At 44.1% G+C, this 264999-nt stretch overlaps 1 protein-coding gene and 1 long non-coding RNA gene across 2 annotated transcripts in view; one reads left to right on the top strand and one right to left on the bottom strand.

Annotated features, from left to right (window-relative positions):
• The first annotated feature begins 21629 nt into the window (after window positions 1–21629).
• LOC146260743 (uncharacterized) lies at window positions 21630–148340 on the top strand. The gene is made up of 5 exons (XR_014724828.1): window positions 21630–21990; window positions 22216–22865; window positions 23081–23152; window positions 147496–147683; window positions 147998–148340. It is a non-coding gene; the product is annotated as an uncharacterized LOC146260743 (long non-coding RNA).
• A 95559-nt stretch (window positions 148341–243899) lies between these two features.
• pcdh9 (protocadherin 9) overlaps window positions 243900–264999 on the bottom strand; it is a 139159-nt gene continuing 118059 nt past the window's right edge. The window contains exon 3 of the mRNA XM_084668276.1: window positions 243900–244267. Coding sequence (XP_084524402.1) covers window positions 243900–244267 — 368 coding nt within the window. The remainder of the gene's footprint in view (window positions 244268–264999) is intronic.

The following is a 264999-nucleotide window of genomic DNA, read 5'->3' as shown; positions in this document are numbered from 1 at the left end:
CACAGTAGACTACAGCAGAGACTAAATGAGTTTATTTGGATGATTAGGTCGAAGCGAGCAGGAGTGTTTGTGTGTATGTCTGAGATTAGTCAACGCGGCGCATGTGTGTGACTAACATTAGTGATTGTTGGCGTGTGTGTGTGACTAATATTAGTGATTGTTTGCGTGTGTGTGTGACTGATATTAGTGAACCGTGTGTGTGTGTGTGCACAAGGTCATGATGAGAGGTCAAAGTCTGGTGTGTGCAGATCTCTATGCTCCTTCCTGATTTCATACTGAGAGAGAGAGAGAGAGAGAGAGAGAGAGAGAGAGAGAGAGAGAGAGAGAGAGAGAGAGAGAGAGAGAGAGAGAGAGAGAGAGAGAGAGAGAGAGAGAGAGAGAGAGAGAGAGAGAGAGAGAGAGAGAGAGAGAGAGAGAGAGAGAGAGAGAGAGAGAGAGAGAGAGAGAGAGAGAGAGAGAGAGAGAGAGAGAGAGAGAGAGAGAGAGAGAGAAGAGAGAGGGGGGTGAGATGGGAAGAGGACAGTCAGGGGAATTAAAGATGCACCCCACCCCATCAGATGCGTCTGGCATACTGAGCGTTGAGCTGGGGGCTTTAAGATGCTTTCTGCATCCAAGTAACCTTGCCTGATGACTCGCAGTGCCTTCACACACACACACACACACACACTCTCTCCCCCTCTCCCCCCTCTCTGTCTGTCTCTCTTTTGGCTGTCCATCACCAGGAGGGGTAATCAACCAAGTGTGTGTGTAGTCTCTTAGAAGGTGTGTGTCCCCATCTGTGCGTCTGCTTGTACATCTTTTACACTGTCAGCCAGGTCTGATCCCCTTCTCTGCTGTCTGTCTCTGTTCCTCCAAATGTGTTTGTTTGTCTCACTTTATATCTAAGTGTATGTGTGTGCATGTGTTTGTGTGTGTGTGAGCGTCCCTACACACTGCCCCTGTGAGGGTGTGTGTGTGATGGCTCTAACTCACTAACTCCCGCGTCTGGCCCATTAAAGTCCCTGTAGGCTTCTCCTGGCTGATGTATACCCCCTCCCCTCCCCCCCACACTCTTCCCCCCCTCAAGAGTTACGATGCCGGGACGGCGACGCCAGCGGAATGTGGATCCCCCTGTGTCCTTTTGACGGTGTCTTTATTACCTGTTTGTGACGTTAGGGAGCAGAGCCTGCTGTTAAGACAGACAGAGATGGAGGGAGGATGAAGATGAGGAAGAGGAGGAGGTGGGGGAGGTAGTGGAGATGGAGGAGGTGGAGGGGGCAGTGCAAGGGAAGAAATGAGTGGAACAGAGTTCAAGTAAAGCAAAAAGATAGAAAATAAAAAGGATAAAAGGAATAGAAAGATGGAGAGATGGAGAGATGGAAGGAAGGACAGATGGAGAGATGGAAGGGAGGTGAGATGGAGAGATGGAAGGAAGGAGAGATGGAGAGATGGAGAGATGGAAGGAAGGAGAGATGGAAGGGATGGAGAGATGGAAGGGAGGAGAGATGGAGAGATGGAAGGAAGGAGAGATGGAGAGATGGAGAGATGGAAGGAAGGAGAGATGGAGTGATGGAGAGATGGAAGGGAGGAGAGATGGAGAGATGGAGAGATGATGGGTGCAGGATGTGTATAAAAGGCTGTTTTGTCTCTGGGGGGGTGTGCTCAGTAGCTGTCAGAGTCTCTGCTGTCGGCCTGCCTCTCGTGCTCCCAGACCTCTGGTAGTGAAGGGCTCCAAGGTCAAAGCACTCACAGCATCACCAGAAACACTCTCCAGTCCCGCGGCAGCGACGCATGATCAATCCATGATCTTATCATCACACAAATGCATACACACACACAGACACACACACAGACAGACTCACAGACACAGAGACACAGAGACACACACACACACACACAGACATCTACACATTTACACACACGTACACACACAGAGACACAGAGAGACACACACACAGAGACATCTACACACGTACACACACAGAGACACACACAGACCAACACGCCCACACACAGACTTCCTGGCGTGATCGTCGGCATCGTTTACCCCCAGTATAGTTTCCTACTTTGCTAATTGACTGGCAAGGTGAGCGGATGGTGCTGGAGGTCTGATAGAAGTCCCCTCTCCTGATCCAGATGTCCCAGCCACCTGCTCCATTATTCCTGGTCAAACCCAGGCTCTTATTAGTCTCCATCTCTCCCTCCTCCCCTCCTCATCCTCTCTGCACCCAACCTGGACTCTGCCAGCCGGCTGTGGCCCACTCCACCACATACACACACACACACACACACACTCACACACACACACTCACACACACACACAGACACACACAGACTTCCCCCCCCCCCACACACACACACACAAACACAAACACACTCACACACACACACAGACTCCCCCCCCCCCCACACACACACACACAAACACAAACACACTCACACACACACACAGACTCCCCCCCCCCCCCCCCCCACACACACACTTTTAGTCACACTCCCCCTCCCCGTCTGACTGGTTGTCTCGTTCTGTCTTGATTGGCTGTGGCCAGTCTCAGACTCACCGGGCTGTTCGAATGGCTGCCATCCGTCTCACTTAGCAGCCTACAGAGCAGAACCTGCAGACGAGGTAAAGGACCAGGATGGATCACACCCAAACACACACACACACGCACACATGTGTGCAGACACACACATATGCAGACACACACACGCATGCATGAGCAGACACACACACACATGTTGACTCACACGCATCGCATGGAGACATTAATACACACACATATGCAGACACACATGCATGCATGAGCATAAACACACAGTTTCTGACACACGCATACACACGTGCATGCACACACACACGTATGCAGAAACACACACACACACAAACACATGCACACACAAAGCATCCTGATTACAAACATTTGCCGTCGTCTGATTAAGGTCACCTTGAGGGGAATCCATTGTTCCAGGATGACAAGTGTGTGTTGGAGAGAGAGAGAGAGAGAGAGGGAAGAGAAGGGGGGCTCCCACACCTCACACACCACACAGCCGATGGGCCTCTGTGAATGGTCAGTCAATGACAGGATTATCTCTTTGATTGGTCCATCAGTGACAGGAGGATCTCTTTGATTGGTCCATCAGAGACAGGAGTGTCTTCCTATGCAAACTCTCCACCTTCAGTGGAATCAAAGACACTTGATTTATATAGTATGCATATGTATATATGTATACATATAGATGTTAATATTTTTTGAGTATTTATTTATTGATGTAGCACATCAATATAAGACACTGAACAAATCAAGATACTCCACATTTTAAACAGTATAAACTGTGTTTAAGTGACATTTTTTGTCCCAACCACTGGGAGGCAGTATAGCACCTTTCAGTTCGGCATGTGCTGCAGTCAACGCTGTTGGGCCGGGTCTTATCTTCCTGTTGTAGCACAGCAAGATAAAACCTGCAGCCATGGATGGGTATCACTCCCAGGGATCTGGTGCTGCTGACAGCACACGGAGAATTAGAGGACAGATCTGGATGGAGGGAGAAAGACTGAGAGAGAGGGAGGGAGAGAGAGAGAGGGGTCAGGGTTAGGAGGAGAGTGGAAAAAAGGGGGGGGAATGTATAATTGAGAGAGAGAAAGAGAAAGACAGAGAGTATTCAACAGATGCATTGTAATAGCAGTGTAATTGGCCGGTGACTGGCTACTGCTCGATCCTACTCCAGATTTAATCTTCACTCCTCCTCTCCTCTCCCCTCCCCTCCTCTCCCCTCCCCTCCTCTCCTCTCCTCTCCTCTCCTCTCCTCTCCTCTCCTCTCCTCTCCTCTCCTCTCCTCTCCTCTCCTCTCCTCTCCTCTCCTCTCCTCTCCTCTCCCCTCCCCTCCCCTCCCCTCCTCTCCTCTCCTCTCCCCTCCCCTCCCCTCCTCTCCTCTCCCCTCCCCTCCCCTCCCCTCCTCTCCTCTCCTCTCCTCTCCTCTCCTCTCCTCTCCTCTCCTCTCCTCTCCTCTCCTCTCCTCTCCTCTCCTCTCCCCTCCCCTCCCCTCCCCTCCTCTCCTCTCCTCTCCTCTCCTCTCCTCTCTCTCTCCCCTCCCCTCCCCTCCCCTCCCCTCCCCTCCCCTCCTCTCCTCTCCTCTCCTCTCCTCTCCCCTCCCCTCCCCTCCCCTCCTCTCCTCTCCTCTCCTCTCCTCTCCTCTCCCCTCCCCTCCTCTCCTCTCCTCTCCCCTCCTCTCCTCTCCTCTCCCCCCACTGGTGGACCGAAGCGCACAACACAAGCCAAGACAAGCAGCTTGAAGATCGGGGGTATGTAATGAAAGGGTAGGCTAAGGTAGCAGGCAAGCACGGCAAACAGGACAGAGCCAGGCAGAAGGCCTGGGCATTCAGGGCAGACAGCACTACCAGGCAGACAGCACTACCAGGCAGACAGCACTACCCGGCAGACAGCACTACCAGGCAGATAGCACTACCAGGCAGACAGCACTAACAGGCAGACAGCACTACCAGGCAGACAGCACTACCAAGCAGACAGCACTACCAGGTAGACAGCACTACCAGGCAGACAGCACTAACAGGCAGACAGCACTACCCGGCAGACAGCACTACCAGGCAGATAGCACTACCAGGCAGACAGCACTACCAGGCAGACAGCACTACCAGGCAGACAGCACTACCAGGCAGACAGCACTACCAAGCAGACAGCACTACCAGGCAGACAGCACTACCAGGCAGACAGCACTACCAGGCAGACAGCACTAACAGGCAGACTCAACACACAGACAGACAGACAGACAGACAGACAGACAGACAGACAGACAGACAGACAGAGGAGAGACAGACAGACAGACAGACAGACAGACAGAGGAGAGACAGACAGACAGACAGACAGACAGAGGAGAGACAGACAGACAGACAGACAGACAGACAGACAGACAGACAGGAGAGTGCCCGAAACAGACTAAGGGGAAGGTGTGTGTGTGTGTGGGGGGGGGGGGGGGACTGGGTACAATACATGCCCTCTTTCTCACTTCACACACACACACACACATATAAATGGTCTTTCTTATCACACACACAAGCACACACAAGCACACACACTGTACTGCTTAATTGGAGCCTAGACACTACTGACAAGAAAGCAATCATCTAGAGGATGTTGTTTGTGTGCATGTGTTAATATGTGTGTGTGTGTGTGTGTTAGTATATATGTGTGTGTTTTTCCCTCATCTCAACTCTTAGGTTACCACAGTGTGTTATCATCCATCAGGCAGGCTAGCTGTGTCCTTGCTGTAACATTGCTGCCTGTGAGAGCAGAAAAGCCCAGGTAATATATTTGTTTGTAGATTAAGACCTAATCAATAAGCTTTGGGCCACACGCTCTGTGTGTCTAATAGAACCTGACAGGCCAGGAATTAGAATGTAATGACGACAACTCATGAGTCTCCACAGCCAAGCTAAATGACCCCCCACATTCCCACCTGCGTGTGTGGGTGCTTCTTTGTATGAGCATGTGTGGGTTTACACATTGAATGCATTTGTGAATGATTGTATGTGTGTGTGTGTGTGTGTGTTACCCATCTCCTCAGCTGTCAGCCCCTCACCCCCCTGCCCCTCCCGGCAGCCGGTCTCCTGAGCGTGGCTCCAGGGGAAGGCGGTGCTCCAGGTGTTGGGCTGTGACGGCCCCAGCGGCCTCGTAGCCTCTCAGCCTCCCCCGCCTCCCCTACCCAACCTCCCAGAGTCCCAATCACCCCACCCCTGTCTCTTCTACCCTCCCCATTTCGCCACCTCCCCTCCCTCCCCTCCCCTGCCTCCCCTCCCTCCCCTCCCCTCCCCTGCCTCCCCGCCTCCCCTCTCAGCTGCGGGATCCTCCCTGCAGCCCTGAAGGGCTCTACTGCTCAGTCCCAAATTAAACCGCTGTTTAGACAAGCGACCACTTGACTGGAGAGGAAGCTGAGCTCTGTGGGGGTTTGAGGGGGGCTGGGGGGGAGGGGGGGGAAGGGGAGGGGAGTGGAGGGGGAAGGGGAGACCAAAATGATCAGGTGTGCTCACTGAACATGCAAATGAGCCCAATGTGACACACATGCACTACACACACACACTGACACATCTGCATGCAGCACACAGACATACATACACACTCAGAGACACCCACACACACAGACACACAAACAGAGGACCACATATATTGTACAACTGATATGTTAGAAGGCCTTAATTTCCACCTCCTTGACCTTTGAACTTTCCCCTTCCTGACCCAGTCAGGCCAAGACCCCAGAGGCGCTGGCAGACCCAGCTGTTAATCTGGGTCTGGTATCATCCCTCCTCTTTCTCCTCCTTCTCTTCAGTCTTTCATCCTGCCATCCATCCTTCCATCTTTTCATACCTTCTTCTCTCGACTCCACCATTCCCCCATCTCTTCATCCCTCCCTCCCCCTATCCCTCCCTCCACCCCCTCCCTCCCCCTATCCCTCCCTCCACCCCCTCCCTCCCTCCCCTTTATCCCTCCCTCCACCCTCTCCCTCCCTCTCCCTCCCTCCCCCCTCCCTCCCTCCCCTTTATCCCTCCCTCCACCCTCTCCCTCCCTCTCCCTCCCTCTCCCTCCCTCCCCCCGTGTCTCTTCTGCTGTGCTGCCCCCTCAGCTTCCAGCTGCAACACAGACACCGCAGGCTGTCAACAAACAGCGCAGCGTCTCCATGGCGATGGCGATAGTGGGGTGGGGTGGGGGGGGTTTGAGGGAAGGGGGGGAGGCACTTCGCCACCCTGAACTGTTAGAGCCATCGGCACTCGTCCGCACATTTCCACCTCAGTGGCGCGCACCAAACATGTCTCTTCTCTCCCCGGGGGAAAACCCTCTCCTGATCCTCCCTCTCCCCCTCTCCCCCTCTCCCCCTCTCCCCCTCTCCCCTCTCCCCTTCCTCCCATCTCACTTCCCTCTCTCTCTCACTTTTAAATGTCGCTGTTCTCATCTCCTCTCGTCCATCGCTCCTTCCCTCCCCTGGGGGGTTGGCACACTCCCCCTCCCTCTCACCAGAACACCTGCCCCCTCTATACACCCCCCCCCCTCCACACACACACACACAGACACACACACAGACATATGCATGAAGAAAGAGAGGGAGGTGGAGAGATAAGAGAGAGACAGAGAACAGAAAGAACTGTGGTTAGTCGTTGCTCTTATGGCCCCGGCCAACAAATGGTCGATTTACAAGGTGAAAGTTCATGGCTGTGCTGATCTACCTGTGAATCCTGCACTGGCTGTCATCAGCTAGGAGTGATGGACAGGTGGATAATGTGTGTGTGTGTGTGATGTGTGTGGGTATTGGGGGAATGGTGGGTATTATACAGTGTGCCTTCATGACTGGGGGGCTCTCAGAAGTAATTAGGTGTGAGGTGATGTGTTGAGGGGTCTCGGGATGTGGATGTTAGGGTGTGTTTGTGTGTGTGTGTGTGTGTGTGTGTAAGCATTTTTGTCGAAATATGCCAATGCTTCTGTGTGTTAGTGAGTATGTGTGTGTAATTTGGTGTGAAGTGATGAGTTGAGGGGGCTACGGGTGTGAGAGAGAGCGAGAGAGAGCGAGAGAGAGAGAGCGAGAGAGAGCGAGAGAGAGCGAGAGAGAGCGAGAGAGAGCGAAAGAGAGCGAGAGAGAGAGCGAGAGAGAGCGAGAGAGAGAGAGAGAGAGAGAGAGAGAGAGAGAGAGAGAGAGAGAGAGAGCGAGAGCGAGAGAGCGAGAGAGAGCGAGAGCGTTCTCTGCATGGTGTGGGAGAGGGGTGTAGTGTGTGGGCATTTGTTGTCAATGAGATGCATGAGATGCAAAGCAATTACCAGGGGTTGATGTGAGCAGAGCTGGCATGCAGCTAGCCAGAAAACTCCTGGAACGAGGCGTCTCCGTTCGACGCCACACTCCCCACTGTGCTCTCGCCTTGAGCCATCTGCTGACATCCTGGATCCATCCCTTCATCCCTCTCTCCCTGCGTAGTGGCTACCATGAACTAACCACCCCCCATCCCCCTTCACCACAACCCACCCATTTGTCTCCTATCCTTTTTTTGCTTCATTTGCCTCCCTCTATCCTCCACCCCCCACTCCACCGCCTCAGTCGGTCATCCCTTCTGCATCTCTTCCTCTGTCCCTCCATCCATGCTGTGTGCACTCAGTGTTCAACAGTCCCTCGCCTTGTATAGTTTACATTGCGTGTGTGTGTGTATAGTGTATTTTTGTGTGAGGGTGTGTGTGTTTCCCTCACTGCACGCGGGCTTTGGTTCTCAGGGCACCTCCCCTGTGTCCTGCTGTGTCCACTCTCCGCCCGCGCTCATCAGAGAGCCTGACCGTGGGACTGGAGAATGCTGAACCACTGCCCTCTCTACAGGCTGCCCTCCTGGTCTCGCCTGCCGCTAGGTCTCTCCCTCTCCCTCTCCCTCTCCCTCTCCCTCTCCCTCTCCCTCTCCCTCTCCCTCTCCCTCTCCCTCTCCCTATCTGTGTGTGTGTTATCCTCCTCCAGCTCCCCACCTCTGCCACCTCTCAGCTCGCTCCTCTGCTCTGCCTTCAGCCAGTCTCTTGGGGGTCAGCGCTCTCATGATGCCTGTCCTCCCAGCGGTCGAAAGCCCCTCGCCCCGACCGCCCGACCTCCTCGAGCCATCGCCCGCCCCCCTGCTGTGCTGGTCAAGGAAGGCACGAGATGCGCCCCTCCCCCCTCCAGATGGCCACCTCTCTCTTCAACAGCCGCTGGTGACACGGGTGCAGGTGCTGACGGCTGATGATGACTTAACTCCTGTAGGTGCAGCAAGCCACCGAGGTGGCTGACCTCTGAAGACCAGAGGAGTACGGCTACAGATGGCTCTCTGTGTCAGCCAGGGACCCATCCACACCCAGGTCCTCGTCCCGGCTCTCTCAAGACCACACGTCCGTCAACGCGCAGTCAAGGACTGTAACGGCCATAGGTGGTGGACTCACAAGCACGTCAGAAAAAGGTTTTACTGGATTCAGAAGACTAGCCAGGGAATGACACGAGGTACAAAGACAAACTAGCAAACGAGAGAGTGAAACACAAAGGCTAAATACACTGGGGCTGGAATGAAAACATGTGCTGTCAATCAGAGCTGGGGAGGTCAATCACAGGCAGGGTGGGAGACACTGAAATGAGAGGACAGGTGAGTACACAGCACCTGATTGACAGCACCTGTTTATGTTCATCATAAAGACATGCATCGTATGAATGTGAATGAGTTTGAGTACCTTGAAAAGCCCTATATAAATAAAATGTATTATTATTATTATTACACACACAAGAACCAAGACATGACCTAAGGACTGGGTCGGGATGTGACAAGGACAGGCTTCTTCCACGTTTCTACGAGTCGGAGTATGTTTACACAAGAGACGTCCATCTCATCTTTTCACATCCAGATATTAAACTCCCATTCTTGGAGCCTCGTTTTTATTGCCTCAGCTGGATCCAGCATTGAATCACTGTAAAAGCCTATTGATTCCAACCAAGGCCTCGATCACAATAATTAAACAGGGAACTGCCGTGCATTGTGCGGAATAACCTTCTCCGCTCCAAGAAAGGTCAGACATACCGTAACTTGTGCGTACATTCGCTCTCGTCTCATTGTGTTGATGTTGCGCAATAGCCAGGGTTGGGTCAGATGGAAGGAATAAAAAACAGTTTTGACAAGGCAGCTTGACGTGAAGGGGGGAAGAGAGGAGCGAGGGAGGGTGGAGGTGGCGTGATCTGAATGCGCTCCTCAAGGTTATCTGCCGCGGACGACATGGAAGCCCTCGCCGGCCTGGTCCGGGTGTGACAGCTCGTTCTCTCCTCCATCCATCACAGGTGATCCGCTCTCGGGGAAACGACTGGAACATTCCAGGTGGGCTTCAAGATGTGAATCCAGATTTCAAACACAGAGACGAAGAGATACCTGGTTGAAATGACGTGGCTGTGCGGTGCTTCTGGTTCAAGGGGAGGCTTTCAGATGCTAACAAGGCAGTCGTAACTCAGTCAAGCCGCTCTCAGGAACACTGGGGGAACTGACAGGTCATCCTCTGATAGTATCTGCTACACGTGGAGGAGACTTGCAAGGACAAAGCAGAACGCACGACAAAAACAGTCTCGAATTGAAGAATAGAACAAGGAACTGTGTTGAAGAACACAGCGACAGGTAAGAGTGTCCCAAACCACCTCCCCCTCCTTCAAACCAGACCGTTGCTGGAAGTGAATCTATGTTATTTCATTTATTTTTGCATTCAGGTAAAAATGTCTTTGTCATTTGAACCTGTGGCAGGTGAGTGGATGTTGGAACACGTGCCTCAGCAGATTCTGGACTGGAGTGGTAAGGGGAAGAAAGAAATTGGGTTAACGGGTAAGAGTAGGCAGTTCTGGCTGCTACGCTGACGTCTCAGAAAGTGATTTGGACTGTAATAATTGGTCGAACAGGGAGCTCACTGACACAGACACAACCTCTCTCTCTCCTCTCTCTCTTTCCTCTCTCTCCAGTCTCTCTCTCCTCTCTCTGTCCTCTCTCTCTCTCCTCTCTCTCCTCTCTCCATTCTCTTTCTCTCCTCTCTCTCTCCTCTCTTTCTCCTCTCTCTCTCTCTCTCTCTCTCTCTCTCTCTCTCTCTCTCTCTCTCTCTCTCTCTCTCTCTCTCCCTCTCTCTCTCTCTCCTCTTTCTCCTCTCTCTCTCCTCTCTTTCTCCTCTCTCTCCTCTCACAAAAGTTTCAAAGGAGAAACTCCAACCCCTCCAAAGAAACATCATTTTTTTGACTCTGCTCTTAGACAAAAAAAAGAAAAGAAAAAAAAAAACCTTAGTCAGGAGTGAACTTTCCATCTGGTGTGATTTGCATTAGTGCAAAATGCCAATTCTATGAATATTAATACTGTTTTAAACGGTTACATTCTAATTAATTTTTTTGCGCCACTTGGGGTGGAGGATCAGAGATAGTGTGTGCTGGTGAGAGGGAAAGTCATCTGAATGCTTAAACAGACCTGCTCTGCTGTTTGAAAGCCACCTTTGGCTCTAGCTGGGAGGTTTGAAACCTCAAACGTCCAGAGACCAGATGGGAGCCCACATCTCTCTCTCTCTCTTTCTCCCTCTCTTTCTCTGTATTTCTCTCTGCTGTGTGTTCATTTCTATGTATCTCTCCTTTTTTCTGTCTCCCACTCCCCAGCTCTCCCTCTCGTCTTTTGTTCCTCTCTAACTTTACTTCTCCCTGTTGCCTTGTCTTTGTATCACATCCTCTCTCTCTCCCACTGTGCTTTCAGTGTCTTTATCCTCTCTCTCTCTCTCTCTCTCTCTCTCTCTCTCTCTCTCTCTCTCTCTCTCTCTCTCTCGCCCTCTCTCACCCTCTCTCTCTCACCCTCTCTCTCTCTCCCCCCCCTGGTGACATGCCTCCCAGTCCTGGGGCTCCAGGCTCCCTCCACAGCCGGTCCTCGCCAGGCTCTGTCTCATTCTCTTCCAGCTCGTTCTCTGTGCCCTGCAAACTGTCAACAACACATACAGCGCTACAGAAGCTCCAAAAAGCACTCTCCTAGTGGTGGCAGTTAGGCTAAATCACACGTGGTTAAAAATGCCACACAGGACTGAGACTTGCAAATAGAGCCCATGGATTTTCAAAGAAATACAAAATTCAAAGAAAAAATTCAACAAATCGAGATTTGTTTTTCTGTTTCAGAACAGAGACCGTGGCCGTGGCCTACAGTAAATAGGTCAGGCTTAGAAAGGCGCCAGTTTGCAACATTCCAAAAGGTCCTAACGCAGGTAAAACCCATGCCTGGCTCATGATGACATGCCATATTCTCAATAAACCTTTCCAAGAACACATCTCACAGCGTTGTATGGATACCTCCATCCCTGTGTTGTTCTCAGTGGAGGACATCATCCTGCCAGGTGTCTGTTATCTGTGTCAGTTGCTTGAGGCACTCATAGATAAAAGGTTTAAAAGCTTTAGGCCACTCTTGTCATGACTGCTCACATCCTTCCCCTCAGGGTTAATGTGTGTGAGTGTGTGTGTGTGGCGTGTGTGTAAGTGGGGAAGGGGTCCCGAATCAGTAAAAGAATGACTCAAGCTTATACACTTCGATTCTTTAATAAGCTTACTGCACTTGCACAGAACGAACGAGCGCGTCCTGCTAACTTTTAATGTCACCCCTGCGGGATAATTAATAGAAACATTAGCGAGAGTGATTTCGACGGGGGACGGAGGGAGAGGTGTCGGGTCTCTCAAGAACGTCCCCGTGCCGCGTCCCCGTCTCCTCCTGGTGGCGGCGGAGCGGCCGGGGCTGATGGATGGGGACTCTGGGGGCCGACACCGCGCTGTCACTCCCCGACGCCATTCCATTTAGCTGACAAACGAGACGGACACAGAGACCGGCGTACAGATGAGGGGAGGAAACCCGGGAACGCTGTGCCGGAGCGCTTTCCGGAGAAGAGAGGGAAGCTGTAAATCTGTCTGGACAAGAGAGAGAGAGAGATGTGACTCTTTCTGGAGTGTAAAGGAAAGCTGTAAATCTATCTAGAAAAGGGAGGGAAGCTGTTGCTGTTTCTAGGGGAGAGGGGGAGAGTGAGAGAGTTGTGACTCAATCTAGAATTAGGGAAGATGCACCTCTTTCTAGAGCAGATAGGGATGATGTTACTCAGGAAAATACTTTGGGTGTAGGGCTGTAAAGATACTGTTTACACACATTTAAAGTACAAGATATCATTTCTCTATTCCTCAAGTCCTGACAGTATTATTGGTAACTGTTTTGAGACTTTCACTTTCAATTTCTGATTTAAATTAATATGTATTGTTGATACCTTACTTTATATTGTTTTTCTTCGCTTGTTTTCATGTTGTTTTGTACTTAGGCCATGTTGTAGAAAATAGCTTGTTCTTACTGTATCAGTGTATTAAAATGAGCAGACAGATGAATAATGAATAGAAAAAAGTTAAAGCTATAGTTTGATTCAGAGATTATGAATGTTTGTCTTCTTCTCATATCAAGTAATGGCCAGGGTGAACAACAACAATCAACTGAAGTGAGGTCATCTGTGTAAGGAGGGGTGAGAGACCTTGGAGAGCTCAGCAGAGAGAGTTGGTTGTCTCTACTTACAGAGCACTTGCTCCTCAAACCATAATGTTGTCATCTCCATTCATGTTTACTGTTGAAAATTGATAAACATTCTTTATGTTTTATTAAAAAGGCAGCAGAGTGGGAGGGGAACATTCTTTCTTTGCAAACTGTTATTTTTAGTAACTTGTTTGCAGGGAAACAGAATCCATATAAGTACTCTGGAAGCATGTCCATTCATCCCTGCCCTCTTCTGCTCAACCTCATGTTAAGTGAAACTTTAATTGAAGGGCTGTCAGAAGATAAGTACTGAGGCCAAGAGGGCTCGCTCTGATTGCCTCGTCTAAACAAGATGTAAATAAAAAAAAGAGTTTGCAAAGAAGGAAAACTGTATTCCACTCGCACCTCACGACCTTCTATTTAATATAGCATAAAAAATATTGAATGTATTATGAATAAAGTGTTCCAATATTTATATCTACAGCTCATCATCTAAATGTAAAATAACTTCATCTAATATTCCACTAAATTTTGCCCGAGGTAGTTGAGGTTGATTTCATATTTTACCTCAGCGACGACCTGAAACAGTAACCTATGTCTCTATTTACGCGTTGCTAGGTTTGTCTGTGTGATCTCGTGACCCATCAAGGCCAGGGGGAAAGGACTGAATTAAGACAGCAGAGCCAGAGCCAAACAGCCCGAGGCCTGCAGTGGAGATCTGGGTAAGGTCAGGCCAAGTTTAGGTCTCCTCCTCCAACACCTAATGTTATTGAGCTTGGCAAGAGCAAAGGACAGCTGGTGATACCGACAACAGAGATAGAGAGAGGGGGAGAGAGATGGAGAGCGAGACAGAGATAGACAGAGGGGGAGAAAGATGGAGAGCGAGACAGAGAAAGAGAGAGGGGGAGAGAGATGGAGAGCGAGACAGAGATAGAGAGAGGGGGAGAGAGATGGAGAGCGAGACAGAGAAAGAGAGTGTCTGTTGTGGACCACACTCGGTGTACGTAAGCAAGGACAGACAGAGTAGATTGTTTGTTGGACGATGTGTGTAGAAGTGCGTCTCAGAGAGTTGTGAACGTGTTTGTGTGTGTGTTTGTGTCAAGTGTGAAGGTGTGCATGTGAGTCTCAGTGTGTTTGTGTGGTTAGCTGCAGGGCATGGAGCAGAGTGTTAAAAGTCCCTGCTGGAATGTGTGTGGTGGTCGGCCTGGACCCAGCCGATGACGAACAGCTCTGTCCACTGGCCCGCAGGACATGCTTTCCACTGAGTGGGATCTCAGTGTGTTTCTGTTAGCTTGCCTCTGTTGGTGTCTGTGTGTATCTACGTGTGACTAACTGTGAGTGTGTGTGTGTGTGTGTGTGTGTTTGTGCACGTGTGTCCATGCATGTGTAATTGGTGTGCATTTAGATGAATCATCTTCAAGCGTGTGTGCTAGAGGAAACACAGATAACAAGATCCTTGTAAAGATGCAAATATCCTCCGAGTGTGAGTGTGTGTTTGGGTAAGCGTGTGTGAAAGAGTGTGTGTGTGTGTGTGTGTTTATGTGTGTGTGTGTCTGTGTGTGAGGGTGTGAGTGTGTGTAGGATGGGGGGGGAAGGGGAATCCTCTCTCATTGGTTCTCTGCTCCAAGCAAGCAGACATTTCCACTCCAGCATGCAAGGCGTGTGGTTTTCCATGCTTGGTTTGTCTGACTGGCCTCCCATGGGCAGCAGAGCAGGGTGGACCTTGCATGGCGACCATTACAACCATTACCAGCAATCAGATGAGCTTGTTAGTGCCCGAATCAAGCTGACCTCTCAAACTCCCCTCGTGATGTCCAGTGATCTTGAAAAGTACAAACAATGCCATTAATGCAATAATCTGTCTTACCGAGAACGTGTCCATGCTCCGACAGTTGAATGGAGTAAACAAACAGACAACCAGGTTTCTAATCCTGTACCCGTGCTTGTGTGAGTGTGTGTGTCTGTTTTTTTGTGTCCAGTGCATGTGTGGGCATTCGTGTACGTGTGCATGTCAGTGTGTTTGTGTGCAGTTTATACATGTCAACGACATGATGCAGAATATCGCAAACCATGTAATGATACAGTTTAACGAACCATGCAAAGGCTCTCCATCTCACTTGAGCAGATTCACACAATTATTCTTTCTAGCTTGTGCCTGCTCTCTCCGCTCTTGTCGCACTCCGAGACAAGATAGGTTTTCTTCTCACAGTGACCTCGTTTTACCCTCTTGTCCTCTTCCGGATAGGTAAACAGGCTGTAATGGTCTCTCGCATTTTGTTCCCCCTGAGTGATCCTTCACTTCTCTGGCCAGCTCAGCGTGATGGCTTCTCCGATGCTGTGTTTTGGGTTCGTTTGGTGGAAGAGAAAGCCTCTTCCAAGCACTGAGGGCAGCTTTGACAGGATCCTCCATTTTCTTTCTGCCCTCAGGCCATGAGAGCATAAGGAATAAGGTTAAAGCCTGGCTGGTAGCACACACTACAAAACATGATCTTAAAAAGTAGAGTAAAGAAAGGGACAAAAAAAAAGAGAGAGAGAGAGAGATAGAGAGAGTGAGAGAGAGAGAGAGAGAGAGAGAGAGAGTGGGGTTGGAGGGAGAGAGGAGAGAGAAGAAGAGGAGAGTGGAGGTAGGAGACTTCTTTCACCTAAATTAGGAACATTGTGGCCTTGTTAGTGGAGAAGTCTGGAACTGGAAGATAAACCGCTCTCTCTCTCTCTCTCTCTCTCTCTCTCTCTCTCTCTCTCTCTCTCTCTCTCTCTAGGTCTCCCTCTCTCTTGCTATCTGCCTCCCTCACTCTCTATCTATCTCTCTCTCTCTCTCTCTCTCCCTCTACAGTACCTCACTCCCTATTTCTCTCTTGTGTCTCCCCCACCCCCACTCTCTCTCTCTATCCCAGGGTTCCTGTGCACAGTGTCATTTTGGATCAAGTACTCGTAAAACAAAGGTAACTAAATATGTCATTTAGCATTTCTGCTTGTCTCTGTGTATAAGCACACTTATGAGACGCCTCTGTAAATCTCAAACCTGTGCAAACAGGATGTGAGGTCATTGTGGCAAAGCAGATATACCAACAGTTTAGGGGCAGCAACAACAGCACAAAAAACACTGGTGTGACACACAACACAGTGGCCTTGTGTTTGGTCACAATGTTGATAGCATATTATCCTCACCAACTCCTGCACACACCAGTGAGTTGAGGGGAAATGTATTCAAACTGTCACATTAGAGAAAGTCTTGTTATTGAGTTTGGTTGATGGTTCAACCTGTGAGTTATCAATGCATAGACTGGTGAAATAAATTATCATTTTCTCAAAACACTGGAATGATGAGGAAAGAGAGAGAGACAAGAAGAGAGAGTGATGGGGATGGTATAGAGAACGTGATTCATGCTCACCACAGACCTGAGACTGTTTTGGACTGGAGACATTACCGGCTGGGTGGTCTGAGGTGACGTCTCACTTCATCATTGATCTCCATGAACACAATTCGCTTTGTGTGACGCCGCCGAAATAGAGAAATCTGACGCGAAGAAACAAACCAACGTCGGACCGTCCATCCAGTTTTGATTGTGATTAGAGAACTCAGGGATCTTGGTCGGAGTTGACTCGGGAACCGTGTTACTGTTCTCCCTGTGACAGAATGGACTGGGCGACTGGCAGAGTCAACAAACAAGTGTAGAGTGTGAGTGTGCTCAGAGTGATTTATCGAACAGGAAGGCTTTGATCCCACTCTGCTCTCATCTGCAGGACCCGCAGGAGTGGTAGTCGTCTCAGGCCTCGCCTGAATGTAATTGCCCACTGATGAAACTGGAAAGTGTCTCTCCAATTACGCTAGAGAGAGGTAATGTGTGCCTGTGTCTTGGTTGGTGTAGGAGAAAGAGAGATAGATGGAGAGAGTAGAGAGGGACATGGGGAGAGAGATTGGAATTGGAAGGGAGAGAAAGGGAGTGAGGGAAGGAGAGAGAGGGAAAGAGAGGGAGAGAAAGAGATGGAAGGAGAGAGAGATGTCGAGAGAGAAAGAGAGAGGGTGGAGTGGGGAGTGAGAGAGAGACAGAGATCAAGACTGCGGAGAGAGGAAGATGAATGACTGGTCTACAGCACACGGCCAAATGAATGAGAGACTGCAACAACACTACCCAGGTCTCAGAGAGACGGCGACACTGTCACAATGCTGCGCGGTCTGACCTGCTCATTAGTGTCTGCTCCTCCGAGCCATCTCATCTCCTCCAAACCCCACAGATACCACTCACTGGAAGGACAACGAGCAGCTCAGCTCCATTGATCAGGATACACATTATTCTATTTGTAACTCACCTGAGGGAAAAGCCAAGTTAACTTTGTTGGGATAGACGGGCCAGAAGTTTGGGTTGAGCACAGCACCACAATAAAGTTTCTAAAGAACAGAATGTAAGGATTTTGTCTCTTGTACATTTCTGTAAACAGATAAATCTATTATGTGTGTATAATATAATGATATTTTGCATAACAATATATTATCCTGTATATCATATATGTTTCATGTCAGAAAATCAAGGCTCAGCAGAGTCAACAATAACATCAGACACTCACCGGTATCACATGCAGCCTGATCCTGCAGAGTGCTGCTGTCTGTGCCCTCAAAGGTCGAGAGAGAAGTAGTGAGTCCAGGTGGGGCTTGAGGGAATCACCTTCTGAAAAGGATGGCAGGGATGGTGAGAGGCGTGGTCCTTCCACCACTGTGGAGTGTGGAAGCAGACAAACTACATGGTTCTAATACCTCAGACCAGGGGTCAAAAGAATATCTGACACCAGGGAGCAAAGCATTAAAGCGCAAAATAGCTGTTTGACGTTCTGGAGGAATGTGAGACCCAGTAGGGAATTATATCGCCAGAAATAGCTGACCATCCACAACCAGAGAGGACATCCAGTGTTGACTCCAGCCCTTGTAACAGGTAAACAGACTTAGAGGGGCTTTCTAAACGCTTCTTGTTAAAGCTCATTTAGCCACCTTTGTGCCTGCCTGTGTTACCATGTCAACAATTAGAGGGGGTGGATGTGTGAGGGAGGCAGGGAGAAAGAGATAGAAAGAGAGACAGAGAGATAAAAAGAGAGACAAAGAGAGAAAGAGAGAGGTTGTAGAGAGACAGACAGAGAGAAAGGGAGAGAGACAGACAGAGAGAGACTCAACAAAGAACAGACAGTGAGTGTTTGAGGGTGATTTCAGGCACCATATGGTCTGTGAAACATCTGTGTGCCCTGGGGAGTTTCTGGGACTGATGGAACTCCTTTACTCCAAAAGAAAATACATTATTATGATTGACTAAATAAATAACGCGTAAAGTCATTTAAAGTCACCTGACGTACTTAAATGGTTAGGGTGGTTTCAGCACACATCTGTCTCAGTCCAATTGTATCTTCCTAGGGAGTGGATGGGAGGACTAGACGCATAGGACTAGACTGCATACACCCTGATATCCCACATATTCAAGTTTCACATATGAACTTGCTATAAAGCAATATTTCTTTTCAGATTTGTCTGTTTGAATCCAGAAGACCAAACTCCCATTTGCAAACAAGTCACACCCTCAATTAATCCTGTCATCACCAGATTTTTTTTTCTTCTCATTTGAGGATTGCTTCTGCACTCCTAGCTCTGTGGGCTCCAGAGAGAGACTGGGGATAAAGAGATGTAAAATGTCATCTTTTCTTCCTTCCTTCTCTCCCTCCCTCATCAGCTCATTAATTAGCTGGAACAATTGAAATGAAAGTCATGACAGCTACAAAATAGGGATTTTGTCCAAGAATAAAGGACGTTAGGATAAGATGTAAAAATTACACCCAACATAGTTTTGAGGACTGGTGTGAAGGGGAAAGAAGAAGAATAGAAAGAGGCTATTTTAATTAGAATCATTAGATGCATACGATGGATGACAACGTGCTCCGTTGTGTTTCTAAAACCTCATTGTGTCTGTTACAGACACTTCAAACCAGAACAAAACCTTTGTGTTTGTTGTTAGTAGTTACAATGTATTTATTTTGTGCTGTTTTCTTTATTCATCCATTTGTATCTGAGGTTCATTTTTCAGGCTGTGTCTAAGGCAACCAGTTCAATACATTGTATTTAATTAGTTCTTTGGAAAATGGGAAGATTTCTTATGGCCCAAGTTATGACAGAAAAAAATAAAGTTAATTATTTTTTTGCAAAGTTTCAAACACTCACACATGGTGTTATTTATTTATTTACCCTCCCACCCCCTTTACAACCCATCCTTGCATCTTGTCGAGCACAGCCTATGCATATGTATAGATCCAAGTTGTTTGCCATTTTTTCCCCAATATGTTTATTTTTAAAATCTTTTTTATCTTTACTCATAATTTTGTGTTACTCCGAAGTAGCTTGTCTTGATGTTCGAAATTATAATGAGATTTATGTTTCTAGGACACCATCGGAAATGAAGATCTGGTCTCAGTGGGATATTCCGAGAATCCATCCGCTATTCTCTCCCTCCCCCTTCCTTATTTGAATCTAATAACAAAGCAGGGGATGATAGACAGGATGAGGGGAACAGAAGAGATTTGAGGCCTCACCAGAGTATTACTCACCCTAGCAAGGAAATCAGAAATCACACACAACCAAACCTTGACAGCAAACTAAACAAACACAATAGCTACCACTGCTACTGAAGCTACACTTCAGATTTAATTCAAAGAGATGGCGCTTAGCTCTGGCACATAGGTTTAACCTTGATTTGAAATTCATCCCATCCAATCAGGTATTCATCACAAGTTTCCGTCGGCAACAGATAACGAAGGAGAGATGGGTAGATGAGGGTGTCGGAGGACCAACCAAACGTAGAGACCCTGGTTTCCCACCCTGCTTCAATCTTCCCCTCTAACCATCAAAACCCAGATCGAAGAACTAACACGTTCTTTGGAGCTAGCACACTGGAGGAAGTCTTGTCTCATTTATACATGTGAAGCGTGTGTGCATGCGTGGCTATATGTGTGTATATACGTGTGTATGCATATGTGTGTATGCCCGTGTGTGTGTGTGTCTCCCAAGGCATGTGTGGGAGTCCTACGGAAACAGCCCCAGGTGGTGGCGGACCTCAGGGCAGAGCATCATATAGGATGTGCTAATGAAAGATGGATAACATAACTGAATTATACACATGGTATAGATGGGAGCATAATAATGTCCTTGACTAAAGCGCAGGGGATCACAAAGATGCGAACCTCTGGCACCTTGAAAAACCCCTCCACTTCGATACTCAAATGCTCCTTTTATCTAATATTGATGCACTTTCAAACCCTCATGAAGGCTGATTCAGACTGAGAAGATTCCAGCCATTTTAAGTGAAGCCCACGTCTTTTTCTGTGGTATGGTAGTTCTGCCTCATCCTTTACCATCTCTCCTCCACTCTTTCAATGTTCAAGGCTGATTCCTTCCCGATAACTGTAAACATTTCATCAACATCCTCCTCTAACCTAACCTCTTTCACCTGACATCTTTTGTAGCCTGTCTGCTGGCAGTGTTGGCTGGGTATTTATCAAGATCACTTTGGTTTTCCTGTGGAGAGGAGCGAGCCTTTCAAAGGATAGCTCTGATTGGTGGAAGCCTTGGAGTGGTCAGCCATCTTGTGGTGCAGATGGAGATGGAACTGCTTTTGCTGTCTCACACGGAGCTGTTCAGGGTCTGAGCCCCCTGCCCACCCTCTCCTGTGGTGGCCCCATCTGTTGACAGTTAGTCCTGTTGACAACCAGAGGGCTGATGAACAGTTAGCAGGCTGATCTGCAACGTGCTCTCATCGTGACATGAACACTGATCCCCAAAATAATTCCAGAGGTAGATTTTTTGAAGTATTCAAAATAAGTGGCAATTCATTAGCCTGGCTTCCAGGCCAATTTAACCCCGCCCACAACAGAAATTTGGTCGGGAAGTTGGGCCTGGAGGGGCTCGTATTGGGGACAAACTATAAAACCAGGAGCTGGGCGGACCAATGAAATTGCCAGGGCGTGTTTTATACGATGATGGACAGATGATCAACAGTAACGTAATCAACAACGTCACGAAATTGCGCTTTGGTTGAATTTGTTTTCAACAAACAACATATTACGTTGCTATGATGGGTTGTAGATAGGCCTATATCCAATTGAGCGAAGAGGCATTTGTTTTACGAGTTCGGTTGAAACATGCCCCATAGTCACAGCCCAACGGAGAGTTATCATACTGATATTCTGACTAGAATTATGAGTATGACAATGTCAGGCTAGCAATTCATCTGATATTAGTCAGGAGTGGGAGGGCTTCAATGATGTTTCCATCACCATAAGTTTGGATCGTTTTTTCAGCGCTGGACGCCCACTCAAACCAAACATACTTGTTCCGAGCCTCAAATCTCAGGGGGAACTGTCAGGGTCCTCGAGGGCCTAATATAATCTAAAAATATTTTTAAGTAGCCTAAACTGTTCTAATTGTATTTCTTCAATTCATAATTTGACAATCTAAATATAATGTTTCTAAAATAAACCCTTCAATCCTACCTATTCGGTTTGTGTTGGAATGTGAAGAGTTAAATGAAAAAAATCCCCTTTTGTCAATATTTTGCTGCCTCCGTTGTTGGGAGGTAAATGCTATGCAGCTCTGTGTTTGGTGGTCCAACTATGAATTTTCAGAGGGCGAAAATTAAGAGTAATTCAATGATAGACTAATTTCCATTGACAGTAAAATTAACCCCTCAAAATGGGTGGGCTTTGTTATCGCTACTTTATGTCAAGTTCCGCCCGCTGTGGGGAACGCAATCAGAAGTCAATTAGGCCAAACTATCTGACTAACGTCGGCTTGTTAGTTCACTTCACGATGGAAGCCGCGAAGAAAGTTCCCGCCTAGTGAGGAGGACAAAAGCAAATAATCAATTGCAGGACCCAGCTATCAACCAATTCATCCAAAGGACAGGAGAATGGACTTCGTTTTCAAGTCAAGATCATCAAAGGTAGGCCATGTTATATTAAAAACTTTTTGGCCGCCGTGCCAACTGATTTGATTCCGGCCGCCGCTGCCGCTGTTTTGTAGCCCTAGCTTAGCTATGGTAATATGGTCTTCCCTGCTAGCTCGTACACATGGGGCAGCATGTAGGTTAATCAACTGCATTTACGAAGGTGTGTACACAAACACACACACACACGCAAAATAAATGTAAAGCAAGGATCGGTTGCAGGACCCAGCCATCAACCAAATCATCCGAAAGGACAGGAGAATTGACTTCGTTTTCAAGTCAAGGTCATCAAAGGTAGGCCATGTTATTTTAAAAACTTTTTGGCCGCCGTGCCAACTGATTTGATTCCGGCCGCCGCTGCCACTGTTTTGTAGCCCTAGCTAAGGTAATATGGTCTTCCCTGCTAGCTTGTACACATGGGCCAGCATGTAGTCAACTGTATTTACGACGGTGTCCCCACACGCACGCACGCACGCACACACACATGCACACATACAAAAAATGTAAGGACCCAGCCATCAACCAAATCATCCGAAAGGACAGGAGAATGGACTCCGTTTTCAAGTCAAGGTCATCAAAGGTAGGCCATGTTATTTTAAAAACCTTTTGGCCGCCGTGCCAACTGATTTGATTCTGGCCGCCGCTGCCACTGTTTTGTAACCCTAGCTAAGGGGTAATATGGTCTTCCCTGCTAGCTTGTACACATGGGCCAGCATGTTGTCAACTGTATTTACGAAGGTGTCCACAAACACACACACACACGGATAAAAAATAAATTGTAAAGCAAGGATTGGTTGCAGGACCCAGCCATCAACCAATTCATCCAAAAGGACAGGAGAATGGACTTCGTTTTCAAGTCAAGATCATCAAAGGTAGGCCATGTTATTTTAAAAAGGTTTTGGCCGCCGTGCCAACTGATTTGATTCTGGCCGCCGCTGCCACTGTTTTGTAGCCCTAGCTAAGGTAATATGGTCTTCCCTGCTAGCTCGTACACATGGGCCAGCATGTAGTCAACTGCATTTATGAAGGTGTTCACACACACACACACACACACATAAAAAAAATGTAAAGCAAGGATCGGTTGCAGGACCCAGCCATCAACCAAATCACCCGAAAGGACAGGAGAATGGACTTCGTTTTCAAGTCAAGATCATCAAAGGTAGGCCATGTTATTTTAAAAACCTTTTGGCCGCCGTGCTAACTGATTTGATTCCGGCCGCCGCTGCCGCTGTTTTCTAGCCCTAGCTAAGGTAATATGGTCTTCCCTGCTAGCTTGTACACATGGGCCAGCATGTAGTCAACTGTATTTACGAAGGTGTCCACAAACACACACGCACACGCAGATAGAAAAAAAAATGTCAAGCAAGGATCGGTTGTAGGACCCAGCCATCAACCAAATCATCCTTAAGGACAGGAGAATGAACTTTGTTTTCAAGTCAAGATCATCAAAGGTAGGCCATGTTATTTTAAAAAGGTTTTGGCCGCCGTGCCAACTGATTTGATTCTGGCCGCCGCTGCCACTGTTTTGTAGCCCTAGCTAAGGTAATATGGTCTTCCCTGCTAGCTCGTACACATGGGCCAGCATGTATCAACTGCATTTATGAAGGTGTCCTCCCCCCCCCCCCCCCACCCCACACACACACACACACACACACACACACACACACACACACACACACACACACACACACACACATACAAAAAATGTAAAGCAAGGATCGGTTGCAGGACCCAGCCATCAACCAAATCATCCTAAAGGACAGGAGAATGAACTTTGTTTTCAAGTCAAGATCATCAAAGGTAGGCCATGTTATTTTAAAAAGGTTTTGGCCGCCGTGCCAACTGATTTGATTCTGGCCGCTGCTGCCACTGTTTTGTAGCCCTAGCTAAGGTAATATGGTCTTCCCTGCTAGCTCGTACACATGGGCCAGCATGTATCAACTGCATTTATGAAGGTGTCCCCCCCCCCCCCCCCACACACACACACACACACACACACACACACACACACACACACACACACACACACACAAAAAATGTAAAGCAAGGATCGGTTGCAGGACTCAGCCATCAACCAAATCACCCAAAAGGACAGGAGAATGGACTTCGTTTTCAAGTCAAGATCATCAAAGGTAGGCCATGTTATTTTAAAAACCTTTTGGCCGCCGTGCTAACTGATTTGATTCCGGCCGCCGCTGCCGCTGTTTTTCTAGCCCTAGCTAAGGTAATATGGTCTTCCCTGCTAGCTTGTACACATGGGCCAGCATGTAGTCAACTGTATTTACGAAGGTGTCCACAAACACACACGCACACGCAGATAGAAAAAAAAAATGTCAAGCAAGGATCGGTTGTAGGACCCAGCCATCAACCAAATCATCCTTAAGGACAGGAGAATGAACTTTGTTTTCAAGTCAAGATCATCAAAGGTAGGCCATGTTATTTTAAAAAGGTTTTGGCCGCCGTGCCAACTGATTTGATTCTGGCCGCCGCTGCCACTGTTTTGTAGCCCTAGCTAAGGTAATATGGTCTTCCCTGCTAGCTCGTACACATGGGCCAGCATGTATCAACTGCATTTATGAAGGTGTCCCCCCCCCCCCCCCCCCACCCCACACACACACACACACACACACATACAAAAAATGTAAAGCAAGGATCGGTTGCAGGACCCAGCCATCAACCAAATCACCCGAAAGGACAGGAGAATGGACTTCTCTTTCAAGTCAAGATCATCAAAGGTAGGCCATGTTATTTTAAAAAGGTTTTGGCCGCCGTGCCAACTGATTTGATTCTGGCCGCCGCTGCCACTGTTTTTCTAGCCCTAGCTAAGGTAATATGGTCTTCCCTGCTAGCTTGTACACATGGGCCAGCATGTAGTCAACTGTATTTACGAAGGTGTCCACAAACACACACGCACACGCAGATAGAAAAAAAAAATGTCAAGCAAGGATCGGTTGTAGGACCCAGCCATCAACCAAATCATCCTTAAGGACAGGAGAATGAACTTTGTTTTCAAGTCAAGATCATCAAAGGTAGGCCATGTTATTTTAAAAAGGTTTTGGCCGCCGTGCCAACTGATTTGAGTCTGGCCGCCGCTGCCACTGTTTTGTAGCCCTAGCTAAGGTAATATGGTCTTCCCTGCTAGCTCGTACACATGGGCCAGCATGTATCAACTGCATTTATGAAGGTGTCCTCCCCCCCCCCCCCCCACCCCACACACACACACACACACATACAAAAAATGTAAAGCAAGGATTGGTTGCAGGACCCAGCCATCAACCAAATCATCCTAAAGGACAGGAGAATGAACTTTGTTTTCAAGTCAAGATCATCAAAGGTAGGCCATGTTATTTTAAAAAGGTTTTGGCCGCCGTGCCAACTGATTTGATTCTGGCCGCCGCTGCCACTGTTTTGTAGCCCTAGCTAAGGTAATATGGTCTTCCCTGCTAGCTCGTACACATGGGCCAGCATGTATCAACTGCATTTATGAAGGTGTCCCCCCCCCCCCCCCCCCACACACACACACACACACACACACACACACACACACACACACACACATACAAAAAATGTAAAGCAAGGATCGGTTGCAGGACTCAGCCATCAACCAAATCACCCGAAAGGACAGGAGAATGGACTTCGTTTTCAAGTCAAGATCATCAAAGGTAGGCCATGTTATTTTAAAAACCTTTTGGCCGCCGTGCTAACTGATTTGATTCCGGCCGCCGCTGCCGCTGTTTTTCTAGCCCTAGCTAAGGTAATATGGTCTTCCCTGCTAGCTTGTACACATGGGCCAGCATGTAGTCAACTGTATTTACGAAGGTGTCCACAAACACACACGCACACGCAGATAGAAAAAAAAAATGTCAAGCAAGGATCGGTTGTAGGACCCAGCCATCAACCAAATCATCCTTAAGGACAGGAGAATGAACTTTGTTTTCAAGTCAAGATCATCAAAGGTAGGCCATGTTATTTTAAAAAGGTTTTGGCCGCCGTGCCAACTGATTTGATTCTGGCCGCCGCTGCCACTGTTTTGTAGCCCTAGCTAAGGTAATATGGTCTTCCCTGCTAGCTCGTACACATGGGCCAGCATGTATCAACTGCATTTATGAAGGTGTCCTCCCCCCCCCCCCCCCACCCCACACACACACACACACACATACAAAAAATGTAAAGCAAGGATTGGTTGCAGGACCCAGCCATCAACCAAATCATCCTAAAGGACAGGAGAATGAACTTTGTTTTCAAGTCAAGATCATCAAAGGTAGGCCATGTTATTTTAAAAAGGTTTTGGCCGCCGTGCCAACTGATTTGATTCTGGCCGCCGCTGCCACTGTTTTGTAGCCCTAGCTAAGGTAATATGGTCTTCCCTGCTAGCTCGTACACATGGGCCAGCATGTATCAACTGCATTTATGAAGGTGTCCCCCCCCCCCCCCCCCACACACACACACACACACACACACACACACACACACACACACACACACACACACACACACACACACACACACACACACATACAAAAAATGTAAAGCAAGGATCGGTTGCAGGACTCAGCCATCAACCAAATCACCCGAAAGGACAGGAGAATGGACTTCGTTTTCAAGTCAAGATCATCAAAGGTAGGCCATGTTATTTTAAAAACCTTTTGGCCGCCGTGCTAACTGATTTGATTCCGGCCGCCGCTGCCGCTGTTTTTCTAGCCCTAGCTAAGGTAATATGGTCTTCCCTGCTAGCTTGTACACATGGGCCAGCATGTAGTCAACTGTATTTACGAAGGTGTCCACAAACACACACGCACACGCAGATAGAAAAAAAAAATGTCAAGCAAGGATCGGTTGTAGGACCCAGCCATCAACCAAATCATCCTTAAGGACAGGAGAATGAACTTTGTTTTCAAGTCAAGATCATCAAAGGTAGGCCATGTTATTTTAAAAAGGTTTTGGCCGCCGTGCCAACTGATTTGATTCTGGCCGCCGCTGCCACTGTTTTGTAGCCCTAGCTAAGGTAATATGGTCTTCCCTGCTAGCTCGTACACATGGGCCAGCATGTATCAACTGCATTTATGAAGGTGTCCCCCCCCCCCCCCCCCACCCCACACACACACACACACACACACATACAAAAAATGTAAAGCAAGGATCGGTTGCAGGACCCAGCCATCAACCAAATCACCCGAAAGGACAGGAGAATGGACTTCTCTTTCAAGTCAAGATCATCAAAGGTAGGCCATGTTATTTTAAAAAGGTTTTGGCCGCCGTGCCAACTGATTTGATTCTGGCCGCCGCTGCCACTGTTTTTCTAGCCCTAGCTAAGGTAATATGGTCTTCCCTGCTAGCTTGTACACATGGGCCAGCATGTAGTCAACTGTATTTACGAAGGTGTCCACAAACACACACGCACACGCAGATAGAAAAAAAAAATGTCAAGCAAGGATCGGTTGTAGGACCCAGCCATCAACCAAATCATCCTTAAGGACAGGAGAATGAACTTTGTTTTCAAGTCAAGATCATCAAAGGTAGGCCATGTTATTTTAAAAAGGTTTTGGCCGCCGTGCCAACTGATTTGAGTCTGGCCGCCGCTGCCACTGTTTTGTAGCCCTAGCTAAGGTAATATGGTCTTCCCTGCTAGCTCGTACACATGGGCCAGCATGTATCAACTGCATTTATGAAGGTGTCCTCCCCCCCCCCCCCCACCCCACACACACACACACACACATACAAAAAATGTAAAGCAAGGATTGGTTGCAGGACCCAGCCATCAACCAAATCATCCTAAAGGACAGGAGAATGAACTTTGTTTTCAAGTCAAGATCATCAAAGGTAGGCCATGTTATTTTAAAAAGGTTTTGGCCGCCGTGCCAACTGATTTGATTCTGGCCGCCGCTGCCACTGTTTTGTAGCCCTAGCTAAGGTAATATGGTCTTCCCTGCTAGCTCGTACACATGGGCCAGCATGTATCAACTGCATTTATGAAGGTGTCCCCCCCCCCCCCCCCCCCCACACACACACACACACACACACACACACACACACACATACAAAAAATGTCAAGCAAGGATCGGTTGTAGGACCCAGCCATCAACCAAATCATCCTTAAGGACAGGAGAATGAACTTTGTTTTCAAGTCAAGATCATCAAAGGTAGGCCATGTTATTTTAAAAAGGTTTTGGCCGCCGTGCCAACTGATTTGATTCTGGCCGCCGCTGCCACTGTTTTGTAGCCCTAGCTAAGGTAATATGGTCTTCCCTGCTAGCTCGTACACATGGGCCAGCATGTATCAACTGCATTTATGAAGGTGTCCTCCCCCCCCCCCCCACCCCACACACACACACACACACACACATACAAAAAATGTAAAGCAAGGATCGGTTGCAGGACCCAGCCATCAACCAAATCACCCGAAAGGACAGGAGAATGGACTTCTCTTTCAAGTCAAGATCATCAAAGGTAGGCCATGTTATTTTAAAAAGGTTTTGGCCGCCGTGCCAACTGATTTGATTCTGGCCGCCGCTGCCACTGTTTTGTAGCCCTAGCTAAGGTAATATGGTCTTCCCTGCTAGCTCGTACACATGGGCCAGCATGTATCAACTGCATTTATGAAGGTGTCCCCCCCCCCCCCCCCCACCCCACCCCACACACACACATACAAAAAATGTAAAGCAAGGATCGGTTGCAGGACTCAGCCATCAACCAAATCACCCGAAAGGACAGGAGAATGGACTTCGTTTTCAAGTCAAGATCATCAAAGGTAGGCCATGTTATTTTAAAAACTTTTTGGCTGCCGTGCTAACTGATTTGATTCCGGCCGCCGCTGCCGCTGTTTTTCTAGCCCTAGCTAAGGTAATATGGTCTTCCCTGCTAGCTTGTACACATGGGCCAGCATGTAGTCAACTGTATTTACGAAGGTGTCCACAAACACACACGCACACGCAGATAAAAAAAAAAAATGTCAAGCAAGGATCGGTTGTAGGACCCAGCCATCAACCAAATCATCCGAAAGGACAGGAGAATGAACTTTGTTTTCAAGTCAAGATCATCAAAGGTAGGCCATGTTGGTAGACTATATGCTGTAGTGTTGTGCAGAATGGCCGGTCAATCTCTAGTCTTAGTGTACCAGCGCAATCTCATATAGGCCTAATGCTGTGTGCGTGCTGTATCGTGTTTTTTTCACCAACGAGTAATTAGGGTTAGAGGGCCAAGGCTTAAGTGTCACGGATCGCTATGTATAAGCTGGATTTATGTAAAAACTGGAGTTACAATGTAACTCCAGCTTTCACTTCCAAATTTCAATTTTCTCTCAATCTGATCATATTTAATGCATCTGAACCAAAAGTTAGAAGAAAGAAACATAATTACTTCATATGAAATGAAGAGTGTACATTTCACAGTGAGACGGCACAGTGCCTTAAGAATTTCAAGAATTCCTGAGGAAATCAAGGCGTCTTCGATGCACCATCTCCCAGAAAGCAAATGTTACCCCTGCGCCTGACAAATTATTAATTGCACCCGTTCAAATATTTTCCCTCATACTCTTCCTTTCCACTCTACGTTGATTTGTCTGTTTCATTTCTATGGCAAGCACGAGCTGCCATTTGCGGACAGGGAGAGCAAATGTTAATTTGCCCTATGCTCACTTCTGTAGTGCGGGACCCACAGGGCTGTGATCTAACAGACAGAGGAGGCGGCCATTTGACTTGGGTATTTACATAAGGAAATGTAATTGAGTTGTTCCCATAGATTCATCCTATAACCCAAGTTTCCCTGGAGGCATTGCAAAGAATGTGTCTATGTGTACGTGTTTGTGTGTGGGAGAGAGGGGGAGAAGGAAAGTTGATTTTTTTTGCATTTATATTATGTATGTATTATGTACATGTATATAGAGAGATAGAAAGACTTGAGGAATGAGTGTCTAACCGCAAGCACAGAGACACCAAGTGTTCTTCTACAAATTGTGTGTAGGCCTCTGGAGCTCTGAGTGTCACAAACACACTTGGCCTACTTCCCTTCGTGAGGTCCAGCTCAGAAGCACACCTTTACCACGGCAAGGCCCCTTAAATCTTCTCATTGATGCAGCGGGCTCCCCTGCAGTACCCCTCTCCTCCTGCAGGTCCCTGCTGCACCGCAGAGCTTTCAACCTGACCTCTGAACAGAGCCACAGGGCTCAGATGTAGTCCGTACAGGGGGAATCCTGTCTGTGTTGACTGACTGAGGTGTTGAAGAGAGATTTCAGGTCTTCAAACCTCTACCTGGGTTTTATACCTGTCCACTCCACATATCCTACCTAGATCTTTAAACCTTTCCACTCCCTATTTCATACCTCCTGCAAGTCTTTAATTCTTGCCTCCTTCTATACCCTACCTAGGCCTCTGCTCTTGCCTTTACCCAACCTTCTGTAAGTATTTTTACCTCTAACTCTACTTAGATGTTTCAACCTTTTCACCCTCTAAACTCCATATAAGTATGTAAACCTCCTCTCTGTTCTGTACTTCCCATCTCTCTGTCCTTATCTAGTCACAGAAAGCAATATCTAGTGAAGTGAATACATTTTCTCTGTATCAAAGAGATCTTGTGTTGAGGCTTTGGTTGTCTGACAATCATAGTGCAGGAATAGATGCCTCGACACCCCACAAAACAAACAAACAACAAACACCAAAAGAAAAGTACAAAACATGCCTTAATTAGGTGTTTTATTTTTATGTTGGACAGCCTAAAAAACAAGTTGCTTTGTGATCAAACAGTGGGACTGTCAGAGATGGAGAAGCAGAGGTGGAAGAGGAGGGGGGAAGAGTGGGTGGAGGAGGAGGAAAAAACAGGTCAGCTGTTGACATGGACGGATGGGGATGCTGTAGAACACCATAGTGACCCAGATAAGGCCCAGTCCAGAGCTGGCCCTCAGAGGGAGGGAGGGAGAGAGAGGGGGGAGGGAGGGAGACAGGAAAAAAAGAGAGCACAAGGAAATAAAGGGAGAGAGGGGCGAGAGAGAGGGATGGGGAAGAGAGAGAGAGATGAGTGGACAGAATGAGAGATGAAGGGGGGACAGATAGATAACGAGAGAGGGAGGGAGAGAGAAAGGAGAGGGATGGTGTATCAGCCTACTAAGAGAGTGAGGATGCACCTCATTCTGTCCTTGAAACACAGAGGAGCTTCACTCTGCTTTTTGGAGCTCATTGGAGGATAGTGGGTGCCCTTACTTTCCATCAAAGAATACATGACATTTACATCATTTTGTCATTTACAATGACATCCCTGTCGAGTTGTTCTGTGAGGACTAGGAATTATTCAGTGTGTGTGTGTGTGTGTGTGTATATTTGTATGTCTGCTTTACTGTACCTGCTCTGCATGTGTGAGTGCAGTGTATTTGTGTGCAGAGTGTGTGTGCAGAGTGTGTGTGTGTGTTGATAAATAGGCATGAGACAGTGACTTGCACTGTCGTTTCAACTGGCTTTGGCTTTGCTACCACACGGTGGTGCTGGTGGATTGCTGACCACAGATCCTTCTCTCCTCCCTCCTCCTCTCCTTCTCCCTTTCTCTCATCCTTCTCCGTTTCCCTCTCCTCTCTTTCTCTCCCTGTCCTTTTCCCTCGCTCTTCCTCTCTCTCGCCTCCCCTTTCCTCTCGTCCTCTTCGTCGCAGCTCCTTCCAGATGAACGTGGATGAGGAGGGATGAGGGAACAGTTAAGGCAAATTAAATGAAATTAGGAGGGGAACGCTGCTCTCCTCACCCCTGTCATGTGTGATTCACCAGCGGGCTGGTGACGGACCCATGTGATGACGGAGTGGATCAGGGCAGGCCCAGGGGAGGTGTCGGTGACAGCCAGGAGTCCTGGAGACTGGATCCAGGGTGTAGGATCTTAGTGGAACTCCCTGCCTATGTCGCACACTCGCTTGCTCTCGCTAACTATCTCCTATCTCCACCAGGGTCCTGACCCTCTCTCCCTGCATCCGTCTGTCTGTCTGTCTATTTATCAATATCTCTCTCTTACTGTCTGTGTTTCTCTGACTCTCTCTCTCTGTCTCTCCCTCTGTCTGGTCTTGAATGAGGGCTAGGGTTACCATCTTGCCAGCCGCCTCCTGTTCTTCCATGTCTTTTTTCTTCCTGGTTTTTCATTCTCTCGTTCGCCACCTTCTCCCTGCTATGTACCCCCCCCCCCCCCCCCCTTACCTGGCACCTGTCTGGGTCTAGTTCTCCTCGCAACCCCCCCACCCTTCTCCCTCCTTTTTTTCCTACTTTGGCACTTGGATAAGACTTCAAGCAGCTAAGCAGTTATCACCAGCTCACAGAAGTATGTGTGGGTTAGTGAGTGTGTATTGACACAGTGACTGTATGTATGTATGTATGAATGAATGAATGTGTTTACCTATGTGTGTATACAGTATTTACAAGTGTGTGTAAATATGTATCTGTATGTATATACACACATACATGCTGTCCACATGTACATGCATGAGTACATGTGGAAACATGCATGCCTTTTCATCCATACTGAAGTACATGTGCTGCAAGGATGTATGTGTGAGCGAGCGCTTTCACTGAGTGACAAGGGGAAGAAGGCCTTGCGGTGAGCAGAGATTGTGTGTGTTTAATGTAAATTCCGCGAATAGGGCTCTTGTGTTCCCTAAAACAAAACAAACAATGGGTCGACACAGGCTCCCATTATAACCTGGTTTGTATTGCCCACTTCCACTTGGGTGTAAATGTTCCAGAACAATGCATGAAAAAACGGTTACCGGAATACCGGCCTCGCCTCCTCTTCTCCTCCTCTTCTCCTCCTCTCCACCCTGCCTCCCCCCTGCCTCCCCCGTGACTCTGGACTCGTATCAAAGCAGCTCTTTTCTTTGTCTTTTGTTTTCACTTTTTTTTTTTTTTTTCTTTCTTGCTTCCATCTGCCATTGGGAGGAGGTTGAAAGAGAAAAGGCTGCCAGTCCCAGCTGGATTCCTCGGCCTATTGAAGGTACCTCACCTTGTAGCGTGACCATGACAATACATCCCTGGCCTTCCAGGAACTGTCAGAGGAGCCAGGGGTTGCGATCCAGGCCTCACGCACCCGCCCATGGGCTCCTGATATGAGGCTGACTGGGAGCCAGGTGTTCCTCCGTCCCCTGGTTCTCTCTGCCAGGTCAGGAGACAAGTCAAGGTGGACCTGCCCATCGCCACGTCCTCCCCATTCTGTGCGAAGGAATGACGTTGAATATTGCTCCCCTTTCATTTGACCTAATGTCGAACGGTCAGATAATCTGATAAGAATGTTCCTTTTTCTCCGGAAAATGGTCATCCATGAGAATAACGGACCTTTGACCATAAACAAAGATATCACCCCGCAATGTGCCACTGATTGGCGTCAGGAGGGTGGTTCCAGTGGCAGCTGTGTTCAGGGATTAAGAATGCTCTAAAATGCCGCAATCACGTCACAGCGGGAGGCAGGCTCCTCGATAAAGAAAGAAAGAAAAGTTCAATTACTCTCCTCCTGTTATCGTTGATTAGGATGAGGGTTTGAATCATACATAATAACGGTGACAGGTGGTTTTCAAAATGAGAAACACAGTTGGACTCTGTCGTGATAAGAACCCCACATGCATTCACGAGGTTAGACAATCTTTGATTCACATTGTCATTTAGCAGACGCTCTTATCCAGAGTGACTTACAGTAAGTACAGGGACATTCCCCCCGAGGCAAGTAAGGTGAAGTGCCTTGCCCAAGGACACAATGTCATTTGGCACGGCGGGCCCAACTCTGATTACGAGCCCAACTCCTTCACCGCTCAGCCATCTGACTCCACTTGATGATGAACGGCCATTATCCATTGTTCTTCCCATTCTTAAAATTAATACAATCATAGATGGGTTTGGAGTTGAAGTTAACAATAACCAGTTACAAACAGATTCATTTTAGTGAAGTATTATTGAAAAGGAATAATACAAATTCTCAATCCTTATTTTGTACCTACATCCATACATTCACTTCCAAAGAACCTACAATTCCTTCACCAAGGTGAACTGGTTAAAAACAGTGTGGCGTGACTGACTAAACGGGTGCTTATGAAACGTGATCGCTGCATGTGAGTAGAAGGAGTCTGAACCACAAATAGGAGCCAGCAAAGAAGCTGCACGATGATACCTGCATCACAAACCAGTATCACGTTAACAGTCACGATTATTCTCTTCATGATGTAACTGGGGCAGACTCGAGTCTTATGGGGAACAATGACTTTTGGAAGAAAGTGTGTGGGTTGCATGAACATTGGTGCAATACAAGTTTGTTGTAACATGGTGATGTTTTTTTTCTGATGGTGAACTGGTATCAGGTTAAGGTGAGCTATCTACACCTCTTCGCAGCCCACAACACACCACAACAATTTTCTACGCAATGAGACGTTTGCTCACCACCCAAAAGATACAAACCAAACTGCTGGTGTGTTTCATCCTCAGTCATTCCCCCTCGTGTTTCTGTGATCATCTGAAACACCAGCAAACCTAAAAGCCCTCTGTCTTCCATCCACTTTCCAAAAGGCTTTTAGTCCACAACAAATCTGAGTTTCGAGCTGGCTTTTTAACAATACTGCGAGGTTGCGGTCAAAAGATTGTTGAGGGCGGCACTGGATCCTTGTGCTCCGTTGTCATGGTGATCTAAGTCTTTTGCAGGCCACTCCAGATGAACGTGAGGGCTCTGGTTGCTTTGAGTAGTGAAGTCGCCGGTTGCTTCAGGAGCAGATCTTGTGTCCTCCTCTACTCTTTACTTCCAAGACGTCCGTGTTTTTCAGTTTCCACTGGAGCTCCATGATCGAGGGAAGGGCCCCCCATGAGACCTATTAAGAAATCGAAGGAGTAAAAACACCAGATTTCATTTGAATCCTCCAGGGACGGCAGGCTAAGAACACTTATTGGATGGCGTCCACAGTGATAACAGAAGTTGGTTGTGAATGTTTTCTGTCGGTTCCCTTGCTTTTACCTCCTGGCGATTTTATATATTTTAAACTCTGAATGAACTTCATCTTAATATCGCTGTGTGTTTGTTACCGTGCACGATATTTATGATTGTTCCTGCGTGATGATATCAAGACTTTAGCGAGTCGAGGGTATGTTGCCATTTCATGAAGTGACTTGCTTTGTTCATTTTAATTACGCAGTAGGCCTGTACAGTTTGGTTGAGGCTTCTCAAATGAAGCAGTAGCCAAATTAAAAGTGTTGCCCTTTCCTAGTTTCAAGCTTGGAACACCCAACCGTGTCATTACTCTTTGACCTGCCAGTGTTAGGTGAATCTCCTGGTACTAACTACAGCCCAATATGAGTGCAGGAGGAGAGAAAACAGAACATGAAATATAATGAGGCTTAGGGGTCGGCTGCTTTGGCAGCAGAGCTAGCGCGCCAGTCATGCATAAACCGACGGTCTATACGTGTAGAAGTTCAGACAGAAAACAAGCTTGGTCATAGTTGTGTTCATTGTGCTGTCAATCCTATTGTTTGGTTAGCATGAACTACAGCCTAGTTAGGTTAGTGTTCATTACAGCTTAGTCAGCACACATTAGCATTGTGTCACTGTTGCTATCACAAGGTTGGTAACAGACTAAAACAGTTTTCCCTCACTCCATCTCCACTGGACCCTGGCGAAGTCAGGACATTCTGAAACAGCTCCATGACCAAATGAGCAAGCTATAGAACCTACTTTACTACACATTTGGGAACCCTGAATGATGCCTTGTGTGATTAAATGACAAGATACATAAAGAACTTAAGTTATGTGGTGACCGCTTGTCAGGGTGAGTGAGCTGATCAGTAGACCCATTTAGACTCAACAGCTCCCCCTAGGGACCGCATTGATCCACCTCCAAACATTTTAATAACGAGACTGTGTGCGTGTGTGCACACATTCTATTAAAATCTGTGTTCTGGGAACAGTTCATGCTTCACTTTGGGTGAAACAGGAATTGAAACCGGAATGAATCCACCAAAAGAACGGAAGAGTTCTGTCGAATGCCTTGAGACAGACACTCGTTCATTTATTATACAGCACTCCATCTTTGTATGCTGCTGGGCCTATGAGTAATAAGGCGCTGGGCATCCAAGGGGGAAATTGACTGAGCGTAAGAGAAAACGAATAACTATCCAAGTGCATTAAATGTTGTTGGGTTTAAAGTGTTGTGGGCCCGGAAAGAAAGAGCCAGGTTAGAAGTGAAGAAATAACACAATAACACAACAGAGCTTTTTCGGGGGCAGTTTTCTACGTTTTACAAATACATTGCAAGTTGCCTATTTGCGCATGACAATCTTAAGCTGTCAACCGTACATAGGAAAAAAAACAGACACGAAAAAAGGGCGTTTACTATACGACTTCTGTGTGGTTTCACAACATGATGTTGCTGTGTCAGGGTGTGGGGTCTGAGGCAGTCGAGAGGCCAGTGCCATGGTCGAGCGTGGGGAGCCAATTTGATCCAATCAGTATCAACGAGAGCCTATGACACTTGGGAGCAGTGAGGTGAGGACAGGTGGACTCGGGTTGTTTCCCGTGAATACGGTTGAGGAACACAAGACGCTGCTTTTTGGCAGAAGGATGATGATGAAACTCGTATGAAACTAGTATGAAGGTCCACTTTTCCATCTTTAGGCCCTGCTTCATGTCTGGTGAGATTGATATTGTAAAGACAATTCGCAGGAAATGAACCAATCAAGCGGTCTGTCTGAAAGTGTGCGCGGAACTTAAACGACATGCGCGCGCACACAGACACACTGATACTGGAATGCACATACAGAAATCCCCCCCCCCCCATACACACACACTACAACCCACCCACGTGCAGACTAGAACACACACAATGGCACAAGGGACTTTCAATTCACAAAGAATCTGTGTGCGCTAGCCTTGATTAGTATCTCCAGAGCTCCCTGCAAACATTCCTCTCAGATCTTCCCCATAGATCTGCTGCCGTCTTCACAGTCCGACGCCGATAAGTGGGCTGGTCTCCTGACTCTATTAATGGACAGAACAAAACTTACCTCCTGATGAACTTCACACAGGTCGATCTTCACCATCGTTAGGGCCATGTTCAGATACACCACTTGGAACAATAGCGGGGTGGCGAGGAGGGGGGCTTATGTGTGTCGTCCCCCCCCCGCCCCCTGCTTTATTAGACCTTGTAAAAATGGAGCTGAGGTTTCCAAATAGCTATTGATCAAGGTGGCCGGCCCGGTCGTTGGGTTTGATTATTCATCTCGGAGATCCAGCGAGGCCGTGGTCAATACGGACGAGGACGAAGGGTCTCCGAGGGAGCGGGGCCCAAACGCAGCTCTGGGAAATGACTGTTAGTTTATCTCACACACATCGATACATGGCGGTCCATCTGCTTTGATGATTAATACAGCGCCAGATGTACACTGCTCGTAATCAGAGGTGTTTTAATGCATTTCTGTAGACTGCTGGTGATAGAGTAATGTATATGTTTGGCGGCTGTAGAGAAGGAGGGTCACCTGGGAAGAATGTGGATTGCCTCAAATGAAGCCACCCTTCCACTGAACCATAAATTGTGATATTAACTCTTGAGAAAAGAGACACTGTGTGTAATCGAATATCTGTTTTTTGCTACTCTGACACAGCTAAGAACAGCAGTTCTCGACTCAACAATTGGTTTTCAAACCACCTCAAGAAATTCACTCAAACAAAAATCTACTCAATGTATAAATATTCCACAGACTCTGGAATCCAGAATGTGGAGGGGGATCAGTCGGCAAAAACTAAATAGCCTTATTCCCTCAGTCAGGATGCTGCTGCCTTCTCCTCCCTGATGTTAGAATGGTAATGGCTGGACAATGATGGCAGAGGAAGAAATATCTTGTCTCTAAATGCATGTACAGCTGTTGAATTGTTTCCCCCAGAGAAATCAGGAGGAAAAATCTCCATCAATTAAAAGACACGTACACCCACACACTGTCTCACATGGAGAGAAGGTGTGGTGGGAATGACAATCAAGCCAGCCCTAGTGATCAGCACCCTCCTTCAAGCACTTGGCTGGTTAAACTGTCTGCAAATGAAGCTCCATTGACCATGCACGCCTCTTAGGATACAAATTGTTAGCAAACGAGTCAGGCAAAAACAATGGGCTATATTTCCGTGTGTGCGTGCATGTCTGTGTGTGTGGGTTTTCTGTGTAACGACTCAAAACACGCCAATGCTGTCCTTCCACTTTGCCTTGCCTTGACAACATTTAACCTCAGCAGGGGGTCTTGGGAGAGGCTGTGTGTACTACGTGTGTGTGTTGGTGAGTTACGGCTCTGAACGCTCAAATCACAGCAGAACACCAGGCGGGCCTCCAGAGAAGCCAGTAGCAAAGCACCGAGGAATCCTGGGTTTGTTTGAGGAAGAGCAGGAAGCCTTATCTAAAGCCTGGCGAACAATAGGACTACACACAGCCCCAGCTCCACAAAGCACTCTCTTTAGAGGCCTAGGAGGAGGGCTGGGGAGAAAGAGAGGGAGAGATAGAGTACTCCAGTTTTTATTACCACATGGGTGTGGGGGGGGGTGGGGGGAACGAAAAAGGAATAGAGAAAATACACTCCGCCCACTTATTTGCTTTTGAAAAGAAATTGTTCTGTTCGCAAGTGTTGTTTCTGCTAAAGAGCAGTTTTGACTGTGCTTTCTTCCCAGACTAAACTTACAGAAGTACAGATTGCGAGGGGAGGGTTTGGATGTGTTCTCTGACATACAGTTTGTCATCTTAAAGTTTGGAGTGCCTGAACAACACGCTGTATTGTACCCAGAAGAGTCACAACCAGTCTCATCATGAGGAACAGACACTTCTCAAGTGTGAGTGCCATTCATGGAGATGCTGGCACGTAAGGTGTTCACCTCGACACAAGAAAACACAGTAAGCAAAAACATCGCCCAGAACGGTGTTTGCTGGTGCCAGATGGGGTACACAGGCACAAATTAAAAGTTTGTCATGCAAAAGGATAGAAAGTGTGACATAATTTCGCTGCAGTATTATGATGCTTTGCCATCAAAGACAAACTGATATTCATGTCTACAGTAACTTCATACAATGTCTTCTTTGATTATGTTTTTCAATACAAATATCATGCCTTGCTTGAGACTTAAGTTTGAGCTGGGGCTAAACAGGACAGCCCTAGGCATCTGAGGTTAGAGGAATAAAAAGCTGTTGCCTTAGTAGGTGTCCATCCTCAAAAAGCTTGTCAAGCTGGGCCTGAACACTCAACTAAGACTCATTTCATTGCCTGCCCGAATGCCTGAATAACTGTAGAAAATGAACGGTAAAAATAGAGAATGCAAAAGTCTACGTCAAAAGTTCAGGACATTCATTGTGTCTCCAGTTCACAGTCTATTACTGTGCCATGCAGTTGGGAAAGATATTTAATCCTGTACACAGGTTTATGGAATGTATTTTCATGCGGCAAGCACACAGAGCGAGTACTGCATACTGCTTCTTTCTGCCTCCTAATCCTGGCGGTATTATTCACCCCAGGCAGAGAGTGGAAGATTATAAAGGAGAGGGGAGGAGGAAGAAGAAGAAGGAAAAAAAAAACACACAAAATAACAACTGAAAGTAAGAAGACTCTTGGCTTGTTCTTTGAAAACTTGGGTAGTTGGAGCGGATGGGGTCTTGGTTGGGCGAAGATGGGGCTCAGACTAGATATCTTGCCATAATCATGTCCATAAGGACAGTGGTACGGTATTTGTGATACCCTGGTGCACTGAATAGAAATCCTCGAGCAAAATCCCTTTTCTGCTGTTTCTGATATGTCTGCTAATTGATCTGGGACAACTGAGTGAGCTCAACTCTTACTAAACAGTATTTATGTTCTTGTCAGTGATCAAAATACAAAAGGATAATTACTTAAGATGTTATTTGGTGCAAGTAAAAATGTATAGGTAATGCATACATTACCTTTTGTGATACTTGCAAATTTGTCTCTTTGCTTGTTGTATTTGCGATTCTGTTATACCACTGTCTTGCAAGAGACGGCACCCACAACCATTTTGATGTTGCACCTAAGATATTACATTGATTTTGTTGCACTTCACAATGGACTATTGTTGTTGATGTTATTAGTTGAGATATTTACTCTTGTCTGATAGCTGAGATTTAGTTCTTATGCGCTCTTTCTAGTACATACAGACCATTCCTTGACATCAAAATACTGTTTTAAATTCTGCACTTCTGATCCTTGTTCTTCTCTTGTACTGTCCATGTTCCCTATGTTTGTCTCTTTGGAAAATGCATCAGTTGAATAAAATGGAAAATCCAAAATAAAAGTTTATGCAACAAATGCATCGTTGACCGGGCAGTCTGTTGAAGTTCGGTGAGCCATGCAGTGAAAACACTCATTCACTTGCATCAACAGCCTTATGTATAATTGAAAATATGATTTGACAGCTGGACCTTTCCTTTGAAGTTATGATTGGCCTCTTTGCTGTGTGAGAGGAGACTGTCTTCACCCCCTCAAACACAAGTAGGTGCATGCTCAAGGTCGGATGGGTTACCCTGGCAACGGCTCAACGCGTTTGGCGCAACGTGAGGCTTTTTAATCAGGACAGACTCACAGAATGACCTCAGAACACGAACCTTCCCTTTATCTGGAAAAGTGCTGAGTGAGGAAGCAATCGTCCCTAAATGTGTCTGACATCGAGACAGAGAGAGAGGCAGAAGAGAGAGCGAGGCAGAAGAGAGAGCGAGGCAGAAGAGAGAGCGAGGCAGAAGAGAGAGCGAGGCAGAAGAGAGAGAGAGAGAGGCAGAAGAGCAAGAGAGAGAGAGAGCTGAGTGAAACAAAGTTAAGTGCGTTGGGGGTCCAGTCCCTGCGATCGTCTCTGGCCCTGTCCTTCGAGGTCCTTCCAGAGGGGCTTTGTTGATTATCGATCACTGCATTCACTGACGACCGCTGCCACAGATACACAAGTACCTGGCTGAGGGAAGAAAGAAGAGGACAGGTGAAAGAAAAAAACGAGGTAAGAGAGTGGAAAAAGTACTTCAACACTCATGAATGTGCTGTGAGTGGTTTCATAAAAAGGTGTTTCAAAAAGCACCCCTCCGATTTTCCTTTTAATCCACTTAACCTCTCCTTCACTCCACAGATGACACTGCCTGGGGAGGGGAGGAGGCGGGGACAGGGAGGGGATGTGGGAGGGAAGGCGACAGTGGGAGGAGGGCCGGGGAACAAAGGATGCGGAGGACAGTGGGAGGGGAGAGGGAGGGAGGAAAGGGGGAGGATGAGAGGGGGAGGATGGATGAGGGTGAGAAGGATAGAAGGGAGAGGCAAATATGGGGAAGAGGAAAGGGGGGGTGGGGAGAGAGGGAGGGAGGAGAGGGAGTAGAGGGGGAGGATAAATGAGGGTGAGAAGGATAGGAGGGAGAGGCGAAGATGGGGAGGAGGAAAGGGGGATGGAGGGGGGGGGGATCCCATCTGTTGACAGCCAACATTGTTGTTATCAATGAATACAGCTCTCTGCCTTATCTCCCTGCTCAAAGATAGCGGTCAACTCCAAGTGTGTGTGTGTGTGTAGGGCCTGGCAGCCAATTATCTCCCTGCCCTCTATCCGCAGTGATTAATTCTGGGTTGTTCCCTCCTTGCCTGTTATCAATCATCGCTCCCCAGCAGGAAGTCTGATGAAACAAAAGGTTAATATTCCAAATAATCTCATACTGTAGGATGTGGAGAAGAGGTATCAATGGGAACTATGTTGTCTTCCAAACAGCCTGATCTCACAGTCATTACTTTCCCATAAGACATTGCAGCGACCTGAGATGAGATGCAAGGTCTGTATCCTGGTAATGGGATTAGGTTGGATTCATAAGTTGGTACAGTATAGAACCATTCTCTAAAGCTATGGTTTAATTCTGTCAGAGTCAAAGCGATGCGATTACTTCCATGAACACACTTGATCACAGTGTAAACAGTTTCATAAAGTCTCATATAGTGTACACACCTACAATCACACACACACACACACGTTAGAAATACAAACGCTGTACTATGCAAACACGCACAAACACAATTATGTAATTGTGATATATGGTCCCAGTGTTTTAACTGTGTTTGTATGTGTAGAAGACAGCATACACTGTATTCCAGTGTGTTCGCGCACACATCTATTCACGTCCCAAAGTGACGCAGAAACAGCTTTGCTCCTGCTCGATCTGAACTGCAGTGGAGTTAACAATTCTGAGCTGTTCTCATCCTCGTGTCAATCCTCTGAAGCCTTCACTCCAGTGCAGGTGGAGTATATGCACACGTGTGTGTGTGTGTGTGTGTGTGTGTGTGAGTGCAAGAGTGAGAGAGAGAGAGAAGAACAGAGAAGAGTGTTAATATTGCAGTGCAGCAAGGTGATCAATATGACCTCCGCGTCTTTAATGATGCTGAGAATGATGCGCTCCCTGACTGAGTAAGAACACATTGGTTCCATCATGCATTAAGCAGAGAATCAGTGAACACATAAGATCTTTGGTAGAGAGACAGAGAGAGACACAGAGAGACAGAGACACAGAGACACAGAGAGACAGAGACACAGAGAGAGACACAGAGAGAGACACAGAGAGAGACACAGAGAGAGACACAGAGAGAGACACAGAGAGAGACACAGAGAGAGACACAGAGAGAGACACAGAGAGAGACACATAGAGAGACACATAGAGAGAGAGAGAGAGAGACACATAGAGAGACACAGAGAGAGACAGACAGAGAGACACAGAGAGAGAGAGACACAGAGACACAGAGAGACACACACAGAGAGAGAGAGAGATAGAAACATATACAGTATATAAAACAGGTACAGGCAAAGAGAGCAGAGGTGCAGGAGAGTAGAGCACTGACAGAATCAGTGCATACAGTTTGTGTGTGTGTAGTACTGTGTGTGTGTGTAGTACTGTGTGTGTGTGTAGTACTGTGTGTGTGTGTAGTACTGTGTGTGTGTGTAGTATTGTGTGTGTGTGTGTGTGGTACTGTGTGTGTGTGTGTGTGGTATTGTGTGTGTGTGTGGTCCTGTGTGTGTGTGTGGTATTGTGTGTGTGTGTAGTACTGTGTGTGTGTGTAGTACTGTGTGTGTGTAGTACTGTGTGTGTGTGTAGTACTGTGTGTGTGTGTGTAGTACTGTGTGTGTGTGTGTAGTACTGTGTGTGTGTGTGTAGTACTGTGTGTGCGTGTGGTACGGTGTGTGCGTGTGGTACGGTGTGTGCGTGTGGTACGGTGTGTGCGTGTGGTACTGTGTGTGTGTGTGTGTAGTACTGTGTGTGTGGTACTGTGTGTGTGTGGTACTGTGTGTGTGTAGTACTGTGTGTGTGTGTGTAGTACTGTGTGTGTGTGTGTAGTACTGTGTGTGTGTGTGGTACTGTGTGTGTGTGTAGTACTGTGTGTGTGTGGTACTGTGTGTGTGTGGTACTGTGTGTGTGTGGTACTGTGTGTGTGTAGTACTGTGTGTGTGTGTGTAGTACTGTGTGTGTGTGTGTAGTACTGTGTGTGTGTGTGGTACTGTGTGTGTGTGTAGTACTGTGTGTGTGTGGTACTGTGTGTGTGTGTAGTACTTTGTGTGTGTAGTACTGTGTGTGTGTGTAGTACTGTGTGTGTGTGTGGTATTGTGTGTGTGTGGTACTGTGTGTGTGTGTGGTACTGTGTGTGTGTGTGTGTGGTACGATGTGTGCGTGTGTGCCATCATGTGTGGGTAGTATTATGAACGTCTGTTAGACATGCAATGAAAATAGTCAATGCAACGCTTAGAAAGTGCACTCCAAAAATACCTGCCAGTGTTCCAAGTCTGTTCTGTTTTGTCACCACTTAACATCACAGGCGCGGCTAAGATTAACACCACCGATTTTTCATGTTTCATGGAGATTTTTTTAATTTATTTTTTTAACACATTCCAGTTATTGGTGTGTTTTATAGTCTTTATAGAAAGCTTTGGCTCAAATCTCAAATGATAAATATTCTTTTTTTTTTTTTTCTCAGTAAGTTTAAATCTTTGAACAAGTAGTTTCTCAGTAGACATATTGCAGTTTAACTGCTGACTCTCTAACTCACTGACTTACTCTGACTGACTTATTCACTCTGACTGACTGATTGCCTCACTGACTCTGTCAGTGTTGAAGGTTCTCCAGCAGGAGGTAAGGTTGTGTGTTCTAAAGCCCTCCAAGTTGCAATCCTCTCTGTTGTGTTAATGGGATGATTACATGAAATCAGTAACTGCTACATCGCAAGTTTAATGATATAGATACAATATGCAGGGTGTGTTTAATGAGATGTATATAGTATACAGTGTATGCCTAATGACGTGGATCCAATATGCTTAACTATGTAGATACATTACACAGTGAACTGAAAGGATGATAATCTGTTGCACATCATATGCAGTTGTAGGCCTACTATCGCTAACTTTTGTCTGGATTAATAATTTAGGTTCAAACAACAATGATTTTAAATCTTGAGACCGTACACAGGGTTAGGCTCCTCACCTCTTTCTCTATTTTCCTTCCTCAGAACAGTCGTGTACTTTGATGTGAGGAGTGGACAGGACAGAATCATCCTTTTCATTCAAATAAAGTTTGAGTTCAACATAAGATCTGGCTTTTTCCTGGACGGTGGTCTGAGTCCATAGCCCTTCTGCTCTCCACATGACAGAGGGAATCAAGATCATTGTCTTATTGATTTTCTTGTGTTCTCTGCTCACTTCGCTGAACAGGGTTTGTTTAGGGATTGCACTTGTAGAGAAGTTTGGGATTTTTTCTTTGTGTACGCACAAAGGCCTCTCTCGAAAAGCATGCCTGCACACACTCACACATTACAGTACAGCGAGTGTTGACCTGCATCCTGAGTGAGTGAGTGTGCGTGTGTGTGTGTGTGTGTATGAGTGTGTCTGTCTATATCTATGAATCAACTTTGTCTCCCTCCTTCACTCCCCCTTTGTTTCTCCAGGAGCAGAAAGGCAGGGCAGCAGATCACATTAAGTGTAGCTGCTGTACCATTGCATGTAGCATGACCTGACAGACTGTTGAGATGGCCTGGATGAGGCATCTCTGTCTGTCTGTCTGTCTGTGTCTCTCCCCCTCTCTTTCCCCCTTTCACTGTTTTTTTTCTCTGTGTTCCTATCCCCCACCCACCCCCCCCCAGGTCCCTACTGGCCCTTGGCTGCTACTGGAACAACAAGGCCACAGCAGATGTAATTCACGGAGAGTTAGACATCCTCACATCAACAAACTGGGGCCTGTTATACAAAGCCCCCTGGTTTCTCTCTCCTCAGTAAGGATGTAGTCAGATATTCCAATGTGTGTCTGTGTGTGTGTGCGTGCTGCTGAACATGTCAAACTGCAGAGAATTTGTCTGAATTACAGATAGACACTGGATGTATTAATTTTGCTCTGCAGATGTGTCATTCCATGCTGAGCCCTTATTTTGGGATGATTGGATAAACAATGGTTTGTGTAGTGCTTTTTTGTGGTCAGAATTGCAAAGCATTGCGAGGAATGATTATTTTTCAATATAAATGAAACCTTATTTTAAGGTCTGTAATCACTATCATCTTCTCATTCTGTCCTTTGTTAACATTGTGTCTGTAATGATGTAAAATTGTGTCTATTCCAGACACACTTTCCATATGGTAACATTGTCTTTTTCACACCCTAGTTTTCATGTTAACATTCATAATATTATTTTGTCTGTATTTGTTTGTTGTTGCCTTCCCTCAGCAAGACATTACAAAGGCATGTCAGACACCCTTACGGTGATACTCTGAGCTTTGACTAAAGAACTGGGTCACAAGGCTTATGTCTGTCGCTGTGCTTACTTCTACCACTGAGACACGGCCAGGGGAACAGCTCTTCCCCCAGCCCCCTGTAAGCCCAGGGCCTGGCCCCCAGGTATCACCCCTGAGATGGAGGTCTTCATCTGGGGGAGAGGGGGTGGGAAAGGTCCTTTGCTTCCGACCCATTGGTGGGGGCTGTTTTTTCTTCCTTTGTTTGAGAAAGGCCCCTTGGCCCTCCTCTCTTCCTACACATAACTCTAACCCTGCACCATAAGGCTGCTCTACATCTCTTACTGGGTCAATCATTTGGCCCTGTGCATTCGTTTTACAATACAACATTGAAGAATGCTGTCCGTGTCACATTTAGCTATTACTGTACTGTGAGATTGTTTGTTGAAAAGTGTCAATATAATAAATATACTTGTTCATGGTCGTTTTTCAAGCTTCATGGATACAAGTAATTATCCAAAGAGATGCTCTTGTAGGCTATATGTCCGTATTTATCGGTGATGATAAAACACCACTTTTTCGAAGTGAGTTCAAGACTGCAGAGCTTCATTGAGTGTTGGTTGGAATTGACTCTTGTCTAACTATGAATGTACTTGGGGAGAGGAGTTAGATTAACTATTAATACAGTGATAATAAACTGACTGGTAAGATTGTTACACCCTGAGGATCTGTGTCTGCGTCATGTGGGGGCATTCGCGGGCCAAACGAGTTATTGTGCCCCCCCCAGGCCAAGCCCTGTACTTTTTATTAATGACGAGGCCTCCTCCAGCTCCAGCAACTGAAGAGGGAGCTAAAGGGAATTATGTTCCCACCGGTGCCACCTCTGAAGAACAAGAACTCTCTTCAAGTTAGAAGCCTTGATATTTGCTATTTTGGTAGGTCGAAAGAAGCTGACGTTAGCTGTGGAGGACAACCCATTGTGGCCTTGGCAGTGTCAAGTCAGCACTGACCAGCCCTCATGCAAAAATGATTGGAGCTGCATTTGTGCTTGTGTGTTGGTGATGGAAAACTCATATTATGATGTATAGCTTGAGATCTCAAACGGCAGTTTGTGCGCCGACTCTACGGAGGACGGCAAACTCCAGTAGCAGCTACTGCCAACCTCACTAATACCCGACTGCAATCCACCGTCCACACAGGTTTCCAAGGTTTAAATCTGTTTCTGCTTCAACCGCTTCTAAAATGCCCCAGTTACTTTTTTGCTGCACCGTTTGTCAGAGCCCCCCGTGTCTGTTTTTTTCAACAGGCCTTACACTTGAGCCTACTTAGACTTCTCGGTTGGAGGACGTCTTATTAAACCGTTTTGTTTTCACAGGAGGTGCTCTGAGAGTGGAGTGGAATGTTAGGAGAACTTCAGAAACCGTGGTGTAACTCCAACTTTTTAATGGTTTTGTAATCAGGCTGCAAAATGGCCCGGCCCAATAATCTTATTGTATTGTATTCGAATAGAGAGTTAATAGTGAGCACACAACTGTAGCTCTGGTGGTGATAGTCGGCTGTGTAAAAACGCTGCTAATAACTCAACGGTTGGGAGGTGGAGGGTTTCCAGCGAAATGGATGTTGTACTTAATGGTTTGTCTCAAGAAAAACCCCTCTTTGACAGAGAACAAGTCTTATTAATGTTTCAATTTGAATTGCTCAGGATAATTCACTTTTGCGATATTATATTTATTTTCCTTGTAGCGGACAGTTTCATGTAAAATAAACACACACTATAAGTCAAATATCCACACTCTGATGTTTATTGAATACTATTAGGCCTATACCTCGTTTTTAAAGGTGTCTATAATTCAACCTGTTAATGGAAAGATAAATATAGAATAAAGAACACGAAAACATTTGGAACATCTCAGCAGAATGACTTGAACAGCTGGCTGGTGTTGCACTAAGGCCAACATAAATATGCATAAGTCCCCAATTTAACTGTTTCACAACCTTTGCGGAAACACCACATGAATTTACACACCTTGGAGATGGACACCCTTGGGCCATGTTTAATAATGCATAAACCCCTCTCCGTCAAGGAGATATAATGGACCACAGCTCAGGATTTGAAGTAATTCCTAACCCTATATGCAGGTAATTCTCATTATCTCCATCAGGCCTATATACAGTTACAATACACTGCGTGTGTGTATTGACTAACTGTGGTTTGCACAGGCTAATTATATGATACCACTCAGCTTCAGAAATGGATGTAGGTTGCTCGCTTGGGCTAACTAACTGCTGTTTTTGAAGGTCACTCCTTTTCAGTTTCAGCAATAACCAAGTAGGGTTCAATAACATCCAGAGTTGGCAGATGCTGCAATTAACCAAAATCTAAACCAGTAAGGCCAGGTGTTTGTTTCAAATAGGTAATTAGCCTTTTAAATATAACACACGCTCTTATTTCAATTGTTATTGTTAAGATTAGAGTCAGTTAAAATGTCAAAGCTGTAACAGAAATAGTTATTGAAAGCCATTAACGTTCCTGTTTTAATTGAGGACACGATGCCAGAGTAACCTGTGGATACAAGCCCATAGACTCTTTTTCATGGTCTCATGTTGGGCCTAAATGAGCCTCAGCCTTTCTTGAGAAAACTTATCATCCAATCCCAAGCACGCTGAAGTGTGTTCCCTAACTAATTTCAAGTGGTAGGAAATCTTACAGAATGAAATGGATCATTTTTTAGTTTTTGGGTAGCATGATGAGTCAAGATTTAAAAAGATTAATATATGAAATATGATTTGATGTCTTGTCAGTTATTATAATAGTCTTGGGTTAAGAGCTCACAAATAGCATGAAACATGCATCCATGGAAGACTTATAAAATGACAACAATCCATAAACATTGTTCATTTTATGTGAACATTATCTACTCTACCAGTGATTTAAAAAAGGTACTGTACATTACAGAAAGGAAAGAGGGATATAAACAAAAGAAAAAGTGAAAGGGAGAGAGCAGGAAAGAAAAGAGAGAGAGAAGGGGACGGATCGAAAGAAAAGAAAGTTTGTGCTTTTACAACATGGAAACACTGTTAATTCACACCCCTAGGCCAAGGGTCGTGAGCTACACTGCCCTATTTTCCAAAGCTTAGCCCCAAATTTCACTCATCTTGTATAAGAAAGAAGACAGACCTATCAAATCTAAATATGGATTTGGTTGCTATACTAACATGTAACAAGGCTGCTAAGGCGCTTCGCCAAGCAATCTCATTAGTCAGTCTTGTCCTCAGCTGTGTAGTAGATGAGTCATATCAGTGAACACTTTCATTTTTACATTAAAACCTATTACAGTTAGAAAAGTGTATCTTGCACAAGATGTTTTGTCTTCCAGTGCAAGCCTCGGGTCGTGCCAGATTGCTAACAAGGAGAGAGAAAAGAAATCTCTTGTGACATCCATATGGTTAACAACAGAACCCGAGGCACTATAGTTGCTACCCAGGCGAAGTGCTGGGTACATTTTTGTACCATTAATTTCTTAACTGCTGTAACGTCCTTGGATAGATTTCAGAGAATTCCTTACAGTGAGAAGAAAATTACATTAAATTGAAGCTGAATTGTTTCTTTTCGACATGGGAGAATAATGAAGTAGCCTGGAGTGGAGAGTGGATTTATCAGAACGGTTGAACCTTCATTACCTTTTCTGAAATGTTTTGAGGGAAATACTTGAAATATCATCCGAGGTTCTGAATTGTAATTTGTCTATTACAGGGACAAGGATAATAGTCTCTTAATGGACTGTCCCATATAAATACATGCCTAATAACAGTAAAACTGATATTTCCAACTGCTTTCCAAGATGTGATATCCCCTTCTAATCTTTGGGAGGAGTTTATGCTCAGAGTGCAATGCGGACTAGATGGTTTGTAGATGTTTCTTCTGCCAAGAATGTTTGCCCAATGTCAACTACAGTTCTGCTCATAACGCACAACTGTTTAGGATTAGAGTGCGTTGAGAGTAAGTTTGCATTTATTCATAGTTTTGTAATTTTATATGGAGTATTTGTAGATAATCTAAAGATCAACCCTCCAAATAATTTTGTAACATATCCTAACTCGATAATATTATTATTTGAGTTCTAGTTGTTGTCTATGGTTTAGCTCTGTGCACATGGTTGTTGATGGACCAGGATGTATATGATTGTCACCTGTAAACATGGATGCAGAAGGTTGGCAGGAGGGAGGGTGGAAAGGAGGGGGTGGTTAGGGTTTGGAAGAGTTTAGTAAAAACATTGAAAGTCAGGGTTTTTAGCGCTGTTACTCTGCACATGGGCTAATGAGCTAACTTCAAAAGGAACATGGAAAGTGACTGAAGGAGGGATTAGAAGATGACCTCTCACATGCACCTCTGCCGTTTCATTCTAGATGTTTTCTTTTTTTCTCTAGTGCTCAGAGCAAAATGGCCAAATGTAAAAACAGCTTTGCAGTCTCGGTGAGTCAGCCACTTTGATGCAGCAACTTCTCAGTTTTCAGATCGTAAACTCAATTTTAAGACACATAAAAGGCTCCTCTGGCTGGTTGCCGCAGATGTAAACAATGCGTAATCAACGTCTTGCATTAAAGGGAGGTAGAGGTGGATTGGGGGAATTGCCTCAACAATCCACACTTCCCAGCCACATGGCAATAACAAAGATCAGATCCGGTGCATCCAACGTAAAGCATCAAAACAATTTTCTTTCATCAAAGTTTGTTGCTCCAGTTGTGTCAGCAGTGACACGTACAGTAGTGAGTGTACAACAACACAGGGAGATCAGGATTAAGATGGCCCTCACCAGAAAGGACAGGCCTGTTCCTGGTCTGCTGCTGCTGGGTTACTGCGGTGTTGGTGAGTCTCCTGGGTCGGGTAAAAGTATTCAGTAGCCAGCGGGAAGGTTTCTGCGACATAACACCATCTTCCGGGTGTTTTACAACACGCGTGCTTTGCACCTCTTTTCAACCAGTTTGATCAGCTTTATCCAACAAAGGTCATGTTTGACCGAAACCTTGCTATGCTGTTAAATACAGAGGGGCCTTTTTGACCTAGCCAATGGCAGTTTTACAAGGTTGGTTAAGTAAACATTATTTTAATTTGAACATCATGTACAGTGCCTGGGATTAAAAACCTTACACCCCTCCATACCCTTTTGTTTAATACATCATCTGCTATCTTGGTAACGACACAATTCGTACATTATTGTCAAGTATTGAAGATGTCGGAGCAAACGTCCAAGCTGTCCCTGACAGGTACAACCCTGACTGAGTATTGACTTCTTACAAAGTGATTCTGAGAAACATTATTTTCTTGCTTTCCCGTAAAGAAAGGAAAGAAAAAAAAGTTCATTTACTGACAGGAAAAGATATACTGCTGCTCTTGACATGTTGTTCTTCGAGGCTCAACAGCTTTCAGATGCCTTTGCTTCGCGCTGGAGCTTTTCTGCTTCCTGATTGTTTTGTAAAGCAATGCCAAGTCCTGCGTAGGCCCACCGATTTCCCTCTGATAGAGATCTCGGGGGACAAGACAGCACCCAGCAACCTTCCAAAAAATACATCACAAGGAGAAAGCAACAGAAAGAGAGGCGATCCCCAGGGATCCCAAGGAGAGATATGGACAAATGAACGAGTTCCCCGGCGCGGCCTTGGCAGTCTGCTCTGCTTCAGCTCACACAAGCCGCCAGACGCTCCTCAGCCTCCCTCCGCTGGGCCCGGCTAACTCCGCAGCTCTCCCTGACCAACACACACACACACTCACCACACACACACACACACACACGGACACCACTTCACCACACACACGACACCGTACACACACACACACTCTCATACTACTACTACTACAAGCTCACACATACTGACCACACACACATAAAAACATACGAACCACACTGAAATTATATTTAAAAATTATATTCACCGTCATTTAACTTAATTTCATGTAGCCTACCTACTCATTCTTCCATGAACTTTCGAAGATTGTAAAACCAAGTTTAAAGTAGGCTAACTTACTGAGCTCTCTGACTCTCAGTTGTCTAGACTTCATCTCCACAGGTCTGGCATCCAAAAGGCTGTTGTTAAATATATGTTTATTACAGCGGTGCCTCGGAGCTAGCGCCACCATGATGATGACTCTGATCAATGCTGGGCACCACGCCAGCACATCCAAGCTAGCCAGCCAGCCAGCGGCGCGCCGACGAACAAGCGCCCTCCGTGAGATATCGACTCCCGGCCGGCGTACAGCCGTCACCTGACTCATCTGTCACGGAGAGAAAGACTAGAATTTGACGTTTTGTCAGTTATTATCTGAGTGAATCCGATAGCACGCTCCGAATATTCGCTGTCGCTGAGAAGGCCATAAGCCCGCAAGCAATCAACGTCACCGAACTCTTTATCATCTGGGGGCGGGTGGATTGATATCCTTCGCTTGGATAAGGCGATGGGCCTCTGTCTCCGAGGCTGAAATTGAAGGAGGATATGGATCAATTCTTTTATTTAAGAGAGGGCCATAAGTGGTTATAAATATTTAAGTAACTTAAACACACTGCTGTGAAGGGAGTATTTCGAGTTCAGCTCAGTAGATGGGGGGGAACGGTGTTTTTCAAGTGAGTGGTGGTTATTATTTCCTTGTAGCGGTCGTGCTATATCTGATGGCTCCATGGAGGGACACTGCAGATGCTTGTATCTGTCACTAGCCTCAAGGGTTGTCTGGAAACATTGGCAAAAAGAAACATACACATACATAATAGATACATTGTGGGACATACGTCTTGGTTGTTGAACAAGTACAGTTCAGGGGGAAAGACAATATACGTTTCAGGTATGCAAAAAGCAGAATGCCAGTGTTCAATGTCTGTGGAATTCTTGCTCTACTGTGAAATCCCCAGACATGTCAATACCATGTGCCTAAACGAGGTGTTCAAACTGTGTTTTGTATCTCCATACACAGCCTAAAACCATCCAACATTTTTGTTTGTCTCACACACGGCAAGAACATCAACCTAAAACACAAGCAAGCGATAGCTGCCAGTGTGTGTGTGTGTGCGTCTGTGTGTGGACGGTGGTGCTGAGGGGGTGGAATTCCAGCCGAATATGCAGCTAAATGTTGCAAATTGTGGAATTAGCTTTGGAGAGGTGGCGTTAAGCTCAGTGTGCGGAGTACCAGACAGTGTGCAAGGTGTTAACCGCTTGGGAGCATGAACGCCCCCAAATTTTCTGGTTTTTTCAACCGTAAGATGCAAAATACTGCCAATAACAAACCCTGTGCAGGTGTGTCGGGTTATTCTCTCCCTCTACCTCATCTTAGGAAAGCAGACTTCCTCGAAGTCTCAGCTCTTGTTGCCAATGTGGTGATATGCACTCAATATAGCAGCTTTAGCTGTCTGCCAAGGAGGCTGGGAGTGTGGCTAGATATCCTTCATTTGTTCTCAGTGTCAACATCGTAGTGTGTGTAGAGGAACAACACTAAAATATCTTACCTTAGGTGGATATTCCCAGAGGGTGCAGTCATTTATAACATGCTACACACTTCAAACACACCCATCTCCCATTCCAGTTTTTTTTATTTTTGGTGACCAGATTAAGACATTGTATCCGAGACAAGATGTTGACATGTACATTCGCTCAAAGGGACGTATCGTCCCGAGGCAAAGGAATGCCCCCCCCCAGTCCTGAAACAAAGGTGGTAATGAACATTTCCGACCACATGTGCTTGTTTACCCATATTTTGAATGCCACCATTGGGCCCTCCGGCCTGCTCTCAGATCATTAGCAGTGAAAGCATGATGTATGAATCAGACTTGAGAGACCAACTTGTGTGTGCTTAGCCCCATCCCCACAGTCCCAGTTTAATTGTGCATTAAAGACCAGGCGCTGCATCGTTTGTTACATACGTTGTGTACATACCTAACCCTTCTTAATTCCTATTTGAATACTAATTAATCCTGAAACGAAAAGCTCAACTTCATTAACTTTGGCAGCTCGTGGCTGACACGGAGGTTAATTACTAAAAAAGTAATGGACAAGATAGTGTTTGGTATTCAGAAAAGTTTAATGATGACTGAGGATAGTGAGAAATATTGTTGAAACAACAAAATATACACGTGCAAAAGGTTAAATTCAAGTTCTGTTGAGATTTTTGGGAGTAATTCCAACTAGACAAAAAAAGTCACACAGAATGACTATTTCCAATTAGAAAGAAAGAAATTAAAATAATTTTGTCTTTGCTGTATGTTTTGTAGTGTGGTAGGACATCGTTTTACCCCATGGTGCAATTAGAAAATGTTAGAAATAATTCAACTTGTCAATCTGATTCTAGTCACACTCTATCTTGTAGATGAATCCAAGCTCTGTTAAACATTTAATAGGAATTAAAATAGTAAAAAAAACTACAAGTGTTCCAAATAAATATTTACAACAGCTCTACTGAGTAGCCTGCATTTCTCTAATAGCTAGCAGTTTTATGCTTCTCGTGTTAATCAGGTTGTAGATTCTGGTAGATGTAACATCTGGCGTGCAAATACAGGGTGTTCTGAGGGCACTTAAAACACCCCCACCAAACACACACACGCACACGCATACAAACACAGAGGTAGATGCAGGCAAACATGGCTGGAAAATACATAAATGTATTGAATTAACTCAAAAGTTAACAGCTGCATAATTTTCTGCAATATGCCTCGGTGGACTAACCCCCTCAGTAAAACACTCCCAACAATTAATTATCCTGCTGCAGACTTCTGGCAGCGCACATTTTACTGACTGGTTGCTCCTGCTGCTTCTTTTAAAGATTATCGTTTAAAAATGCATCTTTTCCCGACCACTCACACTCACTGGCATTTTATAAGAGGGTGGTTTATTACCCCTTTTTGGGTCTCATCACCACTAGCATCGTTGCTCAGGGGCCAAATTAGGATATAAATGGCAGACTGAGGAGATTCACAGAGATATTACCGACAGACTAGACCAATATATTTTGTAGTTCAGGCACTGATTACTCTATGAAGGCTCCCATTTATTGCTCGCACAGTAGAGCACTGGGCACTGAGTCTGGTGTGGGTGGACCCACAATGGCTGCAACTCTACCCACCCACCCCCACTACCCACAATGCACCAGGTGTATGCTTCCAAAGCAGTTTGGAAACACTCCACCATGTTTAGGTAAGCCTGATTTACCTTAAAACGGCACCCTCATGGAATTAACACATTACACCAGTTGTTTAGTTATCCAGACTAGGACCATTGCAGTTTATACTCATAGAATTAACACATGCATCAGATATTTTCCAAATCCTAAAAAGGTGGAGTTAATCCACACTTCTGCACATGATACCAACTGCATCAAAACTATACCAAAACAAGATAAAACTAAAACTAAAAAAACCATAAAGGTTCAGCTGATCAATACGTCAGGTGAGGTCTGCGAGGCCTGTTGGTGATGTCTTCACTGCGTGTGCCTCCCTCTGAGTCAGCTGACAGACGGAATCTTCCTCAGCGGGGAGAAGACTGAGGTGTGAAATGTCACGCTAGGCGGAGGGGTCGGAACCTGCTCCTCGCTCGTATAGGTCAGGGCGCCGGATCCATTGTTGACGCGTCAGTGCTCACACGCTGGAAATGGCACCACTGCAGTATGAAGAAAGGAGCCAGAAACGGATCTCTTTTCCTCTCGCGCTGTGTGCTGGAATATGTCACATTTCCTTATCTGAGGGGATGGAATCCTAACCAATTTAACAACTGTAGTGCCGGCTTCAAATAAATGGATAAATACAATGCACTTTAAAAAGCTAGTTTCTTCTGCGGTAGGTTGAAGACAGACATAGTAAATTGAAGGAGGGCTATATTAGAATCCCTTGGGTAAATGACTAACCAAAATGACTTACACAAGACATGAAGGCCACAAAAAACACATTAACTAACATACGGCTCCCAGCTCTTTGATTCTGAAAACAAACACCTGAAGAGATGTGCGTTGGGGCTTTCTGCTGAGAGCTTGCCAGATGGCTCATAAGACAAAGAGCGCATGACAGTTGTCCTGATGGAGCAACGCAGGTGATTCCACAGCTATCCACAGCATAAATATTAATACTTTGCCCCCTCAGAGAGCCTGGCATCACTACTGCAGGCCCCATGAAGTCCAGACAGAGGGACAGAAGGAAAGCAGATCAGCGCTGGGAATGTGGGGGCACGTCCGGGAGAGAGAGACAAACACGGGGCTGTGGTTGAATGGAACACATTTCATGACCTCTTGCAGGATCTTCCCTCAAATCGCGGGGGTGGTGCTCACGATACTCCTCTGTGAGAACTGCGAGGTTGTCGGGACATTTGCATGTATAATAATATGTATAATAATATGTATAATGCAATATTGCAGTTATTTAGCAGATGCTTTCATCCAAAGTGATTTTCGGGAAGGGTGGGTGGTGGTGGTGGTGGGGGGGGGGGATTTGAACCCCAGACCTCTTGATCTGCAGTTAAATGCTCTACCGCTGAGCCAGACCCAGAACTAAAGCTACTTTCTAAAGAGACGTGAAAACCCACAAACTGTGATCAACACCAGGAGGAGGGAGGGAACTTTTAATGGTCTGCTGAACAGCAGATGTTTTGATGGCTCGTTTAGGCCCCTGGAGGCCCCCGCTTCTGTCAGGCCAAATTTACCCTAATTGTTTTTCGCTCGTTTTGCCCTGCATGGGGTAAATAGACGAGATATTTCATTTTTACAAAGTGTTTGGTGGGTGCTGTGCATGCACACACAGCAACACACACATAAATGGGTCCACTAATGCACACAATTCAGCCGGTGTGGAGATATTTCCTAATTTACTGACCCAGCAGTGTCGCCCTGGTACTGTGCACTAACTAAAGAGCACTAAACCTTTAATGATGGACATACATCTTGCATGTGAAGTATAAATAAATGGATTTCATGTGTCATGTGTTGGAGACATTTCAGCATCACATGTATGTTAGACAGGAAGCCAGTGCTGATGTCCTGTCCGTGGCTGAGGGTACAGCAGTCCAATATTTTTGTCATGCCTGTGGAGACAGGTGTACTGTGACCTAACCTCAGCTCAGAAACCTAACCTCAGCTCCATAATGAGCAGTATAGCCAGCACACACACACACATGCACACTCACAAGCTCACACACACACACACACACACTCTTACATACACATCATCACGCATACGCTCACACACACGCGCACACATTGTCATGCACACACACAGCTTTCCCTGATTAGAGAGGGCTCCATGTGTTCGTGGGGTGCTTCCAACTTCACCCTGGTAAGTGTGGTGCTTCTCCTCCACACCGCAGAGGAACATCAGACCCTCTGGACGTTTCTCTGACACGTTCGACTCTCATTATCATCCCAGAGTAGGCATTGTACTGTAAGTTCCATCTGGCTTGTCTGTACACACAAACACACGCAATCACACTCACGCATGTAGACACACACATACACACAGACATACACACACGTTCATCTGAAAGAAGGTGTTGCTGGGTGTCTGTGCTTGTGGTAAAAATGACTGCTGATGAGCTGAATCTGTCAATCCAGTTGAGACTCGTTTGGACTAACAGTGTTATTTATCTGTCCATAAGATAAGGTTCACTTTACTGTAACAATAATGTCAACACGAGTCAGCCTTTCACATGATTCTGTTCAAGCAATCATGTGCAGTTGGTACAGCTAGCGGATTGGTCAACCACTTCTATTGTGGAGTACAATCTGGAATACAGAACTGGCTGTAATTCATCTTTCAGACCCAAACCAGTGCAATTTAACTGACAAATCAAACAAAGCCAAGAGAACTCTAACCGCCCCCACCAATCCCACCCCTCCTCCCCATCTCCACTCTTCCCCCTACCCCCACCTGTCTACCCCCACCCCTCCCCCCCCCCGTCATTGATTGATGGACGAACATGAGAAGTTGCCTGCCGTTTCTCATTGTGTGACTGTTCAATCAAACCTGGGCCACTGTGGCTGCCTGCCATCAATATGCATGGAGCCGGCCTGTCAGCACTTTGCTCTGTGCCAGTGTGAAGCGTCACAGTTGGTCTCTCTCTTCCTTTTGTCTGCGCCGTGCTATCTGCCTGCCCACCTGAGTGATCACAACCCCAGTCTCGGCCCCCCGGCCGCCGTTCTCACTTCTCCACAGAGCTGCCAGTTAAACCGGTGGAAACCGGACTGGGGAGAGGCGCCGGGCTCAGGCTCAATGGCGGGAGGTGTTTGAGCTCATTTTTTTCAAGCTGTTTTGAGAAAAACAAAGAGTAAAAGATCAGTAAAACCGATCAAACTTTTTTACGACTGAGGCGAAACACAGGATGAGAGAAAGTACCCCTGTGGTCGTGAGTGTGTGTGTTTTGTTATGTGTTTGTTGCAACGACGCAAAGAGAGTTTAGTTGGAGCCGTGTCTTCAACGCGTGTGTCCTATCCTGGAGCGTGTGTGCAGTGCTCAGGGGCTTATGTAGAGCTAGTCTCTCTTCACCGGCTTCTGTGGAACCTTGACTCTGTTAACCTCTGTCGACCACGCGAGCGTCTCCACACTGGGCGTCCCACCCTCTCTCTTTATCCTCTCTTTGACTTTCATGAATAAAAGATAAGCCACTGTAAAAAGAGAAAGCTGGAGAAGGGCTTTGTGGTAGTAAACCTTTAGCTGTTTGTCGTAAACCTAGATGGCCTTTCCGACCCTCGCTGCCTTCAACTGAGCTTTGCCGTTGTGCTAGCTGACCTTTAGCACACGCACAGTTGAGGACTGTCTTAAATATCCTTGTGCAAGGATATCAGCATTGACTTGGCACACACCTAAATAACATCTTATTGAATATGACTCCACGTGTCTTGCGTGATGTTTGTGTTTTGGGGATTTTAAAATGTTTGCCTCTACTAAAGGATTGTGATGCTGAACACTCCCAACAGTCAGTGAGGATGTTTGAAAGAGGGGAGTCATTAACTGAGTTATGCTTCACAGTGCCAAAGTTTCACATTTAAGGGTTTTTCTATAATTATGGAAATGCTCAAATGAAAAGTCAACACCATGTTTGCAATTGTTTTAGCTGTATGGGTGTGCATGTCATGTTTGCAATTGTTTTAGCTGTATGGGTGTGCATGTCATGTTTGCAATTGTTTTAGCTGTATGGGTGTGCATGTCTTGCTGCATTCATTCCATTCCAGTCCTCAACTTATAAAGTCAATTATTAGTTTCTCTAGGGTGACAGTTTACGGGTCTTTATGAGACGGGACCTCAGCGATATCGGACCTCACCAACCACACTCCTCGCCACAACACCAGGAGAGCGAGACAGGAAATCGGGAAAGCCTTTAAAGGTTCGAGCAGGCACACCAGACTGATGTGGATCCTAATCATTTCAGCCAAGAAAGATGTTCACCTCCAACTGCACTTTCTGTCTATGTGGACTAACACATTCACTGGAAGCTGTTATAGAGAGGTAACACCCGAGGGTTGTCACTTGGAGCAGTGGCTCGTTACGCTGCCGCACACCCCAGTCATTTGGTATTTGCTCTGTGTGTACCCCAAAACCCACAAGCTGCTGTGGTGCTTCCTCTGAAGAACATCCAATGACACCCTTCCTGCTCTCCATGGAGACACGGGGACAGATGTTCTCTGTGAATGAGACATGAGTAAACAGGTCCTGTCAACGTTCGTCTCCCGGGTGTACAACATCTGTCCCAGTCCACACTCCGGAGACAAGCGAAGAGGAGGAGCAGACAGGCTAGGAGGAGAGAGGGAGCAAGGGAATGAGGGAGGTTGTGAGGAGGGGAAATGGAGGTGGAGTTTGGGTAAGTGAGAGAAAGGAGGAGGTTCAAATAAAGGAGACGGGAGGTGAAAGATGAAAAAGTAGGAAAGTGGAAAGAGGGGGGATGGGTGGGGGAGCGACGGAGGAGGGGAGGGAGGAGAGCGTCTCTATTTCCAGCTCATCGGAGGAAACAAGAGGAAGTCCTCTACCTCAGTGGTGCGGGGGATTTGAACCCGCAGAGGACTTGTGTTCAGTTGTCTGCTGTAAATTAACACAACAGATTTATAGTAAATACTAAATAAATCCTTCCACTGTGTCGCATTGAGGATCCAGTAGCCTACACACCACTCAGCAGGGCAGATGTAATGACCCCCGTGACGCTTTAGGCTCAGCCTTGACCGCCCTCTCTGTCTGTCTCTCTCTCTGTCTCTATGTCTATTTTAGAACTTAGAGTAGAAGAGTGGGAGTCTGCGTCAATCGTTCAAGTTAGCTGCCCCCTCCTGCTTCCCCTTCCACTGCCCCCCTCCTCCCTCATTCCTTCCCCAACCTTCCCTCCCCCCTCCATCCATTTCTCCCCCCTTCTTCCATCCCTACCTCTCCCATCCCTTTATGTCTCCCCCTGACCCATTCCTCCTCCCTTCCTCCCTTCTTATCCTCCCTCCCTCCCTCCCTCCCTCCCTCCCTCCCTCCCTCCCTCCCTCCCTCCCTCCCTCCCTCCCTCCCTCCCTCCCTCCCTCCCTCCCTCCCTCCCTCCCTCCCTCCCTCCCTCCCTCCCTCCCTCCCTCCCTCCCTCACCATCTTCAGCCTCTCTGACAGTGATCAAGTGTGGCTTTGCGAGACAGTGCCGATGATCAAGGTGTCCACTGTGACAATTCATCACCCCATCATCGCGCCGCGCCTCGGACAAGTTGTTTTTCTGTTGAATCCACTCCTATCATTTTCAACTGCGAAAACGTGCCTCTGTCTTGCGTCAGCACCCAGGGCCTGGTCCTCCCGTCTCTTCACCCCTCACCTCTCAGCGTTACGTGTGTTTGTGTCCAAAGATGTGAAGTTGAAGATGGCCGATTAACACGTGGAAAAAACACAAACACACGCACGTGCACGCGCTCACGCACACAGTTTGACTCGATGGATTGTGGCTAATTGGGCACCCTAATTTGGCTTTCGAGCTTACGTCCATTTGAAATGACCGTGAGTTACAAAAGGGGAGCTCATATAAATAATAGATGGGTGATCTGGACGTAATCACTGGTCAACTGCCGGGTGGATGGCAACCAGCCCAGTCTCCATGCCAGCGGCACAACAGCAGTAATTATCACACAAACTTCTCTGTGACTGAGGAATCCTTCCCCCGTCGTCTGTGACTGTGTTGATTGGACAGGAAGGAGGAGGGGGGAAAGAGATGGAGGGAGAAAGAGAGACAGAGAGAAACAAAGGAGAGAGAGAGAGGAGGGGATAACGAGGAACTATCGGTGATAAAGAGACGACGTAGGGGAGAGGCAGAGAGGAAGAGTGACTGAGAAAGACGGAGAGAAAGAGACGTAAATGAGTACAGATGGACCACGAGAGGTTGGAAGTGAGAGAGCTTTCAGCCTGGGGGGGAGAGAGTGAGACAGACAAAGAAGGTGAGAGAAGAACAATGAAGGCAAGACAGAGTATAAGGGAAAGAGGGAGGCAGAGAGAGAGAGACTGAAGGAGTGAGAGAGAACGAGGGAAATGGAGGTGTAAGGAGGGGCAAGGAGGAGGAGAATGAAAGGAAGTGAAGTGAGACAGAGAGGAGCTGAGTGCTTCCTCGCACTTCCCCCCGGACGTCTTTCAGATCGGTTGCTGGCCAGGGTTAAAGGCACTGTTGTAAAAACAGGAATCAAACATCCGACTGACATTAAAGTTTCATGGTAAATGGAAAACCCATGCCTCTTTCTTATTGTCTCACAAATGACTTGATAGCCTTTTATTCCTCCCATGTTCCAACCAGCGTCTGACATTACCAGGAGATGTTCCCCCCCTCCCTGGGAACCTCTCTCTCTCTCTCTCTCTCTCTCTCTCTCTCTCTCTCTCTCTCTCTCTCTCTCGCCCCCTCTCTCTCGCCCCCTCTCTCTCGCCCCCTCTCTCTCGCCCCCTCTCTCTCGCCCCCTCTCTCTCTCTCTCTCTCTCTCTCTCGCCCCCTCTCTCTCTCGCCCCCCCCCCCCCCCCTCTAGCCATCCCTCCTTAGTCCCCCTTTCCCCAGACCTTCTCCCCCTATGAAGGTTCACTGGTGCGTGTGCTTGACAAGTCGTATCATCCTCGGGAGATCCAGACACGATATTAAGCTATACTTACAAGCCGACGCCCATGTGCACCCCAGGGGAAATCTGGCTGATCTACCGCACCTCCTCTTTACTGCTCCCAGTCTGTAGACTGACTCACCCAACCAAACAACAATGTGATATATTTAGTACCGTAAATGGATCCAGGCCCATCGCACCGAGGCGAGACATTAAGGAATCTGCATTCGGGAGATGAGACACGTGTATTATATGTGCGTGTTTTAAGGGGTAACAAATATAGCTGTTAGTTTTTTTTCTTCCTTCTCTTTCATCTTAACAAAAAAAAAAAAGTAACTTCTTCCATGGAGGATGTTAATTTGTTGACAGGATGAGGTATGGTCTCCATGGTGACAGGTGTGTGCCGAAGCAGGTGCGCCATCGCGACACCGTCTCGGAATTGATGTCTCCCGTCTATCTCAGGGAGGGCCCTGCGATTTGAGCATCTGCTGCAACCTTGTGTGGGGAAAGCCAAGAGCTTTTAATTAGAAGTTGGAGACTCATTAATTACCTCCAGGTACCCATTCCACTTGTACCTCGCCATGCTGATGTTGTACAGGCATCTTCCGGCAGCCTCAACCACCCCCACCACCACCCCCCCCCCTACCCCGCCCTACCCTGTGCAGGGCCCATTTTGTTGAAATTTACTGTCACCTTCTGAGAGAGACGGCATTTAATGAACAGCCAAATCAGATCTCTGCCTTCGACCTTTCACTCTCTATCTCTCTCTATCTCTATCTATCTCTCTCTCTTGCACACGCTCACACTCACTCACACACTCACACAACATGGGGGGTTAGGTGAGGAGGCGGCAGTTAGTTGAGGCAGGGGGGAGTTAGGTGAGGAGGCGGCAGTTAGTTGAGGCAGGGGGGAGTTAGGTGGGGGGGCAGTTAGGTGAGGCAGGGGAAGAGTGAAGGGGGAGTCAGACGATGTGAAGGTTTACAGCAGAGATTACTTTCTTAAACGACTCAGAGAACAATGAGTGGAAGACTTTCTTATGGGAAGCGAGCAGGATTCATTACTCTGACTAATTTAATTTCTCCCTTTTGTACAAACGAGATGATGAGGTCATAACTCAGCGCCAAAACCTGAGACACTGGCTGTGGCTGCCGACAACATGATAAAGACAAGTAATAATGCTTAAGTTCCTTAGATTTATCCTTGGGGGAGAGGGGTACTTTAATATCCCAGCATAATTTAGCTGGCCTTTATTAATATCCGCCTGTGGAGGTTTTCTCAAACAGGGCTGGTGGTGTCTGTTCTGAGTTAACGTCTGGAACTACCCTTCAATCAAACGCACACTACCAAGTCGACTTAGAAAATCCCTGCTCTCTGGACAACTGTCAACACATGTTTGATAATCCATCTACTCGACCTGAAACTCATCTTTAAAATGCCACATCACTCACAGCTTGAAGTTTGTTGACGGTTTGAAAATATCTTGACTTAATCGGGGTCTGTGAAATGTGTTCTTACAGTCTTAGAAACATTCAAATACGTCATTGTACAATATTTATTCATTGTTATATTTGCAGACACACAAAACCGTAGGATGCTCTCTAATAGGTGTCTGAATCATAAAACAACATCAGTTGAATAACAATAAACTCATGCCAGTGTTGGTCTATGCACTGTGTTCTGTCGGCATTGACATCTTTTTGTAGACATATCACTAACAATATACACGCACACCCACACATACACATGCACACACACACACTCACTCTCCTGGTTGAAATAACAAGACTGTTCTCTGCATTGTTAAGAGCCTGGTATAAATCACATCTAAGTGTGCTTCTGCTAGCGTCGGCGTGGCTGTGCCTTGGTGTTGTAGAGGAATGTAAACACAGCCTTATCTGTGTTCCCTCCCAGCATTGCCCGTAGCGTCTGACCTCTGCCCACGAGCCTCGCTCGCTGCTCCAAGGCTGCTAGCTAATTCCGCACCTGCATCTCAGTCTAATTGATTCTCCTCCCTTCCCAAGATGGCGGAGGACCACGGGGGTTGGGGTGGCGTTGTCGGAGTTTGAGGTAGAGTTAATGGAGGGCGGTGTTTGCAAATGAGTAAGTGGGGTTAGCGAGGGATGGTGGAGAGTAGGGGGGGGGTATTTAAAGAGAGGGGTAGTTAGGAAGTGGTTTGTTGAGGAGGGGTTAGTTAGGGAGGAGGAAGTTGTGGGTTTATGGCAGGGACGGGGGTAGTTCAAAAGGGCAGGGGCAATGTTCTGAAGGGGGGGGCTGGACAAGGCCCCCCCATGGCAGGCACCTGTCGAGGATGAGGCCAACAGCCCACGATGGGAAACCCTGATGGGGGAAACATGAAGGGAGCTTATGATGCTCACAGACACACAACAAACATACCCCCCCCCCCCCCCCACACACACACACACAAACAGGCACATCCACACACCCTCAAAGACACCCCCAGAGCTACCCGGCTGACACCAATCACACTCAGATTGGTGGCCCTGATGCATTATTCCAACAGACACCTGCAGATTTACGAAATTGGATAATTAGAAAGACACTGAGTAAGTAGCGGTTGGCTTGGAAATAGCGTGTTCTCTAATGGCACCTGTTAAATAACAGAGCACATCATCTTACCAGTTATTTATGTACGCATCAGTGAGGCGAGGATCCCTTCTCCTGCATCGCCCTCATGCTGTGGTCCCACCCCACCTAGATTTGTCGCACTGTAATGGAAGTCAATTTACCTGCAAAATAGAAGGCCTCAACTCAGGAGCAGCAATCATTCTGGGTTACTGTGTGTGTGTGTGTTTAGAGGAATAATCATTCTGGGATGGTGTGTAAATGTGTGTGTGTGTGTGTAAAGCAGTCATTTTTATGGGATTGTGTGTGTGAGGAACAGGAATCATCATGGGATGGTGTACATGTGTGTTCTATATTACTCAAGCTTCCATGCCAGTAGAAACATGTATGTCTGTCCATGCATATGTGTGTGTTATTAACAAGAGGCTTTTAAAGGGTGGGCTTGGTGGGGTTTTTGATACAAAACACACTGCAAGCAACCAGATCGTTTCTGGGGTGATGGCGATGTGCGGTCGGCTTTTTCATGACTCCTCCCTCCCCCAGGATGACCAGCCAGGCGGAAACCATGCCGCTCCGTGTCGTCCTGTGATCGGAACGCTTCTGTTTACCACGGGGGAGAGAGACGTTACTAGCTTTGATATCACTTTGTCAGAACATGGCCCCGGGGCTAAGAGTGGCTGGGATAGTCTTCCAGAACAGTTGTTGAGGATTCCTTAACTTATTCATCCAGTCATCAAGATCAAGACTAAGAGGTTGACGTCATGAGAGATTGGGAGGATGTGTCCCACTGTCTGGTGAAGATAAAAGCTTTGTTTGAGTGTGTGTCTGTGTGTGAGGGGATGTGTGAAATGGAGAGAGAGATACCATAGAGCGAGGAGAAATTATTCTGCAGCTACAGATTTTGCTTTAAGCAATTGCTTGTACTGTGGTATCTTGGAGACTACATCATGCCATACAAGAAAATATGTAAACTTTAGAATGTCTGAAAACTCAAGGTTATCAATGAACAGTAAAAGAAAGTTCTTCCAAGGTCCATGAACAGCATGGAAAATTGTTTAACTGAAATATGTTTACGCCAAGAAGCAGTTTGTGGTTTGAATGAGTTCAATTTCATATGTGAACACGAATGGGAAACCTTCTGCGTTCCTTCTGAGTACATTTTTGTGCACCTATACTCCGCAGTCAGATGGTTAGTGCCACCTGTTTGTAACCCCTAGAGGCCTAGAAGGGAGAGAAAAGTCTTAATTTATTTAAAAACAGACGGCTTCCCAAGTGTTCACTCTATAGGGGGTCCGTCTTCAAACCACAACTCTGTCTTTCTCAACACAAGTCTGTATGCTTTATTTGTCTCAATTGAATTCATTACCTCCAAGGCAGTAAGAGAGAGATCCTAAATGGACCCACGCATGAGATGTGCTGTATATTTGACTACACAAACTAGGATAATGTCATAATGACTTTGGGGACATTGGAGGGGAAATTGGTTGTGTCCAATTTTCATTTTTGTATTGAGTAATAGTTAAATTATAATATGGTGCTATGCATAGTTCAGAAAGAGTGTTTGTGTTTGTGTGTGTGTCTGTATGTGTGTGTCTGTGCAGGAGTGTGTAGTAAACTCTTACCTCTCCTCTTAGCTTTCTACTTCACTATTAGTTAAATTTATGTCAGACATAGGGGGGAGTATTTTAGGTTAGATTTAACGCTTACACCTGCATTTCCTGATTTCCCAAAGGAAATCCACAAGTGACAGAGCAAATCCTGTCTCCAACACTTCATTATTACAAATGTACAAGTCTACTATGCCCCCAGGATATAGGGCAGACTGTGCAGCAAGATAAGGGACCTTAACTCAAATCTCACCGCAGCAGCCGATGTCTTCTCTTGACTCCGTGAGAGATCAGAAACTCACAGTCCCCGCCAGCCGCCACCTTGAGCTGTGGTCAAGGTGTTCCATAAGCAGGGATATGTGGGTTATTAGTGAAGGAGAGGGTTGTCATGTCTGAAGTAAGTAACACACAGACACCAAAGAGGGAGACCTTGGAAGACGAGCGAACGTGAGAAGGAGAAACTGACAGCTTACTCGGTTTTACGCTTTGCTTTCTGACACTGGTGCATATAGGCAGAGCTTTAGAATGCCACAAACCAGCCTCCATCTAATGGATAATAATAATTGGCTGTTTTAGGGGTCTCCAAATAATACAGTGGCTTTGGCGTTTTAAGATCTGTATCCCCACTCACCTTTGAACCTTCGTCTCTGGAATCTGTTTTAAGGTCTGAACATTGCACCGTAATGTACATACTACAATGAACTACGTTTATACAGCCAACTTCATAGTTCAGTGGTGCTGAAAAATATGAATGTCTTGAAACAAGTATATTCAGACAGGAACCACTCGATTATGTGTAGAATAACCACAATGACACAATCAACGCAGAGTGTAATTATCCTCATGTCTTCCAACCGACATGGCCTTAGAATCCCCTCCAGCAGTAATGACATTCAACACAGAGCCGGTCTCAAAGAGACTGACGTCTGTTTGTTTAAGAGGGTTTTTGTTTCACAACAAATGAGCTTCTTGTCTGCTATGAAAGGTAATATTATTTGCTCAGCTGGCTAGTGGATTAGCATTCGAGCTAGCTCACCAGACTGGGTATCTCTCTTTCCCATGGACGTCAGTGAGCCATGTGTTTGCATTCAGGAGTTAAGCATGGGGATCGCAAGGCATTAATGAAAGTTCGCCGAATGAGTAATCCATGAAAGAATGGACACAGACTTTCTCGGGAAATGTTGGCTTGCTGCTTCTCAAAGCATGAGGGGAGGAGGAAGATGGATTTCCAAAATGAGAAAATAAAATCAAATTCTGAACTTCTTTGCTGTGATCTGTTTGGCCTCCAGTCAGACTAATGTCCGTCAGGGTATTATGTGACACAAACGTTCGATTTGTTTCCCACACTGCTGTTTGGCTGTGGCAGTTGTGGCAGTTACTGCCAACTTTACCCTCAGTGTCTGTCCTCCAGCTCTCCTTGATGGAATGACAAAGAAAGGATTTTGTCAGAGAGGGTTGAGGGGGACGAGATGAAATAATATTTGAACAGGAAGCATGGCCCACCTATTCTCCACTTCCTCTCTCTCCACACACACACGCACGCACGCACGCACGCACGCACACACACACACACACACACACACACACACACACACACACACACACACACACACACACACACACACACTATAATAATAATAAAAATGGATGGGTTAAGCAGAGGAAAAGATGCCACAGATGAGAAATATTATTATAAACACAGTCTGGACTGAAGCTTTAACAAAAGCCTGACAGGGCTCTTTCTAAGGAGAAGAACAGTTTAAGATGCAGGTGTCACACTGCTACTGGTCCTGCTATTTGGCTGACAAAACCCTCCCTCACACCTGCACCTTGACGACTTAAGAGAGTCTTTACTCTTACAACCAGGATTATTATTTTGTAGTTTGTTGTTGTGTGAGAGAGAAAGCAAAAGAGAGAGGGAGGGTAAAGAGTGAGAGAGAAAGGATGAAAAATGCACGCAGCGAGAGGGAAACGGTGAAAGACAAAGGGAGAGAGACCGAAAGAGAGAGGTGGGGTGTTGTTGTTCGTGAGCGTCTTGACAGAGCAGCAGATCAGTCGCGTGCAGCTGCTGGGGGTGTTTGCTGTGGCGTTCCTCTCTGACAGTAGCCCATGTTCAGCTCACAGTTTACTGCTTATCTTGAAGAGGCTGAGGTGGGTGGCAAACAAACAGTGGCTGGTTACACCTCACCAAACAACAAACAAACAAAACGAGAAGTAGCAACAACCAACTACCAAGCTAAGCGTCAACAGAGGCTTAGTAGAAGGCAAGACGTGCTTGCGAGCTATCCTTCAGAGAAGAGCAAATTGCTTACAAGTACAAAAACCATCAAAGGAAGGTCCTATGTGTTAAATCCACTCCTGTACATTGAGCAGCCATTACATTAACTTGCAGAACACATTTGTCATGTTTATTTCTCTGTTTTTCTTTGTTTTAATTGTAGGTTAATTTCTGCGGCACGTAAGTGTTCCACACAGAGTATTCATTTTGGTTGCAGTTTAAAGCTTGTTGTGGGTTTTTGTCTGTCAGAGAACACCATATATGCAAGGCTCTGCTGATTAACAAGCAGATAGAGGATGAAGCAGTTTCTTCATGATGTGCTTAGAGGAATTCCAAACAGATGTGCCCTCTCAACCCCCCCCCGCCCACACACACACACACCTCACCCTGTAACACAATCAGATTTGAATGGTGAACCATCCCAAAAAGGCATAGGCACAGAAAACGCAAGTACGGTAAATTCAACATTAGACAGTTGGGTTCTTTCACCATACAGGTCCAGCCACAGTTAGGCTAGTTTCCTTCTTATTGCATTGTTAAAGTTGTCTACCCAAACTGAGAGCACAGTTGATCATTGTAATTGCTCGTTTTTACGAATGCTTGGACATGTGCATAAATGAGCAAGTGTCAAGCTTTTCAAACGGATGCAGTTAATTATTATTCGTGCTGCATTTGTCAAGAAAGTGTTATTAGTTAAATCTGCATGATGCCTGCACAGCTGGAAGAGGAGGATATGATCTTTAAATTAAGTGAGCACAGTTGCAGTCCATTAATAGTGTGCACACATGAAGCTTCGTTAATTGATCTTGCACAGGTGTTTGTTAGTCAGGGAGGCCTCCATTCAACATGTTGGAGGCTGGTTTTTAATTAGCTTTGGGATTTGTGCATCACTGTAGCATTTTGTGCATAAGAAACCCTCTTGATGGTATTTCAGAAAAATGCCAAAGTGTGGAGTGTGTAATTCTACATGTCTGTCTTGTTTGGTTTGTCATGGGCCTGTGTTTTTGTATTTTCTCTCAAAAATACAAAAAATATTTATTTCCTTTCAAGTGAAACCCCAGTTGTCATCTACATGTTGCTACATGCACAGAAGTGAAGCTCAGTGTGTCTGTGTGAAGGAAGCAGGACTGGGTTCCCATCGCCAAGAACATGGTGACAGAAGAACTCCCAAAAGAATACTGCATTGTTCCAGTACACTTGTGTTCTAAGAGAAGTGGTTGAGAGGGACTATTCTAAGAGAATAACTCGTTTAAGTGGTGGTGATCTAAGATAACTGGAGGATATTTTTAGATAATGTAGACAAGTAAACAAGGCAGTCTTGGAGAACAGTGTTGTTTCTGTAGACTACAACAAAGAAGACAATGTTGTTATATTATTCACCACTGGAAGAGGCCGATGCCCCCATCTTCCTAACAAAGCAAACACTTTATTTTCTACCCAGTAAAATGTGTTAATGTTGTTTTATTAACGAGTTATTATCAAATGCTACTTTGTAGCTATTTTGTCCTTTTCTTTACCCTTGCACTTCTGAAACCATGTGCTTTGTTATTCTGTCCCTACAGAAATGCTTTTAGCATGTCACCTGAGGATGGTGTCAAACTGTCTGGATTTTCATAATTTATGCAGATGCATTCAACAAACACACTGTCAGATAACAACGACAAGCCTTGACTAAATACATGACATTTATGAGATGACATCAAGCAAGCTCGTATTGATATTTGGGACGTTAGGGTGGAAGAGTACACAGAATGATCAGAATTGACGTCCTCTATTCAGACGGCAAGTTTTTTTTATAAATGAGTCAAGAGTGGATTATTGATAATATGCCACAGTTGATGTGTATGCTTTCATTTGTACTATGCAACATTTGTCTTGAGAGGCAAGTGAGGTGATATTGCATGGGAGCAGGTGGACTGTGTAAAAGGCAACTCTCTATATGGCTTGTGTCTTACATGTAAATACCTGAAAGGGTCTGTTAGTGTATATGTGATCATGAATTCCAACCGCAAAAGGGCAAACGAGAGAGAGGTGGAGAGAGGGGCCGAGAGACATGTACAAAAGTAAATCTTCCCTAGCAGAGCCTCAAATTGTACATGGATATTATGTTTTCCACACATTTCTGTGCACACAAAACCTGTTCTTGAAGGTCGATGAGCTTGTTAGAGCAAATCAATGCTGGTCGCCCAGTAGTGCGGCCCACTCATTACCATGACCCTGTCTTTGTGAGGGAGGCAGCAGGGAAGAAGCCTGGAGCTATGAGGCCCTGCGCCCGCCCGGGCGTGGCTCGTCCTCTGACCTGCCTCCTCCCAGACATGACCAGGCCCGGAGCCACACACCACCGTCCAATTAGGCCTGGTGCATGCTCGTCATGGCAACCACGCGCTCACCGAGAGAGCCCCGACCTAACTCAAGTGGGACGAAGATGAAGGAAAGGTGGCAATCAGACTTGGGTGAAAAAGGTTGTTTCATTCCACCCGGAAATCAATCTGTGCTTGATTGAACTTGGCCCACCCAGTGAATCGAATGGAGCGTTCCCAGTGTCAGCTGGACCTTCACTATCCGTATCTACGGATAGTGAAGTCTGCTCACAGAGTGCTTTAAAGGACCAAGGCCTTGAGAAATGTACAGTTTAAACAAATTGCTTGATTTAACGAAGTTGTAAAAAAAAAAAAAAAAAAATTCAGTCAACTCCATTGTTCAATAATAGCATACAAACATGTCCTTTTACGAAACACTGGTTGATTGACTATAATTGGATGTTTTCTGTTTTCCACTGAAGTGGAAAGTTTACTGTTGTCTAATAATAGTCAGTTATTGCTAAGACTAGAGCTTTAGATGTTAACCAGACAAGTAATCCTCAAGAAGTGTTAATGAAGCAGATTGATCAACCCACACCATTGTGTTCCTCACATCTTGCAGACAGCTGTGGCTTATGTGAGGTAGGGAAATGAACCGCGACACCAGGTAATGCCACTGTACAGAACTTTTCATCCTGTTTCTCAACCACAAAGCCCGGAGCATCCCGATGTTGAAACACAACTTTTTTTTGTTTTTTTTTTGTTGTCCTCTCCTGTTGCGTATGAAATTGAAATGCAGCCCTTCACGCCAACGGTATCTTAGTCTCACATTTTAATTGCTGTTCATTAATTACGTATTCAGAGAGAGCGTGGCATTTGCATAGCGATCTGCTTTCGCGTGGCTGTCTGACCTGCTGTTGCAGCGTGCGGGTGAGAAGGTGAGCGCTCTCTGCTATCCTATGAATAAGGATATACAGCTGGGACCTGAGGGGGATGCTACAACACAGGAGGATCCAACAGATTTGGCTCCAGGCTTTATTTTGTGGTACTCGTGGTCGAGGCTACAGTGAAGGTTTTTAGTGGTGCTTTTATCTCCTGGAGTAAACTTATGTGCAGGGGCTGAGGTGAGGGGAATATGCCAACGATCACATGTTTATTTTAATGTTTTCGGGCCGAAGAAAGGTTGCTTTAACACAGTTTTTCACAGATACTCTTGTCTCGCTCTGAAGTTCCTGTTAGATAATTATTTCACTTGTCAACCTGCTTTTCCCAGCTTTGAACCTCAACACCTGGCACTCCAAACCTGTGCACTTACAATCTAACAATTTGAGAACATCCTTGTGGTTAATTAGTTCGATTTGGGCTTTCAAGACTCAAGGACTGCCATCTCATCTTGAGAGAGGCGTTCCACCCCCACCTGCCAAGACCTTGAGGCGAGGATTGCACAAATATCGAAACAACCGTCTGATTGGAACAGTCCATGTGGAAACGAAAAGTTGTATCTGAAGTTGCTCTCAAATGCACTGCGTGACTCCATCTACGGCTCTAAACCCAGGAGCTAAACACATCATTGGTATTTCGGATATAAACCAGACTTTCTCCTCTGACACCCCCAGGGCAATGAAAGCAATTCTGCTGTCCACAGCATATTTTGACCATGCCTCTGGGGCAGCCAACTCCCTCCAGGTGATGCCCTCCTCCCCCTCGTCAACACCCAGCGAGGTGTCACTCAGCCGGGGTTGCGAGATGTGGATGGGAGGGAAGAGGGTGGATGTGGCCATGCAGACATCCAGCCACTGGCAGCGTAGTGACACCTCTCTCGTAGTTATTGTGGGAGAAACTGTGCAAGTAGCTCTGCCCCTCTCTGACAACTGTGAGAAATGGAAACAGGAACCTGGTTTTGTCCAGGGGATATTCATGTCAGACTGCTGAGATGGAACTAAGGTTGTTTTAAAAAGCTGGACCCGATTCGGCTTTGCTTTCACTCCCTAATTTTATGAGAGTTGTGTGAAGTGAGATCATTAGCAGAGCAAGTAAAAAGTAAAAAAATAAATAAAATAAAAAATAAGCTTATACTGCATGTCCATGCCTTAATGTAGGTCAGATAAAGAAGAAAATAAGCGTAAAGGTTGAATAACCTAAACATGCCCTCTCAGCTCTTAACAAATTGGTTGTCAACACACATCCCCACCCCTGACCTTCAAATCTTAAAACTGTGTCATTTGCCTCACATGGCTATATCATTGCTCTCTGGGTTAGCTGCAGGAAGCCAATTCAAACCCTACTTTCTTTTCACACAATTTATGGGCTTTGGATTGGGTAAAGAGAAATGCTATTTGACCAATTCTACAACATCCCAGTGTGAAAAGACACAGCACAGGAAAGTAGGCCTATCCAAATCAATATGTTTTCAGTCTTTAAAACCATAGATCGTGCTGTTATCAAATACAGCACAGCTTGCGCTCATGTGTTTTTTTATTTTTTATTTTTAGAACAAGTCCGTTTGATTGTATGCAAATATCCCTGTTCGCAAAAAAATGAAGGGGTTTTGCCAGACAATAATGAATTCATTAAATCTCCTGTTTTCCCCTACGTCTTGAGGATGGCTCAGCTTGTTAACCAACTCCTCATAAGCAGTCCCTTATCCCCCTCAGACAGAAACACAAAGAAGATGAAGAAGGAGCAGAGCATGCTGGGACCCAAGACTAACCCCCTCGTGGAATCTAGCCACTTAACTCTACCCTTAATACAGGGATATCAAACATGAAATTTTGTAACTTTGTACAGATTTTCTTTTTGTCATTTTATTCCGCTGCATTTTTTCCCCCTCTTTCTTCTATTCATTATTAATGTCCCCAGAGTGTGCTCCCATGGAATGCTTAAGCCTTTATTTAATTCATATGCTGTTTTATTTCTAGCTGTTTAAGGGGAGGAGGGATATCTTTTGTCACATCATTTAGACAGAGAAACATGCTTGCCATATTTAAATTAAGATCTGTGGCATGACCAGCAATCTATTAAGAGTTTGGTATTTTTATGACCTCATGGTGGTGTCCCCTAGCAGATCAGTAGGTAACACCGTACTTGATATTTAGATGTATTATTAGAATGTATTATTTTTAACGTTTGTTTTAAATATTGGTACAGTACATACTGTACCCAGTGTGTAAGTACTTATAGAGTCTACTCCCAGGCGAAGATGATAACTTAAACACTGCATTTACAGTAGGCTCAACAGCTTGAAAGCCTACAATCAGTGTGGACGCAAGTGCCATAGAATATGGAGAACCACAGGGCTGATGATGAATACAGGCTAGCACAGGGAGTTTGGGCCCGGTGGTACTGTACCCTCGACAAGCCAGGTATGACTGGGTCAGTAAAAGCTGTGGAAATGAGCATGAGCTTTCTCCCTCCTCCAAATCCCTCCAAGGTTAGCAGAGCCGATCCATTTTTATAGAGTTTTCAAGCGAGGCTCCAGTCAGACAGGTTGCGACCGGGTCATGACGAGCAGAGAGTGCAGGGAAAAGGCAGAGAGAGAAGTCTAATACGAAGTAAAAATTGCTAGTGGGTGTCTCCTGACCTGGGTGAAACAAAGATATGAAACTCTCCCAGGTCCTAAACCCAGCGGCTGTGTTTCGAACCCTGGGTCACGTCCTCCGAGGACTCCCAGCTTCTGCCTGAATGCTGTTGCTCGCCTTCCTTTCACAGGCAATCCTCCATGTCAGGTCAATATGCCAACAGGCATCTCCCCAGGCAGGTGTGGGACTTCATGTGAGGTGCTGGGGTCAAGCTGTGTAAAGCCAACAACCTTTAACTTTTTGCCTTCTAGTTCAAGAGATTCCCTACACCGTCTGTCACAAATTCAGCACCAATTGTTCTTCTAAGGTAGAAGCCTCCACTTTGCATTCAGCTTCACTTCATGGCACCGAAGCGTTCAAAAGACCCCTTTTCGGTTCAGACGAGTCTTCCTTTCCAAACAAACAAACGACAAACAAATAAGTTGAACGGCCCAACAATTGGAAGACCAATTCAAATTCTCATCACTCGTGTCATTTGGGCTGAAACGACGCCTCAGAAGAGCCGTTCCCGTTCTGATTTGAATGTTTGCAAAGTGACAAGCAGCAAAATGTTATAACCATGCACTCGATTCTGGATCTTTCTCCCATTATATCCAGTGGTACAGAAGAAGGTCTGTGAAATCAGCAGCAGAGACCAAAGGCTTCTTTCATTCATCAAACTCCTTTTTTTTTTTTTTGTGAATCGTTTTTGTACACAGGGACTTTAAGACGAAGCAGCAACTGGAGGGAGAGGATAAGGCTGGGCATGGGGAAACAGATAAAGCCGTGATTGGTCACACTGTGACGGTGCTATTGGGAGCTGTTAAGTGGTGAGGCTTCATTCTGCATCCAGACTCGCCAGGGTAGAAGAGACACGGTGCGTCAGACCTGCACCAAAGGCCTGGCTCCTGTCCTCACACCATTCACCTCCAAACACTCCCAGAAAATGGCTGTGCCTCAGGCAACACAGACACCATTTTAAGAATCCTTTCAGTCATAGTTCCATAGAGCAGAGGAATCGTAACGTCCACCTTGCCAAGTCATTTCTCCAACAAGTTATTTTTTGTTCCTCTTTCTGGGTGGAGGGGGGAGGGGGGAGCGAGTTATTATGTGTGAAAACACAAATGCGTTGGTCATTTGGGTTTTCTCCTCCATCCTTTCTTAGCAGTAAAACCTTGTAAGACTCATTGTGCGCAATTGCGGGTGATCGCAAATGACGCTAAACACACTCCCGCCTTTCAGAGGCTGGAAAACACTGAGACAGCACAAACATGCAGAGCACATCCTGTATCTGCTTGTTTGTGAAGCAGGACAGGCAACAGCACTGGCATGAATAAAGAGACAATTATTCTCTTCATGCTTGACGGCTGGCTGCATCCATGTCTGTCTGATACAGCTCTGGAAGCCATTCCCTGCTCTCGACTGCAACACTGTGCATTGAAGGCCTAACAAAATACACATCTATTCACAGAAGACCATGGTCCAGGGACTATTCAATACCTCTTCTTCCAGCATGAGGGATGAATTAGAAGTAAAGTGGTCTTTGGTTGAATGGGTTTCACATTAGGTCAAATGTTGGAGGCAGATTTAGAAAAAGGTGTGGCTGGAAAGGCTGACGAATGGAGACACTCACACAACATTCTTCGAGTCCTAACAACAATTTAGTTATTTTCTCGAGGTTGGGTGCAGCTCCTCAAATCCAAGCTGTTCAAATGTTTATCCTTGTAGAAGACATCCAGAACACAGTAACTAAAAGAAGATTATTTTTTTTATCTAAAAATGCTCACACAAGAAAACTGTAGAAACTCACATTCATTTTGTTCACAACTGCCGATTTTAATATGAGTAACCAGCCCATCTGCAGCCTATCCTTTCAGACAGCCTGGCTGTTGGTCCCAGGGTGCTGCTGTGCCCTGCTATTCTGAAAGCGGAGGTATGAGGTGGGTGATAAAAAACCCAGGTTGAGGCCATCACTCCTCCGCCACGCCTCTGTCCCTGCTGCCGCAGCTGCACAGACTGACGAGGGTAAAATTAGACTCGGGAGTGCCAGGGCGCCTCGTGTCACAGAGATCTGTGGGTCAGCGCGCTGGCCTGCCTGCCGCCTGTCCCTTTACAGTCACCTCCCTGACCAGATGCGCTGCGGAGCCTGATGTCCTGCCTCGTCGGGACTTTTTCAGGACGAAAAACCTTCTTGGGATTGTTTCATTTAACTTGTTATGACGCATCACGGAAGAGATGTTGAAAGAAGACTAAAACTGTAGTGCTCACCAAATGCATGTTCATGCAATGTAGCTGTGACTGCGTGTAGCAAGTCATGCATGTTGGTCACATGAACAAGCCACGTGTGCCATTGTACGTGGGAGAGATCATAAATGTCACCGTGGAGAGATGGGACAAATGTTCCACGGAGAAGGCCCCTGAGACTGCAGCCAAGAGAAGAACCTTTCCATTCGTCCACCTGACAGAACGAGTCAGGGGCGTGGGTAACCCAGGGTTACGATGGAGGGGCCCGTCCGAAGCCGTCTTGCGGCGTGTCAATTATTCAGCGGAGGTGGGTACTGATCGGCTGACCGCGGGTAACGCGAGGTGCGCTCATGTAAAAATGAACAGCCCGTCTTCTTCTTGCGAATTAACAGGCTCGCCTCATCACATCACTGGCGCTAATCAGAGTGTCACTGACGCTTTTAAAGATACAGACTATTAATAATGGATTTGTCACGGCCTTGTGAATGGCGTGTGATGTGTGTGTGGGGGGGTGGTGGTGGTGGTGGTGTTAAAGCAGCTTGCATGATGGGGTAGTTTGCAGTGGCGTGCCAGCGCTCGGTGAGTAAGGAAAGATGTTCATATCAGGATAAACGCTCTGCTGAGGTGGCAAAGACGGCTGACGTCCATACAAGCAGGCAGGGGACATATAGAGTACTTACTCTCCATCTGGGTCAAACTTTATCGGAAAATTATTCCACACGAGGGTGCCTTATGCATTGGTAAGTCCGAAATGCAATGGTGTCCTAATGAAGTGCCGGTCCGAATAATGTATATCTGAGAATGTGATGTGCTGACCAGCTTTACTGCCCCCAAATTCATAGGGATTCTTTCTGATAACGCAGTGCATGACACACACACACGTGTCTGTAGGTCTGTCCCCCGACAATAAATGCTGTTTCTACGTTGACCTTGTCGGCTTGACTTGAATGATTTCCCTCAGACTCAGACCACAGGAAGCACCACTGTACCTCGTCTTGCCCACAGTCTCTGAGGAGTAGAAGCGCGCAAATAAACAAGATAAACGCTGCCATCTTTGAAGAGGTGTCAAAGCCATGTCGAAACGCTGCAGTCTGATGTCATCATAGTGAGACAGGCCTGTTGCGTTTCCTCTCCCTCCAGATGCACCCAAGACTCCACAGCACTGCTGATGACTGGCTTTGATAAGCTCCTTCACCAAAGAAGCCTCCATTTCCTCAGAGTACCAAGCTTGACAGCAGTACATAAATGTTGAATAAGCGCTTTGATAAACTCGGGGATGTCACTAAATCTGTGGATTCACCCTCAGGGAGGAGATGCAGGAGGAGAAAGGAGACGGAGAAAGATTAAATGGCCTTTGGGGAGTCAGTCACAGCATAAACAGCCTCTAAATCAACCATTTAAGAGCAGATATTCTCCTCAGGATTCATATCTCATGATCAAGGTTTAGGGGCTGAGGCAAAAAGGTTTTTCAAAAGCGGTGCTCAGGGACTTTAGGAGGTCGGCCATCTTTTTTTATTTTAGAGCAGCTATTTGTTTTTATCTGATGTACATATCCATTTAACAACCAGCATCCTTGCTCACTTACCCAGATTTAATTTCATCGCACATCAAATCAACCCCCACCTGTTCACCGACGGTGACAGTAAAAGTGTTTTAACCTCGGTCGCTGTGCTATAAACACGCCACACCCTGCCTGTTCCTGGCGCGGCGGGTTCAGCCTGCGTGTCCACTCGCATGGCTGCGTCTGGGAGAAGCTGCATCCTGTGATTAGCAGAACACTATTGAAAGAGCCAAGACCTGGTGTCTCCATTGACATTTCCATGGATGGATCCCGGTCCACCTCTGGCTCGATCACCTCGTTGCCTGAAGCGGCTTGATGAAAATCACTTAAGTCATTGATTAAAATGTTAGCGGGTTAATGCTGTAGGGGTCCACTTTATTCCTAGCATCATTTGGTTATTGCACAGGCAAATAAACATGCCATCGATCACAGTGGCCTCTGGTCTGGACAGTCATGGAGTGAGATCCTACAAACAGATGAGGGACACAGACCAGTTTGGATTGGGTGAGTGTTCTGTTAGTTTGGGTCGTTTGAAAGCCGGTTTCAGACAGAAGGTTGTTCCAAGTTCAGATACTTTGGTGCTTCGGGGTTGCTCGGCGAATACATTTATTTTTGGTGTGTTGGTAAGATGGAAGTTCTAATGGATGCTGACTTTGAGGTGAAGAAGTCAGATTGACATATTGCATCATACGGTAAAGTTCCAGGTATCTTTCCTACTGTCTGTTACTTCTCAATTTAAGTGTTTGTTATCTGCGTCATCGCAATTGGGGATCCCAAACAGACCATTGTTGTTGCTGTTTATAAAAAGTAAAGGATATTTCTAACAATCTAGGAGTGACGCGTCCTTCAGGTAATTATGTACATTCTGGCATTACTGCGGTTGTTTACGATGCACTTCCTGTTAAAGAAGGATGGGATTTGGACGAGATAAACAGGAAGCTGTTTTGATAACCTCTGTGACTTCCAGATGCAACCCTCCCTGTGTCTGCAGTGTCGGCTCCAACTGCATGTGTTGATGCCACGGCTGCCATTGATTCATGGCTTGCTTATCAAGTAGATGAGTAACCTTGCCCTGTCACACTCACAACTCTCTCTCTCTCTCTCTCTCTCTCTCTCTCTCTCTCTCTCTCTCTCTCTCTCTCTCTCTCTCTCTCTCTCTCTCTCTCTCTCTCTCTGTCTCTGTCTCTGTCTCTCTCTGTCTCTCTCTCTCTCTCTCTCTCTCTCTGTCTCTGTCTCTGTCTCTCTCTGTCTCTCTCTCTGTCTCTCTCTCTCTCTGTCTCTGTCTCTCTCTGTCTCTGTCTCTCTCTCTGTCTCTCTCTCTCTCTGTCTCTCTCTCTCTCTGTCTCTCTCTCTCTCTGTCTCTCTCTCTCTCTGTCTCTCTCTCTCTCTGTCTCTCTCTCTCTCTGTCTCTCTCTCTCTCTGTCTCTCTCTCTCTCTCTCTCTCTCTCTCTCGTACTCTTTTGTACAAAAAGAGTACATACTTAACAGCATACACCCTCCATCCAGCCTTGGGCATGACTTCCTTCAACAATGCAATGATCTCTCTCTCTCTCCTCCCCCCCAACCCACTCAGTGTATCTTGGAGAGTGGGATTCATAGGAGGAGAAGAGAGAGTAATACGCGTCCCCTTCTTCATCAGTCCAGTTCTGTGATGAATCATGACAATTACAGACAAGGTCATTACAGAGTGTACACGTAGGCAGGCTCACGTGAAACACGGTGTGCTGAACACAATACATCAGCTGAACTGAGCCTTCTTCATCCTGGGGGCCGAGACGTATTGTGCATCCTGTTCCAGAGTGAATGTGTAGAGCAAGTTAATTAGGACCATTGTGTCGCACATACCGCTGTTTAACGGCACTTGTAATAAGGACAAAGCGTCTTCTGGGTGGCTGTGGCAGTAGTCTTAAAGATGCACAATGAAAAAGGTCAACAACAAAAAAGAGGAGAAGAGGAGGAGGGTGCCGGCTCCAGAGGAAGAATGTAACAGGCCCAATACTAAGAGGAAAAGAGGATCCTTCACGTCACTGTTCAGATGAAGCAGACCCATACATCATGTCCCGTCACTAATAAACTGCTGAATATTCTGGTGAGATGCAGGTTTAGTCAAATCGAATACAAAATGCCAGTGGACGAGGGCCATTGTGGTGGGGTCTGCAGGAGATGAAGGGTAGAAGAGCTTGGCCGTTGCAAGGCTGTGCAACTCAGCCTCACGGTCAAGCCACTGAAGATAAGGCTGGCTGTCGTTGGAGGGAGGGGGCGGTGGGGGTGGGTGTGTGGGGGGGGTTAGGGCGGAGGGGTGATCCATCATGAATGGCATGAGAGTCTCAATGAGAAGACAGTTTCATTACCCATTATATGGATATATGATCGCATTGAAGGAAATTGCCATGAAGACGAGTTGGAAGAGGATGATGAACTGGACTGACTGAGAAATATGTGCCCCCTCGCACACCCGCCCCACCCCCGAAAAAATCGGCTTTTTAAATAGGCAAATATAAATGAAAAAAGGGAAAGTTGAAGGTTCAATCAAGTGAGAAATTGTTCCAAGGCAGTGCCGGCGTCCGTGCGAGGAGAGAAGGTAGAAGTTGCTGTGAAGCTCCATCTGTCATTGGCCGAGAGGAGTTAGACAAAGAGAGGGGGGAGTGTCGATGATCACAACACCTCTTCTATGAGCCATATCACTTATCTCCCCCCCCCCCCCCCGTACAGTATATCTGCAGTTTTCCACGGTATCTTGAATCTGTTATGAGCACCTCCCACATATGAGCCCTAGATAAATCCTAGACGACTACATGACTTGATGGATTGTGAAATAAGGATTTTAGACGGTGTAAGTGCACGCTGTGCATTGCACAGCGGGTTAAAGATATGCTCTACATAGCTTCACAACACAGAACCAGCTCCATATATCAAAGTTTTTTTTTTGCTATGCGTTTTTTCTTCTCAAGGCGGCCCGGTGCAGCTTGCCCCAGCGTGTGCTACAAGCGACGTGATAACCGCCGATTAAGACACATCAAGCCGTTGTTCCTTCAGCTTGCGTGTGTGTGTGGGGGAGGTGACAACATGTCTTTGGTGGTTCTTTTGGATTCTACTGTGAAATTGCTTGATCCACACAGAAAGCCTATTCATGTGACGAACATTTTTTTTTTTACATGCACCCCCCAACCCCACGACAAACACACACAGTCACACCGACACTCACACATCAACACACACACACACACACACACACGCTCACAAACAACACAGCTTCTGTCAGTCAGTGACATGTTTATTTATATTTCTTCAGTGGCTAGGAGAGGAAACAGCATGGCTGATGGTGGCTAGGAGGGAGATTAGTCAGCCATGAAGAAGCATCACAATATAACATGGAACAATCAGAAGACACTTTCACAGCACACTGGCGGTCCGCTTCATTCAACAGCGATTTTAAATCTACATGTCGCCTTATTGTCGCAATATTGTTTTTTATTTGCTTGGTGTGTTTGTCTGTGTTTGTGTTCACCTGGGTGTACATCACAGAGATAGGGCATGAATATTGCATTCTAGGATTTAACAACATTTGTATGTTAGAGAGAAAACAGAAAGAGAGTTAGAGAGGGTGCAGATTATTCTAAAGGAATCAAATGATGTTCACGTGCATCGACCAGGTCTCTTTGATGTTATCAGAAGCTCAATATGAAGCAAAACTGAATTATTAAGTTTGAGAGACTGTCGTCTAATTACTTAGAAGTATAGTACTTCATATGCGAGTATGTCTCTTAATTTTCTCTTTGTATTTAAAATAGATGATTTCTCTTTCTTTTCAAAGTCAAGGTTGAAGATGGTGTGATTGGCAAGACAATAACAAATAAAGCATTGTCAAACGAGCTACAATTCGCAAAAACAAATGTGTAATTGCTTGGTTTCTTGTCACTAATGATGAAAACCTTTAGGTGATCTCACATTGCCACAGGTTGTTTACGAACATCTTCTCAAAGTTTTTGTAACCAGGCAGCACAGCCTGTGGTTAAGCTGTGTTTTTTTCTTGAATTCACCTCATCCGTGTATTGTATTGATTAAAGTTTTGCTAAAGTGCGAAAGGAGAGTGTTAGTGATATCAGTTAGGGAATCAAAGCTGATTGCAGCTTTAGCAGAGGAAGCTGAAATCCAAGCAACCTCAAAAGGATGTGCCTCCAATCACTTGTTTTCATTTGTTTAGTATGAGCTGTGGTTGTATATTATTAAAGATATGGTTTGATTTTCTAGTTTCCTCGCTCTCTCTCTGTAGGCCAGGAGCAGGCTGTGGTGTTTAGTTTGACTGGAGTTTGAGAACGAACAAAGTGACTCCGACTCTGTTTTATTCAGAACACACTTTGAAAACTGAAAAAGAGAAAATCATATTTTCCCTTTATTTAACACTTACATTGTATTAATTTAGCAGACTATTTTGTTCAGAGCAATGTACAAACCTTGCATTTAGTAATTACAACAGAATATGAGGATCAGAATAATTATTCTAACAGTGTTTTGGTGATCATTCAAGGTCAGCCCAAATCGGCAGTTTGATTTGAGAATTTGGATGCCTGTTACATGACCACAAAGTTCATTCTGTTTGTAAACAAGTGAGGATGCATTTACATCTCTGTGAATTGGTCCAAACATTTGGTGTTATCAGAGTGGAGGTATGCACTCAGGAAATGTATTTTCAGATCATTGCTTGTCCACCTGCCCCTGAACCCCTATTTCAAAATGTCAACATTGGAATTTCCTTAGGGAGACAGCAATGATTGACACCATACTTGCTGTGGCATGGCCTAAAAATGGGTCAGACTATTTATGTGGTAAAACTCCTTATGTATTTTCAGTTTTGTCTTTCTTTTAGAACATATCAATTACTCTTGTTTAAACACTGAGCTCAAGTGTAACAGATAATAATCTAAATAGTTTACCATGACTTTTCATTGATACTGTGGCTCCATTATGTCATTGTCCTTACCAATTTTAATATTTCCATAAATTGCATGTACATGCGAACATGTTGTAGTGTTCAATGCGGTTCAAGCTTCCATCAAACGTTGCAATGCAATATATTCCATTCAACGTCATGCATACATTTCCTCTGACTGCCTATGGATATTTTCAGCTGGTTCTCCTCCACCTCAGGACAGCGCACCACGCAAGCTTATTTGCTGACAAGACCTCCGTTTATCTTCCCCTGCTCTGTACCAAACTGTTCATTCATTCAAAGCTTGAGAAATCATTGCTGCCTTACCATTGTGTGTGAATATTTACAGTTTCTGAGGGAATCGTATGTGGCTGGCCTCAAAGACAAGTTTGGTGGATAGGCCGAGGCAGTCATAACACCTGATTTGTGATAGGGTTCAGTCTAACTATAACCCAATCCCTTTGCTACAGGGCTTAGTGTCACATCCCACATGCAGACTTATGGAGAAATCCTGGTGGTGATTATTAAAAACAAGATTGGTTTGCTGTGAGTTTTCCATCTTCTGGTTATAGAAAGAGGTTATGATGTGTGAATTTAGCAGGCTCTTTGATCCAAAGAGACACACTCTGAGCTGTACATATCTCACCATGTCTTGAGCCTGTTTGTGGCTTGTCTTTGAGAAGTGATACGAAACCTTTTAAAGGTTCATCTGGTTGAGTCCTGATCTGAATTATCACTCTGGTCTGTAGTCCTTAAAGTCCTAGTCCTTAAATCCCCCAGAATGCACCTTATTAAAGCCAAAGTATACTGTATGTTCTTTTATTTTAAAGGCCTTGGCCTTGGCACATACAAACCCTTCTGTACCATACCTTATATTCTCCGAAAAATATTTTATGCTGGAAGCATCTGCTGACTGTCATAAAATGTCAAGCTGTCCCCTAAAATTGTCAGGATTCGTAATTAGCAAGGAGAAAATGTGTTCTTTGTGTTTTGTCAAGTTGGGTCAGAGATTTGCCAAAGGGTTTATTGTTCACACAAGCAAAGCAGAAGTGAGAGAAGCACAAAACAAACATAAGCAATCACATGAAGGATGGTGTTTATATAAAACTCCTCAATGTTATTTGATTTGGGGATGAATCCCTAGGCCTGGTGTTGGAAAGCAGATGAGAGAAAACAAACATTATGGATACATAAATTGGTTGATTTTGTGGTGCAATGTATCATCGCAGTAATGTGACATTACTGTGTGTGTGTGTGTGTGTGGGTGGGTGTGTTTCTGTGTTGGGAGCTGTTTGTGTGTTCACATGTTTGGGTGTGTTTTTGCGCGTGGCTAGGTATTTGTCTTACAATACAAGGATAGAGTACATATACTGTGGTAAACCCCTAGAATAGTCCCCTAGAAAATGCTGGATTAAAAGCCTGGATTAGAGTCAATGTACTGCAGTCAAACCCTAGAATAGAGTCCAAATACTGCATTAAAAGATTGTAATAGAGTCAATGTACTGCTGTCAAACCCTAGAATAGAGTCCAAATGCTGCATTAAAAGATTGTAATAGAGTCAATGTACTGCAGTCAAACCCTAGAATAGAGTCCAAATGCTGCATTAAAAGACTGGAATACAGTCAATACTGCAGTGGTAGCCTTAGAATAGTCAATATATTGCTGTAGGAACCTAGAGTAGAGTCTATATGCTGCATTAAAACTAAAGTCTATATACTGTAGCAGGAACTTAGAATAGAGTCATTATACTGTACTTGCAACATAGCTCAACCAACGTGAGAACCCATGAAGTCTAGTATGAAGAAGTGGACAGACTGTCAATTAACCAAGTTCCCCTCTCCTCTGCGCCATCCTCTTCCACGTATAATTTAGTCATTTAGCAGACGCTCTTATCCAGAGCGTCTTACAGTGAGTACAGGGACATTCCCACAAAGACTCATGTGACATGCAGTATATAAAGATACATTATGACTTCCCTTAGAAGGTTCAATGGGAGCCGACTAGCTTCAGAAACGAGGTGCAGTTGGATTGAGCAACGCCCCGGGGCAAATTTCCTGACTCAGATCAAGTCTCTACCCCGTGTGATATGAATGCCAGATCTAAACCGTAGTGTTATTGGCCATAAGCGATTGCTTTTCAAATAATATGGCAGTTGGAAAAAGGAGGGAAGAATATTACTTTCTTATCAAATGCGAAGCTCAAATCTGGATCTTTTCCTCCTCTATCTGTTCATCACGCAATGAAAGAGTCACCGTACCATACCTGTCCCTCTGGCGAGGAAAGATGTTTCTTCTTTCACTTGTTTTCATTTCAGGATCTCAAACACCCCTCCTAGTTGTTGTGGATCTGAAAGGATGGTTTTATATGCCCCACTATCAAAGAAGTGCTGCACATTTAGCATATGGTAGTCATCTTGCTCACTGATTCAACTATCAAGCTGTTTTTAGTCAAATTGAGCCTGGAAAAAAAAATAGCACAACTGTGGCACACACAAATATCTTTATACCACGCATTTTAGGCGTGAATTATTTTTGCAGATGCTTTCATCCAAAGCAATGTACAAATAGTTCATATAAGTACAGCAGAAGAGTCAAGAAACAGTCTGTGTTTACTAGCAACCCTGCAAAGTAACCACATCTCAGATCATTGTCGTACAATGGTATTACAAAGGAGTCACTTAGAAAAAATGTGAATGCTAAAATTGTCCTCCCTTTGAAGGTTTGAAGACTAGGTTTCTGGATCAAGTCTTCATGAGTCCTGATAGCAGAGGTCACAAACTGATCAATCAATAACTACATGGGTAACCGTCCCATTTTATGGAACAATAGCCATTGTTTCTTCAGGCTTCTTTGTCCGTTTATAATCAATAAAACTTCTCACAAAAGGGAATCCTGGTCCTCTCCTTAAATCAGCCCAAATCAAGGATCAATAGGCCTTAATGTAATGCAAAGCTTGGTCATAAAAAGTCATATTGAAGGACTCTGCATTCCTCAGTATATAAATAATATTGTTTTCCCCATTAGTCAGTCTGTGAATACCAATCCGACTTTGTAAGGAAGGTTGAACAGGAATGCTGTTTAATTACTGGGTCTCTGAGGCATGAAACAGCAGCAGAAAAACAAAAGCTGCTATCAGCTTCTTTCTGCAATCCCCAAAACAAAAAGCAAATTAAAACAGCTTGCATATTTTTGAAGACTCAGATTCTATTTTCTTTTAAACTGTCAGCAACAAATGGGAGACGGTTAATTGTGTGTGTGTGCGTGTGTGTGTGCGTGCGTGTTTGTCAGCGTGGCAGAAAAAAAAGGATGGTTTCAAAAAAGGGAACCATTTTGCACTTCATACCACTTAAAAACAATCCCTGTCTTCAACAGAATGCAGCCTCCGCCAAAAGGCTAATGTTGTCATTTTGACAGCAGCAGTTCAAAGATAGCTTAAGATTCAGATACCGTATTGTCAGCTCTTAAAGATTGCTGTGGAGGGAGGAGGAAAAAGAATTCTGGGAAAATCAAAAGGAAGAGGTTAGGCTGTGATTGTCAGGATCTGTTTCCTCAGAGAGTAAGAGAGAGGGGGAGAACGAAGGAGAGGAAAAGACAGACAGAGAGAGAGAGAACGTGAGACAGACTCAAGACTCCAGCCACGACACAAAGCTAAAGATTTTTTTTTTCACCCACACTATCTATCCATCCATCCACCCATCCCTGAGATCCCAGATGTCTGTGTCTTTTTACCTTGCTAGCGTCATATATATTCATCACCCCATCAAAGTTACACAAAAAGAGCTTTACACATTCTCTACCTTCACCTTCCTTTCAGCCTTTTCAAGCAGGTAGAGAGGGTGTTCGTCAGTGAGGACTGTGCCATCCCCCAAATCAAAGTGAGAGATGGCATAACTTACTACAGCGCCTCAGGGAAAGGCAGAAAGAGTTGAATTTAAAAGCAGTAAAATACCAACAAAGCGAGATATTTGTTTGTAGAGGGAATGACAAAGAGAGAGGGATCGAGGGAGGGAGGAAGGGAGGGCATGAAGGAGGGAGGGATGAATACAGTGAATTTCTTTTTTTCATAATGCTCTTAGCTATTGAGTGTCTGTCTTGGCATATCAAGAATACAGTGATCCATCCCATAATACTAAAGTATGTTACTGTACATTTGAGTTTATATTGCAAATTATTATTTCTTAATTAGCAGAAATAATTTATAATCTTTCTATTATCCAGACGACACGAGACGTGAAAATCTCTTGTGAAAACCCAGTGTTGATAATTATGGTTTACGTGGCGGCAAAATGTGACAAGCTCTGGGAGACAGCCAAAGCACTGCCTTCTTAAGGGTGTGTGTGTGTGTGTGTGTGTGTGTGTGTGTGTGTGTGTGTGTGTGTGTGTGTGTGTGTGTGGAAAGCGAAGCAAGGACTGCATGTTAATAAGTGTTCCTTAATGAACAAAGTAAACAGTGCGGGGCAGCTGTGCATTATGGGAAATGAAGCGGCTAATCCAAGCCAACAGGTTCCATCTGAGAGCCAGGCCCAAGGACGGCCAGCACTTCAGATAGCAGTTGAAGCCAAGAACGTACCCAGAGCTAACCCAGTAGAAAGCACCCACCTTCCTCACCAACACGGCATCCCACAAATGTCACGTGCTGTCTTGGGGTCAGGGTGTTGCGTAAACATCCAACACGGCGCAGTTTGTTGTTTTCCCGCTGAAAAGGTTGGTTGTGACTCATGTCAATGCAACAGCCGCTGCGTCGTGAGCGAGTCTCCAGCCGTTCTCTTAAGATTCCTCCGCCTCCTGGAGACCTATCGTCCCTGAGCTGAGCGTCTCTCTCCTTGGTTCTGAGGAGGGACTGAGGGGAGGTGGGAGGGAGGGATGGGGCACGGGGAAGGGGGAAGGAGGAGGAAGGGAGAGGGCATGGGAGGGAGCAGGACCAGGGAGGGAGAGGGCTAATGGGAGTGGAGGGAGGTGGAAGGAGGGGGCATGGGGAGGGGCAGGGCCTGCAGGGAGGGGGTATGGGGGAGGGGCAAGGGGCTGCAGGGAGGGGGCATAGGGGAGGGAGGGAGGGGGTATGGACAAAGAGCAGTAGATCAAACTCAACACAACATCAGTATTCTAAGAACCCCAGGCAGCAGCAAGAATATGGACTTCTCAGCAGGAGGTTCACATTCCCATCCTCCAAGAAACAAGGATCTTGTTCAGCACAGCGCTACCTGTTGTGTCTCTCCGCCTCCCCGTCTCCTCCTGCACGCACGGTCAAACACCGGCAGTGCCCCCTCGTTAGTCTCATTAAGAGAGCAGACAGAAAGACGCATCGCTCCCCTGAAATACCTGCCCTTGCCCGCTCCTCTCCTAGGGACGGCTGCTGAGCGGCGGCCATTTTGGAAAGGGATGGGTCTGATTGATTTGTGTTTTCCAGCTTCGGCATTACCAGGACGACCGTGAAAGTTACTGTGACAAGGTTTTACTCTTTTGTTTCTTTTGTGTTGCTGTCTTGATGTCTGATAGCCCTGCCTTGAAATTGAATTAAATGGTGTTTAGGAGTTTCTTGTTCCGTTTTTAGCCTTCATTATTCAGTGTTTCTAGACATAACAGGCGTGGGTAAGGGTGTTGAACATCGTGATCAGTTTAGCTGTCTTTGATTGATAACGCATTGTTTGTGAGTCCGTAACAAGATGGAAGTTCTTCAGTCATCCCTGCCTGAAAAGTTCAGTTCAGTGTGTTAAAACGTGAGCATTTGTATTTGGAATCATTCAAATTGTATTTATTTTCCTGTCACTGACTAAAAAGTCTGAGTTGATCACCCACAGCAGCGCTCGCAGCATGAATATGAAACAGTGACCTTGGGGAAAGGTGGGAGTCTCGAAGATAAAGTAGAGGATAAACACACTGACAGCATTCCCGCTAATATAGGGAAGGTCTTCACTTTGGAGTCCCAACCTTGAGATCATTACACTACTGCAAGGCCTACGCTGACAAACTGAGAAAAGTTACCTACAACTTTAAGAAAAGTTGAAACAGGGTGCTCCAGGGTCCAAACTTTGACTCAAGGTGTTCATCGTGTATATTTAAACAAGGAGAGTCTCTGCGAATTCCTTTCAAAGTCATGTCAGTGAGTTGTAAGTCATCTTCCAGTTAACGGATCATAATAAATGTTGATTACACATTCCCAACAACTCAGCAAATCGGGATGCTATCAGAGGAACATGTTTTAATCCACCCAGACACCTTTAAAATGTTAATCTACTAACTTTGATGTCCGGGTTGCCAGGTAAACCTGCAGCAGCAGATGTGATAAATAAGGTGCAGGGGCTCCTTTGAAGGCTCCCAAATGTCTTTTTTCAAGCAGGCCAATACTGCTTTAAAGCAAGTCCTTCGCTTTCATGTCAAAACCTTATGGCAAAAAGGCTGTGGCCTTACCATCTATTATACATGGCTTATGAGAACTTTTCATCCATAAAGTAAAGGATGACAGACACCTGAAATAAAGATTTTGTTTTTGTTTTCTGAGCTGACTTGCGCTGCACGGTGAAGTCACTGGAGGGAGTTCCTTGACGTTGTTGGAGAGAAAAGTTCAGTTTATGACAGACTTGACAAGAAGTACAAATTCTTCTTCGGTCTTTACATATAGATAAACATTTTGTAACATATCAAATTCTTCCATCCAAAACCACGTACTAAAGGTGGAAACTGAAAGTGCAGCAAAAGATCAAGGAATCAGAATTAAGCTGTAAAAGGGATTATATTTCTAATACTTCTGAAAATGTCCATTCAAATTTTTGGTAAATGGTCTATTCATATACCCATCCTGTATACTGTGACGTGTCTGTCAGTCACCCTTGCTTTGACTATATCTGTACAAGTACACAGAAATCACTCCTATTTGTAGCATAATGTGGTGAGCACCTATGACCACCATCTTGGACTGAGCCTCCAAAATAGACCTGCAGTGTGTTTATAACTATTCTGTGACTGCATGGATTTTGGACAAATCTTAAATGACTTGCTTGTCTGGAAACTCCATAAATTACATTTATTACCTTAATTTTATTCTCTTTTATCAGCTGGAGACAGCTGCAATATTTCCAGATCTGTTATCTCTTCTCTGCAGCACGGGATGATCCTGTCAGTTTAAAATAGATGGACTAACCTGTAGTCCATTTCAAACTCACCTTATGATCATCACGAAAAATAGTTTCACTCTTAAAATGTCCATGCTAACTAGGAATGTATATGTTTATACATGTGAGGTATTCATTTCATTTGAATCTCGTATTTGCATGATTTAACAACTTGTTGGCTGTATATTTGAGCACAAAAGTCAGTGTATTGGCAAAACGAAATACTTTCAGCTAGTAAAAGGAGGTCTGGGAGTTTCACCAACATTTAGGATCATTGATCACAACAGTTCATATAACTCAGCTTCATCACTTGTTGAATCACGATTGCGAGACTTGTGTATTGATAAAAATGTTGTCTTTTGTGTATTGATATTACATTAGTATTCAGTGGAGTATGATGTTTCATGGCTGTGCATGTCATAGCGTAACTATTACTCAGAGGAACATACACTAACTGCCTAAATCTCTTGTGGCTGAATAGCCACACATTTCCACAGACACAGAAGGACAATGGGGAGACCAATTTATTATTAATGTCTATGGATTCAGAATGCAATGTCATTACAGCTCCTGTAGGTGTTATGTGTGGGTGTAATAATAATAATATTTATTATTATTATATAATATATAATTAATAATAATAATAATTCGGTCTATTTAGCGTGTGTGCAACCTCATTGCATTGTCACAGCATCCAGACCCAGATGCTGTGACGTCTAGGGACGGCTCACTTGGGGACATGAAAGAATGGGAGAGGAAGGAGTAGTAGAGCGAGGGAGGAGAAGGAGTAGAAGAGGGAAGGACAGAAGGATGGGACGAAGGAGGAGAAGGGGGGAGTCTCCTGTCGTTAACATCTTGACTTCTTTGCGTGTTTTTTTCTTTTTCCTATTTCTTATTTCTTTTTTTAAGCTAAATAATTGTTTGGTTTCATTTGTCATCCGGCGCTGCCTTATGAAATATTCACAGTGTGCTCGGTGGGAGGTTTGGCAGCAGCGTTTCCTATGGGGAGCTCATATTGAAGTCAGCGGTTTTCGAATTGTAATGATAAAGTATCCCAAAATGAAATCCCTCATTGACTCTTCTCCACAGTGGGAGTCAATGGCATAAATGACAAAGCTATTACTTCAGACAAATGTTTCTGGCAGATTCTCACCAGGGTTTCAACAGAGATAACTATATATCCTTTCACCACTTCACTCCCAACCTCACTCCATTCTTCCCCACCTCTTTCTCTTTTGTTTTTGTATATTTCGGAGCTGGTGTCGTGCCCTTCCCTATTTGTGTCTGACAATGTATTTGACAAACTGTAGAAGTCATGTTGGTGTATCCTTTAACCAATGCAGGAGGAAATCATACAAGCCCACTTGAGATTGAGTGTTGAACCTCGCGGCCACACTCAGTCATACTCAAAACTCTTTATCATTCATAGCTTTTCAGACAAGGTACTGGTCTCTGCACAGAACAATATCCTCCAAAACTTGCAGGAAAATATTCACAGCATTCTTTTCTTCTCGCGTTTGTGGCACAGTTTCACTGTTTCCAACCCTCATGTCAGATATGAATTTGTGTGTGTGAGTATGTCTCACAACGCCCAGCTTCTATCTCACCCATGTTCATTCACACAGCAAGCACACAGTCATTTCCCTTTCTCTGTGTGTGTGTGTGTGTGTGTGTGTGTGTGTGTGTGTGTGTGTGTGTGTGTGTGTGTGTGGGGGGGGGGGGTCAGCAGAGCCAGGCCTCCTATGACAACTGTGGCCATGGTGGATTCTAGACAGCATTAGCTTGAGACACCAGGCCCCTGGGCACCTTTCACCTCTCCACAGTCAATGATTGATTCTCCATTCTTGTGGAGCGCGGCTGGCCAGGCCCCATGCTGTGAACACAGCCTTGTCAATTGGAGTGCATCACCCTGGCGTGGAAGCTGAAAATGAGAGGAGGGCCAACGGAGCAAAAACCCTCCACAATAAATGAAAGATAAAGATGGACGTGACCTTGAGGGTAGCCCCGCCCAGTCACCGTGAGACCCTGGTTTCTGCCCTGTTTCCCCAGACAAGCACACACACACACACACATGCTCAAACACACATTCACAAGCACACAAATACGTGCATGAACCCACACATACACACACACACAAGCACACGTGTATGACCACCCACAAGCTCAAACACACGTGTTTGCCACCATATCACAGGTTCACTGTGTCTCTTTGCAGTGGCGTGTCTAAGATACCATTTCTCCTTTGTGGTAATTATCAGAGCCGACTAGCTGATTGAACAACGAGCATGTGCATTATTCTCCAGTTGTAATCAGTGGAACATTCCTATTATGACAACGAGCAAAAAATACCATGCGTTGCATCCATTCCCTGAAGGTGAGAGTCTCATTCTTTTAAATGCTAAATAGTTATTCTCCCCCTCCTTCAATGTGTTCCACTATAATCTTCCATTAAACATCAATTACTTGGATTTATGTCAGAATATGTTGGTAAGATTATTATTATTATTTTATTTTTTTACTTCGGCTGAGAATAATGAACAATAAAGTGCATAGAAAGGAGTCAGAGTGAGCTGTCCTTAATTAAAACAGTGCAGAGCACTGAGGTAATCATTATTTTTAGAAATCCTTGACGATAATAATTGGAAATTCATACATACATCTCTTTCAAATTAGACTATTGTCTAAAGACTGGAAATGTATTACAGTAGTAGATGATTTCTCCTTCCACAGAGAACGTCATAAAGCAACAAAACATGTTGTTAGATTGGACTGATCTGACAGTGTGGTTTACTGTCATGTTTCACACAACACCAGTTCTGAGGAGAATAATTCACTTACAGAACTCTTGACTTAAACAGGAGCTATGCTACAGTGATATGCTACTGTATGTTATGGTTATTGGGAGCAAAAGCTTTAGCTTCTTCCAGTTTGATGTTTAAATGAAATGAGACGTTGGCTTACCATCGTAGGTGTGTTCTAGAGCATGACTGCTCCCTGTTCTCAATCATCATCTTGATCATCTGTCACATCATGGAGAAAAGATAGCTGTTGATGAGCTTTGGAGTGATCACCATACTTCAAACATAAATATCCAAATGAAAGACAGAGCAACATATAGATAGATTGATAGATATCAACAGTAACAATAATGCATAACAATATATGATCACATAGTTACAGTAAAGTTATAAAAACAACATTCCGATACATCTGTATTCTTGATCTTACCTTTAGTAAAACTGGAAAACCTTGAAAGGAGGAAAAGGCCCCATCTGGTCTGAAGCTCCTGGCATGGCCCAGGTGCAAGGCAAGTGAGCCTCCTCATCTCACAGAAACTCCCATGATAGATGTCCTCATTTAGCCCGCTATCCGTCTTAAAGAGAAGGGGTTAACCTGGGAGAGAGGGAGCAGAACTGTAGTCCTTCACTAAGTAGCACAGGGGAAGACCGCTGAATTGGCTGGAAAGATCATACTATGGGCTATGAGCTCAACTCAACTACTGAAGTTCTGTCCAGTCCCTCGGACATTACACCGTTTCAAGGTTAATAGGTTACTTAAAAACTGCCGGAAAACATATATAATTGTGGAAGATACTGCAGTGGTTTGTTGTCCTAGGGTTACCTTGTTTTGTATCCTCCATGAGAAACTGTCCGCCCTGTCAAGCTTTTTGTTTTAGATGAGGGAAAGTCATCTAGTTTGGCCTGAAACAAACTTCTGAGACAATATACATGAAGTGGATAAGATGAGAGTTATGATCTGGCGGTGTTTGTTCTCCCTCTCCGCTTGTAAAAGCCGACCCAGTTTGTGAGATTTCGACTAAATGGGAGGCTCAGCTCAGCATCAACACAGGAAGCCCTCGTAAAAAGCCAGAGGTCGTTGTTGTGGTGACTCCCGCGGGACAAACTAAATCCCCCGACCCGTGACAACGAAACTCTCCGCCGTGCCAGAAGTCTCGGCAAGCCTCCAGGCCTCAGACGGTCATAACGAACTACCACAGACTGCTGCCGCCACCACGGCCAGCAACGGTGACGCATGTGCCCGACATCTCCAGAACGACAGCTTTCCCTGGCAACCGAACCTCCAATCGGACAGTCTCCAAAATCCCCCCCCCCCCCCCCAACTCTAACGGTGGCACAAACACGGAGTACAGAAATGGACGTGAGGTGTCAGGGCCACGTTTGAATCCTTCCGAATGTCTCCTCGCTCCCATTCGTCATTATGCGGCCGTGCCAACTAACCGCAAGGACGTATGCAGATGAGCCCGTCGCTACTGGGATAGGGAGATTTGGCACCGGTGGGGTGGTTGGCACGGGCAGAAGATGCACACAGACACCCGCCGCAAAACATTTTGTCTGAGCGATGCATTTACTGCAGGCTTTAGGGTAGCTGAGATATAGTGTGTTTTCAGCTGTTTCAGCTGCTAATGAGATTCTGGCATCTTGGCATTGTGGCGATCAGGGTGAATCGGAACGCTATGAGCTGTCACGGTTCAAACTGGGGCTCGCTGAAAGGAAAGGAAGCCAGACAGACAGCTAAGAAATAACAGTCCTGGTGTTAAATGGTAGATTTAAGACCTAATACAGAGCTCTTATATTAACCAGAGGGAGATTATTTCTTGAAAAGGAGATGTTCATGGGCCTGGTGGTGGTAAACAAACTTGAAATAAGCTTCAGCTGGACCAGTGACACTCTTTCACCCACAACATACACCACATGAACAACCATTACAATATGTAAAGACATCAAACACAAGTACAACTATATATCATCGGCAAATGCTTCTTTAACATTTGTAATGATGCACTGAATGACACACTAAAATATACGGTTTCACTGTTTTGACAGAAATATACTGTTTTGTATGTGTGTTCACCTTCATGCATCTATTTAATATTTTTTATTTTGCATTCGTTTCTGTATCTTTCCTCACTCTTAATGAAGGACGTAATGGATTCGTTTTTTCTTCCTTCCCATTTCAGCATTGTACTATTAAACTGTGACAAAAAAGATAAAAAATGCATAGCGCCACCCTAATTTGCATGTAATCACATTCTCATTCAGAAAGGGGCGATGACGCTGCATTTTCTTCATATAATTGAATTTCCGTGAGAAAAAGGTACTCTGACATAAGTGTGACCGAGTTTTTAGTGGTGTCTGTTATTACAGTGTAATTGTGCATGTTGGTTGGGATCGGTCTTTTCACATTTTCTCGTCTTGAAACATGAGTCCCAAGGACACTTCTATACTACTGTGGCTGTTAAACCTCATCCCATTGACTACTAATCACCATGGTGCATAAATCATTCAATAGACCACAATATTGATCAGTTTTTATAATCAATAATCATATACTGTAGCCTTTTGACTACTGTTGCTGTCTTGCATTTCAAAATTGATGCATTTCGGCCTAAGTAGCTATTTCTAATGGCCTTCACTGACTAGAGATTTTTATTGCATATTTCTTTCAAATAATGAGAAAGTAATGGAAACTTTGTATTCTTTTTTTCTTACTTGAGAACAGATATGGAGTGACATTATGTATAAATAGCATTCATGGCCTGTCACGAGAGGGAGATAATGAATATGTCACATCCTTGATGTAATTGCGGCACCTTAAATTGAATAATAAAAGCTGGCATTAATATGTCAACTGTCTCTTTTTAAAGCTTTTAATTAAAAAAATAGGAAGATTTGTTGGATCAAACACGCTGGCTGTCGTTTTCTTGGTGTTCTGGTATTTATGCTTCATAGTCCAACATCTGGGTCTGCAGATATTACTTAAGTCAGTCAAACTGTGAGACAAATATGTAATAAAAAGGGGGGTATTATGACACATTGTGAGAAAAAACGAAAAGCTAATAAAGCATGTCAGTCTGACCCTGGTGTGAGATTCTGAGGGTTTTAATTTCTTCCTGTCGTTGCACTCAGACCCTGCTTGAGGACTGGCAGGAAGATTTCTTGTAGAAGATACTTCTAACTCACTTGAAAAACAATACCAAATATCAAAATATATGTTTCATAGCATCAGAGCAAGATAATCATGCAACAAGTCGGGTTTGAATGCTAGACGTAACACAGAACTGTAACCCTTTGTAGTCATTACACAACTCAGATACATTATACCTTTTAGGTTACACTGTGACTGGAAAAACCTCACACTTTTTTTTTTTTTTACTCCAGTTTGGCGATCTCCTCAGGCCAGAATTTAAGAAGCTATTAAAATTGGATTACACTCATAATGATGGATGGGGAACAAACGCCACACCCAAGAGATGGAGGAGAAAGATGGAGTAGAACAGACACAAAGAGAGAGAGAGAGAGAGAGAGAGGGTTGCGAAATAGAGGCTGGAATGAACGGTGTCTAGGTAAGGAGTGACCTGCTTCAGGGATCAACAGCAGCTGAAGCCTGCTCTGATTGAAACCGTCAGGAACTGAGCTGGTTCGCAGCCCGGGAGGTGGGGGGGTGGAGAGGTAGGGGTGTGGGGGGGTAGGGGGGTGGCTGGTAAGACGGTGAGCATGGGGGGGTGAGGGGGATGGCTTGTGTGTGTGTGTGGGGAGGTCGGGGGGGGGGGGGGGGGATGAGAGATGGGTCAATGCTTGAGGATAGACAGGAGTGGGGAAAGGTGGGGGGCAAGAATTGTGATGACTTGTTTTTTGGGGGGGATTGTCCACTCTCAACAGGAATTGTGTGTACCATATTGTACTCTGGCTCCAAACAGACAACACTCCAAGCAGTGTCCATGTTATGCCACAGTTTAACATTTGAGATTCCTGTGTCATGCTATGTAACATGGCATTTAATATCACCTTACAGTGTAGGGACCTTACCAACGTCAATACATGGTAAAGGGGGAGCAGTGATGGGGCTTTATTGATAAACTGGATAGTGCCTACCTTTCCAAAATGAGCGCTTTACAAATGAGAAACGAGCAAGGAGGTTGTGATAACAAATAAATAAAAAACAATTCTCCCCAGTTTCTCATATCAAAGCGAGGCATAAACACATTGGCCTAAGGTCGTTCTGCATCCTGGAGAGAAACACAATAGAAGAGGTTCGTTCTCATGTAGAAAATAGACCAACAGACAAGCGGGGACTTTAGCATGGAGAATTGGATTACGCCGAGTACATTTTAATCTCACGTGTCAAATATCAGGTTAAAATGCCTCCAGGAAAGACAGGGGATTGAAACAGAATGCTGTGCGGACTGCCGGAACATGTGACGGTTTTCCTCACACAAGGTATCGGTGCGGTTTGGCTATTCAACATTCCAAAAAGCTCGAAATAAACAACTTTGGAGGATATTACAGTTCTTTCAGTACAGGGTCACATATAGCTGAAGGGAAGAAACTGTTTATATTTGTTGTTGAAGACCCAGTTATTCTCAAAGCAACAGACTTCTATATTCAACGACTCTATTAAATGGAGAAACTCAAGAAGAAAAGCTTTTAGGAAATGGTGCACATAAAAAGCTTGATTAGATTATGCTAGCATGGCTATTAGAACTCAGATCACTCTTATTCAATTGGACGTTGATTAATCCATGTGAATGCCATCCTGGGTACTACCTTCAATAAATAAAAAGTATTTAACTACATTTTTGTATGACTCAACTTTTAATGACCGCAACACATGTCTAGGAAATGTTCCAGAATTGTATTGATATAGATGCAATGATTAGAAGGAGACAAAGTAAAGTCATAATTCAGTGGTCACACACACAGACACAAATTTGATAATTCCTCTGCAGTTTTCCTTACTACAAGGGCAGCCAGGAGCAGTGGTCAGCCACATATGTATGTCAAGGCAACAGGGGGCCAATTCCAAGTGCTGGTCCCTGTCCTGACCAGGGACATGGGGTCTGTTCTGTATGTCCACTGTAGGAGTACCATGACGAGGATTCACTTGTAAGCATGGCGGCATGATGTCAACCGTCTTGCCATGAGGTGACTTTGTAAGGCACTCTGCCACCGTGCCATGATCAATAGGAAACCTGAAACTGATGGATCAATCCATCAATTTGTAGATTAAATTACATCCATGACATCAGTTTTAATCCATGCAATGTGTCATTATGACACAAATTGCTCAATTTTGAGCTCTGAATAGCTTAAACTGCATGCCATGATGGCCAGACGGTTGAAGTTTAGTTTTCAAAAGATGTTGTAGTGTGCTCTCATTAAATTTAGGTAAATTATGTAAATTGATTTATCATTTGGTTTTCTCCGGTAAGATTACGGTTGACACACTTTGCCGGTTTGGGGACCTGTTGGAAGTTTGAAAGAACTACATGCAGGCATGTGTGACCTCATCAGACTCGAGGCTGCAGTAATAAGATTAGAGTGATGAGAGACACCGATAAGGGAGACATTTAATAAATAATAAATAAATAAAAACCTCCCCTGCAATTAAACAAAAGCAACAAAATGACTAAGAGTGGATGTCTGTGTGTGTCTGCAAATCCAATGTGTGTGCGTACTCCAAATGCCCCCTTATTTATGACGTTGCCCTAAATCTAAGTGGCACACCTGGACTCTGAGCTCGGAAATGGGAAAGTTACAGATTGCAAGACTGTGGGACTGGAAACACAATTAACGGCTGGACTACCTGAGAGACCGGGCAGGGTTGGCAGGCTCCGTCCCACGGCGAAGGGGAACATGTGTTTCCCTCTGAGGCCGTCTGTTCCTACCCTGAATCAGAGGCTGCTACACCAGCTGAACTCTCCTCAGGACCAACTTCTCAAACCCACTCAAATCTGAATATCACACTTGGATTTGCCTCCCAGTGAAGAGTTTCAATGCAAAGTGGAGGGGCTTTAGAATCATATCCTAATGTACAGAAAGAAAGTTAGTATATCAGTGAATGTTGTATGAAAGTTTTCACCAGGTACAGTATTGAAAGGAAGATAATTATAACCTCTGAGTGTATATGTAAGTATGTACATGTCAGTGTGTACGTGTAATCGAGTGTGTGAAAACATTTCAGTGTGTGTGTGTGTGTATACACAAGATGTTGACAATGTTTTCAGCAGCTACATCACTGCACTCCAGACCTCAGATGAGCCCCCCCCCCTCTCTCTCTCTCTCTCTCTCTGTCTCTGTCTCTGTCTCTCGCCCTCGCTCTCTCTAACTCTCTCTCTCTTCAGGACCATGGTTAATATAAGAATAGGGAAGCGGGCGTCTGGCAGTGTGACTAAACGCTGTGCCCGCCGCCCGCCGTTCACTGGCCCACTCCTCTAACTAATCCCCTTATTCATGCCAAACACTAACAGCGCCGACCGCCAACACATCTACCTCAGGCGCCATGGAAACAGCGTGCACACGCAAGGGCAGTGTTGCAACGGAGCCGTGTAAAGAGCGTGACTCGTTACACGCGTGTGCGTGTGTTTAATGACACGTGGAGGGAGAGAGAACGCAGGGGTCAGGCCAGCGGCCAGTCCGAAGTCCTCCATCTTTGCAAGCATGAAAACACGACTCTACAGAAAAGTTCTCAGGCTTCACATGCATGCAGTTAATTCCCGAAGAGATAATAAGTCACCTAAAAAGCTTTTTTGATGCCTTGAGGCTTATAAGACAAAGGGTTTTTACTCTCTCATATTCATTTGATTCTTCTCCTGGTAAGATTGAACAGTGCTCACGTGTCTGCGGAGAGTTGACCTGCTTCATCACCTATGCTAAGATGAATATACGTTACCATAACAACCTCAGACTCATGTCTGTTATTGACCAGCTAGAGACACACACTGTGTGTGTGTCCAGTGTGAGTGTGTGTGTGGTATATTTGTGAAAGACACTAGTTCTGCCAGAAACAGCCCTGGTTTGGTCTTGACAGCTTGATGTTCCTAGAGTATGATTTACCTTAGCTGAGACGTTATGCCACAAAACGATTACATTGTACATTTACACCATGTGGTTACTACCAGGGGAGTGACAAATGATCTGAAAGGCCCTTACCCAAGGAACCTTGTCCTCAATTAGTCAAGAAAATGTAATCATGGAGAGACCACAGCATACACACGGTCAAAAAGTTACCAAATCAACAAAACCCTTTTGATTCTCTTTCATCTCTCAAAGAATCAAGCCTGAAATACGAATTGTGTTTAATTGGAAATGACTTCAGAGCCTCCTTCTGGATCCCCTTCCAGTCCCTCCCTTCTCCCTCTCTGTTGACTCTTGGTAATCAGATGGGCAAGCAGCTGTTTGTCGTCCAGATGGTAGGAGAGGGGTGACAGCCAACTAGGAGCTAATGTGGACAAGGAGCTCTGAGTTCAAGGACTCCTCTGGTGACATCACTTCATATTACACACCTTGCAGCGCGATGGGAGTTTGATCAATCAGGAGAGAGTGAAAGAGAACGCGGGAGAGAGAAAGAGGGAGGAAAGGAAGGGAGAAGAGTTTGGGAAAGAGATATCATTATTGACAGTGAGAGGTAAGTTTGATGAGAGACAGGAGGTTGAAGATTGGCAGAGATAGAAATGGAAAGAGAGAGATAGAGAGAGGGGACGAGAGAGAGGGAGAGGTAGAGAGAGGTAGAGACTGCAAAGAGCGAGGTAGAGACGGCAAAAAGAGAGGTAGAGACTGCAAAGAGAGAGGTAGAGACTGCAAAGAGAGAGGTAGAGACTGCAAAGAGAGAGGTAGACTGCAAAGAGAGAGGTAGAGACTGCAAAGAGAGAGGTAGAGACTGCAAAGAGAGAGGTAGAGACTGCAAAGAGAGAGGTAGAGACTGCAAAGAGGGGAGAAGATGGAGAGATGGAGAGATAGAGGGGATAAATCACTATGGTGGGTGAGCAGGATATGCCACAGCTCAATAATGCCATTGTTTATTCCCAGGGTCCAGCAGCTGTTGAAATGCCTGGACATCAGAAGGTTTGACTTGCAATATCCCTCTACCTGCTCAGGTACCTCCGTAATCCATCCCTCCGCATATGCCTGTGACTCTCTCTCTCTCTCTGGAGGCGTGACTTCAGCTTGGTTGTTATTTTGCAGGCGGGATAAATGACTTTGCGCCTGGCGCAAATCTAAAAAGGATTGGTGTGAAGTAGCTACATTACTAGTGGGTGTGGTTTGGGCGTAACGTGCAATGAACCAATCAGAGCATCATCTCACATTCCCTTTAAGAGCAGTGCTTGTTCCATGGCGATTTGCTATTATAACGGCGGATTTGCCTGGCGCAGCCAGCGGTTCACAGCCGAGGAGACCGACGTTCTCGTCAGGGCCGTAAAAGATAGAGAAGTGACATTGTATGGGAAAGGCAGAGCAGTTTTCTCATTGCACTAAGTTGCCCACTCATGCTGCTCATTCAAATAATTATTCTTATATATTATTTATATTATACTTTACATATATTTTATTTTTTTAATTGTTATATTAATGTACTTTTGTACTTAATTTATACCCGTATAGGTTTATTGTTTGCACCTTCCTGCCACAGTAAATCACATATTTGTGTAACATAAGCTACATGGCGAATAAACCAAATTCTGATGGGCATGGGAGAAGAAACCTAACCAAATTAGCTTCGGTTTAACAGTCATGGGAGGAAATTGCCACCGTTGTTACAAATAAAGTTCACATACATAGACATTTCTTATGAAAATCTTTTTATAATCATTGAAGAAATGTAACATGCCATAAATCAAAACAATGTAACGTAGCTTCCAGCAATGCGCACTGACCAAGCTTGTGCCCTAAAATAGCATCTGATTAATGCGCCATTGACTTTACACCACGTTTTTCCTGGTCAGTAGCGGAATTGTTTTTCGGAAACTGCAAGATAGCACCAGGGAACGTTTGCGCCTGAACACGCCTCCTTTTTCGCTGAACCGCCCACGGGAGCGCAAGGTCATTTCAACGTGCGTCTGTGGAGGGAAAAGTCGGCTTTGTGTCGAGTGCAAACTAGGAATGACACTTGTGTCGTTGACTAAGTCATTTGCTCTGGGTGCAAGATAGGGCCCACAAAGTCTCTCTCTCTCTCTCTCTCTCCTTCTCTCCCTTTCTATGTCTCTTTTTCTATCTCTTCTCTTTTTCTGTGTTTTTCCCTCACATTCATTACATTGAAGTACTCTCTGTCCACCTTGTTTGACAGATGCAGGCATTATGCGGAGTACATTATACGGGTCAGGCTAAGCAGAGCACGTGACAAGAACTTTTTAAGAACCAACAAAGTCACAAGTCAACAGAATGCAAAAATGAGAACATATTAATTATACATGCGTGTTTGTGAAGTGTGCTTTAGAATGCAAAAACACATTTGGACTTGAACACATATAGGGTACTTACTGATAATGTTGTGTTTACAGACACACACATACACACACATACAAATAACCCTTGTGTTTGGATGACTTCAATCAGACTTTGTAAGTGCAGGTGGTCTGTTGTTTTCCACAATGTGTCTTGTTGTTTCAGCACATATTTATTTTGTATTTTACTTAATCTACTTCTTCTTTTTCTTTTTTGTAAATCAAATTTAGGTGAGTGAAAGGAGCCATGTAAATAAAGCGTATTGTTATCATCATAAAGCATATTGTTATCATCATAAACCACTTTCTAGAGTAGACAAGTTTGTCTTCAGGTCCCTGACGATGAGGCAAGAGAGGACCTGGAACCCTTCGTTCTTACAGGGGAGAACGTTCCACTGTTCCACCTTTCCATGTTCCTCCATTTGATGCTGTTGGAACTGTGCTGGTGGAACCTGGACACGGCAGACAGGACGCAGCAAGACTGGAGGTCACTGAAGGTCAAGAGACCGCTCCTGTGGATTACCTGTTGTTTGGTTGCTCTGGAGCAGCCAACGAACAGGATCTCAGACACACGAGTCAAATATAAGGTGAGCAAATCGAAACATTTAGTCATTTAGCAGACTCTCTTATCCAGAGCGACTACAGTAAGTACACGGACATTCTCCCCGAGGAAAGTAGGGTGAAATGTCTTGCATAAGGACACAGTTATTTGGCACGGCCGGGAATCAAACCAACAACCTTCAGAGTAATAGCCCGACTCCCTAACCGCTCTGAAAACAAGGTAGATGGTAATTTACATGTTCTACATTTTATCCATTTAGGATTCGCTTTCATTCAAATAAACATGAACATAGTGTACACAAAGTACAGCAGAAGATCGAGGATCAAAAGTGCACAGTTCTAACATGGTGTTCTCATGGTCAGAGTTAAGGAACTCCTAACATGAAACATCGCAAGGTAGCCATACCTCAGCTACGTGCACGATGATCAGTGCTGCGGCTCTACTGCACCACTGCTTGATACCCAATTGTAAACGCTGGCAGCCATTTCATTACTCTAAAGTAACAGGGTGAATATAAGTCGACTGAGGACTTCGTGGTCTAGTGAAACTACAAAGTTGAGAACGAATCTCGACCTTTCTCTCTCCATTTCCCCTTTTCCCTCCCCTCTCTCTCTCTTTCTCTCTCTCTTTATCCCTCTGTTTCTGACATTGACTACACGCTTCTTCTCTTTGCTTATCTTGTTTTACCAATATCTGTGATGTTTAAAACATGGCTTGCAAAATGCAAAAGCGTGACTCGAATAAATGTTTGGAGAGCCAAGTAGTCATGAGACAAGCAAAAAAAAAAAAAAAAAAAAAAAAGGTCACATTAATTATGCATGTTTACACTGTGAGGCTTAGAGTGCAGAAACACAGATATGGACATTTACGGGCATGCATCGACTTTCATGAAGTGCACATACGCACCAACACATTTATGGAATGCATTAATGCCCACCCCACACAAACACACACACACAACCACAGAGTACCCCTCGATCTACCCACCCATGTACTTATGCACACACACGTGCGCAAACGCCACCCACTGTCCACCCACGCAGCTACTGGCACACACACGCACACGCATTTACCTCCATGTCCAGTCTGTTCAGTGTGACTCCCTGGCCTCAGAGAGAATCCATCTGCTTGTTCCTAGTCCCCCCCCCCATGTTGCTGACCACCTTCTGGTTTGCTGCTATCTGACCACCAAACAGTTTTCTCAAAGGTTTCTGTTCATTTTCCCGTACAAAAATGATATTTCAAAATCCCCAAAACTAGCCTGAGATAACAACACGTATCCTATTACACTGCATGAGACTCGTCGAGAAATACAATTTGTTGAACACTTACAACCCAAATCACTGAGAGATGGAGTTCAGGGTGGGTCAGTTGCTTCACAAAATGAGCAGACATCTGCTATGTGGCTGCTCGCTGGGGTTCTTCTGGCTAAGCTGTGAAGGGTCAGAATCTGATTCAGAGTTATTGGCCAAGTATGTTAACGCACACAAGGTATTTGGCTTTGGTTGTTGGTGACTCTCAAGTAATGGAGAAAAAAATACTGACTGTGCATATTGTTACCAGACAATTTACAATACTTTGCTTGTACAATATACAAGCAAATACAATGTGACAGTACAAACTAAAATAACGCGTGAAACTGAACTGAGAAACAAGGGTGAGGACCTTCTCCTCTTCTCCAGTGAGATAAGTAGGAGTTATCTTCATCTCTATCAAAACTGAGGATTTTCCAGGTGTCATCAACAACTTGTGTGTTAACTGGGTCATCTTCTGAGCACGGCTGTGCTGTAACATGTGCACATGCTGTTTCCATAGCACCTGAGGCTGATGCGTTGTAATTTGTTCAACGACAACTTTGTTCGAAGACAGAATGTCAACTATGACAGACAACAACTTTGTTCAAACTTTGTTCAAATCATATCCCATTTATTTTGAACCATTCGCCTTGCCTCTTGTTGAAACACAGCCTCTGCCCCGGCCCCTGCCCAGCCTCAGCCCCGGCCTCAGCCGGTGGCTGTGTTACAGATCCCTAATCAAAGGAGCTGTCTGCCTCTGTCCCGACTTGAACGACTGGTCCCGTCCTCCCTCTGTGACAGGCTTGTCAGAGCCGGGCCACTGGGAGCTGCTCTGGACCTGTGGCTGTCCCTTCGCTGACTTGTGAGAAGTGTAAAGATACACTGCGAGGAAGGAGAGCAGCCAAGTAATGAATAGAGAAGACCTTGACAAAGTATCAAATCATTCCAGGGGAGAGCGGGGGGGATGAGTGGTGTGTGTGTGTGTTTGTGTGAGTGTGTGTGTGTTGACAAAGTGCATCCACTTGTGTGAACTGTGTGTCTTAGCAGATTGTGAGTGTGCGCATGTGTGTGTGTGTGTGTGTGTGTGTGCGCGCGTGTGTGTGTGTGTGCATACCGGCTAGACATTCCCCCTCTTGACAGTGCAATTAAAGCTCCTGTGCTGCATGTAACCTTCTATTTACTGTCCTGGGAGACCAATAAATCGCCCCCATATTTGTCACAATAAAGGGACCATCAGAGCCAAGACCCAGGTATGTGTGTGTGGAGTTTGATGCTGAGCAGCTGTCCAATTAAATTGGCCCCCTGGAAAAGCACCCAAGGCACTGTCACGTTGGCGTCCCTGGGTGACATCACTGCACGGCACTAGAGAGAGTCACACACACACATACACACACACGCATATCGTCTCCTCAGAATAAGTGAACAAACCAGAGAGGAGAGTCACCGTGTAGCAACGCAAACTTTTCGTTTTGACTTTCGTATTGCCTGAGTGTCAGAGCAAGTATGTGTATGTGCGTGTTTATATTTTCCAAACTTCAAACAGGCAAAGCAGCACAATACATTGCCTGAACTGTCTCTCCTCACAGTCGACTGCTGCCAAGACATTATTAAAGAATAACTAAACACCAAAACCTCTTGTTTTTTACTTAAATCCCTGTTAAGTAAAACAAAACAAAACTCAATGCTAAACTCATCTAAACTGGAGGGCTGTTACTGGGACCTGTCTGGAGGGCTGTTACTGGGACCCGTGATGAGGGCTGTTACTGGGACCCGTGAGGAGGGCTGTTACTGGGACCCGTGAGGAGGGCTGTTACTGGGACCCGTGAGGAGGGCTGTTACTGGGACCCGTGAGGAGGGCTGTTAATGGTGAGGGTTGAAACTGGCATTGCCAAAATACATTGGTTGAGTTTCCATGGTGACTATCTATCCTTGTAGCACACTGCATAGTTTCAAGACAATGTGTCGGCCAAATGCCAGCTGACACTTAGGCACAATTGCATCTGTGCTCATGAGGTAAAAAAACAAACAAAAAAAAAACAGTAAAAAACCATGCTGTTTAAACGCCTCTTCAGCTGCGATGCCCGTCAATATAGCATTAGCTTCGGGCCGTGCCTTTACTCGGTTTATCATTTGAAATGTGTGCATGGTTACCCAGCAATCGTTGGAGTGGTATTTGGAGCAAGAGAATACTATGGAGGACATCTGGAATCAACTCCACAGACACATGGACGAGAGAAAAATGCTCTTTGCAGGGTTTCTGATGAGCGCTCTGCAGACAGATCGATCGAGCCTTCTCACTCTCTGCATTTCGAGCCTTGTTGATTTGCTTAGGGATTATTTTAGTTTTTTTTCCACTCTTTCCTTTTCTTTCGTTTTCTCTTCATTTCTGTCTCCTCCCTCCATGGAATCCTTGACAATCGCTTTTGTTTTTGGTTGAGAGACCAGCAAATTGGAGAGAGCTCGGTTTGCTCAGTGAGAGGAGAGAAGCCAAAGAAACAGTGGAGGAATAGAGAGAGAAAGAGAGGGAGAGAGAGAGGGGCAAGTTGAGAGACTGCGGGAGCAATAGAAAGAGAGAGAGAAACATTTGAAGGAGAAAGAGGCAGTGTGGATGGAGATGGAGACTGAGGAAGGATATTTGGACAGTTGGATAATTAACTCCTTATCCAGTGCTCTCTGCACATCACAGGCCTTTCCTCTCCCTCTGCTACCTGATTGATCAGTTCCTCTACGAATGTGGCAAGTCAGGCACAGAAAATAAATCCATCCCACATTGAAATTCTGGCTGGACGTACTCTCTCGCCCACTCCCCTGCCATGCATTGCTCTCTCTCTCTCTCTCTATCTCTCTCTCTCTCTCTCTCTCAGCCCTCATGAGTCTCTCGCCCATTTCTCTTTAATTCTCTTTCTTTTTTCCCCTCCCTTTCTGCCTCACGACAGGCCAGGGTTTGACTGTCCATGTGATGTCAGTGTGATATATAATTCATCGCTCCCTTGAGTGATTTTCGCCACCGTTGACACTACCGTCTCCGGAGTCGAAAATGTTTTACGCTACACCCCCAGCCATCCGCGTCCCTCCCCTCGCCTTCATCCCATCATCCTTGTGATAGCAACATTACCCTCCAACAGGAATTTGCCATACTCTGCTGAACCCAAATCTACTTTTAATTAAGGGGCGGTTGTCTGGCAAACACAGTGATACGACCACCAATAAAAACAGACTTTAGCTCTAGATGAAGCTTTGGAGCACGACAAATGCAGCATGTCTCTTTATTTGTACTTCCTTTACGTCTTATCCTTTCTGAAATTAAAATTCCATTCTCCGGTAACTGTCAGAACGTGTATTAGTCATCTCAACCGGCTCAGCTACACCAGTTAACACAGTTGAAGTACACTTCTACCGAACTCTGTTCACATCTTCAACCTTGAAACTCTCAAGTCGGGAGGCGAAGAAAAGGATGTATCAAAACATATGGAGCTGAAACGCACAGGAGAGATCTGCCCATCTGCCAGACTGAGAACATGAAAGCAGAGGGGGAGTTTAAGCCTGTAAAGAACTCAGTTATTCAGACTTTTAACTTTTTATTGGCCACGGCATGCTGTAAGAGTAATCAGTCTTATCAAAGACCGGAATGTTCTGAGGTAAGGTGTTGTCGTGTGAGGCTGAACCAGTGTTGCGTGCCTGTGTAGCTCCAACTCTGACTGGGAAGTTACACGGTGATGGAAAGCTGTGACAAGGGCTTTTTCTGGTGAATGAAACTCGGCACCCTGTGGAGGTATGTGACATTCACCTCCCTGAGACGCACACACACACACACACACACACACACACACACACACACACACACACACACACACACACACTTACACACAAACTCGCTTAACCCCCGCACGTTGACACAACACACACATACACACACACTCATAAGACACACATGCACACAAACAAACATGCACATATCCATCCTCCCTCCCTTGTTCTCTCGTCCATCCCATCGTTGTTGTGACAACCTGACTGCAAACACATTTCAGATGCAACAGTGAGAGAAAAACTCAAGAGTAAACAAGACACCAAACTGACCTGTAATGTATATTTGGAGTGTGTCAGGTGTATTGTTGTTTAACTGTAAGAGAAGGCTCTGAAATAAAGGACATTTATATGCAATCTGGGCATTTTCCATAAATCCTGCCATCTTGCAGTTCTCAGAGGCCTGTTTAATAATATTTGATTGAGACCTCTGAGTCCTCTGAGAACTGTAAGATTTCAGTGTTTCCATGGATACAGTTTGGGGTTCATCATGACTCTGTGAAGTTAGTGGATCAGTAATTGGTGGACCTCCCTGCAGATGTCAACCTGCGCTGAGTTTTGCTGCTCTGTAATATTTTCTCGCAGGCTCTAAGTGGTTACAGGCCAGTATGCTGAGGTTCCTTAAAAATCTAGGAGTGGGATCAATAACTTACCTTGCAAACCCTCTCTCCCTCTCACCCAAATCACACTCCAGACCTCAGATGAGCTTCTTTACCTTCTTTCTCTCTCTCTCTCTCTCTCTCTCTCTCTCTCTCTCTCTCTCTCTCTCTCGCTCTCTCGCTCTCTCGCTCTCTCGCTCTCTCGCTCTCTCGCTCTCTCTCTGACACAGCGTCCACATGACACAGCGTCCTCTGAGCTGCAGGAGGTGCTCCCTCAAACACCGAGCCTAAAGCACCCTCGGTTCACCGTGCAGTCCCAGGGTGACGCAACACGTTCAAAGCAGATCCTCGTGACCCTCCACTGACAGGCCTCAGACGGCCTTATCTCCAGTAACAGAGGGGGCGTTTTTATTTATTCATGTGTATTTTTTGTGATGTTTCTTCGACTCTAATACTCCAGCACCTTATCTGAAGGCACAGCTAGTTCAGATCAATACAGTACATCAGCCCCCGTTCTGACATCATGTCTCCACTCAGAGATGAGGCCAGGCAGACTCGTGTTGCTGCAAGCTCCACAGTGGTAGGTATATGCCCTGTAGTTATGTTTTCTGAAGAAATGGTAGAAGTGAACTTCCTGTCAATTGAAATATTGACTGACGGTGTGCGATGATGTTGGACTGCTGGCTGGAGCAATATAAATAGGGTGCACAACCTGGCAGCCCAGGACCCCACAACCTGTGCGCCAGGCGCAAAGGACTCAAGTCTTACAGCTCGGTAAAAAGACATATTGTTAAGATCACATCAGTTATTATAAATGTTAATAAACTGAGAGAAATGAAGGAGCTTAAACACTTTGGAAAGCTTTCCTGTGCTGTGGTCACCTTGCACCAGCAGCCTTTCTGTCCTACTTATTTTAACACCCACATTGGAGTCCTTCAATCTCCCTGCGTAGCAAACATCAAGCATGTGGTCCACCAAGAGGGCAGCTTTTCTGCATGAGCCAGGATTCAGCAGCAGGGCCATTTGCACTGCAAAGGGAGCAAAGCTAGTGAAGGCTGCATTCTGTTAAGCTAATGAGCACCAAGGTAAATACCCTGTCACTGTCACTGTAGGGCACAGGCTTCCCCAGACCTTCTGTGTCTTATCTAAATAAACAACATCAGTGACTGTTTCTCTCTCTCTCGCTCTCTTTCTTTCTCGCTGTCTATCTGTCTCTCTCTCTGTTTCTCTCTTTCAATCTCTCTCTGTGTCTCTCTCTCTTTCACACACACACACACGCACACGCACACACACACACACAGAAAAACACTCTCACGCTCTCTTTCTCTGTATTTGTGTCCGATGTGCCTCTCTTTTTCTCCTTCTCTTTCTCTATTTGACACATACACACACACACACACACACACACACACACACAGGTGTAGGTGTGTATGTAGTCTGGTAACAATTTCCTATATAAATGTGGTAACTATACAGCCCAGTGGCCCAGGGGACTAAGGGAGATTGGGTTCAGGACCCCACTATGAGGCTCTCTTGACAGGTATGATAGCATTTTGAAATAGCTACTGTAGAAAGGTTATAAAAGTTAACATGGAAACATTGACAAACCTAAAGTATATAGAGTGCTCTTTGATTGAGTGATGGTTTTGGTGTGGGATGTTATGTGATGGAAGTTCAGATGGTGGAATCCATGATAAAATCACATGAATGTTCACCTGCCAGCAGATGAAATATATCAAAATGACGTTAATTTGTTGGTTTTATGGAGATGAGGAATCGCTCCAGGTCGGTACTACAATAAGACCAATTCTTTGTCCTGAATATAAACCGTCATCCATGCTGTCGACACTGTATTTGATATGTAAGGACACACGTGTTTCTAACATGTCACTTCATGAAGACACTATGATCTTGGTTGTCGTTCACTGACAGGCAATTTGCCTAGCTGTGGAAAAGCGACAGCGACAAGAATGCTGTTGAGACTGCAGAGTGCTGGTGCGTTGACGCCCCCCTGGTCCTCATCAGGTTCACCTGGTTGAATGCTTGTCACGTTGCTGCATGTTTCCTACTTATTTTCTACATTAAGTGCTGTGTGATTGGAGGAGGAAATCAAACCCAACAGCTATGAGGCAGGTAAGATACTTCTCTGTAAGTGTTAAAATGATTGCTGCGTTTTGCTCTTTTGAAGGACTGAAAAGTTTTCATTTTTTTTTTCATTTTTTTTTTTCATAAAGTGCCGCAGGAAACAATATATTTCAAAACTGTTGAAAGGTTTGTTGAAGGGGAAGTTTTACTTTTTTTTATTGTATTACACATTTTTCTTTACATTGCCATGAATGAATACTGCTCATTGATTTTCAGCTTTCTTTAATCACTACTCATAAATCCACGTACAGAATGAATGCGCCGTGACCAGAAGACACCTTTGGGGCAAGACCTGACAAATGGAAAAACCATCAATACAGTCTCCATTTCTCCCAGAATACATAAAATCAAGACATTTTACTATTGAAAGACTAGACAATGTTTTTTCTGCATGTGGGGAAGGTTTTTACTGTTTTACATAAATCTAATACAAATTCCACATGGCTAGAAGATGATTGCACAAGTGGTAAATCTGAAAGGTTGGTTTAATTCCCTCCACAAGCTTTTGACATTTTCAGTAATACTCAGCACTGCAGCCCATATTTGGTTTTAAACCTCAAAAACATCAAATATGTAACGGTTAACATTACAATAATTGTCCTATGAATAAAAAAAAAACATGTGTATTAGATTTGTACTCCCTCGAATCGTATTTATAATTGAAAATCTACTTTCCGATCTTAAAAACATGAAATGAACAAACTGCTCGACAGTGCGTGTGTTAAAAGTGTTGCCACACCAACCTGTCTCCTCCTCTCAAAGTGCATCTCTGGAAGTTCCTTTTCCAGCCTCGTTGTCGTGACGGTTTACTCGGGACCGTGCGACGGGGGTCCATCCAGGAGCGTGTCTGTCACATGACAGCGTCGGAATGAACTCTTCCTGGGTCCATAGCATGCAGCTGCTTCAGCAGGTGAAGCAGGACTGTGGAGATAAGCCTGTTTCATCATCCAGCAGATCCCTGTCATGTGCACCTGCATCTGAACGGCATGTTCAGCCCTCACCCTCCACCAACACCACCACCATACACACACACATACACACACACACACTCCCTACCCCCACAGCCACACACACTCTTTTCCTCCCAGACACATACAATCCCCCCCCACACACACCCCCAAGCCCTCCACACACACCCTCCCCTCTACACACCTAGGGCACCCCCGACCGGCCGTTCAGCCATGGCCCTTCCTCCGTCTCCTCAGTCCCTCCTCCTCCACCTCGCCCACCTCCTGGTTCCAGAGAGAGGGCCGTGGCTGTTTCCATTAAAGATCCATTACAGCCATGACAATATGATCACCTTCTCTTCACTAAAAGGACAGGAGGAAAAAAAACAACTGTGAATGCGACCCGCCACATCCCCCCTCTTTGGCCACTTCCTGATATAAATAGACCAAAAACTGGGCCAGAAGACGAGGAAAATGGGGGCTTCTGCACCTCATCGTGTTGAAAGCAAAATGGCGACAAGGCAAGCCAAGGTCAGGTGACATTAGACTGGCATATCAGTCATGCTCTTGCACGGTCATTCATTATTCAGGTGAAACGAACCATACGTACGTTTCTAATATAATATTCTGACCTGCATGTTCCATTTACTTGTATGCAGAACACAGGCAGCCCGCCCATGGTGAAATTAAATCAGACAGGGTCTTCTGTTAGAGGGAACAAGACTTTGTTTCTGGAAAGGGCAGTAGTAGAGTGGGAGGTTAGGTAGAAATAGAAGCTTTTCACACACAAGCCTGCACCGTGGTTACTTTGCAATTTGACTTGTAAATGATGCCCGCTCTTTGACTTTGGACAGTCTAAATACTGTAGAACTACTAACTTCTTTCCTTGATATTCTGCTGCTGTTCTTTCTGTATGCAGCATTGAAAAGTCACTTTTGATAAAAACACCTGATAAATGTATAAAATATAATGGAATGGAAAAATACGGACTCATGTATTTGTTACAAAAATCCATGCATTTTCACTCGCAATTAAAACAAATCAAGTCTTTAATCCAAATTAAGTTAATGTTTTTATTTGCACATTCAATTGAATGGTGATCAAAATGACTTGGACAACTGGATGTGCCCCACAAAGACAGTTATTTTAATGAAGAGATGGAGGATGCAACACAAACACACACATGACCCCCAACACACACACAGACACACATACAGAACCCTCCCCCCAACACACACGCACACAGACACACCACAGACTGCAACTGATTTGGGGGAATATAGCCAGTGTACAGAGGTATCATCATTCTTGAGTGTGTTTAGGTTGAGGTCTAGACTTGCCCGTCTCCATGATTTATGAGAGGTTGAACATTTACACCTTGGCTTTCCCTGACTGTCTGACCAAGTCATTCATCATGGCCACCATATAATGAATGGACTTGTTCCTTCTGCAGGAGCTAACAAGGAAGGCAGAGTCCTGAGAGTTCAGTAAAATGAGATTACAACCACTGGTCAAGTCCAGGAGAAACACAGCTACTCCCTCTGGAGTTGGGTCCAGAACCAAATGACCATGAGATTGGAGAGGGGAGAGGGTGACATAGGGAGGGAAGTAAGGAGGGAGAGAGGGAGGGAGAGGGTGACATAGAGAGGGAAGGAAGGAGAGAGGGAGGGAGAGGGTAACATAGGGAGGGAAGGAGGGAGAGAGGGAGGGAGGGAGGGAGGGAGAGGGTGACAGGGAGGGAAGGAAGGAGAGAGGGAGGGAGAGGGTAACATAGGGAGGGAAGGAGGGAGAGAGGGAGGGAGGGAGGGAGAGGGTGACATAGGGAGGGAAGGAAGGAGGGAGAGAGGGAGGGAGAGGGTAACATAGGGAGGGAAGGAAGGAGGGAGAGAGGGAGGGAGAGGGTAACATAGAGAGGGAGGGAGGGAAAGGGTGACATAGGGAGGGAAGGAAGGAGAGAGGGAGAGAGAGGGTAACATAGGGAGGGAGAGGGTGACAGGAGGGAGGTTCAACTTTTTCAACAGCTCCTGCAGAGAATGACAGTCCCGATGGAACCAAGTGGGAGTTTTCTGGACAAAATCCAATGATGGAGAAATAAAAGTACATAGATAAAATGAATAAAGGAAAAGAGGATAAACAGAGAATACGGTGTGAGGTAGCCTACGAAGCACACCTCCGCAACACACATGCAGACATCCTTTACCCAGTAACACACGTGCAGACATCCTCTACCCAGGAACATGTGGGTGTGGGTGGATGTATGTTACACTCGTACCTGTGGTGAGTGTGAATCTAGAAACCCTGACAGAATTTTGGAATGTTCTGAGAACAAAGGTTAGTGGGATGAAGATCCTTGCAGTTGGCTCGATTTAGACTTCTAACAATCAATGGGCAGTTATTTTTTGAAAGGACAACTACTACTGTACCATCCTTAGTGGTGGTTGTCGTAGATGCAAAGTGCAGTGTACATATATTATTCAGTAAAATGTTCTCTGTAACACAAGCGATAACATCCTTACGTAAAAAAAACATGTTTAAAACCACCTTGGAATACTTTGAAGGGAGAAAGAGGAAAATACAATGTACGTTCAGTTCTAGGAGGAAAAATGCATACTCTCGAGTCGGTGCTTGAATGAATGCCAGTATTCATTTGGTTGTTTTTTGTTCCTCTCCTCCTCCTCTCTCTCTCTCTCTCTCTCTCTCTCTCTCTCTCTCTCTCTCTCTCTCTCTCTCTCTCTCTCTCTCTCTCTCTCGCTCTCGCTCTCGCTCACCCTCTCGCTCACCCTCTCGCTCTCACCCATCCACCCACATCCAAACATACACATTCAAACACAAAATCATGCTGAACTTTATCAAGTGAAGTGACTCGGGGGAAGTGTAAACCCTTTTCTCCCTGCTCTCCTTAGTCACAGAGTTCTTATTAAAAGCCCTTTTAGGAAGCTTGCTCTTCTCTCCAACCTGCCCCACTTGCATTCGGTAATAGCATATCTCAAAGGGTAGACCATGCAACATTTATCTGAAACCACTGAGGAATAGATCACAGTCACAACCGTTACTAGAGCTTCAGTATGTTACCGGAGAAGGTTTCTGGCGGGCTCACCAAAGCCATGCAGCTAGGCTTTTACGCAGAACAATGAGGATGAAGAGGGAAATTGTCAGTTTCTCAGAGAGCAACTTGTGTCATTTGAAAGTATGCCGTACCTTTCAACTCAACCGCTTTTTCAGAAGGGAAAATCGATCTTTAGAATTAATGCGGAATAATATGTTATTTTGCGGTGAAGTTTATTACCGTTACTTTGATTCAAGGCCAAGCCAACCCTTCCAAGCTACCAATTAGTATTTATTGATATAATAATAAATGGTTCAAATGGTTGACAAAGTCTGCAAAATAGTGCAAAATAATATTTGATGTCGCTTTGGATAAAAATGTCTGCTAAATGAAAAACAATGTATGCAATGTTAATTTTCCAATTTTCCAGGCCAAAATACTTGGACAGTGATTGGGAAGGTTGGGAGATAGTTCAACCTTGATTTCTGAGCTTCTTTGGGATAGTCTAATTCTGTGTTGTCATGGGAAGGTTAGGATCTTGACCCTTGACTCAACATAACCGGATAGGTGTCATTAGTGTCTGCCTCTATCTCTGTTTGTCTCTCTCCTTCTCTCTCCTCCGGCTGTGGTTCTCTGTATTTCTGTCTTTCTCTCTCCCTCTTTGTCATTCCTCTACTAACTGTCTATCTCCGCCTCTGCCTCAAATTCTATCTTTCACACACACACACACACACACACACACACACACACACACACACACACACACACACACACACACACACACATGCTAACACATTCTTGGCAAACAACGGATATCTATTTACTTATTCATGTATTTAGCTGGAAAAACATCAATCCATAATGCATGCAACGTCACCTTTAAGACAACACTTCACAGCTTTCACATATCCTGTGAATGGGTTTGCCATGTTGTGGCATCTTCTCCTTTGCTGTGTTTAAGTGAATATGAAGGTTAGGGCATGTGATAACAACTGTAAAGCTTCATAGCTGTAATTTAGTCTTTGATATCGGTCTTTACCTCTCAAGTTGATTGAATTTTACCGTATGGAAGTGGAGGTGTTTGTGTGGGGAGAAATGATACAGGGCAGCTAAATAGCATCTTTGCATTGTATTGGACAGTCACACCTTCACAAGGCATGCTGAAGATCTAGGACATTGCTTGACGCACCGCAGTGTCTAGAAAGGGTCTGTTTATCCTGGAAAGGTCATTGCACTCTGCTGATCATCATACCCAATGGATGATCCTGTAATGGGTTGATGAGTGCATTACGTTTGGGTACAACCATATAGCACTTCAGAGCCACACAGCCACAGGACACTGTTCCTCAGGGACAAATGTGCTCAGGCGTTGCTGTTGATTTCCTGTCATCACCCAGGAAGCTGATGAAAAGGAATGCTCGTTTGAGGTGAAATGATTTGTTAAAATAATCGAGGAGCCAAAACTGGAAAGAGGATGGATGGAAGGGAGGAATATTTCAGTTGAGGTGCCATCGTCCTCCAAGGGTCCCCAGCCTGCTCTGCTCGCCCTCTCCTGCAGACACACCCTCTCCTTCCACCGCCGAGGCCATTTGTATTTGAATGTTTTGACAACCTTGTAAATTGCAGTATTGATTCTCAACGTGGCAAAGGAGAAAAGGAGCAAGCAGGAGGGGTGAGGCGGGTGAGGGTGGGGGAGGAGGTCGGGGACAGTGAGAGGGTGGGGGCGTGCGAGGGAGTGGAGGTTGTGGTGGCGGAGGAGGTAGAGGAGAAGGAAGAGGGTTGAGAAGGGGAGGTTGGGGGATTTGAAGAAGGAAGATAGTGAATATAATGAATGATGTTGCCGAGGCGGTGACCTTTCGTGGACACGCGTGCTCTTGGGTCCTTCTCCTCGAACATGCCCTTGTAGCCGCGGGGGGGACTGCAGCAGGAGAGGCTGTCTGTCCTGGTTTCAGAAAAAGAAGCATGCAAAGTCTTCAAAAAACAAAACAAACATACGTTTACAGCACAACTGAAATGATTCCGTTGAACTCTCTCTCGTTCTGTCATTAAGTGTTAAGGATCCGCATTGAGCAGTCGTCAGAGCGGAAGAAGGAGAGATAGATGATCACTGACACTGATGAAAGAGAGCGAGTGCCGCGAGTTGGCAGCAGCCCTGGATAACGCATTTTCGTTTTCTTCTCCTTTATCTTTTCGTTCAAAACCCAAAAGGCAGGACGCTTGGAGGTGCACTGGAAGGTAGACCGGGGGCAGTCGCATAATTAGATCCTCTTACAGTTCTACATCTGTTAGAATGATGCGATCAGATCATACAGTACATGATCTCTCTCGCTCAATTAAATGACTCGTGATAAAAAGCAGCGCTGAAGTTTAACAAGCTCAATTGGTATTTTATAACCTCACTCTTTCTTCTCTGAGGTGTACTGTAAATGTGTGTTTTGTTCAAACAAAATCAAGTCTGAATAATTGATCCTTTTCAATAGTATAACCTTTAATTTTCATGTTTGTAAAATGGGGACTGTTTGATTTAATGTCGTAATCCACACAGAGGCGTCAAGCACATGGTCTCCTGCTTCAGTCAATTAATCCCGTCTTTAATCTCACATTGTATTCAGGGAGCCATTCCATGGTAATATAAAACCAAATGTCATCCTACTAACTTACATTTACATTTATTCATTTAGCAGACACTTTTATCCAAAGCGACTTCCAAGAGAGAGCTTTAGAAAGTGCATAGGTCACTGCAAATTATCCCCAAAGCATTGCAGGTAGCCAAAACAAGAAGCACACATTGTGAACAACCAAAAAACTTAAACCTATTTTCATGTTCGAAGCCACATCCTTACACCACCACTCGTTCCATTGTTCATAGTGTGTGTGTGTGTGTCAGTGTGTGTGTTTGTGTGAGCCCGTGTCTTTGTGCGTCCATGTTTCAGATGGACAGTGTGTGAAGGTGGCATGTGATACAAGGGTCAGTCAGGGGGAGGCAGAGAGCGGGAACTGTTTAAATGTGTTCTGACAGCTCAGCAGGAAAACATAAGACTGCTGGCCCCAGTAGGACACTCCCCGTAAGAGCGAGCGAAAGAGAAAGAGAGGGGGGAAGGAACCAAGATGGAAAGAGAGAGAGAGAGAAAGAAAGAGAGAGAGAGAGGGAGAGAGAAAGAGGGGTAGACAGAGAGAGGGCAGGGCAACACAACTGGCTAGTTTGATTTAGGCAATAATGGGAGTGTACTCTGGCACTAACAGTTGAAACCCCACCTGTGCCCCCCCCCCGCTCTCTTTCACCCCCCCTCCCCCTTTCAGACAGACGCCCCATCTCGCTCTCTTTCAACCCCCTTTCTCCACAAACACAAGCTTTCTGGAGAACTGCAGGCAGAGAGGGCATGACACAGCAGTGCGTTGATGTGAGGCTTGATAAAGTGAAGTAGCTCTGATGGGTGACCTGCTGAAATCAACAAAAATAAAAGGATCTCACCAAAACCATTACTGTACACAAAGAGAGCTCACAGTCCCTGTAGAAAATAACTCTACAATGAGAGAGAGAAAGAGCTGGATGGTGCAAAGTGCTTGTTTGCCTCCTTGATACTTCACCAGTGACAGGGACTGTTACTCACGATTGAATTAGCCCACCTAGTTGTGTGATGTAATTCATGAATCTGATCAGTACAGAATGGAGACCAAAAAGGAGGAAGTTGAACTATGAAACAAACATTGCATGTTTTCTGTACATCTATTATCACCGTCAAGACAGAAGAAAGGATTGATTGGTGTGTGTGTGTGTGAGTGTGTGAGAGGGAGAGAGAAAGAGAGCGAGATTAAGAGGCATAAAGAGATACAGAAAGAGAAAGACAGACAGACACAGATATAAAAAGATGAGCAGAGAGAGACAGAAAGAGGTGTGGGAAGAGTCAAGAGGAGAGAAAGATAATTGAGGCAAACAATCCTCTGACTTCAAAAGATCTTTGCGATGTCAGTTAGCAGAGCAGACGAAGGGTCCTTGCGCACCAGAACATTCTTGCTTCTCCTCGCTCTCACTGCAAAGTCATACCCCTCCCTCCCTCCCTCCCTCCCTCCCTCCCTCCCTCCCTCCCTCCCTCCCTCCCTCCCTCCCTCCCTCCCTCCCTCCCTCCCTCCCTCCCTCCCTCCCTCCCTCCCTCCCTCCCTCCCTCCCTCCCTCCCTCACTCCCTCCCTCACTCCCTCCCTCCCTCCCTCCCTCACTCCCCCCCTCCCTCACTTTCTTTAATGTATTCTTATCTTGAGAGAGGATTGTGTATGTCGCCGGGGAGAATAGAATAATGTGCTGAGTTGTGTTAGGATGAGGACTCGTCATCTGTGCATGATGGTAAACCTCACTGCAGAAGCATTAGATTCTGCTAAGTGATCTAAGGTTGACTCCACAGCAACAACACTTTTAGTTATTTTACATAAATAAATAATACATAATTCTGCCAGTTAGCCATTTATGTTGAGAAAGATCCTTAAAAAAAGAAAGAAATTGACATAATGCAACTTTCGAGTTGTATTGGCAAATTAGTTTCAAACCCTTCCGTGATAGCATAACAATTGAGCTCAATTAACATAGTGCCCAACTCTGGCAGCCTTGTCTTGCACTAATGCTGTTGTTGTTCAGCAGTATGTTTAATCATGCAATTAGACACTTTTTTCCCTAAATTGATGAATTGCCTGAACCATATTTTCAGTATTCACGGTAGGTCCTGAATTTCCACTTAAATTGCGGTCCCATAGGTGAGATGGAAATGGGAATATTTTCATATTTTTCTGTGCTATTAGGAAAACATACACTTACAGAGGGATTACAGGGAGGTGGAGGGATGAGAGAGAACATGAGAGAGAGAGGAAATGAGAGAGGTATAGAGAGTGAGAGAAAAATAGAGAGAGAGAGAGGGGGGGGGGAGTCAAACTTCAATGGAAGAGCCAGCTTATTGGAGAGCCAATTAATTTATTTTGCTGAACACAGCACACTGCAACCAATAAATGCCAGTGGTTGCTTATTCTTCCCCCCTCTAATTGTACCCTAAATGGACAGTTATGTAACCTGAGAATTGAACGCAATTATCTGTTATTCTGGACTTGCATATTGCAGAGAAACTTGTATTCACCACAGACTTGTCATGCCATCCTTTGCTTTTTTGTTAAACTGTTTGAATTATAATACACAAAACAGTTATATTGTGTTCTGTTTGTTTAAACAGTGGACGGACGATACTGCTGTAATTTTACCAGCACAATCGTGTTCCTCTTATTGTTTATGTTCTGTTCTTTATCTGCCACCTTCTTCCCCTTGAGACAGTGAAACAAAATCCAGAGATTGTGAGATAGGTAGATCGAAAACAAAAGATTGCATGTCTTGGTCTGGGAGGCCTTAATATGTATGTGTGCAAGGATATGTTTCTCTGGTGTGTGTGTTTGTGTGCATGGGTGTTTGAGGCTGTGTGTGTTCTCTGTTGATGCAAGTGCACAGGGGTCACAGGGGCATTCTCATGCAGTCAAGTCTCTCCAACCTCGCCCACCTGTCCACCATCTCTCACAGCCTGGTATAGGGAAGGCCAGACCCTGTTCATACACCTCCCTGCTTCGGGGTGAAGCTACTTTGGAGTTGAGCAGCATACATCATGTTTGTATTGCCTGCCCACCATTCTCTCCATTGTTGATACATCTTAGGTGCAAGGTTCTGGCTCTGGTTTGGCTGACTATACAGACAGGTACCATTCATCGCTTTGTAAAACCATGTAGGTCTGCAGCAAACAGGATGCTTTGGAGCTTGTCTGGAAGACAAACAGTCATTCCTTTAGGTTGAACTCTCATAGTTCAATTTTTTTGTTTTTTTAACTTCCAGGTCTTTGTTTGGAATGCCCCAGTAAGGCCACCTTCAACCGCGACTGCCTTCATCCACGCAGCCTTACTGAGCTGGGCTGGTTCTGTATCTGTAAGCTGGGAGAGAAACTACACATCCTCTCCACCTCTCCAGTTTTACATCACCCTGCTAATATATACAAAGCCCTGTGTTCCTAGACCCCTTCAAATCCCCTGTGCCCTTTTCTCTACCCATCCAATGCCTTTCACCGGCTGACTTGAAGGATGATATCCCTAATGGCGGTGACAAATTAATCCTTGGGGGAAAACCCAGTGACAGTAAGCTGCCAGTGGGTCATCCCTTTGACTAAATCTGTCATTTCACATTTGCGGGTTGGGAACGCTGAGCTGCATATCTAAGCAGCGTATTTGTGTAACCTGAATGGACGAGAGTTTGTGTTTTATACAGGAAAGGGAAATGTGTGTGAGGGGATAGAGGGATACTGGGATTCCAGTGCTGATAAAATAAACCTAATTGGGTCTGAGGTGTTTCACTTCAGCAGTAATAAAGAGATGTGGCTGTGAGAGAACATTACACATGGTAATGACGTGTTTCTGGAAGAACTCCAGAGGTCAGTCATGGCTACACATCTCTCCAGAGAGCTAAGGACTCTTTCTTCCCACCTCTAACAGGTATATTCTTTTTTTTTTTCTTTTTCAATTTTTGTTTCCCCATCTTTAACAGGTGTATTCTTAAAAAAGTTGGGAAGTTTGGAAGTATTTTATTGACATTATGTGGAAGCAGCATTAAACTGCCACGTGAATAGAGAGAGAAAGGTTCTGCTTCTTATCTGGGCCAGATTTTAGGAGGGAACAAGAAAAGAATGGTACCCTGCTGCATGTTTGTCGTGGCATAGTTTTGTTTTTAACAACAAGGATTTGCACTCCAAGTTGTTGCTTCTCACAAGGCGTTTGCACCACAAAAGAATTGACAGAGTGAAAATGCAAATGTAGCATTGTTGGGTTGCATATCAACATGACCCCATTGTAAATGGAAAAAGGACTACATGAAAGTCTTGGAAGGGCTGGTGGTTTTTTTCACATTGTTGTAAGCAGAATCCCATTTAGTCAACACATTTGCCCATGCCTGTTCAAAACATGTTATTTTATTTTACCTTCTTTCCCATAATGCAGAGTGCAATTTATGGTAGTCATAATGCGTGCACTCCTAATTACTTTACTTCAGAATGCTACAGTAGGATGAGAACATGTCTCGTAGCTGTAGCACATTGTGTGCTAGCTGTAGCTAAACTTGCTTCCAAAAATTTGACAAAAAGTTGGCTTGCATGGAAATAAGGTACTTAAAAAGGAATCAATCATCATGTATCCTAACACAATCTATCCCCTGACATTAGACTGCTGCACTCACCAATCTGGCTTCTATACCATCCCTGGAAATAATGATAATATTAAATATAATTACCATTTATCTGATGCTTTCATTCAAAGCAACATTTGTGGGGATTTTAATCTGTAACTTCTTGATCTGCAGTTAAGTGCTGTACTTTTCCACATGGTCCATGCTACTGTGTTTATCAGGTGTTAGTCAACACTTGTGTCCAAAGCTGGCTGCCTTGGAACTAGAATTAATCCAATGTACAAGTCTGCATCCTTGAAACTTGAAAATGATTTAGGGTTTTAAGCAAAACATATCAACTAGGTGACAGTAGTAAACAATGCAGAAACTTGAGTAACTGGTCTTAAAACGCTGAAGGATAGGTTGACTGCTGATTCAATCCCCCATCCTCCTGACTCAACACATTTGAAAAGAAAGCCCACCTTAACCGATCTTCAATGCTGTGACATTAACAGGAATGAATTGGTGATCATTAGTGTTCCGTAGTGTCGTTATCCCGGGAGAGGTGTGGGGTTAGCCAGAACAGGCAACCAAGCACAGGAAGCATCCAGGTGGACCAGGCAACACATAAATAAGCAAATCAATAAAAGTGTTATTTGGGGCTGACAGTTTGCAGTGGCGATAACTAGCACACCTGGCGGACCGGCAGCATTCTGTTGCCATGCCTCCAGTTTGATTGACAAATAATGGGCCGACTTATGTTGTTTTTCTTTGCCGTCTTCCCGGCAGGTAACAGACAGCCTTCTCACTGGTTTGTGGCATGAGGGAATAATTACTGAGGGCCGCCCGAGGTAAGGCCTGAGAGAGTTCGTTAGCGATGGGGGGAGGCGAGGAGGGAGGGAGGGAATGAGGGAGGGAGGCAGGAAGGGAGGGAAGAGAGTGGCTGCCAGAAAGAGTCCTGGTGCAGAGTGTATAGCAGAGCAGAGGAGAACAGCGCGAGACTTCCCTTGAGTGGATCTGCTTTTCCCAGAGTCCCCTGGCATGGTCCTTATGCCTGCAGCTGGGAGGAAAGGGGAAAAGCATTCTGGGACTCGAAGGCCACCCGTGTCCATTTGGCATTTAGCTTCTCATGTGTATGGAAGGTTTATGTAGAATACTCCGCGGGGGCTGGCCTGTGTGTGTGTGTGTGTGTGTGTCAGTGACTCCTCTGCCTCCTGCTGTCATCCTAATCTGACAGAGATGGATGCTAATGCTAATGTACTTGAATAAATACATACGATAGCAACTTCCCTTTCTGAAACTGTAGTATCCCAACACTAAATTACTCAATAACTCTCTTTTTGCCGACAAACCTCATTCAAACGCCAACAGTCTTCAACCTTCGCCAGTTCATTCCATCACGGCAAACAACTGTATCAACTTCGCTGTCCTGTTTCTCCCTCCCTGTAATAGAGTCCCACTAGATTGACTTTGTCTCTCCCCTGCTGGCAGGTGTGTGTGAATGTGTGTGTGTGCAGGGGGGAGGGGGGGGGGGGAAGTGCTCTGGGTATTAGCGCCACGCCGCCAGGTAGCGAAGCAGACCCCCGCGGACGCAGGGAGATGTGGGCAGGATCGTGGGGATCAAAGGGAACTGGAAACGACGCTGAAGGAAGGGATCTGGAGGCTTAGGGGCTCATTAGGAATATTATGGAGGTGAGGCTGGGAATTAGCTACCTGGGAATTAGTGCTGAGGCGGTTTAAATACAAAGCTGTGGACAGGCGGGCGGAGGCACGTCTCCCTGTCAGGGGAAGGGGATGTGTATGAATCCGCCTGGGGGAAAGAGCACGCTTCGCTTGTCTTCCACAGCGCCATTTAGAACAAATGAGAAGCCTCCGATGGGACAGGATTTTCATCGCTGCTTCTCCTTGGGTTCTGATATTTAAAAAAAAATTCACGTGCCGCATATTTTGCGGAGAAAATGTGTTTTTCCATTGCATTTCATTTTTGCTGTCGCACCTGTCTCTCTGTTCTCTGTGTGTTTCTTGTGTTTCTTCCGTCTCACTCAGTCAGTGTTCAAGTTGATGAAACAGACACAACGCTGGCCCTCAAGCCTGCCCTATAACGATCCAGCTTGTGTTTGGCCATTGGTCAAAACCGAAAACGATCCATCAATTAAGCCAATCAGCAGCCTGCTCCAGATGAAGTGTGTGTGGCAGGCCAGCTGTTCACGATACCCCTCCACTCTTTGTCAGATGGTCGACTCTGTGTGTGTGCGCGTGTGAGAGAAAGCGTGAACTGGCAGGTATTCATGGTGCCCATATGCACAGTCAACGCCCAGGGGCGACACTTCATCACCACAGTGAGGATATGAGAAAGAGATAGAGAGATAGAGGGGAGAGATGGGTAGAGAGAGAGAAAGAAAAAAATAAAAATATAGAGACAGGGACCAACATAGGACTAGAGAAAGCTCGATGGCAACACCATCTGGCAAGTGGTGTCACTGTCCAACAGAGAGATGAAGAGTTTGCATCACACCAGAGTTGTGGGGGAAGCCGCAGGCTTCCCATTAGCCAAGATGCTAATCACAAACTGAAACCGGAGTCTTCGGGAAGCGAGGTTGGGATCAACTTCCCGGATAGATCTGGGTGGAGACGCTTGGCTTATGTAAATGGGGAAGGTGGAGATGGGATGTGTGAGCGTATGAACGGCAGTAAAACATCTGCGACCATATATTGTCTATCTGATCCTTGCGTTGTGACAGGTTTTCATTCATGTCTTGGAAACCCTCCACACACACACACTCAACATGGTGTTGTTATCTAACATATAGTGTTAGCTAGACACGTATTGTTTGTTGATTGTTAAGCTATTTTGCTGAGAGTTAGGTCTCCCACACTGTTGTGTCCATTGCCGGCATCTTTCCACAAGGTTTTGGACTTTGGAATTAGGAAAAAAAAAATCCTAAACTTTCGGGATACTTGCTGTCGGATCTGTAAATTCTGTAGGCCATTTTGCACTTTAACGACGCCTTGACGGACGTTCTTCAAGTAGTGACAGGTTGCAAAGGCAGGATTGGTCAACGCCATTTGGAGAATGGGTTTTGTGATACGTCAATTCCTAAGTTGCTTGCATTATATAATATTCAGCTAATTATAACAATTTGAATTCCACGCCCTCCATGTCTTCCCCTGCTCTGACACAAATCATCACTCACCATCACTCACTGTTAATATCTTCCTCTGTGTAGTGGGAAACAATATTACTACTAAACAGAACTGACCCACCTTTTGGAAATCAATTTCACTTTCTCCACTGGTGGGAATAGCCTGCTTACCTTCTTTCCTTATCCCTGTTTCTCATTCAGTCTTTCATTCTTTCTCTCCTTCTCCTTCCCACCTCCTCTGTGTTGAGTGGGAAGCAGTCAAGCAGTCCCTCTGGCGTGTGTTATTTAATTGTTAATGCTAAGCATAAGGTTGTGTTCCTCTCTCTCTCCTTCTCAGCCGCTCTCTCCTTGTTAACAAGGCCTTCCCAGGGTGCATTTTGATAGGCCCAGGCTTCCATTCCAAAAGCCTGGGTCAGGTGATATCTTCAGGGGCTTTCTTCTCCAGAAAACCAAAGACAAGGGCCTCTGTCTGTCTGGGAGTGAAGGCAGCCAACTCGGTCGTGCGCTTAGATATAATACTTGCGTCCCGTAATCTCCCAGCGCTTCTAACTAATAACTCCACTCCTTCCAGATCAGACACATTATGGTGGTCTGTTAGTGGTCGTGATCTAGCCAGCTAGATTGAATTATAAACAGCTCAACTGGGGAATGGAGAAAATAGAGGTTTCCATTGTTTAGAACATTCATTTATAACGGTATAATCACAAAACTGGAACAGCAAGACTCTGTATCACATTGCACGCCTCTGTAGAGTAATTTGCTGTCTGTGTTCATGCATTTTTCATAGGGTTAAGAATGTGTCACCTTTCTAGAATAAGATAATATGCTGTATATGTTAAACACATCATACACATAATGTTTGTTGCCAAGGGTTACTGTTAAGGTTAGAAATTCAACTCATTAGTCATTAATTTTTACATATATAATAAACCTATATGTATGAAATATGTTTGTACGTATTTTTGACTATCATAAGAAATAAAGAGAGCTTTTGTGTGATGCAAAGAATCAGAATAGTCTTAAGTAAAAGCACATTCACACACACACACACACGTCTATTTGAGGCCTATTAATTAATGACTCGGAGGGCGGGATATTGCAGTTCATTTATGTTATCCCATTAGCACAGTGTGTTTAATTCACACAGTCCTTCCCACTTAAAGATAACATTCGGATTCACACATTGATAAGTAAATGTATCATTAAGATACTGTATAGTTTTCTGCCCTTTTTTACATAAATACAGTAGCAACTTTTTAACTTCTGAATCGAACAAATGAAGGTGAAGAAAAATAAACAAAGAAAACATCTAAATGAATGGTGAAATTACAACTGCTATGAAGGCTGCCAAGTTAGTTTGAGAAAACTGCCTTCGTTTCCTACATCTCATCAAAGAATCACGAAGACGGGTTGAAGAGGGAGAGGAACATCTTAGATATGAAATGGCATTGGTTTCATTGATTCTCGCTGTGTGGCAGCATGAATTTCAGACTTCTGAGAAACTCTCATACCTGGGAGGAGGTAGAAGACCTCCAGCACCACCACAGCACAACTTTTAAATTGCTGACTTATTTTGTAAGAAAATTATGTAACTTTTTTTTCCCGCAATGTGGGAGAGTAGATATACTGTAATACTGACATATGGTATAATACAAGTATAACAACATTCTTGCCTTCTTTGATTCAACAGCTGTTGCCATTTACTGATTGACTCTAGTCAAACATGTCACTGCAAACATGGCACAGAAATTCTCACCCCTTATGCCTCACGTTGTCTTGATGTGGCAGCAAGTACTGAAGTTTAATTGCAGCAGATAATCGTTCCTAGTCTGAATCCTCCATTTACCACTCACAAACTCAACACAGAGGTAACATTACGTTACTAAATGGAAACTCCTAATGGAGAATGAAGAGTTTTGACTACGAAAAGACAAAACATCTCAAGGGATGTCCTCGACTGTGTTTATTGTTTCGAGGGGGAATATATCAGTAAATGTAAAGGCAGCGCAGGCTCCCTGAAGCCCCTGGGTAGATCATTACCCGTATGTGTCACACACAACACAACCAATCACACGACAAGTGACAAGTTCTAAACACAGAATGTTGAAGCAGCACTTTCAAGGTTCTAACAAACTAAGACACACCAACTCAATTTTGACTGGTTTAATTCCCTTTTTTCCCTCCAAATATATCCTCACCCCCCCCCCCCCCCCCCGCCCTTCCTTCCCTGCCTCCCTCCGTCTCTGTCACATGCTGATGCTGGCTCACCTGGGACTGAGCTCTGAGTGAGAGCCTCTGACGTGCTCCGCATCGCTGCGCCTCTGATTGCATTGTTTACAGCCCAGACGATTACAGCTTGGCATCAACAGTGGAGAACAATTAAGCCCATACGTGTGTTTGTGCTGTGTGTCTCTCAGCTGTTTCCACGGAAACACCTATACTTCACAAGAGTACAGGAAAGGAGGGGGTCCTCGTCATAACCCTTGTCTAACTATTCTCTAAACAAACCAAAACCGTTTGACTCTTGAGTACCTTTAGGTGATGTAGAGGCTTGAATTACAGAATTCCTTATAACACGATTACAGTTCTATGTAGAGATTTACCTTAAAGACATTTAGTAATTAGTTTGTTTCTGCAGATTCACAAACATTCAAACATCGGTGTAATCAACTTTGTAGAGAGTTGTCACCAATGTTATGATGTGTGTATTTTAATCTGTGCTTATATTTGCTGTGATTTGTTTCAAAATGTCAAACACAAACACTGTTGATTTATGCACTGTTGATTGACATAATCTTCACCTCCCTTTCCACACGCCTTTGTGTTTGACTACATGTCCCACGTAATATGCAAAGCATAAAACACACAACATGACCTTGGTAGTAGCGGCCATGTTAGTGTGCAGAAACATGCCCAGGTTAATTGGAAATACCCACATTAGCAGAATTGCGTTTTATGCCAGCAACCATATTTGAATATCGATGTAACGTCTGCCTCACCTTCCTCTCACGTTGTGCCTTGTCAGCTGCTTCCGAGACTTTGAAGTTCTGGGTGTAAAAGCACTTGAGTCTCAAGACTGCTTTGATTGTGTGAAATATGCTGCTGCGTTAGGTATTAAACATCTGTTAGCAATTTGTCTCTTTCTCCACAGGGAAGCAGCACCTTTGTTGACCTGTAAATTCTTCTTTCTTTCTTTCTTTCTTTCTTTCTTTTTCTCTCGCTCTCTCGCTCTTTCTTTCTCTCTGTCTTTATCCCTCTCACTCACTGTCTTTTTCTAAAGTAGGCATTCTTTTGTGTTCTGACCATGGATAAATGAAGTGATTGAAAAGAACTGTCCCCATACAGTATTTCATAAGAACATGGATTTCCTCACTAAATCCCCCTCATAATGTGAAATCCAGTCATGTTTTTACTTTCAATGTTTTTATGTAAAGAAACAACAAAGAAGTTAAAGAAGTAAAAACAGTCAATCCCAAGGGTCTGTATCATGCACTGTCCAAAGAAAACACATCCCTTATAGTAAAGATTCATCCAGCTGTCCCCTTTGTTGTCTTTGCCAGATGTGCTTTCTCCAAAGCTATTATGGGCTGTATTGTCTTCCAGACTGTTGGGCAGTTTGTTCCTCTGTCCATTAAGCATTCAGAGAGATCCCTGCCTGACATACTATCCAATATGGGTACAAAGACTATGACCTTGCTGTGTTCCTGGCCCCTCTCTCCCCTCAGCGGTAACAGAGACTGCTCTCTAGGGTGGCGGGGTGGCTCAAAACAAGCTCTTTCTCTTTTCTCTCCTGGCCAGATGGACGGGTAAATGGAGTTTCTCCTTCCAGCTGAATCGGTCTCGGCAGACCCATAGATAAACAACCCACAGAAACCTTTAATCCTGAGCCTTGAGACTCTGGGCATCTCCCTAAACGCGAGCTTTTAGCACATTAAACATTTAAAAGATGTGCTTTTATTGTCTTTCATCCGCAGGTAGACACGGCACTCTTGAGAGCTTTCTCACAACGTCTATGAGCGGCCATCACGGTTATGAGTCCATGAGTTTAGTAGAAGTTAACACAGAGATGCTGCTAGTACCAGCCTGGTCTCGGTCCTAACGTGCCAGACAATATAACTGCTTGGGCGAAAGTCTTAGCATTACTGTTTCCCATGCACAAGGTAGCCTACGGCTTCAGTGTTAGCCTAACCCCAACCCTGCAGCATACAAAGCTAAAGGCTGCCCCCAGCGGGGCTTCCAAACAAAAAGCATCAAAAGGAAAGGAGTAGGATGAGATAGGGTTGTTCTCCTGAAGGAGAGGGCCTCCAAGATATGACCTTACTACGCAAGACGCCTCTGTTCTCCAGTTTAATGAGAATTCAAACATGACCTCGTCCTTTGTTCAGTTTGCGAAACATGAGTTATCACAAGGAAAGTCACATTCAAGCTGGAGGTTACATCATTTATCAATTTTATTTCGGGAATGTTCTTTCTCAAAATGTCCAGATAAATGACCAAACATGCATGTGCATAACGCTTCATGTGGGTGCTAGGTGTAGATGTATCACTCACTTTTTCCACAACCCAGTTTGTACCATATAGAAGGAATTTATTAGTCTGGCTGCCAGCCCAACTTATTCCCACCCACAAAAAAAAAATTGGTCGGGAAGTTCGGTCTGGGGGGGCACGTTTGGGGAAAAACTATGTCCGAACAGGAGCTGTTTGGACCGATGTAATTGTCAGGGCGGGCTTTATACGATGATGGACAGTTGATCAACAGTAACGTAATCAACAACGTCACGAGGCATTTGTCTTACGAGTTTGGTTGAAACACGCCGCATAGTCACAGCCCAACAGAGAGTTATCAGACTCATATTCTGACTAGAATTATGAGTATGACAATGTCAGGCTCGGAATATATCTTCCCTATTGATTGGGTCTGAAGAATTTCCTTTTTTTATACATTTCAATTCTCAAGAGAAGCTGGTCGGATGGACAGATGAGTGAAAGTGATTTCAGAGATCTGGGGAAACGTGTGATTTTGTGTGTGTGTAGATAGGTGTGTGTGTGTGTGTGTGTGTGAGAGAGGCCAACGTGTGTTTGTGTGGGTCTATACAAGAACAGCCAGGGAGATGCAGTACCGCATCATCATTCACTTTAAGGTAGAACTGAAACGGAGAAATTGAAGTTAGCCCTCCAAGGGCTTGACTACCATATTGAAAGTGATCTTCTTCCGTGGGTAGTCTTCTGAGCTTCAAAGAGAATAAAGAAGTTACTTATTTTAAAGAGCCTGGCTGGAGCAGATTGTTCACTGACCTTGACATGAAAGGTAAACATTATTTTAGACTTTTTCGATGCTGTGAGATGACGGCCCATCCCTCCCTCCCTCGCCCCCGCCCACACGCTCGCCCCGACAAATTAATATTAATTGTACATATGTGCTTGTGAAGTTAGCTTTGAAATGCAAAAAACAAGATGTAGCTTGATCAGTTAGCTGGTGGATGGTTCGCTGGTGGATGGTTCACTGGTGGGTGGTTCACTGGTGGGTGGTTCACTGGTGGATGGTTCACTGGTGGATGGTTCATTGGTGGATGGTTCACTGGTGGGTGGTTCACTGGTGGGTGGTTCACTGATGGATGGTTCACTGGTGGGTGGTTCACTGGTGGGTGGTTCACTGATGGATGGTTCACTGGTGGGTGGTTCACTGGTGGATGGTTCACTGGTGGATGGTTCACTGGTGGGTGGTTCACTGGGTGATGGTTCACTGGTGGATGGTTCACTGGGTGATGGTTCACTGTTGGATGATGTTGAGAAAAAAACTGAGAGCTGTACAGGAAGCAACTGTCTGTTTGGTTTTCTACAATATGACTCGGAAATATGACTGGGGGCTTTCTTTCAGGCTAGGAGAACTGTATAATATGTGGTGTTCAAACAATCATCAGTGGTAGAGCATATGTATATATGCAGATAGTTAGATAGATGCAAGAAGTTACCGGTGCAGATGGCTTAGAGTTAGCTTTGGATAAAGGCGTCTACTAAGTGAATACATGACATCACAAAGCCAACATCACTGGTGTTCAGATGCTTCTGTTTTCCAAGTACAGTAATGACTGTGTTATGAGTGACCTCACTGTGTCATTTGACCAGACATTCTATCAGCTTATTGATTGGCAGCAAGCAGAAGAAGACAGTGGACCTTGAACATGATCGATTGAGGTGAACCCACTGCTTCCAAAGTCCCTGCTGGTCTTCAGTCAGCTGCTCATCCACTATGCAATAACGAGCTACAGTACTTCTCTAATCCTGAATGGGAGGCTTTTGAACTTAGCTTTTATGATTAATTATTTAATATATTTTCCGATGGACCTCTGAAACCAGCCTGCTTATGCAATATTAATTGAACGCCCATGTGTATAACTGATATATTTCATTTCATATTTTTTTATCAAGGTGTCAAAACTTTTCCTCCTTTGAAATATGTACTTACAGTTGAGTTGAAAGACAAGCCTAGTACTAACAGATTTACACATTCCTCAGCTCAGAACTCACTCACACACACGCACACAAAGCTCATTCTCTAGCCTGGCCATTATCAGAGTGAGTGTCAGTCATTAATTCGACTGGTTTTGACGTTGTGTTGTATTGGGACAATGCATCACAGGCAATTAGAGTGGCAAGGAGCGACAGGAATGATGAACGGCTTTGAGGAACCCTAACTGTCCTTGCTGTTGTCCTGTCATGTGTTTTGTTCAACATTTAGATCCCTCTTGTGATTCTATGGCTCGTCTGTTCCCAGAGCTGACAGAACGTCTGGCAGCTGCCTATTTGTCTTTATTATGATCTTCTAACCAGCACTGGCACAGGACTGATTGTGGAGACGTAGAGAATGACGCTCTGTGAAGTGATGTACATGGATGGCTCTGATGTCAGACACAAGCACATGCACACACATGAACACATGGGTAATTATACTCATCCACACCCACCTGTTCACACACACACACATGCAGACTCACACACTTACATGTTAGTAACACACCCATACGTGCACACATACATAAACATGCATCCGGGTGCACACGGGCATGCACATGCTTACTGGACACACGTGTCCTCAAACACACCCGCCTGTCACCCTCATCAACGCCCACACCTGAAGTCCAAACACGAAGCAGTTTGGAGGGCCGTGGCATGACCGAAGGATCACCTTGCATACAAGAACACATGGACACACGGTGGGAGTCAAAGTTCAATCAGGAAGTGGATGTGTCTGATAGTTAAGCAGAAATCACATCCAGAAGTGGAATCGTTCAAAACACAGGAGGAAATCATCTGAGGAATGAACACATTTGTCTTCCCAGCATTGATGAAGAAGAAGAAGTCAGATAGTACAGATTGAAAAGTGGAACTGAGGAGTGCACGTCCCAAATTCCACAACAACCTGCCTTGACCACCAGTTTCAGCTTAGACCAGTGTGAGTTGTATTAGGTTCATGGCAGAGTCGATTGCATTTAGCCGTCTCACAACTCAGGAGAGAACTGAAATGAAATAACAAACCCTCAATACTGTCCTATCTGGCCATGGCAATGACAATTTAGTTCTAAGTCAGTCTTGCTGGGCCGAGTTCGATCAAACAGCCCAGGTGAGAGTTGCTTTGATTGATCGTTAAGACATTTACATTAATCAATGCTTGTTCTTTTCATAAATGTTTGAAGCAATCCCTGAGTAGGGTGATTTAGAAGAGGCATCATGTACCTACACGGAAATACAAACCAATTATGATTCTGATATATACAATGTACACTGCCATCCTCCTTCACTAGCCCGCCCTCCCTCCCTCCCTCTTCTGTGTTGTGTGATGTCGAGTTCGGCCAGAACGGCAAGCCCTCCTGCTCCCCCCTGCTCATCTCCACTCACCACCTGTTCGCCCTCCGTGAGCCAGTGTCAGAGCCCAGCTCCATCCCCCTTGGCTGGGTTAAGGCTCAGGGCCGAGCCCTTGTTCACCCGGACGGACACAGGTGCCAGCTCAAAACACCGGCTCTCATCCACCCACTCCTTACCCTCTCGTCTCCTCCATCTTTCACCCCTCAACCTGCAGACCGCCCTGCACTTGGATTTCTCATTTCTTTCCTACGTTGTTCCTGTCATGTCATTCCTGTACTTCTGACTTCTACATTTCTGAAGTTGCACACACCCCCAACGATATGTTTCCCCTACGTACAGATATCCTGTCCTCTTTCTCCTCTGGTCAACGTCCGTCCTGCTGTCTGGGGCCCGTGGAAGGGGCCGGCGCAGGGGGCGGAGGAGGCGGAGGAGGCGCAGGGGCGGAGGAGGCGCAGGGGCGGAGGAGGCGCAGGGGCGGAGGAGGCACAGGGCGGAGGAGGGCAGGGCGCGTAGGAGGCGCAGGGCGGAGGAGGCGCGAGGCGCAGGAGTCGCAGGAAGCACAGGGCGGAGGAGGCGCAGGGCGGAGGAGGCGCAGGGCGCGGAGGAGGCACAGGGCGGAGGAGTCTGGCGTTTTCTTTTGCTTACAGTGTGCTTGTTCCGCTGAGGTGGAACCTGGGAGACAAGGTCACTTTAAGATCCACAGCCCAGTCCTCACAAACATCTGATTCCACCCCGGAAGCCACAAACTCAAAGGCCATCCATTCAAGTTTAGCGAAACCTTCTCAACACAAGGATTTAATCTTAAAGACAAATATTGCTGTGAAGACTTGAAAACCACTTCAACAAAACAAACACAAAAGACACACAATAGACTCACTGCACAATATATATATAAGTATATATATATATATATATATATACAATGTATTGTCTCCTGAATTGTCAGTAATGAAGACTAGGTAGGTTTAAGACTAGGTAGCCAGAGTCAAACATTGTTACAGGAGACACATTCTCAAGCACACCGGCTCAGGTTATGCTCTGCATGCAAATCCAGAGGAGAGCTTGTGCTTGAGGAGGCCCCAACACAGGGATGTTTAATCAATTAGCCATCCCTGTCAATAGGGTATCATGGGAAAGGCTCCCACACTGCATTACTTCTACCTCGCTTGCCCGGGTAGAGGCCCCCTCTCTTTTGTTTTTTGAGAAAGAAAAGGAAGGAAGAGGTAGCAGTCAGACAGTATGCATGACCAGACAGACCACGACACAGGAGATGAAGAGAGGGAGAGAGAAGCTTTGAACCACAACAAATGGAAGACACGGAGATTCTATATCCATTCAACACTTCAAAGACAGTGGGTCGAAGGAGAGACACTGTCTAAGGCACACGGGCCCTGATGGGTGGGGGGGGGGGGGGGGGGGGCTGGGGGGGGGTTCAGAACTGTGACCAAATTCACACATGAACTATATCTAAATGGATATTTTACACATGACTTGTGCCGGGGAAAATATGCCATGGTTACCATCACCCCTTAAAGAAAAGAATCACCGACATGAAATAACAAAAGCACTTTGTCATCTCAACAGCTAAGACACGTATTTCACAGCCTTAAATCTTCCGACCATACAAACCCCAGCTAGAGAATGAAGGTGACTCAAATATCAAGTCTACTGAGGCCTGTTGGGGGTGCAGTGTTGCAAGCACTGACTGCAGACACTGTGTATTTGTCCTAATAAGGGTTTGTATAAATGCAAATGACCTCATTTTCCCTTATGCGCTGTTGAGTCGATTGGGTTATGTATGACAAATTAAAGGAGTGAGATATTACGGAGCCATTGCTGTGTTATAATGAAACATATTATTCCTTCAAACTTTATTTTACGGTTCTTATTTTCCAATCACAATTATAGCTTGATGCCATCATTATCAACACCATTGATGTATTCTGTTTTAAAATAGAACCGCTTTGTGGCGATTCCATTTGGACTTCATTATCAGGAAAAGCACCAACCCCATACCATATAAAAGAAAGGCAATTAGCTTTCAAATGAATGTTTAAACTCACATTTTCTTTAGCAAGGCCACACAGTATTTGATTCATCTACAAAGAAATACTACGTGACCTAAAATAAGACAACCTATCATCTAGAAGTGTGAACTGTTGATGTTCAAGCAATTTTTAATTGAGGTTACGTATGACATTAGAAGCACGAACGCTAGATGGAAGCTTAATGAGCCGGTCCTTATAGATCGAGGCTTTACAGCATGTTTGCGTTGACTGCTCATGTTGTGGATGTCAATGCTGCAACACTTGAGCAGTGTATAGTTTCAGATATATTTAGTTGTTTAGCAGACGCTCTTATCTCTTAAGAGTGACTTACAGTAAGTACAGGGACATTCCCCCCGAGGCTAGTAGGGTGAAGTGCCTTGCCCAAGGACACAGCATTATTTTTCAGGGCCTGGAATTGAACCGGCAACCTTCTGATTAATAGCGCAATTCCCTAACCGCTCAGCCATCTGACTCCAGACAAGATAGATAAAAATCCCTCAGGTGGATAGCAGTGACTGAATCACTGTATCAGAATTACAGGGATTCAGTGTAATGATATTTGATGTGCCAACACAAACGGCTGGCCAACTTTGAAACATGAGATTTATTGTGTGGCTGAAAGGTCAATAGCCTATTCACATCAACGAACAGTGAGTTGTTCTAGGCTTCTGCTCCTAATGCTTAGATTCATCTTGATTAAGAAGGTTTTCACAAAGCCAAAGGTTTGAGTTAAGAGATACAGTGCCTGGCATGTTGAGCAATGTCTTATCACCACTGCCAGAGAGGGTTCAGCGCAGCTGAGTGGTTGAGTGTTTGTTTGTATGTCTTTGATTACCTGTGTTTGCATCTGGGTCTGTTTGTGTGTGTGTGTGGATAGCTGTATTTTGGTGTGTGTGTGTGTTTCTTGTGTGTGTGTGCATGTGTGTGCCAGTGATGTTCTCACGCTGGGTAATTTCACACATTTCCTGCTGTGTTCAGTCACTGTCTGGTGATGGTATCAATTGGATATGTCAGTTTGGCTTAGCTGTGGACCGTTCCATCAGTGAGGAAAGGAGCAATGATGGATCGCTCTGGGAATAGTTATCTTCTGCGACGGAACTCCCGTGTCTGGGATTAGTGACACCTTTGATATTCAGAACAATTTCCGATCTGTAATGATGTCCGGACATCTCTGCCGGTTGTTGAGGAGACAAGAGTTGCTCCGAAAGATCCTGCTGTTCCAAACTGGAGTGAGAAGAGCAGAGACGGCTTCCTCTGCTGAGAGATGAAAGAAAGGAAATCTGTTGTCCGGAGCCCAGCCTTGTCTTCTGTGAGGGAGAAGGGCCCGGAAACAGTTTTATTGCTGGTTGTTGCATCACAGCTAGACCCATAGATGTGTATCTCACTCTTGTGAGAGTGACACAAGGAGAGAGTTGGTCCACGAAAGGATAGGTTTTCGTCTACATTCTGAAATTCATTGACATTTTCTGTGTGAATGTATAGATGTATTCTTGTATAGATGCCAAATATGATTGATTACTCAATTTGTCAATATTTAGTTATTTGCGTGTATCATGTATTATTTTCATTCAATTTCAATTAATCACGACCATACTATTTAACCAGTCTCTCAGAATCAGTCATGTAAACTTCTTTTTCATGTTCATCTGTCACAAAATTAACACAGTGTTCAAATGTTTTGTCTTACCCCAAAATCCTAGAAAGTATCCATGCAACATGCACTTGCCACTCATTGTGTCAAATAGTATAATGTGAATTTTCAATTACAGCCCGAACACTTTGCAGTCCATGTAAAGTGACAGGAGTTGTTGCTAAGTAACTTGGTCCACTGAGAAAGGGAGAGTGAGAGACATAGATGGAGACTGGGAGAGCTAGAGAGAGGGAGTGAGCTTGTGGGTGAGATTGAGAAAAGCACTTAGGCAAAGAAAATGTGTGTTTCTAATAACTTATTTTTCAATGCAAAGATGAGAGGCAAAATGCTGTCGCTATTAGTCTAGTGTAGATGACCACCCCTTTGCCTCCCTATCTCCCTCTCTCCATCCCTCTCTCCCTGCATCTGTTCATACAAACAGTAGAACCTAATCACATCAGCGTTCCTTTCAGAGCTAGCAGTTAGACCAAAACTACAGGAGTCAGCCAATGTGCACTGTGTCTCATTTTGTATGCACATGTTATCTGCATGTACATCTTAAGACAACATCTCAAGTGTAAAGTACAACAATACACCCAGAGTCATCTCTGTTTGACACACCCCTTGTCTCCCTGCCTGTTTAATGCTTTAGATTGACAAAGCCAGTGTCATGGAGCCCGACATCAACTGAAATTAAGGCTGAATTTAAATGGTCATGTCCGGGGTCTGGCGCATGTGTGAACGCTTTCCTCGCCCCTGAGTGACTTTGAGGCCGAAGTGTTTCCTTTAAATGTGTCACACATCATCGATGGCTGACAAAACATCAACAACGCGTCCGCACGCATTCAACACAGCTGCCAACAGCAACTGCGATGGTAGACAACAATTAGTTGGGGTGAAGATCCAAGCTATATATACACCGTATATCTAGTTCTCGAACCCTAACCGACCTTAACACTTTTTCTCTCATCTGTCTGTTTTTCTCTCTCCTCACCTGTCTCTCTCACTGTAAATATCTCTCTATCCCTCTCTCAGCCTCTCTTTCTCTCCCTCTCTTTGTGTCAGAAGGCATTCATGGGAAGTATCCCAAATACTGCTGATACCCACCCTAAAATCTCAAGCATGGCTTGCGCCGTTGAACCTTCTGTCAAAAAGAAGCTCTCCCGGAGACAGGTAACGTGCAGCCTATTAGAAAGGTTGACACCTTGAATCTGGTGGGAAGGGGAATCGGCAGAAAAACTAAACAAACATTTGCTGTCTAGAGAAGCTGTGAATTCACATGTTCAAAAACGAACAGAACTGCACACAGTCAAACCACTTGGCCATGTTGCCCTGAAAAAAAAAAAAAAAAAAACTTTCAATTTCCAGTTATTTTTGTGCCATTGCCATCTTGTAAATTATTAATTGGCAGTGGCGTTCTAGTCCATGGCAGGTCCTTTAAACCGACACTCAGCTACCTCTTCATCACTCAGTACTCAGGAACTGGAGCTGTGGAGCAGAACAGTCATTCTCTCCCCTCCTTTCCTTTCCTCCTACTCTCCTCCTACCATCCTTATTTTCCTTCCTTCCCCCCTCCTTTCCTCTCCCCTATTCTAGTCCTACTATCCTCCTCCTCTCCTTCTTTGCGTCTCCTCCCCTCCTCTCCTCCTCCTCTCCTTCTTTGAGTCTTCTCTCCTCCTATTCTCTTTCGTTTACTATCCTCCTCCTGTCCTCCAACTCTTCTCCCGCCATCCTCATGGTTTCATCGCATGGCTTCCGTCCTCTCGTTTATTCTCTCTCCTCCTTTCTTCCACCCTTCTGTCTCCTTCCCTTTTCTCCCTCTTATCATCCCCCACGCCTTCCTTATCGTCTCCTCTTCCTGTTGCTGCCATGCCTCATCGGTTTCTGCTACAGTATTTCCTTAATCAATCGACAGATGTGTGGAGATGCAGCTTGATTTATTGGACACCTCAGATCCCTCTGGAAGCCTGGCTGGCTAGCTGCTTCACCTTATATGTTGTCAACCCCTCCAACAACCCCTCCACCCCACCTCCCCAGGTAAACATCCTCCCCAAAACTCATCTGTTTCTCTTCATTCCTCCATACTTAACAGCATACACCCTCCATCCAGCCTTGGGCATGACTTCCTTCAACCTTGCAATGATCTCTCTCTCCCTCTCCCTCTCCCCCTCTCTCTCTCTCTCTCTCTCTCTCTCTCTCTCTCTCTCTCTCTCTCTCTCTCGTCTCTCTCGTCTTGTCTTGAGATGTCAAAATCGAGAGTAAATTACTTTTCTTTCTGTGTCTTGCTCACCAACACATTCGATTTTTCCCGAGATATAGGAAAAATAACCAGTTTTGCAACCTCTGCCTCATTCTATGAAGTGTAAAATAAATATACAATAAAAAATAAAACTGCACGTGGGTGATTATGGAATATATTTGGGGATACGGTGTTGTAAGAACTACCAGTTCAACCACACTTTTCTGTGTAGCCCAGGGCTACTGTACAGTGGATCCGGAAAGTATTCCCAGTGCTTCACTTTGTCCAAAGTATGTCATGTTACAGCCTTATTCCAAAATGGATTCAGTTCATTTTTTTCCCTCAACATCTCAAGGATGATCAGTGGAAACAGGATGCACCTGAGCTCAAGTTTGAGTGTCATGGCAAAGATTCTGAATACTTATGTACAAAAATGTACGTTATCATTATGGGGTATGGTGTGTAGAATTGAGATGGGAATTTGATCAATTTTGGAATATAGCTGTAACATAACATGTGGACAAAGAGAATGTGTTGGGAATACTTTCCGGATGCACTGTATAGACCGATACAGAGTTGCTTCTAGCCAACATTTCTTTTTCAGAGATAATTATTTATTCAGGTGGATAATCAGTCTTTCCATCCGAGTGAGAATTTCCGGAAAGTACAGGTGTATTCATGCACGGAGAGATCTGTCCTACTACTGAGCAGATAACAAGCAACACCGTCGATGTGTTAGGGTTCTAGAGGGTACATCCCTTGTAAAAAAGTCTAGCAGTCTCCACCAATATGCAGGAGCAACCTTCTAACTTTTGGGACATAAGCCTGACATTCCAGCAAGCTTAAGTGCTGCTCTGCGCTTTTCCGCAGTTTTACTTTATTTATTTTATTTTTTGCATGTGCAAGGACTCCTAAGAACGTTTGCCCCTAAAAGCCATTAGCGCTCTCAGTGGCGTAAAACTTGCATGATGCCATGAATCTTTTAGGGCGGCGGTTTCAAATATGTGCTCATAGGGGTGGGGTAGGGTTTTGGAGAATCAGCACGCAGATGATACGCATGACTAACATCAAAATCCACCACTTACTAAAGCAAGGGAACACACAAAACACTGTAGCCTCGGGGCCAGTCTACACATGGTGGTTGGCTGCTCTCCCTGAAACGATGCATTTGTAATAAGATGAGGAATATACCCAACGTCTTCCCCTTTAATTATTGAGTTCTCATCTCACGTTTAGCGTTGAGTTGGACTTCCAACGTACCTGTCTGCAGAAGTTATGGAGTTACGTTCCAGTACAGTAGACTCCTCACACCCACAGGTCCGAAGGAGGAAGTATGGAGGAGAATGAGAAGGGGAGACCGAGGAGAACAGGGACTGGCGAACGAAGAGATGAAAGTGAGGCGATAAGGACAAGGAAATGAGAAAGAGGAGAAAGGAAGAGGAGATGAGAGAGGAGGAATACAGGGGAAGGAGTTGGTGTCAGTGGCGGGACACAAACACCAAATGTGTGTGTGGGTGGGTGTTGGGGGGGGGGGGGGGGGGTTGGAAAACAGCCAATGAGACACAGAGGTGCAAGAAAGTTAACCGTGTCTCTTGGAGGCACACAGTTTGTGCCAAACTGTGAAGGACAGTATGACTGTCAACCAGAGAGGGGAGGAGAAGAGTGTGGGTAGGGGGGAGGAGGAGAGGAGGGGGGAGGACACAGGAATCTAATCCAGAGCACAAGGGCGGGTTATCTGACCAAGGTAGGGGGTGGAAGGGGGGGTGTCTCAAGCTACTAATTGATAAGAGCGGGCTATCTTTAGAAAGCACTACTGTTCTGGGATCAGGACATCAAAACCTTGGCTGCATCTGAAAGGCTTGTTGCATCCCTCCCCTCTCCCCATTCTGGCAATCAAGGAACGGCAGGACTTGGCTGATGCACAGTTCACCTTGCTGGGGGGGGGTCAACGCTTCAGTTTCCAGCTCTGCAACTTCAAAGTTGTTTTAGTTTTGTGGTGTGCGTCACAGACCTAGGCAGCTGGGGTCGTGTTTTCTGAAGAGGCGAGATCCTGAGAAATGGTGGTAAAATTGCAGTTGATGTTTTTGTCCCGAGGGTCACTTCTTGGTTCTTTGTGTCTGTCATTGTGAGGAGGCACACAAAGGGCCAGACACATTCTGCTGCAAATTCTACTCTCTAAATGACAGAAAAGTACAATTCTCTCCCATATATTAGAATATAAATGTTTTTTCTTTTGTGTTTTTTTCCTGATCCCTATTTGATATTGTGTCAAAAACAGTTTTCTTTACTAAACCACACACATACTGTATCCTGGAATTGGATCTATTTTCAGGTCAAACTGACTTATTTTATCTTTTCCCAGTATGAAACACATTGTCTCAATCTACACAAAGTGCAAAATAACACGCATAAAACTCAAATGGGGGTCGTTTCGTTTGGGGACCTACGGATAAGTACAAACAATTTATCTTTATTTAATGAAAAGAAAATCACATATTTAGAATACATTTGTATTGGTTCACCCATTTGAAATATTATGTTGACATTGGTCTACTAGCTGTTATTGTGTGTTCCTAATGGGGTTTAAAATTACCCAGTTATTACTGTTGCACAGTAAGTCAGTGTATTTTTCTAACTGTGTTTTGTGTCACTGTGGGAAGTAACAAAGACATAAAAGAAGAAGGAACAGCTGGAGATGTTACTCTCTATTGATTTCCTTCCATTTCTACTCTTTACTTTAAACTATGTACTGGACTGCACGTCACTTCACTGAAGGGGGCCGCTTGCTTGCCTCCAGGTACCCAGAGACTTACATATCCACAGGAATCAAACACCGAGATGTTTTTGTGCCTAAATCTAATAATTCCTTTTTATTCTGTTCTCTGAATGACCCTCTTTATTCTGTATGGAACCCGGTGTGTCCTGGCAAACCCCACACATCCAGGTCAACAAGTCTCTCTCATGTTGGCTCAGAACATCAGCTGAGGACGATGTATAAATCACCTCAGAGGCTCTCAGAAAGAGAACATGGAGGAGAGGGGGAGAGAGAGGGACAGAGGGGAGGGAGAGAGAGAGGGGAAGAGAGAGGGGGAGGGGAGAGGGGAGGGGGAGAGAGAGGGACAAAGGGGAGGGAGAGGGTGGAAAGAGGGAGAGAGAGAGGGGAAGAGAGAGGGGGAGGTGAGAGGGGAGGGGGAGGGGGAGAGAGAGGGACAAAGGGGAGGGAGAGGGTGGAAAGAGGGAGAGAAAGAGGGGAAGAGAGAGGGAGAGAGAGAGGGGGAGGTGAGAGGGGGAGGTGAGCGGGGAGGGAGAGGGGATCGAGCATTGGCTTGTGGTGAGGAAGGTTCATTCTTAAAGAAGTACAAACATCACATTAGACTGGACATGGAGTCTTCATGCACGCACACACACATACACACACACTCAAACACACACACATATTATCTCTATCTCTATCTATCTCTCTCTATCTCTCTCTCTCTATCTCTCTCTATCTCTCTCTATCTCTCTCTATCTATCTCTCTATCTCTATCTCTCTCTCTCTCTCTCCACCACAACCACTTGGCCTGACATGTGGGTTGCATCTGGAGGTTGAGCGAACACAAACTAACCATCCCAGAATAGTCTAATGAAGAAGAACACAATTAAGAGGAGAGGGAAGTTGAGTTCTTATGACGCACATCAGGGAACCTAACAAATAAACAACATTTGCAAAGTGGCCAATTAAGTTCTTGTTCAGGGTAAGGGTCTGTTCCAATCAGGTGCAGGTATTTCTGGAGAGAGAGGATGCTAATGCGACTCCTTCACTGGAGCACACTAACAGGGCCCATGTAAATAGCTTAACACAAACAGACAACCACTTTCAATGAGGAGCACATTTGTTCTCTTAAATTTCAACTCAGTTTTTACTTAAGGTCAGAAGTTTACACCAACAGGACGTTCCCAAACACATCAAACAACAGCATTTGTCGTAACTCCCTCCTTTCCCGTTACAACAATCATGCTAACAGACGTTTCGAGTTGTCTTCTTCCACCATATTGTCCTCGTGGCCCCGAACCGACCGCAGGGCGCTGACTGACATGGACAAATATTGGACAAGTTGCAGTTTGGTTTGGGCCCGCTGCAGCAGCCAGTGATGATTTCTCCAGGGTTGTGGCATCGATTAGAGGCAGCCAGGCCTGCGGGGGTAGAGGCGAGGCAGGTGGCACACTGACCTGAATTAGACAGAGGAGGACGGGTAGGGGCCAGATCAATCCTGGAGCTTATTTAGAAAACAATTATCTCCATTACGCCAGTTGATTCTAATCCGTGGGTCGTTATGATGGCTCTGACTGACTGACACCCTGCTGACACTCCAGTCTCCAGCCGCTCCCAGAATGCACCTGGCTTGTTTGGTCTGTTTTGATGGGTGATATGGAGTACATCAGGATATCGATGACTGCTCTGGACTCCTGGACAGAAATACTGGTGTTCAAAAAACACAGGCTGTGAAGTGTTTTTTTATCAGGGACCCAGGCTTTGTGTAGCATCTGATATGTACTTGTTTAACGATAAACAAGGTGATTTGATGGAATCTGTGTTTTTAGATGGTTGTTGAAGTTAACCTTTGGCTGGTATTGACAGTAAAATAAAAACTGTAAATAAAGTATCCTTAATTTCCTATAGATGAGGTGAACTTTGTTTTACACCTGAAGGGTTTAGATAACAGGATTTCATGCTGAAAACAATTTATTTTCATTGACCCACTGATGTAATTACCGTATTAATATGAATTGTTTCTCGATTTTATGCGATTTTGTAAGAGATAAATTGAAAGGCTGTTTGTGTGTATGTGTGAGTGTAAGGACACATCTGTGTGCGTTTGTGTGTGTGTACTCATGCATGAACAGCATATTCTTGTTTGTGAAATTCCCGCCAAAACAGGACTCCACGCAGCAATTAGTGGACAATGACTCCAATCTAACTGCACACTGTCCAATTATCTGTCTAGGTTTTCTGTTGTTGGAGTGAATTCTCAGTTCAGCATCCAGCTCGGAGTGGAGGCTAGCTCCATCAGAGATTCTAAAGGCCATCCTGCTGATAGCAGCAGACAATCAGACATGCAACACACTTCTAACGTCTATAAATCCCTGCTGGATCAGACACACAAGGTAAAAACCCAGCGCAAATCAGTGTAATGGCATGCCAAGCAGACAATACGCCTCCCTCCCTCCCTACCTCCCAACCTCTCTCTCTCTCTCTCTCTCGCTCTCCACCTACCTCACTCCTTCTCTCTTCCCTTCCTCTTCCCACCCAGCCTGTTTCCAACGAGGGAGAGTTTGCAGGTGCAACACCCATGTGGGTTTGAGGGTCAGGCTAAGTTCAAGATCGCCCCCCCCCCCCCCCCCCGGCTCCCTTTTCTCCACAAATCCTCCCTGGGACTAGCTGTATGAGGCTAAGTAGAGGTGGGAGGGGAATGGGGGGCCATGCATTACAAGTGGGGGGTGAGGCATTAGCTACTACTTAACATCTGCCCACACGCTGTGCGCGACCAGTAAGCAAACGCTTCTCAAGGACCATTTGTATAATACTGTATTTAGAACGCATTATGAATGTGTCGATAGTTCCTTCCACCATGTCAATAAACATTCCCCAACCTCTTAACATGCCCCCTCCATCATCTCTTGGCAGCTAAATTGATTATCTAAATAGCTCTCTATCTCATGTTTTCACTACGTTCCATTGGCCTTCCACTTTCCAAATACGGAGGTCATTCACTCAGCTTTCCCTCACCCTTATTTTAAACTACTCTCCCCGACATCGGTTCCCCCTCTGCTCAGTCGCTACATGTCTTTTTGTCCGTACTGAACTTCCGGAATTCTTCCACAAGCGTTAGCGACAGTTGCATTAGTATTCCGAGGAGAGAGGCGTCAGTGACATGTAATACATCACAGTCACCAGGAGGCCCATTCTCCGTGAGCACACGCACAAATATGAGGAGGACATGTTTCTCTGTTTTACACGCCACTCCTTATCCTGGGAATGTCCTCTGAAGCGCGCCTGCACACAAAAGCACCCACACACTCACACACACACACACACACACAAACACACACACTCACACACAGAACATTCACTGCTGCTTGTTCCATGCAGCATGAAACACACAGTACATCGGGGTCATGGAGCAATTGCATTATGGGATATTTGGAAAGTGGGGTGATGGTAGTGGTCTGTGTGTGCGTGTGCTTTTGTGTGTGCCTGTTGCGTGTGTGTGTGTGTGTTGGTCACTTTAGACAGTACGCCAGTCTGGCAGGCACAATGCCCTTGACTAACCTTGGTGTTTTTATGGGCAGTTTATGGGAGGGTATAAATAATGGTGATGGGTTTCTCAAAAACGCTCCTCTGTTTTACAGTTTGCAGCCAGATTGACAAAGCAAATGTGCGGACCTATAACAAAGCTTATTACAAACACGGTCTTGAATACATAAACACTGAAATCCAATACAGAACTAAATAATAAAAGCCTGTCTATGTATTTTCAGTGTTACGCCAGTCACAATGCAAAAGTAATGAGGGGGGATATTCTCAATGGATGCATTAAACTGAATAACACTTGGCGAAACATAAACACTGCTGCATTGCGGTTGCATTTCAGGTGAGTAAAAAAAATAACACAGGCAATTATCATATTTATTACTTTCTTTCCCAATGAGGGAGAGATTTCCATCTTTATTTCATTTTGCGGCTCAGTACAAACAAAGGTTTGGGGAAAAAGAGGCCTAATGACATCCATTGAGACTGACTCTTCTTGGAGATCCTCTCTTTTACCACAGAAACCAACAGCAACTCTGAACCGTCGCCTGTTCATCTCTGTCTCCGTGTAAACAGCAACACTGTAAACAGGTTGCCCAGACTCCTGCTCTCCAATCCACATTTCCCATTTGGCATGTGCACATTTTATTTATTTATTCATGTGTTTAGTAAAAGATACAAATCCTTGTCTGTTGCTTTGCTTTGTCTCCCGGTAATAAAGAGAGGATGCCCTTTAGTCAAGGCAGTGCCAGGGGAATATGCACAACTCCCCCCCCAAAAACAATATCTACATTTGTATGTATTTATTTGATGTAGTGGTGTTGGGTCGTAGGAGAATGGGGGAGGGGCTAGGTGGGTAGGGCAAGAGGAGAGGGTGAGGGAGGGATGGAGACGGGGAGAGGGCAGGGGGTGGGGGTGAGGGGAGTGAGAGGGGATGGTGATGGGGGAGGGGGGTGGGTGTAGGACAGTCTGCGTGAGTGAGGAGTTCTGGGTTGACTTCCAGAAACGTGTTTCTGCTTCAGGTTCCTCAGCAGAAGTGCATGCTCTGCAGCTGGACGGGATAGTCTGGGTAATAAATCATGCTGGAGAGTTTAGGGGTGCGCAAGAAGAGGGGCGGAAGAAAGGGAGGGCGAGTGCAGGTGTGTTTTGGAGGCTGGAGGTGGAGGGGAGAGATGGGGGTGGCGGGAGGAGATGGGGGCGGGGGGAGAGGGGGTTGTTGGTGGCAGGTGTGGAATATTGAGTGGCTTGAAGACACTGCTGTCATCAAAACCAAATAACCAGGACTGATTCCCCTCGTCTGTTTTGTCATCAGTAATCCCCATTATCGCAAGCTCTCCATCGAGGAAGGCGTCTGGAACGATTACACTCGCCGAGGACCGACTGCTTGGCAACACGTGTAAAATGCAACAGAGTCGATAAACCGATGCAATGGCCGGATACGTTTAGCTGTGATGAGTCCAGACAGGACTGCAGCACTGCAGTCAGAGGTGTGTCCAGACAGCCAGCCTTCCTGCTGGCTGTTTCTGAAGGGGCTCCGCAGTGCTACATCACACTGGATATCCGGTGCCAACACTAGTGGGCACTCATATTCCATATTCACACCGAGCAGATGAGTGTGTGTGTGTGTGTGTGTGCGATCACACGTTCATCTCCTCTCCCTGCTCTCTCGGTCTGTCTCGTGTCATCCCTCCCTTCTTTATCCTGCGTATCTTTCCTCTCTTTTACACCCCTCTTCTTCTTCTCTTCTTTAGTGTAGTTCTCATCTCGCTGCGGAGGCTGTCCCAGCTCTGTGCTGAAAGAGATAGAGGGTCTGGAATTTCCAGTTCTTAGACTCCGACATACTGTTTTACTACAGCAGGATGGTCATTCAAATAAAGATGACAATTGTCCACTGTTGGCGATGATGAAAAAGTAATTAATAGGTACATGTAAAGCATTTATATGTGTATAAGTACAACTAGGTGGGTTCATCATGTTGGCAGGATAGCTTGTTAAACAGAGAATGAGTGTGTGTTTGTGAGAGAGGTGTGTGTGAGAGAGAAGTGTGTGTGCGTGAGAGAGTGTGTGATAAAGTAGTGTGTGAGAGAAGTGTGTGTGTGTGAGAGAAGTGTGTGTGCGTGAGAGGCAGCAGTAGCCACACACACACACATCTCGATCTCAGATGACTCTTGTCTCTGGCTGGCTCATAACAGCAGAAGCTGCTTTCGCTACTATAAGATAAAACAAAATACTAATAATACAATAAAATACAGCACCAAAGTAACACTCCCCTTTAACACGGCATCCATATAAATCTTTACATTTTATAGACCCATCATTAACAATAACAGGACAGAGTCTATGTGTGGAACTCTGGTTGACATGTTTATTGTGATTGAGTATTTGGTGTCATCAGTCTCAGCCAACCTGCTGCTGTTCTGTCGAACCACAACGCTCATAGAATCATTGCAGCGGATGCTTGTGTGCTTGTGTGTGCTTGTGGGTGTGTGTGTGTGTGCGTGCGTGCGTGCAAACGTTCCTTCCTCCTGGCTCTATAACTTCATATAATGTAGTCTATTGCCTATGCGATTGCAGGTAACGCTGTCGGTGGCAATTTACGTTTCAGCTTGGAATGAACATGTCTGCAGGCGTTTCCTCCAGGACCGCAACATGGCTCCTGACAGCAGCATGACTGCCCTCTGTGGAGAAACCTTCTCCAGGTGGATCACCCCAAGGAGCAAGCACAAATAACATTGTTGTTTCAGTGCCACGCTCTGTGTGGAACCCGACTGCAAGATGAAGAACCAAAGAAAGGTGAAATGGAGGATGAAGGGAGGACTGAATGAAGGATGACACGGGGGGGGGGGGGGGGGTTGGAGGAATGGAGGTTGAAGAAGGGGTGTAATGGAGGGTGAGGAAGGGAGAGATGGAGGATGAGAAGGGGAAAATAGAGAATTAGGAATGGAAGATGAGGGAGGTGAGGAAGGTAGGATGAGGAGGGGGAAGATGACAGAGGGAGGGTATTGATGTTGAAGTGAGGGGTGGGGCAGATAAATATCTCTCTGCAGGGTCTATATCCTGAAGTCATGTGGTCTCTAACTGTATCATCTTTGTTTTCACATGTTGAGTTATTTTTGTTCTCGATGATGGCTGTCTCCAAAATGACCGCAAAAGAGGCCACAACCCTGGCAGGTTGTTCTGTCGAATTGTGCCAGCATGAGTTCACAGTTCATGACCTTTTACCTCTTCAGCCATGGGAGGGGGGGGGGTGTCAACCAGGCAAGTATCAGAACTGGATTCAAACTGACCCCTACACCAGAGATGCATCCTGACTGTATGACCTGCTCATTGTTTGCTTTTCAGGCCTGCACAATGTGGGAAATGCCAGACAAATCAAAAGACGACATGATTTTGCAATCGAGATTGGTATCTACAGTGTGCACACACATTCCATATTGCCAGAATAACATTAAACCAATTTACAGTAAATGTGTGAGTGTATTGCTTTTCTGAGCTGGTTTATTGTTCATACAGATGGAACATTACAACCCCAAACACTTGTCAGTTTACATTACAATATTTGCACTGTACATTCAATTCTTCAATATTGACATCGTATTGGGAGGACTTCTGAACCAAAATTGTCTGCTTCTATCTCTCAGGTTACATACAATTGAAAGTCTATTTTTCCTCTGACAACAACATATAACTGATGCAGTGACAGTTTTAAACTAGAAAATCAAATTAACACCAATTGTAACCTTATTATTCAATCACATCAACCAACAAGGGTCCTAAAATCATGGTATCAATCCCAGAATTGTTTTGTCGCTGTCTGTTGCCTGTGCGACCTCTTCCATCAGAAATACAGATCCACCACTGAACTTCACGCCTGGAAAAGCCCAAGCGATCAGTCCGCCATGACAGTGGCTCCTCACTCATGACCTGGCTGCTCCCAAATAAAGGGGGGATCAGTAAATCCATAGCAGGCCAGTCCACACGTGAACACAGCTCAACGTCTGCACACAATAAAACACACAGTAGCTAACAATGGAAACACAGAAGCTGTCACAGAGCAATGGGCACACAGACATAGACATAACACACAACAACAGACAGACAGACAGACAGACAGACAGCTGGGGAGACAGGGAGGAAGACATAATCCTGCATCGCATCTTACCTCCATCAAATGAGCATGAGCACATTTTTATGAACGTCAACTGCAAAAAGGCAACTAGCACAGAGGCAGAGAGGCAGAGAGGCAAATAGGGAAGAGAGGCAGAGAGGCAGAGAGGCAGAGAGACACAGCATTCCTGGGATTTGTTCTCTTAGAAAAGTCGAAACACTTGGACTGGTTGAAAATATCTAAGACATTCAACATAGACAGGTGAAGTAAATGAAAACTATGAATGAATACACAAGCATAATTGTAAGACAGGCAGATTCAGACAGTGGATATCAATAGTTATATCCTTATATAGTGCAGCTGAATGTAGTAACTACACCCAACTAAATAGAAATATGATCGTATCATGTTCACCCTATTATACTATCGCACACACACACCACAAACGTGTCACTTTCTAGTCCTCTGTTGTCTGCGAGAACTCGATTCTAGATTACGCTCCAAACGAGCACAACAGCAATCTTTTTTGGAATTCTAATTGGAGATGAAAGATCATAGATATGCTGTCATATCATTACAGTTCAATCAGGTGAGACACTCTACAATTTCAAAGGGCTTGGGGGGGGGGGGGATTGGATGAAAACAGGCAATGAACAAACCTTGCCTCAGCCTACGCTTGAAACCCTTTCTTGTGTTAATTAGATGTTGTAAACTATGGAATTATTATTATTTGAGAATAACTCATTGAAAGTTTGGGGATGTGAGAGTGATGCAGTGACAGCTGGATGTAAAAACTCAAACTTGTTTTCATAACAATGATATTTTCACTGTGTATAATTATTATTATTACGTTTTTCACGCCAACTGACTCTCTGAAATAAAACATGTTTACGATGACTAAAATAGTCTTGAGTGATGCCCTTAGGAACTTTAGGAAGGTTTTGTTGAGATTTCAGGTTTGAGTTTGGTTTAGAAAGTGTAACGTTTTGTTAGGGGAGAACTAGAGAGCACACCTGACCTTGGGCGAGATTACAATTATTTAATAGTAATAATAATAAGAACAATAGGAACAATGTGTTCATTTGAAATTGAACACTTGAAAACATGATACAAGAAATGTAATGGTCATAATTGGCTACCTATGAAAACCTCACAGGTAGGTAACAGCAGGTCAAGACAGTTTCATCAAAACATTTGATAACGAGTATTAGACCCACCAGGTTATCTTAGGTCAGAGAGCGGTCCACAGGCCCTAGGCCCCTGCTAGAGAGTAATCAGAGGATTGGTCTGGAGCAGATATCAATGAGCTTCCATCTTGGCTTCTCTGTGAACAGATCGATTTGACCCAACATCTTGCTACACTTTGAGTGGAGCAAATTGTGCACATTACCGGCCCGAGAACACAAACCCTCTGCAGTACCTTGTCTCATCCCAACTAAATCCTCCCAGATTGGTTATTTGACTAGGGATAGTGTTGGTGTTGTGCATCATCCGTTCATCGGCTCATTTGTAAAAAGCTACGGAAATGGAAGAAGAAGTGGGTGATTCACAAACAACCTAATCTAACCTGGAACATTCTGGACTGTTCTTTCTTGACAAAACAAACATGTGATGTTCGCTCATAGTGGCCTCTATTGAAGTCTACATGATTGTTAGTTTGTGATCCGTCCTCTAGTCTTCTGAACACACAAGACAGCAGTGTGTTGATACTGGGAATGGAGAGAGTAAAAAACAACACTTTGTCCAACAGAAATCACACAAGCACACGCTTGTTTGCTGTTTGGCTATTTTGGGTATTTTATGTATGTAACTTAAAATATAATTTGTAATGATTTCTTAATTTTATTGTGAATTACATATAACAAGTTGTTTATTTTTATTTTCTAGACGTAGTGTTTTCATCTTGATGAAAGCTCGTTGGCCACCCTTCATCCTGTTTGTCCTTCAGTCCCCGTTGGTTGGCTCGTGATGCTTAAAAACACAAGCGGAACCTTGTTACTAATGATGCTCCACCAGAAATACATCAGGCAAACATAATCGACAAGAACAGCAACACGTAACATTCCTTTCAAATGGAGCGCAGGGCTGGGATTTCTTAATTTGCAGGCAAGAAGCACGTTTACCAAAGTTCACTCTTTACCACAGGGTGGAAGTCTTAGTTATGCAAATGAGTTGTCCCTTGACGACAAGTGTAGGAGGGGTCGGGGCTGGCAGCTCGTTTCAATTCACAGACGCTACGACAGTTCAGCTTTCATTTATTAATTACCCGGGGTAGGCTTCGCATTTGTCAATGCTGCCAACCACCTCCCCCAACCCACCACCCACCATACACACACGTTCACACACAAACATGCGCTCATACACACACACACGGCTCAGGAGAACCTGAGTTTGACGGATGAAGGAGGGATGAAGATGGAAAAATCAAGGTGCCACTGTCCTCAGTTTGCTGAGGATCATGGGGGTTGACAGGCGGGGGTTGTTCAACACTCACAGAACTTGAAACAGTTGCCATGGGCGATACACACCTCATCAGTCGGAGCCTGTCTAAATCGTTTGGCGTGTCACGGCGGTTGAGATCACACCTCGTCTGGCCAACTCTCTGTTGGAGGGAAACTTAGCCTGCAGTGCTCCTATAACTTACCAAGATCTGAGGGTCTGAAAGGGAATACCTGTCCAGCACTGGGTTGTTTGGTCCACAATTACACACTGGACTCCACATCAAAGACAAGACACACTGAAAATATCTTCATTTCGTCCATTTGTTCACTGTACTGAGTATTGACTTTTTCAAATTCAGTTTTGGGACCCTGTGGTGGTCTAAGTAATGCCTGCAAATAACAGCAAGGAAAAAAGTACTTGCTGCTCATACTGATGTATAAGCCAGAAACACGAAAATGTCAATTGCAGCTTACAACATGCAATTACTGGAATGTTTCCCTGAACATGTTATCAGTTTTTCAATTGGTCCTAAACCTGTACTTTCATAGAAAGAACCGCAGAGGTGACAATCGGGTAGATGAAGCGATACAGAGACATAAAGGAATAAGAGGAATAATACAAGAAAAGGAGAGGGAAAGAAAGAAAGAAAAAAAGAAAGAAAGAATTAAAGAAGAGAGGGAGGGGAGCTGAGATAAAATGCTTGAGGAGAACACCCATGTTCCTTAGATCAGCGTGTCACAGTCGAGGCGTGGAACTATAACTCAAACTTAGTGATTATTCAAACGATGTTGCACAGCAGCGTCCAAGGACAAAGCCGCAGGAAATAGGCAGAGAGGAGAGGGTCCAGAATTAATGAAGGAATCAAGCTGCTATTACTTTGTACCTTCAAAACTGAAGGTAAAACTAGGGCAGGGATCTTACACTGGCCACCCCCTCATTTTATCTATCCTTTACAGAGGACAAAAGTGACACCTTCTGCCCCTCTGAGCAATAAGGAAGAGAAGGAAATTGAAAAGAAGAGAGTAGAGTCACTGTCATGGCAGCTTGTGTAATTGCAGATGTAGGTAAATGTGGACTCACTCAGCTATAAGGGATTGACCAGCATCTCATCTAATATGATCTTGAAATATGATATCAAGAACAGGGGCTCGCTGAAGGATGAACAGTTATTGCTCAAACACCCGCATTCTTGTTCTCTCTCACTCTCCGTCACTCCTCCCTCTCTCTCTGTCTTTTTCTCAGTTTCACACTCTCTCTCCCTCTCTCTCTATCTCTCCATCTCTCACTCTCTCACCTTCTCACTCAGCCAGCCTTCTCTTTCTCTATATCTCTCTCACAACTTATTTATCTCTCTCACCTTCTGTCTCTCTCTCCCACCTTCTCTCTCTCTCTCTCTCTCTCTCAGTGAGGGAAAAAAACAGCTCTCAACGGGTAAACTTGAGATGGGCCTTAATCATGGTTGAACTAATCAACATGTTACAGTAAGAAGTTTTTTTTAAAGTGAAGCTTGGAGGAAGCAACACACACGACAATCTGCACTGCTGGTATCAACTCTGAAAGAAAACCTCTTTGCATATCAGGCATAGCCAAAGCACCTGCTTTACACGTTCATAGATGTGATGTAAATACTAATTACACTGCTTACAGACATGACGAGTGATAATTCTATGCAACACATTCTCAGCATGCTTTTTTGGGTTGTTGCAAGTGAGAAAGTGCCTGAAAAATATATTTCCATGGTCTTTTAGAGTGCCTAATGGCAGGGGTGTAATAATATCCACTCTATTGCCCCTGCCCTGTTTTAAATTGGCTCCCATAATTAATATTCCTGTTTTATGCTAATGGTCTAACAATGTTTTCAAGGCCTCATTGCTCCGGATTTCTAAGTTGGCTCTGAGGCCAGTCTGATCTTAGAGCAGGCTGGCAGGAGAGACTGACAACAAACTGGATACACGTTTTTTTTAAGGTAGAAGGTTTTTTTCTTTTTTCTAAGCAGCGAGACTAAATCTCACTGCGACGCTAAGTCAAACAAACACCCTCCGGCCCTCTTGATCATGCCAAAAACCCGGGGAGGCCAAATAAATGAAGAGATTGTGATATGCTAAATAGGTTCAAGTGTGTGTCACTGCAACCGATTACAAGGTCACAGAGGCATTTAAATGCACCAGAGGAGAGAGAGGGAGAGACAAAGAGACAGGGAGAGAGAGGGAGAAAGAAAGAGAAAGAAGGATGGGGGGGGGAGAATTGATTGAACGGATCCGATGTCCCGCTCATCTCATTAGACTCATTTCTCAGCAGCCTGGGGTTAATCACCTCACACACACCTCGCGCTGTTGTCCCACTTACATCATAATTAGTGCAGCGGTAGGACGAAGAGCAATCTAGAGCTCATGAAACGAGGGACCCCCTCTATTTCCTACACCCACGGCTGGACAGACACACACCCACACAGAGTGGACACACGCACACGGGCAGCCAACCACACGCACACGCCACACACACAACACAAAGTCTACTGATGGGGTAAACAGTGCCTTGGGCCCCTCCTGGTGTCACCCCCCTCCCAAGGAGCCAGCTGTTTTTGGGATTGATTTCATTTATTTAATGACGGCTGCACTAATGACCCTCCTTGCCTGGCTTGTGGTGTCACAGACACCGTCGCGAATAAAGATTGGATGGGGGCTTGGAGAGAGAATTGAGAGGGAGCAGGAGGGCAAGGTGGAGGAGGCGAGGGGGAAGCAAAGGAGGAGGAGAAAGGAGAGAGGAGGAGGAAAGAGGGAGACCTAGGCGGTCTTTGTCTTTCCCAAACAAGCAAGGACACTTGGAAATTAATAACAGTCGCTTGGGCTAATTCCTCCGCTGGTGTTGCGACGCAGATGAAACAGGAGACCCCTCAACCCCTCATCAGGCTGGTTAGCAGCACCAGGGCAACCAGGGCGGTTGTTTGTTCTGTGGAGCTGAAATGTGGCAGCGCGGGAACAGGGCCGGGATACACACTGGGCATTTTTCGCAATTATTATCGTCTTGGGGACAAACAAGACATGTCATTTTTTAAAAGGGGCCGTGGCAAAATGGAAAAGCCCTGCAGGGTCCTCCATGATGGATCTGAAGAAGAGGCTGGTCTCTCATTGCGAAATGGCACTGGGGCCCACCATGACGGATCCTTCGAGAATCCTAGTCCAGTAATGCCACACATACATTCTAGAACACAACGTGCTTCTAAATCAGAAATTGATGGTTTTGAAAACAAAACTATAAATAGGCTTTGGTTCTATCAGGTTTAATATGTTATCATACAGGTGTTTATTATAGTTAGGTGTAATGTTATTTGTGTCCTGTTTATGACTGTTTAGTTTAGATAAGATTATTAGTTATGTCAGTGTATATTTACATGATCAAATACGATTCTGAACTTATGTTAGACAAAGCAAGCAAATGTTGAGTGGAGCAGGACCAACGATTTCAATGCAACATAGTGTATTGCATATCTCTCGGAGTTCTGGTATCTAGCTCTCTTACCTTATCCTTCAAAAGGGTTAACAGCAGTTTTGACTGTGCCATAATGAAATTTCCATGCCATGGCGTCAATTATTGCACATTTTCTCAAAAAAGGAATCAAAAGCAAACCAGTTCGTTCATTATGGATAGCTTGAAATCCAACATTATTTTTTCGCTTTTATCTTTGTTATAACTACTTTAGCCTTGAGATTTGCCTTAGGCTAAAAGCTCTTTGGTGGCTGGTTTCATCCATAAATGAAACTACCTTCATTCATAATTACTCACAGTGAGTTAAAGCTGGAATGACAATACTGGTATATTTCTGAACAATATCTTTGTTCTGACAGAGCAAAAAGCAATGTCACGACAAGCCCAACAACACAGCTTTAACTCCAGTTTATTCCCAAGCAGGAAAGATGAAACAGGCAGAAAGACGATCAATAAAAGATGATTTTTTTTCCAACTGTACTTAACAGATGTAGCCCTTGCATTAATGTACTCTCAGTGCACTCTTTAATACAATCACCCGAAAGAGGGCCATTAACAAAAGGAATAAAAAGGAAATGGAACAGAGATCACCCAATAAGATTAGCTAATGTTTTTCTAAGCTGGCTAGATCAAATACCCTTTTTCTTCCAAGCTTTTAAATATCCTCCAATCACTGGATGGCAGGTGATAGTTTAAACCATCATCGTCTAGGGACAACCAGACTGCGGTGTCACCTAGCTGGGATCAATAACACCGGCTGTGACCTCACACTTGTCTTTAGTTTCATCCCACTGGGAATGGTGGTTTGTGGTCTTCATATTGTGGTCTGGGCGGTGAGGTTCCTGCAGGGGAATCCTGGACCATCACCACGATTGCCCCCACTGTAAAGACTGAAAACATAGTTAAAAATGTATTTATTTTTTGTAATCAAGAGATGCTAGATTTTGAGGGGCTCTTGTACAGGGGTATAGCTTGTATTATACATGAATGGGACATGAATGTCCCACCCACCTTTTGAAAACAGCGAGTCCCCTCAATTTGTTATGAAGTAAATTCTATTTTACGGCCGCATCCTCAGTTATAAAAAAAAATCTGTCCTTCCCACATTTGAAAATAAAATGACGCCCCTGGTTTATCCTACTGGGAGCATTGTGTTAAACATCTGAGAAGACACACTCAACCAAAGCGTTTGACATGTTTCCTCTTCCTCATCGGGATTCTTGCTTTCGGATATCGATTGTCTCAAACAACAAGAAACCAACTTTACCCATCAAACACATCCATATTCCTTTGGCCTGACCCTGGCTGTCACAGCGACACTTGGCAACCCTACAGACATTTGACGGCAAGATAATCGGCTAAGACAAACTGCTCATCAATATTATTGGGAAAAGGGGAAAGACACATTTATTCAGGGCCTGAGTGATGGGGGAGATGTTGACACCCAAATCCAGTCGAAGAGTCCAGAGTCTTTGATCTGATGGCGTTGAAAGAAAGTGCTGACATTTTGACCACAGGGTCTTAATCAGATTCGATATTGCAGAGCTGAGTCTGTTTACTTATTAAAGCTTGTTTACATAATTGGGCATATCAAAGGCTTCGATGGGATGCATTACCCAAACTGCATCTCATTTCAGAATTAGTTTTACACATGAAAGCACCCTTCAGATTGCTAGGGTAATGACATGGGCCTACTATGAACAACCGTTTTCCAAGAGACAAGAAAGACTTTCTTTTAAAATGTTATAGCCTATGGTTTGCAGTTTCTCTGTACTGTGTAGAAAGGTACACTAAACAGGAAGCAATCAACTGAGTTATTTGGGCGTGCCATTCTGAAGTTGCAACTTGAGAAGGTTGGGTGTTGGGTGCTAAGCCGGAGAAAGAGATATAACCTAGGCTACTGTTATGGTAACCCGGAAGTCAGTCTTAAAGGGACACGTTGTCAAGCAACCAAACAGACAACAGACCAATCAACCAACAAAAAAACAACAACAAAAGTTCAAAAGAGTAAACTACTTTGAGGAAAAACTGAATACAAAGACTTTTCAAACCCCATGGACTAAATGTTGAAAACGCCCGGCATCTGGACATCCCAAGTGTTTAGAACAAACAAGCTTTCATGTTTGTTTTGAAATGAATATTACCTGACCATACCCATGAAGTGTCCCGCAGAACGTGATTTGGTTCCGAGGGCATACATGAATCGACGTGCCTAATGGTTCGTTTTGCGAGTATCATTAGGTTTTAAATCTATGCCAGCAAAGCATGTTTGAATATGTCCAGGCTTTCTGCTGGGTAGGGGAGAATAAATAATATTGATACTAATCTATTTGCATCTCTGGGCTGAGTCGAGGAAGGGTGGGGGGTGATCGGAGACACAGAGCTGTAGGTCAATTGGAGCTGTGTTTGCACGTAATAAATATTGCAGGGGTTTCTTTTAATGCCCACCATGCAAACAGGATGTTAAGCCACAGGAAGCAGAACGCCGATATACATTTACGCATAAAAAACGCACAATGTGAGAGGGATTGAGATTCAAATGAACACGATGTTCAAGTCTTTAATAACAAGCGTGCCTCCTCTACGTTTGAAGACATATCTGCGCTGTCAGGGGAATCTAGGCAAATCAGCAACCAGTGATCTGGTTTTTAATCATTTGAAAGAAACCCATATTTATACTAAATCCCTAATTTCGAAGCAGACGGTGTCAGTGTCAGATTTACACTGACAGCCAACGGAATCCCGTCCCTTTCATGCAGATTTGACAAAAATCTCCTTCAGGAGCTTCATTAAATTGTAGGCGAAGCACAACACCCCTGCAGTGACTACGGAATACTTCATTAAACAATCTTTGCGACTGACTCATTCCCTAACTATTTTGGAACTTATCTAAAGCGTCGAACAGATGGTTTGAAGGAGATACAATGCAGACAAAGTGATGAAACGAAGAAGAGAAAAGCACGTTTGTTGTTCAGTCAAGTGACAGAGTGAATTCCGATGTAGCTGCCCGAGCGGTTGATGGAATTTCTATTTCTTCTTTTCTACAAGTTTCGAGTTTCCTACTTTCTAGATAAAGCTTTTTCACATTTGGTTTTGCCTCAGCAACCTTCTGCAACAACACAGAAACAGAAATGCTGGGCAGCTTTTACCTTGTCACACATCCATCACAGATGATGTTAAACTGCTGTACTGTCACTTTGTGGTTCATACGTGTCACTCCACAACAATCAAATTTAGTGATGTAAAAAAAAAAAAACTATTAAATAAAAAAATGGGCCTACAAACTGTAATGCCAGAAGGGAGACTGACAGTTCTAATTTCCTGTCCCACGTAAATCTGGGTTTGATTAGCAGCCCTTCTCAGAAATACCTTTCTGCTTGTTCAGCGTTAGCAAAGTGACTATAGCGAAATGTGAAATTGAACCTTGCGACGAAGAGCTTTGGCTTCAAAGCCGGCGTGATTTTCCTGCTCGTACGTGTGTTCGACAAAGAGCGTCTGCTCAGATAAAAAGGTCAGGGCAAATATATGCAAATGCACTCTCTTTGCTATGAGGTTTAAAGTTAGGCTTCCTCCTTTTAAATCCCAATCAAGAATGACAATCTCATTAAATAGTCATTTTGCTCCTGTGAGCTGCTTACCGTAGTTCTCTCTCTCTCACTCTCTATCTCTATATATCTCACTCTCTCACCTTCTCTTTCTCTATATCTCTCTCTCACAACTATCTGTCTCTCTCGCTCTCTCTCTGTCTCTCTCTGTCTCTCTCGCTCTCTCTCTGTCTCTCTCTGTCTCTCTCGCTCTCTCTCTGTCTCTCTCTGTCTCTCTGTCTCTGTCTTTCTTTCTCTCTTCTCTCCTACATCTGGCCTCTGTGAAAAACTCCCTAATTGAAATGCCCAAGCGCTATGACCTTGGAATGTTAATCTAAAGCCCAGGCATTTATCTCTAGCTTGTCACCAGTTTAGCTTCCATCCTCTGATCAAACACGTTGAGAAAGCCATGCATCCATCACTCAGTCACTGTCGCGCAAATGTGATTTATGGAGGGTATCTTGGGAGCAATGTTATTTTAAACTGTTTAAAGCAAGCAGAAACGGAAAAACTTCTGTCTGGGTGAAGGGAGAAAGTAGATAAAGAGAACATTGTTCAGTCTTCATGGAGGGGAGGGGACAGATTGTGACTGGGTTTGGATGTTGAATTCCTGTCAGATTAAACTGTGCTATGGGGTTTTGGAGCGCTTGTTTCGGTACAGCATACGATTGCATTGTGTGGACTTCTAAAACACAATAACTCATATCAGATCAGTAACGTGAGTAGTAAGAGTTTTCCCTGTGTATTGAATGCCTTGGGTGTAACATGATGCAGACATGGATACCAAATCTGGTAGGATAACCAGAGTTTGATCCCAGTTCACAAAGTATCGCTGTAATTCACTGTTGCTCTTTTTCTTTCAACACTGACCTTTGAAGCACCTTTTTGTTTCCAGGAATTATTCGAGACACGTTTCGGAGACATGCTGCATTTAGATTGCTAGGTGTTATGGCAGATAAACACCTCATAGGGTTGGATGTGCAAATACCTCCCAGATTATTCCAGATTGACAGACCACGGGGAGAGAGCCAGGAGATAAGACTTGGAATCGATCACTCATCGGTTTAACCTTCCTTTATAACTCTGTTATCTGCCACAGCAAGGTCTTCCTCTCCACATCCTAAACAATGCCTAGCTGCTAATCAGACGCTTCGAGAGGCTTTTTCAATCACTTAAACCTCACCGCCACTGATTAGTTATTGTCTCCTAAGTGATATAATTGAAGAATCTCCAATCGGTCAAATTGTTAAATTGAACAATGGCAAATCAATCGTTTCAACATAATTGCCTAAATTATTCATTATTGTCTGGTGACAATGCTGACTATTGCTCTATCTGAACATCATTTTAACTATTGATTCACAGAGAAATGTTGGGGCCTCTTGCCATCTTTGCTATCTTCTGGTTCATTCTTTATTTTGTATGAGCCGTGGCACAGAAAGGCTGTGATCACAGCACTCATTACTGTCAAATTGACAGAACAGCTTGTCCTTGCCCTGGCTGCATTGTTTTTTCTAAGTGGCTCACAATGGGAAATGAAATGCATTGTAGGAAGACGATGGAGGCGAAAAGTCAAGTGAACGCTCGCAGTATAAGATTGGTCACGGAAAGCGCTTTCAAAAGCCTGTGCCAGCTAGCGAATGAGGTTGATGCACTGCCTATACAAATGCCCCACCAGGGAGTGTAGAGAACCAGGCAGGGAGACAAGCTAAAACACAAGACGCATACAGCGAAAACCTGATCTGACTAAATGTACAGCAGCTTTGTTTTCCTCAACATGCAAGTTATTCTTGTTGCGGATTCCAGAAGGGATGTAAGTACAGGTAGTCTGACTGACAAATTGAGGACATAAGCCTTTAAGTGGGTACCTATCATACGCTTTTAGCACGCCCCATTAGGTTTTCATATTCTAACAGTGTCCGTGATTCCATGCCGTCCAGACTCCTTTAGAGCAGAGACACAAACAAATAAAAGTCGACAGCAGTAGGGCCGGTTAACAACTGACGACATGGTCCTTTAAAATAGCTTGTGCGTCCTTTGATTTGCTGGGAGGGAGATAGAGGGAGACACGGGGAGATTAATGTGTAATTTATTGAATTAATTAGACAGATAATAAGTCCTTGGAATTGTAATCCAGATTAATCGTCGAAAGGCACGGATCATAAAGGAAATAAATATTGAGGATGCGTGCACCTTAAACACTGTTTATTGGCAAACACAAAGCTTGATGAAACACAAGCTGGGAGGCAGGATAAATGGGGGGAAAGCCTTCTTCCTTTTAAATGGAATTATACATCACGTTCCTGATGCTAATGTGTGTCTTTTCATGGGCACAATCAGATGATATTACTTGTTGTGTCAGACATTGTGGACAACATTAGCAGTGTTAGAAAAAAATGAACCCTCACTTGAACAGAAGGGAAATTACCCTCTTATTAGTTTTTTTCATTACCTGACCGGTATCACTATGATATCACAATGGTATAACCTTATTTGTAAATGTCATCATACACAATTTCTTAGTAGAAATTTGCATATATGTATAGTTTATTTACTATGCATTTACCATGCATATGATGTTTGTTGATGACCTGCTGTGAATAAAGTTGAATTGAAATCTCTTTTAGATGAAAGAAAAATGGAGGACCTGTTGAAATACCATCATCCTTGACTGCCAAGGTGACATTGAAAGACATTAATTTCACAGCTATCTGTTACTGTCTGACCTGTGAACCCTATACTCCGCTGCACTAGTCAACAACATGTTAACAATATTGACAAAGGACGCTCACTCAAAGACACACCTTCAGGATGGAATGACATTATGGTGTAAAATATTGAACAGCTCTCACAGACCACTGTAAATCTATCAGTTGTACCATAACTCCTGCTTGATTCAAGGATCAGTGACTGACCCACCAGTTCAAATTGACCAAACGCTTGAATAATTCATGTTCCAGGTCAAGGCCGTAAACATAAAAGGAGAATTTGCATTAAAGTAGCTGTAAACAGATATCAGCATCACTGTGGAGGACCTTTTAAGTTGTGTGTTCACAGTGTGTCTGCATGCAGATGGTAGATATTTAAATCTTTCTTTCCAAGGTAGTAAAGCCAAGTAATGTTCTCAGGGCTGCCAACGCTTAAAATACTTTTGAGATATTCATCTGATTAAATTAATATGTGTGGGGGATTGTATGCAGGGTTATGTGAAAACGCGAATTTCAAATTCCTTGTGCACATTGACAGTAAAGTAATCTTCTAAGAACGTCCATATTAGCTTCCAGAGTTTGACAGTGACCCATGGAAGGGGGCTGATGTGGCCAGAGCAGGTGTAGAAGAGCTCAACCAGGCTGTTTTCCCTGGAGCCTGGACCACCACCATGGCTCTCTCCCTCTGCCAGGAGCGGCCAGGGCTTGGACATATTGTTGGATTTACGTTTGAGCTCCCTCCAGACATGCCCCGGCTCAGATGGACTCAGGAACCTCACAGCTCGGCTTCACTTTTGGCTCCCGGTGAGAGCGAGCTTCTATTGCTGGTCAGGTCAGGCTGTCCTTTCTTCATGAACTGATACTTTTGTGGGAAGGAGGCCTCGTTCAGATAGAAGACATACTGAATCTGAGTATCAGCAAAATAGATATTTAATTATAATAATACCAAAGGATAAGTGATCTCTTTGGTGAAATAAAAGGATAAACCTTGTTGATTAGGAAGAGTATAACACCCAGGTTATACTATATACTATATTAATGAGATTTGATTAATGCAATTGTTTTAGCTTGTGAGCCGATGATCCAGCAGAGAAAAGTCACACTTGGACTTGCAGTCAGTTATTATAATTTATTTTCTCTCCATTTTAAAATCATGGCGTGTCTGGTATAACGAAGTTACCTTGACACACATTATCAGCTTGTTTACACCGTCCTACCTTCTGACTGCCGCTGTCGAGCCTTGACGACAGGCAAGTCAAGCAACCTCCGCAATCGCACCACCCTCGCACCACCCTCGCACCACACCCTCGCACCACACCCTCGCACCACCCTCGCACCACCCTCGCACCACCCTCGCACCACCCTCGCACCACCCTCGCACCACCCTGCTCAGTAATATTCCCCACGACCAAATTACTTTGTCCGCAATTGGGTTTTCCCCCGACCGTGAGTCCTCTGGATTACATGTCATTGTGGCCCAGTCCTGCTGCTTCCTGTTTGTCTCATGCTCTAATCGCGTTATGCACGCTCTCCAACCCTCGCTGGAGCAGTTTGTCAGTGAGGACCCCTCCTGAGGAATGCAGGCCTATTGTTCTTCCCCACTTAGACGCATAGAAGAGCACGGGCCCTTCACAAAGAAAGCCATTTAGGCTATCAGATGCCCGGAGAAATATGCAGCGCTCGTTTTCAGCTTGAAACAAAAGGATTGAGCACGTTTTCCATTGTGAAGCGCTGACCAAATGTTTGACTGTGTTGTTCCCTTTGTTGTTCAAGTGCCTCCCTTGAGTGGAGCAATGGTTCTGTGTGAATGAGCCACGGCATAAAGTCACACAAAATAACAAGGGAGGTTCACTGCTTAATCCCAATCGTTATTCTGTTTGAAGTGCTGGAGTTTGTCTTACCTCTGACGACCAGGGTACTACCTGATGACTGAAAATGAGAGATGAGAGGGAATATAAGATGACGGGTCATCACTGTTTCAATAGCCTAATATGGACTACAAGTTCTCAAAGATTCTGTCCAATATTAATGTTTAGAAGTGTAGTCAAAAGAAGAATGAGGAGAAGAAGACTAGCCTACTAAGGAGAAGGCCGACTTTGTGTGCCTACTGAAATGAAAGCGTTGGTATGGTCTCAAGAATTCCAGACAGACCAGACAAAAAACAGCAAAAGAAACATCAGATGCTACTTCAATCCTGTGTGATTCAATGTGAATCTCAGACGTGGACGAGGCAGATCATTATCAAGATAACAGATTGTTTATGCATTTGTGCATGCGAGTCACAACCATCATTTCACACATTCAAGACGGTCCTCCAAAAACGACTTCTTACCCTTCAGGACTTTCTTTCCCAAACTGTCACAGGACATTAAAGAGAAACTGCAATTCGATTCGTCCCCTGACATTGAGCTTTGTCCTTGCCAGTTGGCAGCCCCTTTCTCCGCTGCGTCTCAGTAAGCAGCAGTGAGCACTAGCGTGAGGCCTTCAGTAACTCCACATCCTTAGTCCTCAGCGCCTGCTGATGCTCTCAGCCAGTCGTTTGCACCCGGGGCCTGATGGCAGACATTATCTCATATTAACTAATCATACAATCATCCAGGAAGTGGTCCCATGGTCGGGCCGGGGCTGATGGGAATCCGCCGTGACAATATGGCCGCCGTGGGACAGCAGGAATGCTCGGGCCCAGCGCCGCGCGGCAATGAAGCCTCATTATGGACGGCGTGCCCGCTGCGTGCGCTATCCGTCCCCCCTCCCTCAGGGGACGTGGAAAGAGAGCATCTCATTTGACTCCCTGTCAAAGCGATATTACCCAGACCCTTAATGTGGCATCACGCTAAAAGGCCCAGGGCGCCCGTTTAAGGCTGTCCCTCCCAAATGCTACGGATGGAAGAGGATGCTGGGAAGCGCTGGGTGTTTATGGAAAGGGTCGACCAAGACTGTGCAAATAATATCGTCTTTTACATTTAGACCATACAGTAGGGTACATGTGAAATGTTTAATTAGACTGTATGTGTTAATAAGAAAAGAAGGTAAACACTGTAGGAATAGTTTGCAGAGCTAAAACTGACATATATTGAGATGGCCAGTGAGCATTATTGAACAAAATCTCGAACTTTCTTGGAATGACTACCTCTAATGGGCTTTATATACTCTTTAACATGAAAACAAGTGTTTTTAAATCTGGTGCACAATCCTGTGCTGACTTAAAGCCTTGACCACTCTTGCACCTGCAAGCAAGCTGTTCGCCTAATGATATTTAGATTTTGGAGGAAGATAGACAGTTGCTATTTGTGGGCTCTCTCTATCTTTCTCACGCACACACACACTTGTGAACACACACTTTTAATGCCACACAAGCTGTAATTCCACTGCTGGCAGGCCTATGCTGGGCCCATCACTTGCCATGGTAATGAGTGGACCATTAAAGCTGGTTTAATTAGTTTTGTGTCCTCCATCTTTCTGCCTTCGCCTCCCCAGCAACATCTTTAGGGCAGGTATGCAAATGCATTCTGGAACTCAGTAATCTGGAGCCAACAGCTCACCTGTTCAAATTCAACTTTTTCAAACAGAGAGAGAGAGAAAGAGGCAAGATACCGGCCACAAAGAAACATCCTTACATGACTGGGGTGCATAAATGCACCTGTTAGTGATTCATTCCATGAGCAAAATTGAATATTGTTGTACAGGAACTAGCTAATTTTAGCGATACAATTTCATCTCAGAGTGACATGACAGTATAAACCAATACATTTGGAAGTATATATATACATATGGACATACATGTAAAGAAAATCATCCTAAGCAACAATTTATTATACTTGTGACACATACATTCAGCTAATTCAGTAGAGCCCACCAGCATTGCTCTAAATACTAGAAGAAACACACTTCTCTCTCTCTCTCTCTCTCTCTCTCTCTCTCTCATGTAAATACTGCCACTACACAAGCACACAAACAAATACACGTCTCTCTTTCTCTCTCTGGAGGACTAACACACTGCCAAGTCTCAGTTCCCTGATGGTTAGACTTGGCCACTGCTAACGGAGCAAAGCCACAGTACATTTGGTAAATATTACTGAGTGACATTCAACCACCCAGAAAATGATGTGTGAATTACAGCATAGTGGTCCGAATGTTGACTGCTTCACAGAGCAGGCCTGCATCAGATCCATTAACGCGATCATTCAGCTTTTATTTTCTGTTTTGGTCTGTGAACATAAATGATAAGGGGTAGATAACAGAACAAACAGCCAAAATATGCAATGAAATATCATTGTTAGGCTTTAATCTCCCTCATACTGGGTGTGTTGGTGCATCTGTCTATCTGCATGGACTGAACATCTGTGTGTGTGTGTGTGTGTGTGTGTGTGCGCGCCTGTGCGTGCGTGTGTGTGGGGAGAGGTAAGATGAGGTGTGGTGGGAGTATAGTTTTCTTCAGAACAGACCATAATGAGCCCAGACAATCAATGCTGAAGGAGATGGCTTTGATGGATGTCTTTGAGAAAACAATATGGCGTGACGGTTCGTGTCTCTAGGCACCACTGAGCAAAGACTCCAAAGAAGAAGATTGACCTTCAGAGGGTCACCGATGTGAGGATGAAGTCGATGGCTTAGAGAGGAGGCTTGGAGGAGAGGGGAGGAGTGTGTGTCCCTCGATACCCTTCTCTGTGTACCCTCCTTGATCCAAAGTGTTGACTTAGGTTTGTCACCTTGTGCCTGAGAGATAGAGCTCAGAGATGGACAGATAGGTGGGATGGATAGATGGATGGAGACGCTTTCCTCCCAGTCTGACCATCTGCACACGCGTACCAAACCATTAGCCCTCGATGGTGACACGACCTCTAGCTTTCCAGGAAAGGTCGCAGAGGTCCCATGAAGATCGCAGTGCAGCTGGGCTGAAAAAAGGACAAGACTATAAGAGTGGTTCGTCTGTCTCGGATAGTAATATTTTGGACAATATAGTGCTAATAAGTGCTCTTGGCAATTGCAGTCAGTGTAACATTATATACTGAACATTTGAATTAAGATATCTCTAGATAAATAGTTGCAATTACAGAATACACAGTCTGCAAATTGCATGGCAAGTTTTGCAAATGCCTCATACAACAACACCGTCGCATTGTATAATCCCAAACGCCTTTAGAAAATATTTATGCCGGTTCATCTGGCATAGATATTGCTACCAGACTTCGGATTTATGCTGTTTTTCAGTATTCCAAATGGGTGTCACAGAGTCAATGTTAGGATGTACCCAAAGTATTTCTGGACTTTTCCTTTATCTGTAATCCCAGTCATATCTCGCCTCGCCACTGTAACCTCCATCACAATAAATTGCCCTCTTAATCTGGAATGCCTCCTATGGTGCTCTTATCTTGACACACTAAACAATGCGAGGATTTGAATGCTGTGAAATCATTCACACTTATAAGTTAAGGGCATGAATTAAGGTCTTGGGGATTGAGGCCTGACAGGTAACCTAAGACAATCTTAGCCAAAACACAGGATTTGTGCTTAGCACCAGGCTAATCTTATAAGTGTGATCACATTGTTCCTCTCTAAGTTTTATGCCGACTTTCCCCTCTTAGCCTATCATCCGAGTCCCTCCTCACGTGTATTTAAACTGTTAAAGTTAGAGAATTCCCCCCCAAAATCTGCTTTATATTGAATGTGTATATATATATATATATATATATATATATATATATATATATATATATATATATATATATATACACATACACACCCGTGTATCTTTTTTATAATCCGCTATCCTCCTGTTGCTGCTGTTGTTGTTTTGATTGAGTTGATTCTCAGGTGCTGCTCAGACAGAGGACTCTTGCTCACACAATCAAATATTCAATCCCTCCCTGGTTCTCTTATCAGAGAGCTTGCAGACTCCGACCGAGGGGATGTGGCGAGGGGTCACGCTCGCGCCAGGAATCCAAAAACAAATCCTCCGAAACAACACACTCTGTCTGTCGGAGACCTCTTTGCTGGACCCAATCAATACGCTTCTTTGTTGTTCTAGCATCTTCGGAATTGCGTCATTTGATCTTTCTCTTCTGGACAAAAAGAGATAATGTATGACGCGTGAAAAAGTGAACCACAGAAAGAATTTGAATTGGAAAGTTCAGACACATTTCACAAGGTTGTTTCTTGTTTAATCTGCTGACCATATCTGGCATGGTATTCTACCTCTCTCCCAGTGATTTAAATTATTATTTTTTGCCTTTTCCCAGTGACTTAGTTACTGGCCCTGCAACAGCCCGAGGGTAAATGACTGTGCTTACATGGCCATCTAGTCTGTCAGTTATTACGACTTGACAGTGTCCCTCGACGTCAAACTATTGTTCCTGCTGGCTATCTAAGTTACCAGCAGTGACTGTTAGGTAGTTCTGACACACCAATGTGGTATGTGATTGGCCCATGGGGTGTAATCCTTGAGTAGCTAGCTTTCTGTCTTCCTGTTTGACATTTGAATACAATAAGGGTGTCTCATGCACAATACATACTCACATTTGGCGGACCATTCCGTTATTTGAAAACAAATGCACTCATTTAGAGAAAGAATAGTATGCATCTGGAAGATCTTTGGAGACCCTGCTGACATTTACTGTTTCATGCAAAGTACTTGACCTCTTTTCAAATATCGGTCATGCAAAATACTGTATGTAGGGTTTTATATAGTGAGTGCGAATGTGTGTATGTGTATGTCTGTGTAAGTGTGTGTGTAAATGTTTATTCCGTTCTCGTGCGTCTGATAGTTACACATTTCATGCACGGTGGCTTATGCAGATCTTGCCTATCAATATAACAGAGCGCAGCTCAGGCAAGCAGACTGGCATTTCTGCCTTTGTAATGATACATGACACAAAGTAATTCCATATTTGGCACTGTGGAGAAGCAATTACATTACAAAGCTTGTCGCACTACCCATCTCGCTCTTATGCAAGTTTAATAGCCAACTCACCGCCAGCTAATGGACTGCATGCTGCGTCTAACCAATTACTTTACTGTGAAAGATCTATGGGTGATACGGCAGACTTGACAAGAAGCTTAGCTATAAAAAGGAAAATATATTCACAACATTTTTGATTCCATTCCCTAAAACTATTTCATGTGATGTCGGATCTGCATCCAGAAACAACTGATATGTTGTCAGAATTATATATCAAATGTGGTCAGTTATTGAAAGAGCAAATGTTAAACAACTATAACTATAGCAATTTTCAATTGTCCTGTTTTTCTATGTAAACAAAACCACTGTAAAATAAACAACTGATATGTTGTCAGAATGATATATCAAATGTGGTCAGTTATTGAAAGAGCAAATGTTAAACAACTATAACTATAGCAATTTTCAGTTGTCCTGTTTTTCTATGTAAACAAAACCACTGTAAAAGAAAAATGTCACTACTTGTCAAACACAATTATCACTCTTGAATGACTCATGCATAATCCTAAGTGTCAATATAACTTGATGGTCACAGCATTGATTCACACTCTAGGATTCCCCATCAAACGTTATGTGAATGCAATAAAGTACTGTAGTTAATATGTACTATAGCAAAACAATGTGTGGAAACTGTGATCCATAAGTATGAGGTTTGAAAGCAGTCCAGTGCAACCCTTTTTTGTTGCACAAATGATTTTGCCTGTAAACCATAATCCCTAAAATAACATGTCTACAAACCACACATTTGAAAGTTTCACGTCCCAGGTATTTTATGTTTACATTTACATTTATTCATTTACATTTATTCATTTTACAGTATACATTCATATTTGTTTTTGGAAAGAGCTGTTTTAAAATGTCCAGTGAGTTACGATAGCCACCAAGTGAGCCTGCAAATGCTAAGGCTCTCCAGGCTGTGTAACAGCCTTAATTGCTTGACATTTGCATACTGAGAAGTTTATCAGTTGTGGATAGCAGGTCTAGGCTATGTATAATAACATTCAAATCACCAGAGAGCCATCTGCCCCAAGCAAAATAGATATTTTCTTTAAAAAAAAAGACAAAGAGGAAAAAGATACCCCACACACACAAACACACAAAACATTTGGTTGTGGAAAAGACGGTAGGGAACTGGTTCCCAGGATGGGCGATGGACAGAGAATGGCAATTAAATCTGTTACGCCAAACTGTTTTCACACCTTCTCAATCACAGAAGTTCCTGAGCATGCTACTCTCTAAGATAATTTTTTCTCCTGGTCACAGGAGAGGACACTCTTGGACACTGAAGTTAGTAGAATTCATTCTGATTCTGGTATGTGTTGGCCCAATATTTACTTTTGACTAGCTCTATTTAGCGCACTTTCCCCTCTGGGATCAATACGTTTTATTTATATCGTTATTTATTGATCAATCTTGGTATGGTAGACAGTGAAATACGAAAACACTCCTGGACCACAGTCCTTAACCCATTCATCAATAAAGAGTATTATTTTCAAACTGACGCTGGAGTAGTGTTTGTGAGCAGAAATGTGCCTGTTGGTGTTCCCGCAGGTCAATGGTCCTTCTGTCAGGTACATGACTGTGACCTTGCCTCTCAATCCACTTGTATGACAGGTCGCACAGGTGTCCCTAAGCGCTTACTTAGCCTTCTGAGTTAGATGGTGCAGGAAGGTCAAGCAGGGGAATCTGATGCAAAATTGATAGGAAGGCTGTTAGTGTGGAGGGCAAAAAGCTCTTACTGGGACCATGGAAACTGGGAGTGGTGTGTGTGTGTGTGTGTGTGTGTGTGTGTGTGTGTGTGTGTGTGTGAGAGAGAGATTGTGTAATGGGGACAAGTACTAAAAGCATCGCAGCCCTAAGGGTCATCTCTCTCAACATGTCACTTGATATAACATCATGTTCAATATACGACATAGTGTGGGTGTGTGCTCCGACACATGCACCGAGCTACAAAGAGGACCCATGTCTTGCATTTCAAATGTATTTTCTTTTCAATTGGTGCACAGCAGCTGTTGTGTGTGCTGGAGCCGTCTTCCTCTGTCGAATGGCCTTCTCCTTGGCGACTGATAACTGGAGAGGACTTAGCTTGTTTGAGACAGCTTCTTCTCCTCGTCTAGTACAGTATATTTTCAGGATGTCAATGTTCTTGCTCCATATGGGCGCTGTTGTCACACTTCATTATCATGGAGTTAACCACACCCCATGCAAATAGATATACACATAGCCATGCAAACACACATTAACTAATATCCTTTTCTTATCGGACATTCTTCAGATGAATCTGAGACTCTTGACAGATCCTCCTGTTTACAGAAACCAACCAGCCACACTTCGAATGATTGTTGGGACACAGTCAGTTGTGACACTGTCAGTTGTGAAACTGTCAGTGGTGACACAGTCAGTGGTGACACTAGTCAGTTGTGACACTGTCAGTTGTGAGGAAACTAAGTGGGAATCACAACAGACTTGCATGTCTTTTCTACCATCTGCCCAGTCCTTCCACTGTGGACCACAGACAACAATGAGTATGGTAATCTGAGACCACTGGCAGGAACTGGGGCTGTCAGGAAACTGACACAACAGACACAAAAACCAAGGAATCATCCTGACAGTCACACATATATTTTTGTACCAATGTGTTTTGTGTTTATCAGTTACTCTAATAGTCTTTACTCTAAAAAAGGAAAAACAAAGAGAAAACAATTAAGTGTAGGTATAAAGTGACTTTGAACAAGGTGTGTGATGGCAACTTGGTGAAATGAATTGATTCCACAGGCACTCAGTACATTTGCTTAAACTGTATTTTCCTGAAAAAAAAGAGAGGTTAGACTGGAAAGGACTACTTACAACTCAACCGCAAATTGTGATTTGAAAGTATGCCGTTGTGTCCAGGAACTGCATTTCCAGACTGAGTTCAAGGAGAGGACTCTACAACACTCAAACACTATATACTTTAACTAAACGTTTAGCAGAACACTTAATACATTGGTCTAAAAGGGAATTCATATAGCTAACCCTAACCCAATACACTATATACTCACCATACCCTAGTTTAATACTAGGCCATTATGATGGAATATAAAGAGACATATTTCACTTTTTAGCCAAGGCATTATCACATACATCCTAGCGAAATCTTCCCCCAGGTCTAAAGTACAATTCTACACCATTCATTTAATTGAAAATTATTTCTGACGTTAAAATGAATATTGTCACTTAAAATAGAACATTACAATTTAACGATGTTTCAAAGAAATTATTATTCACAGTGAAATATCCAGTTAAGCCTTATCAAGAAATTATATCCCCAGCCTTTTTCATATTTTCTTGACATCATTTCCTTTTTTTCCTCTGGATAAAATGTATGATTCATGACTGAGATGGACATTTTATCACCAGTTATCATTTTGTTCATTTCTGAGTTAGTATTTAATGGGTAGGTCATATTGTAATCATTGTAATAACTTAGAGTGGATATATAATTGCTTAATTTTCCTCTTGGACAAAGAATACAACAACTTTTCTGTTTTGTTTTCTCAATCCTTTAAAATGCTGTGCGACTGCTTATCACATCTCTTCAATGTTCCTTCCGCACGTTTCTGGGATTTATAGGAAATCTTACCCTGCCATATCAACCAGCAAACTCAATCATATTCCTACCCTTAACATACCTAACCTCTAACCCTTCCAAAGCAAACCCAACCTCTAAGCCTAACTCTATCCATAACAAACCCCACGTATAACCTTATCCATAAAAACCTAACCCTTTCCATAGCAAACTTACCCCAACCCTATCCCCCCTCTCCGGATAGCTGGAGCTTCAATCCCCTTCAGTCAACCATAACTGGCTTCTGCCATATGTCAAGGTCTACACACTAAAATATCCAACCCTTCAACAAGTCTCACATCCCAACTCTCTGGTTTTTAGAGCCCAGTCAAATCACACAAACTCAGTCTCGGATTTGGAGTGTGTTGGGTTTGCAAGCATGTTGGGGCCCCTACACCTGTGGTTTTGACTGATTTGTTTCAGTTCCTATCGGGGGAGGGCACTGTCTCTACGGCTGGGGATTCTAATCTTCAAGCCCATTACATCTTGGCTGGCTCCCCTCGGGAAAGGCTTGTTGCAATGAGATATGTGCTGGGCTCTCCACCTGATAGCAACAGGGCCTGGGTTCCTTCAATGGCTCTGATTACCTCACCCCCCTGTGCCTTCAACAGCTATGTGGATTACCTGTTTCATGGGAGAAAAACAAAGCAGCAGGCCTGTTCGCGTGTATGGGGGGTGGTGGGGTGGCCAAATTCTAGGAAACTTCTGGGACACATGACACAAGGGTGCTTTCACATGGAAAGTCTAGGTTTAACAAAAATAGAACTCTATAACTATTTATTATAATACCATCATGGTTCAGCTCTATCAAAAAATAATACTTTATTTTCATCAAGCTGACAGAACTTCATCTCTTATAAATACGTTTTGTTTGTTTGTTTGTTTGTGTTTTTCGTTATCACATATGTTGTGTTCATTGAAAAGGTAAGTTTGATGATTGTAGGCTTTGTATTTCAGGCTCTGAGATGAAAACAATGATGTTGCAGGGTTGATGAAACAAGAGACCAATTAATACAGCTCAGATAGTTTACTGTATATTGGGCAGGGACCCAGTAAGATCACACTGATGTAACCATTAATCAATATTTTAATCACTGTGTTTGGAATATTATTGAGTCACACACCCAATAACAAAAAGTACCTCATATATTTCACAGTTCAAACACAGTAAAGTAACCTCCACAGCACAGTCATAGCTTGCCGTGTGACCTTAAATAATTATCTGCAGCACCCAATTATGTTATCTACGCCCTGAGATTAGACTGTGAAACCAAATCAAAACACAAAAATAACTTGGGTAAACACCAAAGATGATTTACATTACCCGCATGTTAAATTACAGTCTTCCTGTTGCCACACTGCTGTTTTTACAGCACTCCAAATCACCTAAATGCAACGACAGTCTTCCACCTCCTTGATTGCATTCTGCTTTAGTCAGATTCCCACTGTGAAAGGATATTGTGTTGGTTGCTATGCTCAACGCTGGCAGCAGCACTAGAGAAGTCTGAAGCACCGCAGTGTCCCTCATGCTCCCCCTGACACCCAACCCATTCATCACCAGAAGGCCATGTTCCTCCAGAGCCTTCTTTTGACAGAGCCATTACCCGCTAATCCACCAGGGACACTCCTGGGCCTCACCTTTGACCCCTCGGGGTTCCATCGACAGGTAGGAGGACATAGGTTGGACCGCCATGTTAAATGGCTGTAACCGCTGTTCTACAAGGACGGGTGATTTACATCCTTGCATGGGGTGAGAACACGTCTGTGACCAGTGACAGACTGCACGCATGCAATGCTTAGCTAGCCTAGAACTGACAATGAGTCAGTATATACGTCTCTCTCTCTCTCTCTCTCTCTCTCTCTCTCTCTCTCTCTCTCTCTCTCTCTCTCTCTCTTCCCCCCCCCCCAAGCAGATATTGATGTTTTCGTTCATCATACCATCAAACCTCATTGTGTTCAGGTTCAAATAATGGATAAAGAATATTGATTCTGGAATGAGAAAAACATAGTTATACATTTTACTTATACGGAGGTACGTCTTCATGTGCAAGCTTCACTTTGTAAATTCCCTTCTGTCATTGCGAAATGTTGACTGAATCAATTGTTAGGGTTTCTGGAGAGTTTCTTCTGTTTTAGGCAGGAAAGTAGAAACCAGGTGTCCTTCTCTCCGGAGGCTGTGCTAAAAGGTGCACTGGGTATATGTGTTTGCTGAAGTTTTCATCCTGGAAATGTACAGATGCCAAGTTTCTACCTCATTACCTTGGTACATTGCTTACTGAGTGATACCTGACATACCATGCAACAATAGATCCAAAACGGCAGATCAGGAAATAAACATAAATGAATAAGACATGGTCAGATACAATCTGCACGCCACCCCCCCTCCCTCCCCGAGTCTTAACGCAATATTTATTTATTTTTTATTTTTTGTAAATCAATACTGCTAGAGATGCCTGATTGCATTCCCTGGAAATACGATTGGATGGTGACTTCAATGCACCTCAAATCAATGCTATTCGTCGATCCAGGAAATTACTTGTGTCTTGAAACTTAAGACCGTAACAAGAAAGGAATACCCTTCCAATGACATTTGCTTAACAGACAATTGTCTGCATTTTCCCAAACCAGGTACTTGTATAAGGGCTGGTGAAACTCTATGTTCTTCCCAGAACAGGCATATAATTGGACAGTGTCAATCAGTGTCACCGATATTCTTCTAACTTCTGCTCTCAGAGGTTATAGAGCAAAACAAAGGTAGGACTGAGTGCTCCCATCTATCTCCCAGTATAAGCTCTGCAATACTTTCTGTCTCAATTAAGCATGATGGTCGGTATGTAGGTATGTATTTAGTTGACATGAAAGTGGTCAGTGACATACAGGCGTGTGCGTATACCATGGGGGGGGGGGGGGGGGGGGGGGTGGATGAGGGCAGGGAGAGGATGAGTCTGTGCAGAGGGTGACAGAGGGTGAGCCAGAGGAGGAGACTCGCATGGATCAGGTTACTGGCAGGAAGACTCGTCACCCGCTCCCAGCCCTCCTCTCCTTGGCTAGAGGCGGCTATTTTTAGGCCCCCCAGCCACACAGATCGCTGGCACTCTCACAAGAAGGATGGCAGTGTCATCCCAGTGGAGGGAGAGCAATAATAAATTGTCATTGAGGGGACCTTTGGTGTAAGATAACCGGTGACGGAGACAGGAGCACAGCCTAGTCCTCTAGAGGTCATTACACACACCCATCCTTAATTTGAGGATGGTGTAGCAGCTTCCTGCTTGACATTTTGGATAGGCCCGTGATGCCAACCCCGCAACCCTGTCTCGGAATAACAGAATGTAGTTGAGTCAGACTGGGACAACAGCAGTAGGGAAGAGTTCTAAACTCGGGGCCCTCTCATTTATACATCCGGACGATGATATATTCACATGGGAAAGGTCAAGCAAATGTCCTTTTTGTTACTTCACTGCTGCCGCAGTTCAAATAATGGGTCCAGCACTTTACTCACAAGCAATTCCACTGGAAAAAAAAATGTTGAAAAAGACAGCAAAAAGGCAATACATGGGTTGACCATTCTCTGCCAAAATCATGTGAATCTAAAGACCTGTCCACCAGGAACATGCACTGTGTAATATAAACACCCATATCATAGCCTACAGTTAGAATTATGACTTAATAATTCCATTAGCATCTGTATAATCTTGATGTCAAAGGTGTCTACAAGAATCTCGTCGAATCCACTGAGATGCCTTATCCCTCGCATCAATGAGGAGGGGGGGGGGGAAGAGGGGAAGGGAAGGGTGGGGTGGAGGGAAGGAGAAGAGCGAAGGTGGATGTGACAGCTCTGTCCTCCCCTTCTGAAGAGGGCTGATGACAGGAGTCACCCTGCACACCTGGCACCACCAGGCCCGGCAGCTTGGAAGCCAGGCAGGCGGTAATGGCGGAGGAGAACCATCTTCTGCTTAGACTGACAGGGAGAGACGGCTAACGTTAGCTTTGAAGAGGCAGCTGGCATGCGGCTAGCCTGGCGGAGCTGCTCATTAAGCCGGCCCTCATGCTGTACCGAGGCTTCCACCACCCCAGAGGTTATGGAGAGATGGATCGGACCTCTCCACCTCCTCCCTTTCTCTCTCTTCCGTTGGTTCCTTGGTTTCCCCATCATTATTCCAGCCACCCTGCCAAGTACGCTAGGTTTTTAAAGAACACCTACTCCAAGAACAGAGGTCAAGATGGTGTTTTGCCAAAAACAAATGCTATGCTACTCATGTTTGACACTGCATCTTCCACAAGCATTTAAGGTACTTGGTGGATTAGATATTTTTGCTATTGGTCACTTTAGGAAAGGCGTCATTTGTAAATAGTTATTTTTAGCTGTAGAAATCCAACGTGCTAATCAGCACACTTTGCATAGGAAGATGTGTTGCCATTGAATAGAATGGAACCAGGCCATTCTCTGAATTGCAACTGCTTTAGGCTCAAGCATTTCACTTCTGTAGAGTAGCTATGGTTACGCATTACAAGTATTTGTTAAGACAACTCTCAACAAAATGGATTCACTGGGCCGGGATCAAATACAGGACCGTTTGTTGACGAGTGAGTTTCTACTCCCACGTACGACCTTCTTCATATTCATATTCTTCTTCTTAAAAAAAACAACACATTCTACTTTTTGACTACAGAAACTCTTTGTTCATATGGCTCTTCAACACCAGGTGTTCAGTTGTTTCCTGAGCGCGGTAAAACCCTGATACACCTAAGGCTTTACTGCAACAATTATGACTTTGCTACCAGGCTTTGTGGTAGTTACATATCCATCAGAAGTGGAACCTGAGCAGGAGTTGGTCCCGTGAAACCATGACGACACTGTCCTCAGTGACGGAGTTCAGGCAGAGATCTCTCTGATGAATCACTTTCATTATATTGTCTCCTCACCGTCATTATGTGTCTTTGCCTGAGCATCTGCAATATCAGGGCCATCACTGAAAGGGCATCTCTCACTGAGATTAAGTAAGATGAAAGTAGAAGACAGTAAACCATTCAAGACATTTTACCTGTCACCTTTGTGGACTTACATACTGTTTTTGCAAGATTTGAACTTCAAAGGCCATTGACCTTGACCTGTTAACTGGTGATATTCTGCCATCCCTTTTTTTCCTTCTTAAAGTTCTCATCGAGAACTGCCAATCAATCTCCAGAAATATGTTTTGAGTGGACATTGTTTCTCCCAGTTCCAGCCGTGTGGTAATTGGTAGCCTATCACAGAGTACCAAATGTTGACAAGCTAGCAGGGGGGAAATGTAGTGCAGGCCTTCCCTGTCAATTTGAAGAAAACAGAGCGACATGCAAGCCATAGCCCACTTATTGAAGGAGCTCAAAAATAGCCCAATTGGGACTGGTTGGAACCAGATGGTGCTCTGCAGTCAAGCACCCTACACTCACTCCTTCCCCACATCTCTCCCTCATCTATATTTCCCCAGACACCGGCTGACATGGATTTGTGCTTGGCATTCACTCAAACTTGTTTTTTTTCTAGTTTTTTCTTCTTCTCCATGCTTTGGACTGACATCTGTGCAAAGGTCAAGCCAGAAGACCTCTTCTGTACAAACACAGCAAATTGTGTGCTCTGGGATGGAAGATCTGTATCCTGACAGGATACCGGATGCATCTTGGTGGTTGAGAGGAAGGAAGGTAATGGAGGATTTGGTATCATATTTAATTTATTATGATATTTCATATGAGAAAATATCATAAAGGCGACAGTGAATATTTGAAATTCAGCTAATACAATGTAACATGAACAAAAACAAAGAAGTATTGCAATCAACATTACTTATTACAAGTGAAAACAGATCCAAGGTTTCTCAGGTTTCTTTTCTGTTCGATCAGTGTTGTGTAGAAAATGTTGATCCAAATAAGGTGATATCTTTGATCCTTGTGTCACTGTGTCACTATTACCCAACCCATCCCCTCACCAGTTGCTGGTATGTTGCAACATGATGTCAACACATTTGATGCTTTCATAATTACTGTGACATTTCCCGCATACTTGATCAAATATTGATGAGAAACTTCTACTTTCTCTGCATAGCTCATTTTCCTAAAGACACAGTAATTGTGTTTTCCTGTTCTACAAAGAAGTTAGTCCGTTACTCATTCTGCAGTTGTAGGGCTGGGTAGCTTTGTAGCATGTTGAGGAATCTACTGCAGAGCTAATGACTGGAACAAAAGTCATTAGACAAACAGTAGTTTTCCACACTCCTTTTGAAAACCAGCATACCGTGCCTACGGAAGCGTCTTCAAAATGGCCGCAATTATAATGAATTGGCAATTCCACTCTGACAGTTCCAAAGTAGAATTTATGGTTTAGTTGTCACAATTGCAGCTGTAATGGGAAGACAGAAAGAAATAAGAAGAGGAAGAGATAGGCAGAGAGAGGGAGAGAGAGGGAGAGAGAGAGAGAGAGAGGGAGAGGGGGAGAGAGGGAGAGAGGGAGAGGGAGGGAGAATCATTTTCTGGGGATGATATTCTTAAACCACACCCAATTAATTCACAATTTGACTAAATGAGTTCATTTCACAGTCTGTTGACGCTCCTGCCTCTTACTGGAAGCTGAACGTAAAGAACACAGAAAGGCGGAAAAAACATGTAAACTTGTAATTTCATACAGATTTACAAGTTGCTCTACGGGGTCATAGCCTGGCACTACTTCTGAGAGTAAAAGCATAGATAACAAGAGAGAGCCGTTGGTATGACAGCTACAGTAAATTACCATCAGAGGCGTCCCAAGTTGTCTGTTTTTGCATCGTGTATTTCTTCAGAATTTCTGAGACATTTTTATGCGGTTATGATGGGGTTTGAACTCAATGAGTCACAACAAAGGATCTTGCTGTAGCTGTGCTTCCAAGCTAATGACAGCTATTGTAGTGTTGATTGAAATATCCAGCTTGCACTCCGAAAAATTAAAATTCAGTCAAGCATTCATTCTCTCATTAGAACTGTCCATGGGGAAATGTAGTTTTGGGAGATAGACAAGTAGGAGAATGAGGATTATAGCTTCAATTGTTTGGGTCCTGTACAATATATAGTACTGATAGTATTTTGCTACTGCAGATGCTTAGTAAAGGTAACCTCTACATCCATGACCCAATGTCTAATATATTTGTCTATTTTATCCCAAGACTTTTAAACGTACGGACCAACAATAAGTATGAGTAATGTACTTGAGTAACTTACTTACCGTAAGTCGCTCTGGATAAGAGCGTTTGCTAAATGACTAAATTAATGTACTATAATGTAAACACATTATGCTGAATAGTCGAAAATAAATATTCTACAATTCAAACAATATATTTTAGCTAGTAGATCAAAACACCTTCAAAACCTCTCCATAATTAACTGTGAGGAATATATCGTAGAATGTTTGGATCACCTATCGGCATCAATTAAGTCACTTACAGTAACCCTTTTATTTGACTAAAAAAGACAGTCAGGTCTGTGGAAGAGCCCTGTCATGGTAGTTTTTAGAAGTCATGTACAGTTAGAAGACTAGAAGACTTAAAATAAGACTCCTTAAACAAAGTATAGTGGGATTTTCTCTGATTTCTAGGTTGCCATCTGCACGGTACTGTCTCTGAGGATGTGTCAGTCTAGGTGACCTTCTCTCTCCTTAAAGGGGAGCACACGGGTGAAGTATCACTGAGCCAGTTTGTCGCTCTGTCTCTCGTGACTGAGAGTGGTGAGCGCTCCTAATCCTAATCCCGGGCCACCAGATATGTCTGTGTCACACTCTTCTGTTGCAGCGGTCTTCATCTCACCAAGGGCCCTGTCTGCTTCTACTGTTGCTATACTGTTAATCCCCCTTGCCCTCACACATGCAGAGAATCGACCCTTCCTCTCCGCCACCACATTCCAGCACACGGAGGTGGGGGGTGGGGGGGTGGGGGGTGGGGGGGGGGGGGGGGGGTCAGATGGCTGAGCGGTTAGGGAATCGGGCTACCAATCATAAGGTTGCCAGTTTGATTCCCGGCCGTGCCGGGAATGATGAACACAACATCATGAACAAATGATGTTTTGTCCCTGGGCAAGGCACTTCACCCCGCTTGCCTCGGGGGGAATGTCCCTGTACTTACTGTAAGTTGCTCTGGATAAGAGTGTCTGCTAAATGACTAAATGTAAAGACACAGAAAAACAATTCTGAATTGTACATGCTTCTACAATCTGTTTAGTTTCTGTTCTAAAATATGAGGAAATAAATTGATCACATCAGATCGCTAATGGAGCATCGATTTCACAAATGTATGCACACAACCCCCCGAAAAAATGCTTCCCTCTACCCAAACATGTCCACTAGTTTCCTCGACCACACATCCTTAGTCTCAGAACTCCCCTTGTCTCCACATCCCTTGTTTATCAAGTATGCATGAGACTAGTTCAGAAGACTTCGAGGCGTCCCTGTGTCTGAGTCCACAGCAGGCCTCCGTCACTCATCCTAAACTGTGTTTCTCGCTATGCAGTGCAAACAATGCCCATGGGTCTCGTTTTGACCAACGTTGCCGTGAGCTGGAGCACGCATGTACAGGCACAGAAACGCACACACACACAAAATTACTCATTCTCTTTATATTACACACACAAACACACACAAATATACTGTATACACACATGAAAACACAAGCACAAAGCCACTCGCTGTCTTTTTGCAACACAAAAACACACACATAATGTATACACACATCCAGATGCGCACACACACGGGCACTGTTTAGCATCTACTCTGCGATGCTAAACTCACTCGGGGATTAGAGACTCTCTCCGCACTGATACCCAGATGTAAGCCTCTCTGTTGTTCTTGAGCTTCCAGTGTGGGCACATAGTCATGGGGAGCGAGTCATTACCAAGCAGCCCCTTGTTCCAAACGCCATCTTTTTTTCCCCCACCATCTCCCATCCCCCTTGATTGTCTCTCAACCACCTCATCCTCCACATCCCTCACCATTCCCTCTGCCATCCATTTGGTCTGGTCTGGTGAGTCAGCAGCCTGGTTCTCATGTGGAGCTGGCGTTGGGTGCCGGGACACTTGTTTACACGGGGGAAAGTTTCATGAGGTTTGTTTTGTTGGTTGTTTGCCTGTTCTTAAGGCACAGACACCTCTCTGGAATGACAGGCTCCGGGAGCCCTAAGCTGTGTGTTTACTCTGGGATTTGTGTCAGATTGCCATTCGGCTAAGCACACACGGGCATGGGCAAAACACCCTTCTCCCTTCGTGCATCCGTAATGGGCTCGCTCTCAGTCTGTTTGGGCTCACCGCTAAGATACTTGTTTACTTGCCACCTCTTTTTGAATACATCAGTGTGGCTGTTATCCAAGTCATTTCAAAAAGGATCCCTAAGAAATAACATTTATATATTAGGCCCGAGTCACAGGATGTTGTATGTGTTGTACAGGCAGAATGATTTGGAATTTGTCTTCCCATATTCTGTGTCTGTGTGTGCCTCTGCATCGCCAAGCATCATCAATGGATCATGTCACACTGAAAGATACAAAAGCAAATAATAAAGTGCCACATTCCCACATTTATCTTTCCCTCCACACTCCCTCACTTTGTTCCTCCTCCTCTTTTCATTTCTGTCCTTACTACGAGTCTAAGATACACCACACTCAAATGATTCATTCTTAAGTGTTTCACTTCTATGAAAAACATTGCAACTGTCCCTCTGCAATCTCATGTACATGTGTTAAAGGGCACACTGTACCATAAAAAAACAAAGGTCATGTATGCTGTATAAGAGTTAATTATTTACCTAATCCTACCTGTAGAACTTTGTCAAAAGGGTTTGTCTTTGAAACACTCGATTCACTTGTGCTCGGCAATCAAGCTGGCTACATTTTCAAATTGTTTGGGTCCTCCGCGTGATCAGGAGGGAATATTTCAAGGGAAGCTTCTCTAAGTCCGAGTGTTGTGTGCTTGGGTGAAAGCTCACCAGCAATTCGCGAGGAACAATGCACCAGATTTCCACACATGAAGTTCGAAGGTCTTCCCTCGAGGTAAAGGGGCTGAAGAGAAAAATAAGTTTTCTGCATCTGAAGCAAGACAAGTCCGTTTGTTTTGATCTGTTCAATGTCGTTGCCCTTGTCCCTCATTGGCTAATCAATGAGACCCAAGAGAGCTCATCAGGCACTGAGGAAGTCACCGCCAAAAGCCTTTGATCCTGTGACCTTCATGCACTCCAGGAGAAACACCACGGAGAATGATCCATGTTTGCATGTTTTTAATGGGCCTCGAAGGGCCTGGCGCTCTGACAGTCCTCTCATTTCCAGAGGGTCAGGCCTGTGACGGTACAGCGTAGCCTTGAAAACCGCTCGCAATTTGCAATTCTGTCACTAACATCTCCCAGAAGACCAGCGCACTGGGGTCCTTATGACAGTAAACTAAGAGGCTTATTAGTAATACATGATTAAGTGATTAGTTGTTAATCAGCACGGTGAAAATACTGATTACGTTTGAAATGGGGCATGGGTTAAAAATGGAAACATCTAAATGCAACCCCCTCATGAGGCGTCCACAGACATTTTACTCCCCCCCCCCCCTTCCCACCCTCTCCTCCGAGAAGAAAGCAAAATGAAACATTTTGGCTGTCCACTCAGAGAAGGGACCCTTACGTAATTATGAAAATTAATCTTAAAACCGTGACAGGTAAATATGTTTATTGACCCAATATGCTGTCAGTTGTGTGTGTGTGTGTGTGTGTGTGTGTTAGTTTACCTGGTGTAACGGTGGTGCTTTCAGGAATGAGAAGAAGGAGGAGTGATTCCGGTTCCTGAGACAGCCATTTATCTTAATCTGGGGTGACCTACATCCTCGAAACCTCCTGCTGCAACATCTTCCCCTTTAAACAGAAATTCACACTCCATTCCAGCATCCGCCATCCTTCTCTTAACTGTAATTGATGACTGTAACCTTTTAATGGTCCGCCATATTCAGTCATTCACCACGCCGGCTCTCCTCACTGCTCCCCCTCCCCTCGGGCATGCATACACAAACAAATAAATTACTGCATGGGAATAACGAGGCTGCAGAATGATGGAGGGCAAGATGACAGCGAAAGACAACCAGATGACCCTTGTTGGAAAAAAAAGGTTAATTCTCAATCACGTCATCTGAGAAGCAAACACCGTTTAAATTTGCTGGTAAATGAGGCTGAGACGTGTCTATGTGTAGGCTGCTGTGTTCTGGTGGACGTACAGAGTGCATAATTGGAGAGAGAAGATTGTAACATTTCCTTGTCATTTAAGAAAGAGCAAAATGTCTTAATTCCGCAACCCTGTGACAGCGCTATGAGTCATAGAACTGCTCTTGTCACATGATGGGTACAATGACATTAAATCAACCTATACACTCATACAATTTATGTCAAAACTACCGTTATGTCACAAGATCAATGCATTATTGGTTGTGGATACCTTCGTCAATATGATGTCACAAGATCAATCCATTATTGGTTGTGGATACCTTTGTCAATATGATGTCACAATATCAAATTATTATTATTTGAGGATATGTCTGTCAGTATGTTGTTGCAAAATCAATAAGAGATATATTTGGGTATAATAGCTTTTCACACCATGAGATTCCAACTACTTATGTTCAGACAGCTATATATAATTTATTGAGATTACATGCAGATTTTTGCAAACAGAAGACTGTTACCAAAACATTACAATGGGCATTGTACCACTCCTTCTGCATAAATTACCTGTGATTACAATGTGTACAAATCTGAATGGCAGGCGTTTCCAACATTACAACCTCCTCGGAAATGAATGGGAGAGATGTACAACCTGGAAACGCTTCAAACCCATTCGGGCGACACGGTTTAGATGGATTTCCAGCATGTTCCGGCAGTCTCTCTGGTGTGAACGTGACACAAAGGCTGGTCTGGAAGCCTTGCAGAGTGCGTCACATCCTCAGCCAGACAACCCGGCAGAGCTGCCCAGAAACCTTCTCTTCTTTCATCCAAAAAAGATGGGAGTGAGGCCGGAGGAGAAGATGGAGGGGTGAGAGACCGAGAACAAACGACAGTAAAAAGAGCTGGTTGCTGAGAGAGGGAGAAAGAAAGGAGGAGGAGGGGGGGGGGGGGGGGGGGGGTTGAGTGAGTGAGGGAGCATAAATGGGAGGCAGATATATAGAGATGGATTAGGGGACGGAGACCAGGAGATGGAGACTGTTTCCTCTTTCAGATCCAATGAGGCCAGGGTCTGGCTGGTGACAGACCAGATGGTGCTTATCTCCCTTGGTGTGAAGATCCTCGGAGCCCTGGGGAACACAGGGAACCTCGTTCTGCAGGAGGAGGAGATACCACCAAAGACACTATTCGAAATGACAAGACATCGAATACCGACAGTTTTGGAAACATATCTTCCATCTTCCCATTTTCAATTTATTTCATTTTGCTTATTGGGGCTTGGCAGTGTTTCCAAGGCTAGAGGATATTGTTTCATTTCAAATCAAATAAAACAATAACAATGCTAAAATTGACATTTAAGCGAATCAGCCTGGATACATGGAAGCATGAGACTACATGTGAGAGGCTGGGATGAACTGAGAGGAGCTATCAACAGAAAGTGTGCTGGAATGGGAGGAGCTATCAACAGAAAGTGTGCTGGAATGGGAGGAGCTATCAACAGAAAGTGTGCTGGAATGGGAGGAGCTATCAACAGGAAGTGTTCTGAAAGCTGAGAAATTGGCAGTGATACTGTGTGTACTACTTGGTCTTCAAATAATAATATTGCCAGTTTTGTGTTAATCCGAAACCTAGCAATAACCTTCTTGAAATGATGTTGCCGTCCAATGACACAATTCTTTGCCAGTAATTTTCTACTTTTATGTTCATGTCAAAGTTGCATATCTACAGTGTTTGTGTTTGCTGCTGAAAAAAAATAAAATTCAAAGCTTCAAAATAAAAGTCTAGAAGAACTCTGATAAGACGACTTGGACATACTCAGGAGATAAGAAAATGTATCAAGGTTGCAAGGATATCAAGGTTAACACCCTTTTACCATTTAGGTTATGTAAACAATTGTCCCTATTTGTCTTTCCCCTGAAAGCGATCTAGACGTTGTTTCTGTTTAGGGATGGCACTGTCCCCTGGGTTCCCAAGTTGATAAGAAAATGTGACACAAATTGAAAGAGCAAATTGTTTCGATTACTCTTAGCGAAAATATATGGAGGTTAATATCCACTTTCCCCTGCTCAGATCTTCGTCTCTCTCAAATGTGTTAATCCTTAATTCAGGGAGAGCAATGTCACGTTCTCTTCTAATTTCTTCTTTAAATCGCCCCACCGCCCTTTTAGATAGCTCAGCTTTGAACACCAACTCTCACACGGGTTGAAATACTCTTCTTCTACACACGGTAGAAAAAAACTGACAGTCAATAAAAAAAGGCAAACAAAACAAAGCCGTAGCAAGGCAAGAGAGGAAACCTTTGACCGCAGTAGAGACACTAAAGGTCTTTTCCTGCTCCCCAAAGGGGCTCTAAGAAAACAGCTTGTGGCATAAGTGGGGCAGAGGACTAATGATTCTGTAATCCTCAGCAGAGTTAAACTCTCTACAGTTTGATCACTGTCACCAGCTTGTGTCACTGGAACGCTCTCCCTCTGTGCCCCAAAGACAAACCCGACCAAAGCCTGCAGCGGGCTTGGAGAGCTGCACTGCAAACTTGAACCCCGACGAATTGTGCTCGGCGTCTGTGGAAGCCAGGCTATATATTTCACCATGAGTGACTTGTTCCTTCATGCGGACGTGTTAACCTGCAGAGCTTTCTCTCTTCTCATGTTGTTCTATATCATCAACAACCATGAAGCCCTAATTCCTCGTACCTTTCCTAAGTTGTGCTGCTGTGCTGCCACGTATATAGTTGTACCTTCTGAAACACCCTGCGTGCATTCTGCATCAATTCCAATATTTCAAGTAGTGAGAGCCTACAGGAGCCTTTACTGCTAATGGTACACATTAATGCTGCTGAAACGGTGGAATTCATTGGTGTAACAAAAAAAGCCAGTACTCCTTGTAATCAATGTGACAGTTCACTGTACAGAGTCAATTGTTTTGGATGTTCAACGATACACATTGTTTGGAATCTTAATCATTTATATTACATCTGTTGCCACACAGGGTGTGTTGGTGTGGTCCAGCAAAGCATAGTTTCTTATTGGCAACAGTTCTATAGTATTTCCAGGTAGCTCATTCTGAGAGCTGGTGTTATTTGGCCAACGCTGAATTCCTCCCCTGCCCCCCCCCCGCCCCCCGCCCCCCCCCAATTTTATATATATATATATATATATATATATATATATATATATATATATATATATATATATATATATATATATATATATATATATAGTCATTATAAAGATCTGTGTCTATTGTTAATGTGTCCTTGGATATAGACAATTTGACTCTTTTCATTCCATCACTGAGAAATGTACAAGACAATTTCAAACGGATGACAAAACTATTATTGTAGACGATGATTCATACACATTTACAAGTATAATTGCTGTTCTCTTTCAATATCAGTTTCTAAATCCATGGTCTCTAAATGGAGGTCTTCTAACTTTGTGTTGCGGTTAGAAAAAGCCTCCCCGATTGCTCGCATCAACCAGCATGGTCAAAACATTTATTAAGATCCGACGCCATGAGGGTAAAGGCCACGCAAGGAGCATTCTTCCCACTGTGGAGCACCACAGGGTACAATGTCATCATCCCCCTCATGCAGAGCGCTCTGCCAGGCCCATTCTGGGCTTCCTTGGCCAGGCATCTGTCACAGCTGGCCCTGAGCTGGGATCCAGGCTGGGCTGGGTCCTGGAGGAGGCCGGGCCACATGAGGAAGCAGATGATTGGAGCAGACAGAAAGTAGAGTGCGGGCTGTGTGAGAGCCCTGGCTCTGTGCTGCAGGGAGGGATCTGTGCTTGTGTGTTAGTGGATATGGGCTGAGATAGTCGTGTTTATTTTTCTCTGGACACAAACTGGACCAACACCCACCTTTCTTCTCCTCCTTCATCTCCCCCCTCCTTCTCCTCCTCTGTCTCCTCCATCCTCCTCCCTCTCCAACTATTCCTTTTCCTCCACCCTCTCCATCTCCACAATCTCCATCCTCTCCTCCTTCCTCACATGTGTATTTGCATTTGGGGAAGTTGCATTCATAAAGCAACACAAAAGGTATACTGATCTGAGTTAGCAGGAACCTTTTTAAGCAAGTTTGGGTGGTGAAAAAAAAACATGACTCATAGAATAAAAACATGAATAAAACTATGTTTCATGCTCAAGAAATACTAATTTAATGACCAAGTGGAGTCAGGCTGTGACATACAAGGGTACAGTTGCTGTGTTTATTCTATTATTGAACATTTATGAATAAAACAATCTTGTTCACTCCCCAGTCATTATCCTGAGGTCTTGTGTCATATGGTTCTGTTGCTCACGGTGCCCTTGGACCATGTCCTCTGAGCACAGAGGATATATTGGGATTAAGAAAATGAAGTGAGACAGACAAAGAGAGAGAGAGGGGAAATGAGTGCGAGAGCGAGAGAGGGAAAGACATAGGGAGAGAGTAAAAGAGAATGGTTAAAAGACAGTGTTTCCCCGGATATGTTATTCTTCTCAAAATGAGATCAGATTTCAATTTGTCTATGTTGTAGTAGAAAAAAAGAAAAGGCGTCTGAGACTGGATTCAAATGACGAGAGAAGCCGATAAAATGGCTGCCAGTTTTGGAGGACATTCCACCCTTTGAGAAATGACAGTTTAAAACTAAACCATTTTCTTTCCACCAGAGGTCAGTGGGCAGACACACAGATGAGCATGATCAACTTTGGATTCCCTTGTTGCTCACCTTAAGTATTTGCACATTTCAGATGTACAAACCTAACATGGACGCTGGTTCTTTGTTGTGATGGACACCAACATCAGTGAGTCAGGGACAGACCTGTAACACTACTGCACTGAAGAAAGCTAAACCCGGCCTTCAGGCTAGGTTTTTACATAATTTGAATGTGGTTGTCAAATGGCCTGTAAAAAAAAAAAAAAAAAAAAAAGTGCTTATAACCACTGCAAGGCTAGTGAGTAATAGCCAGTTTACCACAGAAAACCAGGAGCCAGGTTTACAGTAATGAACCGACACAGCGCAAGACTCTCTGAGGGCGGCGGTAAGCCACCCTTTGCACTATGGGAGATTAATGCTAAGTTGACAGATGACCTTGTCTGGCAGCGAAGGACACCACCCTCGTGAACGAGACCCCATTTGAGAGATAACAGTGCCGTGACTCTGTTTAGGCTCCTGAAATCACTCAGTCAAAAGGCATATTTTCAATTTGCACATTGGTAATGTACTGACTTCCACTCACTTGGCAACATGGACAACCTGGGAATTAAAACTGTGGAGGAACCGTGGTTTGAACTACATAAAGGGCTGAAGTAATTAGTCCAGTAAGATTCAATTAGTGAAATGAGATGAAGCTTGATTCATTTTTTGTCTGTGAAAGTGTTGTACGTGTATGTAATCATTCTGAAAGAATGGACTAGAATAAGCCAGTGGCTGTGTCCATGAAGTCGTGTTTACTAAACTGGTGTGTTTCCTAATTAAGTTATGCTGCTCCAGGTACTGCTTTTATTTATACAAGGAATTGTCATGAGATACTATAGCTTCACACTTGTGTATTTGTCAACCTGTTCATTTGGATGTTAATTACAATAGCAAAGCATGCATTTTAAATCAGTTTATCATACCTTCTTGACAATATTATGACTACAACTCTTGTTATAGCTTCTACAGTCAACATGTGATGCCCCTTAATGAAACCTCTCCCCAGTCTTTTGCAATTACGGAAAGAAAGAGTCCACAGAGAAGCTAAAATATTTTTTACCTGTGAAGACACAGGTTTGTTGCTTTCAATTTCATCCCATAGAAACTTTTTAGATTTACAGACCACAGCTGCCGTACTTGAAAACTTCAACCCTGTACTTTTCAGACAAAAACAAGGTCAAACCTGACCAGTTTCAAATTGAAATAAGTGTTTGTGTTTGCGCGAGAAACACAAACTGAACTGACATTCAGTAGCGAAGTTCAAACACTTGATGTAGACTTCAGATTAGTTTTGTAATTTTTTTTCTACAGTTCTTGATATAAAACAACATACAAAATGCACTATACTGTTACTGGAATATCTTTATTTGTGTTAGCTAGTGACATTATCAAGCCCTGCTCTTCCTTTTAGGTGTATAACAGAGTCTGTATGAAGGTCTGACCTTCTGAAACGGAGTACAATAGGCCAAGATTTATGTCACAGATGAGAGCTTCTGTTAGGCGCCCTGACAGAAGGATAATCCTGTGGTTTAAACTTGGCAAATATTGATCCCGGTACCCTCTGTGGCAAGTCTCAAAACCTGGGATTGAGGAGAATAGATTACACAGCAGAATAGGGAGAAAAGAAAAAACAAAAAACAGATTAAGATGAGGAGGATATACTATCTTGACCGTCAAACGAGATAACATTCTTGTAGACACCCAGTCTTCTCTCCTCATCCACCTTTTGTACCATCTGACCCCCACGTTTCCTTTGCCTCAGATAAGAATGATCTTCTGTTGTGTTCTTCTTTCTCGTCCCAACTATTAAGTGTCATGTCTTTGCTCCTCTAAACGAGGTAAGGTCAAGGAATGGCAGAGTTATTCCCAGGGTGGCCCCTTGACATTCATCACAATGAAATATTCTTACACAAAGTCCTATGGAGATTCGAGCAATAAATTAAATTTCATTTAATTAGACGAGTTGTAATTAGATGACGTAATACCATTGAGAGATTAGGAATGTCTTGTGTCTTAACGCTTCCCTTTTTTCAACTTAGTTTTCAAGTTTTTGGGATTTCCATTCTGGCAACATGGCAAATATGTTGTTGATCTGTCATAAACAGGTGTATTACAATACTTTTGTGTGAAGTCTTGGTACTGAACATCTACAGCATATGCAGTTGAAGAGGGACTGAAAGAATAATCGTTAATGCGGTAGTATTGTTTTTAAATGTGTACAGCCCCTCAACCAGATATTTCTGAAGTAGATATCCACCAATGACAAACATGACTTACTTGTTCCAGGAGACAATCAGTATGTAAGAAGGGTAGAAACCAATACACAGAGAGTGAGAGTGAGAGGGATGAATAAGGGCTTAAAACTCATCAAGGCAAAACAACTGACAGTGTTCACATTACGAGAAGCCCGACAAAGAGGGCCTTCGAGGGATATTGGCAATACATGTACTCTGCTAATCTATCTAAGTGGGACATTTCAATGTGATGCTTCTTCTTTCAAACATGATATATAATGTTTTTTTGTAAGAAGACAAAAAATGTTATAAGTAATAAACAAAATATAGACACGCTGACATAGACACATGTGTGCTTTTGTCATCGCTAACATACATACACACTGTTTACCAAATCATTTCAAGTGACAAACAAACTAAAATGGAAGGAAAAAAGCTAGCGGAAACACTCCTGTGATCTTCTGAGAATGTTTCTGTGATACCTCCAAACCACAGGTGGGGAGTTTGTCTTGGAACGTCTGGCTATTTGCTTTAACAGCTGGGGACCAAGCGTGTGCTTTGAGTCAGGCAGGAGGTGGCAGAGAGTTATCATAAACACACTGATAATCCTTCCAGAGGTAAGTGGTATCCAAGCAAGGTGCACATTTTCGCTTTTTCTTTTTTATTGTTAGTCTTCCTTCATCCCTCCCCCCTATGTCTTCAAAGTACTCAAGCAGAAGTCTTACTCAGCACTCAAGCAGGGATATAGAGATCATTTTGTTACAGTAGCAGTAGGATGGTGAATGGACTAAATGTTTGTTTGCTGTAGAACATGCCTCTTTTTAATGAGTTGAACTAAGTGGGGTTTTTAGTCTTTTGTTTTCACAGAGCCTGTGAAAAATAAACTCAACGGGTACATATAATGAGAACTGTGTAACTAAACAATAGCCTGTGTGGATTGACACAACTCAATTTCAATCATAGCAGAGTGCTGGAGATTTGGTTAAAAAGGTTTGCTTAAAAAATCACAGATTTGTATTTCAACTGGTGGTTTAAGATAGCGTGCAGAGATGAGTTCAAAATAGGTCTGTAGTTTCATATTGATCAGTTTGGAAACTATCATTTTCAACAATGCAATATAACATGCATGCATGCTTCACCCATCTACTTAGAGACAATAATATAAAAAGATCTTGGTGAAATGCCAAAGAAAAAAAGGTTTGAAATAAACATTTGAAACCAATTACTTATATTTTCTTTAACCCAGAGTAGCCAGGATAAGGAAATCATGTGGAGGCGGGAGTGGACTGTGTTGTATTTATAGTAGAGCTCATGGGGAGAGTCTAATTCAGTATTTTGGCCCTTATTGTGAAAAATATCCACAGCCAGGAACAGCAACCTCCTCTTAACCTTCTGCTCCTTAAGAGGAACAGGACCTATTCACTAGCAGCAAATACTCTACAGTGGCACACTTGTGGTTCCAGCTGTAAACACAGGGAACCAGCTTTCCTCAAACCACAATGTGTGAGACAGAGGGATAAGGAGAAAGACCTGGACAAGACAGAGAAGCAGACTCATTTTACCTGCTCCTTTCTTCAGTGGGTATTATAACATGTGAACCTTGTCTTTAATGATGCCATGTAATGGTACGCTCATGCTCTCAACCAAGAGACACCAGGGATCTATAACACAAGAGCTACCAACGAAAGAATATAATCAATTTACAGCTTATGGTAGAAAACGGAACTGGCCCTGTGCAACAGCGGACGAGAACATGAAAAAAACCCTCAAAATTGTGTCCCCAAAAGAGATGGCCTCTCTCTCTTTCTCTCTCTCTCTCTCTCTCTCTCTCCCCTCTCTTTCTCTTTCACTCTCTCCCCCTCTCCCCCTCTCTCTCTCTCCCCCTCTCTCTCTCCCCCTCTCTCGCTCTCTCTCGCTCTCTCTCTCTCTCTCTCTCTCTCTCTCTCTCTCTCTCTCTCAGAGAGAGCCAGATAAGACGGACGGGAGAAAACCCTTTGATCTTTAGCTATTTGGGTCTATGACTAATTAGCCATGAACGGGCGTCGGCTGGTCCTGCTTATCTTCATTAAAAGCAGTAATTTTCTTTTTAGGCGTTAATGGGGTGAGGTCTTTGAGCTGGATCACAGAGTCTTTCTGTGTGTCTGTCGTTGTTTTTCTTCTGCACTCTTGCTCCCTTTATCTTTAGGGCTAATATCCAAGCACATGTTAGCTTCAAGCTAATCAGACCAAGGCTAATGTACATTACTTAACACGAGGAGTCAAGCACAACAAGCTACTTGGTATGTAGATATAGAAATCAATTTGTGTCATCTTCGTCCTGATGAACAGTATTATCTTGGCTGTAGACTAACGCAAAATAAAAGGAGTTAACGGCTATCTAGAAAATGAATACGGTCTGCAAATGTGTTTTTCAGTACAAATGTTTTTAGGAATGGTCTAATCGTGTGACTATGCACTTCCATGTACAATTTATTAGGTAGATGGAGGAGGTCAAAGACACAAGCCCACACACACACAATACAAGAAACGCAACAATTATGAGTATAACACCCCACATCATTCTAAGTCATGAACAATTACGTTGTGCTTCACTGAGAGCGCTGCAGTGTAAAACGATTTTCACACCACAATGGCTACAATACACGACGACCCTCTCAAGCATCAGATAAACGCTGTCTTGTTCCTCATTCAGCATTCTAAACTGTTAAAACGTGTAAAGGTGGCTACAATAACAAACACATGGCCAGATTGCATTCACGTCGGTCTTTGTCTCTGTTGTGTGTTTGAATATCATGGTGCTGGACGTCAATATGAAAAAAATAGGCCTAATATCAGAATAGGTTTCAAGGGAAATGACCTTGGGGAAAACAACAGCAGAAGACCTTACATTAGATGGGCACCATTTCAAGATCTACTACCCAATGTTTTTTAAGATTTATCTTTCGAAGCCCTCCTGTTGTATTGGCATAGGAAAAATGTTTTTGAATCTAGTTTTCAAACACATTTTATACAGACAAGAATAACAAAAGACAAAGCAATTACATGGCTTGCAATATGTGGGAGGTGAAAATTGCTCATGTATAATACATAACACTAATGCCACATAATTATATTAAGCTTGCAGAGATAATTGATGATACCAATTTAAACAAAAAAGCACAATGCTGACCCCCTCCCCCCCCCCCCAAAAAAAGAAAAACTAAACAAACAAAAAAACATATTTGCTCTTCTCCTCCCACAACAAAGTTCACTTGATGTGTCTATCTCCTGACCTTTTGTAGCTTTTTGTCAGGTTAATTTAGGAAGCCTCCAGCTTTTGAAAATGCAGAGGAAAGCTGGCTTTGCCAGCCTACTGTTTGGTCACGGCCCAATCTCATCTTGGCACGGTAAACACAAACACATAACAAGCCTTCTGGGCGGTGTTCCCATCTCCTCTCTCCCCATATCCATACGATACCAGATTAGACAAGTGAGCCCGAAATTGAGTAAAACCTCTCAACAATACAATAACCATGGAGATGGAGGCCAGTGAGACAGCATGGACACAACTGACCACATAGGAGGGAAGTTTACAGCTTGTTGCTGCTTGTTGGTGACAGTGACCAGAAACACTGATGAAACACCGATGAGAGTTTACAGTATAGGGGTACAGGACCATGTTAAAATGGAACTGGCGTATACTTTACAATGTCAAAAAGTAAATATTTCACTGGTTTATCAAGCCTTATGAGTTGTTAGTAGAGATAGTGTTACCATTTTATGTTGCCCTGTGGTGAGATTTAAATTGTTTTTCCATTGAACCGCAATATAACTACTCGGTTGGATTCCCATTGTTGTGAGTCAGTGCACCACATTCTCAGTCTATTGTCACTGTATTATTACACAGTTTTATTTTTCGTATGTATTAAACGAAAATGATTTAGCGTGTCATGAATCTGGGAGAAACACCTTTTGTAAGAGGAAGGTGTCTTAGAAACTCCACTGGGGTTTGACTGCATGTAAGAAGGACAAATCGTGGTCAGGAGTGTGCAACTATTCAGTCATGAACCCTGATTTAGCAGGATTAACGTCCTATATAGCACAGAAATTGAAATGATGGGCTTAAAGTGTACGATTATGACATACCCAAGCCCAAGAGTAAACCCTGTCAAGAGATTATGAAGAAGAAGATATCCTGACAATCCTTGGTGCCTTTAACGCCTACAAATTAGGATATGAGGAAATATTTCATGTTTTTTTTCTTTACACTTATTAGCCAACATCAACACCAGACAAGTAGGCTTCTTTTTGCTTAGCAGCAAGGCTTGTTGTCATCGTCTTAACTTCATGCGAGATGTTCTCTTTCTTTGCACTTGGGCTGAGGCCTAAACAAATGTAAAATGTTCAGGGTGAGGCATTTGCTAAGAGGGTAAATAAGTAAATAGCGAGAGAAAATCTATGGGTTATTACACCATGTGAGTTTAGAGTTTGAATGAATGCCAGTAATCCATTATTTACAGTCTGTTTTAGGACTGCAAATGAGCTGCTTTGAAAAGCAAGTCGTTGCCTATGAGATTAAACAGACACTATAGGCAAAGCAGGATATTTCAAAACAAACCCACCCAAACAATACATCATTAATATTACATTCTAAGTTGTTAGCCAGTCGTGGATGGACTTGCACTTGCATCATTTCCTTACTGTTTGTACTAGTGTGCCGTGCCAGGCATCACTTCAACTTTTGTCCTTTATGGTATTTCACTGTGAACTCTCTTTGCGATGTGAGCTTTTTTTTTGTTGCTTTTCTGTAATAGATTTGACTCCATCAATGATTAACTAGATTTGGTCTTGGTTTCTGTCATTCCTATAGAGAACAATGCTCATGACCAAGGGTGATCAAAGCAGATGCAAAATATGATTCAAATAGGGTGAAATTAACAAGCCAACTTTCACTTCAGAGAGTCACACAACAACAGACAAGACAAGGCTAGAGAAGGAGGGCATGAGAAATACAGAGCAAAGCAGAAAGAAAGATTTAAATAAACCTCCCATTGAGAGACTGCATGAAGGAGTGCCCAGCAGTAGTCACACAGGAAGTGGGGACAAGATAAACCTTCATCCAGTCCTTGTTCTCAGGGAGTCTCAGAATGTTTGACCAAGTAGAAAACAAACTGATTCTTGAAAGAATTAACTCGAGTAGCTCCTTGGATGATGGCGAAGACTTCTCTAATGCAGTCCATTACCACTAGCTACTTACAGTAACATGAATTAAACCTGGACAGTCAGTCTGGGTCTGGGTTTTCAGGAACATGCAAACAGAACATGGTGTTTGTCTTTGTGGGACTAACCAAACATTCCCCAGTATTCAGGATGAAAACAATAACATTTCACCTTTGAGACTGGGCGGAATTCAAGAGATTTTTGCCAATGAACAAACGGTTGCCAAGTTATATTTCCTGTTTGAACATCACTGCAGATGTCTTTGATACGATTTGACCTTGGATTCATTAAATGAAATCTATTGCAGTACCAGCATGCACACAGTGTGAGACAAACCATTGTGTGTTGTCCAAGGTCCTGATATGATGTGGCAAGTCATGGCACTGTCCATGGTGCTTAAACAGCAAGCCGTGAGCCTTGAAAACTCTGTCCCAGAGTTTCAAGTTCCAAGTTCTGCTTAAAGTACCAACTATTTAGCAGGTGTTATGTGCATTCACATGTGTTTTATCTCCATCTGATTGGGGCTGATTGTCCTTCTGTTGTTCAATAAACTCATATTATTTTCATATACTTTGACTCGCGTGGGTTCACTCAGGTATGGTAGGGCCATCGTCTGAGCCTTTCCATGGTGGCCGTGAAACAGAAGTCTACTTATATTTTTCTTTAAAGTTACCAACCTACAGGCGTTCATAACCAATGCATTTGTTTCCTAAACATCATTTAAATGTACTTTAAAGATTGGTCTTATTCTTTATAAAAGGAATACATGTACGTTTTTGTGGGTGAAAAAGATGTAAAAAAAAAAAAAAAAAAAAAAAGATTTCTTTACTTTCCTTGTGTGGTGTAAGTGGTGTTCTATAACTGCATTTGTTCAAACCCGTTGCCTGTATAATGTATGCAGCCCATTATCACCAGTGCATGCTGAAAGAGAAAACACCATCCCACTTCTCTGAATCGCACAGTCCGGAGATATAAACAGTGAATAAATAGATAAAGTGACGATGATGCCTCTGGAGTTGACAACAACAAAGCATTGTTCCGAGGAAAAGGGATGAAATCTCTTTCTCCCTCTCCTTTTCTCTTCAGTATAAAGCCTCAGGTTGTATTATGGCGGTGGTGTGTGTCACACCTGTTGGTCTATTTCACAGTCCTGTACAACGAAGGCCAAAGAACTCCCCTCTCATTTAGACAGTGATCAAAGCCTTTCTCAGCAAGAAGAGCATATCACTTCTCCACTGTTGTTTTCAATTTCACAAGAGTCCGTATGCAAATCTGTCCCTATTTTCTTCATGAATTAATGAGGAAAGTGAGAACCCCCTAACCCTAGATCGAAAAATGGAATGACTTTTATAATCACACACACACACACACATTTACAAACACGTAAACTCACACACAGACACACACACAAAATTGCTTATTCTATCTCAGTGCAAATATTTGCTTGGTGAAATATTCATTGAGATGAATGTCAATTGCCAATAGTACCTTACTATCATTGTCTCTTTGCAAAATAAATGCAGCCAACAATCTCAATCCCTGTCTGCCAAAAAATGAAAATGGCCAAATGTAGGATTTGGCAAAACAAAAGAAATTGAGATTGAGAATTTTTTTTCAAGCACATGAAAAATAATTGCAACGTCTGACATACTAACATTATTGATGTCATAATGGCCTTAAACAATGACAACATGCTCAACAACAAACATTACAATATATGACTTCCATGTCAAGTCTTATTGGTTCATAAAGAATTTAAGCCATGATCCAAGCTGCTTGCTCACTGGCATTTGTGTTATGGTATATGAGAGAGAGAGAGAGAGAGAGAGAGAGAGAGAGAGAGAGGGAGAGAGAGAGAGAGACTGTGTGTGTATCTTGTTATACTCCAAGTAAACCTCTACTTACATTAATAACCATGGGTGACCTAAAGTAATGACTGGGACACCAGCTCCATTCTCGAGGGAGATGGGGAGGTCAGGAGGTCAAGATTACACTAACGCATGAGAGCAGTTTCACATCTCATATCACTTGACTTGAGTGCCAAAATATATCGATTTGTAAAATAAACCCGGAGCAGGATCAAAACACCAGTCAAACTGGATTTTCTTTGACTCAACAGGCTGTGGCAATCTATAGAGAGCCTATCTCTATCAGTTTGTGTGTGCGTGTACACCTTTGCTTAGAATTTAGAGGGGTTTTCCAAGTTGTTTGTGTCTTTACTGCAAATGGACAATGTCCTTCACTGAGGAAACGCTTGCAGCATTTAGAATAAGAAGACAACTCACTGAACAACAGATAACAAACAATACAGAATACATATATACAGTATGAATATCTCAATATACAATATTTCTCAGAAACAATTATGTCACCCAGTTAACTTTGCAGTAAGATAATAACCATTAAATGACCATGCTAATGTTCCTGTACAACAACATTCCAATACAGAAACAAACATCCTTGCGAGAGTTGTACATTACAAACACAGGGGAATGCTGATGTTAAGAGTTAACCTTGCATGTTTAATGAAGAGTAGGAGACTGGGCTTGATTCAGACGAGATGATGCCGTTCTGAAATGCTTGTTGTTGTTTCAGAGCTTAGATGGAAGCTATCTAATGACCACTAAGCTCCATCATTCTGTGTCGCACCTGAAGGGAAGCCATTCTGTTGCCGGGAGACTTCACGCTTCATTGTTGTGTTGAGCTTCTGTTACATAATAGTAGATGTGTTTTTGTGCTTGTGTGTCTGTATGATTATGTTGCCACATATTTGCAACTTCTCTATGTGTTCAAACAAATAGCAGTGGCAGTATTTAATTGTTGCTGTGGCTGTTTTGGTGCGTGTATGTTCAGTTGTGTTGTGTTTGCTGTGTCGAAATAATAGCAAAAATGTCATATCATTTACTATTTAGCAGACTCTTACCCTAAATCTTTTCAATTGACGTGACGTTGGTTGTCCTCTGATGTGGTGTGAAATGCCTCTGCTGGGTCTGGGCAGGAACAGAGGGTGATATATGATCCACATTCAGCATGATTGCAGTGTGGGGGGGTAAATGTAAAGGTCACCTTGCTGGAAGACCCAAAGGTTAACTAAACCTTTAACACACTAATGGAACCATATTTACTTCATCTACATCATCATCACTGTGTCCAATCCATAAAATTGTTATTAATGCCTGTTCAGATGGTGTTGCATCGATGCTATTCAGCATTAGATGCATTCCTTTGATGTCTAAGACACTTAATGGTGCATGGGGAGATTTATTAATTTGTGTTTATTATGTAAAATACATTTTGTACAATGGAAGGTTGGCAAATCATCCTGTTTTTGTCTGGTATATATCTCAGGGGAGTTTTAAGTAACATTGTAGGCGTTGATCTGACACATTTCTAAAAAGAGTTCTGACTTAAATTGTCAAACGCATTCAACTCAGCACTTCTTAGTCTTTGAGAGCAAGTTTTAGTGTGTTTGCAGGCTCCACACACACACACACACACACACACATACGCACATGCACACGCACACACACAGAGGATGTCCCTGACAAGGCTGATTGATAAATGATTGGTGTGTCCAACCAAACACTTCCAGGGCTGAATTTTAACTTAAATTGAATTTCAAGCTCCAATGAGATGTCAGTGCCAACACACCAGATCCCCTTTCAGGGAGAATGTTGCTGTCAAAGCAGAAGGACGTTTGGTCCCCCTCTCCTTCCCTCCCTCCAAACCCCCCTCACATTTTTCCATGCATCCTTATTCTTCATTCCCTTACACTGAGAAGACAGCTTTTATAGAGTTTGAAAATAATGTTTTCTTGCAATGGTATTTTCTTTCAAAGAAATGTTTTTTTCTGAAGTGTAAAACTACCAGTAGTCAAACCAGTCAATCACTTGTCAAATTACAGTACATAACAGTAATAATCCAACATTGTTCATTATAATTTATAACAACTCAAATACATTTCAAAACAAACCAACGTATTTCTCAGGGTACTGGGAAGTGTATTTTGTGGATGTTTTACAGGTGAAGAACCAGCTGTGCTAAAACTCTGTAAGTGGTATATCCTTCTTACTGTAAATACAGTAACTGGTGCTAAGTAGTGACCAAGCTAAGGCTTGCTCACTATGTCTGGCTGTCTGGCTCAAGAAGTTTATGAGGATAATCCATTCAAAAGTCATCCTCAACTCATCTCTTTTTTTATGCAGCCCTCAAGAGTTTTATTTCAAATGTCATCAAAAAAACGTGTTTATGGAACACAGTAATAACTTTTATAAACGTTGTCTTACTAAAATCATAATTTTCCTTGGGCAGGACAAGGGTGGAATTACTGTTCAATTATGACACTAAGCGCTTTTAGAGATTTGCCAAGCGAATCACTTTACAAGTTTACGTCTGAACAATTTCAACCGGCCCCCACCCGCCTTCCCGCATACCCTCACTCCTTGCTTCTCAACCTCTTTTAGATTACAAATATAATTAACAAAGACACACATCACGCAAAGTACATTTGTCACTAGAATACTCACAATCCAGATCCCAAGTCCTTCTCGATGCATTTTCTGAAACCTCTTTTCTCCCGTCTAATGTTTCTAAAATGGCCTCCCTTCATCTCTAATGAGTTAAAGTAGATGGGCTGATATGTGATTTTCTGAATGGCCAAGTAGGGTTTTTTCATGGACGAGGTCCATTATTCTGAAGGGGTTGATGCAAGTGTCCTGGAGAGCTCCCACACTAATTGATAAATGGCTGTATAGCCCAGAGATGGACCCAAGGCTATTGGGCTGCAATATGCCAGCCTAAGCTCTCTCGCTGTGAATTATTTATAGCTGCTCACCATTCTGCCCTCCATTCTTTCTGGACTACGGCAGGCAGAAAGGGCCATAAAAGACCAGTCCTAGCAACATCTAAAGTGAGATATTATTTTCAGTCCGAAACTCATTTGACACTAATTACATTCCACATCAACCAATATTTAACTGAAATGCATGGAAACCTTACGTTGTCCTCGACCCCAAGTATTTACCCCAAAGCTGTTATGATACCACAATTAAATTGAAAGTGTTACTTGGTATTTTTTATTACTTGAGAAAAAGCACAGGGTGAAGGTTAATATAATTTTATTTGTCTCCAAAAAAGGATTACATTCAGAATTCATTCAGAAATTAGGCTTGAATGTGTGTTTATAGAACTTTCATAGACCTCAACCTCACATAATATCAAGGAGTGAGGGAAGATGAAGGTCAACAGACTCTGAATGATATTACAACATCCAGGTGTAGGAATGTGCATCAAAGCTCCAACCAAGGACAAAGAAGTCTGTAACATCGGTGCCTTAAAGTATTCATCTCAAACCCAAAATAGACAGAGAGCTGTTTTTTTTTTTTTTTTTTTTTCACGGGGTGTGGAGAGAAGCTGTCAGTGGCACTGTTGAACAGTGGCACATACAAGTGTAAACAAGGGCCTCAAACACAGAGCGATGTCCCTGAACATTTCAATAAAACATAACTCCAAAGACTTCCTGTGCACTGCCACACATTTCAAAAGGAAAGAAAAATACACACAGACATGAAAGAAAATAGTGAATTAAATTAAGAATAAGCAACGACAACCATGGGAGTGACTCCGTCCGAATATATACAATCACACATTTCTCTGACAAATAACTGGGGAGAGTCGCTGTGTTTTTGCATCTCTATGGAGACTGTGATTAATTGAACACATGTTCATTTCTGAGACAACCAATGCCACAGAGACTGGCTCCATTTGCAGAGTAATGTTGATGACGGTTTGCCTGACAAGAATAACAACAAAATATAAATGATACGCCATCTGTGCAGAAGTAAAAACAACAATGGGAGCTGAATTGTTCCAAAGCAAAAAACTCTTTGTTGTCTGAGGTGATTGTGGGGTTTTTGAAAAAGTGTTTTTTTGTTTCACTCCAAGGATGGATTCTCTAATGAATATGTTTGGCTAGCCAAGTGCACATCTGTTGCCAAACTCCTATCATGTTATAATGTTACTACATTATTATTGCTAGCCTGTCAGATCCATTTGAATTTGAGGTCGAAGTGGACACATCCCAAAAATGAAAACAATTTGAAACAAAACTTGAGAAACCTTGAGGGATATTGCTAGCAAAATAAATGGTCCTTGCAATAGCATGGCAAGCATATTCATTAAAATACATGTACAGTACACAACTCACTGACATAACTAACATACACTTGACAAAACTGTATCTCTGAGATATAACGGTCAGGGTTAAGTTCCTAACAAACTACTTGGTTTATGTTCAATGAAATTCTGATGTGGAGCCTGGGGTGAACGTATTTACAAGCATACTGTATTCCCCCCCATCTGTAACCCAGTATACCAGCCCATAGCTAACACATTCTAACTTCACAAATGTCACCTCTGTCATGGCAACTTTTCGATTTGTCACCTAAATGACATCTCCCACCCACAAACTGTAAAACCTAAAAGGCTCAAAAGACATGAACCTCCATCTATAAAGGCCTTCTGGTCTGGAATCAAACAAGAACCAAGCTGCAGACACTGTCATTACAGTCAACCAAATTATCAGCCTCCAGGAACTCAGTCACCATTTGCAGAGGTAGATTGTTGAGGATATGGACAAAACCTTGGTGCAATCATCAGTTTAAGACGTGCTTTCTGAGGTAAGGTAAGTGTCCCTTTGACTTTTGGCCTCTTTGCACACCCATACCTGCCCTCCAGCACACACACACACATCTTCTGTTCTCCAGTGGTCCAACTATCTCCCCCAGCAGCTGTGTCTTGTCACAACCCCCCAGCCTCACTGACCTGGAAGAGCAGGTGTTCTGTTGAACATAATACGGAGGGCGCCCAGACGGACACTTAACCCCAAACACCCCCATCGGAAAACCCAACAGGACTCGATTGTTTGAATGTATATCAGAAGCACACACTCATTGATTTATGAGAAACGGAGGTGGATTGGATTCACGGTTTCGTAATGATGTAGACGTTTCAAGATGCAAATCTCATACCAGTCAGATACAGTATATTCCAGTCAGATCATATTCACTGTATCACTCGTGTTTCTTGCACAACAACAAGACCATTGTTTTGTGCCGTCATTATCTGGTGGCGGTCAAGGAACTAGCTAGCCATTTCTGCCTCAGAAAGGTCAGGGTCAGGGTAGGAGAGGGGCACGATGGACAAGTTAATTATCAGAGGACCAAAAATACCCTGTGAAAAAAAGGTCAGTTCAATGCAATCTGAATGTGCTCCGCCATTAAAGGTCATTTTTGCTCTACCTGAGTCGCATTACTACTGGACTTGAAACTTGACTGAAAGACAATCCCCAAGGATGAAAATCAACCGTGATTTAAAAAGAAAACTCACCTCTGGCTAAGGTAGCAATGTCGGTTGACTGTTAACAATGATCTTTACTAAATTATAAATCAGATTCATTATGACGAAACATGTTACTAAGTTGCTTTACAAAATTAATTACTGCCCAGTAATTGCCACTCTGTATTTGAGACTTTCTACTTGACAGGATGAGAACATTAGAGTTAGCTACCCATGATAATGTAATTAGATCATATTGTCTGATACTGAAATTCCCACACCAACCAAAGCACAGTCAAAAATACCTTATCAAAGAATAACTGGTCTTGTTAGCTCGCATTTCCTGTTGTGAATGAAGGTAACCCAACATGATCTCTTGGGGGTTTAAGCCATTTGTGTAACTGTCAGTGATCGTTAAGGTTCCACACATTTTTATTGCCACTAATGCTATTTCATTTCTACAGGAAGAATAACAATATGAGTTGACAAATCACCTTGGGCAAACCAGCACACCACCACTCCAATCAATACACACCCATGCAGAACAATTATACAACTCATCTATCAATCAATAACAATTTTTATTTTTTAATGAAAGCTCCCAAGAGGTTGTTCATGTAAGTATGGGACTCAATCACAGTGGCAAAGGGCACAAAAGCTATTTTTGTATTCTATGACAATTTGCTGTATCGACATTTCTTATACTTGTTCAACCCCTACTGTCATTGTTTGTCTCTCAATCACAGTCTTTGTCCCAACGGAATACCAGGGCGCTATCAACAGTTACCATTGCTCACATAACCATTGTATGTGTGCACTGTATGGGGGTTAAATGAGCACTGTGTGTGTGCTTGGTGTGTGTGTGTGTGTGCTTGGTGTGTGCTGGTGTGCTTGTCTGTGTACTGCACAGCAAGCATGTGTTTTTGAGGTGTGATCATGCGTGTGTGCGTTCCACATCTTCCCATTCTTACACAAACGACCCTAAGGGGCGGCGACGGGGTTGGGGGATTAAAAAACGAACATTATAAAATAATAAGCCGGGTGAAATAATCAGATAATACCCGGCTCATCACGCACACTCATCAGCAAGGTGTAATCACATTCATTAATGTGGCGCAGTGTTGACGTTTGGTGTTAAATGGGCTTGTTTACATAGTATATGAGCACCCCCCCTCATCCCCCTCCCCCCACATCCCATCTTCCCCTCACTCACCCGGCTCCGTCTCCCTGATATTAGTCTCTCCCTGGAGGGGCTGTAATGTGCATCAAATATTAATGTTGCACCAACAGAAAATGGCCGCTCGACAAGAGCCTGACCCACTTCCCACTTCTGCCCCCAGAGGTGCTCGTGGTAAAACAACAAGAGAGAGGGAAGTTTAGCCGACAGGGTGGTTCTCTGTTTGTAGCTAACACTTTTATAAACGCACTTTCACCCCCAGCACCCATTTTTCCTCAGACAATATGTCTAGACCGCCGACTGACGATGCCATGAGAAGGTGAAACCTGTTTGTTTAGCTTTTTGGACATGAGAAGAGGTTTCATTGGGCGGAACCACCCTGACACAAATTCTTTACGGCCTTGTAGAAAAGACGAGAAAAATACAGAGCTGTGAAAATGAATAACGCTATGAGTGACCTGATCTGGAAAATACACTTGGAAAACACTGAGAGAAAGTTTGTTTAAACTTGACATCGGAGGGGGCGTGGGATCTCTATGGGCTGGGAGAAAAATATAGCTATTTTATAGAGCAAGAAGGTTAGTAACAGGATTGTTTAGAATCTATTGTTCCCCAAGAAGAGGTGACATGTTCACTTGCTGGGTCACTTTCTTTTTCCTGGAATGTGGGACGCTGTGGACTGCTGCTTTGATCTCGCAAAATGAGAAAATGCCTGACAAAGGAACGGCTGTAATGTGTTTGTGTGTGTATGTATGCATGTGTGCTGGATGGAGAGAGAGAAAGAGACAGAGAGAAGAAAGAGAGAGAGAGCGGGAAAGAAAGAGAGAGGAAGAAAGAGAGAGGGAGGGAATGAGAGAGGGAGGGAGAAGAAGGAGGAGAGATGCACACAGAGGATGAAAACAAAGGGAGGACAGCTAGCCTTGAACAACAGAGGTGGAGGGGACTGTGTCTGTCAGGGTATGTTAGAACCAGGGTGAGGCTTCCTTCAGGCCAACAATGAATGCTGAGTGATAGGAGCTGTGACAAGCTCCTCCAGACATCCCCCATTCACAAGTTATTACACACTGTCAAGCCAGTTAGTGGGATTAAATACATTATACATTCTAGCGTTTAAAGACTAGATGTGTCAGTTCTAGCAGCAAGGGCCCGAATCTGCTGTCGTGGTGAAACGCAAACTGGCACTCAGTCTTTTTCGAAGAGAAGGTTGAAGGTTCCCAACTTGTACTTGACTTGACTTTCAATGTGTGTGTGTCTGTGGGCTCAGCATGTATGTGTGTGCCAGAGTGTGTGTGTTTGTGTGTGGTGTTGCTTGAGAAGTTTCAAGAAAAGCCGGGCAGCAAAAAAACAGAGGACGCCAAGGAAAAGAACGAGAGAGCAAAGAGTGGACGGGAAGATAGCGAGAGAAAAGAACACGGAGAAAGTGGAGAGAAGGAAGGAGAAAAGACGAGGGGGCAGAACGAGACAGAAATGCAGAGCGAGGGGAAGGATGTTAGAGAGATGAATGCTGCTCATGCTAGAGCACTAGGCCCCATCATTTTACTGCTCGATTGGCCTTGCAGCAGTAGCTATGGTTTTTATCATTTATCGGTTCCAGCAGATGGAGACCTAATGAGGCTTTTTGTAGGGCAGCACACAGATGGATCCTACTCATGCAGACACAGCCGCGTGCACACACACACACACACACAAATACACACACACACACACACACACAAATACACATCCTGAATATTTTCAATCCTCTCTCAATTTTCTCAGTAATTCTTCTGACGTTATTTCCTTGCTCCATCAGTGTGTGGCTAGTACAAAGACATTGGGTTCAAAGGATATTTCACACTTTCTCAACAGTTAGCGGCGCTTAATTACAGGCGCTGTAGTCTACCTCAACCGTGTGCCATTAGAAGATCTTAATTCAATCACATCAGTACTATCCGGGCCGTGGGGCGATGTAGGCAAAGCAACAACCTGTGACTGTGCGTGAACTCTCCCTAAGCATGAGACTAAAGTAGCCAAATACATAATGACCTGACTTTTTTACTAGAATTACATCAATAAAGACAAATCAGTCTGCAGTCCGACAGGCCATGTGTATTCCTCTGTGAGAGGACCCCCCAGCCACGGACACTAAGCAGATAGCTGGAGAGGATCTGGATGTGAGAGACAGACTGGGAACTGAGCAAGCCTCGGCCTTAGTGAACACAGGACGCATCACGGACGTGAGATGGCACACATGTGGGTGTTTAGCACAAGCACACATCTGTGCACATACGCACACACACACATACACATTATGTCCATGCACACACAGACAAGATACATGATCATGAACACACACTCAGACACACACATATCATAGCACGTAAGACATTTCTTGCTCAAAGATAACATGCCAAACAAGTCCCATTTGCCATATGCATTCATTATACGCTGACTGACATGATTAAATTCAACCTATCAGGGAAAAGAAGCAATTACTGAATCGTCTAACGCTTAAACACATACGATACCATCTATACTTAGTCTCAACCTTTAGTAAATGTAATACTTTGCTGACAGGGAGGATGCTTATGATATTCTGTGAGTCTTGATGTCAGCTCATTAGGAGGAGGGGCCATGCGTGGGCATGAGAAGATCAGGCCACCTGGGGGATTCATCAATTAGTTGACTTAGGTGAGAGCAGTACCGATGACGAGCAATAATGCAATTGCATCAAACCAAACTGTATTAGTACAGCTCTTTTTTTGTAGTTTTTTTTTATTACCAGCAATGTCGGCTGTACACATGTAACAGAAATAGACACGTATGTGCTTTGTCTGTCGCAGCACGTTGCTTTAACCAGAGGTAGACTTCACCTGACCAAGATGGAGGAGTTTTGGCGAGGAGTGGGAGGGGGGAGGGGGTGATGAAGGGTTGATGAATGAGTAGGTGAGGCACAGCGGACAACATGCAGACACGCACGGACGCTGCTACGTCACATGTCCAACCCATGACTGTATCATCCACCTCTGGGTTTGTTTGCTCCATCCCTCCCTCTCTCTTTTCCTCTACCTCCCTCCTTCTCTCCTTCCCTCCTCTTTCTCTCCATCCGCTCTCCCTGTTTCCCTCCCTCCCTGTGTTCCTCTCCTTCCCTCCCTCTCTCATTCTCTTCCTCCCTCCTCCATTCCTCTCCTTCGCCTTTCCTTTCCCAAACCTTTTTTCTTGGAGCTTTTTTCCAATTTCAGTTGCTTCCTCAGGAGTGGTTTGATGAATGTCGCTCACATTGGGGTGACCTACGCGACCCCCCTCCCTCTGCCCCCCCCCCTTCTTCTGCCGGAAAATTCATCAGGAGGAGTCGCCAGGCCCCAGGGATGTGTGATTCAGCACTCAAGGTGAGTGTTTGTCACGGAGGTGGGTGGGGGGGACTAAGGGGAGTGTGTGTTTGTGTGTGTGATGATTGAAACGGAGGTGTGTGTGCGTGTGTGTGTGTGTGTGGGGGGGGGGAGGGAGTTCTGACAGAGCGGAACATGCTGTTTCCTGTTTCTCTCAGCCCTCCAGGACAGGTCTCAGGGTCCTTGTGCATCCAAGTCGCATGATTTACATTCTTACAAGCACACGTGTGTGTGTGTGTGTGTGTGTGTGTGACAAGGGCATCCCAGAGTTTTCTTGAATACGATCCTGACATACTGAATTTGAGATACAATACAAAGATAAAAGGAATAATTAAATCCAAGTACTCTGCAAAATTATAAAACTTCTAGCTTGATTCTCTGTAGGCCTAAATAATTAAGAATAAACGAAACCTCGCCACTAGGGACAAGAAAATAAAAGTAAAAAAAAAACATTCTTTGCAGACTATTCAATCTGTTACCTACAACGGTTTCAATTCAGCAATCAATATAATAAATAATGTCAAGCTGAAGAATGGTCAGTTTGTATTCAGTTCAGTCATCAATTTATACTGTTAGTAACTGTCAACTTCTGATCCTTGATGTTCTGCTGCACTTTTTACATGCACCATTAGTACATTTACATTACATTTTGTCATTTAGCAGACACTCTTATCCAGAGTGACTAACAGTAAGTACAAGGATATTCCCCCCGAGGCAGGTAGGGTGAAGTCAGGTAGGGTGAAGCCTTGCCCAAAGGACACAACATAATTTGGCACGGCCGGGAATCGAACCAGCGACCTTCTGACTACTAACCTGATTCCCTAACCGCTCAGCCACCTGACTCCATAGTATGAGCTGCGGAAAGAAGCGTCTGCTAAGTGCATACACTGCAAAGCGTTTGTGAGCTGGAATGTTCTCTTCACTTAGTGTCTTGGTGTCCATTGACTGGCAGGCTCATTTCTACCAGCGCGGGCCCCATGTGTCATCATCCTACAGTGGCTGGGAGACATGAGGCCCAGTGATAGAGGCTGGGAGACATGAGGCCCAGTGATAGAGGCTGGGAGACATGAGGCCCAGTGATAGAGGCTGGGAGACATGAGGCCCAGTGATAGAGGCTGGGAGACATGAGGCCCAGTGATAGAGGCTGGGAGACATGAGGCCCAGTGATAGAGGCTGGGAGACATGAGGCCCAGTGATAGAGGCTGGGAGACATGAGGCCCAGTGATAGAGGCTGGGAGACATGAGGCCCAGTGATAGAGGCTGGGAGACATGAGGCCCAGTGATAGAGGCTGGGACTGCAGCCAGATTGACACAGTAACGGAAGCTATCCCACGTCAATGCCATTGACAGCCGTAATGAATTCCCAAAGGTGTTTCAAGACTCCATTTACAACACATAATGTACTGCAAAGCGTTCCACTACCCTAGCCACTGATGATCTACATATGTAACCCCTCGAGTCTGTTTACAACTTCAAACGTGGTAATCCTTTTACTCAGCATTAGTAGACGCGTTGTTTAATCACCCTGCTCATGGTAAGTTTAGCGATTGTAATGACGCTGTTGGCAGTGGTTGGCCGTTGTGTACAGCAAGTGTGCTCTGCTGATTGGGTGAGTCTTATCAAACTGATCATCATTGGTGCCATCCTGTTGACTTAAAACAACACCGCTTCTGTTCCTACACAGAATGACAGATGAGTGTTAGGACTGCACGATTCTCCTCCTTAGATAAACACCTCTCCTGTTAATGATGTCTGTAGGGTTACGACCTGTTATATACTCCCCCCCCCCCCAACCTGCCTTCCTCCAGTTTGTATTTTACGACAACAGCTTAACAACAGAAAGGCTTTGCAGCAGAGCACCCACACTACATCTGTTAGCTGATAGCATTCTCCCCTATAGTACACTGTGGATGCACACTTAAATAACATAAAAATGCAGAAAAGTCTCCACTCCTCCACTCTCCCTTTCCCCTCCACCCTCTCTCCTCCATTCTCCTGCTCCTCCATTCCCTCTACCCTCTCTCCTCCATTCTCTCTCTCTCTCTCTCTCTCTCTCTCTCTCTCTCTCTCTCTCTCTCTCTCTTTCTCTCTCTCACCCTCTCCTCCATTCTCTCTCTCTCTCCTCCACTCCCTTTCTCCTCCATTCTCTCTCTCTCCTCCACTCTCCTCCATTCTCTCTCTCTCCTCCACTCTCTCTCCTCCTCTCCCTCTCTCTTTCACATCCCTCTTCTTACAGATTCCACTTTCGTCTTCCGTTTTACACGGGATTTGAGTAATTGCCTTTCCTCCAAACCCCCACATCACCATAGGAGCAGCATCCGGATCGCTGGTTGCAGGGGGCGAGTGAGAGATGGGGGGAGGGAGGGGGGGACAAAACAATAGACAAGAGATGCAAAAGAAAGTGAAAAGGAGTCACAACTTTTGTCTGCTCCATTGAGCGTCCCCTGCTCTGGGGGACCAGCCCTCTGTGACACGCTAGTCTGGGAGGAGCATGGATCAGTGGCTCTGGAGCCAAGCGCCATTCAGAGGCTCAGGATAGACAAACAGCAACCGGCCTTCTGTTTTTCTCTGTCAACGTCTCAGTGACAGGACTTGCAGATGCACAATGCAACACCAGAGCACAGATAAAAAATGAAAACATATTGAGTGAACCGTGTTGGGGATTTTGATATAGAGTGAACCGTGTTGGGGATTTTGTTGCGTTGTTCAGTTAGGAATCGCTGACCGTATGGTTCCGAACAGCTACATTCAGCAGAGCATTTGCATTTACCCTCACATTCCGGAAAGGCAAGGGAAATTTTATTTGTATGGCACAATTCATACACAATAGCATTTCAAAGAGCTGTACAGAAGCACATGAAAACAACATTTAAAAAAAATGATTTAAATGAAATAGATCAATGAATAAAGTAACATTAGAGAAACATAAAAGCTGAAAACAGGGTGAAAGTGCAGTGCAGTGCAGTGCAGTGCTTTACTAGTCAAAGACACGGTAGGTTTTTATTCTAGATTTGAACATGGCGACGGCAGGGTGTTGTCTGATTCCTTCAGGGACCCTCGGTCCAGCCGTGGGTGGCATGGAGCCTAAAAGCTACCTCGACATGTTTGGACCAAGTTAGGACCACCACTAGTAGGCCTATGGTGATCTCACTGTGCTTGGTTTAGAGAAGCGTGTCTGAAGTGTATTTAGGTTCGGAGCAGTTTCTACACAAGAATAAGTGCTTTCAACTCAATCCTGTAGCTAACTGTAAGTCAGTGAAGGAGTAGAACTGGAGATATTGCGTGTGCTCAGTTGATTTGTTCTTGGTAAGACTTATACCTGCTGTAGACGGATAAGCTGACACTTTCTAACAGCCTTTTAACCTTTTTTTTTTCCTGGGCAGATATGTGAACAGATATTAATGTTGTATTCAGGGCTATAATCAATGTCTTGTTTCAGCATTTACTTAGTTGTACTACTTCATGCTTGAACAAATATAACCTCTGAAATTAGTGTATTTAGTATGTTCACCAAGTTTAATGCATCAGTGAGTAAAAAAATAAATGCATTTAGTTTGGTTTTGAAGTCTACAGATGATTCAGTGGGCATGTTGAGGATAATATCCATCCAACAAAAGTCATATTCTCACAAGTAATACTTTTCTATTTTACGCTTCATCAACTTCGAAGTTCATGCTCTGTTGCGTCCAAAAAATAAATAAATCCCAGAGTAATTTGAATCTTACTTTTGAATGATGGGGTAGAGGGATAAGGAATTAGTTTCTGTGGTCTCGGGAGCTCCCTACAGCATCGTCCACATCTACATCTGTAGACAAGGAAAAAAAATGTATCTAGGTTCACTATAGATAGGTATATATTTCTTTGTATTGCTTTCGCACTTTGTGACTGCTGATACATGGATCCAAACATACCTTGACAGTACTTGCACACCTTTTATATTATGATATGCAACGGCGACTGGGTGGCTTCCCATGAATGGTGTTTGTTTATGCTCTGTATGTGTGTGTGTGTGTGTACGTGAGAGGAAGCGTGTAGGTTTGAGTGTGTGTGTGTCTACCAGACTTGGGTTTCAAAGCAGTGCGTTGTTTTGTTGTGAGAGTACCTCCCCGTGGTTTAATCAAAAACGTTGATGTTGTGCAAATAAATCATTAAAGAGCTCAACTCTTGTTGTCCCCGGGTAAAAACATGACAGTCGTCCTCTCAGTGCATTTACCTGCTGTTGGTTTATTCAAAGCCCGCAGACCAGCATGGGCCTCGCCCCTCTTCCTCTTTGTTGGGAACGCTGAACTGCATGCTGGGAAGTTAATGGAGCCTCCTTATCCCTCCCCAGGAAGTAGGTTTCTTCATAAGCGTCAAACCAGGCCACCTCGGATGCATTTGGGATTAACTGACTCTGTTAACCGGCAGTTTAAATCCATAGCAGGAGGTCAGATTAGAACATCTTTCTGTGTATGAATCTTGAGGGGGAGAGAGAGCGAGAGTACGAGAAATTGAGAGAGTACGTGAGAAACTTACTTTCAGCAGTTGTCATGTTGAGGGTAGTGATATCAGGCAATATTGTGTCCTGCCTTTGCAGTTCAATTAAATCCCCATTTGAATAAATACAACACCAAAAAAGTGCAACAAAAAAACCCTCAGCTACAGAGGCAGAACAGCTGCCAGTGTGCTTTTATGCGTCAGCAGTTGTCACAACTAGCAGCTGAAAAACGTACGTGGATTTATTATTCATCTCAAGGCTTTCTGTTTGTTTTCACAGAAGCTTTGCTACCGCATTCTTCACTGACTAAGCTGGAGCCAAGGGCCAAGTCCGCATCCACAGTATAGCGAACACAAAAATGCACGTTCCCAAACAGGGACGTTGTTGGGGAGTGGTTGCCGCTGCTGACAGCTGGATGTTATAAAAGAACCGTGCTTCAAAATCAAATCACATCAGACCTGTCAGGTTTTCATGCCTCAACAAGTAGCCTATTGATCAGACAAGTCGACGCCTGTGGTCTGCACCTTAGGGGCATAGTTGCAGTTGATTCATTATGTACACCCTGAAGTAAATGCAGCGCTGACTTGACTCACTCGCTGCTTTTTAGATTTAAAAAATAGACATCCCTCATGTTATAGATCCTGTATGGCTAATTTTAAAATAAAACAAGTGAAGTTTGGAGCGTTAGAGTCAGTTGACCTTGGGACTCCTTGAATAATTCAAGGAGTGTAACTACATATTAACTGTAGGTTCTACAATGATATTATGTCTCATAATATGAAATGGCTATCATCAGAAACATATTCTGCACAAGAAAATTACTTCTTGGATCATTCCAGCTCTGCAATTACGTCTAGTGTTGCCAACATACAATCCTCTCATGTGTAGCATCCTTATTTACTTGCTTCAAAAACCCTTATTAAAGTCTCAAACACAAGACCCCGGCTGGCCTAAGTTCCCAACCAAGTTTAAATCCCACCAAATGCAAAAATGGTTGAGTCTGCTAGCTGCTTTTGTTGTTGCAGTTACCCTGCATCCAGTCTCCATTTAAAATTCCTTCGTTTTGAGAAACTTGAAAATGTGAAAACTGGTCAAATTGTGTCCATAAGGATATACCAGCTTCTGTATACTGTGTGTGTGTATATATATATATATATATATATATATATATATATATATATATATATATATATATATATATATATATATATATATATATATATATATATATATAACCGAATGTGAAGCGGCTGGGATGCTAATCAGCACCTCCAAATCTGAGTTGGGTGGAGTGCCATCTCCGGGTCGGAGAGGAGATCCTGAACCAAGCGGAGGAGTTCAAGTATCTTGGGGTTTTGTTCACGAGTGAGGGAAGAATGGAACGCGAGATCGACAGCGGATCGGTGCGGCGTCCGCAGTGATGCGGGCTCTGCATCGGTCCGTCGTGGTGAAGGAGCTGAGTCGAAAGGCGAAGCTCTCTATTTACCAGTCGATCTACGTTCCTACCCTCACCTATGGTCACAAACTATGGGTAGTGACCGAAAGAACGAGATTGCGAATACAAGCGGACAAAATTAGCTTTCTCTGCAGGGTGTCCGGGCTCTCTCTTAGAGATAGGGTGAGAAGCTTGGTCATCCGGGAGAGGCTCAGAGTAGAACCGCTGCTCCTCCGCGTCGAGAGGAGCCAGCTGAAGTGGCTTGGGTATCTGATTAGGATGCCTCCTGGACGCCTCCCTGGTGAGGTGTTCCGGGCACGTCCCACTGGGAAGAGGCCCCGGGGAAGACCCAGGACACGCTGGAGGGACTATGTCTCTCGGCTGGCCTGGGAACGCCTCGGGGTCCCGCAGGAAGAGCTGGTGGAAGTGGCCGGGGAGAGGGAAGTCTGGGCCTCCCTGCTTAGGTCGCTGCCCCCGCGACTCGATCCCCGGACAAGCGGCAGATGATGGATGGATATGTATATGTATATGTATATATATATATATATATATATAGTAGGAGTGTTTTCTTTTCCAAGTGGAATAACAAGTGAACCCAATGGAACATTCTAGATACATTTATATTTCTTTACTCAATGTATTACTTTTTCATCTTTGACTCTAGTCTTCATTGTCCATCGACTCTTTGACAACAATCCTCCTACTGCAGATCTGAAAACGCTTGACTAGTCTCCCTGACAATATTTTATCCAGGATGTCTTCTACCCAGGTTGCAAGGCAATTAACCAGATCAGTCTCTGAGAACAGGAGTGGAAAGCTTCTATCCCCGAAGGTAAAACTCTATTTAACATGAGACAGTTTCTGGCTCTGCACCATCAAAGTGTCACACCTTCTTTCTCTGTGAGTGGGTTGAATTAAACTAACTTTATTTAACTTTTTTGATTAGATTTTTTTAACTAATTTTCCTGAACTGTTTTTTGACACACCACCTAGCAAGTCAACAGAGTTTCAATCAAAATGTGTTCATTACATTGAAGCAAAAAAACTTCCAAAATCTACATTTAGCAGACGCTCTTATCCAGAGCGACTTACAGTAAGTACAGGGACATTCCCCCCCAAGGCAAGTAGGGTGAAGTGCCGTGCCCACGGACACAACGTCATTTTGCACAGCCGGGAATTGAACCAGCGAACTTCTGAATAACTAGCCCGATTCCCTAACCGCTCAGCCATCCGACTCTGCCTGCAATATGCAACAGATTCTGATTCATCCTCCACAAGCAGCATTTTTTTATGAACAAACAGCCTACAAACTCTCTGTGACCGAAATTATTTTGTTTTCCAGCACAGAAGAAGGACCTAATCCAGACTTTCCGAACACCAATTAAAGTGCCCAAGCCACAAGCTGTAGACGTTTTCCCTGGCTTAGAGAGCTCATCTTTTTACCGCTAATGATGAGGGTTGAATCTCTTCCGCTCTCCCTCCCTCGGTCCTCTTCTCCTTCTTTCCTTCTAATCATCTGTTATAAAGGAAAGGATAACTGGTCTCAGGTTAAGTCACTGTGACCCACCTCATTATAATCTCAAACATTACAAAGAGATACCAATCTATGTCTTAAATGTCAGAACTACCACGCTAGCAGGGTGTATGATTGTATAATGGACAACACTTGGTATCAAATATATCCACTTGTATACGCCTCACTCTCACTTCCTAAGGTACCATGACCGAGACTGTAAATTCATACCTCAGCGTCACAGTGTAATAGTACTAACAGAAGCCTTTCCCTTAGTGACATAATGTCACTGAGGTTGTACAAGACTTGAGAGTAGACACGGCAAAACTCCTTTATCAAAAACACCAACTAAGAATCTTGCAACCATGAGTTTGAGGGTAATGCAGTAAATGTGAAGCGCGGGGCGGTGCAGTGAGGTGCAGTGAGCCCTGTGGTGTCTGTCCTGTCTCTCTACGGAGGAGACTCGGGCTGCACTGCAGCAACACACAAATGAGCACTTCCTCTTCGATAGCCGCGTCCCGATCAATACCATCCACGGCGCCGTGCAAGCGCTGCCCGCTCCCCGCTCCTCCTCGCTCGTTTCCTCCGCAATCTGACAGCGACTAATCTCCCATCTTTGTTTTGCAGTGTGATCCACCGCTTATTTGAAGCCAGGCGTCTATCGAATCTACCAACCTTTAAAAGTTAACAAGTTGTCTGGGGAAATGCCATTTGTTACTGGTCCAACAGGAAATGTCAACGGCTGATAAAATGGTGATGCTTGATACACATGTCAATATCGCCAGTGACTGTGCCTGGAACAATGCCAGTTTGAGGTCCTCCAAACCTCCTTAGTTTTCTACATTAATAATATTACAACAAATAATAGACAGTATGTAAAATATCCCTCCATACTATTGTACATGTCATTACATTTACACAGTAGGCTATGTATTTTTTGACAAGAATGTTTTATGTACTGTGTTTTAGATTATGATATATAGTACAGAGTCTCATGGCTAGTCGACCTTGATGAGAAAAATAGGATGAACTAAAGAGCGAAGCTGGTTCAGGCCCCCGGGCAGGGCACGTCATATCACCTATTGCCGTGTTCAGTTTTGTCCATAGGCTTAGGATAGGCAGCGCTATGAAGTCGCATGCTAGGGGGCGCTGTATGGGGGGGGGGTTATGACAATTCTAAGGGCCCCTGACTGACAGTGGCCCCCAACAAATTGCGCTGGTGCCACCCACCACCTTCCCCTTCTCCCCCATGTTGTCTGTCTGAATTCCCCGTTGGGGGATTTAACTCATTGCTGCCTGCTTCATGTCATGCATGCTGTAGTAACTGCAGGGAGCGCTTCCCCATGTACATCCATTCCGCCAATGTTAAAACTATTCCCATGTATATGAATACATGGTCAAATCAATCACGTGAGTGTCTTGACTGAACTGTGTATATGCTACAGCATGTGGATTGTATAAACTGTTGTCCAGCCAAATTGTACAACGAAAGGTTGTTTGTGTTTTTACCCTCACTAAAACACCCAAGTCTATTGTAGTTCTATTTGTACATCCTTTTAAAGCAAAAGCATAATCATTCACAAGCATTTCAATTTCCCTTGCAGCATGATATGTAATCTACATTCTTTTGTGATTCTCACAGCTCACACAATGGGAATGTCGGCATCATTTGCAAAAGCCTGTCTTTGAGACAACAATTACCACTTCAATCAAGTTAATGTGAGCCCTGTAATACATAATTGCAATGTATTCAAGATATTTTCTTCAGAGTCTTCAGATGGAAAAACACACAAACAAACACACACACACACACACACACACACACTTACACACACAAACACTTCCTTTTTCAAACGTGACCGACATTGTTTGCGGATGGCTGTTGTGATCTGGAGGGCAGGGGACCATGGAAACAGATCTCAAAAATAGCCACCTCTCTCACCTGACTGACTGGTTATTGGCAATCAAAAAATTGCCTGAAGAGTCCATTATTGTGGAGTAACTCAGATTCAAAGTAACTTCTCATTTATGTTTTGGGATTGAAGGCCTTCAGACATATGAACCAGCACCAGCATCTCAATGAGGTACCTTGTTGTGAAATGGTGTGATAAAGGTACACACATTCAGCACTGTAATGTACTAGGGTACATAGTGCTCAAATTAAAATACATCCTAAATGTTGATGTTTATCAACTTTTAAAGTCTTTAAACTTTCTGTCATAATGCCTGACTGCCCATTAAGAGATTATTAACGCTATGCAATACAGGATATCTTGAGAGATTACTGGTTTATTTAAAGAAACCTTAATATTATCAACACTGTATCTTGGCAAAAAAAAAAAAAAAAAAAAAAACTTGATTTCCCCTGAATATTCCACGCAGTCTATAAATGTGTGAAGAAAGCTCATCTAGGGAAATGGGACTCCACTTCTCTGAGTTAATTGCTTTGATTGATTCTCTCCCCCCCCCCCACACCCTCCACCCAACCTTTACTTTGCCATTCTAGGCTACTCGTTCCTCCTTCCTTCCTCCTCCTCGTCTCCCCCTCCTTGAGTCCTTGTTGCTAGTAGGTCACCTATCCTGGGGGTCACAACAGAGGAGATCACTGGTGGCCAGATCCCTTTCCACTTTCCAGAAGGATCAGTGTGGCCCAGTGGGATCTGGGATGGAAGGAGATATGCAATTTGGGATATTCACAACTACTGGCTTCCTTCCAGGTCACTGTTACAGGACAAGTGTGTCTCTCTCTCTCTCTCTCTCTCTCTCTCTCTCTCTCTCTCTCTCTTTCTCTCTCTCTCTCTCTCTCTCTCTCTCTCTCTCTCTCTCTCTCTCTCTCTGCCTCTATCTCTCTCTCTGCCTCTATCTCTCTCTCCGCCTATATCTCTCTCTGCCACGCCACTCCTTCTCTACACGCGCACTCACACAAACAATACACTAGTACACACATAAACACCCTGTCTGACTTCAGATTTTTGCTCTTTCCCCATCTGTCTTTATCCATGTATCTATCCATCTTTCTGTCTATACTTTTCTCAATTTAGCTGCCTGTCTGTCCCTCTCTCACACACCCTCACACTTCTACAAGCGCTCTCTCTTTCACACACACACACACACACACACACACACACACACACACACACACACACACACACACACAACTATTGCAGGATCCAATTCTCCCCCTGACTGTTTTGGAAAGAGTATCGATCTGTAAGGTATCATCTGAGAGGAGTCCTTCGATGTCTGTACAGACCTGTCCCAGTCTTCTTTCCATGGGCTCCTGGCATCCCTCGCCAGTCTGGCTTCTCTCATGGCTGTCATTCATTGATCACTCCAGACTTCATTCCCTCTAGACTCACACTCACAGTGATTGTGTGCAATGTGTCCATTTTAGAATTTAGTAGATATAATATTGATTGTTGTGGTACAGGAAAAGAGAAGAAACTAGCTGGGGTCTTTATGGACCATGGTGAAGGGCAGAATATGACCATATTTGTTGGTGTTCTCAGTTTATATATGTAACTAACTCCATTGTGAATTTTAGTGGTTCTATTTTGTCACTAGAAATTACAGAAGCCCCAATTATTAAGTCACATGTTTTGGCATTTTGTAACATTTCCTGCAAAGTTCTTGCAATAAATGTTGAACGTGTATGTTATGATAATATCCCTATTAAGAATTTGAGTTAGTGATATATCCATAAGTTTCTTCCTTATACTTTCTAATTCTAAAATTATCATCTTTATTTCTGCTGAATTACTGAAGACCTTCAATAATTCACACACTTTTTACCACAGTGCCATTGAAAAACATCCTGGAGATAAGCTATTTTAATTTCTGCCTTTGGCCGTGAGCATTTGATGAATACCATTATTTTATCTTAAGTTGTCTTACTATGGCAAGATTGTGTTTAAGCCTGAGAGATTTCTATGAACTGGAAATGAGTAACAACTCTGTCACTCTTTGCATGTCCAACATTCTCATTTACATAAGTTTTTAAGAAGCTTATGTTTTGGTCTTTTAAAGACTTTATTCAATGCAATAATTACATCCCTGTTGTTAATTTTGTATATGAGATATGCACATTTGTGACTTATATATAATTTGAACTAGCCCTGGAATTATATCATTGTTTACTTACTGTTGGTTTCAGCTCTTTAGAAATGAAAAGTAATCTTGAAACACATTTCAAACTTGGTATATTTAACAGACACTCCTTAAAGGTGACATAGACAGTGGTAATACCATCCCTGACAGCCATTTTGTGAATCAAATATTCCTTTTCTGAGTAGTTTGAGAGTCAGCCAACAATAATTGCATTTTTTATTAGATGCTAAACACATTGACTGTGACAGACATCACTTGGGTATTTAACACCTACATAAAAATATGGCAAGGCTGCAAGAGCCACATTTATCAGTAAAAGCTTAATTATGCAACCACATTCGGGGGTTTGGATGAGTTTCTAAATGATGATTTTTGTCTCTTAAATTTTTTATGCAGGCATTATATCTAGTGTTTAACTGCAAAGTACCATTTGATTGAATTTATCATAAAGAACTATATTTGAATCTGAAGCAGACAGCCACACCAGTGGGAAATAGATTATCCTTAATTGACAAATTACGTTGCCTCAATTAGTCTCATCCTAAATTTGTCTTTGTAATGTGAAACTTTCCACTTATAAATGGTCGCACTCTCGCTATTTTCAGCTCTATCTAGGAATATGTTAATATTCATGACTGGTAGAGTTAGACGCATTGGTCAAGAGACTTGCCTACCACTAAGAAATTAATCAAACAACTTTGAGATGATTCTCATTTACATATAGTTGACTCTATATTACACTACAGGGTGCACAACAAACCAGGATACATTTTCAAAGGAACAAGGAGACTACCAAAATTGAAGATCCAATACACATAATACATTGACATTTAACACTTAATCAGAAGAGAAATGTTGCGTGCTACTAGGAAAGTGATTTTCCAAGTTGCAAAATATAAAAGAATTATGAACAGAAACTGCACGTTTGTGGCATAGCATCACTGTAGAGGGTACAAGTTTAACCACCGTTGCAATCATATGGACAAAAAAATAAAATCAAATGCTATGTGTGTATACACATAGCATTTTATTTTATTTTTTTGTCCATATGATTGCAACGGTGGTTAAACTTGTACCCTCTACAGTGATGTGTGAAGTGTGCCATGGTACAATTGTGATAATTGTCATTCTATAGCAGACGTGTGAGGTGGAATTGTGGTGGAGTGTACTTCCTGTACAGCTGGTAAATTCATCATCCAGGCCAAAATGGCCCCCGGTTGGGGATTCGAGCCTCCCAGCCTTCAAAGAGAGGAACAACAGAGTAACAAGCCAGCGATAATCCCAGAATCCAACGCCAGAGTCATTTTCCATTAATGGGGTCTGCACTCGCAGGCTTTTACAAATCCCATTATTGTCTGATTATTGTTTGGAAAACACAGTCATTTCTGCCAATTAATATGCAGCCACTTGTGATTCTGAACAAAACAGGAAAATAAGCAGATTACAACAGGTTTACAGTCCGCGTAACCCACTTCACTGAAACTCAACCTGACCCTGTGTCCATTGTGAAGCTGGGCTCAGCCTCAAACGCAGTAGTCAGGCCCCAGACCAAACCGAAAGTTATTGTTGTTGCAGTCTTTTGAATGTGATCCCTCAACACAGGCCAAACAAATAATGAATAAATAAATTACATTATTTTCAAGGAACATGCAATTTTGTTACGGACACGTGCTATGGTCAATGATCCCATTTGACCGCATTGATACAGCCTTGTGAATACATTGAGTTTGCTATACCAGACAATGTGGTCACTTGTACTTTTGTGAAGTTAATGTGTTCCTTTTAATCTATTCTTAATCTAATCTATTGGTGTGTGCAGCATATTACATGTATTTTTGTAATTTTTAATTGATTTTGGTGGGTCGTAAAACTCCACTAAAATCCAATAATTAATCAGCATGTATTTTTAGCCAAGCGTACCATTCTTTAAACCCTGGTTACATTGAGAACAGACCTGTACATTTCTATCTATGTCTATTTCGATTCAGTCTCCTCATGCTCAGGTGTGGCTGCTGAACGTGACGTGCCAATTCATATTGACTCAGAAAGACCCACTGAATGGTTGGAGAATCCCCAATAATTGAGATTCAACATACAGGGGAACACGTTTATTTCAATCCAATAAACTGAATTGTCAGCCATGGAGAGAGAGGAGAAAGAAAGCAATTCTATATTGAGTTCAAATGCAAGACAGCTAACATAAAAATCAATTCTTCTCAGTTGTTACAGTTGCCAACGGGGGAGAGGGGATGCAATTTAGCTTTCATGATAACAAAAATAAGCAAATGTATACGATTTTACCATTATACTGTAACTGTATATAATATGTATGTAAGTGTGTGTGTGTGTGTGTGTGTGTGTGTGTATGCGTGTGTGTGTATGTGTACAAAATATGTAAGTTATGTGAGTTCTGTTGGTTTCTAATGAAAGGCTTGGAGGAAGGTGTACTTCAAAAATTTTAAAATAATGTTTTATTGCTATTTATTCATTTAGTGTACAGTGACCCAAAGGGACATTTGTGTTTTTTTTTTTTTTTTTTTATGTGAATGGACGTAATATACAGTAGCACAGTACTTGCTTGTTTGAGAATGCATTCAAGTACAGTACACCGTTTTCTCTAATGCGCAACATGTAAAAATACAGTCTACCTATATACCCTAATGTATTTGTTCAAGTTTTATGACGTTTGTACATTCAGTTGTATAAAAATGTACTTTTTATACTAAAAAAAAGGAACTAAACGTTCCTTTTCAAATTAAAAGGAAAAATCTATTACACCTAAGAATAGCCCACAAAAATGAGAACGTTCGCCTTTGCGGATGTCTTTTCCTGGAAATAAGAGTAGAGAGACATGATCAAGTATGATTACCCAAAGAAAGAGGATATTTTTATACTTTATACATCAGAAGGACCTGCCAGTAAAAGCCAAGGCATATTATTTTCATCTTACATATATGTATAGTAGTTGAAGCTATATTCGCTGGCTAGCAACACAATCACTACATGAAACAACATGCATGCAAACAAATATTGCATCATGTTACTGAGAGAATAAATATGTCAAATGTCTAAATATTTTGAATTTCCATTGAACATCACATTATTGCGTGTATCAATGGTCTGTCTCTTTCTAAAATCAACTGCCCTGTTCACTGTAAGACAGGCACAGACAGGTCAGGCTATTGCAACACACGGTTTGGGAGGATTTTGATAGGATACCAGACTGTCAAGGTCAACCCCAACAGCTCGCCGCGGGTGTCACAGTCTCCTGTGAACCTGGGATGTGAAAAGAAGGAGTTTGGCACAGCAGAGCGTTTGAGGGCTCCTCGGCCGTCCTCTCTCTCTCCTCTCCTCTCCAGTCCTCCCTTCTTCCTCCAGCCCTGCTGCTTCTCTCACATGTACCCTGTCATCTGGCGAGCCCCGGGCCCAGCGGGGGCTCTTCTAGACGGCCGTGTCATCGCGTTGCCTCAGCCCACTCCCCAGGTCTGCAGTCTCTCTCCTTCTCTTTTGTTTTTTTGTTTTTTTCTTGGGGGGGGGGGGGGGGGGGTCTACGGGAAACCATCTGATAAAACAAAAAGGGGAAGAGGAGAAAGTAAGAAAAAGAGAGAGAGACAGATACGAAGAGGAGACAGTCAAAGAGAGCGAAAGAAGAGAAAGAGGGTGAACCAGCGAGAGAGAGTCAAAGAGAGAGAGAGAGAGAGATAGAGGGTGTACCGTGCTGAGTTTGTGTTCAGTTGCGATGACACTGTTTGCTTCTCCTCCACCAGAACTCTGGAAGGTCATATCCTGCTCTGTGATGCAAAGATTTATGATCCTGCTCAGAATTGATGAAAGCATTGATGAGAATTTCCATCTCTGTGCCCTTGCAGCAGCTTGTATTCACAAATAGATTCCTTTGGTTTTCCCACGTATGCACAGTCACATCGCAACACATTATGTAGACTTGTATGGCTCCACATTAGATTGCCCTTGTATATATTATTATTCTAATCTTAGCTCTTCCTTTTCAGCAAATTGGCAAGCAAATGAGAGTTAAGATTTTATTTGAATTGTACAATATACATTCTGTGAAGTAGATTGATCATGTGCTACATTATATCTTTTCTATTACAGTATTGTGAATAGCATAACATGATTGACTTTGTCCTCTGTCTGGGCATGTCAGCCACACGTTAACATTTGACAGGTGTAAGCATGTGCCCTCACACCTGTGTTTTGATATCCAGGAGGGGGAAAGCTAACGTGTACTCATATGACACAATCCTTCATCTTAACAGATAACACAATCCTTCAGCTTAACATATAACACAATCCTTCAGCTTAACGTGGAGCTTCTTCAATCTCCTTCCCGATCGCAGCGAACCTGCTGTTCGCCAGGTACAGATCTGCAACGGTGAACCATGTCATGTTTTCAGGTAAATAACACAAACGCCATTAAAACCTTGATTAAGTTTGACCCCATTTGCATTCCGTGGATCCTGGCGCCCGACAATGAGTGTCTGAAGAAGCGTCGTGCGGCAGTCAGGCGACGGAAGGTACTGCACGGCACGCCTTACCTGCAAGCTGCTTTTGCGCCTCGGCCATATGGTCGTCTGACAGAGTTTTCCCTGCTAATTAGTACTTCATACATCGACGGAGACAGAGCACACAGGCAAAGTCAGAAGTTTGAATGTCAAAACTCAGCCAAGACTCTGCATCCCACGTGAAGTATGTCTCGCCAAACGGCAGCAATAACACACAGCACTTGAGAAAGAATTGTTTCCTCATCCGATGCTCTTACCGTGAAACAGCTGGGATGAGAAATTGAGGGGTAACTGTTAGGGATCAAAGACTTTGCTAGCCATGAAACGTACATGCTGAAGTGTCCTTTTCTATGGCAACGCAGATGTTTTCTATTGCCACGGCACATGCTTAAGAGCAGCGAGCAGGAAAGCAGAGTCTGATCCTCAACGGACACAGTATTACATCGTCAAAGTGAAAAACCTTCAAAGTCCAATGAGGCCACACAACAAAGGAAAAGAAAAAGGGGCACTTCTGTGGAGAAGACTTGGAAAACAGAAAGTGCTTGTGGGTTTTTGACCTCAAGGGGCTCTCCTTGAAAAAATTGCGAAATGGAAAGTCGTCGCAGAGACGCATGTTTCCTTTTTCCTCACGTTGGCAACATTTTCATTTTTTTATATGGGCAGATAACTAGCCTTTTTTTAGGGAAATTGATTCCATTTCCATTTTATAAATTGTTCTCCCCATTCTGGTGTAGTTGCTGTGGAGCATGGAACATCCTGTCTTGGAAAACAGCAGTAGCTGTAGCTGAATTACATTTTTGTCCGAACAACCTTGTAATGTCAACTCTGATAGCTTGTTCTTGATGGATTTGTGTTGATGAAACTTGTTGATTGTTACAATGGGCCCGTAAGTAGACAAATTGTCCCAAACAACCCATGTCATTTTCATGGCATGTTTTCACAAAAAAAAAAAAAAGTCTAAACCATTTAATCACTCACTATATTTGTGATATGTCGGGTCCAGTTTTGAGCTTCAGTGTTTGTTTTCAGATGGATTTGTTTGCCAGCTTGGCCAGACAAAATGTGGAGCTGGACTGGAGCCTTACTAAGCCTTGTGGGTACACATCATCAGTCTTCTCATGCTGTCAGTTATACTTAATATATCCATCAACATGGCAAACAGGCTTGTGACTGCACCTGTGACATGTTTAAAGAAGGAGTCAAATACTATTTCCACCAGCGACGGGGTTTGAATGTTGATATGCTGGTGGGTGACACAGTAAATCTGACCAGTTTCAGTTTTAAGCATACTTAGTAAACACAGACATGTGTAAACCACATATATTGATGCATTTTTAAGCTTTGTGGTATCCTTTGATACTGTTGTTACAGTTTTTATGTTGTTTTTACACTTATGTTATTACGTTGTTATTACACTGTCTGACATGACTGAGAATAGAGACATTCCTGATCACTTATGGCCGTATGTAAGGGAAATGTTTGATAAATACACAGCAACGTGCGTGAAACTATACAGCATCAATCAATTTTCCTCAACAAACCTTAACAAAACACAAAGTTTGAATCAAATCCAGCACACATGCAATGTATCAAATCTAATCACTCGATGCTGTGCTCTAAACTGGGGCATGGTGAATCTGTAATTTGTCCCCCAACACTTTCGGCAAGGTTGTATCAATGCGGTCAGGTGTGTGGGGGCCCGACCGGGTGATGTCGAGCCTCCTCGCACACTAAGGAGCCTGCCATCGGGGTCAGGCGTAATGGCCGAAGCCAGATGGTACCTATCCACTGGGGACGAAGGACACAGACAAGCTGGTCACAGTTTAACTTTGGAGGTTGCATATTCCAGCATTATTTAATGCCTGATTACATGCGTCATTTATCACAATTAGGTCTTGACAAAAGTTTGATGGGGAACACAACAGTGGCTTGCTGAATATTCACTCTTTGCCCTCTCCTGTCTCAGCAAGGAAGGGGGGAGGGAAGGAAGAAAGGAAGGAAGAAGGAGAGCAAGAAAAAGAGGGAGGGTGAAGGAGGTTAGAAAGAGATGAGGCAGAGTGCATTCTACAGGTGATATTGTTGGTGAAAGAATACGGAAAATGATTGTTGACACGTAGCTAAAGGCTGCAAGGAAGCCATGAACTTGTTTTAAACAAAACGTAAATGAAAGCTCTATTTTCACTGTGAGAATGAAGACTGATGTGGTTGTGGGAACAAACAAAACACCCTGAGACACATTTCAGAGGGCTTGAGATCTGAATGTGATGGACATTTCTGGATATGATGGCTCATACTGTAAGGACTGGACCGAACTTCCTAAATATACTCTGTGGTTAGGCTTCTAAAAACCATAGAATTCAGAACTAGAGACACGAAAGACATAATCAGCTCTGTATTTAAGAAGATAGAGGGCTCGAGATATCTCAGATGTGACTTTGCAAGCCCCGAGGGATGGTCGTGTTTGAGGAAGCATCGGCAGTTTGGATTGGATTATGTAAAGTAAAGATTGAATTTGAAATCCATCTGACTGAAACCTCAGCCAGGCTACCCTGGGACGGATACATCATTATGAATATTAATTGTTAATAATTATCAATTTCCTCAGGGTAACTCATTGTTTCAGGACAGTGAAAGTTGATTTAAAGAGAAGAGAGAGAAAGAGAGAGAAACTGAAGGGAGAGAGAGATAAGGAAAGACAGAGGAGTGTAGAAAGAGTTCAATTTAATAGGAGGATGACAGGACAGTTTTTTTAATACAAATATTTAAAAAACTAAAATAAAAAAAGCAAATGTCAGCTATTTTGACGGGTGTGAAAACGCTTATTTAGTTTGAATTACTAGCTAATGTTATTTATTTTAACATATTTTGTCTTGTCGTGAAGCTTCCCACTGCCAACATGTTTTCATCCGTGCACAGCATTAGCAGCAGATCCAGATTAGTGTCATACCATTTGCTCCAGGCCATTTGTATTCACTTTGAAAAATTCATTGAATAGCGACATGTCAAATGTTGGATATAGAAATGCCAGTCATTGTAGGATACTTTTCACGTGTTGGAATGTGTTGAAAATTGATGTCCACGTCAGGGAAATGGTACAAACAAATAGTACCTCTCAGCGTAGACATGATTCATCTGTACTTCATCACTTTGCAACTGCCACTTCTGGACTTACGATGACTTTCAAAATGATTCTGAAATTGATCTATGAACATGTGAGGAAGTATATCTACTGGAGCATTTGTCTGTGTGTGTGTGCGTGTGTGTTTGTTCATGTATGCGTGTGTGAGGAATGTTGGCATGGTGACTGGGCCGAGGTAATGATGTGTCATGTCTTCTGCATGAGTGTTTGTCTATAATTTTAATAGTCATGTTCTGGTGACAATGATTGGTGTCAACAATGATTGAATGATTTTTTTTTACAGGACTTTGTCTTTCTTTGTTCACACACTTTGTGTGTCTGTGTAGTTGCTATTTTCTTGATTAGCAGAGTAATTTTGTCCTCACTGGTGTCATCATCTTTTATTACTGTTTATGTTGAACATCCATAAACGCATTCTTAGTTTCTAAATGTTATTGATGAATGTATATACGAGATATGAATATATTGAAACATTCAGTGTAATCACATTGGTAAACCATGGCGTGTCTGATGAGATTACATTCAAGGAGATATCTTTGACACAAACAAAAGAGGTAAACATTCAAACTGCTGCTTTGGAACAATGTAAGGCGAAACTCAGGAATGAAATGAGATGATTTCCTGATTCTGAAATTTAGTAGAATCATTGCAGGCTACGACCGTGGTATCGTAGCATTGGAGGAGCTAGGGCAGTCATTCCTCATTTGCTCGACTGACAGCGCTATAACAGGCTCAATATTATCGAGCAAGGCCGCCTCTCACCAGAGCCCAATCTTGGGGTTGATCGTACAAGTCTAAATCATCTGAGACGACAGTTCCCAGGAAATTGTTTCCTGCATCCCCTTCACTCAACTGTGAGAAAGCAGATGAACATTATCGAGGAATGCGTTGACAATCGTTCATCTGTAATATGTTATACAGGCTGTAAGGTTGGCCCGGTGGGGGCGATGAAACGCTTTGGAAAACTCAATCTTCCAGGAGACCACGGCCTCCCTGGTCACGGCGGTCCGAGCCGGGAGGGGACCTGAAGGATGGAGCTGAACCTCGAGAGCGGACGGTCTGAGCCGGGAGGGGACCTGAAGGATGGAGCTGAACCTCGAGAGCGGACGTTAAAGAGGTCAGAAGGCCGTCAGACTGATACGACGTATTTCGTGAAACTCCCGTTGGAGAGCTGTTGTGGGGCAACACTGAGAAGGGCGCTACATATAATTAGTGGATGAGATGCCCTTCGCAGGTTGCATTAAAACGGCCTTGATCATACCCTGCCACCTCCTTGCACTCTGAAAGACCGACGTCTTGAACTGGAACTAAGTCATCGCTTCAACAGCACCGTAACATACAGATAGATCCATTTGGCTGTTGCTGGTATGCTGTTAGGTCTCATATAAAAGGTATTTGATCCACCCCATCCCCCAAAGCGTTGAGTGCTCCACCCCCATTACCACACCTCCCCCTGGGTATGTTCTTCTCCCATGGGTCCACCTGACCAGACTTCCTGACCAGAGCTGCCAAGCTTCAATCAACCCCCTGCAGTGTCACCCTCAGCAAAGCAGCCAGTTGGCCCTCGACAGGCACTAGCCAAGCTAACAGCCAGGGCTCTGATTCAGCCTTCGTTTTCCCTCACAGCGAAGCACAGTGGGGCACAGAGTGGAGTTATTAAAGCTGGCCTGAGGGAGGGAGAGTGGAAGCTGTGGACTCGCACACTGTCTCAGTTTCTAGGTCCTCCAGAGAAATCATTACACCTGGACCCTGGAACGAACCATTTCCCTGACACCTCTGACGCGGAGCGAGGGATTGTGTGGATTCTCCTGTCACACTGTCACACACAGGGGGAGTTGGGGGGGGGGAGGGAAGGGGCCGGAGGTAAGGCCTTCCAGGAACTGATCAGGGAAGACTTTAGGGAGACCAGCTACCGAGGGTCGTTCCTTTCGCCTGTCACTCTGATTTACCTCAGACGTTAGGTTTCAGTTTTGCTGAAGAGGTTTAATGACTGTTGAATTTATTTTGCGTTACTTGATTGTTGTGCGACAGAATTAAACTCAAGGAACGCAAGCAAGATGGAAGGGTATCATGTCTATGTATGACACATACTGTATATAGTGTATCCCAAAACAATGGGATTCTTCTTTTACACAGTGTAACTGTCCCATGGAGAATCTATATCTTGTCACAAGTGATTATCTGAATAAGAACAGATGAAAATCATTTTAGTACCTCAACTCAAAACTTTGTCTAAGAATGTACATCCCCCTCCGGTTGTAATCAGAACAAAACCAAAGAAGGAGAATATTGAACGAGGCTCCTTTATAATTAGCTGACACAAGTCTCTTTTACTGAAGATCTGAGACAAACTAAGGTTATCAGTGTCTTAGCATACATACACATTGGCCGTAGATGAACTCAACAATGACACCCGCTACAGAGAAAAGGATTACTTTTGTAGGATCGTTTAATCAGCTTCAGTCCAATTATATGTTTGAATCTGTCAGGGAATGCAAGAGTTTAGAGTAGGTGTACAGAAGCTTTGTTATTCTTTGGACTTTGGAAAAAAATTGTAGCCCTCTAAAAGCCCTCAAATTAAAATAGGAGAAAATGTGATGAACAATTAAATTTACATTTTCATTAAATTTTGACCTTGAACTAAAGAAAAGTCAAATTTGATCATCTTGAGCAATTCCTTTGTTCAAATCACGTGGAACATGTTTTCAAGCTACCTTTCAGTAAGTGCAGAAGCACATTTATTCCTCCAAATCACAAGTGTAACACCCTCTTTCTAAGAAAAGCATTACAAGATCTACAAAATATGTGTTGGTTTTAGTGAAGGTGATTATTGGTTGTTATCACCCTGGCTAGGTGGTTGGTTGTCTTGTTATGTTGAAAGGCTTTGACAGGGAAGAGTATGTGATGTGCTGTGCGTTAACCACATCCACATCAACAATGTTTTATCTGTACAAACCCAAAACCTAAGCATCAACATTACCCTACGCTATCTCTCGCCCTGACCCTTGCCCTACCCTACCTCTTACCCAATCCGAAACCAAGCCTTAGCCCTAATCAGAGCCCTGACTATGCAATCAAACATTTGTACTTGCCTGCCTAACCTCTCTGATAAAACATCCAATATTGGTGTAGTTTTTCATAAATGTTTGACTCACAATATTAGAGTACGGAATATTCTACAACAATTCAATTCAACAACCACTTTTCCTTTGTTTTAGGGGGTGAAATTACGAAGGAAGAGCAATAAGTGCATATTGCGTGTTAGGAAGGCTGCTCGTTAAACCTGAATCAAAGTGTAACGAAACTTTTTGAAAACAAACACTCACGTACACACACAAAAACCGTAAGGCCTCTCATGTCGTTTTCCGTCTCTGTCCAAACGGCAAAACATTTTCAAACAAAACATCTGCAGCGTTGCCTGGCTACCATGCTCACAGAAACACCACATGAGCACCACTTTGTAAACATCACTTATCATCAAGTTCCTGGGAGTTTTAATTCTGCAGTCAAGTTGTGAGAGAGAGAGCACGACTGGTGAACACCCTGTTATGCTATTCCAGTGGTATGTGGAAGTGACAAAACAAAGGCAAACAATGTGGAAGTGACAAAACAAAGACAAACAGAGTGTGACCTTGACATACAAGTGTGACAGTGGAAAATAAAAAGAGCGGGCACACTCCCTCACATACACACACAAGCAAATGTATGCGCGCCCGCAAGCACACACACACTCTTCTGCACCTCAAACTCCGCAGGGTTTTTCTGTCATGTCAAGGACACAGCATGGTCACTTTAGTAACAAACATCCAATTTATATCTTTCCCTTTTTCCAAGTTTGCTCACAAAACAGCTGTCTTGCTTAGCTGTCATAAATATGGAGAAATGCAGGGCGAACTGTGTTCCAGGGGTACACTGACCCTTCTATAAAAACTTTGTGACTTTCAGTTTGTGGTCAGACGGAGAAAATATGTCAGACTCAGGAGTCACGTACAAAAACTGAAGGACGGCCAACAGACTATGACAGCTCCAACAAGGTCCCTTAATGCTTTCCCTCTGCGACTCGTGTCATTTTTTATTTAGAGAAAATGTACAGTGTGTGCACTTGTGCCTGCCTCTCCTATGCAGGTGTTTAAATGTTTTTACTATTCAAGTCTTTATTATATATTGTTAAGGCAAAAGGGCAAAGATTTTACACAGACCCCCCAAAAAGAAATATCACAGATTGAAAAAGGACCTTTCAGAATTGAGCATCTTAAGAGTTTTCCTTTGTACTTCTGCCGTTATCAAATCCAAACGGTTTGACCTCATTGATACTAGGTAGATATCATGAAGTTGCTGCACTCGTTATTACACTCTCTGGCCAAGCCTAAAGTATCCATCTCATGGCGTAGTAAATCAATAGCATTTTCATGAATACTAATTGAGGTTTTGAGACTGGCTAGGCTAGCAGGAAGGAGTCTGATGAGTGCTTCGGAGTCAGCGAGGCGAGCTCGGTGATTCCACCTCCCCTGACTAACCCCTGCTGCCTGCAATGCTCTTTGAAGTCGAGGTGCGAAATCAATTGAACACGTCGGGGAGTAAATGAACTTGTTTGGAGCTTAATTTCAAATGGTTGAAGGCACTACACCAAATTATTTATGAGAGGAGGCATAGGCAAGCTCAGAGTTCTTGGTCTGTGTGGAATATGAATACCACTACCCTAAGTGCCTCAGTAACTCCAAAAGGGAAGGTGTATTGACTATAGTGTGTTTTTAAGAAACGATGAAGGTAAAAGTACATTATTTTTGCCCTCACTGTGTACAGTAAAGTTGAGTAATTTTCTTCCTTGTGATAATGAGCACATTGGGTCAGGCCTCACTTAACTTGTGGCCTAAAGTTTTGCAGGATTGCTCAGTATGTTTTTGGTGTTTAGATGTTTCACTATTGTCCAAAGATGACATCCATCTTCCAACTATCCATAGGTACGACCTAATACATTTCCTTTTGTTGCAGATGAGTTACACCTTCCCCTCACAAGCACACACAAATATATAACATCCCCCAAAAATAGTATGTGTCCCTGCTTTTGAACCAAAACACAGCCAAACGAAACAAAGCTAGAGAAAGGGATTGGAGATGAAAAAAAGTAAGTTGATTAGGGGAAAAAGGGAGCATTAAGACTGAAGAAAGCCTAAGCTCTTTAGCTGTGCTGCTTTGCATATAAATGAGAGATTAGAGAGGAACTATATCTTACTGGCCCGTTAGAATACATATGCCTAATTACAATATATTCAGAAAGTATGAGAGTGTAATTTGCACAAAGGAGATTACAAGCGAGGCGCAAGGTCACAACCAGTCATTCCTCATCCTTGCCGTCTTGACACGAGAATGCAGAAGATTGTGAGGGAGAGAGGGACTCATGTGGAGACATTGCTGTTCTTGTAAATCGCCTACAGCACTCAGATATTAGAGAAGATGGACCACCACTGGACTGAACTTTATCCTGCATTCGTGTTGTGATTCAACAATCGTGTCCCTTGTCTATTGAGTGCTTCTCTCATTTACATTTTTACTTATTTAGCAGACCCTTTTATCCAAAGTGATGTGGAAAAGTGCATATAAAAAGTACGAAAGAGGATCGAGAATCAGAAAGGCATGGTTCTACATTATGACTTTCTACAGCAAATTATTGCTCATATATCTTGTAAATAGCCTGATGAAAACATGTTCAAAACCTATGGATAAACATGTGTTTCCTTATCCATAACTTGCATTGATTTCATTTCAGCAAGGCCACAATTTCTCCTTGGGCATAAATAAAGTATTTATCTGTAAATTAGACTCTTGGTCTCTCTATGATACAGGATTCCTTAACAAGAGTATTCACATCTTGTCTACGATCCCTACGTTTTGAGAACATACACGTCTCACTGTCACACCACACAATGAAGCTTTCTTCATTCCGTTTTGTTAAGATAATTACTTGTAATGCTGAAAATGCTATAGTAGAGTCAAAATTTACTTCTACAATAGGGGAAGGAACGAACACTTTAAAATACAGACTTTGAAAGCATTGTGAGGTTGCTGTGTGTAGTTCTATTTTCACTGTCCCTTCTTTTTTAACCATTTCAACTGCAATCACAAAGAAGCAGAATGCTGTTCCTACAGGTGTTATCACTGTAAGTAGTAACATAGCATGTAGCTACTCTTTGATATCCATTTACAGTTAGATTGAGTATTTCATTTTCCAGTTTCTAGAGTTTTCAGTTTAATTATGTTAAGACTAAATAAGCGCAGCTAGTTCAGGCATGGCAATCGGGCAGCGCGGCCTTCCGCTCATTACCACACTTGTGTTAGCCAGCACAAGCCCATTGGGCCACGTCCGATAAGACGGCATTAAAAGGTAGAGCGGATACGCACACACTCACCACAGTTGTTGTATGATCAGTGCTGCTGCCGCCCTCCACCATCCCCTTCTCCCCATGCTGTCTGTATGTTCTGTCCATCAGGGGTATTATATCTCTATTGCTCCCTGCCTCATATGTCATGTATGTATGTGTCACATCGAGGAGGCAGGGAGTGCTTCCCTTAGATCATCCACTCTGCCAAAGTCAAACTTATGTTCATGTCATGGTATCAATAAATGCTCAAATCTAATATGTGATTGTCTTGACTGAACTGCCAAAGGTTTAACTGGTCACGTGGGAATGAACAAAAGACTGGGAACAAGAGGATGTCAGACATGAAGGTGACTTCTGTTGCACGACACATCCGTTCGTTGGAGACTGTAGTGAAATGACGTAGAAGGCAAAATATTTGACTATTGAGACAAACCTATTGACAGTCGAAAACTAGTGGTTTCATGTATAGTTGAGCTGAATTACAGTGCATTTGTCACAAACGTCCAGCAATGTTCTATGCAAATGATAGGTGTGTGGGTCTGACTGTGGACACCTTGATGTGAAAATCTCCCTTCTTGACATGACAATTTTTTTTTGAAATGGGTGACATTGAGTAGTTATCATTCCAAGACAGAAATCGCTTAGATTGGGGAGATTTAGCAATCGAGATGGGGAGGTAGAGGGGTGCGCATAATAGCAGCATGAATGAAGTAAGGTAAACTACAGTAGAGAGACGATCGTACTAAAAAAGACAGCAGAAAGATCATAGCCTAAGGATGAAGGTGGGTTACTGTGCTATTGGATAGCTGTGATAGTTGGAATTCAGTCATTCTTCTTAATTGAGTGCGTTGCTGTATTTGCGTGCAACATGTTAATTGGGACGTCTGTATGCAAGGTCCATGGTCGTTGGAGTAATCCTGAGAGAGCACCGGACTGTCTGAACGAAAGAAAGACTGAATAATTATCGTGTGTCCGTTCTCCATGGCCTGAACCGGTACGCATCCTCTCCACACGACACATCAAATCCCTCTTTATCTCCATCTTGACCTGATCTTCTCTCTCTTTGTCTCAACAATACCCGCCTTTTACTTCATCTAAATCTCACTGGGGGGGGGGGGGGATGTGTAGCATAATATTCAAAAGCCTTCATCCTTTGAATAGGGCTGAGAGGGGGACTGAGGCTTTACCCAGACTAATTATGATATAGGAACACGCTGTGAGAACAGAGTAAGTTTGCTCTCAGCTGAAACATGGAATGTTGCTCAGATTGTAAAGAACATTTTCTAGAAGAGTCTGCTAATAAGGCTTAAGCTTTCTCTTGGTTTCTTATACAAAGTAAATGGCCAAAACCCTTCTTTCAGCAGTGGAGGGTCAAATAAAATAGGACAGAGTCCTGTTAAATCAAACCAGTTTAATCAAGAAATATCAAGTTCTAACTTCCCAAATAAAAACGACATTGGAATAGTTCTTGAGCGTGTTTTTCAGTGTGATGCTCTCAGTAACATTCCAAGAAAGTAAACCCTCTAGGCTTCAATTATAAGGGCAAAAATAACCCAGTTCGTTCTCATTTCTCTACAGACATTTAAATCAGGCCTGAAAACCATCTTTAAATCAACGTGAATTAACAATTTAGTTATTTCCATTTATATGATTTTAGGGGCACAGACCTCGCAAAAAAAAGATTCATTAGTGATGGCAGAACTTCATTACAATGCAAATGCTCATGTTAAAATTTGAGAGAAACGGCACATACATAATATACCAATGAGTGTTTATGTGCTTGCGTGACCCGGGTAGAGATAGACACTCAAAATGCCGTCCAAACTGTTTACAAAAGCAATAGCACTTACAACTACATAATTCCACCATCAGACCATGTAATTCAGAAAAATATATCACTGCTCAATCATACATTTAATCTCCTAGTGTTGTCCCCCAAAAGAGCTGGCGATGAGACAGTTGTGTTGAATTGCTTTTCAGAGATGTGCTTAGCATATACTTGCCGAGACAGGTTCAAGGTTAATGTTTGATTGTGATGACCTCTGAAAAAATAAAAGTGCAAGTCATTTTTGCAGATGACACATTTCTAATGGAGAGCTAATAACGTATTAAAATAACTGATTGAGGCATTTGTACATCTGCATTAACTGTCCCCATTCATGCATAGACTGAACAGACTTGTTCAAGATATTCAATACAAAAAATACTATACTTCTCATCTACACCACTTGTGCTACTCAGATGGGATCTAGCAGCTTTGTATTTATCATAGTTTGTCTTATAGTTGTTATACATTACAAAATATTATAAGAATACATCTTTAAAATTAATTAATAAATAATTCATGTTCCAGCCTGTCCAAGTGTCTGTTCAACCCCCCTTCCAAAGCCCTGTGATGGGACGGATGGGAACCCCTGGGCCCCTGTGATGGGACGGATTGGAACACGTGGGATCTACGCATGTTTACCCAGATTCTCTACCGCCAGAGCAAAAACACATTCCCAGAGCCCACAGCATCCACATAACACACACTCCAGCTTCCAAGATGAAGCCTTCATTAAATAGAATAAACAATTATAGAACTATTATATACCGCTTCACTGCTACTGATATTGCGTGTTCATTTATCAATCTTCTCCAAATCAAATGTCACTGAGGAAACCAGAGAAAATTCCCTGTCCAATAATTAGCATATGAACGAGGAAAAGCTCTTTATTTCTGGTAATGCTTTGCTGCAGTCTTGTCAGAAAGGATTTTAATGGGAATCGCTTATCTCGGTCTAGTCTTTCAGGTGTTCAAAAGACTTCCTGGTTAAATAATATAATCCCCAAAGCCTCCACAATTACCTCCTAATTCCATTTTAATGCAGTCAAAAGGTGAAGTGACAGCGAACATTTCATATGTCTCATATACTGTATAGCTCAAAAATGGAATTTTGATTTCAATTATGAGAGTGAGGCTGGAGGGAAAATCTTGATTAGAGAGCCCCATGGCTTTTAGAGAAAGCCTTGACCGCAGACCCCCACCAGGGCATTGATAACAGTGTAATCTAATTTAGAAATGTGTTTCTGAGGAGCCTGGGGGGGTGGCCGAGGGCTATAAAGCCGTGACAGCCACGTCGATATAGTGTCAATCTCTATAACATCTGCAGTTGAAAGCAAGATGTAAAACTGACATTGGGGAATACATGTAACTGAATATTTTCCATGCGTCTTGACAATTTTGCACTTACATGAATCATTTCATATCCAAAATGCCGCATCTCGGAATGGTGTTAGATGATAATTGTATACAATCGTAACTCAACAAAAGAAAACCACGTCTTCCGTATGAGCACCATCATCTGTCGTGCAAAACTGCAGTCAGCCATGAGCTTTTGGAATAAACGGCATGTAGTCTTCCGGCCAAAAACAAACAAGCTTTAGAGATGACAGGAAAGACTACAACTCCCATCCCTAGTCCCTGATCCGGCTCTCTTTCTGTCGTGCCAGACCCCCACCCCTGGACGACTCAACAAGCTTCATCTCGCCAGACAGTGTAATTAAAAGATCAGAGTTAGGTTGGAGGGTGGGGTGGGGAGAGAGGATAGGGGTGGGGTGGTGGAAGAGCTGGTTTGGGGAAGAGGAAGGGGGGAGGGGGGCTGGGATAAAGGAGAGCTGGGTGGACGCCAGGCAGTATGCCACTGCTGCGAGCCTGGCTCAGTGAAGCATGAACGGGAGCCTCTTTCATGCGTCTCCACCTCGTCAAACCCAGGCACCTGCGAAAACAAGCCTTTGGACTAGTTAGCTCAGGCGGGATGTGCTGGTGTCTACGAGGAATGAAATGCGGTTGAATGTTTGCAAAGAAGGAGTCTCTCTCTCTCTCTCGCTCTCTCTCTCTCTCTCTCTGTTTGTGATTTACAGACAATAGACACGCCTGTCTCTTTCAGATTGAATCTCTGTTAGTGGAGCCCCAAAGGGTTGTAGCGGAAACACACTCATACACAGACATTCACCCACGTCCCCCATACGCAAACACACACACAAACACACAAAGCAGGACATCTCAGATATACATTTAAAGCCACTACATGTTCCATGTAAATGTGTGTAACAGAGTTCAAATGGTTAAACTCACTCCTCAACACAACTGCACATTGCTCCATCACGTTGCTATCTTTCCAGAGGTGTTGCTGGCTTAAGTGATGTGTTAAGAAAGGTGTCTGCTGCATGCATGAGTTGAAGGACTCTAATTCAAACTCCAGAGTGGGAGAGATGGTGGAAGCGATACTGATGAGGGACTCAGTGATACCTTTTGAGACATGCTGGATCAAACTGCATTTACCAAATTTGGAAGCAAACTAGCCCGCTCATACTGTACAGAAGACCATTTCACTCTTTAAAATACTGTATAATAATCTATTTTATCAAATGTTCTTATTTAATAATAATAAACTGTAATTTATATCACATCTCATATGCATCTGGTTTAAATGGGTAGAAGAGGTCAGGCTGTACATGCAGGAGAATATTTGAGCAGTGTTAGGAAGGACAGTGTACTGGATAAGTGATGTTGCCTATTGTAGTAGGAAGCAATAAGCTTCCACTTCTCTCGCTACATTTAATTGCAGAATGTGTTCATACCATCAAGGAGTGTTCTATTTTCAATCAGTTTGAATCATAGTAAGCCAATATGCATCACAATCACATTTTGTAGAGTGCTTTCAAAATCAACAGTTTTTAGTTGTGGCTATAACCATAAATCCACCCATCAAATTATTTTATGTAAGAAGGATCTTGAGAATCCTTAAACATATCCTACATCAAGAACTACAAAGACCTTGATACTGTGCTGAATCCTATGTTGTTTTTAATGGGAGCTTGCCAATCAGTTGACATTGTGACTGAGAAGTTAATAGTTATCAGAGAACGCCTGACATCTTCTCAGCTCTGGGTTCACTATTGGCCCTTCTCCAACCGGCCAGTCAATACCTTTCACAGCTCAAATAATCCATCACCACAGAAGCGAGACAGTTCACAGTCTCACTGTTTTGTTGTCTTCATCGTCGAAAAAATGTTGCTCTTCACTCATTGCGAGGGACAGTGGGGAGCGGAGCAAAGCACAGACACTTGGATTGTTGCATACAGTAGCATCGTACACACGTGGTCGTACTTTATGCGCTATTTATATGTTGCTATGGATAAAAGCGTTGACTAGATGAATACAATGTATACAATGCACACATGTCGCTGTACTTACTGTAAGTCGCTCTGAATAAGAGCGTCTGCTTAATGACTGAATGTACATGTGAACCTAAAGTACAGCATTGAACTCTGACTGAAGCCACAGTCTTTTGTGTAACTGTGTGGTAACTGTGTGGTATGGGATTTTCAACTCCAAACCCTACTCACACACACACAGCCATCCGCCTTGACTAACCACAGCTGAGACACTGATGAGCAATCTAAGGTGCAATGCCTAATCCGATCTCAGAAGACAATATAGTCAATCTCAACGAAGAGATACAGAGAGACAAAGATGTGTGTTACCTGTGTCTCTCCTCCTCACAATTGCCACCCAACCCCCACATCCCTTTAATTTTCACTCCTCACCCACCTACACTGTCACTATCCCTCTTTCCCGCACCTCACCTCTCTCCCCTCTCCTCCCCTCTCACTGCCCCTCCACTTCCCACTCTCTTTTATCAAGACCTGATTGCTGTAAGACCCCATCCCTCCCTCTTCCACACCTCTCCAACTCCTCCTAGTAACAACTGAGTATCACTCATTGGACAAGGCTCAGTAATGACCAGCAGATCATCTTCAGCTCCACAGGAGAATGGGCATGTGTGTGTTACCTCCTAGGCCCATCGACTGAAGTCATTACCAGGGTCCAGTGTTCATCTTTAGACTGTGAGTCACACAGAGAGACAGACTGACAGACAGACTGCAGCAGACAGACAGACAGACATACTGCAGCAGACAGACAGACATACTGCAAAAGACAGACAGACAGACAGACAGAGACTGCAGTAGACAGACAGACAGGTGGAGGGAGCCCACGCTGGCTGGGTTCTGGGGGAACAAGTGCAAAGGAAACGTCTTGGGGACAAATGACGTTCAGTTTGACTCCATGTCAGTCCAGACGGGGGCGAGCATTGTGACATCACACGTCCGACACACAGGATTCAGGAAGACGCATGGTTGTTTGAGCTGTGGGACCAGTGGGAGTATCCTCTGGAGCTATGAACTGACCAGGATAGACATACAGTACGTTAGACATGCAGCCCTTCTTCTCTCTAGGAGTGTCTCATACCGATGCTTAATGGAATGATTACACACAACATTGGAGGTGTTGGTGGAGCCATTTGCGATTCGGTCGAATTGGGGGCAGACACAAGGTCTAAAAACTCTGCAACCCAATTTTCTGTGTTTAATGGCTGCTATAACAGACAGAAATCCTTTGGGGGTAGCCTCTTCAGGGCTCGGGCGGGCTCGGGGGGGGGGGGGGGGAGGGGTGGTGGCTGATTCCTTGGGTGGTTCTTTTACCTCTGTGTCCTTGTCTCTCCAGTGTACAAATATCCCCTTCACGCTCTCCCTTCACTCCCACTCCACTCTCCACCCCCTCAGTCCCCCTCACCTTCTCCCCCAAGTCTCCACTCACCAACCCCATCTCGACTAGGGGAAGTTGATCAGCAATCCCTCTGTCCTCCATCTCTCATCCGCTCATCCCAGCCCTTTTGTTCAGGGTTCCACGCTCCTGGTCTGGGGATTTTTGGTCTGGGGAGTGTTTGTTCCTTGATTGGCTTGGTGGGGCGGTGCGCTGGTTGGGGGACACCATATAGATGTATCTGCCACAGTGCCACTGTGAATCAGCCTTCGTTGAGGTTGAAGCGACAGTCTGTCCTTCGTGTAGCTATCGTGTCTCTCTCTAAATGGCCTGTGGGCCTTGAGAATGGCTCTATCTGTCAGGAACAGCAGGCCATTGATCCTCACCGAGGTATTATCCCGTGATGAAATGGTCAAGGCTTTCCCTCTCCGCAATCCTCCTCTCCTGAATTGGACCTCCCCCCCCCCCCCCCCCGCCCGCTTCCCCCAGTTCCCTCTCTCCTGGTGAGTCTGTGTAAGTGCTGCTGGGTATAGCAGAAGGGAGGGTCAAAGTAGCAGTGCGTTGTGGGGGAACCAAGCCAGCCATGCTGAGGTCTGATTCCTGCTGACTTTGACGTCCTCGATTCTGCAGAGTTCCAATCTAACCATCTGTCCTGATTGAACGGGTGATATGCTGAATCACAAGCTCATGATCACTGAAATATGTATGTATCTGTCAGTCTGACCTGTCCTGCTTCAGAACGATGATGTCCCAGAGCGCAATTATCCTGATGCCTGTAGATGTTGGCAGTTTGTCAGAAGGTTTCCAGAGGAAATTTCTTGGAATCTCAATAGTGACACTTTCTTTATAATTAGGGTTAAAGGGTGGGGTTTGGAATGACACAGGGCACAATTACGATTTAAGATAGGTATGTAACTCATGAGGTTCGGGCTAGCTGCAGACTAATAATGTAATTCTCCCACTTACAGCATCTACATCAGGAAAGCTTCTCCATGGACTGAGACAATTTCCTTTTCCCCTGATAGTCTGGATTGGTCTGTTTACACGGGGAAGGTGTGTGTCTCTCACTTTTACAGTAGCACTGCTCCACAGTTAAGAGGCATTATGACTAAACACACACACACACAGACACACACAGACAAAAACACACACACACACACACACTAAAGTCAGAGAGCCAATTAGTTTCTCTGAGATGGGAAATGCTTCCCACTCACAGCTAATTGAATTGGTTTACATGCATACCGTGGTCCCAGCTGAATCCCGTCTGAAAGGACGCGTCAAGAAAGGAAGAGGCCTGCATTGCCAACATCAATATTATTTTATGCATTTTAATGAACACTGTTTGGCTGCATGCTTATTAGGCTCTGCTGCAATATTGTAATCACTAACATGTAATTTGCGAAACGTTTGTGTATGGCAACCTTTTCTGTTGATGGCAGGATCTTTAGGAGTTGGGCTTTAGTGTATTGTATTGCATTTGTCAACAAGGATTGCAAATTTCAATGATTGCTAAACGTCATTGAAATCCCTCATTACTGATTTGCCTGCAGATAATTGTTTTTCTTTTGTGTGGCTATAACAGAAGCATCCAAGACCAGTCAAAATATAATCTGTTACAACATTTGCTTCAGGTTTACTTCAACCTTAAACAAACGTAACTTAACCCTGCAAAACGTATACTGGGCAAGTGCAGAAATTATAATCCTTGAAGTTCTTCTCAAATATTTACATCAACATTGTTGAAATACTGTCAAGGCACTCTTAACAAACAATATACATGTTTATGACACATTTGCAACTCATGCTATATCAGGGTTACTGTCCAGAGTCCTGAATCAAAGAGAGAAGGCTGGTACTGTCCATGGTGCTGATATGGTAAAATTCAGTTTTTCTTCATTTTAAACTTGCGTAAATTGTGAATTTTCAAGAACTCTGAATTGACCAACACAAGTCAATATTTTTATGAAATCTCTAACCCTTATTTGTGAACTTTCTTTAAACTTCAACACATACAGAAGCTTATCATTATTAGTTATTCTGTGTGAATAGACCCCCATCTCTTTTTTTTTTAAGTCTTACTCGTTTGAAACTGATTCCCTGCTGAACTTTCACTCAGTTCCACTCTAGTGTTTGGAGACGTCGTCTCTCTCGTCTGAAATATATTCTCAAAGCTATATGGAAGGCTATGCGATTGGGAACCTTTTTTCGCTTCTCGTTGTGGTGGGACACTAATTTGCTTCCCTCTCACACTTCTAAGGCAATTAGCTTTGAAGCTTTTCAGAAACTATCCTTGCACACGTCGATAGCTAGCGTGGCAAATAAGAATTTAAGCAGGTCCATGGGGGGACGGCTGATAAACATATCAACAGTGGAGGAAACAGAGAAACCAAAAGGAAGAAAATAAATATTATTACGTCAACCACTGGGTTGGACCTTTATTACTGGCTGTGCGACCAAGCACATTCATTTTCCCAGTAATAATGCCAGCAAGTGGAGGATCGAAACCAGCACAGAATGTAAACAACCCAGAGCTAAGGATGCTGGGTAGGGGAACTAGTCAGTAACAGAAACAGATGGAAGTCACCATGAATGGCACACTAAGCAGTACAGAGTGTGTGTTTCCTATGATTCAATCGTGCCCCTCCCTAGTAGGTGGGGGTAATGCCTCTACTGCACAGGCACACGGAATGTGTAAGTGAACATGGGGGGTCAGATGGCTGAGCGGTTAAGGAGTCGGGCTATTAATGAGAATGTTCTTGGTTCGATTCCTGGCCGTGCCAAATTACATTGTCTCCTTGAGCAAGGCACTTTACCCTACTTGCCTCGGGGGGAAGACTATATGTACAGCTCACTTCAATCATGTTTCAGTCAAGTCGAGTAGCAACAAATTATAATAATCCTCAACTGACCTTTCCTGTAAAGGACTTTCCTCTAAAGGTGCATAAAGTCTAAAGTGATCCAAAAATTAACCATATTTAAAGGGATATACACACACCAACAAACATGTACATATTTAAAACATTTATTGCAGTAGCTGTATACCTGTAGAGTAGTAACAAGGGTAACTGTTTCAATATCTATGATGCCACACACCCCCACTACTGACACACATACTGCGGTAAGCAAGTCACTCCCACCCATTTGACTTTTGTACTGTGACACAAAACATGAAAGTGCTGTACAAACTCAATGTCTTCTCAATGTACAAATTAATTGTCTTTCCGGGAAAAAAAAAAAGAAACATGAGACAAAATTAACTAAGTAAATTTAAAGCTATATCATTTTTTTTCAGCATGCTTTTCCTTTGTGTCACCCACCATGCCGTAGAAACAGGGGAAAGAAGTCCATTCTCAAGTGTTAAAAAAATGAAACGTTCCATAATGGTCGGATGAAAAATCTCTTGCACATGCCTCTTGTGTTTTTTCTGTCTTTTCAAGGACTTGATTTTCTACTTTTTTCACTCTTTTCTATTGTATGTGCCCAAACGTTGCAAGCATTATGTGCATAAGGCATTTAACCACTGGAAATGCTAAGCATCGGGCCCACTTATGTCTCCACTATGGTGTGCGGAATGATTGGACATCATGAAGGCACGACACAAGAAGTCCAAAGTTACACTCCTCCCCTTGGTGGAAACGATGCTTGTATTTATGGAAAATAAAATAACTATGTTGCAAATATCTACTGTGCATTTGCACTCAATTAAATAACTATCTCAGTGAAAATGTTTACAGTAATGAGATCATAATCTGATAAAACATTTAGCCATTTACAAATATATTGCTGTTGAATCGTACTGAACACTTTTTTTTTTTAATCTTTTTTTTCAGAGGAAATGATTCCAAGCTTTTCATTACCCTAGTATAGAAATAGAGCATACACATCAATAGTAGAAAACATTTTTGAAAAAATAAGTTTGCCATATTTGAACGAAAGCTGAGAGTTTTGGGGGGCAATGCTGTGCATTCTAACGTCTGAAAATATGTGTTGGTGCTGTGTTCCACACAGGTTTCTTTCTTTATTTAAATGTTTTTTTTTTTTTTTTAGAGAGTCTGAAAACTTAACACTTGGTTTACAACTCGATGACCACCCTTTCGCAAGCCATTACCAAGAGACAACACACAGGACCAAAACCCCAAAGCATGATGGAGAAAGCATAACGGACAACAGTCACGATCCATGATCTATTCCATGTGATTATTACAGGTACATAAAATTGGTTAGTAGTAAGTCCTATTTACAAACACAGGGACAATGACAGACTATACAAGAGTCCACTAACAGTGTTATAAGAACGCTTTCTTAATTATAACTCTGTTTTTCTTTGATTGTATAGGTTAATATAGTCCCGAACAACTCAATAACAACCACGTCACAATATTGGAATATATTGGTCAGCCTTAATAGAGTTTATCTGTTGAATAAATGCGCTCAATCTTCATTTCCTTCATTTGCAAAAAGTACCTTTTTTCCACCTTTTTGTCCGGAAGTGAAGAACATGTAAAGTAATAAAAAGAAAAGTCTGTTTGAGGAAATCCTTCAACAAAATGAAACGGGATGTGAAAACCTGTCTTGCGCCATTGTAAAAGTCAGACCTTAGCACACATTGCATAAGCTCTAGTCTATTGGCCTACATAGTACTTGTAACTATTACACTGCAGAAGCATCAACTTCAATGAGATAAAACAACTTAGGAAAGAAAACAGACAAGCCGAACTCCTGCATGTGTAGCGTAAGCAGCATCTGCAGTGTTCAGATGTGAGAGGGTGGGGCCAAACCATGACACTTCCTATAGCTGCTGCTCCTTGGGGCTTTCTGGCCCAGTGGTTGGCTGATAGGACTTCAGGCTGGCCAATGGGATGTCAGCCATGTGACCAGGGCTGTTGAAGTGTCCCTCACCGCTCCCGAACTGCTTCCTGTCCCCAAACTGGTCCCGCCCTCCGTCGTTTTTCCAGGTCCGGGTCAGGGTGTGACCGTTGAGGAGTTTGTCTTTGGGGCCCCACTCTTTGGGAGAGGCGAAGCTGGACACAGGGGACTTGGCCTGGTAGGAGGTGAGGGTGGGAGGCATCCAGCAGTTGTCTGAGTGGCCCAGCACCAGGCACTCCTGTGTGCACATCTCCGTAGCCTCCACTAGGCCTCGTGGCCCTAGGGGCCCATCTGAGGGGGGGAGAGGAAGGAAGAGGAACACAACGTCAGAACCTTTTTGTTTACGTACCATACATGGAATGATGTCTCATGATAGCAACGCTGTTCATTTGTTTAGTTGCTGTACTGTACAGCACCTGTTGGAAATGACTCGTTTTAACAGTGCAGGGATGCAGTTATAGTGAACTAGTTAAATACCTATGTATCACTGCATGGAAAGTAGAAGTCTGTCAAAATTAATATCTCGTAATTGTCCATGATTGTGGAATTGAGTTGAATTAAACAACAAAAAACAAAATCACTTGAATATTGCTTCACCTGTAAGTGTTCATTGTATTAGTCTTAACTGATATCTTGTCATGATAGAAAATCACTTTTAAGGACAGTATCCACAACGGAAACCAGTGTCTGGATAACTAGTTGGATCACGTGCCATAAAGTCTCAACTTCTAAACCTCCTTGTGACTTCATTACCGAACATTGCTGCTCATATTTTATTCATGTGGTGCCCTTGTGAGCATGTGTTAATTTGTGTTTCAGAAAAACAAAGAGCAACTTCTTAAAACCAGCCACAGAGCTTGTTAAAAAGTCGACTTGTTTTGAAAAAGGTTGTGGGTCTTTAGATCTACTCCAAAGTCCTGCTGAGAACAAACTAAATTTAGGGGAGGCAGAGGCAGAAGGGTGGTATCTAATCTGTCCTGTTTATCTGATGGAGTCTAAACTTTGTGCCAAGGGTGAGGACCAGCGATGATCAGTCACAGAGAGGGTTTCACCCTCTGCTGAGCATTAAGAAACCCCAACACAGTGTTTTTTCAGATGGAGAGTCAAAGTTGAGGCCTGGGTCACGTGTTGGAGAGTCAAAGTCGTGGCCTGGGTTACGTGTTGGAGAGTCAGAGTTGTGGCCTGGGTCACGTGTTGGAGAGTCAAAGTTGTGGCCTGGGTCACGTGTTGGAGAGTCAAAGCTCAGGACTGTCATTTGTTGAGAGTCAAGGAGCAGGACTGTTTTGGGGCTACTCATAATGTGTCTCCATACAACCAATGTTAGACTCTACACATCCATTCCCATGACGTTGGCATCTGATGCACAGCCCATTTTACCCTACAATATCAATACAATGCATGTTTAAAATTTGTATCCCATCAGGGCAAGACAATTACCATCTGAACTGACACAACTTGACAGCACAACAATCAAACAGTGTAGCTTAAAATGTTTTATTTTTGTTTTGAAAATCTTTCATTAACAAAATCATCAACTTTAACATTAAGCCATGGTATGAGTCTTTGTGCAACAGAATGTGTTTTTGAGTTGGCAAGATAAAAGCTCTTGCAGAAGTCTCTTTCTTGGTGCTGCCGTTAACATGTGTTTGCTGTGGTTGATCTTTTCCTCAGATTGCTACCTTCACAGGTAACCTCCCTAATAACATGGCTCATTTGATCTACCGGGAACTCACTGTGGCACCTGCTCCTATCCCTCACCAAGACAGAATCCCATACTGGTTACTGAACTAGGGCCAAATACACACACTCACTCGTTGGTGTGTATTTTGGTGTGAGCACGTGTGTGTGTGTTAGAATTAGTATTAGGGTTAAACTTACATTAAGAGTTTGGATTAGGATTTAGGAATAGATGCAGGATAATAAACTATGGTTGGGTTCAGAGTTAAGGTTGGGAAAACAGGACTTTCAATGGGGCTCAAATGAGAGTCCCCGCAAGAACAGAAATACATATGTCTGTCTGTGTGTGTGTGTCTGTGTGTGTGTGTGTGTGTGTCTCTGTGTGTGTGTGTGTGTGTGTGTGTGTGTGTGTGTGTGTATATGTATGTATGTGTGTGTGTGTGTGTGTGTCTGTGTGTCTGTGTGTCTGTGTGTGTGTGTGTGTGTGTGTATATGTATGTATGTGTGTGTGTGTGTGTGTATATGTATGTATGTGTGTGTGTGTGTGTGTGTGTGTGTGTGTGGGAGAGACTTGGGGTTGGGGGCATCTCAGGGTTGACCGTTCAAGTGATTTTCCCTGAAGCACTGTAGACACACTGTACACTTCACGTTCATGTCACATAGAACAGGGCATCAACAGTCATCTTTTCTTGACAGACGAGTTCCTTGAATTAGTCGTTATTCTCTGTCGCTACCCAACCAAATGTGATTAACCCTCATATCTGCTAAATTAGAATTGGACAGCCGTTCCACATGTTGGCTAGCTCCATGATATTTGAGTGAAGCAGAGGCCTTCAGGGTCTGTTGTGCTGAGGACAGTGGAAATGCATGTAATTGTGCCAGCCCCCTCTTTTGTGACTTAATATGAACATGTTGGCCTACTCCTACGAGCCCCTCTCTGGCTGTTGAAACTTTGTCCGGGCTTTGAGCCATCAGAAATCATTCTCTGTGTTCAGATAGGCCAGAGGAAGCGGCTGGAGGGGGGTGGGAAGAGGGGGGGTGGGGGAATCAGTAGGGTTGCACTAGAGTCTAGCAACGGGCTATCATGGGCCTTGTAAGGAGTCTAAAGAAAGGCATGAGGATGGAGGGCGGTAGGGTGCAGGGTTAGAGGAGGGAGGGGGGTTAGGGTGGTTAGAGAGGCAGCGTTGAAGGAGGACAGGAAGATGAATTTGATAAATTAGACTGGAGGGGAGAGAGGGGAGACAGTTAAATGAAAATGGGAGGACAGGGACAGCGAAAGAGAGATTATCTTTGACTGTGAGAGGGAGAGGAGGACAAGAGAGAGAGAGAGAGAGAGAGAGAGAGAGAGAGAGAGAGAGAGAGAGAGAGAGAGAGAGAGAGACAGAGAGAGACAGAGAGAGACAGAGAGAGACAGAGAGAGACAGAGAGAGACAGAGAGACCAAGATGACAGGGTTGTTCCAGAGTTGGATGTTCTGACACACTCAGATCAGCAGGAGTCAGGTTCTTCCTCCTCCCATCATGGTTCTGATGGAGGTCAGAACTCACTCTGTCGTCGTCCATCGCACCGTGTTCACTGAAAAAGCTTTGTTTGTGCCCCAGTCAGGGCCAGCTTACTGTACCATAAATCACTCTTCCTTCTCTGCTCCTTCTGGTGTTAGGAAGAGGAGGCAGCGTCTCCTCTCAGACGAGACATTGTTATCAGGTGATGCTATCAGTTTCTTCATTAATCACGTCTAGCTTTTCTATTCTGCCGACGTAATCGCTGTGGCGATTAAAATGCAGATCGGAGGCAGGTCACGTGGCCAATCAGAAGCCCCCATGGGCAGGGAACAAATGAAACAATCCATCTCCCTCCAATAGCTTCCTGCTGTCGAAGAGTGGCCGGGACAATCCTAATTGAAACATCCAATCAGACAAGGCGTACCTGTCACGCGGCAAATAAAGTCAAGGGCTTGGTGGAGCCGTGACCACATGAACGTTCCTCAGACAGACATCACAGACTTCAATCATCCCTTTTGATCAAAGATCACGTTGGGGCCTTATGTTTACCGGGTGGGACATGACATCGAAGGGTATTTGTCAGTGATTGATCCTAGAGCGTGTTACTGTACGTTTGACTTGGATCGAAACGTCAATATGAAACATGTTGTGAAATCTTTCAATGATTATGCTTTACATTTGATCGTGGCTGGGCTGATCATGGGCGCATACATATGGATGAAATTGCTCAGAGTACTGGAAGCAATAAGGCTCAATCTTCACCAGTACGCTGAGAGACATGAATGCACGTAGATTTACCAACCACAGTTGAATGTATAAATCCTACATTATGATGAATACAAAAAAGGGACACATCTATTTCTAGCCTTCAAACTTGACCTGCCCGCAAATTTTTTTTTTTTTTATCGCCTGAGGGAAAAGACCAGACAAGTTCACTAAGGCTAAGTGAAAGGTTTACATCCCTTTTGGCGTCTATTTACAATTTGCATTTATTTCACTTTGGCAGACAGGGCAGGTCAAAGAGTTCCCAATGTAGACTACATGAGACTTGTGCTGGCAGTCAGATCTATGGTATTTCTACACGCTTGGATATGTGTGTGTGTGTGTGTGTGTGTTTGTGGTTTCCTGCGTCTTGGTAGGGTTCAGTGCCTCTCACATGTGTTGTTGTTGCTGGTTCAGCCTCCTGTCGTAGCAGTCACATGGTCAGCCTCCAGTCACATTGATTACCTCACTACGGGCCTCGACATCACCATGTCACTTATCAGGGATCTACTGGAGAAACTAACAGGACATCGGAGAATGAGTGTGTGTGTAAAGGGTGAGAGTTGGCTGAGCAAGCTGTCTGACTAGAAGAGAGAACAGGAGAATGGGGCAAAAAATAATATAAATCATGTTTTCTACTGTTGTAGTGGGTCACACGCCGACACTCATTCAATCACTCACACACACACACACACCGGCCTCTCCTCATGTAATATGCCCAAGAGCTGGACATCATGACAGGAACCTGAGTCTCCAGAGGCCTCTCCCTAAACTGCTCACCACTCTCTCGTTTGGATGAGTGAATATGCTAATGATCTTGACCCCTGTGACCCTCAGGTTCCTGTCATGCAAAAAGCTCCTTCGCCGTTGTTGCTTCCTACGCACTTGGTGACAGCTCACCAGAGGGCAAGCTTTCTGCCCGCGGGCCGAGAGACAAGCAAACACTCACAGGCACGCAGACGCGCATGGTGTATGTCCAACACACAAGTTTGCTCACATACACCCACACAGGTATGCGAGCGCACACAACAAACAATAGCCAGTGGTTGAAAATTCTCTGCAGTAGCCCTTGGTTCTTTAAATAACACTGATGCCCAGGTGCTGAGGGTTGCAGGCCAAAGGCAGCCACTGTGTTAGAATGCTGCTGACTCCTGCTTACTGCGCCAATACAAATGTTATCACTGTCCAAAAAGACAGAATACTCCCAGATAAAGAATTCATTAGAACCTTGTCCTGATGGAGAATCATTAAAACCTGTCAGAGCCGTTCCGTCTAAAACTGCAGCAGCTGTGGAATTAGCCAGCGCTGCGAGCGCCAACCGCTAAACACTTTGGGATACACACACACAGACATGCACACACACACACACACACAGACACCTTTGCTGTCCCTCCCCCTCGGTTCACAAAAACACCGGTAGGGTAGAGAGGAGAGAATGATCCACTCGTTTTAGGCCAGAGGCTGTTAGCAAGCATGAGAGAGCACAGTCCTTCCCGCCAACTCTCTCCCTCAGCCTCTTCCCTCCCTTCTTTTTCTGTTTGTCTGCTGGCTAGCGCTAATGAGAAAACGCCTGGCTAATTAATAGTGATGCACGCTAGCTCCGCTGACATTCCGGGCCCACGCCAACGACCTGCGGATGAGGCTGTGGGAGGGATGAATGGAGAGGGGGAGAGAGCGAGACAGAAGGGGTGAGAGAGGGACAGAGAGAGAGAGAGAGAGAGAGAGAGAGAGAGAGAGAGAGAGAGGGAGAGAGGGAGAGAGAGAGAGGGAGGGATTGGCTGTCCATAGGGCTTGTTTACTTAACTGTGAGTTAAACAAACCCAGATGTTGCTATTTGGGGAGAAATTAATCTTTGTTTTGGTGGAGGATGGAGGAGCGCTGTAAGTGGACGACTGAGGAGACAACAGGAACAGCCTACTGCTCTCTCTTTCCTTCTCTCTCCATCTGTATTCATCCATTCCTGTAATATATGTCTTATTTATCCCTGAACATCTCAGGGATGGGTCTCAAGAGGTACTTTCATAGTCACTCATCTTACACACAAACACACACACACACACTAACGCTATATGTTGGAGATTGTATTACTAAGAAAATAAGTAATATCTAGAACCTGAGGCAGACTCATCTCTGTACACAGTCTGAAAGGCCTCTGCATCAGAAAGGATCTCATGGAACCACAACAGAGAAGTGTGTTCAACAGACGGGCTGATCTGAAGATGTGATACCGCTGGTGTGTGTGTGTGTGAGTGTCTGAGCATCTGTCCATGTGTGTGTGTGTGTGTGTGTGTGTGTGTGTATGAGCCTGTGTGTGTGTGTTTGAGCATCTGTACATGTGAGTGTACGTGTGTGTGTGTGTGGAGGAACGGGGTCTGTGCTGCAGTGTAAGAGGCCACCAGGGGCCTGGTGGTGAGGCTGGTGAGCAGAGCAGAGCCCGGCAGGGCGGGGGGCCCTAGGAGACCTCTGAGCCCGCATGATGGAGCCTTCCCCTGGGGTGCGTTAAGGCCAGGCGCCAGCATCAACACCGCCCTGCCCCAGTCCCTCCGGAGACATCAGCCAGGAGACGTTTGGGCGAGGTAGATGGGGAGGAAGGGGCTCCGGGAGTGTGTGTGTGTGTGGGGGGGGGGGGGAGGGGGGGGGGGGAGGGGGGGGGGGGGGAGCCCAGGGAATGTGGGGTGGGGGGCTGAGGAGAAGGGAAGACAGCAGGAGACAATAGGGCTGGATATATATGTGCATGCGTGTTAAAGTCCATGGTCATTTTTCAAAACATGCTGACAATAATGAGTTCACTGTCTGAGTCACCTCAACATCCTTCTTTTACTTTCACAGGTCCAGAGTTTTGGGGAGGGTTAGTTTTATGTTGATATTGAAGAAACTTCCAGATATTTGCATGTCTAAACACTTGTCTTTACGATAATTATGATGGTAATGCATTCATTTAGCACAGGCTTTTATACAAGGGGAGATTTGAACCTGCAACCTCTAGATCAGCAGTCAGATGTTCAAAAGATTGGAAGTCAATCCTGGTTGCTTGTGGAAGCCGAACCAATATAATTTGTTCTACCCTGTCAACATAAGAGAGAATTACAACATGCTCGTGGAGCTCTGGTTTCTTAGCTTGCTTTCATGTTGCACCATGATGCTTTTGTAGCACATTTCTATCAAAAATTAATTGATTCACTGTTGGGGTTTCAACCCAATTTTTTTTTTTATTTTTATTTTTTTTTTTTTTTTTACAAGGTCAAATCAAAGTTTAAAGAGAGGGAGACATTTTATCTTGAATTAATTAGAGATTAAATAATGTAATCTGCATTGGGGCAGGTTTGTTTTTCAAACTTTCAAGAATACTATGCGGCTTAAAATCAACACTTAGGAAGACAAAGATAAAAACAGGTCAACCTTGCAACCGTGTATTGCTTGCTCTTTTCCTGCTGAATTTCACCTTAGTTCTCAGAATATGGTCTTGTATTGATCAAATGGATCATGATTTCTCAAGAGAGGAGTCAGGGATGTCAATTTGTAAGGAACAACTGACACCAACAAACAAGTTCCAATTATTTATTATCTTGTTTTTGTTGCCTTTATCTAACACTTCAGGTTTTTTTTGTTACACCGTTAGTCATGAGAAACATTGGACTTCCAGTTACAAGTGATTTTCCTGAAACAGGAAGCATTAACGTGGTACGTCACTGTCATGCGACAGAGAGAAATGAATAGAGAGAGAGAGAAAGACAGGGAATGAGAGAGGAGACAGAAAGAGGGAGACTGAAAGGGATAGACAGTGGAGGGAAGGTAGTAACTGGCAGACATAGAGAGAGAGAGAGAGAGAGAGAGAGAGAGAGAGAGAGAGAGAGAGAGAGAGAGAGAGAAGGGGTGAGAGAAAGAGGGGGTGAAAGAGTGGGAGAGAGAAAGACAGAGAGAGAGGGGGTGAGAGAGAGAGAGAGAGAGAGAGAGAGAGAGAGAGAGAGGATAGGAAAGGTAGAAGTGTTGGTGCAGGTGACGGTCTTGTGTAAGAGGCTCGTCTCACATGGTGTTCTGACAGTCTCTAACAGGCTAGATCATACCAGCCCTGTCTGACACCCGTCTTCCCAGCCTGACTCTGTCCTGCTATCATCAGGCAATCCTCCCCCTCAATCCATCCACAGGAAGAAGGGAGGGAGAGGGAACACGAGAGAGAGAGAGAGAGAGAGAGAGAGAGAGAGAGAGAGAGAGAGAGAATAATAAATAATAAACCCTAGGAGATGTCAGTGTTGACAACCAACACATGAAGGCCCTTTTCCTTCCTGCTTTGTTTTCCTGTTCCATGTGAGGAGAGAGAAGACAGGAGGCAGAAGAAGGAAGTGTAGTTGGGTAGGTGCAGAGTTTTCGGTTTAGTAAAGACTTGATGTGTGTGCTTTTTCTGGTCACGAAGCCAACCTAGAAAGCATCTGTGCAGCACTCTTTCCCCTTTTGTTAACTCTAACCTTAACGGAGGTCCAGTCCAGAGGACAGGACCATACTGCCACCCTCATAAGGGAGTAGGGGGCAAAGCTCAGAGAGGTCAAAGGTTATTCTGCTGCCCAGAGAGACTGCACCGCATTTATAGAGGGAGGGAGGATGATAGAGGGAGAAAAAGTGGGAGGGAGAGAGAGGGAGACAGGGAAAGATGGAGCAAGAATGAAAGAGAATGAAAGATTCCTTAGACTTTCTTGCCCAGGGGGGTCCTAACATGAAAGTGATTGCTCCTAGCATCACTGCATATGGGTGATAATAAAGAAACGACACCTTTACCTTCGACAAGGAAGAAGTGCTTGGGTAATTTGTGTGTGTGTGTGTGTTTAGTGGTCGTCACACACCCACCCACCCACACACAAACACATTCTCTCACTCTACTCTAACACTTGGGAATTATGGAATTCCATTACACACACTACACAGGCCCAGGATCTTTTAATCCTGGCTGACAGCTGGTTGTGACCTGGGTTCTGCCATGTTGTAGACCGTAGATACGGATCATGTTAGGAGAAGCAGACACAACCATGGAAAATAACTGGAACAGTCTCTACCGACGGCTAGAGTCCTCTATTATTATTCAGCCTCTATGAGCTATACAGGGATCAGATCACATGTCGCTGGCTGTGCTAAGTGATGTGTCACTGAAGTCTTATTGTCAACTGGACCTGTGTGGTCCGTCTGAATTTTTGACAAATGGTCTGATTGAGTTTTGGACATCACAGCAATGCAAGTTTATAAAATATATGAAAATATGCATTATGCTTCTAGACACTGATTTAATAAAAGGAAGTTGTCAATTGAACATTATTCTTTTTCTATTAATGCTGACTGCATGTGTTACCTGAGACATTTTCATGTTGGTGTTTGTTGTGTTCTTCAAAGCTTGTTTCCCAATTACTCTCAGAACTGGTTCACACAACACAACACAGAGTATATCTCATCTTAGATTCTGTGCGAATCACTAATGTGCATAACACCCATGGCACCAAACGCATCAGCAACAAGGTGTTGTGTAGGCTTACCCTTTAAAAGCCCACACAAGACTGCAGAGCCACAGTCACTGCACTGGTATTAACATAATCAGAAACACAGCCTGAAGTCGAGCTTTTCATTTCTGCACAAGTGTTGAGGGAAGTAATAGCACAGAGACACACCAGGGAGAGAGAGAGAGAGGCACATAGATGGATAGAGAGGAGAGAGTGGCAGAGAGAGAAGGAGGCAGAGAGAGAGAGAGAGAGAGAGAGAGAGAGAGAGAGAGAGAGAGAGAGGGGGCAGAGAGAGAGGCAGAGAGAGAGGCAGAGAGAGAGGCAGAGAAAGAGAGGCAGAGAGAGAGGCAGAGAGAGAGGCAGAGAGAGAGGCAGAGAGAGAGGCAGAGAGAGAGGCAGAGATAGAAAGAGACTCAATTCACTGTGTTGATCATTAACAGGAGCCTGGAGAAATTTGATAATAAAATAGAAGGCTGTAAACCCCCTCAGTGTGCTCTAATTGCAGCTTGGTGCTACATCTTCTCCTGGAATAATTGTAATTTCAGAACATGCTCTACCTACTTGAACACTTATTCATCATTACCTGGAGGAAGGGCTTCTACTGTACCCGACTAGCTGTCTATAATAGGGGCTCCACATTATAAAGAGCTGACATGCTCAATTACATCGAGCCTACAAGCCAGTGAATGTATGTAGGAATAAAGTATGTTGTGACATTGCTACTCTGAATCATCCTAAGGCAAGTTCCTGCATCCTTTGGTCAGAGCATATCATTCACCATATCATTCTCCTAGGTCACCATTAGCCAACACAATCAATGTTTACGTAACAGTATGTTAGCAAAGTCTCTTGGCACATCAGCTGAATATTGATCAGAATGTGTGCATAAGGATTACCGAAGGGCATGGATAAACCTTTTGTCGTAACCTTCAGTAAAACAAGGCTGAAACTAAGAAGCAACGGTTAGGCTATGTTTTGCCTGCCAACTGTACAACGTGCATGTACTTGTAATTACCCGAAACTTCCTCAGAGATCCTGCACCATGAACAATTATGGTATGGTGGTAATAAAACACTTTCCAACATTTCCCCCTTCCAGAGCTGTGAAACACACACCCGATCATGCATCAGTCAAGTGCCAATTCTGAAAACAACTGGCAGTCGTCCATGTCGTTTCTCTGTCCAAACCAGACCCTGTAAACAGACGTCCCGCATGTTGTAACAGTCCTACACTGTGTGCCTGGCTAATGAAGCATGCATCAAGAGGGGGGACCTGTTTTTCGTGGTTGTTTCTGTGACAGAACACTCGCTACACAACCTCAGGTTGATGTGTTTTGGTGTTCCAGGTTGTCGTCTGTGTCTGTGGAGCGTAAGCTGGTTGCACAGCAGTGCCGAGAGTCGTGTAGTTTACAGCCACATGTCTGCTCGTTAAGGAGGGGAATGTGTCACAACTTAGGAAGCAGCCATGCGCTAAATTGCCTGTGATGGAATAAGTTGGCTCTTCCTGTCCAAGTTTGCCAGCGTCTGGAGCTCAGTAGGAGGGTTCCAAAGGTGTGCGGGTGGACGGGAAGCGGTAATTAGTTAGTTAAGTCCATTAGATCATCCGGCTTGTTATGGATGAAGCAACATAGGGAGGGGGAAGAGAAAGGGAGAAAGGGGGGGGCGGGTGTCTGCAGTACTCTCTGACATGACTCTAGTTCACTTCAAGTAAGAAACACACAACGTCTGGGGGTTGGTTGTTCGGAAGTTGGAGTCTGTCTTAACTTGGGATCAATTTCCTTGTGAAAATGAAGGTGGGAAGGAAGGGTAGGGTGGGTAGGGTAGGGGGGGGATAACAATGAATTTGGTTCAATTTTCTTTTTACACTGTTGCATTGCATTGTGTAAGACGATATTATTGGGGTGGAATGTGCTAATCTTGCATTTCCCAGAGAGTGGGTGTTTTCTCAGCCATGAGATGTGTGGAGGATTGGAGGTCAGGGTCTGGCCCAGCTCCCCTGCTGTGGGCAGGTGGCTGAGAACTTCTGTCAGCCAAGTAATTAAGTGTCCATCGCAGGCTTGCAGGAGGGCTGGGCTTCCCACAAGCCACTTCCTGGCTCCATCTGTGAAGAAGATGGGAGGTCCAATATGGCCGCCATATGACAGGTCTCGCCAACCAGCACTGCAGTATCACTTTCAATTTCTCAACTAGAGTAGGCGACAAATCTGTACTGCTACAACGAAACAGTCGTCTGTCATACCGACACATCAAACTGTAATTGTTAAACATTGTTTGCAAACTTAGCCACAAAAGACTTTCAACAGCGACAGTGGGAATCTAAAACGATGGCGTGTGTATAGGTCAGAATCTATGTTCTGAAACCGTTGTCCCGACAATGACGTACATTAACAAACACGCATGCATTTGTAAATAAAAGAAAGCATTTCCTCGACAATAATGCCATGGGTGTTTACTCAACACAGGTGCTTGTTGTAACCTGCGTGTGACATCCTGTGGATGAGGATAATGTACCACTGTCATGTCAACCAGGGACGACGCATTGATATGTGTGGCTACTCTGATTCGTAACATAATTACATGTTAAAAAACAATTTGTTGTTTTTGAAGATGGCTGCAATTAATCTTTCAAACGAGCGGCGCTGGATGAAACAAGAAGAAAGAAGAGGAGGGTCGGGGGGAAATAAGTGCCAGCATCGGAGGAAGAAATGATAGGATGACCTTACTGAACAATGATTTATGGATGCAGTAGTCAAGCAATTACAGCAGGTGATACCTTTGAAATTTCAAACCATGGAAATTAACTTTGCAAGCGGTTAACTTGGGCCACCTTTAGCAAGGGCATCGCTAAATTGCTAGCTACATTAGATGAGTCCTCTGCAATCTTTCCTTGTCCCTCAGTAAAGGGATTGTACAGCAGTGGAACATGTTGCCCCCCCTCATGATGCTAAACCACCTTGTCAACACACAGTCAACAGTTTAATCAAAGTAGCACTGTGTTTTATTGCCTCTATTAATATTTAATTTCCCTTCTTGCTTTCATTCATGAAGAATCTAATGTCCACGGCCAGTTATGCTAATCTGTAAAATCACCTTTGAAATCCCAGCCTTTATAATAACAATCCAGTCACGTTAATCCCACAGATTACTCTCTCGTGCAGGTTTAATCCACATTACCTGAGAGAGAGGAGAGCCACTCAGGCAGTGTTACAGCTGTGAGCAGACTGTCATCATAAACCCACAATCCCCATCTCTCCTGCTACTCAGTGTCAGCTGCGATGGCAGTGACCACATGAGGGAACATTGAGCATACTGAAATACATTTACATTTAGTCATTTAGCAGACGCTCTTATCCCGAGCGACTTACGTTAAGTACAGGGACATTTCCCCTGAGGCAAGTAGGCTGAAGTGCCTTGCCCAAGGACACAACGGAATTTGGCACCGAGAATCGAACCGTCAACCTTCTGATTACTAGCCCGATTCCACTCAACCACTCAGCCACCTGACTCCCCAAATAGCACTTGGTTACACAGAAGATACTCTCTCCTGGGGAAAAAGGAGAAGGGAGCCTTGAGAGGACTCAGCAAGAGGAATATGCAGTCGTTGTCTATGGCCCAGATTTAAAAAAAGCTTGGTTTTCGTACAGTAACCTAGTAGAAATGAGTTTCCTTTGAGAGATTGAGGCATTGGAGATTTGAGGACAGTTCACATACTTCTACAGCGAGTGTCTGCAAAGTCTACACAAACTTAATTTCAATTATTTGACTTCACTTTTGTGCTAACCGATCCTTCGCACCAGCTGTCAGATCCAAAGAACAGTGAAGAGAATTTAAGAGAAAAGGGATGTGTCCACTTGGACAAAGAAAACTTGATAAGCACCATGGGTAAATATACAGGCAATTGTGCCATCATCAAAATTTATCACAACTTGCCCTTTGTGAGACCTCTCTCTCTTTTCAAGAAAATGAGTGACATGTTAAAATGGTATTTGCAGGAAAAAAATGTTTTAAGGGCACTCTGCCTGTCAGCATGTGTACGCATATCTGGATGAGACTGAGAGTAGGTGTTTGCTACATTCCGACAACACTCTGTGTGTGTGTATGTGTGTTAGAGACTCAGAGCGTCAGAGAGGAGCATTTTGATGTGGACTGATTGCAAGGCCCTTCAGTCACGGACAGGATGTCAACTTCTCTCTCATCAGAGACTGACATCTCTGCTGACGTTAGCTCAGGCCTGAGCCATCAGCAGAACAGCAACGCCGACACCACCTATCCTTCCCTATGGCACCCTGGAAATAGATTAGGACAACAACAGCAAATTCACCATCTCTCTGACGAATGTTCACAAAGCCAGGGGTCGGATTGATTGGAAAAAATGACTTGTTAATGACGTCAAGTTGTTTATTTTCGATTTCCCTTCCCATTTTTTTCTCTCGCTTCATTGTTATTCACCCTGGCTTCATTTTGTGAGAAGTGAGAGCAATTCTGAATAAACAAATGCTTAAAAATGTCAGTTAAAAGGTGTACTGTACCAAAGCAATCTTACTAGCATTGCAACTGCCAATTAGGAGCTCTAATCAGCTTGTGTCTGAGATAGTAAGGTGGAAGAGTGTTTTCTGTCGGCTTCCGGAAATCATCTTTGAGGTAATTGGCTTCACATTGTTTTATTATTTTCTATTCATTCACCCTTCAAAGTGTTCATGCATTGTTTAACGGCAGCGAAGGGAACATTTGTCTCAAAAGCAGCAAAAACATTGAACAATATGCCTCTGATGAGGATGAGAGATTACAGCGTATCTCAATATCCTCTACAGCTTCTCTGGTCTAAGTGGTTTTATTTGGGGATATTAAAAAACAATTATCATGAATTTAACAACCAGTACAAGAGGGCGATTTAACATATTAAACACTGCATCTTAACTCATCAAAACCCAATTTCAGAAAACAATTTCTAGAAGACAAAGTCACCCATTGAATGGTATTGATGCTTTGTCCAACTGTCTCCTTCCTTTCGGTATGATTACAGTGGACTTCCTGCCTTCCTGTCTCATCCCCTCTCTGTGTCTAACAACAGCAGGCGGCCTGACACCATGACAAGGTCACATGACGAGGTCACATGACGAGGTCACACCCCAAAAGCCTGACCCTGCTGAAGAGAGCTTTTACCTGAGACGCAAACACACACACCTACACACTCATACAAACACACACACCTACACAGTCATACAAACACACACACACGCAGTCTTACAAACATACAGACACAGTCATACAAACATACTATCACAGTCATAACAACACACAAACACTGTCATTTGGTAATACAAAAAACACACACTGTATACAAACACACGTAAACATTCATACAAACACATACACACCCTACAAATACACCCAGCCATACAAACTGTGTATGTGTGTATCTGTGTGTGTGTGTATCTGTGTGTGTGTGTGTGTGGGGGGGGGGGGGGTACACTTATCCCTGTGCTGTATGTGTTTAGGGACCATGACAACCAATCTCCTTTCAAAAGATAGATTCATGTCAGCGTAGATGTAGACCTTGTAACACACACACACACACACATTCATACACTCACACACACTCACCGCTCAGGTCCTTTAATGCACTCATCCTTCCTGTCTCTCTTAAATCCTTTCTTCTCCATCTAAGGTTGTAAAACCATGAGATGGGTTTAGTCTTGACGGACTGGCAGAAGAGAGGAGAGAGGGAGGGACAGGAAAGAGAGAAATGCACAGCAATGTTCAGAAAGAAAAAGAGAGATAGAGAAAGAAAGACCTTAAGAGAGTGCCAGAGGCTTCATCATTTCATTTCCTCTGGCCCATCTATAAATGGCAAGCATTTTAATCCTTTTAATTATGGATACCCGCTACAATTACCTCAAATTAAATTACTTTGCAAACCTCCGAAGAATACGTTGCTAGCGCAGCCTTAAGACGAACAAGAACCAGGCCTGCCAAGGATTTAACCTCCCTCACTCTGAGAAACACATCCAGATTTCACCCCCACCTCCTCATCCCTAAAGCTCAACCCCATATGGTATTGAAATATTTAGATTGCCTACCAGCCTGTACCCAACCTTAACCTCCCCCCTCCCCACACACAGTGATCTCTCCCTCCTGGCCTGCCATCCTTGTGGGGGCTGCAGAGATTACAGGGAAAGCGCTGCCTGGCAGGCATGCCACACTTAAATAGTCGGCGTCTGAAATCCCTGTGTTCATAGAGGGGCTTCTGGCATGATGGTGCTTCAACATGCCACGGTGCCCTGCCTGGTAGGGGCTGACGGGCTTGTGTGTGTGTGTGTGTGTGTGTGTGTGTGTGTGTGTGTGTGTGTGTGTGTGGGGGGGGGAGAGAGGATGAGCCGAGCAAAGAAGATGAAGGTTCAGTAAAAGGAGCTATGAGAGAGAGAACGAGAGAGTTAGACAGTGCTGAGAGGTAGAGATGACAGGGAGAGAGAGAGACAGGGAGAGAGAGAGACAGAGAGAGAGAGAGACAGAGAGAGAGAGAGGGAGAGAGAGAGGGGGAGAGGGGGAGAGAGGGGGGGACACAGAGCATGGTGGAAGACAGAAAAAGAGTCCCCTGTGTAGGCTCCAACAGAATCCTGCCAAAGTCTGAAATACTTCAGTCTCCCCCCTCCCTTTACTCTGATGTCCTGGGAGATGCATAACACCCTCTGTTAATCTCCCTGCACCCACCACCAGCCCAGCGTGGTCCCTCCAGCCCCAACCCCCCCCCCCCCCCCCCCCCACCACCCCCTGGTTACAGCCTCTCAGCACAGCAGCAAACCGAGTAGACTTAACACGGAAAAGAAGTAATTATTTGATCAAAATGGCTAATTGTGGATCCCGGATGGCGCTGGAGGAGGGGAGGACAGGAGGAGGGAGAGGAAGCAAGATGTCATGGGAGATGGACGGACAACCACTGACTTGGTGATATCCATTCAGTCTACCTACACACAAAAACATATCCAATCCGAACAGTTGTAGAATAACAGAAGCAGTTATTTTTGGGGGGGTAGGTGCGGAGAGAGGCAGGGAAAGGAGTTAGAAGAAGAGGCTCGGGGGCGATGGGTGAACTGGTGCGAGCCTGTGAATACAAGGTGTCGGGTCACAGATTTCACACGTGTCCGACAGTGTCTTAAAAAGCAGCTGTAATTAACTGTAAATGGCCGAACGGCGGGTTGCATGGGCCCCTTTGACACCTCTAATTGCATTTGTTTAAAGACCTGCCCTCCAGATCCCAGGGAAATTCATTAGAGAGCCGAGCACCCAGACTACCCAACAATGAATGTCAAGGGTCTGTCAAGAGAGAGAGAGAGAGAGAGAGATGGAGAGAGAGATGGAGAGGGAGAGGGAGGGAGAAAATGAATGAATGAATGAGTGAATGAATGAATAAGAGAATGAGTGAATGAGAGAATGAATGAATGAATGAATGAGAGAAAGAGTGTATTTTGGGTGTGAGAGCCCTGTAACAATTAATTAGCGAACACAAGGAGGCGTAAGGAGAGCACTGTCTAATCCTCCCCAGCCCAACACAGTCACTATGTGAAGGGGAGGGGGGGATGATATCTGTGAATTTGTCTTTTCTATGCATGTTTTTTTTGAGAACCTTGAGTTGAAGAAATTGTTATACCATATTGTTGTACACGGCGTGTTGCTGAGATATGGTTATTTTGCACTGTGCCTGGTAAAAACACAAGAGTTCCTTGAATTTTACCAACAAAATACTGTTGTGACTATGCACTACTGATTCTTAATTTTCTGCTGTTCTTGCCAAAGTAAATGCATTATCTTTATGTCACTTTGGATAAAAACATCCATTGTTTGTGCAATTTATCTTAAACCTATGAGCTTGGGTTAAAATAAACCTTAAAATCCCGGTCGCTGTTTTCAGGTAAGAACCAGTACAATCATACACCAACCATACGAACATCTCTATTCACATCGTTATTGTAGCTCCGCCCCCGGCTAAATCACAACCATGTCCAAAGGAATCTGACGGGGATCGTGTGATCATTGATCTTCCCTGGCGTCGGCCGACTTCGCCTCTCCCAGAGACAAAAGTCCAGAAAAAAACCTTTTCTTTGGTGATGATAGATTATGGGCTCCTGGATATAGTGACTAAACACCCAGGGAGCAGACTCTGGGAAAATATCAAGAGGCTCTTTAATTCAGCGAGAGAAATGTTAAGCAGTGTGACGGATGACTCCTGATCACACCTGACTGGGGTTACAATGAACGTACGTAAACAAAGGCCTACCTTTCCTCCCACCTTCTTCCTCCCTCCCCCTTTCTCTCTTTCTCTCTCTCTCTCTCTCTCTCTCTCTCTCTCTCTCTCTCTCTCTCTCTCTCTCTCTCTTTCTCTCTTTCTTACTCTCTCTCTCTTCCTGGCTGTCTCTGTAGATCTCTCTCTCTCTTTCCGTTTCTCTTACTCTCTCTCTCTTCCTCGCTGTCTCTGTGGATCTCTCTCTCTCTCCGTTCGTCTCTCCGTTCGTCTCTCCGTTCGTCTCTCCCCGGCTCCCGTCCTCTCTTACTCCCACTTTAGCTGTCCCACTCTTCCTTATATTTACACAAGATTCAGCTAGGTTTTTCCTAATGGGTATTTAAAAGCTACGGAGGGTATAGAAAGTCTTCCCAGATAAGCCTAGCAGCGTGTGCAGGGTGACGGAGACTTGGCCTGCCAGATGCCTGGCGCTTGTCTTTGGCAGGTCCCTCCACGCGGCTTCCTGTCTGCGGCCTCACTGGCGGCCCTTCCACTCACGAGGACGAGGGGATGTGAGCAGCTGCTGGCTGCACACACGTTGCACACACGTTAAGGCAAACACATATTGTATATTACGTACTGTACTGCACACGCACACACTGACATTAGTGTCACTCTCTCTCTCTCTCTCTCTCTGTGTAAATATATACATATATTCATAAATATATAATCTATACAGTATAATACAGTATAATACATGTATTTAGCTAACCAGTATTACATACATTTTATATATATTATATTCTTGTTCTATAGTCTTTCGACTGAATTCTGTAAAGTAGCTCAGGATACAATTCATCAAGGCCTCTGGAGAGCAGTTAAAACAGGAGAAAGAAGCCGATGCAAACTGCCCTGTCATGTGCTCTGCCCCAAGGCCTCGCTGCTGTTCTCCACACAGAGGTCTGGGCTCCAGTGACACCTCATCCAGCTCAGCCCCTTAACAGTGTGTGTGTATATATATATATATATATATATATATATATATATATATATATATATATATATATATATATATATAGCTTTTATTTTGTAATGCTTTATTTCTCAGTAAAGTGTGACACAAAAGGAGCAAAGGGAAATGCACGGACATGCCGCGAATAGCTTTAGGCCGGATTCTAACGCTGTAAGGCCTCAGTCTAGACGGTATAAGCGCTAATCCGGTGAACTACCGGGTTGCCAATAGCATCTACTTTTAATTACTGCTAGTGTAGTGAAAGAAAACCCCGGTACAGAAGAAACCGTTTGCTCGATGTTTAATTTTCGTTAAGTTGCGAGTGTATTTCACAGATTACTTTCCCTCGCTCGTTCTGTCTGTGTGAGGGCGCGAGACAGAACACGGGTGTTTGAGACCCCGTGATTCTGTGAGGGAGGTGTGCCACCTGCTGATTACCTCCGTCAGGAAACTTGTCCATGTAAGGCTCAAAATAGAGTCTCTTCCATTCTACTGCACTACGGTACAGTAGGGTTGGGTATCGTTTGAACTTTATCGACTCAGATTCTGATGCCGGATCTGCTCATCGGTAGTATATTCTTATTGGACTAAACAATTGAATGTCCACCTTTGAGCGTGCAATGTCTGTGTTTCACACTGTTCTCGTGACAGTAAGTGAAGAATGCTAGCCTGAGTCTAAACTATTTATTTTTTAGCTTGAGTCTAAACTAATGGCTGCTGCGTGTATATGTAGGACGTAGTCACCTACAACAGGTCCTTGCATAAAATGTGGGAACCGATTGTAGGAAACGAACCTGGCATTTTCTTAGCGGTTCTAATTTGGAACCTAGAGAGTGTCTCAACATGTTATCACCTTTAACCCGAAGGCTGTAGTTTGGCACAGGAGCGTGTACACTTTGCTTGTTATCGCAGATGCGTTGTGAATTTATTAAATAACATCCATGTTGTACTTTCCATCAGAGCTAAGTGACTTACAAGGGATGTTAAACACTGCCAACACGCAATACAGTTGTACAACACCATAGAGTTAAGTAATAATAATAATCCATGATGAATATAATTTCCACCTGTTGACTTTTTGATGTTACGTGTTTGTTTGGACTCCACCCTCTGGCTGCTGGACAGGGACTTCTCTAATTCAGTCTCCTCATGTGTTTAGTAATAAAGCTGTTTGGTTATTCAGACCATCCAACCTTCTGGGGGGATTTCGTGAAATTTAATTTGGGATTCGGTCAAATCCAGGCCAGATTGTGAATGCTATTTTCAATTAACTTCTCCCTCTAAGACAAGACAGCATGCCAAATCACATTATCCTACCATGAGCACTGAAAGAAGCCTATTACAGTGAGTCTGGGATTCAGGGTGTTCCCTGATGGGCAGTTTGTAGTTTTCATTGACACGCCTGTTTACATTGTGAATACACGGCTGTACATTCATGTAATTGTGTCGGTACAGACCACTGAGAGGGCAGAGCAAGCTCTCCAGATGTGTCGTGTTTGTTTTAGGTAGTAATCAGTTTGGGTTTCGGTCTCACACAGTGTTGAGACTCCTAATCCTAAAAGAGTCAGGAGAGCAACTTTAAATGTCAAACGAGGAAGCAAATACTATGTTTTATGAGAACAATGGGAGAAATTACTGGAACCTGTCATCATTGACTTCATCCTCCAGACCAAAAGGTTTTCACACCTCAGTCTGACCTCAAATGTCGTATATTTATTGTCTATTGTATGAATGAAATTGAATAAAGTTGGTAAATTATTCCTCACTGTTAGGCCTCCTGGCTTTAAACATTCACCAATGGATTAAATATCCTAATGAGATCTGTAGGCTCATTTTGAACAGCGTTATACCAAGATCAATTTACACGGACATGATTTGGATAGGTGGTTTATGAATGGTGATCTGTGTAAGAGGTGTTAATATATAAATAAATACAAATCTTTTCTTTCATCACAAATTCCATCTCCCTCTCTCTTTTTCTCAAGGAAAAGAACAGTACCCCAAATGACTAAATCTTTTTATATAAAAGATTAAGATGGTCTTATTACCTTCGCATTAAGAAAAAAACAGTTTGCTAAATGGACTCCTATTTAAAACACTGCTTGCAGCTCTACTCAGTCAGACTCAATGAATTTCTACTTGGCTTTAATCATCAGCAGTCTCCACTGTTTCTGCTCAGCCTCGCCATGATTAAGGGAAATAAAAATTCATAGTATTTGATTAATCTCACTCCTAATTAAAAGGGGAGCCAAAGTCCCATAGGACAATCTTACATATATCCACAGCCACAGTATGAAATATCAATATAAATTCAATTCCAAGGCACACAGTAGAAATAAGGGAGCTTCACAAAAAGGTGTATATTCAGACTTAC

Source organism: Hypomesus nipponensis, chromosome 12, assembly GCF_054491055.1.
Source record: "Hypomesus nipponensis isolate SF chromosome 12, ASM5449105v1, whole genome shotgun sequence".
Taxonomy (NCBI): domain Eukaryota; kingdom Metazoa; phylum Chordata; class Actinopteri; order Osmeriformes; family Osmeridae; genus Hypomesus; species Hypomesus nipponensis.
This window is presented reverse-complemented; position numbering and strand designations above follow the sequence as displayed.